Source organism: Rhipicephalus microplus, chromosome 2 (genome assembly GCF_043290135.1).
Source record: "Rhipicephalus microplus isolate Deutch F79 chromosome 2, USDA_Rmic, whole genome shotgun sequence".
NCBI classification, from domain to species: domain Eukaryota; kingdom Metazoa; phylum Arthropoda; class Arachnida; order Ixodida; family Ixodidae; genus Rhipicephalus; species Rhipicephalus microplus.
Genome location: NC_134701.1, coordinates 112,655,807 through 112,944,164, shown reverse-complemented (window position 1 = coordinate 112,944,164; position 288,358 = coordinate 112,655,807). Strand labels below are relative to the sequence as shown.

Sequence of the window (288,358 nt, the reverse complement as noted above, 5' to 3'; positions counted from 1 at the left end):
TGTTTCCTGTCCATTGTATACTATATCGAAGTACACCCAAAAAATGCAACATCCGTCATACCCTACAATCAATTACGCGTACAGTTCTGTCCTGTCTGAAAACATTCTTCCTTTCGACAGCAATAATACTTTGTGTTAGGGACCTAGCCTAAAAAACGGTTGTGCCACTTGTGCATGATTTGATGGCTCCTGCAGGATAGTCACCACCATGGCCGTGGAGATCAAATGCAGTGTGTCTTTCCTTAAGATTACCAAGCACGTGCTCATAGCACATATCCGCAGATACTTCAAAGAACTGCAATGAAATACACATATCCTAATATCATTAAAGAAGCCTCAAAGTCTAACCCATCTTTGTCTTATTTCACTGTCGACCTATTCGTACCGGATGCTGGCGCTCTTTACGAACATCTTCACAGCATAATGTTACGCTATACTCGTGGCAGTAAGCACATTAAACAATGAAAACTAGAAAAGGTAGTAATTTGTTCAAATTTCCTAACTAGGGCAAAGCTCTGTAGACTCCTGAAAAGACACATTTTCACCACAATGGCGAAGCAGTGAATTCCGCACGAACAACTTTGAATAGAACGGCAGGCAGATCAAGACATGCAGCACGCTGCTCACGCAGAAAAACGCATTAAGTCATCACACACAGGGCGAGAGCTAGCTAATAACATTTACAGCTCAACACTCACCGTGCTATTTAAACAAAAAAATATCAACTGTTAAGAGGATAAGTAAAATACAGAACCAATCTGGAAGGCCAATAGGCGATAAATGTTCCTATCTATATGCATATACCGTCATAGGAAGCCATAAAATGGCCTTAAAGAGAGCGCTAGTGTCATTATCTGGGTACTCTAAGCGAGAACTCCCAAGAACACCGGGTGTTCAAATGAGAACAAGTGGGCATACAGAAGAGTGTCTTCACGCATTGTCTACAAGACATCCGAGCAAACCCAAAACTTAAAAAAAATGGCAGCATATCCACGGCGTGAATGATGGAGAGTGGGGTGAAGCAATCGTCCGTCCATGCGTCCGTCTGTGTGACCGTCCATGCGTCTGTTCGTGCGCCCGTCCCTGCGTTCGTTCATGCATCCGTCCAGGCGTCCGTTCATGCGTCCATCTTATGCATCTGTCTGTGTGTCCGCTCGTTCATCTATTCAACACTCCAAGTCCCACCATCTCACATTTTTTTATCATGTATTCCCCATATAGAAGCACCGCCATTCAGTGGACATTTCAAGGACTAAACGAGAGGTGGCACACGCACACTTTCTTACGGCTTGCGCTTCGGGTCTACTTCCCACCTTCAACCACCTTGAGTTCATGGTATATACTAGTTCACTGTATTCATGGCACTGCGCCCCAATGCTCGCTAAATCTTTCTAAATCCAAGGAGGTTACGCCCAGTGAGTAAAACGTAGCAACCTTTTTCTGTCAGATAGTGCTTAATGTAAATGCCAGTGGCTGCTAATGTGAAATGAGACCCAGGAGGATTCAGCTTTTAATTTCTTACGGCTTGCGCTTCGTATCTGCTTCTCCCTTTTAACCACCTCGAATTCATTCATGATATATACTAGTTCACTGTATTCATGGCCCTGCGGCTCAATGCTCGCTAAACCTTTCAAAAACTAAGGAGGTTACACCCAGCGAGTATAATGTAGCAACCCTTTTTTGTCCGTCCGATAGTGCTCATTGTACATGCCAATGGCTGCTAATGGGGATCGCAGCGTGCGCGTTGACTAAAAGCCGAATGCTCCTGTCTCTCATTCCCTATTAGCAGTCATTGGCATGTACATTCAGCACCATTTTTTATTGCTAAACAACGCACAGAAGAAATCTCTCACCGGCACCACCTTGGAGGTCAAATGTTATACCTATTTCCGGTGTGTGCCACTGGTGGTTATGTACTACGAGGGATGCACAAGCCACGCCATAAGGAGCTTCGCCCATAAAAAAAACGATACGCGAATCACGAATAATAATCACAGATACAGATATGAGTGCGAACTATCAAGTGTCTCAGTTGCTACTTCATTGTATTTGAAAAGCGCGCAATTGTTTTTCGCAAACGGGGCCTGTCGAGCCACCGAAGTCACCTTTGTGCGCCCAGCAACTAAATGTAATCGCTCCAGTGAAAGCCAAAGGTATGCGATTCTCGCCCATCACAGGATAAGTGCGCGGATAAGGCGCCTTATCCTGTGCATCGTGACGAGCTGGGCGCCGAGTATTATGCCAAGAGCGTTCACCCTGCTATCTCGCTGGTGTTGCTGAAATCACGCTATTTTCTCCGAGATAGGTGCCACAAGTGCTAAATAGTAAATATATATAGCCTGTCGTTTCAGCAATGAAGAAAGTGTTCCTTCGTGGCTCAGTGGTTAACGCCACACACTCACAAACGAAATGTCGGACGTTTGATTCCATTACTCTTGCAATTTCCTATATATAGATACGTATACATATGCGGTGATTAACGGTGATGTCGACGCCGACGCTAGTGGCGAATTCCAGACGAGATTGTTCATATAACTGCTATCTCAACAAAACATAAAACGCCGTCCTGGTTTCTCTGTACTCACTATTATGCATAGTCTACACACTCAAACAACATGCCGTAGTGTTTTTGGTGCCAGGGCACTTCGAGATCCAAGGTAACGTGATGGCGGACCAGCTACCTGCGTCCGTCTACGCAAGCTAATTATTATTTCTGTGCTTGACCTGAAACCCTCGCTCAAATGAATACTCAGAGCTTAGTGACCGAGCACACGGGATATAAGGCACATAACAAACCACATGTCATCAAGCCACACTTCGGTAACTAGCAGCCAGTAGCAAAGCCAAGTCACACAGAAATAACGCCTACAAGACAAAGAACAAGGCATCCACGCACAGTACATATTCATACAATATGTCTGTTGGCGATGCACCATTGTGTGAGAGATGTGGCGAAATACTAACAAAGCTTAGTACTTTATTCTAATGCCGAAAATTTGGACACACAAAGAAGACACCACTTTTCACTGCCTTACCAACAACAAAAGGCAACCCTGCAATCTTCGTCTGCAAGCAACTGCTTTTCACACATGATGCATTGTTGGCTTCTTTAAGAGGCGTTTGTACTTTTCATGTCTGAAAACCGGTATTCCGTATCACGACGTCTCAAGAGAGGTAGCTGCTGCGGTAGCTACAGTCGACAAAGCACCAGCCTCGCCGCCTTTAGACACAAGGGCGCTGACGAGGCAGTTGGGCTCACGTCAAATACTTCACCATGCTTTCTTTATTACGGCATTTTGCCACTCAATGTTACATCATGATTTCTTGTCAATGTCATAGTTTATTGCTTTTGTGTTTTTGTTCTTCTTAGTACGACGAATCTTAAGGTCCTTGCGCGAGTCTGACACAAGCGCAGAGACGCCAAGAGCTTGTCTCGCGCACTTATTGAGTCTGCACCTGTGGAGAACGCAGAAGACTATTCTTTTTTTGGAGGCGTCTCCATATCAGAAATATCTTAGCAGTAGCAGTGTGACGCTGGGTTGCCTTTTCTTGACAGCTATATGCAAGAACACTCTGTAAGCGTTTGTCGTGTATTTACACGGAGATTGTCGCCGCATGTCCCCGGAAATAGTACACTCTACGAGAGGAATTGCGAATGCCTCACCGAGAAATGCCTACTCCTGATCCCTTAGACCTTGCTATTCAAATTCTGGAAAGCCTACCACGAGGACCCCTCATCAGGACACGTGATGGTGAGTCGAACCTTTACTCCAAATCGAGCGCAGCACTACAGACGAACGTTATTGAATACGGTACAGCATTAGGTGAGAACTTGTATAAATTACCAGGGACTCAATATAGCTTCATAAAAAAACGGCAGGCCTCAATTATTATATAAAACGCCGAAAAGCTGCCTTCGGAAAAATAGGAATGCATCTGCTTGGTTTGTTTCCGACATCATATTTAGAGAAAAGATGGACTGTAGGAGCGACAAATTATTTGACCCGAGGTGCTGAGGCAACTCCTTTGAGAAGGGAGACAGCCTTCGAAGTAGCAGATTTCTTCGGCTCCTCGATAGTAATACGACATCGTTCTCCAACAGTAGGTATACCATATCAGTAGGAACCACATGTAAGCCGAATTGATGCAGTCTATAATTAAAGCTTACCCACACCTGCGACAAAAAACTGCCTTGAATGGGCAAGAAAATAAAGTGACCGATTGTTTTATTAGAACACTGATCGATGTCTTTCAATTTACGTCGGTTTGTAACACCGTGCACGAGACATAATACTACCATACACCATTTTCCCTGACAATGCCGGATTGCAAAAGACTACACAGTTGACATCCTTGCAGCTTGTTTAGGGCCGCAAAGCCACAATATCTTTGGATGAAATGCTGTATGTAAGTGACAATTTCACCACCAACTAACTTAAGATCAGTGATTTCACCCAGAGGGCTGTAGAACAATGCCAGATGACACGATACCGCATTGAACAACCGCAGCGCAGGAATTGGGTTGATACAACCTGTGGTAAACAGAAGTCGAGGATGTACCAGGTGACAAAATATAGATATAAACCCCTGTATGAAACATGGACTCTCCGACGAGGTTCTTAATCATCACTTTGGTGTTACCGAGTAATCAGCTGAATTAGCCCCTCAAGCCAGAACAACAAGCGAGTTCATCCGAGTGCCCACATCCAACCGTAACCGTTTCCGGAGTTAAATGAGGTCATGTTACCGCCGGAAGTCAACTGCACACATTCTAGGAGCCATCATACGGCGCATATTGTCAAGATACCTTATTAAATGACTATTCCGCTATAGGAAACATATAAGAACAAGTTCTTCTATGCGCGAAGATATCACCACATGATCAATTGAAAGCTTTGTATCCCTACTATTTCTGTCTTAATTTTTCTGACGACCCGTTCTTGAGAGAACAAAGATGCGTCTTTTTGGTTATTCAGTAGCTTCCCTGTGCTTCCACTTTAAACGTCTTGGCAACAGTACTGACAACAACGCACAAGAGAACGCAGTCATAATTTCAACATCTGAACCAGATAACAAATTTTATCTTGAACAATATTTTCAGCTGTAGTGCTCTCGCAACCATGGCAGGTTATGTTCGGGTATTGTTACAGTGGCTGCCGTGTTTTTTTTCTTCTTTTAATTATGATTGCTCTAAATTTCGTGTTCCACAGTAACAAGTCACACAATTTAGACATCTTAATGTATATGATAGCAGGACGTTGAGTTGTCTCGAAAGTCGCTCGCAATGTATTAAATTCACTTCCAGACGCAGTGATTTTGCATAAACGTTTCATCGAAACGCATTGAAGGAAGGGTTAAGTAAAATACCACGAAAATTTTAAAATAGCGAGAAGTTATTTTCATTTCACTTTTTACAAATGAAATAATGAAAAAACTTTGTTTTGGGTACAAGTCAAGTGCTACATATATAATGTCAAGCTGCCACCGTTCAAAACCTTGTTTTAAAGAATAAAGAGATAAATAATGCTCGAGACGTGTTATCTTGCCCTAACCTGCAGGGGAAAACGAGACGCTGCGTGGGGCAAAAAGTGACAGTGTGAAAATTTTATTCATTTCGTTTTTTGCAGTACAAAGATTTGAAATTCACTCTTGGGCTCTCACGCATTCTTAAGAAGACACAGTAAGCAAAAGTGTTGAAAAAACAGTTTTTTCTGTTGATTGAATTTTATAGCCTTATCTGAAGCAGAATCAGTCGTTTATTTGTCTTAGTACAGTTCTTTTGCTCCAAATATGACATAATTTGAAACTTGTGTGGCTTTTTTCCAAGCCCGCATACTTGCGTAGCAAAGAAATTTTTGAAGTTCAAGCATCAGTCAATAGAAGAAGATATAATTTGCCCTCTCGACTGCATTTTTCACATTCAAAAAAGAATGGACCCAGAACTGTAAGAATGAAGGAAAGCAGAGCAATCAAATTTTTTCTTGGGAAATCTATATCTGATTGGTGACGTCTTAGTGGTGTCTTAAATAGCCAGGTACCTAAATGAATACCGTTGGACCGTTAAGAAAGTAGAGCTATTTTTGTGTAAATTTGACATAGCGCAGTTGCAGGGTGAGTCATTTGTGCATTAAGAACACCTTCCAACATCTGTTATTGAGGCAGTTAAGCCAAATCAACTGGAACTAACTCATCCACAAAACTTGCAAAATGGCTCCTTGAAAAAGTGAAATTATTAACGAGTTTTTCGATTTTCGTGTTTGAATTCGTTCAAAAAATGTTTTATTTTCAAGCTCCAAACACTGTAAATATGCACTCGTGATACCGTGTTTACTTTTTTAGAGAGTAATATACCACGTGTGAATGCGCCGAATTATTTTAAACTTTTACCAGGGCACTGTACATTGCAGGGCCTACGGGCTCTCTATCTGCGTGGACATTGCTGTGCGGACACGGCTGCATAGCAACCGATAAATGAGGCCCGCCAGTCAAGACATTTTAACATGAAAGAAAAAAAATTTTGGTGATAAGTATCGGGCTGGGGCATTTGAACAAAACCACCGATTTGCTGTTACATCTTTGTATTTTTTTAAATAATGCAGATTTGAACTTTAATTGTGATGATCTCAACACATTCTTCTTTAGTACTTAGGTTCCTTTTTCTCGGCAACCACAGAATTTAGAATCACTGTTTTCGGCCATTATATATGTTACCTAATAGAAATAAACTGAAAAATAAACATTGAGTGAAGAAATGCAATTTTTACACACATTTAATAAATGTTATCAAGTTATAATTAGGTACCTGAAGTAATAGGTTTACGAAAAATTAGCATTATGACTTTTATTGCTACATCTGCTCAGTAAAAAGAAGAACAACTCATAATTACAAATGTAGTAAAGTAATTACTCTATAGTTTTTGTTTATGTCGGAAAAGGTACAAAAACGTCGCCTAAATTAAAAAGAGGGTATAAAGCTTAGCCTGTTCCGTTATTCAGCTCCAGTACTCTAACTCCTTGCATTGAATATGGGCAGAACACGCTGTTGAGTTCCTTCAAATCTCCTTGCAGACCAACCGCGGGTAGTCTTTCTTTCTGCTATTGTTGTATTTCGTTGAACCCTTGCACCTCATTAGCTTATTCAACAATTGGCGGTTAGGTATAAAGGGGCATATATTCTCCTCTTGTGCCATTTTGATGCAGGGCTCTAAGGCGTTTTGTGTTGATTAACTTTGTCCACCGGGTGGTGTTATGCGATAAATTTAGATTGATTCAAGAATCAGATTTTCTAGCGCTTGTTTTTCTGTTCAATTTCAATATTGGAGAAAAGTCGGTAATGCTCAATCCAAATACGTGCTCTGGAACGACTGACTTGCCAATTTTGCGATTTTTATGCATCTTTTTAAAGCACCAATGCAAACATGGAAAAATCTTCATGCAGCACGAATGAAATTAGACATGTCCTTAAAGACAATAACTGCTTTTTATGGCGTTTTTCTTCCAGGAAATGTGATAGCATATTGACGCGTGTGTGTGCTGTCGTTCTTTATGAAAGGGAACACGTGAACGCGTGGCCTGCGCCCTGCAGCGGCTGACTACAGTACCATCAACCGACAGCAAAAGAAAACACGTTCACTTTCAGCGCCATCTGTAGCAAAAAAAAATAAATCACAAGTTACGGCTGATAGACAAGCACTGCTAGATTGCACTCCATCTCTGCTCACGCCTGCACTGCGTAGTCCACTGCCAACATATCAAACGCTGTGCGCGACCACAACTCAAGCTGAAGTAATCGCCCGATATTGCTCACCGCCAAAACATAATCTAGTAGCGCTTGTCCACCGGTCATGAATTGTTATCTTGCTTGGCCATTGATGACGCCGAAAGCGAACGTGGTTTCTTCACTTGTCGGTTGATGGTGCTGTAGGCAGCCGCCGCAGGGCGCAGGCCGCGTGTTTGCGTGTTTCCTTTCAAAAGAACGACAATGCACATGTGAACAAAACGACAATAAGGTGATTTCGCAGACACCATGCATGTAGTGGGCCACTTGCTGTTCGAGCCCGAAGAAGGCTATCTTGCTGTTCGGCTGCTGAGCGGATCAATTCTACCCCACTGTCCATCATCCGCTTATGTGACTGCTGCTCGATTCCGCTGACGTACACCTATAGAAGTCCTTATAGGTACAGCATTAACAAACTCCCCCAAATATTGCCATATATTATAACCCTGGCGAAGAGGCTTTTGCCGAACACGTAAATAAGAAGTAGTTACAACAAGGCTGCGTTGCCGGGAACTAAATCTAAATTTGTACGAACAAAGGTCTCCTCAGGAACCTTCGCGACTGTGCGCGTCCTGTGTAGAACTTGAAACATTAGATAGTTTTTTGAACCTGCAGGTGGTGCAACACAATACGAAAAACCTTTTTATAAATACATTTACGTGGTATTGGTATGCATTTATCTGTGCCTGTCATTTTGTCTATTGCAGCTTCCATTTCGGGTTTTTTCAATGCGACAATACGCACGGCTGCCCTAGACAATAAAAATGAAGCTAATAGGTCGACTAATTATTCAGTATTTAGTGTCTAACGTGTCTACAAGACCATATACGCATAAAAATAAAATTACTGCTCTATCTTAAGAATAAACTTGTTCATTTAAATAACTATATGCATCAGTTAAAGCAACACAATTTTCTAGGTTATCGGTAATCTTTCTATTATATCTACATTATTCCTAATCTGCACAATGTCTTTTAAAACCAATCAATTTTGGCAAAATCACGGCAGTGCGTGTGGACCATGGACAATCGGTGAACAAGAACGAAATTTTCTTTCTAAGTTGTTGGCTCAGTATTTTTATATTTTTTATTCAAATTCGCAATTGCCACATCCAATAATTAATATATCAGCAGAGTATTTAGGAACGAAGCAACGCAGAAATTATCGGGCGAATTCACGTGATAATCGGCAAATCCCTTCCTTTCGGTACGAGCTATGTCCAGAGGAAAACAACAACAACAACAACAAATAAGTAACTGTTATCACTGTGTCAACGTCTCTCTGTCTTTTGTGCGCGGTGCACTATGAAATTTGTGGAGGTGCGGAACCGCAACCCTGTCTTATGCTTCACACTTCCGCTATGAGCCTTTCTTCTAGCCTGGACGCATCGCCACCTATTGCGATTCTCTTACCATCAGTACAGTCAATGGCTGCCAGGCCTCGCGCCAGAGTTCACTCCTGCTCCGGAACCTTCTTCAAGGCGCAGCTCACTTCACCAAATGGCCCACGCCAGTCTGCAAGAGGCGCTCCAAGACACCCCTTTGAGACACCCCTCTCAGGTAACCATCTTTCAACTGCTAGTTCCCGATCGCTTTAGTGGTAGCACCCGTGAGACGTTCACGACTGGCTCGACCACTATGAGCGTGTTGCCAAGATGAATCGTGGTCTGATCTGGAAAACCTCTCATGTGCTTATTTCTTTCTTGATGACAATGCTCGTACTTGGTATGAGTACAGAGAAGGCAGTTGGTCTACTTGCGGCGACATCCAAGAAAAGTTCGTCGATACGATTACCAGTGTCGATCTACGGGACCGTGCGCAGCAGCTCTTGGAGCTACGGGTTCAATACCTAATGAAACCGTTGCGGTGTTCACTGAGGTTATGACTCGTATTTTTCGTCGAGCTGACCTGAGCATGACTGAAGATAGGAAGGTGAGCTACCTGATACGTGCCATTAAAGAGCCACTTTTCGCTGGGCTACTGCGCCACCCTCCAAGTACCATAGTTGACTTTATCAAGAAAGCTACAGCTATGAAGCAGCCCCTTCGTGAACGCTTCATCCAGTATGATCGATTTTCCAGCATTCCTCAAACGAATGGTGCTGCCATGACTGAGAATCAGAGCACCTTGCGAGACCTGATTAGGTAGATAGTTCGTGAAGAAAAATAGAAGTTCCGGACTCCGGTTGCCGAAAAAACAATTGCGTCTGTCACTGAGCTTGTATGCGCCGAAATCCTCCAAGCATTTTCTACCACTGGTCCTGATAACGAGCACCAATCCATGAGCTACCCTGACGCTCTCCGACGTTCAATATTTGCTATACCGCCGCTATACCAGCCATCGCCAATGTACTCTTGCTCACGGCCGCAAGATCTGACACTGAGCAGACCACCAAGCCTACCGTCGTACCACCAGCTCTCCGCAGCAGTGCTATAGACAACGTCGCAAGAAAGAATGCTCAGACGTCCTCTGCTCCGAAGAACTGACGCGTGGCGCACACTCGATCGGCGTCGACTATGCTTTAACTCCGGAGGTACAGGCCATATTGTTAGTCATTGCTGGCACCGCAGTGAGTCGTCCCACCATCTTGGGCCAAGGTCTGAGAGTCGACGTGCCAACTACGAATCTATACCATCTCCAGACGGTGCCTCGTTCTAAGGAGTCCGTTCTCACTTTTATGACTGCCGTACTTCTGACGAGGAGGTAGTACCCACTCCCCAGCCGGGGTTCGCGAAGTTCGGGACACCAATCCCGCTCTTTTTTTTTCACGTGCACACACACACACACACACACACACACACACACACACACACACACACACACACACACACACACACACACACACATATATATATATATATATATATATATATATATATATATATATATATATTGCGTGTACGTGTATCTAAGAGAAATGTAGCTTGATAGACGCGCAGGTGGTGAGCAATCTTGACGCGACATGTATTTGTGTCACCAAATGTAACCTCCAGGTTGCTATAGCGTATGTCTCTAAATCTAACCAAATATTTATTAACCAGTAGGCAGGCATTGTAGAAAAATTGTTGTCAATGCAAGCTTTCGTGCCTTCAATGAGAGCTTACTGTAAAAAACGCTCAAAAGTAGTCCGCAATAAGTGAAAGACATCTTCTAAAACCTAAAGTGTCTTCGGCGAAAGTATGCCACCATTTCATTGACTAAACCATTTGGTTTCTGCCGGTATTTTTTTCGTGTTTGGTTTTGTTTTGTTTTTTCTGCTTTTTTTTCTTTTTACAGCGAAAGCCGTTATGCGATCACAACTCGGGTACGCGCAGTTGTCCTGCGTCACCGCCACCACCACCATTGTACGTAACCAGATCACGCAAAAATTATATAAAAAAAACTGAGCACCAATGCCACAGTGGGGCTCGAACCCGGATCGTTGGAGTCATGCCCACTATTCTACCACTGAGCTACGCCAGTACTTGTGACTTGTTGGCAAACTCGCATTGGGCAGGCTGGATGTCGAGAAAGATAACACGTTAATACGACTTATATAAAGCGTTTTAAAGCAGCGGAAGAACAACTAGTCATCGCACAATGAGAATAGCATAACGACTAGGCCTTCCAATGCTCCAAACCCAGTACAAAAGCTTGTAAATGTTCTCCTAATAACGTTGGCGCTAGGGTGGCTAGAATGGGGAGGTGTGATGACTGCGGCGGCGGCCTCTTGCCTAGCGAGGCCCCTCTGCGCGTTCTCGCCGCTGGGGGGAAATTTGGCGCGTCAGTCTGGGGCGCTGTTGGCATGTGCCGACTGTGAGCATGTGTTGCTCGTGTCTCGTTGGTGACGGAGCAGCGCAAGTAAGCTGTCGCTGTTCGCGAAGTACGGCCTGCTTTTTCTATCGCTTCCCGATTTTTTGAAGGAGATGATGTCAGCGGTTGTCGTCGATTTTTGAACCGCTCTGAAGAATGCCGTCGACGGGAAAAGAAACGCAGAGGTGGTGCTTTGTGCCAGGTTGCGACGCCGGCTACAAGTCCTGCGGTGAAAGACTGTCTCTCCTTCGTGCACCTGCCCGTGAGGATGAATTTGAAAAGTAGGCACGTGCCATACCAAGGGCCGACAAGCCACTGCAAGAGAATTCTGCAGTTTGCGAAAGGCATTTTGACCCAAGGTGCGTATGGAATTCATACATGTTTAAGCATATAGAAAAGTTGAGGTTTCTACAAGTTAACACACTGACCCGGTGTGACACACGGGTCATGAGCAGCAGAAGTGCAGTGGAAAGAGCCAGACTAATTCAGATGATCGGTTGTTTTTGTACTTACATTGGCATGTTGCTCCACGTGGGCGCGTTTTGCGTTCTGCCTCCATCGACCCACGGCTGGATGTGTGTCACCTAACGCTGCCGCACATGCATTAATTGTTGTTTCGTTGCTTGGAAATCCGAAGTGTCTTCATTACAGAGGCTACGCTCACTTTTTATTATGTTTTCAGGTTTATCATGAGACACTACGTGCACATTGTGAATAGAAAGGAGGTCCATATACCACGCAATGTGCCTGCCCTTAAGGAGAGTGCTATTCCAACAATTTTCCCGAACCTTCCAAAGTATATGACGAAAACTCTGCCAAAAGAGAGGAAGAGGAGAATGGGACAGGGCTCTTCCGTGCCTGCAAAGAAGAGCCGCGAGGACATTGACGATTCAGAACGCGAATCGGTTCAGCTCATTCCTCATGACGAACTGGACATAGTCAACGATGAAGTACCTCGGAAACACTTCATTTTTGGTCTTCGACTACCATCGGAGTATTGGTCACGTCAGACATTCCAAAGCAAAAACATAGCGAGTTACCAAACAGCTGAACATCATAAAAACAAAGTACCTCCTGTTGCCTTCAACAAGATAGCTGTGTTCGAAATTGGAGAGCGAAATTCACCCTCCTGCACCATTTTCCTGGCTGGCCACCTTCACTGTCAGCGCACCGTTGAGTCTGAGGAAGAGGCCCAAGAGCTTCTGGTGTATGCAGAAAAACTCTCTGTGTGTTGTGAAGTTGGAAATACCAGCGAGTTTAGCGATTAGATGTGTCTGACTGCACAACATTGTCAGCAAATGGCCTGTTCTCCGCTGTGTGTGGTGGATCTGTGTCACAAGGTATGTTGTGTTTTGGTACATACGTCTTGGGCATATCACAACTGTGAAAAATTATTTCATATACTTCACATGTCGCCCATTTTGTTGTTTCTTCCAGGTATGCCGGCCCATATGCCTCAGCGGTGTCTGAAGTGCAGAAAAGTGAGGCGAATCCTCATGGCTCGTTTGCTGCGCTTAAAAAATAAGGTGCGACGCCCATTGGTAAAGACAGCGGGAAGGAGATTGAAATGTGCCGTTCGCACTTTGAGGCGGCGGAGTAAGAAAGTGCACACCCTTCATGAGGTCGTACGAACGTTACGACAAAAAAATTCCTCTATCGAGGAAAACAGCTTTGAGGCAAATGTAAGGTGCTGTATTTTTACATATTTAGCGTAATAAATAAAGCTTCCTGTTTCGTGCATTTGTTTCAGATCAAGCAGCTTCCGAAAAAGCAGCAGTATGCAGACCGAGCATGTTTTGAGGCATCGAAGCGCAAATCCATGCGAGGATATCGATATGACAAAGCGTGGCTCTTAGAGTGCATTCTTTTAAGGATCAAGAGCCCGAGCTTATACGAGCATCTCAGGGCCCATAAGATCCTTATACTTCCAAGCCGTTTCTGCCTCCAAAAGTACATCAAGGTATACGATTACAATTTTTTTCTTATTCAGCATAATTTAATCATCCTCATCTTGCATTCGCAGGCCTTCAAGGCATCTTATGGCTTTAGTCGCAAGCTTCTTGAGTGCGTGAAGGAGAAGGCTAGTGAAATGAATGAAATGAACAGACATGGCGGCCTCGTTATAGACGAGATGAAACTTTCTACACACCTGGACCTCAAGTCATCCATGGATATTGAAGGCTTCGTAAACCTTGGACAATTTACTGGAGCTCAGGACAAGCACACAAAGGCTGATCATGGCTTAGTCGTCATGTTTCAGCCTTTTGTGGGCAAATGGACGCCGATAATTGGTAAATAGCATTTATCAAAGTACTGTTATTTTCTGTAATTGCACTCATACCTGCAATATTTTTTTTCTACAGGGGTCTTTGCTTCGAATGGAAATGTGAAGGCGCCAACGCTGACAAAGATAATTTTAGAAGCAGTTCTTCTGTGCGAGAAAGCTAATCTTTATGTGGACTACATCTGCACGGACGGCGCGTCATGGAACCGTGCCATGTGGCACAACATGGGTGTTCATGGAAATGCTAAACATGTACGATGTAAGGTTACACATCCATGCGACGACAAGCGCTTCCTCCATTTTATTTCGGACTTCCCTCATCTTGTGAAATGTGTGCGAAACATCATGATCAAGCATGGCTTCAACACACACAAGGGCCGAGTAAGCGTGTTATTTTATTCTCATAATATTTTGAAATGTTGGGTACTGGTAAAGCTGGTTTACTAACCATTACGAACTCTTGCAGGTTCTTTGGGAACATGTGGCAATGACTTGGAAGGTTGACAGCAGTCCCTTCACAATGAAAGTTGCACCCAAGTTAACACGTTCTCACATATATCTTAGTGGGTTCGAAAAGATGAGGGTCAATCTGGCTTTTTATATTTTCAGTAGCGCAGTTGAGCACGCGATGGATTTTCACAAAGAAAAAATTGAGCAACAGTACACAAATCTGGAGCCAACAAAAGTATTTATCAACATGATGGCTCAAACAATTGACGCCATGACGTCGCGGTTTCCAGCAGAAGCTCTGAGGTATGTACACCAACTGGGCTCATTTTCATGTGAAGACGTAAATACTTTTCATGTTTCAGATGTGGCAGCACTAAAGAAACTGCACTTGACAACATGCTGGAATTTCTCGACCAGTGGGAGGCCTATGCAGGAGGGCTCGGTTTCTTAAGCAAGAGCACGGCAGAAGGTCTACGTGTGACGATCCACTCTGCGAAGGACCTACTGAAGTACCTCACTGAAATGGTTGTGTTTAGGTTTTTGATGACCTCCCGTCTCAGTCAAGACTGTTTGGAGCGTTCCTTTGGTATCGTCAGACAGGCCAGTGGAGCTAACGATCACCCAACTCCTGCGCAGTTCATTATCATAATCAAGTATGCTCGTGCATTTTCAGTCCTGTACATTGAAATACAAAGCATATAATCCAAAGTATCAATTTTTATAATTTACATGTATATATGCAGGTGCATAAGCTTTTATAGCTTGGCGAAAAGCCCCAAGGGAGCAAACGTATCTCCTGGACTTTTGGAGGCCCTGCTGTCCGAGGACCATCAGCTGTCTGAAAATGAAGCACCAGCTTGTGACGACGTTACACTACCTGTCGAAGCAGTAGAGGTTGCGATTGACCACGCTGACTACGTTGAAGAACGCAGTGATGACCGCCTCACCTATTATATTGCAGGATATGTAGCCAGGAAGCGGATCTTCTCAACCCAATGCGAAGCTTGCAAGGATGCCTGCCTCGTCACACGTGATAGTGTGACGGATCAATTGCCAGCAGAAGCGTGTAAAAAGTGGGACATGGGGGGCCTTCTTTACCCCTCTGTCCGTCTATATAGTCTAATCAAAACCCTTGAGGATAGACTAACTCGTGCATTTAGCACCACGCACTTGCACACCAAAGTAGTGAAGGATTTTTTGCGCCTAGCAGCCAATGTGCCACAAATTGGCTGCAGTGAGCATTCAGCTTCTTTAACAACATCGGTTGTCAGGTTCTACAGCATTACGCGTGTCCATTTTCTGCTGAAATGGCTAAACCAGCATGCTGTGCAGAATAAAGCCAAGAAGGTGAAGCCCTGTGTTATGTAATGTTTTAATGTACTGTTTCCAATAAACTTGTATCAAGCCACCAGTCTTGTAGTCTTGTACTTTATTGCATTCTTCTGCCGCACTGCATAAAAACTGCATTGACTTCCACTCTTTAAAGTACTATTGCAATCGAAAATGTATCACAAATATGCGAGCGACACACGCAGGGTTGTTGCCACCTGCTGGTCTGCGGGAGAGATTCCTCTAAACTATTTTTCGCGGGACAAGCGCGCCCACCTCGCAAGAAGTGGCCGCGAAACCCACGCTTGTATCGGCTGAGTGGTTTGCGCTTGTAGATTACACGTGCAAGTTTCTCGACGTCAACAACATAATTGAAAAGACTACAGCGGTAAAACTGAGCGCGGTCGAATCATTTACCCGCCCAGAGGCAAGTAGACGACGCGAGAAAAGCACAGCGCTTCCACCGGCAGCGCCACCGCGCGGCAGGAACGCGCTTTTGGGCCAGCCTCCGCAGGCCGGTCATCACACCTCCCCATTCTAGCCAGCCTAGTTGGCGCATACAGACTTCAGCCATCCTTCCTCATCGTCGTTACCCACTACATGACCAATCGACCCAAAATTCCTCGCAAGCGCTTAGCGGATATCATCTTCTCAGAAGAATGACAAAAATAGAAATAGCGAAAGCCGGCCTCCTTTTATTTTATTATTAATGCCCTAGTGGGGATCAAGCAAGTGTGCTTGCAGTAGTTACCCAATCAGTATTTTGAAAAGGCTCTGAAAGGCCGCTCTTATATCTTTTGTTGTGACTGTGCTTCGGCTTTCGTGCAGGTCGGGCGTTTTTTTTTGCATTGTTAAGCGATAACGTCATTGATGAGAAAGAGTAAAAAAAAAAGAGGATGCACTTTTGGCACCGACGATTTTTCTATGTGCCACTGAGCCATCACGTGATTTCTGAGGGAGTGCGATGGAAAGTGGCCTCAGCTGGCACCAATCCAGGACACGAACGTGAGTTTGAGACATATATGACTCGCCCTAGTAAAAAACAAAATAGATTATCAGGGTAATGCTGCGCAAATAGCAGCACAGGCAAACGAAATTCAGGTAAAGGAATGCATTGGTTACTATTGGAGACAAAAAACGACCGAACATGGCAGCATGGAAAGTGAAGTGAATCTTGAATGTTTATAAGAGTGAAGTGGAAAAAGCTGACACATATATAAGTCAGATTTTGTTGGGCTGGCATTTACCACACAGAGTAAAAATAGTATCACATACAAATCGTTGCAGTGCGACTTGGTATATCGTCCTAATAACGCAAAGCGAAATTCATCAGTACAGAAAAAAAAACACGGAAAGGTGGAACGACCCCTTAATGTTTCTCTTGTGCTCTTTTGAGTCACTTTTTAACGCGAAAGTGTTTAATACAGAGGTTAACCAAGACTAAGTGATGCCTTTTTGTCACAAAATTGACATCAAAATAACGTTTTACCCGAAAAAATACTAATTCAATCTGGTAAAGAAGTATGCTAGTGTGTCAGTTCAGTAAGGCATCAATAACTACACTCTGGAAATTGCACTTTCTTACACACGAGTCAGAGAAGTACTAGGTACTGCAGCCGGCAGCTTTCGGTGACAGCCTGCGTTGCTGAAAGCACGACACATCAATCGTCATCGCTCTTTGTGCGATCACCACACACGAGAAAAAATGGTTAATTTACGTTGAGAGATGTCTGAGCTATATTTCACAGTCGTTCAGAATTCGAAACATCTCTTCGCGTCACTTAAACTGTACCTAAAGTAAGTAGAAAGACAAGCTTTGTTGGCGATGCATTTACGCTGTGGTTAAGTGTATTGACATCTGTTTTTCTGGCCTCCACCATGAAAGCTTTTGAAGTGGTTGAGAGAACTACGTCTCGTCAACCTTGCGGCGATGTATGGATTTGCTGTCTCTGTTTAGAGCGACGCCTCGAGGCTTATGTAAAAGGCGAAATGGTATCATTACAACAATACAACACTGATGCGAAATCGGTATACGCGGGACATGCAAGAATGCGTCTTTATTCCTGCGACGCACTAGGCACCACAAGAGTTAGCTCTGGTGTTGACAATATGGGAACAATAAAAAAGTGACCTAGATAGCGAAACATTCAGCGTTCGTTGCTTCGTGTTGCTAACACTTTTTTTTCTTCATTTGAAAGAGAGAGAGAGAGAAAAAATTTATTGAAAAAAGAATAATAGTGAAGGTGGGAGGGTCCCTTATCCAGGAACCCTCTGGCATGGATAGCCCGCCGAGCTCGAGCGACGAGTTGACGCTGCTCGACCAGGTCCGGCTGGGAGATCGCAGCCTCCCACGCTTCACTGAGGAGGCCTTGGTCCGCAACTGGTGCTGCTGCTCATAGTCTTGGGACGCTTACTTTTCACTGCAGTAGGATGTGCGCTAGAGTGTCTGCCACATTGCAGTGAGGGCAGATGTAGCTGTGCAACGTTGGCCTCATATGGTGCAATAGTATGCCGTGGGTGAACGTGTTGCTTTGAAGACGCCTATAGTCAGTCTCTTCGTCTGTTGTGAGTTTTGGATGGGGCGGAGAGTATAACATGCGTTCGAGCCGATAATGTTGCAGTAATGCATGGTACGTTAGTGGTATGACTTCTCTTGCCTCTGATTCTGTTGTTGAGTGGAAGTTGCCTCGAATCTCGTATGGGAATGCCCGGTTGACGCATTCGCGGGCTGCGGTGTGTGCCGCTTCATTTCTATCGAGACCTTCAAGACCCGGAATCCACACGATGCATGTGTAGGGAGGAGGTTTGTCCATGCGCTTTAGTAGCCTAATCGCCACCGTGGAGACCCTGCGTTTCAGGTAGTTCCGTGCCGCTGTTTGAGAGTCGGTAAAGACCACGATGGGATCCTCACTTGTCTGTGTGGTGAGTGCTGAAGCAGCCTCTTCAGCTGTTTGCGCACGTTTGGCGAGGATAGCCGCCGATGCATGTACCACGCCCTTCTAATTTGCGACGGTAATCGCGAAGGCATTACGTTCTGGATATTTGGATGCGTCCACGTATCGCGCCTGCGGGTCATTGCCATGCTTTTCCGGATCATGTTAACCCTGGCAAGCCGCCTTTCTCGGTGATGTTGAGAATGCATGTTTCGAGGGATCTGCTGAATTTCAAGGCTTTCTCGCAGCTGTGACGGTATTTAGCCTTTGCGTTCTTCGTTGGGTTCTAGGGTGGTCTCGTATCCTGTGCATCGAATGACGGCTTGCCCTGTGAGTGACAGCTTGAATCTTACGACCTGGTTGATGAGGTGTGCTTCGGTGAGTTCTTCCCACGTATTATGGACTCCCACGCGAAGCAGTTGGTCAGTGGAGGTGGCTTGCGGCCGTCCTAGGGCAAGCTTTGTAGCCTTTCGTATCAGCAGATTAAGTTTTTGTTTCTCTGCTGTCTTCAGGTTGAGATAGGGAGTTCGGTACGTTATGCGGCTGTAAAAGAGCGCTTGTATCTTTTTTAGGGTGTCGTGCTCTTTGAAGCCACTGTGGCGGTTAGCCACCCTTTGGATTAGGTGGGTGAGCTGTGTCACAGTGTTCTGCAGCCGGGGTAGGGCAGCGGAGCCAGACCCATCTTTATGTATATGTAGTCCAAGGACTCCAAGGACTGTATATGTAGTCCAACTTTGGACTCCCTGTAGGAGGACTTGTGGGTCAGGAGTGTCGTAGCTTGGTGGTCTACCCCGGGTGCGTGCCGCAATTACTAGCAGTTCCAACTTTTACGGAGCACATTGGAGGCCGCAGGTCCTGAGATATCCTTCAGCGATGTTAACCGCTTCTTGAAGTCGGTCCTCTTGTTCACCCGTGCTTGAACGTCTTGTCCACATAGTGATATCATCGGCGTATAACGCGTGATGTATCCCAGGGACATCGTCCAATAGACGTGGGAGCTTAAGGAGGGCCAAGTTGAAAAGCACTGGTGATACCACGGAGCCCTGTGGCGTGCCTTTGTTAGGGAGTTGAAAAAGCTCGCTCCTGATATTGCCAATCCCTACAGTGGCAGTGCAGTTGGTGAGGAAAGCCAGCATATAGGCGTATGTGTTGGCATCACAGCCGACATCTTCCAGGCTACGCAGAATGGCTTCGTGCCTCACATTGTCAAATGCGCCCTTTACGTCCAAAGCTAGAACAGATGGCGTACTGTGCTTGCTTAAGCGGAGAAGAATATTTTCCTTTATCTGTGAGAGGACTTCTTGTGTGCTGAGCATTTGGCGGAAGCCGAACATGGTGTTCGGGTAGTGACCATTGTCTTCGAGATGTGTGGCGAGCGGCTCGTTTACCATGTGCTCAAAGAGTTTCCCAGTGCAAGATGTAAGGGAAATGGGACGAAGATTCATCGAGATTCGCTTATTTCGCTTGGGTACCATGGTCAGCTCTGACTGCTTCCAGGCTTGTGGTAGCTTGCCCTTCCTCCAGCAGTCGTTATAGTGCCGAAGGAGCACCGTCAATGCCCGGGGCGGCAGCTGTCGTAGGTGCTTATTGGTTACTCCTCCTTTTGCTGGGCTCGTATTGCGCGTAGGCTTAGCGAGGGCCGCTTGTAGTTCTGCCAGCGTGAAAGGCTGGTCTAGTGCTTCGTTCGGCGCTCCTCGGTACTCCCTGGGTGTCGAATTGTTGATGGAGGTAGCTTGCTGGTAAACCAAGCCACGCAGTTTTGCTTGAAGTTCTTGGAGTAACTTGTGCTCTGTGCCCTCATAGTTGTGCATGAGCCAATGAATTGTATTTCTTTGATTAGTTTTGGTGTGGGTGTCGTCGATCAGGGCTCGAAGAATGCTCCAAGTCTTCTTTGTGCTCAATGTCCTTTGAGGTTTGTCGCAGAAGGACCACCAGTTCTGGCTCGCAAGGTTTTTGTCGTACTCCTGTGCCTGTCTAGTGAGTACGGCGATGCGGCGCTTCAGCTTCCGGTTGAGCTTTTGCCGTTGCCATCGTTTAATAAGCGATCTTCAACCTTCCCATAGGTGAACAGATGATTATCGACGGCCGGCTTGTCCTCGTTCAAGTGTATCGTTTTGGTATGTCCGTCAGCAGCACTTAGAATACTGTTTAACAAGGCTTCAATGTCTTCGATAGTCGAATCTTCATCAAGGTCATTCCTGTAGGCGGTCCAGTTCGTGAGCCGAGCTTTTCCTGTCTTGAGCGAGTGGGGAGCCTGTTCGACCTCTATTTGAATTATGTGATGCTCACTCCCTAGAGTGTCTGGTAGCCTTGTCCACGTTGCATTGTGCACGTCTCTAGTGAACGAGAGATCAGGATTAGTATCCCTCGACACGCTGTTGCCCACTCGGGTTAGATAGAGCAAGTCCTTTCACAGCGTCAGACCGTGTTGCTGTGCAACGTCGTGAACACGCGCCCCCTTCTTGGTGGTGCTGTGATAGCCCCAGGCCGCTTGTGGAGCATTGAAGTCCCCAACTATTACGAGTCAGTTGTCGTTAACCATTTGACGAAGCTCGTGGGTGAGTGGTCGTAGTGGTGTAACTGCTCCCGCGGAGAGCTGTAAAGGTTGGCCAGTTATAGACTTTGTTGAGTCTTCCGAGTGGGCATTATCTCCACGATGATGTGTTCGATGCCAATGTCATCAATTTCATGAGCCTGTGCGGTTAGAGTCTTCTTGACTAAAATTGCGGTGCGGGGTGAGCATGTGAGAATGATGAAGCCAGGGAGCTTGATTTTTTCTGTGGGTTTCCTGCAACGCGATCATATCTGGATTATTTGTTTTAACATATTTTTGCAAGATTGCAGAACGAGGTCTGTAGGATATGCAATTCAAGTGCCAAATTCGAAGAGTGGGGAGTGGCTCTGACTGGCTATGTGTGGGAGCTGCCATTCCGGCAGTTGATTCCCGCCTAGTGGCGGTCGTTGGGTGCTGTCGATCGAATTTTCGCGGCAGTTTCATCCCCTAAAGTCTTTCGCTCTTTCGAAAGGAAAAGATTAAACATAACAGTGATTTCACATATCACACATGATGAATGTCTGCGCTTATTTTCTTTTTTCAATAGACAAATCGTGAGGTATGTTTGCGACCTATTATAGTAGCATCAAACCGTACCATTGAATCAAGCGCTTCACAATAAATGATTCAAAACATACCATTTCACAAGCTACATAACCGTGTGCGCCGCACTGACAGAAACACTGCATGCTCTAGCATAGGGAACCAAAGCTCAATGTGGCAAGCTCCGGAAAACTCTAGGAAGGCGAGGGCACAGACAATTCAGTGTGTTTCCCCGAAGCGAAAGCGCGGGCTACACGCGCAGAACGCGTTCTGCAGTCGGCGTGGGAAACTTCGGCGCCGTGCCGCCAGCTTAGCACGCTAAAGCGATACGCTTGCTTGCGAAGTTGCCTTTCCGCGATGGAACAAGCGACTCACAGAAACGTGAGTGAGATCCGAAATATTGCGTCATAAGCTGCCACAACAATGCAGACAAAACTAAGGTACGCCATTCATGTGTAAAGCTGTACTGGTTCCCCTGCAGGTCATGCGGGGGAACCGAATATCGAGTCACGTTCGCAAAAAGTGGAGCAAGCACGACACGAGAGCAGGATTAAAAACGAGGCCAGCACTTCAACTTAACTAGCAGTGGTTAAAGCTCAGCTAGCCGGCACGCGGGAAAGTCAGCGGGTCATGCTACCACGGCACGGAGGACATGGCATGTTGATGCCTTGATAATTTAACTTTAGTTTGTATTTATTTAAAGCACACCGCAAACGTTTGAACGGCTTCTTCTGCTAGATAACACGTCAAAACATTAATTGTATGAATTTATAAACGCCAACAGAGCACATCGATAGAAAACGCGGCTTCATGTCGACAGAATGAGACTTAGCTCGATGCATACGTCGTACAAGGTATTTTCACGTATCTGAGCATTGCACTTTACAATGAGTCGGCCATCTGCTCGTCTTCTATAGCCTGCTCCAGATCATAAACGCTATTGACCAGCTTTACACCTTTTATTAGATTCGACTTTCGAAAGTGCTAGTTTAGCTCGGATATATTTTTGAAGCTGCACTGCAAGCGGTACATTGTGAGGTGGGCGAAACGCACCGCGCGGGCTCTGCATGAGCACGTAAGCGAGCGGGAGCACGTTGGCGCGAAGGGAGACCGCGTAATATACTGCATTCCCAATTTCAACTTTCCTACCGCAGATGGCGCAGCCTTTCCACAGTGGTAGCGCCATCATGCGATGCTTAGGCTTCCTAGGCACCGGCACATTAGCACGAAACTTCCAGCGTTTCCAGCGCTCCTCAGTGTGCGCCAGCGTCACAGCAGTTAAGCCAGTGGCCTATACCTGCGTGACGCAGCTATTTCCCAATGCGCCCATCGAAGTGCAAGTGAATACCAGCCTTTACCAGTGTTTCCAGCATGTGCCACTGCCCGAAAACGTACTTGTGTCACGCTGGGGACGCTGGTTTTTGCAATAGCGAACTCTGATGGAAACACAATAGGCACCCGGCAATGCAGTTTACGAGATCTGATGGTAGCGCCAGAACATACAGCCAGCCTAGCGAGTAAGCGCAATAATACCGAGTCTTTCATTGTGTAGCCTAGCGGGCAAACGCAGCAAAAGCGGGCTTGCAAGTGCATATAATTTTCTTTTTTAGTTGTGAGTGGGGGGGTCACGGCTGACTATGTAGGCGCCCAGGAAGCGTTCTTTGAAAACGCACCAAAGAGGGCTTTGACACTTCAGCGTCTCAATGTGCTCAGTGAGAGATTCATTTTCTTGGTATCATTGGCGGTTGGTGCCAACAATACTGAGGCGGCCAAAAAAGCTTCGTCGTGCCCTCTGGTTCACTGTAGGGTGCCTATGGATAATCAAAAATCGACTTCCATACTTTTACGAAATAGATGATTTTGACCGAGCAGTTGCCGGAATGTTTGCCTTTACTACTGAAAGGTAGCAATAGAACGGTGTGTCTTTATGGGAACGCTGTGTACCGTCTGAAACGCGAGAAAGTGCTTGGCATCACTAAGGTTACGTGAAATAGGAGGAGCAGAAGAGAAGACAGAACATTGCCAAGCTTTTGGCGCTGTTCTTTTTCTCTTTTGCTCCTTATGTTTAACGAAATATTTTTTTTGCGCCTCAGTAATCTGAACTAACCATAGACCAACTTTCCCAAAAAGAAGTTTTTTCCGGTTACTGAGACCATTCGGGTAAGGTGGACTAAAAGGAGACATGGGAAGAAACGCCACATTTTGCTTTTGTCGGTATCTGCCGCTAATACAAAAACTGCTTCACTTTGTTTCATTTTCCAGCGGCAAGTGCTGGCCTTTTCTACATTCCCATGTGTAAACGTTGATGATTGCTACACAATTTTGGCCTTCATCAAAAAAAAATGGCAGCATATCCACGGAGTGAATGATGGGGAATGGGGCGAAGCATTCGTCCGTCCATTTGTTCTTGCTTCCGTTCTTTCCTGCGTACGTCTGTGTAACCGTCCATGCGTCCACCCACCCGTCCATGCGTGCGTCTGTTCGTGCGTCCGTCCCTGCGTTCGTCCATGCATCCGTGCCTGCGTTCGTTCATGCATCCATCCATGCATCTGTCTGTGTGTCCGTTCGTCCATCTATTCAGCACTAAAATGTACCACCATCTCGCATCTTTTCATCATATATTCTTCATATAGAAGCACCGCCATCCAGCGGACATTTCAAGGAATAAACCGGAGGTGGCACATGCACACTTTCTTACGGCTTGCGCTTCGGGTTTACTTCCCACCTTTAACCACCTCGAGTTCATGGTATATACTAGTTCACTGTAATCATGACTATGCGGCCCAACGCTCGCTAAACCTTTCTAAAACCAAGGAGGTTACACCCAGCGAGTATAACGTAGCAACCCTTTCTTGTCAGATCGTGCTCAATGTACATGCCAATAGCTGCTAATGGGGATCGCAGCGTGCGCGTTACCTAAAGGCCGAATGCTCCTGTCTCTCATTCCCCCTTAGCAGCCATTAACATATGCATTGAGCACTATCTTTTATTGTTCAACAACGCGCAGAAGAAATCTCTCACCGGAACCACCCTGGAGGTCAATATCGTAAGGACCGCTATTTCGCGTACGTGTCACGTACTACGAAGGACGCACACGTACTACGATGGACGCACGAGCCACGTCATAAGGAACTTCGCCCCTAAAAGGCAGCCGCCGCAGCCACGGTTCAATTGCGCAACCTACGGGTCAGCAGACGAGTACCTTAGGCATGTGAGAGGTGCGAAACGCAACTAAAAGATACAATTGCCTTAGAAAGTGTCTCAATACTGAATCCTTAACTTGAACTCATTATACAATATTCTCTTTGTTTTTAGAGATTGGTCATACAAGAGAATATAGCCGTGGTGGAACGCGAACTAAAAACAGAGAGACATTGACACAGCGATAACAGGGGGTCCCCAACGGAAAAACAGGCAGATTGCGTTCTTCGTGCTCGAACAGCGAAAGGCCCACTATATGGAGTCCGCGAGATCAACTTATCGTCGTTTTTGTCCACATGTAGACACGCGTTATTTTCCTTTCTCCTAAAGACCATCACCCCTATGCTGGATCAAGAGTGCAGATTTTTTTAGGGGCGAAGCTCTTTAAAGCGGGACCCGTTGGTCCCTTATCATAGTGGGTAACATGTCTTACGCTTTGAACTGCAAGGCGGTGCCGGTAAGGGATTTTTCCTGTGTTGAACAATAAAAAATTCGCAGTGTGCACGTTCAATAAAAGCCGAATTCTCTTGTCTCTCATTCCCCATTAGCAGCCATTGGCATGCGCATTGAGCACTATCTGACAAAAAAGGGTTGCTACGTTATGCTCGCTGGGCCTAACCTCTTTGGTGTTAGAAAGGTTTAGCGAGCGGTAGGCCACAGTGCCACGAATACAGTGAACTAGTATATACCTCACCTCGAGGTGGTTAAAGGTGGGAAGTAGACACGAAGCGCAAGTCATAAGAAAGTGTGCGTGTGCCACCTCTTGTTTATTCATTAGAATGTCCGCTGGTTGGCGGTGCTTCTATATGTAGAGTATATGATGAAAAGTTGCGAGATGGTGGTACTTGGAGTGTTGACTAGATGGATGAACGGATACACAGACAGACGCATGGACGGATGCACGGATGACTGTACAGACGGATGGACGCATGAATGGACGCAGGGGCAGATACATAAACGAACGCAGGGACAGACACATGAATGGACGTGCCTTCGCACGTCCATTCATGTGTCTATCTATCTATCTATCTATCTATCTATCTATCTATCTATCTATCTATCTATCTATCTATCTATCTATCTATCTATCTATCTAGCTGCCTACGTGCTTTTAGCTCTCCTTGCCGTTCCGATAATGGTATCGATACTAAACATGGTATGACATAACATGACTCCAGCACGAGCATAAGGGACTAGTCATAACATGAAAATCATAAGCATGTCATAAATATCATTATTTAGATTTCGTTATCTTGCTGCTCTAGTGGTGGTTTTGTTCACATGACATGTTGAAAATCTCGCATAGTATGATATCACTTCACGGAGAACACAGGTAACAGACTCTAACATGAAAATCATGACATGCGTGTCATGTAACAACATTATAACATGCCACACTCATCATGTGCTTGTGGCCGTTTTGTTAGCTTCGCATATAGCAAATTTCGTATTACGGGGCGTGAATGGGTGACAAATGTATGTGACTGGTGCAAACGTGATAATCATGATATGCGTCTCATGTCACCACATGACTACATGCCATGCTCATGAGGCGTTCGCGACTGTTTCGCTAGCTCCACTTATACCAAATTCTGTATTACGGGGTGTGAATAGATGAAGAAGGTATGTGACTGGTGCAAACATGATAATCATGAGTAGTGTGTCAAGTAACATCACTACGTGCCACACTCATGACGCGCTCTCGTCCGTTTCGCTAGCTTCGCATATGCCAATTATGGTATTACGTCATGTAAATGGATGACGAAGGTATGTGGCTGGTGCGAACTTGATAATCATGAGATGTGTGTCATGTAAGAACATGACTACATGCCACCCTCAAGGCGCCAATACACTTATACGTGACATAGCGCGTGTGCGCGCCGGCGTTCGTTACGTCGCGCTGAGTTGCTCTGACGCATGCGCGTTTCAGCGCGCTCGGCATCCCTCCGTCACGAGAGAGCCAGACGCAGTGCTGTCTGGGTAACGTCATCGGCGCGAAATGCAGTATGTCAGCATGTCGCATTTCGCGCCGGTTGTCGCCGGGCCGTGACGACGGACGCTGGACGTGCCAGTCGCGCCAGGCGTTATACTATGCAGTGTTCGCGTTCTTCTAGCGTAGCGTTCGTGCACCAAGCGTGCACGGACGTCCACGTTATGTCCGAGTACAATAACTTCTTCATAATACGCTCACCACCGTTTCGCTAGCTCCACATATACCTAATTTGGTGTTACGTGACATCCACGGATGAAGAATGTATATGACGTATGCAAGAATGATAATCACTACACGCGTGTCATGTACAAACCACGCTTATGATGCGCTCACGACCGTCTTGCTAGCTCTACATATAAAAGATTTCGTATCACGTGACGTGAATAGACGACGAAGGCAAACGACACGTGCATACATGATAATCATGAAATGCGTGTCATGTAAAAGATGACCACTATAGCAATGCTCATTGCGTGCTCGCGGCCGTTTCGCTAGCTCCACATTCACCAAATTTGGTATGAGATGACTTGAATAGATGATGACAATAAATGACACGTCCAAACATAGTCATGACATGAAAGTATTGTACGGTGTAATTAATCTCCGTCTCGTAACCTTGTGTTAATTTTAAAGTGACGTATCAACCTTCCTCATTCGTGCTTCGCATATCATCGATTCCCTCTGTACGTGGGCTCTGCCAATTTTATTTTGTATAGTACTCTGCTCCGTAAAGAAAATGATGACAGCGAAAACACTTGGTGCCTTCTGAGGTCTGCCGTTCAAGTAAATATTTAGGCCAAGCAACTCAGATCACCACGTTGTTGCTGCGTAATGGCGGTGTCGAGAAAGCCGAAAAAGCTGTTTCCTCCTCATCGGGTAGAGATTCCGAGACAGTGTGTGAGCGGGATAGACAATTGGCGTCCATATTACGGTTCCATGTTTACAGCCCGAGACTCCAACGTGCTGATTGCCTGGTGAGATCTTTAAAATTCATGAACCAAGAAAGTGAATAGTGGTTGCTGATGACTTTGAAAGGGCGGCCGTACAAGTACGGGTGCAATTTCGTAACCGCTCATGCCACAGTAAAGCATTCCTTCTCAGTCGTGGAATAATGAATCTCAGCGCGTGTTAATGTTCAGCTTGCATAGGCTATTGCTCTTTCTGTGCCCTCTTGCATTTGCGCAAGCACAGCTTACAGACCTACATTTCTGGCATGCGGAACCAAGGGGGACGTCCGAAGATATCCGTTGTTATCCTCGGAGTTATTTGCGGTGTTATCCTTGGTTGAGAGTGCTTGGACAGTGCCCGTGAGTGACCGAGGTACCGATGAAGTGCTGAGTGCCACGTTATTGCTGCGGGAAGCGTGAAAAGCATTCCCGGTGAAAGGTAAGCCATGTACTGTCTTGGTGGCAACGGGGCAAGCCTGACCTTGTCACAGCTGTGAGTCCACACCGAACGTGAATGCCTCTGCAAAAGGCAATCTGTGTCAAGGCCAGCAATTGAGCCTGCCTGACGGGATCAACTCAACGACGTCATCAAGCGGCGGTGCCGGATGGCCATGCAACGCACAGCGAGCTACATCAGCCCACGAGCCTGTTGAAGCAATCGGCGCCTTCCAGTGTCACGGGTCTTACGGAATGCATGGGAACATCACCCGTCCTTAGCTGCAATCAGGCTCAGCAATCGGCGCCTTCCAGGCAGGCGAATGTTACGCAATGTGTGGCAACATCCCTCGTCCTTGGTGCAACCACGCTCAGCAGCGGGCCCCCTTGGAGGATTCCAACATCACGGCTAGCGGCACTTCTGGTTTTACATTTGGTTACTGAAAGGATCCACCCGGTGCTGATCTACTGCTGGTGCTGCGGCGCGTCTCCAGCAGTAGATCTATGTGTCAGAGAAGCCTCTCGTTGCTTCGAGCCCCTTCGCGGTCGGCGCAGCTGGAGTCCTTGGCAGCCGCGAGTTTCGTGGCGCCTTTCCCTACCTCATCGGCGGTGCGCTTCGTAACAGAGAGAGAAGCCGGCGGATGCGTGCGAGAGAAGACATCCCGGCTCTTCGTGTCCCCAAGCTGTCAGCCCCAATGCCGATTATGTAACGCCTCTATTTCTATGCTGTACATAAACCTTGCCTTAACTCACTGTCGTCTCGTCCGCTCGTCTATCAGCTCTGCGCAGAAGCAGTCAGGAGCTGAGTAGCAGACGCTACCAAATGCCTGGTGACAGTGTCGGCGGAGTTCGGAGCAGTGGTGCCTTCGGGACCGCGTTGGCGTCTCGGCTTCGCAACAGTGGTTGGCAGCTGCAGGGTCGACCGGCGTCAGCGGCATCAATGCGGTGAGTGCCTGATGTTTTCTCCTCAGTTCACCAGTTTTCTCTTGCGCAGGTTATAGTAGTTTAAAGAAGGGCTGTGTGGAGCATTAGAGTGAGCTTTGATCTTTTCAAGCCAAGTCGAAGCGCTTTGAAACCAAAGTTATTTCGGAGGGTGTAAACACGGCAGTGTTAAAAATTGCTTGCGCGTCTTGCTGGTAGACTTATAGTGGGTACGGCAAGTAGATTCTTAACAGCGGCAAAGAGCAAGAGGCTAGTGTGAACTATGAAGAACCTTAAAGTGAAGGAACTCATCAAAATTTGTCAGGAATTTCGCTTTATTTCGGACCGTGCGAAACGAAAGCAAACAATACTTGAAATCATGAGGGACGCAGAAATGTCGGCTAAGGAAGTCGGTGACGTCTGGTCAGATATCAAAGCACGTCATGAGGAGGCTGAGAGGCGAGAAGTAGAAGTTCGCGAACGCGAAGAAGCTGAAGGGCGAGTTCACGAACGGGAAGAAGCTGAAAGGAGAGAACGCCGTGAGGAGGCCGAGAGACAGGAGCGCTTTGAGTTGAAACGAATAGAATTGGCAATCCTACAGTGTTCGCAGGCGCCTAGCATAGATTCTGCGACAATTCAGGTCAGCGGTCAGAGTATTCGCGACCAACTGCCACCATGCGTAGTAGGCGAGGACATGGCGAAGTATCTCGTCAAGTTTGAACACGTCTGTGAGCGAAATGCTGTGGAGTGGTCTCTTTGGGCGCAGAACCTGTTAGCTCTTCTTCCCAGCGATGTGTCAAACGCGATAACATGCTTGTAGAGGGAAGGGTTTGAGAGCAATGTTGAGGTTAGAGAAGTGCTTTTGAGACGTTATAATTTGTCACCCGAAGCTTTCAGGCAAAGGTTCCGGTATGCTAAAAAGAGGAATGAGTCACACAGTGACTTCGCGTTTCATCTTAAGGCCGATTTAATTTAATGGCTCAAGGGCGAAGGTGTTTATTACGATCGCGATAAAGTGGTAGAATGCAATGCATTGGAGCAATTCTACCGCTGCATCGAGGAGGATGTCAAGCTTTGGCTGCTGGACAAGCTTGGCGAAGTACAGCTAAATCTATCTATCTATCTATCTATCTATCTATCTATCTATCTATCTATCTATCTATCTATCTATCTATCTATCTATCTATCTATCTATCTGTCTGTCTGTCTGTCTGTCTGTCTGTCTGTTTGTCTGTGTGTCTGTAGCTGACAAATGATAGGATTCTCTCACAATGACCACGTTAAGCCTGCGGTTGTCTATTAAAAGACGTGCAGTGCCATTTTTCTTTACAGCAGCACTACTGGGAAGGCCTATGGGCTTTCGGTTGGGGTGTCGATCATGTCGTCAAGCGTTTCATACAGAATAGCTCTGTTGTATTAGCTTGCAGTCTAGGGTTGTTAAGCCAAGGCTGGGCGTCACCAGTATTGATGCGGTCAACATTTTGTAGCACTTAAAAGGCTACAGTGGTGCAGGTGTCATGGAAGTAAACTGGGACAGGCTCCTCGAAACTGTAAAACGGCGGCGAGTAGGATTCACGGTTTACCAATGTACCCCCGGAGCTTCTTCCATTCATCAGCATGAACTCTGTGAGTATGCTGTGATTTTTTTCAGTAGTTCTGAGAATACCTATAGCAAGTGAATGCCCTCCAGGAGCTCCCAAATGGCTCACCCAAAAAAGCTGATTGCGAACAGTTACAAAAAAGTCACAGTTTCACCAAAGGGGAAAGCAATAAATTCGACAGGAACATATTGGTATGTTTTACGAAGCAATCTCATGGAACTCTGGAACTCATGCGAAGCGATTTCATGGAACTCTACAAAACGATGGTGTGAAGGCGCGTTTACACTAGAGTGACACGAGAGGGACACGAGAATGACACGACTCTGACGAAAACACGAGGCAAACGCAGACCAATGGCCGACAAGTCACCCTCTGACAAAGCCGCCATGCCCCATGATCACACTAGACCTTCGATATTGACGACGCCTCAAAAGACAGCATGTAGTCGTAGTGTAACATAATAACTGACGAAAAACACCAGAAAAACGCATTGGCAGAGTAGTCATCGCGTGTAGTTGCGAGATCTGCAGCTTAGTGAAAATTTGCTGATGTCATTGCTTCGAACGACCACGAAGGGTAAACTCTTGGGGAAAGTAACAACGCCCCCTTACTGGCTTCGACTGCGTTTCAATGGAGAACTTGCGCATCCCACGGAAGTTGTTTCTTCGCCTGCCTTTTGTGTGTTCCCACCCCAGCCACTTGCTGCTGTGTATTGTGGTGGGGGCGGGTGACATAGCAGGAGAGGGACAATGGCAGAGCAAGGGGTATGGCTAAAATGAGGTGCAGGTGGGCAAGTTTAGTCAGTGACGCTTCATGTTGCTCCAGTGTGAATAAAAAATTGGCCAAAATGAACGGCTGTCACATGGCAAGACACAGACGGAGTCTTGCAGAGACCATCGGTGGACTGTTTTTGTCATCGCAGTGCGTATACGACGATGACACTTCAAAAGATACTCCTAAAGACAGTCCGCAGACCAAACACAGTTTCGTGTCTGTCTAGTGTAAACGCGCCCTAAGAGAACACGGCCGCTTCAGGTGCACTTTCTGTACCGTTTTTTCGTGTAGAGGGCGCAGTTGATTGATGCTCCTGCCATCTGCGGGCGCACAAGGCGCGCACTGATCGTTGCTGCGACAGTATGGCAATCATAGGCGCCCGTCACCCTTGTTCACTCAGGACATAAGCGCACAAGCAGACGACCCGGCCCGAACGGCAATGCTCACTGCGAAGAAGCAGGAGGCTAGTGCATCCTTCCCCCGTATATATATGCATACGTATACATATACGTGAATGATGGTGGGGCAGCACTGACAGCAAAAATCAGCCGAGATTGCCGATATAAGTTACTATCACAGTAAAATACGGTCTCTTCACCTATACTGACGTGTGTACGTTAAGCATAGAAGCTGTTTAAGACTACAGCTTTTTGGAGCAAAGCTCCTGAAGACGTGGGCTGAGCGTACCGTCCTAATCGTAGTGAGCCACCTCTCCTTAGTTCTTAAACCGGCCTCAACGGGTGGTACTTGCGCATATAACGAAGTGCACATACTCTGAGAAATGCAAATAGTACGATACTAGAGAATGTTAATTGCGGTATCATAAATAATAAAAATCACAGCACATCCATGGTGTAAATAATGATGAAAGGCGCGAATCGTACGTCACTCCGTCCATGCTTCCGGCCGTTCTTTCGTTCTCGCTTCCGTTCATCCGTGCGTCCGTCCGTCCGTTCGTGCGTCCGCTCAATTGAGCGTCCATTCAAGCGTCCGTACGTCTATGCGTCCGTCTGTCGATCCGTTCGCCCATGCATCCGTGCGTCTGTCCCTGCGTTCGTCCATACGTCCTTCTATTCGTGGGTCAAACAGAGAGACAAGGGATGGATGTGGCGGGTGGATGAGTCATTGTTTGCCGATAAAAAGTGTGATGCGCGCAAGGCGGGGGCGGCTCCCGCTTGAAGATAACACCTCGATGTCCGAGCGCACCAGAAAATAGGAATCACGTAACACGAATACGTTGCAATCACGTGTTCATCAGCTGCGCCGTGTGCTAAGCGGCGTGGTGTCGTGAAACAAAAGCCGTTCTAGCGCGCACGGGTGTTCAGAAGAAAGGCGGATCCATAAAGTTTCCTAAAATAAGCTAGAGGGGAATGTCACTGCGATTGTTCAGCGACCTTAGGAATGATGGGTAGAACACACATCTGTCTAGTTTTCCTACTTGCTGGTGGCGAATCGTACTTGCGCCTTCGTTTATTGCTGCGTTTCTTTTTTGTTTCGAAAGAAACATTCAACCCTTCTGAATTTCGTTACACGACTTTGAAAGATACGTCTAAAAGAATAAAGCCGTAAAGAGCAACCGCTCAACATTTGCCGATTTTCGTTTCATGAAAAAGCAGCTCCAACTCACACGAATACACACTGAGCCAAAAACAGGCCAGAAGTGCAACAATGTGTGTACTACCTATAATTCCTATGCTTGCTAAAGCACCATGCGCTGAGCTCCCATAGACACTAGCACCGAAGTTCTCTTTAGTGTATACTAAAAAACTCTATGGGTGGTTGGACAAGGCTGCAGAGCAGTTTGCGCGCAAGCCGGCGGCAGTTCATGCTCGACGACGCAAACCCGATATGTGAGCACGCGAGGCAGAAGCGTGCCGTAAAGCTGCGTGGTGGCACCGACAAGATGCAGGTGTACGAGAACAGGAGGCCGAAGCGGCGCGGTAGCAGTGTGTGGACCCAGCGTCACTCCACTCTCCATCATGCAAACCGTGGATATGCGGCCGGTTTTTGATGGGCGTATCAACGAAATCCAATCCACAATCACACGAACTGTGAGAAAGCATGCGTACTTTTGTGTAATAATGAGTGCCGAAAGGCACGTAAAAAAGCAAAGAAAGCATTGATGTGGCTCTGAGAATGACCGACAGGCAAAAGTTTTGCATATTTGGAGAACGTCAAGTCTCAGTGCAGGGGGACGTGACGGTAGGCGAGAAGGAAAAGTTGGCAAACATTTTTATTAGGCATTACTTCATATTTATATCAGCATAAGGTCTAGAACTGGGTGAAAATTGAAGAAGGAAAAGAAGCATATTCACTTCTTCTAGTAGACACTCAAGACCACAGCTTAGAAGGCCATGCAAACCACCTAGGTGCACACTTCGAGAAGGTTTCCAGTTCATCACACTACTCTCAAGAGTGACAACTGTACAAGACAAGAGTAGAGATACAGAATCTAGATAGCAAATGTAAGAAGTATGAGGCATACAACGAACCTTTCTCCTTAGCAGAGCTACAGGCATCTCTACACTGCTGCAGATATTCTGCCTAGAGATGGACTATGTGGTTTATGAACTCTGAAATATCTACCCAGGAAGCGCAGCAAAAACTTACTTTCACTGTACAATGCCATGTGGCTCTCTGGCAACATCCCTTCCACTCGGTAAGAGGGCATTGTAGTTCCTATTTTGCAACAAAACGAAGATGCTTCCTTTGTTGCAAGTTGCAAGCCTACCGCACTAACAAGCTCTCTTGTAAACTTTCAGAAAGAGAAAAACCCGTACAAGCGTGGTTTTTGAGAAAGTAGATATCCACCACTCACCGTCTTGTACAATTAAAAGGACAAATCAGGGACGCTTTGTCCACTAACAGTTCTTCCTTTCTGTATTCTTGGATATATAAATGGATTATGACACCACATGGCGTTTTGGCATAGTTGGAGAACTCTCACACTTTGGCATCTGACGTAACATGCCGAACACAATCTAAAGTCATTTGTTCATTCACACTTCCGGAGTGTGGAATGTTCTGTCTCGACCATTTGTCCAAGAAATAGAGTGCTTCTAGGTGATGTGAAGAGTTTACACTTTTAACATAGAAATAAATACCTAAAACTCCGCATTGCACGCAGTATAAGTTATTGCACATAAGCCGATGACGTGCACATAGGTTTCGAATCGTGCAACCTCGCAGTGTACGAGCAGCAGGTTTAACTTTGTTTGGATAAGGTAACCAAGTGAACACACGAGAATAGGTTCACCCGTAATCCAAACTTAAGCACATCATTGTTATGTAAATGAAAGAAAAGTCTTTACTCTGATCTGGACATTGATCTGCATGGTCAGCGGCTACCAGTCAAATCAGAAGAACAGTTATATGCGAAGCATTTCTCAGCAAACTTCGGCGAGTTTGACCGTATGGATCTATCTAACTATATAACCATTTATCTATCTATCTATCTATCTATCTATCTATCTATCTATCTATCTATCTATCTATCTATTTATGTATCTATCAATCTATATATCAAGCTACCTACGACTTTTAGCTCTCCTGGCCGGTTGAATGATGCGATCTGTGGCGAAATTGGCATGGCATAACATGACTGTATGAGGAGTACAACTGACTAGCCATAACATCAAACTAAAGACACGTGTGTTATGAATACCAAGATTTTCATGTCATGGCCTTGCTGCTCCTGTGGTGGTTTTGCTTCCGTGACATACCGCAAAATTGGTATGGTATGACATGACTGCATGGCGAACATACGTGACAGGCATTCACGTGGGAATTATGAATTTTTTGTTATGAAAGAACATGACTACATGCCACGCTCATGATGTGCTCACTGTCGTTGTGCTAGCTTCACATACACGAAATTTGATATTACGTGACAGGAATTGTTGACGAAGGTATATGAGTAGTGCCAAGATGATAACAAGAGCATGCGTGCATTGTAAGAACATGACTACATGCCACGCTCATGATGAGCTCGTGGTAGTTTCGCTGGCTTCACATACAACAATTTTGGTATAACGTAACGTGAACGGATGACGAGAGTAAAGGACTGGTGTAAACATGATAATCATGGCATGCTTGCCATGTAAGAACATGACTGGGAGCCACGCTCGTTACGTGCTCGTGGTCCGTTCGCTGACTTAATATATACAAATTTTGCTATTACGTTGCGTGATGGACGGCAAAAGTCAATAACACGTGCAAACATCGTATTCATGATACGGCTGGCATGTAAAACACGACCACATGCTACACTCATAGCGCCCTCCAAATCGTTTGACTAGCATCTTTGATACCTAATTTTGTAGCACGTGACGTGAATGAACGAAGAACAAAACTGCCAGGCGCAAAATTATATTATTCACATGGAAGTCATGTACGGCATAATTTACTTCTGCCTCGTGACGTTGTGCTGATTTTAAAGTGCTATCAACCTTTCTCATTCGTGCTTAGCATGTCATCAATTCCTAATGTACGTGGATTCTGCCAATTTTAGGCAAAATCTTTGATAAGAAATTAGCATTAGTACATCCCAATAAAGATTGCAAAAAGGAGGGCCTCAAAGCCATGATTCTACGAAACGTTTTCTCGTGGAAATCTTGGCTAATCGATGTGAAATGCCTCATGAATATTTATAAAAGTTTTATACACGTGCGTCTTGATTAGGTGGTAATAATAAATTACTCTGCTGCACCAAGCGCCTTGGCAATATTTGCTTGACCCAGTGCACTATTTTGACATTCATATCTTTGCGGTTGCTTTCTGAACAAGCCAGATTGAAAGCCTGTACGTACAATCAAACAAGTTCTCCCTTTATCTGCATTGATGTTACCTGTGCTTTGTTTACTACCTCGAAGTACACGCAGAAATGGAACACCCGTCATACCCTACAATCAATAATGCGTACAGTTCTGTCCTGTTTGAAAACATCCTTCCTTTCGACAGCATTATTACTTTGTGTTAGGGACCTAGCCTAAGAAACGGTTGTGGCACTTTAATATTGTTTGATCGCTCCTGCAGGATAGGCCCTACCGTGGCAGTGGCAGATCAAATGCGGTGTGTCTTTCCTCAAGGTTGCGAAGCACGCGCTCATAGTACATATCCGCAGATACTTCAAAGAACTGCAATAAAATACACATATCCTAATCTCTTTAAAGAAGCCTCAAAGTCTAACACATCTTTGTCTTATTCCGCCGTCGACCTATTCCTGTCGGATGCTGGTGCTCTGTGTCCCAGTACGAACATCTTCACAGCAGATTTTTACGCGGTACTCGTGGCCGTAAGCACATAAAACAATGAAAACTAGAAAAGGTTCAAATTTCTTAACTGGGTCAAAGCTCTGTAAACTATTGAAAAGTCACAGTTTCACCGCTATGGCGCAGCAACGAGTGCAATCCGAACAACTTTGAATGGAACGCTGAGAACGGCAAGCAGATCAAAACATGCAGCACGCTGCTCACGAGCAAAGAACGCATGAAGTCATCACAACCAGGGTGAGAGCTAGCTAATAACGTTTACAGCTCAACACTCAATACGCTGTTTAAACAACAAAAAAAAACGACACACGAATAATAATCACAGATACAGATATGAGTGCGAACAATCAAGTTTCTCAGTCGTTACTTTGTTGCGTTTGAAAAGCGCGCAATCGTTTTTCACGAACGCGGCCTGTGCAGCCACCGAAGTGACCCCTGTGCGCCCAGCAACTAAATGTAATTGTTCCAGTGAAAGCCAAAGGTATGCGATTGTCACCCATAACAGGATAAGTGCGCGGATAAGGCTCCCTATCCTGTGCATCGCGACGAACTGGGCGCCGAGATTCACGCCAAGTGCGTTCACCCTGCTATCTCGCTGGTATTGCTGAAATCACGCTATTTTCTTCGAGATAGGTGCCACCAGCGCTAAATAGTAAATATAAATAGCCTGTCATTTCAGCAATGAAGAAAATGTTCCTTCGTGACTCAGTTGATAACGCGACACACTCACAAACGAAAAGTCGGACGTTTGATTCCACCCTCCGGAGTCTTTTCCTGAAACGTTTTTACTCTTGCGTTTTCATATACATAGATATGTATACATATGCGGTGATTAACGGTGATTTCGATGCCGACGGTGGTGGCAAAATTTAGACGAGATTGTTCATATAACTGTTATCTCAACAAAACCTAAAACGCCGTCCTTGTTTCACTGTACTCACTATTATGCATGGTCTACACACTCAAACAACATGCCGTAGTGTTTTTGGTGCCAGGGCACTTCGAGATCCAAGGTAACGTAATGGCGGATCAGCTACCTGCGTCTGTATACTCAAGTTAAATAATTTTTCTGCGCTTGACCCCGAAAACCTCTCTCAAATGAATACTGAGAGCTTAGTTGCCGAGCACACGGGATATAAGACACATAACAAACCACATGTCATGAAGCCACACTTCGGTAACTGGCCGCCAGTAGCGAAATCGAGTCACACAGAAGTAACTATTACAAGACAAATAACAAGGTATCCACCCATAGTACATATTCATACAATATGTCCGGTGGCGATGCAGCATTGCGTTACATATGTGGCGAAATACTAACAGAGCTTCACACATAATTGTAATGCGAAAAATTTAGACACACAAAGAAGACAACACTTTCCACTGCCTTACCAACAACAAAAGGCGACCAACAAGCCCGCCGTGCAACCTTCGTGAACAAAAGGCAACTCTGCAATCTTCGTCTGCAAGCAACTGCTTTTCGCACATGATGCATTGTTGACTTTTTTAAGACACCTTCGTACTTTTCATGTCAGATTTCATGTCAGACGACATTGTTCTCCAACAGTAGGTATAACATATCAGTGGGAACAACATTTAGGCCGATTTGATGCAGTTTATTATTAAAGCTTACTGACACCTGCGACAAAAAACTGCCTTGAATGGGCAAGAAATATAAGTGGCCGATCGTTTTATTAGAACACTGACCGACGTCTTTCAATTTACGTTGATTTGCAACACCGTGCACGGCACGCAATAACGATACACCACTTTCTCTTACAATTCCGGATTGCAGAAGACTACACAAGTGACATCCTTGCAGCTTGTTAAAGGCCGAAAAGCCACCATATCTTTAGATGAAATGCTGCCTGTAAGTGACAATTTGACTGCCAACTAACGCAAGATCAGTTATTTCACCCAGAAGGCCGTATAACCATGCCAGATGACACGATACCGCATTGAACAACCGCAGCGCAGGAATTGGGTTGATACAACCTGTGGTAAACAGAAGTCGAGGATGTACCAGGTGACAGAATATAGATATAGACCCCTGTATGAAACATGGACTCTCCGATGAGGTTCTTAATTATCACTTTGGTGTTACCGAGTACTCAGCTGAATTAGCCCCTCAAACTACGAATTTACGCCAGAACAACAAGCGAGTTCATCCGAGTGCCCACGTCTAACCGTAACCGTTTCCGGGGTTAAATGAGGTCATGTTACCGCCGGAAGTCAACTGCACACATTCTAGGAGCCATCATACGGCGTATATTGTCAAGATACCTTATTAAATGACTATTCCGCTATAGGAAGCATATAAGAACAAGTTCTTCTATGCGCCAAGATATCACCACATGATCAATTCAAAGCGTTGTATCCCTACTATTTTTGTTTTAGTTTTTCTGACGACCCGTTCTTGAAGAAAAAAGATGCGTCGTTTTGGTAATTCCATAGATTCTCTGTGTTTCCACGTTAAACGCTTTGGCAGCAGTCCTGACAACAACGCACAAGGGAACGCAGTCATCATTTCAACGTCTGAACTAAAACAACAAACTTTATCTTGAAACAATATTGTCAGCTGTAGTGCTCTCGCACCATGACAGGTTCTCTTCAGGTACGGTTACAGTGGTTGCGGTGTTTTTTCTCTTCTTTTATTATTGATTGCTCAAAATTTTGTGTTTCACAGTAACGAGTCACATATTTTGGACTGCTTGTTGTCAATGATAGAATGACGTTGAGTTGTCTTGATAGTCGTTCACAATGTAACATATTCACCTCCACCCGCAGTGATTTTGCATAGATGTTTCATTAAAACGCATTGAAGGAAGGGTTAAATAAAATCGGACAAAAGTGTTAAAATAGCGAGTAGTTATGTTCAATACACTTTTTACAATTGAAATAATTGAAGAAAATTTCTTTTGGGTACACGGTATGTGCTAAATATATAATGCCATGCTACCACAGTTCAAAACATTGTTTTAAAAAATGAATAAATAATGCTCCAGACGTCTTATCTTGCCCCAGCCTGCAGGGGAAAACGAGACGCTGCGTGGGGCGAAAAAGTGACAATGTGAAAATTTTATGCCAACACTGCAAGAAGGCGCGGGGCACCCAGAGACACTTCCTTTGGGACTGTTCACCACCGGCGGGCAAACAAGAAGTAATGCCAACTGCCATAAGCAGCAAAATCATCAGCCGAGAGCCAGGCGACCAAAGAGACGTTGTCCAGCACGTGCTTAGCATCCTGGAACGCCAGCGGCCGAAAGCGGCGCCCCCACGGGTTTGACGCGAGTAGGTTGCTGCTCTGGGACGTCCGAGCACGCTAGTGTCTCGCTTTAATCCCCGTACCCCTTCCCCCTTTATGCCGGATCGTCAATAAAGTTGTCTCACTCACACTCACTCACTCGTTTCGTTTTTTGCTGTACAAAGACTTGAAGTTCACTTATGGGTCTTTACGCAGCCTTAAGAAGACACAGTAAGCAAAAGTGTTGGAAAAACTGTTGGTCAAGCGCGTGTTGTAAAAACAGTTTTTTTTCGTTAATTGAAGCCTATGGCCTTTTCTGAACTAGAATCAGTCGTTTATTTGTCTTAGTACAGTTTTTTGCTCAAAAAATGACATATTGTAAAACTTGTGTGGCTTTTTGCCAAGCCCGCATACTTGCGTAGCAAATATTTCGTGATGTTCAAGCATCATTCATTAGAAGAATATATAATTTGCAAGCTAGACTGCAATTGGCACATTCAGAAAAAATAATGGGCCAAGAACTGTGAGAACGAAAGAAAGCAGAGCAATCAAGTTTTCTCTTGGGAAATCTTAATCTGATTAGTGACGTCTTAGTGGTGTCACAATTAGTCAGGTACCTAAATAGATACCTTAGGACCTTTAAAAAAGTAGAGCCAGTTTTGTGTAAGTTTTACATAGTCCAGTGGAAGGGTGAGTGATTCGTGCATAAAGAACACCTTCCAACCTCTGTTATTGAGGCAGTTAAGCCAAATTACCTGGAACTAGCTCATCCAGAATTACTTGCAAAATGCCTCCGTGAAAAACTGAAATTGCTAACGAGTGTTTTGATTGTCCTGTTTGAGTACGTTCACAAATTGTTTCTTTCAAGCTCCCAACACTGTAAATATGCACTCGTGATGCCGTGTTCACTTTTAGTGAGAGTAATACAGCCTAAGTGAATGCGCTGAATTATTTCAAAATTTTACCAGGGCACTACACCGTGCAGAGCCTACGGGATTTTGAACTACGTGGACAGTGCTGTGCGGACACGGCAGCAAAGCAACTCATTAATGAGGCCCGCGAGAAAAGATAATTTAACAAGAAAAGAAAAAAAAAGAGATTGGTGATAAGTATCCGGCTGGGGAATTTGAACAAACTGCCGATTTGCTGTTACATCGTGGTATTTTATAAGTAATCCAGATTTGAACTTTAAATGTGATGATCTCAACACATGCTCCTTTTGTACTTAGCTTCCTTTTTCTCATTGTTTTCGTTCATTGTTTTCAGCCAGTATCATTGTTTTCGGCCAGTATATATGTAACCTAATGGGAAATAAACTGAAAAAGAAATATTGAGTGAGGAAATGCAATTTTGCAACACATCTAATAAATGTTATGGAGTTATAATTAGGTACCTGAAGTAATAGGTTTACGAAAATTTAGCATTATGACTATTATTGCTACATCTGCGCAGTAAAAAGATGAACAACTCATGATTACAAATGTAGTAAAGGAATTACTCTATAGTTTATGTTTACGTAGAAAAAAGTACAAAAACGTCGCCTAAATTACCAAGAGGGTATAAAGCTTAGCCTGTTCCGTTATTCAGCCGCAGTACTTGAACTTCATGGATTGAATATGGGCAGAACACGCTGTTGAGTTCCTTCAAATCTCCTTGCAGACCAACCGCGGATAGTCTTTCTTTCTGCTACTATTGTATTTCGTTGAACCCTTGCACCTCATAAGCTTATTCAACAACTGGCGGTTAGGTATAAAGGGGCGTAAATATAGGTTCACCCGTAATCCAAAATTAAGCACATCATCGTTATGTAAATGAAATAGAAGTCTTTACTCTGATCTGGACATTGATCTGCATGGTCAGCGGCTACCAGTCAAATCAGAACAGTTAAATGCAAATCATTTCTCAGCGAACTTCGGCGAGTTTGACCGTATGGATCTATCTAACTATATAACCATTTATCTATCTATCTATCTATCTATCTATCTATCGATCTATCTATCTATCTATCTATCTATCTATCTATCTATCTATCTATCTATCTATCTATCTATCTATCTATCTATCTATCTATCTATCTATTTATCTATCTATCTATCTATCTATGTATCTATCTATTTATCTATCAAGCTACCTACGACTTTTAGCTCTACTGGCCGGTTGAATGATGCGATCTGTGCCAAAATTGGCATGGCATAACATGACTGTATGAGGAGTACAACTGACTAGCCATAACATCTAAATGAAGACACGTGTGTTATGAATACCAAAATTTTCATGTCATGGCCTTGCTGCTCCTGCGGTGGTTTTGCTTCCGGGACATACCGCAAAATCGGTATGGTAAGACATGACTGCATGACGAACATACGTGACAGGCATTCACGTGGGAATTATGAAATTTTTGTTATGAAAGAACATGACTACATGCCACGCTCATGATGTGCTCGTTTTGCTAGCTTCACATACACGAAATTTGATATTACGTGACAGGAATTGTTGACGAAGGTATATGAGTGGTGCCAAGATGATAACAAGAGCATGCGTGCATTGTAAGAACATGACTACATGCCACGCTCATGATGAGCTCGTGGTAGTTTCGCTGGCTTCACATACAACAATTTTGGTATAACGTAACGTGAACGGATGACGAGAATAAAGAACTGGTGTAAACATGATAATCATGGCATGCTTGTCATGCAAGAACATGACTGGGAGCCACGCTCATTACGTGCTCGTGGTCCGTTCGCTGACTTAATATATACAAATTTTGCTATTACGTTGCGTGATGGACGGCAAAAGTCAATAACACGTGCAAACATCGTATTCATGATACGGCTGGCATGTAAAACACGACTACATGCTACACTCATAGCGCCCTCAAAATCGTTTGACTAGCATCTTTGATACCTAATTTTGTAGCACGTGACGTGAATGGACGAAGAACAAAACTGCCAGGCGCAAAAATATATTATTCACATGGAAGTCATGTACGGCATAATTTACTTCTGCCTCTTGACGTTGTGCTGATTTTATAGTGCTATCAACCTTTCTCATTCGTGCTTAGCATGTCATCAATTCCCACTGTACGTGGATTCTGCCAAATTTTAGGCAAAATCTTTGATAAGAAATTAGCATAGCAGTTTGGTATAAAGGGGCGTATATTCTCCTCTTGTGTCATTTTGATGCAGGGCTCTAAGGCGTTTTGTGGGGATTAACTTTGTCCACCGGGTGTTGTTAGGCAATAAATTTAGATTGATTCTAGAATCAGATTTTCTAGCGCTTGTTTTTCTGTTCAATTTCAATATTGGAGAAAAGTCGGTAAAGCTCAATCCAAATACGTGCTGTGGAACGACTGACTTACCAATTTTGCGATTTTTATGCATCTTTTGAAAGCACCAATGCAAACATGGAAAAATCTTTATGCAGCACGAATGAAATTAGACATGTCTTAAAGAAAATAGCTGCTTTTTATGGCGTTTTTCTTCCAGGAATAGTGATATCATATTGACGCGTGTGTGTGCTGTCGTTCTTTATGAAAGATACACGTGAACGCGTGGCCTGCGCCCTGCAGCGGCTGACTGCAGTACCATCAACCGACAGCAAAAGAAAACACGTTCACTTTCAGGGCCATTTTTAGCAAAAAAAATAAATCACAAGTTACGGCCAATAGACAAGCACTGCTAGATTGCACTCCATCTCTGCTCACGCCTGCACTGCGTAGTCCACTGCCGGCATATCAAACCCTGTGCACGACCACAACTCAAGCTGAAGTAATCGCCCGATATTGCTCACCGCCGAAACATAATCTAGTAGCGCTTGTCTACCGGTCATGAATTGTTATCTTGCTTGGCCATTGATGACGCCGAAAGCGAACGTGGTTTCTTCACTTGTCGGTTGATGGTGCTGTAGGCAGCCGCCGCAGGGCGCAGGCCACGCGTTTGTGTGTTTCCTTTCAAAATAACAACAGTGTACATGTGAACGAAAACGAGAATAAGGTGATTTCGCAGACACCGTGTAGTGGACCTCTGCCTGTTTGAGCCCGAAGGAGGCGATCTTTCTGTTCAGCTGCTGAGCGGAATAAATCTACCACACTGTCCATCATACACTTATGTGACTGCTGCTCGATTCCGCAGACGTACGCCTCTAGAAGTCTTTATAGGTACAACACTAACAAACTCCCCCGAACATCGCCATTTATTATAACCCTGGCGAAGAGACTTTTGCCGAAAACGTAAGTAAGAAGTAGATACGACAAGGCTGCGTTGCTGGGTACCAAATCTAACTCTGTACAAACATAGGTCTGCTCAGAAACCTTCGCCACTGTGCGGGTTTTGTGATGAACTTGAAACATTAGATAATTTTTTGAACCTGCAAGTGGTGCAACACAATACAAAAAACCCTTTTAGAAATACATTTACGTGGTATTGGTATGCATTTATCTGTGCCTGTCATTTTGTCTATTGCGGCTTTCATTTCGGGTTTTTTCAATGCGACAATACGCACGGCTGCCCGAGACAATAAAAATGAAGCTAATAGGCCGACTAATTATTCAGTATTTAGTGTCTAACGTGTCTGCAAGACCATATACGCATAAAAATAAAATTACTGCCCTATCCTAAGAATAAACTTGTTTATTTAAATAACTATATGCATTAGTTAAAGCACCACAATTTCCTAGGTTATCGGTAATCTTTCTATTATATCTACATTATTCTTAATCTGCACAATGCCTTTTAAAACCAATCAATTTTGGCCAAATCCCGGCAGCGCGTGTGGGCCATGGACAATCGGTGAACAAGAACGAAATTTTCTTTCTAAGTTGTTGGCTCAGTATTTTTATATTTTTTATTCAAATTCGCAATTGCCACATCCAATAATTAATAAATCAGCAGAGTATTTAGGAACGAAGTAATGCAGAAATGATCGGGCGAATTCACGTTATAATCGGCAAATCCTTTCCTTTGGGTACGAGCTACGTGCAGAGGAAAACAAAAACAACAACAACAACAAGAACAACAAAACAAGAAGTAACTGTTACCACTGTGTCAACGTCTCTCTGTTTTTGTGCGTTTTGCACCACAAAATTCATGGAGGTTCGGGACCACAACCCTGCCTAATGCTTGACACTTCCGCTAATAGGGACAACGAAGTGATTGCTTAGGAGATCGCTGTTTGAGTAGGTTCTCTCTTTTTTCACAAAATATAAGTGACTTACTTCGCGATTATCACATCCGTGTCCGCCAGTGATGGACGTGTACCTCCACGGACGTCCGCCAGATATGGCGGCGTCCGCGGTGGCCGCATCCAGGAAGTGTGCGGGACTCTACAGTGACTACGACAGCGAGGGCACTCTTGTTTACTCAATGAGCAGCGAAGAGCCTTATTCGCTGCCCGTCGCTGGTCACGACGATTTTAAGCTGGTGCTGAGCCATAAAGCGAAGAGGCGGAAAGTCAGAACATGTTCGTCATTGAGTACGTTGAACGACAGAGTACCAAAGACACCCGTAACAAACACTATTTTTTTTGTTCCTGAGGTACCGGACGGTAACATGATGTGCCTCAACAGGCAATCTGTTTTGGTGATGCTGGAAGGACTCATGCCAAACGAGATTACAGATATCAGAGTGAACACGCGTAAGAACGTATTGGCCATCGACGTTTTACATGCTGCGGCACTTAATATACTGCGCAACATACAAGCTGGGGGCAATGAAACTTCACTCCCACATTTCTGTGAGCTCTAACGTCGTCACTGGAGTCATCTACGTTGTGGATACTGCCATTCCCAGCTCCGACTTCGATGTTCTGGTCAAACCAGCAATTGAAGCCAGCGTCATCGCAAATGTTGTCCGTTTGGAAAACTCACGCTGCTTGAAGATCATGTTCAAGGGCGACTCTCTTGCTTCCCACGTAAAGGTGGGCCATTTTCGGCATTCTGTGCGACCTTTCGTACCGAAGTCCTTACAGTGTTATAAGTGCATGAAGATTGGCCACGTGAGAAGCGTATGCAAAATTAGGACGGTGTGTCCTCGTTGCGCGCAAGCCCATTCTGCGGATGACTGCGAAGCAACTACCCTCAAATGCTCGATTTATCATGGGCCACATGCAGCTTCGTGAAAAGAATGCCCCAAAATCCAAAGAGAAATAGCGGTACTGAAACAAATGGTCAGAGACAATTCGTCGCATCGAGAGGCTGCCAGGACCGTCCGAAAGAGGCGTGATCGTCGCCGCAGTTCCTCAAAGAATGCCGCAGACGCTGCATCGAAAGCGCCACTCCACCACCCTTCTCTTCTACCGCCCTTGCCTCCAAGACAGAAGGCGGCCAGCGTGCTCGACAAACCAACGAGCAGCTCTGTTGCAGATGAATCAGTTTGGTCTTCATAGCCGAAATCACAGTAACTTGCAAATTCCAAGCGCATATCGACAATCACATCACTCCAGCCAGCCGCTGACAAGCTGCCTGAGGAGGACACAGAAGTCATCAGAATGTTCCGAACACTGCTGGATGCCATGCGAAAGCTGTGCAGCAGCCTGAAGTCTCCACTCACTCAGAGTACACTACAAGTACTGGATGCCCTAAGTTCAGTATTTGCAAGTCTCCAGTAGCAACCATGGCTCGACAAATTTTCTCCTTCCGCAACGAGGTTCGACAAGCATCGATAATTCAGTGGAGCACGAAAGGATTGAGATCCCGCATCTCTTCATTCCGTCAGTATATATTCATGAATCGTATTCCTATAAAAGTTATATGTAAACCAAACGTGCAGCAACCTCCTAAACTATCAGGGTGTGAATCTTTCGTTTCTTTACGTGCGAGGAACGCAGCTAGCTGGTTATTTACATTCGCACAGATTTCACATATGTGAGTCACGTAGTTCAACCGCATGATGACAATCAATGTGTCTGCTTACGTGTTAAAAAGAAAAAAAGTGTCATTCAGACTCATTGGTGTCTACATATCTCCATCCGGATGATTTGAACAAGACCGACTACGATACATACTGACAACAACTACGGGCCCATGGGTTATAACTTGAGACTTCGACGCACATCACTTATTCTGGGGTAGTTCGACGATCATCGCTAAAGGAAGAAACCTCGTGTCATTCGCCTACAAACATGACCTATCTTTTTTAAATGATGGCAGTTCTACATACCTGCGGGGCCTTACGTACAGCAGTTGCCTCGATTTGACTCTGGTATCCAGAAACTTCCCGTCGCAAGTGCACTGGTTTTAGACATCGAAACGCATGAGAGTGACCACATTCCAACTTATATGCGCATAAGTGGTCTTACTACCTCCTCTCCTAAGACCACAACACAAAGATTTGATTGGTCCAAATTTCAGCGAGTCATGTAAAATACATGCCATGAAGACCCTGACCAGAACTTGGAGGATGTCATCAAAGAGGCGATTAGGGAAGCTTCCTGTCTCCTCCCGTTCACCGGCAAGATTTCAGATTTCGACGTTCAACTGGAAAAACTGTGCATGCTTCGCCCAAGGGCAGAAAGGAGATACAGGCGGACGAAAGCAATATGCGACTTGAGGCTGGCACGACGCATACAGAAAAAAAGTCCAACGACGTTTAGACAAACTTGAACAGGAACGCTGGAAATCATTCTGCGAATCATTGGATCCCCGAAAGCCGTTGTCACACATCTGGAGCACTATTAATGACCTGTTCTCGACTCCCCAACAAAGACATCTTTTCATGGCTTTAGCCCTACATTTAGGCCACACCCAACTTGAAGTGGCAAATGTGTTTTGTACGCGAATCGCTGGTGTGTCCGCCTTGTCCGCTGGCACCATTAGGAGTGTCATTTCTGAACCCCGCATCTCCGAAATAGACAATCTTTTCACTATAGAAGAACTTGACGCATCTTTGGCGGCTTCCTGACGATCATCTTCACCAGGACCCAATGGCATCACCTACGCCGCTCTAGCCAACCTTCAACAGGAAGCAAGGAGACAGTTGTTATGCTATTACAACCACTCATGGCAGGCGGGCATTGTTCCCCAGGATTGGAAGATAAGTAGACTTGTGCCACTACTCAAAGCAGGAAAGTCACAATTTGATTTGACATCATTTGACATCATCAAGTTGCATAGGAAAAGTCATGAAAAGGATGATACTTACACGCCTAGAATGGTACCTCGAGTGCTACAACGTATACCCAAACTGCATGACCGGTTTTCGGTGAGATAGGTCATCTCTTGACAACGTGATTGATCTCACAACATTTATCCAGCAACAGAAGAGAATCAAGTGCATACCACCGGCACTCTTCGTCGAAGTCAAAGGGGCTTAAATAACGTAACACATAAAGCCATCTTAGACTCGTTGGTAGCTGTCGGAATCCGTGGTCTGATGTTCCAATGAATCCAGGATTATTTGACGAGAAGGTTCTTTTTTGTACAAACCTCAGATGGACCTACCACCAATTACTATACTTCTCTTAGCGTCCCTCAGAGCGCCGTATTAAGTCCCACTTTATTTGAACTCATGATGGTAGGACTTCGCAAAATTTTGCCAAGTACTATCCTCATATTTATATATGCTGATGATATTTGTCTATGAACTTCGGCTGTAACTCGTCTACAAGTACGTGCAAGAGTCCAGCAGGCTGCCACCCTGACATGCGCATATCTCCACAAGCAAGCTCTTACCGTCTCAACGGAGAAATGTGCATTGGTTACGTTTACTCGCAGAGCCATGACACAATACCCCGTTACCATCAATGGACAAAATATTCCATACCAAAAAAACCATCGCTTCCTGGGTGTGATTATTGACAGGGACCTTTCGTGGAGTGCCCACTGCAATTACCTGAAGAGAAGGCTAACTTCCATCGTCCATATAATGCAGTTCATCTACGGAAAATCTTGGGGCACATCGATAAGGTCAATGATGCAGCTATACAGGGCACTGTTTCTGGGATTTTTGCGCTACAGCTTGCCATTACTGGCAAGTACGTGCAAGACGAACATCCGCACCCTCGAAAGTCTGCGAGGAAAAGCACTACGCGTGTGCTTAGGATTGCCGCGATGCACCTCAACCTACGGGCCAATTATGATTGCAAGAGAGCATCCAATTCAAACATACATCACCACTGACAATTTGAGAGCCCACACAAAACACCTCTGCCGAGATCCTGGTCACGATGTTGCAGTGTTGCCACTTCAAAGACTACAAGCAAGGTTTTCAAAGATTATTTCTGCCCATAGAGAATGCCTTCCTTTTGGCTTCACTCCAGCAACAAAACCAGCGTCACCTCCATGGTGCCTACAAAAACCACAGGTGTGCTTCACTATTTCGGGAATAGCGAACAATCGCCGTCATTCAACAGTGGTCCTACGACAGGTGACATTGTCGCTACTCAATGAAAAATACGGCCAGAGGACTCTCTTTACACCGATGGATCGGTCTCGGCTGACAGCTCTACAGGTGCTGTTCTCATCCCGACGTACCAGGTCACTATAAAGTTCAAACTGTCGCATAGGACAACATCCACAGCAGCGGAGCTTGCCGCCTTACGTGCTGCTATAAATTATATTGCGGAAGCCCGACTTCAAAAATGGGCTTTGTTCTGCGACCCTAAGGCATTCCTTCAGAGCTTGCAATACGCTTTACGACAAAGAGAGCATCAACAACGGGGGAATGAATTAAGAGAAGGGATTCACGAAGTTTTATCGAAAGGACATGACGTGATATTCCAGTGGTTCCCAGGACATTGTGGTATTGTCGGTAACGACCTTGCTGATAATGCTGCCCGATCCGCCCACGCGGACGCCCAGACAATCCCAATTCCATTGTCGAGAACCGACGCTGCAACATCTACATTGTCGAGAACCAACATCTACACACACGTTGCCCTTCACTTCTCTCTCTCTTCTCCTTTAATCCCCTCACCCCTTCACCCAGTGCAGGGTAGCAAACCGGACGTGCGCCTGGTTGACCTCCCTACCTTTTATTTCTTTTCTTTCTCCTCCTCCTCATTCTCCTGCTCCTTCCGCTATGAGCCGTTCATCTAGCCTGGACCCATTGCCATCTATATCGATTCTCGTGCATCAGTACAGTCAATGGCTGCCAGGCCTCGCGCCAGAGTTCACTCCCGCTCCGGAACCTTTTTCCAGGCGCCGCTCACCTCACCAAATGGCCCACGCAAGTCTGCAAGAGGCGCCCCAAGACACCCCTCTGAGACATTCCTCTCAGGTAACCATCTTTCAACCGCTGGTTCCCGATTGCTTTAGCGGTAGCGCCCACGAGACGTTCACGACTGGCTCGACCACTATGAGCGTGTTGCCAAGATCAATCGCGGTCTGATTTGTATAAACTCTCATGTGCTTATTTCTTCCTTGATGACAGTGCTCGTACTTGGTATGAGAACAGAGAAGGCATTTGGTCTATTTGGGGCGACATTCGAGAAAAGTTCGTCGATACGATTACCAGTGTCGATCGACGGGACCGTGCGCAGCAGCCATGTAGCTATGTGTTCGATACCTAATGAAACCGTTGCAGTGTTCACTGAGGTTATGACTCGTCTTTTTCGTCGTGCTGACCTGACCATGACTGAAAATAAGAAGGTGAGCTACCTCATGCGTGGCATTAAAGAGCCACTTTTCGCTGGGCTACTGCGCCAGCCTCCAAGTACCGTAGTTGACTTTATCAAGAAAGCTACAGCTATGGAGCAGCCCCTTCATGAACGTTGCATCCAGTATGATCGATTTTCCAGCAGTGCCCAAACCAATGGTGCTGCCATGACTGAGAATCAGAGCTCCTTGCGAGACCTGATTAGGGAGATAGTTCATGAAGAACCATAGAAGTTCCAGACTCCGGTTGTCGAAAAAACAATTGCGTCTGTCACTGAACTTGTACGTGCCGAAATTCGCCAAGCAATTTCTACCGCTGGTCCCGATGACGAGCACCGTTCCATAAGCTACCCTGGCGCTCTCCGACGTTCAGTATCTGCTATACCGCCGCCATACCAGCCATCGCCAATGTACCCATTTCACCGCCGCAGGATCACACACTGAGCCGACCGCCAAGCCTACCGTCGTACCACAAGCTCTCCGCTGCAGCGCTATAGACATCGCCGCAAGAAGGAATGCTCAGACGTCCTCTGCTCCGAAGAACTGACGCGTAGCACACACTCGATCGGCGTCGACTATGCTGTAACTGCGGAGGCACAGGCCATATTGTTAGTCATTGCTGGCACCGCAGTGAGTCGTCCCGCCATCTTGGGCCAAGGTGTGAGAGTCGACGTGCCAACCACGAATCTATACCACCTCCAGACGGTGCCTCGTTCTAAGGAGTCCGTTCTCACTTTTATGACTGCCGCACTTCTCACGAGGAGACAGTAGCTACTCGCCAGCCGGGGTTCGGGACACCGATCCCGCTCTTTTTCTTTTTTTTTCACGTGCACATATACATATATATATATATATATATATATATATATATATATATATATATATATATATATATATATATATATATATATATATATATATATATATATATATATAAATATATATATAGCGTGTAACTCTCAGGAGAAATGAAGCTTGATAGACGCGTAGGCGGTGGCGTCCAAATACCTTGACGCGACATATACTTTGTGTCGCCAAATATATCCTTCAAGTTGCTATAGCGTATGTCTCTAAAGCTAACCAAATATTTATTACCCAGTAGCCAGGCATTGTAAAAAACTGTTGTCTATGCAAGTTTTCGTGCCTTCAATGAGTGCTTACTGTATGAAACGCTTAAAAGTAGTCCGCAATAACTGAACGACACCTTCTAAATTCTAAAGTGTCTTCGGCGAAAGCACGCGGCTATTTAACTGACTAAACCATATGGTTTCTTCCGGTATTTTCTTCGTGTTTGGGTTTGTTTTGTTTTCTGCTTTTTTTTCTTTTTACAGTGAAAGCCGTAATGAGATCACAACTCGGGTACACGCAGTTCTGTTGCGTCACCGCCACACCCACTGTTGTACGTAACCAGATCATGCGAAATTATAAAAAAACTTAACACCAATACCACAGTAAGGCTCGATCCCGGATTCGTTGCCTTCAAACCCACTATTCTACCCCTGAGCTACGCAGGTGCTCGTGACTTGTTAGCAAAGTTGCAATGGGCAGGCTGGATGTCCGGAAAGATATCACGTTATTACGACCTATATGAAGCGTTTTAAAGCAGCGAAAGAACAACCAGTCATCGCACAATGAGAATAGCATAACGACTGGGCCTTCCATTGCTCTAAATCCATTACAAAAGGTTGTTAATGTTCTCCTAATAACTGTGGCGCGTACATACTTCAGCCATAGTTCCTCATCTTCGTCACCCACTGCATGACCAATTGGCCCAAAATTTCTTGCAAGCGCTTAGTGGATGCTATCTTCTTAGAAGAATGACAAAAATAGAAATAGCGAAAGCGGGCCTACTGTTCAAAGAATTTATTATTAATGCCTTAGTGGGTATCAAGCAAGTGTGCTTACAGTAGTTACCCAATCTGTGTTTTGAAAAGGCTCTGAAAGGTCGCTCTTCTATCTTTTGTTGTGACTGTGCTGCGGCTCTCGTGCAGGTCGTGGGTTCTTTTTTTGCATTGTTAAGCGATAACGTGATTGATGCGAAAGGGTAAAAAGAAGAGGACGCACATCTGGCAGCGACGTTTTTTCTATGTGCCACTGAGCCATCACGTGATTTCTGAGGGAGTGCGATGGAAAGTGGCCTCAGCTGGCACCAATCCAGGGCACGAACACGATTTTGAGACATATATGACTCGCCCTAGTAAAAAGGAAAATAGATTATCAATGTAAGGCGGCGCAAATGGCAGCACAGGCAAACGAAATTCAGGTAAAGGAGTGCATTGGTTACTATTGGAGACAAAATACCACCGAACATGGCAGCTAGAAAAGCGAAGTGAATTTGGAATGTTTAAAAGAGTAAAGTGGAATCTGCTGGTACATATGTGGATGATTGATATGTGGGCTTTAACGTCCCAAAACAACCATATGATTATGAGACACGCCGTAGTGGAGGGCTCCGGAAATTTCGACCACGTGGCGTTTTTAACGTGCACCCAAAGCTGGCACATATGATAGGTCAGATATCGTTGGGCTGGCATTTACCACACAGAGTAGAAATTGTATCTCATACAGTTCGTTGCAGTGCGACTTGGTAAATTATCTTAAAAACGCAGTGCGAAATTCACCATTACAAAAAAAAACTCGGAACGGTGGAACGACCCCTTGTTGTTTCTCTTGTTCTCTCTTGTTTCGCTTTTTAACGCGAAAGTATTTATTGCAGAGATTAACCAAGACTTCAGTGATAAATTTTCGTCACGGAATTGACATCAATATAACGCACACAAGCAGATCACCAAGCGCAAAATTTTCCGCTACTGGGAGTCACACCCATGATTTTTCGGTTCATAACAGCACCAGCCAGGCACGCTATCTACAACGATATAGTCACATACTTAGGAGGCCGTACTGACGTGCCTTCAAAACCTCATATTTTTTTTCTCGCAATACTCTTAGTCCACTGTGAAGTAATAATTACAACCGTCGCCTTAGCGAACGACGTCTGCAAAAAGTCATTAGTACGGGTCCATTTAATTGGGCAAATTTCCGAAAAGAAAATACAGTTTTGTCAAGGCTTTAATACATAGCGAAGTGACTGCCTCTGGCCAAACGTATGTATCGCTCACAGCAACCTTTCATATGAAAAGCACCACTAGCGTCCAGTGTTACCATGACAGATTATGGACCCAGTATCGCGCCAGATACTGCTTCGCTGGAGCGGCATGCTACTTGATGGCACTGGGTACACAGCGCAGAAAAGCTTAAACAACGTCAGGATAGGAGTGCCTATTCACCATAACTAACTATATTAGTAAAATAGGGGATGTTGTGCGCGTTTCAGCATGAAAGACAAAAAAGCGTATAAAGAAAAAGAACGTCCATCTAGAAGATTAGAACTAACGACCTTCAGAATCCCAACCAAGCACCTTACCCACTACACCACGCCAGAGTATTTTTTAAACATGGTATTACAGAATGTGTGTTAATATAGTACGGAATATCACGAAGTTCACACCTTTGTGGTTTTATAGCTAAAATAATCGCCCAAGCACTGCTTAGACAAAGATTCAAAGGCTAAAGTCCTATAATCTAGAAAAGGTTCATATTATGCGCTGCACAAGAAAAGTGGGGAGACCAAGCCCATCACCAGGATAAGGTGCCGGTCCGGTCGACAGTCAAGTTTATTATAAAGATCTATTAACTGAAGTACTTCTTGAATCAAGCACGTGCTTGGAAAGATGATTGACCCTGCCTTGCATACGCGTATTCCACAGACTGTGTACACCGAAAAACAAAAACATCTTTTGATGAAATGCCTTACTACACCACGCCAGAACATATTCAGGTTCTTTCACATGACTATTTATCACCGACTATGTCCCCCGGCTTCATGATTACAAGTAGTAGTCAAGATAGACGCAATATTTCTTTCCGAATAAGAACTGCGTCTTTATTAAACACTAACGAATGGATGCCGAGTATCGAATCACATGTGGATATTGGAAGAGCACAAAATTTTAGGAGGAATTCACATATCATATCCGAAAAATATGAAATAGACTCTACCAAATAGTGACCGATTACGAGTTGTTAATGGCGACTATTTTGCCTTGTTAGCCGTTCCTCGCTCCTGCTACTGGTGAGCATGTACAAAAGCTTTATGATGACTCTTTCGGGAATATATTCGCGTACACAATAGAATATTGAGTATTGTTATTGCGCCAGTCAGAATATGACAGCATACAGGGGGCGTCTTCGAGTAGCGATTTGCAGTTTAATGGATGAGAAAAATGAGTTAAATCCGAGAAAATATTCATTCAATCTGGTAAAGAAGTATTCTAGTGTGTCAGTTCAGTAAGGCATCAATAACTACACACTGGAAATTGCACTTTTTTACACACGAGTCAGAGAAGTACTGGCTACGCAGCCAGCAGCTTTCGGTGACAGCCCACGTTGCTTAAAGCACGACACATCGATCGTCGTCGCTCCTTGTACGGGCAACCCACACAAAGAAAAATGGTCAATTTACGTTGACAGATGCCTGAGCTATATATAACAGTCGTTCTAACACTCCAGAATTTGAATTATTTCTACTCGTTGCTTAAAGTGTACCTAAAGTAAGTAGAAAGACAAGCATTGTCGGCCATGCATTTACGCTGTGGCTAAGTCTAATGGCAGCTGTTTTTCTGGCCTCCGCCATGAAAGCTTGTGAAGTGATTGAGAGAACTCATTTATGTCTCGTCATCTTTGCGGCGAAATACGAATTTGCTGTTTCTGTTTAGTGCGGCGCCTCATGGCTTATATAAAATACGAAATGGTATCATTACAACAATACAACACTGATGCGAAATCGGTATACGTGGGGACATGCGAAAATGCGTCTTTATTCCTGTGCAACGCACATGGCACCACATTAATTAGCTCTGGTATTGACAACTTGTGAAGAATAAAAAGTGTGCTAGAAAGCAAAACATTCAGCGTTCGTTGCTTCGTGATACTAACACATTTTTCTCCTCATTCGAAAGGAAAAGTTTACAAATGACAGTGATCTCACATATCACACATGATGAATGTCTTGCGCTCTTTTTCTTTAATAGACAAATCGTGAAGTATTCTCAGGACCTAATAGGGTAGCATCGAACCGTACCATTGAATCAAGCGTTTCACAATAAAGAATTCAAAACATACCATTTCACAAGCTACATAACCGTGTGCGCCGCACTGACAGAAACACTGCATGCTCTAGCATAGGGAACCAAAGCTCAATGTGGCAAGCTCCAGAAAACTCTAGGATAGGCGAGGGCACATGCGATTCAGTGTGTTTCGCCGAATTGAAAGCGCATGCTACACGCGCAGAACGCGTTCTGCAGTCGGTGCGGGAAACTTCGGCGCCGTGCCGCCAGCTTGGCACACTAAAGCGATACGCTTGCTGTGCGAAGTTGACTTTCCGCGATGAAACAAGGGACTCACGGAAACGTGAGCGAGATCCGAAATATTGCGTCATAGGGTGCCACAACAACGCAGACAACACTAAAAGACGCTATTCATGTGTAAAGCTGCACTGGTTCTCCTGCAAGTCATGCGGGGGAACCGAATACCGAGTCGCGTTCACAAAAAGCGCAGCAAGCACGACACGAGAGTCGGAATAAAAACATTGCCCGCAGCTTCCCTCGGGGGAACACTAAGGAGGATGCGGACCATATAATTGGTTAACGGGGTGTTAAAGTGCGACTTACTTGGGTCGATGGCTAAATTGGTTAACGCGGTTGTGAAATGGGGTGTTAAATTGCGACTTACTTGGGTCGATGGCTAAATTGGTTAACGTGGTTGTAGGAGGGGGTGTTAAATGAGTGAACACGTACACACGTATGCGAAAGGGCGGCGCTGGTCGAAGGGACGTCGATCATTGTGTTTGTGGATTCGTTGGAATTCATTTCACCGCGACCTTGGACGTCGACGCGCCGTACAAACCAACCGACGAGCGGCAACTGAGCGAGCGAGCGCCGACCTTGAGTATATATACAGCACGACGGCGCATGCACTGTCAGCTGTTGAATGTTCTCGAAGCGCGACGCCACGTGCGCGTTCACTGGAGAATCAGGAGAATTGTAGATGTCGAACGCGGTGTGTAGAGGAGGAAGGGTGCACAGATGGTGGAGGAGTGAAGCGCGCGCGGTGTGTAGAGGAGGAAGGGATGCACAGATGGTGGAAGAGTGGGCGACGGCGCGACGGCGCATGCGCGCGCGTCAGCTGTCGAATGTTCGAGAAGCGGTGCGGACGGCGCGGACGGCGCGGACGGCGCACTACAAGGCGCGAGTATAAGATGCTCCGCATCTAAAACGAGGTGAGCAGTTTAACTTGACTAGCAGTGGATAAAGCTCAGCTTGCTGGCTCGCGGGAAAGTCAGCGGGTCATGCTGTCACGGCACGCAGGACACGGCATTTTGATGCCATCGCCGTTTAACTTTAGTTTGTATTTATTTACAGCACACCGCAAACGTTTGTACAGATAGTACATGGCTTCTACTGCTAGAAAACACGTCAAAACATTAATTGTATGACTTTAAAAATTCCAACAGAGCACATAAGTAGAGAACGCGGCTTCATGTCTACAGAATAAGAGTTAGCTCGAGGCATACGTCGTACGCGGTATTTTCACATATCTGAGCATTGCATTTCACAATGAGTCAGCCATCTGCTCGTCTTCTAAAGCCCGCTCCAGATCATAAATGCTACTGACGAGCTTTACACCTTTTATGAGATTCTACTTTCAGAAGTGCTAGTTTAGCTCAGATAAATATTTGAAGCTGCACTGCAAGCAGTACATTGTGAGGTGGGTGAAACGCACCGCGCGGGTTCTGCATGAGCACGTAAGCGAGCGGGAGCGCGTTGGCGGGAAGGGAGACCGCGTAATATACTGCATTCCCAATTTCAACTTTCCTACCGTAGATGGCGCAGCCTATACGCAGTGGTAGCACCATCATGCGTTGCTTTGGTTTCCAAGGCACCGGCACATTAGCGCGACACTTCCTGCGTTTCCAGCACTATCGCAGTGTGCGCCAGCGTTACAGCAGTTAAGCCAGTGGCCTATACCAGCGCGACCCAGCTATTTCCCAGTGCGCCCACCGAAGTGCCAGTGAATACCAGCCTAGCGTTTCCACCATGTGCCACTGCCCAAACATACTTGTGTCACGCTGGAGATGCTGGTTTATGCAATATCGAACCCTGATGGAAACACAATAGGCACGCGCCAATGCAGTTTACGAGATCTGGTGGTACATACGGCCTAGTGAGTACGCGCGGCAAAACCAAATCTTTCAATGCGTAGCCTAGTCAGCAGACGCAGCAAAAGCGCACTTGCATGTGCATATTATTTTCTTTTTAGGGGCGAAGCTCCTTAAAACAACACCCGTTCATCCCTCGTAACTGTTGTAGTATGTAACAAGTATAAAATTTCGACTTCCAAGGTGGTGCCGGCGAGAGATTTCTTCTGTGCGTTGTTGAACAATGAAAAATAGTGCTCAATGTACATGCCGACGGCTGCTAATGGGGAATGAAAGACATGGGCATTCGGCTTTTAGTTAACGCGCACAGTGCGATCTCTATTAGCAGCCATTCACATGTACATTGAGCACTATCTGACAAGAAAGGGTTGCTACGTTATACTCGCTGGGTGTAACCTCCTAAGTTTTTGAAAGGTTTAGCGAGCGTTGAGCCGCAGTGAAATGAATACAATGAAGTAGTATGAACCATGAATGAACACGAGGTGGTTAAAGGTGGGAAGTAGTTACGAAGCGCAAGCCGTAAGAAAGTAAAAGCCACATTCCCCTGTCTCTCATTTTCCATTAGCAGCCATTGGCATGTACAATGAGCACTGTCTGATCGGAAAAGGTTGTTAGGTTATACACGCTGAGCGTAACCTCCTTGGTTTTAGAAAGGTTTAGCGAGCATTGGGCCGCAGTGTCATGAATACAGTGAACTAGTATACACTATGAACTCGAGGTGGTTAAAGGTGGGAAGTAGACCCGAAGCGCAAGCCGTAAGAAAGTGTGGGTGTGCCCCCTTTCGTTTAATCCTTGGAATGTCCGTTGGATGGCGGTTCTTCTATATGGGGAAGAGGGAGTCTTAATGTGCGCGCGTCTCCGTGTTTTAGGGTGGTGACAACTCCAATCATGGTTGCTTACAACTGGTTAAAACGACCCCCATCCTTCACGGGCCGTCATGTTGGTTCTGAGTGGTCGCTCATTTACATTGACGGCAGCGTGGGTTTCAACGAGAAGAGAGTATTTTTTATATAGCAAGTGCTGAAGGCTGAAGGGTTGTTTTCTGAAGTTAGCCGCGGTTTGGTAGAACTGGAAAGACGTGTTCGTGGCTCGAGTATGTATAAAATACTGTTAAAACAGTTCGTTTCTCCCACTTGGTAGACCCACCGCATTGGCGGAGTGAGGTTATTTAGGGAGTCTATATTTGCGAGGGGGAAAACCTCGACGTCACTATGAATGGACTTCAATGTCTGCGCGCCATTCAGGAAGCACATTCACCTTAGCACTGCAAATACCTCAAAGGCTTCTTAGTGCAAGGCTCGAATCCGTGCTGTTTATACACTGGAACTCGTAACGACAGGGAAGGCAGAACAAACTACCGGGTAGCTTGCGATGTTCTCTGTAATTCAAATAGCTCAGCGAGCCTGTTTTTCATACCCCAAACATTGCGTTGCTCCATAATATAATTTCCTACAGCAAGTTTAGTTCCTGCGAAGGAATCTGTAATGACCGCTTAAATCCTTACAAGCTGTAAGCATTGCCCGAAAAAGTAGGGCATTCAATCACATTACACCACCCTCCCCCTTTGCCCACAAGCCTGTATGTTAGGCTAGATAAAAGCAAAGGGGAACAACGAGATACAAATCAAGTTTTTCCAGGTCAGATTTTATTGCAAACAGCATCCAAACGGCATCTGGCCTTGTGTCTTCAAACCATCCTGCCTCCTTTGCCGGAAGCTTGTGTCCTCGCAGTGGGCCTAGAGTAAAGCAATAAGACAAAAAATCATACACGGCTCTGACCACACATACGGAGTTCATACTTATTTCTCTACAAGAACTAAATAAAAGCGGAGTTTACGATATCAAATCATCTGTGTGTCTGGTTATGAAACAAAAGGATGGCACAAATAACGATGCACCACATAGGGCTGAAAACCGACTTGCTTAGTGCATATATACTGCTCCTTTCAGGACGGACAATTAGACAGAAGGATGGACGGACAAGAACAGTAAATCTGTCGCATTCTATGTTATTAAAGAGAAGTCCTGTTTGCAATTCTTGAGGCAGTTTTGGTGTGGTTGCGCGTGTTATTGAAGCGAAGAACGAATACCCCATGGCAAGCCGCACAAAAAGTTAGTTGCGTTGCAACTGTGTAAGACAAGCACCTACGGTGAACGCGTTCATCGGCTCGTCCATCTGTCTACCTCTCCAAATGACCTGCCTCAGCGACCGAGGTAAAATTGCAGGAATGCGAACATCTGCCAGCAAAGGAAGACGCGAGTGGGAGCGTCTGTAGGTGGTTTATGGGCCTGGCGTTTTCCGCGACGAATGCAGCGATGGCTTCGGAAACCGACATAGTGCAGATAGTGAATGCATGCAGGACCACACATTAAACTAGTCATATCATTCGATTGAGGAACTGCGCTTCGACTACAAGGATAAACAAGCATACTCAGCCATCTTCCGCTCGCACAACGTAGCCGAATGAAGCCTAATTCATTGTTATACTGTGCACGTTGTCGGGCTTACTTTGCTCAAACTGCTTTCCGTTATATGGCTAAGTCAGCCATTTCACGAAATGTGCGGTGATATACTCAACCCACTCGCAATACAACGGGTACTCACCTTACAAACACGGCGAGAAGTAGTCACCTCCAAGCAGTCTCACTTCACTTGTGTGCCTCAGCATTTCCGTTGGCAAGAGCAAGTCGGGAAGCGGGTAGATCTCCAGATGGTTGTGCATTGTGGCACGCAGCACTTTGGCATATAGACTTCAAAGTTCTTTTATGTGTGGTTAGCACGAGGATGGTGTCGTAGCGGAAGCTACGTCTATGGTGTAATCAAACGCAGGTCATACAGCAGCTTGCACACCCGCGCCAACATGCAGCTGGTGCAGTGCGACGGAGCAGGAACGCCTGGCCGCAAGAACTAACATGACACACATTGCCAGGGAAACCGGGACTGGCAACATTGTGTTTTAGCTGGTGGGTCAAAGGCTGACATCACCCTAAAACACGGAGACGCGCGCACATGAAGGCTCCCTAATGGGGAATATATGATGAAAAAATGCGAGATGGTGGTAATTGGAGTGTTGACTAGATGGACTAACGGACACGCAGACAGATGCATGGATGGACGCATGAACGGACGCAGGGGTGGATGCATGGACGAATGCAGGAATGGACGCACGAACAGACGCACGCACGGAAGGGTGGATGGACGCATGGACGGTCACACATACGGGCGCATGGACAGACGGAAGCAACAACGAATGAACGGACGAATGCTTCGCCCCACTCTTCATCATTCACTCCGTGAATATGGTGGCAATTTTTTTTGTTTAGCAACAGTCTTCCCACCTGCTATCACAGATTGCTATTACGAGGAGCGTCCTACAAATTCTCGGCTCATGGACGTGTCGTGGTCTTGGCGCATGGATCTACGGCTTTAATTTTCGGTTTGCATATTCGTAAATATAAAATGAAAGTCGTTATCACAAAAATATGTTGATTGGTAGAACTGGGGTGATACCACAAATATTCATAATCGCACGAGAATATATTTATATAGCTACTCAAGGGAATCGTGTTTGTACGTGTTCCTGTCACTGTCCCTTATGCTCGGAGCAGCGTAGTCTTGTCGCCCATCCATGTATCTGTTGTTGCACAATCATGCTCACTAAAAGCGATCAATACACGCGATTGCGAAGCTAGCATGCAATGCTGAAAATTGGGTTGAAGGGAACGAACAAAGTCCTAAATAATGTAACTAACAAAAATGGCCAAGAAGCAATCACAATAAATATGTAAAAATCTAAGAATCTCTTGGAAAGCTGTGGCTCACTCAGGGGCCTTGCAAGAGAGGGCGCAACTGACTCGTCAATGAGCGAATGGCCTTCCCTTTTAGTTTCATCGGTGCTGCGCCACGACATCCGATGAGAGAAACAGGCTGACAGAACTGGCAGCACGCGACACGTATGTGAACTGGTGTGACAAGCAGGAAGACAATAAAGCGCAGCAAAAATAGCGAACGTGTCGCATACCAAGTGCTATAGTTTCTTGATCACATTCTACAAGTTAATGGGGAAACCCTCTACGCTTACGTCAACCGTTGGCATCATAAGAATTGAGTAAACGGAGATGTGGGAACTCTACAGACGGGAAACGCTGAATATTCGTTTTACGCGCGGACACTCTGGATTTACAGGAGTAGAGCTTCGACGCGTCTTGCCTTACGTCTTTAGTGGCGAAGCTTCTTTATGTCGACGCCTGTCTTTTGGTGCTGTGCGCCGTAGCCACCGCTGACGATTAAGATGGAGACGACAATTATGCTGACGATGATGAACAAGCGTGTTCCAGACGACACATTCTTTCTCAGCCATCACGGCATTGCGCATGCGAGGTACCCACTACACATAATGACAATCACGCTAATGATGATAAAGAATGTGACAATGATGATCATGGCCAACTACTGGCTCGGGCAGTATATGTAGTCTCGAGATTTTCTACAACGCATTTTGTATAACTAGAAAGAGCCAACAGCCACGAGTGACACGTGCACACATGTCATCTGTGCCAACTTGAGGCTAGATCCAATACCAGAAGCAGTAAAAATGAATGCCAAACAAAATTCACAAATCAACACAACATATCAGCTATTACCGATAATTAGTGTATATAACTCTACAAAGCTTGGCACTCATTTACGTACATAAGTGCGTCAAGATCACGGGTTATTTATGGTAACACCGATCAATCCTCCTGCTTAGCTCACATATTATCGTTCACTTAGTAGATATGCCGTGATGTTCAAGCGCGAAGCTTCTCTCAGTCTAACCTTGTCATACGCCACGCGTAACTTAAAAAATAAGAAATGAGAAAGAAAAAAAGGCAGCATCTCTCGAACAGTATAACAGACGGCGCTCACTCATAGAAGTACATACAAACTGCAGTTGAGTGAGTATATTCTAGATGACCTGTACTACTACTCTCTGATTGGCTGCTGCGCGTTTTGAGCCTAGGTGCACGGAGAACACATGCCTCTCTCAGTCTCTTGAATAGTTGCCTACGTGGCGGCTCATTGGTGGGACATGGTCGAAGCAGAGCCACGGAAGCGTTAACGGCGCTTGCACTTGCCTTCCTTGGTTTGCGTCTCGTTGGTGATACTCGTGCGTCGCCTGCATTGTCGAACGCGATCGGATGCATAGATGCATTTAAGGGCGACGCTCCTTAAAGCGGCACGCTCTCGTCCCTCATCGTTGTGCGTCACATGTCTTACGCTTTAAACTGCAAGGTGGTGCCGGTGGGGCATTTTTCCTGTGCGTCATTGAACAATAAAAAACTCGCAGCGTGCGCGTTCAATAAAACCCGAATTCTTCTGTCTCTCATTCCCCATCAGCAGCCATTGGCATGTACAATGAGCACTATCTGACAAGAAAGGGTTGCTACGCTATGATCGCCGGGCGTAACCTCTTTGGTTTTATAAAGGTTTAGTTAGCGGTAGGCCACAGTGCCATGAATACAGTGAACTTGTATATACCATCAACTCGAGGTGGTTAAATGTGGTAAGTAGACACGAAGCGCAAGTCGTAAGAAAGTGTGCGTGTGCCACCTCTCGTTTAGTCCTTGGAGTGTCCGCTAGTTCGCGATGCTTCTATGTGCGGAATATATTATAAAAAGATGCGAGATGGTGGTACTTGGAGTGTTGACTAGATGGACGAACGGACACAAAGACAGATGCATAGACGGACGCACGGATGGCTGCAATGACGAATGGACGCATGGACGGACGCAGGGGCAGATGCATGGACGAACGCAGGGACAGACGCACGGATGGACTTGCGAACACACGTACAGACACACACACGGACGGGCGGATGGATGCATGGTCGGTCACACAGATGGACGCATGGATGGATGGAAGCAAGAACGAATGAACGGACGGATGCTTCGCCCCTCTCCACCATTCACCCCGAGGATATGCTGCCATTCTTTAAAAGAAAAGTCTTGCGCAATTACTCCCGGACAAGGCTTTATGTGCATTAGGTTAACGAGTTCAGTACGGTGCTGACGACGCCTTGTACTATACGAATTGTCAGTAACGACTTCGTAAGCAACATCACTCAACGTCGGAGTAATATGTATGACCCAAAGGATCTCCTTACCAGCTTTAGGGAGAGTCCTCGTTTCTGTGTGGGAATCCAAAGCCATACTGTGCCGACGGTCTGGTAAACGTCTGTTCTGCGGTGAGCAATGTAGCGACCTGCGTCGTACTCTTCCTGCTGCTGGATTCGCAAGCGATCTATTTGCTTTGCTTCTTCGGCGCGTTCTGTAAACATCTCGGTGTCCGGGTCAATGTTGTCACAGTCGTGCTATAGCATTGCATGTAACAAAGTTCATACGTCCTGTTCGTTAATGAGGCTGAACGGAGAAATGCTGGTTGTTTTTCATTTGGCAATGTTGTATGCACAAGTGATAAATGGCAAGATTTCGTCCGAATTTTCGTGTTCGACGTGTACGTACTTCAAAAGCTTGTCTTTAGCTAATTTGTTTAGATTCTCTGTAAGCCGAACGTTTGCGGGTAGTAAGCGATAGTCTTACGATTGGTTCTTCCACTCAGCTTCAGGGCGTCACCCAACAGAGCTGCTCTAATGCGTTTCCTCTGCCTGTGAACACGGCGGTTGGTGCGCCATGCCTCAGTACAACATCCTATATAAAAACCTTGGCCCCCTCTACTGCTTTACCTCCCCTAATAGCTCTTGTTTCCGCGTAAAGGATGAGGTATTGAGTCACGACAATAACCCAGTGGTTCCCAGGAATAGAAGCGGGCCCAAAGTATCCATGCCAGTCTAGTCAAATCGTGTTCCTGGGACTTGCACAGGCTGCACGAGGCCAGCTGGTTAAGTCGGCGGTGACTTGCGTCGCTGGCACTTAATGAAAGTTCGAACGGGGCGCTCTACGGCTATGGTTGGTCTTGGCTAGTAATATCCTTGAAGAACTCTGCCCGACATTCCCGTGTAACCTAAGTGGCCTGAAGTCACCTCGTCGCGTGCTCCGAGTACTTCGTAGCGATGGGCTGCTGGGATGACGAGCGAATAAGCACATCCTGTCAAAGAGGTTTTGAATACGAAGCATTTCTTAGCGAACTGCAGCGACCTTGAGCGTATCTATCTATCTATCTATCTATCTATCTATCTATCTATCTATCTATCTATCTATCTATCTATCTATCTATCTATCTATCTATCTATCTATCTATCTAGCTGCCTACGACTTTTAGCTCTGCTTGCCGCCCTGATAATGGTATCGATACCAAACTTGGTATGACATAATATGACTGTATCACGAGCATAAGAGACTAGTCATAACATGAAAATCATATGCATGTCATGAAGATCATAATTTACATTTCGTTATCTTGTTGCTCTTGCGGTGGTTTTGTTCACATGACATGCTGAAAATCTCGTATAGTATGATATCACTTGAAGGAGAACACAAGTGACAGACCCTAACATGAAAATCATGACATGTGTGTCATGTAACAACATGATTAGTTTCCACACCCACCATGTGCTTGCGGTCGTTTCGTTAGCTTCGCATATAGCGAATTTCGTATTACTGGGCATGAATCACAAACATGATGATCATGATATCCCTCTCATGTCACCACATGACTAAATGCCACGCTCATGATGCGCTCATGACTGTTTCGCTAGCTTCACTTATACCCAATTCGGTATTTCGGGACGTGAGTGGATGAAGAAGGTATGTGACTGGCGCAAACATAATAATCATGAGTAGTGTGTCATGTACCATGACTACGTGCCACACTCTTGATGCGCTCGCGGCCGAATCGCTATCTTCACATATATCAAATGTGGTATTATGTCACGCGAATTGATGGCGAAAGTATGTGACTGGTGGAAACTTGATATCCATGAGATGTGTGTCAAGTAAGAACATGACTGCATGCCACCTTCAAGGCGCGAATACACTTATACGTGACCCAGCGCGTGTGCGCGCCGGCATTCGTTACGTCACGCTGAGTTGCTTTGACGCATGCGCATTTCAGTGTGCTCGGCATCCCTCCCTCACGAGAGAGCCAGATGCTGTGCTGTCTGGGTAACGTCATCAGCGCGAAATGCAGTATGTCAGCGTGTCGCATTTTGCACCAGTTGTCACCGGGCCTTGATGACAGACGCTAGACGCGCTGGTCGCGCCTGTCGTTATACTATGCAGTGCCTGCGTTCTGCTAGCGTAGCATTGCTGCGCCAAGTGTACACGGACGTCCACGCTACGCCGAGTATAATAACTCCTTCATACTACGCTCACCACTGTTTCGCTAGCTCCACATATACCTAATTTGGTGTTACGTGACGTCCACGAATGAAGAGGGTATATGACTGATGCAAATATGATAATCACTACACGCCTGTCATGTAAGAACATGACAACCTACCACGCTAATGATTTGCTCGTGATCGTTTTTCTAGCTCTACATATACGAAATTTGGTATCACGTGACGTGATTAGACGATGAAGGTAAATGACACCTGCATACATGATAATCATGAAATGCGTGTCATGTAAAGTATGACTACTATAGCGATGCTCATTGCATGCTCGCGGCCGTTTCACTTGTTTCACATATACTAACTTCGGCGTTACGTGACGTTAACGATTGATGAAGGTGTATAAATGGTGCAAACACAGTAATCACGATCCGCATGCCAGGTAAGAACATCACAGCATACCACGCTCATGACGCGCTCGTGGCTGTTTCGCTAGCTCTACATATATCAAATTTGGTATCACGTTACGTGAATAGACGACGAAGGTAAATGACACGTACAAACACGATAATCATGGCATGCGTGTCTGTAAAAGTACATCCTATGCTCAGAGCACACTCGCGTCGGTTTCGCTAGCTCCACATACACCAAATTTGGTTTTAGATGACTTGGATAGACGAAAAAAGTAAATGACACGTCCGAACAAAATCATGACCTGAAAGTAATGTACGATATAATTAACCTCCCTCTCATAACCTTGTGTTGATTTTAGAGTGACGTGTCAACCTTCCTCATTCGTGCTTCGCATATCATCGATTCCGTCTGTACGTAGAATCTGCTAATCTTCTTTTTTGTATAGTACTCTGCACTGTAAAGAAACTGATGACAGCCATCTTGCGAAAACACTTGGTGCCTTCTGAGGTCTGCCGTTCAAGTAAATATTTAGGCCAAGTAACTCAGACCGCCACGTTGTTGCTGCGTAATGGCGGTGTTTCCTTCTTATCGGGTAGAGTTCCCGAGGCAGTGTGTTAGAGGCATAGACAAACACCGTCCATAAGTCGGTTCTATGTTTACAGCCCGAGACTCCAACGCACTAATTGCCCGGTCGGATCTTTAAAATTTGTCAACCAAGAAAGTGAATAGTGGTCGGTGGTGACATTGAAAGGGCGGCCGTACGAATACGGGTAAAATTTCGTAACTGCCAATGCCACAGCGAGGCATTCCTTCTCAGTCACGAAGTAATTAACCTCAGCGTGTGTGAATGTTCGGCTTGAATAGGCCTCTTTCTGTGCCCTCTTGCATCCGCGCAACCACAGCTAACAGACCTACATTTCTGGCATGCGGAGCCAAGGCTGACGTCCGAAGATATGCGTTGTTATCCTTGGTGTTATCTGCGGTGCTATCTTTGGTCGAAAGTGCTTGGATACTGCCCATGAGTGACTGAGGTACCGATGAAGTGCTGAGTGCCACGTTATCACTGCGGGAAGCGTGAACGGCATTCCCTGTGAACAGTAAGCCATGTACTGTCTTGTTGGCAACATGGCAAGCCTGACCTTGTTACGCCTGTGAGTCCACACCGAACGTCAATGCCTCTGCAAAAGGCGATCTGTGTCAAGGCCAGCAATCGAGCCCGCCTGACGCGGTCAACTCAACGACCTCATCAAGCGGCGGCGCCAGTCTGTCACGCAATGCACCGCGAGCTCCATGAGCCCGTGAGTCCGTTTAAGCAATCGGCGCCGTCCAGTCTGCCGAGTCTTACGCAATGCGTGGGAACGTCACTCGTCCTTGGCTGCATCCACGCGCAGCAATCGGCGCCTTCCAGCCTGGCGAGTGTTACGCAATAAGTGGCAACATTTCTCGTTTTTGGTGCAACCACGTGCAGAGGCGGGCCCCATTGGAGGATTCCGACATCACGGCCAGCGGAGCTTCTGGTTGTACATTTGGTTACTCAAAGGAACCATCCGGTTCCTACAAAAAAAAACCGTGTGGCACGTCGCCAGCAGTATACCTATGGGTCAGAAAAGCATCACGTTGCTTCGAGCCCATTCGCGGTCGGCACGGCTGGTGTCATTGGCAGCAGTGAGTTTCGTGGCGCCCTTCATAACCTCGTCGGCGGTGCGCTTTGTAACAGAGAGAGAAGCCAACGGATGCGTGCGAGAGAAGACATCTCGGCTCTTCGAGTCCCTAAGCTGTCGGCCCTAGTGCCGATTATGTAACGCCTCTATTTCTATGCTGTACATAAACCTTGCCTTAACTCACAGTCGTCTCGTCGGCTCGTCTATCAGCTCTGCGCAGAAGCAGTCTCGAGCTGAGTAACACATGCTACCAAACTGCTGGTGACCGTGTCGGTGGAGTTCGAAGCAGTGGCACCTTCGGGACCGTGTGAGCGTCTCGCCTTCCTAACAACCTTGAGCCATCGAGAAGACCTGGATGCCATCCTCGAATAGTAGCATAGGTGCTCTCGGCTGCAGGAGAGTCGTCGGCTCCATGATCGCGGTACCGTGAGCGGCTATCGCGAGACGGAAATAGCGCAGTAGCGATGACACACGGAGAGGCGCTACAGTTCGTACGTCGTAGGCCACTGTAATGAAGAGAGCCAGAGACAATGCCTTTATTCCAGGTTGGCTGTTATTATGCCTTTCGTCATTCTTCACTTCATTAGACTAGTTCATCGAGCCCTTGCGTTGCTCCATGCCGCTACATCATGGTATATATATATATATATATATATATATATATATATATATATATAATGAGGCGTTTTATAATGGCACTCTTTTATAAAACAGGAGAGCGGTCACGACACGTCAAGCGGTAATGGCGGAACTAGCCTGAGTACCCAGCCAACCAAACGTCGTCTTCTTCACTGACTGAGTCATACCCCCTGCCTTTCTGAGTAGCACTCATCTTCTTCACTACTTTTTCTTCCGCTCCGGAAAAGAGCCATCCTGGTGACTCATGGGCAGGAGACAATAGAGGGATCGTAATACGGTTTTAGGCGGTCTATGTGGACGGTCTCATGTCCACGGCGTCATTGATCATGGGGCTGCTCAAGCGGCTCCACGAATTGAACGGTGACGTTTGTTTAACCACATGGTAAGGTCCGTCATACTTGTACATCAGTTTCGTTGAGAAACCAGGGCTGGTGGAAGAGATGCGAAGCCAGACAAGGTCATCTGATGCGTAAGAAGCCGGAGGCGTCGGGCTATCGTGGTGGTGTTTCTGGCGTTGCTGTTCACCACTTGTGAAGGAACGGGCAAGTTGACGACACTCTTCCGCGTATTTAGCAGCGTGTGACATCGTCGTCGACTCAGCAACATCCGGGTGGTAAGGAAGGATGGTGTCTAGCGTGCAAGAGGGCTCGCGATCATAAAAGAGGAAATATGGAGAGAAACCAGTGGTTGTCTGGATAGCAGTGTTATGCGCGTAGGTTACAAAAGAGAGAACACTGTCCCAATTGGTGTGATAGGTTGCGACGTACAGTGACAGCGTATCTCCTAATGTATGGTTGAATCGTTCTGTAATGCCATTAGTTTGAGGATGATACGCGGTGGTGGTGCGATGAATGAGTTGGCATTCCTTGAGAAGCGATTCGACAGCGTGCGACAAAAACACACGCCCTCGGTCACTCAGGAGTTCACGTGGTGCACCGTGACGTAAAGTGATCTGATGCAGTATGAAACGACCGACGTCACTGGCTGACGCAAAAAAGAGTGTTGGAGTTTCTGCGTAGCGCGTAAAGTGATCGATAGCGACGATTACCCAGCGATTTCCAGCCGGTGTTATCGGAAGAGGTCCATACAGATCAATACCAACATGGTCAAACGGTCGGGCAGGACAAGGTAAGGGTTGTAGTGGAGCTGGAGAACTTGGAGTGGGATTTTTCCGGCGTTGACAAGCGAGACAGGAACGTAGGTAGCGACGAACGAAGCGATACATTTCACGCCAGTAGTAGCGGTGGGACAGGCGGGTGTAGGTTTTTAAGACTCCGGCATGGGCGCATTGTGGGTCGGCATGAAAGGAGGCGCAAATGTCTGAACGGAGACGTCTGGGAATGACGAGGAGCCATTGGCGTCCTTCGGAGAGATAGTTCCGTCTGTATAGCAAACCATCTCTGATAACGAAGTGCTGTATTTGACGGCGCATACCTCTAGGGATATTTCGCGAGGGAGTTCGACTCAACAAGTTGATAAGTGGAGCGATCCAAGGATCTTTTTGTTGCTCCTGTAGCATGTCGCTGACACTAAGTGCAGATACGTCGGGGGCGGGTGAAGACGGCGACTTGTCACTACATCGTAGAGTTGATAGGGACAAAGCGTCTGCGTCAGAATGTTTTCGGCCAGATCGGTGAACGACGTGGATGTCGTATTGTTGTAGCTGAAGCGCCACATGGGCGAGCCGGCTGGTGGGATCTTTTAATGAGGAGAGCCAACATAATGCGTGAAGATCTGTAACCACACTGAATGGGCGCCCGTAAAGATAGGGTCGAAACTTGCCTATGGTCCATATGATGACTAGACACGCTTTTTCGGTGACTGAATAGTTGGCTTCTGCTTTTAGGGGCGAAGCTCCTTATGGCGTGGCTTGTGCGTCCCTCGTATGTAATCACCAGTGGCACATACCCGAAATAGCGGTACTTACGATTTCGAACTCCAAGGTGGTTCCGGTGAGAGATTTCTTCTGTGCGTTGTTGAAAAATTAAAGATAGTGCTCAATGCACATGCTAATGGCTGCTAAGGGGGAATGAGAGACAGGAGCATTCGGCTTTTAGTCAACGCGCACGCTGCGATCCCCATTAGCAGCCTGTGGCATGTACATTGAGCACTATCTGACAGGAAAAGGTTGCTAGGTTATACTCGCTGGGCGTAACCTCCTTGGTTTTAGAAAGGTTTAGCGAGCATTGGGCCGCAGTGCCATGAATACAGTGAACTAGTATATACCATGAACTCAAGGTGGTTGAAGGTGGAAAGTAGACCCGAAGTGCAAGCCGTAAGTATGTGTGCGTGTGCCACCTCTCGTTTAGTCCTTGGAATGTCCACTGAATGGCGTGCTTCTATATGGGGAATATATGATAAAAAGATGCGAGATGGTGAGACTTGGAGTGTTGAATAGATGGACGAATGGACACACAGACAGATGCATGGATGGACGCATGAAAGGACGCAGGGGCAGATGCATGAACGAACGCAGGGACGGGCGCACGAACAGACGCATGGACGGTCTCACACAGACGGACGAATGCTTCGCCCCACTCTCCATCATTCATTCCGTGGATATGCTGCCATTTTTTGTGAGTGCACGGCTGGCGTAAGAGACGACGTACTCATCAAATCCAGGTTTACGCTGGGCGAGCACAGCACCGAGGCCAACTCCGCTTGCATCCATGTGTATTTCCGTCGGGGCAAGAGGCTCAAAATGTCGCAGTATAGGAGGTGACGTAAGAAGGTGGCGGAGTGTGGTAAATGCATTATCACAAGCTGACGACCAACTAGAAAGGTCGTTGTTGCCGGCAAGAATGTCAGTCAAGGGCGATATGAAGGAGGCGAAGTTGCGAATAAAACGACGAAAATATGAACATAAACCGAGGAAGCTGCGAAGTTCTTTTAAGGTCTCCGGCTTAGGAAGTTCGGCAACGGCACGGAGTTTCGTCGTATGCGGAAGAATGCCATCTCTAGATACACCATGGCCCAAAATTAGGACTTTTCGAGCACCGAAGCAGCACTTCTTCAAGTTGAGCTGTAGACCGGCGGCGGCGAGGCAAGTAAGCACTGTCTCGAGCCGCTGAAGAAGCGTTGAAAAGTCGCCTGAAAATATCATGACATAGTCTAAATAACACAGACATGTCTGCCATTTCAGGTCACGGAGGATGTTGTCGTTCATGCGCTCGAAAGTGGCAGGCGCATTGCAGATCCCGAATGGCATGACGTTAAATTCGTATAAGTTATCAGGTGTAACAAAAGCCGTCTTGGGGCGATCAGCGTCAGCCATGGGAACCTGCCAATAACCTGAACGCAGATCTAGTTACGAGAAGAACTCCGCGCCTTGTAAGCAGTCTAGGGCATCGTCTATGCGGGGTAGCGGGTAAACATCTTTGCGTGTGATCTTATTCAACCGGCGGTAGTCGACACAGAATCTTATTGGGCCATCCTTTTTCTTGACTAGAACAACTGGGGATGCCCACGGGCTGTTAGAGGGCTCACTAACACCTCGCTTCAACATGTCATCAACTTGTTCCGCGATTATACGACGCTCAGATGCAGATACCCGATACGGACGCTGACGTAAAGGAGTGTGAAGGCCAGTGTCGATTTCGTGAGATACTGGGGAAGCACGGCCCAAAGTCGGTTGCTGGTGGTCGAAGCTGGCGCGGAAGCGCTCGAGGACGGCGATAATGTCAATGCGCTGCTGGGCCGTAAGGTTGGTGTCGATGCAGCGCGAAATTGCGTCGGTGAATAAAGGGGAAGGGGATGACGCGCAACAATCAACAGCGTCAATGGGTAGCGTAGTCGAGTGGTCAGGAACTACACGTGCACTCGAGGGATCAATATCATCGGCAAAGCCCAGGCACTCTCCGCACAGGAACTTGGAAGGCGAGGGAAACGGATTTGAAACATAAATTGCACTTGATCCATCGTGAACATTCAGAACGGCGAAATGAATCAGGAAGCACTTGCGGTGAACAGCGGTTTCAGATGGCGTAAAAGGAACAGTCCAGCTACTAGAGACGTCAAAGGAGAGCCGAACTAGGGCGGACAAGAAGGGGGCTATCGAAGTTGTGGCGGCAACGAAAACTTTTGCAGGTGAAAGGGACGAGTCGAGTGAAGCAGCGTCGCATAACGGCGCGAACTCCACTTCGGCGCGAGCACAGTCGATGACGGCATGATGAGTGCAGAGAAAGTCCCAGCCCAATATAATGTCATGGGAACACTGCGGGAGCACTACAAACTCGACGACATAAATATTGTCAGCAATAACGACACGTGCTGTGCATGCAGCAAAAAGGCGAAGTCGTTTCTCACTCGCAATGCTCAAAACAATGTCGTGAATAGGCATTGTGACTTTTTTTAGTCTACGGCAAAGTTTTTCAGTCATTACAGACGCTGCGGCGCCAGTATCGACCAATGCAAAAACAGGTATACCTTCAACGGAGACAGCAACGACGTTGTACGGCGAAAAACAAGGTCTTGTGGAGTTTGAAAGATCCGCAGTTCTTGCCCCCGGAACTGTGGCTCCTAGTTTTCCTCAGGGACAGGGCGAGGTCGACGTAGCATTGGGGGAAGGGAACGGTGTCGGGGTGAAGGCGACCGGTGTCTATTGAAGTTCCGGCGAGGTGAAAATGTGTCCATGGTGGCAGTGTCGCCATATACAACAGGCTCCGATCGTGGTGGGAAATTATAATTGTTGGGCCTGACGTCGTCACGCAGAAAAAACTCGTGCCGTCGACAAAATCGTGTCACGTGACCCGCAATTCCCCAGGCGAAGCATAAGGGGTGGTTGTCTTGAGTGCGCCAAGGGTTCTGAAAGCGTGGAGGTGGTGGTCGGGAGAAAGGGCGGGCAGCCTGGTACATAGGCTCCGTCGGTACGACAAGGGGCGCGCGGACGTACGCGTTCGTGACAAAGAAACGTGGCCCTTCGTGACAGGCGGACGTCGGGTTCCGTTCAGTGCTTCGGCATAGGTTAATGGAGCAGCCACAGGTGGTGCGTGAGCTGTTGGTAGCGCCTCGGACACTTGCTCCTCGACTACTCGCTGTATTGATGGCGCTAAAGTAGATGGGGCACCTTCGGAGGTATAGGGCATGAAAGACAACTGGCGTGCGACCTCCTCTCCTACAAATTGCTTGATCTCGAGAAGCAAAGTGGTGTGGTCTATAGCAGTGCCAGCCGACGTTAAAGCGAAGATTGTTGCACATGGCACGCTGGCACGACGAGTGGTGTCACGCTGTTTCCAGAGCTTATCATAGCTCTGACAAAGTTGGATCACTTCCGCTACCGTTTGCGGGCTTTTGGCGACAAGCATCTGAAATGCGTCGTCAGTCACGCCTTTCAAGATGTGTTTGATCTTCTCGGCTTCTGTCATGGCCGAGTTGACACGCTGGCAAAGGTCGACCACATCTTCGATATAACTGGTGTAGTTTTCACCATTCTGGTGAGCCCTAGTACGCAAGCTCTGTTCAGCCCGTAGTTTGCGAATCACTGGATGGCCAAACAAGTCCGCAAACGCCGTTTGCAAGGCCGAACAGGTGGGGAGCTCTCTCTCGTGATTACGGTACCACAAACTGGCGACGTTGGTCAAATAAAATTGGACGACAGTAAGCTTGTGCGCATCGTCCCACTTGTTGTGTTTGCTCACCCAGTCGTATTCGTCGAGCCAGTCTTCCACGTCTTTGTCATCGGTTTCACTGAAGGTAGGCGGATCGCGTTGCCGAAAGGAGCCGAGAACGACAGGAGCTGCAGTAGTTGGAGCTGAGGCGGCCGCCTGCTGATCGTCGTTCGTGGACATAGTAGCAACTGGAGGCAACGTACGGTTTCGCAATTCCAGGATTAGGCGTTACCCAGAACTCTCCACCAATTATAATGAGGCGTTTTAGAATGGTACTTTTTTATAAAACAGGAGAGTGGTCGCGACACGTCAAGCGGTAATGGCGGAACTAGCCTGAGTACCCAGCCAACCAAACGTCGCTTCTTCACCCACTGAGTCATACCCCCTGCCTTTCCGAGTAGCACTCATCTTCTTCACTACAATATATATATACATATATATATATATATATATATATATATATATATACATATAAGGGAAAGAAGTTTATACTTCTATACTTTTTTGGCACTATTGTCTGCTAATATTTTTTAATATAGTGCCAAAATATGAAAAAAAACAAGCCCTTAAGCATAAACTTCTTTTCCCTATATATATATATATATATATATATATATATATATATATATATATATATATATATATATATATATTCATATATATATATGTATATATATATAAGGAAAAGAAGTTTATACATAAGGGCTTGTTTTTTTCATGTTTTGGCACTATATTATTAAATATTAGCAGACAATAGTGCCAAAAAAGTATAGGGGAGGTTATTAGACCGAATTGTAAGGTAAATGTGAAGAAAGAAAAGAGAGTGAAAAGATAACTTGCTGTGGGCAGCAACCGAACCTGTGACCTTCGAATAACGCGTTCGATGCTCTACGACAAAGCTACTCCCATGGCTATCCTCCCAGCCACTTTATTGGGTTTATATGAGAATTTAAACGTGGGAGTGTGAGTAAGCGCCACCTGTAGCCATGGCGGCGAGTGTGGCACACTCTTCCTGAGCCTGTGTGGCGTCACGTAGCGTGTAAACTTACTACGAGCTGGCAGCTGACCACTGACCAATAGTCTCTCGTATACTACCTAAGGCACTTAGTCTGCCTGTAAAAGGCCATCGTTAATAAATAGGGTAAATAGGTGTATACTAAGGGCTCGTTTTCTCGTGTTTTGACACAATATTTATGAAATGTGCCAGACAATAATGCGAAAAAAAAAGGAATAGGGGAGGTTATTAACCCGCATTGTAAGGTAAATGTGAAGAAAGAAAAGTGGGTGAAAAGATAACTTGCCGTGTGCAGGAACCATACCGGTGACCTTCGACTAATGCCCTTCGAATATATATATATATATATATATATATATATATATATATATATATATATATATATATATATATAAAATTCTACGAACGCCTCCCAGGGGACCCGACAGAGAAATACACGCGTATTGTAGCAACAGAACTGAAGAAGCTGTTGGACGAGGGAAGAATAACACGCAGTGAGCACAAATTAATGCGGCCAGTACACCCTCGTCCAGGGCGCTTCTACATACTCCCAAAAATTCATAAACCCGGTAATCCAGGCCGACCAATCATTTCAGGTATAGGCACAGTAACCGAGCCCATATCAGGGTACGTAGACAAATTAATAGGCCACATTCCGTGCACTCTCGGGTCGTACGTAAAAGACACCTCACATTTTCTTCGAGATATTGCAGACCTGCGCATTCCGAAACACTCATACTTAGTTACCCTTGATGTGTCTTCACTTTATACAAATATTCCCCACGATGATGGCATAGCGGCATTAAAAAACACATACACAAACCATAGACAACCTGACACCCCAGATTTCTCTGCCATCGCAAGCCTCACAAGACTTGTATTAGAACTGAACTCATTCGAGTTCAACCAAGAGTACTTTCGACAAATCAGCGGCACCGCCATGGGTACCAAACTCGCACCAAACTATGCTAACATTTTTATGGGAGAACTAGAAACCGAATTTTTGTCCCAAACTCCCTTGAAACCACTCCTATACAGGCGGTACATTGACGATATTTTTCTTATTTGGACTCACAGCGAGGATGAACTGCTAAACTTTATCGATACTTACAATACTGTGCATCCAAACATACACTTCACACACACCTACTCACAAGTAACCGTAAATTTCCTTGACGTTACCATAATAATAGAAGATGATAAACTTTCCACAACCCTCTACCGCAAACCAACAGATCGACAACAGTACCTCCATTACCAAAGTGATCATCCACGCCATTGTAAAAACAGCATTCCATACGGCCAGGCCCACCGTTTTAAGCGAATTTGCTCAAAAGACACTGACTTCCACGCGAGCTCACAAAAGCTTAAACTCGTGCTCGAAAAACAGAAATATCCTCCACATGTAATTGATGACGCTATTCAAAAAGCTAGAAAACTTCAGCGTGATGACCTTCTGATGAAGCGGCCACCACAACACAACCTGCAACAGACACACCTATGTTTAACATACAGCACGAATTTCCCCAACGTTAACAAAATCCTTAAACGACATTACAACATACTGGAACAAAGTGAACGTCTAAAACGTGCATTCCCATCGGCTCCTGGCGTCGTTTACCGACGAACACGCAACCTCAAAGACACACTTGTAAACTCCCAAATCAATACTTCAACTTCCGACAGTTCATGCCGACCTTGTCTGAAGCCTCGATGTTTTGTATGCAAAGCGATGCGAGATACAAGCAAGGCAAGCAGCACACAATCCAACTTTTCAATTAACATACGAGGAAATCTAACATGCGATTCCCCTAATGTGGTATATCTACTTGAATGCAACGTGTGCGGCATGCAATACATCGGACAAACGGAAACACCCTTTAGGATTCGTTTCAATAATCACAGAGCCCACGCGAAATCAGCGCCGAATCTACCTCTATCAAAACACCTTAACCTTCCCGGCCACTCCTTCGACAAATTGTCAGTCACACTTTTAGAAACAGGATTTAAATCAAACCGGGAACGTGAACAACGTGAATCATACCTCATACACCGATTTAACACCCTCGAAAAAGGCATAAATGAAAGTCCGGGTACACTTGCAGCAATCAAAGCACTATAATATATACATATACATTTATATGTGTATATGTACTTATGCATATGCGCATATGTATGGGGGTGTATGTGTGTATATGTAAGTTTATAATTGTAATCATAACAGTTCAAGATTTCGCGGCACTGTGGCGGCGACGAGGACTGGACAACTACAAATATCTTTGCGTGTTTCAGTGAACCACTGTCGTCTATTTCTATTTCTCTGAATAACCGAACAATAGTTGTAAGCCCGACTTGTCGAAGGGTCACCGCATGCACAACTAAAAGCCCCGAACGTGGATTCCCAGAACAAAATGCAATCACTTCAAACGCCCCTTCTCGCCTTTTGGCAACCCTTCCCCGATTTTGGCAACAAAGCCCGACATCCACATACACAACTAAACGCCCCGAACGCGGTTTCCCAGTACAAAATAGCAATCACTTCAAACGTCCTTTCTCGCAGTTTGGAAACCCTTCCCGCATTTCGACAACAAAGCCCGACATATAGAAGGGCCACCCCATACACAATTAAAACCCCCAAACGCGGATTCGCAGAGCAAAATAGCATTCAAAACGACAGACAGCGCCTTAAGAAACATTTTCTCCCGCGCCGACTTCCTGGAGCCTCGGAACGCTGTCCCCGACGCCGAATTAGTGACGGTCTTTAAAAAATAAAAAATAAAAAATAATAATAAAAAAAGCATTTTTCGCGACACGCAAGCCCTTACCTTAGCCAGGCCCCGTCTACAATAAAGGGACCGCCACCAAACTGCACTGAACGCAATACTAAGAAAATACACACTGACGACGCCACTCGCGAAGCACAGTGGAACCTGGAACTTTCTGGATATCCTTTCCTCTCTCGTTTTTCAAACTCTTTCTTTCTTTCTGTTTTTTTTTTTTTTTTTTTTTTTTTTTTTTCGTTCCTTCCCTCTCATTTTTTACCCAAAATACTATAAATGTGAGCGCAAACAGAATGTACCATGACTCCTGATGAAGGCCAGACTCTGGCCGAAACTGTCGAATTAAACACTTCCGTTGTTACCGTTCTCTTGGAGGATCTACTTGACTTATTGCAACGCTACGGCCATTTTCGCCACCATGCCTATATATATATATATATGTGTGTGTGTGTGTGTGTGTGTGTGTGTGTGTGTGTGTGTGTGTGTGTGTGTGTGTGTGTGTGCTTGTGTTAGCTCGTGTCAAACACGAGCTCACAGAGGCTAAAACTTATGCTCGAGAAACAAAAATACCCCCCACATGTATTTAATGACACTGTTCAAAAAGCAAGAAAACTAAAGCGTGAAGACCCACTTTTGAAGCGACCACCGCAATAAGACCCACGACAAACAAACCCCTGCTTGACCTACAGCACAAACTTCGACAATGTAAAAAAAATCTTTAAACGACATTACAACATTCTGGAACAAAGTAAACGTCTGAAACACGCATTCCCATCTGCTCTAGGCGTCGTTTACCGACGACCACGCAACCTCAAAGACACACTTGTCCACTCTCAAATTAACACATCACCCCCCCATTAATTCCTGCCGACCTTGTTTAAAGCCACGATGTCTTGTATGTAAGGCCATGCGAGAAACACACAAAGCAACCAGCATACAATCAAAGTTTTCGATTAACATACGAGGTAACCTAACATGCGATTCCTCTGATGTGGTATACCTACTAGAATGCAACGTGTGTGGTATGCAGTACATCGGACAAACAGAAACACCATTTAGGATTTGCTTCAATAATCACAGAGCACATGCGAAATCAGCCCCAAGTCTACCTCTATCAAAACATCTTAATCATATCTCAAACATGCATTCGACAAACTATCAGTAACGCTTTTAAAGACGGTATTTAAACCAAATCGAGAACGTGAACAACGAGAGTCACACCTTAGCCACCGATTTAACACCCTCGATACAGGAATAAATGAGAATCCGGGTATACTTGCAGCAATTAACGCATTATAAAACAATAACGGCAATAATGAAAATAGTAACTGAGTTCACGGCACTGCAGCTGCGAAAGGCACTGGACAACTCAAAACAATTCCAAGTGTAACTACTCTTCCTAAGTACAGCTGTCGTCAGTTTTCTGTTTTATTTTACTACCCAATCAATTGTGCCATGCATGACATGCCCAACAGCAACCCTGTGCACAGCTGAGAGGCCGCCACTACACGCGTAATCCAGAAGCGACAAGGAATCCGCACTGCGCCCGCTTACCAGCATCTGCCGGAATACGCGACACCCCTCTTTCTATGACGAAATGTTGACGGGGCTCCGAGTAGTTAAAGGCCCAAAACTTCCAAAAATGCCCGCTTACCAGCCTCTGCCGCAATACGGGGCACCCCTTTTTCTACGACGAAATGCTGACGAGGCTCTGAGTACTTAAAGGCTTACAACTTCCTTAAAAAGCCCCTTTTTACCCCACACCGAACCGCCAGTGCCAGGAGGCGCCGTCTGGTCGGGAAGAATGCGTTAGTGAAAGGAAGCATACACAGACCGCTGACATCAGAAAGGTGAAGGGGAGAAAGGGGAGAAAGATGAAGGGTGAAGTGGAAGGAAGAGTGTAAGGAGGGCGCCCGAGGGGAGTCCACCTTATGTTCTTTTTCTCTTTTTCTTTTTTTTTCCTTTTTTCTCTTCTTTCCCTTTTATTCTTGTTTTTCATTTTTTCTGTCTTTTTCCTCTTTCCTTTTCCTCTGAGATGAGAATGTATAAAACTGAGCACCAACAAACTGTACCTTTAATCCTGATGAAGGCCAGACTCTAGGCCGAAACGTTGAAATAAACCACGTTGTGACCGCTCACGGAGGATCTACAGGACTATATGCATATGCAACGCTACGGCCACTCAGCCACCATGCCTGCCTATATATATATATATATATATATATATATATATATATATATATATATATATATATATATATATATCTGTGTGTGTGGTGTGCGTGTGTTTATGTGTTGCTTTATTTTCATTGGCGTTTCCAAGCTAGAATGTTTTATTCGCATCATTACACAGTATGCCAAGTTGCTAAACTTACTGGGCTTATAGGATTGTAAAAGCGTCATGTGGATCCTAATGTCAAAGTTTTCAATGTGGCTGCCCGAAAGATAATATCAAACTGTATTATTATGTCGTATAGGTAATTATTCGGCAATTATTATTAAAAGTGCGCGTTCATTCTATGAGACAACTAGTTCTAGAAGGAATGAACGAAACAGTTCTTTTTGAATCTAAACTAAAGTTTATTTAAGAATAAAAATGCCACATGTGGTTGCAGAATGTCGGTGAAAAGTGACTTTCACTCTTCAAAATATTCTGGTGTTATGATTCCTTAACAGTTGCCCTTAAAGAAAGTTTGATTGAAACATTTACTGTTTTGTTGCAAAAATATTGTTACGGTGAAGACAGACGGGTTCGTAGCAATATTATGAAAGGAAGTTTTGTAAATGATTTCTCCACCTGTATACATTATTCCGCTTTGTCTATTTCAGGCTTGGAAGTACAATTGCCGAGTACACAAATCTGCAAGTGAATATAAATATGGTAATCATTAAAAATTATGAGTACAAATTCTATCAAAACTAATATAACAAAAATGCTCTGTACAAAATACTATTAACAGCACCTAGTTGTTCGCAGTTTCTTACTGAAATAATTTTCCGAAGAATTTTTAGAGGATTGCTTGTAAATTCTACGTGAAAAAGCCAATAAAACAAGGCAACAACTAAAAACTGACCTCTCATTGGTCTCAGCCTATAATAGTCTTGAAGGGTACAACTTATTGAAGTGTGAACTATGCAGTTGGCATAGTTCGTCTTGAAATGTTCCAGAAAGGGCAACAAGCCTCCTAATTCTGTTTTTTATTATAGTGTCCACTAACTTTTTTTTTTGGAAAGCGCGTCATTTCTGAGTTGATAACAGGACAGTTTGCGTGTGCTTGTGCACCCACACGTTTTCAGAATCTATAAGATAGTGAACAAAAAAAAGTGGTGTTCGCTAATACGAGCGAGCCAAACTGGCTCACAGCTGGTGTAAATATGAGAGCAAACATCTTTTGAGCACAGTGTTGACGGTAAGAATTCGATGGTTCGAACCCTGAGAACTGTCTTTCCCGCATTCATTTTCTTAAAAAGCATTGAGGGAACTGCTACGAACCGTAATTTGTGCTTCACTATGGTGACATTGTTACACAGCCTGGTCCTATAGAAAGTTTACAAAATTTTCGAGCATATATTCTACTCTGTGAAAGTGCACGTCCAGCTGAACAGAAACTGAAGAAACACCAAGCGAACTTATAGAATGGTACACCGTATTGCCAATACCAAGCAACATGGATCCTACTCTGCATGCTGGAAGAAGAAAGGCAAAGGCTGACTACATAGACAAAAAGACAAGATTTTGGAACACGGCCAGATTTACTGACACCGCGCCTTATCAGACCATTGCAAAGAGATACGTGTGTGTAGTCACCGACCATAGAGAGAAAATTACAGCCTGCGCTTCAATAGATCAGGCGTCGACAACACAAGCAGAAGAGGTTGCCATAGCACTCGCCATAAAAGAGGGATGGACGCGAAACGCTCCATTAACAATCATTACAGATTCGCAAAAAGCTTGCAGAAACTATCTAAAGCGCGAAATTGGAGAACAGGCGCTCCGTATATTGGTTGGTACAGGATGGGACCCCACAGTGAAATATGTACAGGCTGTGAATTGGGCACCGGGGCACGAGGGCGTGACAGGGAACCTGCGCGCGGACGAGGCGGCTCGAGGCTTCACAAATCACCAAGCCAATAAAGCCAATGCAAGTGATGACCCTACACCCCTGGACCCTTGTTTCGGAACGATAATAAACTACTACAGAAAAAATAGGCAGATGTATCCACGTCCTCATAGCAAGCTCAGCGCTACGGAGGCAACAGCGCTAAGAAAAATGCAGACTAACAATTACATAAACCTTCACACTCTTCCCCTGATCTACCTCACGGCGTACAGAGATATATGGCCCTGGTGTGGAGCCACCCCAACACTCTTTCACATCACGTGGGAGTGTGCAGAGCACGACGAAGAACACGACACCACTGGCCCGTGGGAGGAATGGGAGGTGCTGCTGTCTAGCCCAGCTCTGTGGATCAGCTGCGACTGATCCACAGAGCTGAACGAATGGCTCACGCCAGGGGGGCCCTGGAATAGGGGCACCCCTTATATTCCTCGGGGCACTGGATTTCAAGCCTGTCTGGATTATGTATATAATAAAGTTTTGTAATACTACTACTACTACTACTTGTTCGTTCACAAAACACAGGTGTTGTCAAATTCCTATCTGTAACCGATCACACTCCTTGCACTTAAATCGAAAAATTTTATCCCGATTATCACTTTTAAGTGAACCATTTACCCATTTACTCTCAGATTTCAGCATAATACCTCTTTTAGCCACAACATACGCCATGGTGTTTCCTGTGCGGCACGCAAGTTGGTATTTGACACTGCTGGGTTTCATTTTCCGTCTTCTGTGGGCCAGAGGTGAGAACGTGACTTTGCACTAATTTTTGCACCAATACTTGTGCTCACGAACAAACAAAACGTTCTCCCTATATGCAGTTCTGCTTGGAAATATATAATATAATACTGCTATAAATGAAATTAAAATTATATACCACTGAACATCTTAAGCAACCATTCTGCTTACAAAAGTTTGTACGCATACAACAAAACTAACTGGTAGAATTACGTGCAATCTAGCAATGCATAGAAACTGTTTCTATGAAAGAAATGAAGGCTGTCGTCTTTTAAGAAAGGAAACGCGGGCGCTTGGCCTGCGCTCTGCGGCGGCTGCCTACCGCACCATCAACCAAGAGCCAGTGAAAAAACGCGGGCTTTTGCCGCCACCTGTCGGCAAACGAAATCACAAGTAGTAACCGTTGGCCAAGCGCAGCTTAAGAACACTCCCGCCGTGGTCTTATAACGGGTGGTGCCATCAAAAGCCGAAGCGTTTTGTTAAGCCGTAGGTTGATGGTCCTGAAGGCAGCCGCTAGAAAACACAGGCCGAGCGCTCGCATGTTTCCTTTCATAAACGACTAAAACGTACTATAGGTGCATGTAGTTTCGACAGCAATACTTTTCTTATTTATTTGAAAGATGGCATTCATTGAATGCCCCGATTGGAAACGACGCCTCATGCTTCGTGCTGAATGAGTACTAACACTTACACCTATTTACACGTGTAACCCGTTGCTTGTGTTTGGTTATAATCCAGTCCCCTGAGCAACAGCAATATAAGCGATTATTGTAAGTTAGTTTATATCTTACCCAGTGTTTTTATTGAGACTGGTTCAAACAGGGACTCGCCAATGAACAAACCAATCAACGGTTTCTTGTTTCTTTTTTTGAGACATGGACAGGAGCAGTCAAAATAAAAGGAACGCCGAAAAAAAGCTTTTTTGATTATTTCGTTCTTAAACATGAAAATGTATTTACATTCACTTTGATTCCCATCGTCGAAATGTGCAAGACACGTTTTCCGCTTCGGAAAAAATGTACGAGAAAGGGGGTAGATATGGATAGGCAGGCATTGTAATAGTTTGATTTTGCCAATGTATCGGTTTATAATGTGTGCACTCACAGTTTGTGCAGTAAACACTAGTACATGTAGGCAGTATTTAAACAATTATTACCACAGTGCGTTTTCAATGGGAAATTTGTCAAATGGTCACGTTCTGTGGGAGACTGCTTTTTTGAGGCAGAAGTGTTGGCCGATATACTAAAGCAGTGTAATAACACCCGAGCGCAAAACGTATAATAACGACGTGGCTCACCTTTTTCTTGTCGCAACGAACGCCATCCACAGCCCCGATGAGCATGTTCCCTCCATTTTTGTTAATGAAACATCTTACTATGCATTTCCTCATGTCGTATTTCTGAAAGAAGGAAGAACACAGTCGAATATTTGAAATTATCACAGCCTTTAAAAATTAACTATGTTTCGAAATCGCAGAACTCTAGCTTATCTGGAGATTGGTTATTTGTGTTTAGATAAAGAACATTACAGTAGAAAAAAAAGATAGTTTGAAAAGCCACACTCCATATGTCACAGGTCCCTTTAATTAGGGAGGCAATCGCCGGGCTAATTCCAAGGGCCGAAGTATCGGCCACCCGAACCGCACCACGAAAGCGTGGACAATTTAGAAGTGGTCCTATTTGGCGCGCCAGAGGACGCCGGCTGTGGACCAAAGAACAAGTCAGAGCCGAGAGTTGATAAACAAAACAAAATTATATTCTCAATTATGGCAGATCAAAACGGTACACAAGTATGCACACTCGTCAATAGTTGAATACAATATGTCACCAATCATACAATGTACTACACAGTACTATCAGCCACACTCGAAACAACGGACACAAACAACAATACGCACTACAATGCAGTCGCATGCATCGAACAACCAAGACACTTAAAAACTAAAGAGTTCAAAAACTTATTCAGTCCAAAGTCCTTGGAACAAAAGACTGAATAATACTCTTCCGAGAAACACTCACTGAAAGTCCAGCGTTGTTGTCGTTCCACTGCCCCCGAAGTTTCTCTTCCAGGAAACCTCGCGTCTTCAATTGGCCACTCTCCAGGCTACAAACTTCTTCGCCGGAAACACGTCGGCTTCACACACGCAGCTGTTGCCACGCGTCTTCACTCGATAGCGGTAGACACACACTCTTGCCTGTAGTTCGAGCCTTCACCCCTCAGGTGGAAATCCTCTTCTTCTCCCCCTTTGTCACGGAAGACAAAAGGCTTCGCCCACAAGGCGGAACACCCTACGCACTCTGGCGCATACTTTCTTCTTCTCCTGCTTTGTCACACAAGACAAAACTTTCACCGACTGACGCGGCGGGATACCCAACGCACTCCGGCGCTAACTTCCTTCTTCTCCTGATCTCTCATCTCGGCTTCTCGGTTAAATACCTTCCGCGCGAGATTCCAGAAATTTCTCATCATTTCGTCGGCGCGATACGCAGCGAAAGCTGGGGGAAAGGGAGAGACGATACGGGGTCGTCCGCGATGGATGACGCAACCCGGCATCACCATGCCCCTTCACTTCGAGAAATTTGCAGGGCTTGCTCGGCCGCCGACGCGAGCAGGTTCGTTGGCGAACCTACGCTCTCGAGGGGAGAGGGTTGCGTGCCCGGGGAGTCTTTGGATGCCTGTTTTCTTTTTTTATCCTTGACCTCTCGGCACTTCGTCGCGAGAATTTCGCGGCGCACCCTTTTTTGAGCGCTCGTTTTATGACACCATAGGCTGATGAAGTAGTCTCGGGCAGGTACGATATCCGATAATACAAATTTTCAGCGCAGATGTTTAAATATATTATTATTGAGATAGGTTGATACGTGACTACTTCGCTGAATGAACGACCGCGAACAGGCATATATTCTATCGGTGGACGCCCCCGCCACATATCTTAGGGGGGAAGTTATTGTGAATGACACGGCGGCGCAAAGTGTGGTGGCACCGTGGGTGATAGCCGCGGAACTTTACGCCTCACTACTGTCGTTTCTGTACATCGCGCTGTCCCCACTATCACCTTTTTTATCAGCTGTGCTGATCTATCTATCTATCTATCTATCTATCTATCTATCTATCTATCTATCTATCTATCTATCTATCTATCTATCTATCTATCTATCTATCTATCTATCTATCTATCTATCTATCTATCTATCTATTTATCTATCTATCTATCTATCTATCTATCTATCTATTCATCTATCTATCAATTTATCTATCTATCTATCTATCTATCTATCTATCTATCTATCTGCGTGTCTAGTGCCCAAATCTTAGTCGCCTAGTGATTGTTTCACTAACTTCGCATATGTGACAGCATGTGCAATATAACAAACCAATATGAGAGATATGTATATTCTATAAAATGAATATGATTACATGTGAAGCACTATGAATTGTTTAAAAAAAATCGCACACACGTTGGGAAGCAATCAGGGTAATTTTATTGGCAGTGACTATGGTGACGATGCCCGTCAACGCAGTGCTATCGGTAGAGTGATGGGAGCTGTTAGCAAAATGCAATCGTGACCACAGTGACGGGGCCTGTCAGCGCCGTACAATCTTCAAAGCGAGGGGGCCTGTCACCGTAGTGAAATTGTAACAGTGATGGTGCCCGTCATAATAGCGATGCAGCAATAGCGACGTATCCCGTCACCGTAAAACAATAACTACTGTGAGGGGGGGGGGTGTTGTTAATTTCTTATTCTTCATTTAGTACATATTGGCAATCGCATTAAGGATCATTGCAGGACGGACACAACTTATATGTATAATAAGGTTTAAAAATATATCCAAGCAGAATTCATGCAAAATAACAAAAGAGTTTTTTTTGCTACTGGCGATGTAAAAATCTGCGTGAAATATTAAATATTCAAAAGGTCTATACCTAACCGTGATGCCGACCTTTAAATTGCTGACACATCATAACACATTAGTATAGTTACGATCAAGCTATACAGTAGGTTTCACATGTACAAGCTTAACAAAAAAGTACAGAAAAGGCATACTTTGCAATGGTAGGTAGTTGCATGCGGGCAAAAGGTAGTTAGTTGCGTGTGGGTACTAAGGGTAAAATCAATCGTTAAAGAATGTTGCAAAATGTTTGTAGTTTTATGTGTGTGTGTCATGTAAGTATTTTTCAAGTAGTGATTTAAAAGTGCCTACTGAGTAGGTATTGGTAATAGTAGAGGTTAAGTTGTTACACTGCCTTATGGCTAGCCGGAAAAAGAAGTAATAAAGTAAACAGTATATAATCGGTGTTCATTTAGGGTGTATGAATGCTTTATTCTAGTTATTATTGGGTCTGCATTGAAGATGCATTCGGATTTGTAATATTTAGCTTTTTATGAGTTATTTGATGAATTATGCTTGTAATAAAATACTTGATGAAGCAATTTCAATCGTGCCAGCATAGCGTGGTTTTCATTTATAAGCGAACCGGCCGATTCCATTAAAGCACTGGGAGAGTCTGTGAGCTAGTATTTTTGGAAAATGAATTTATTTGATTTCCTTTGTACTCCCTTCATAATAGATACTATTTTCTGGTTAATGAGAACCACGTTGTGGTAGCATATTCTAACACTGATCTAATGAGTGAAATACAAGCTAGTAATTTAGTCTAACGGGGTGCTTGATGAAGGTTTCGTTCAAGAAAGAAGAGCCGCTTAAGTGCCGTTGAGTAATATTGTTGGCCTGGCAATCCCATATAATGTCAGAGGTTATTGTGAGTCTAAAGTATTTGTGATGTTAAACCACTTTTTATTGGGTGAACATTTATGGTGTTAGGAAACTCATCTGCGTGGTAATTTCTTGTTATTCGCAAAAGAACCTTTTATCACCATAATAAGGCTCGATTGCCAGTTGACACTTTATGCGGAAACTGTTGTTAAAGCAATATTTAAAGTAATATGGTAAACTGAAGAAGGTACTTCTTTGTAGAGTATAATGTCGTGAGCAAAAGGCTTTGTGTTTACAGAGATGACAGTCGGTAAATCATTGATAAAGACAAGAAAGAGCGCAGGAGCCAAAACGCTACCCTTGGGAACTCTAGATGTGACATGAGTGAGCTAAAATCAGATGCGGTTAATTTCTACAAATTGCGTTCAGTTTGAGAGAGAGACAAAACTACATTAAAAGTCAGTCAATTGTTCAGGAATGGCCCGTCGCCCTTAGCTGTCGGCCGGAATCACGTGCGACGCGGCAGCAGCAAGGCCTTGACCGATGATGTCGCGCTGAACGTTAAGGTCGGGGCTGCGGAGCAGGGCCTTCCAGGATTCTACAGTGTGAGAACCATCGTTTTGACTTCGACATGTTCACACCATGTGGACCAAAGTCGCTACCTCATCACAAATTTTACACTGGGACTGGAAAACTGCGGGGTCCTACTTGCTAAGAAGTGTGGGGTTTGAAAAAACCCCGGTCTGTACCTTTCGCCACAAAACCTCGTTTTTCTTAGTGAGTTGTCCGCTCTCGGGTATACTTGCCGTTCAGCCTGTAGTGTACGACAATTTCATGGTATGTGCGCATATCCTCACTTCTTTGTTTGGTAAGTTGGGATGTTCCAGGGGTCTACAGGTAGGTGAGACCTCAGGTGACCAAATGAGCCTCCTAGTTCTCTCTAAGTCCCTGGTGAGCTGGAGCCCAGATAAGCAGAACTGGCTCTTTGGGTACTCCTACCATGTTTATTATACGGACGGCAGTCTCCATCACCCTTCCCGATTCATAATTTCTCACGGCACTTTTGGAGTCGCTGATGACCACCCTGACCCCCTTTTGGCTGATGGCCAAAGCTATGACCACTTCCTCAGCCTCTACAGTCTAGACACCAATGAATGTGCAGCACGCAATCAGGCCACCATCTTCCCTGACCGCCACTGCCGGGTGCACCGCTTTGCTTTCATATTCCGCAGCGTCTGTATGCGCGACGTCCTGTCGGCTGGTGTACCTGGATTGTAATGCCTCCGCCCTGGCTTTACGCCTGCCTTCGTGAAAGGTAGGGTTCATATATCTGGGTAGCGGAAATATTTTTATCTTGTCTCTGATCTGTATCGGTATGTCTTTTGAACGCGCTTGCTCACGCGTGGGCTAATAGCCCAATTTCTTTATATTGCTCTCCCCATTTTAGATCCGAGTAGTCTTTGATGTTGTGCAGTCACAGTAGCTTCAATCAGCTCATCGAATGTGTTAGACACCCCTAACTTAATACGTCTGTCATTGGGCGTGTTTGGGGAAGCCGGGGAGCGATTTTCACACTTTTCCTGATAATAGTGTCGAGTTAACCCCGCTCCGCTTGGTTTAATTTTAGATAAGGTGCCACGTACACTATCCTACCTATTATGAAGGTGTGCACTAATCTAAGAAGGTTCGCCTCCTTCATCCCATCATGCCTGTTTGCTATTCATCTGATGAGACGACATGTCTGATTATAACTGGCTTCTAACCTAGCAAGAATTTCAGAATTCTTACGGTTCGCATGAATCCTCAGCTCAAGGACGCGAATACTGTCGACCGCGTGGAACATACAAGTGGATGTTCACTTCAGACTTGTTGTGGAGCCGCCGTTTTCCGGTGGGCATGAGGAAGAGTGCTTCCGACTTTTCAGCCGAGCATGTGTGTCCTTTGGGTTCAAGGTAAACCAAGATTTTATCAATGGCTATTTGCAGAGAGCCTTCAATTGGGCCGTCACTGCCCTTGTTCATGCATAATGTTAAGTCATCCGCGTAAGTGGTGTGATTTAAATTCTCAATATCTTTTAACTGTTCAGGCAGTTTCAATATCACAATGTTGAAAAGGGTGGGTGAGAACACCGAGCCCTGAGGGGTCCCCCTGTTTCCCAATTTAATGTCCTCGATAGATTCTTCCCAATTTTAAAAGAGGCTGTCCTGTTCGAAAGGAAGACCTTGACGTAGTCATAAACTCGCTTTCCGGCGTTCAGCGAGCTCAGACTCTGCAAGATTGATACATGCCTCACGTTGTCAAATGCTTTTGCTACATCTATTCCCACGATAACGTTTGCGTCTAGCGTTGCCTTGTCTATAATTTGGTCCTCGAGCTGTAGCATCAAATCGCACACCAATAGTCGGGGTCGAAAACCGATTACGGTGTCCGGATACATACCATTGTCTTCCATTTACCTATTAGGCCGCGTCTGAACGGCATGCTCCATGAGCTTACCTACGCGAGACGTTAACGATATCGGCCTATGGTTCTCGATACCGAGTTTTTACCCGGTTTAGGAATGAAAATTGCATTTGCGAGTTTCCACTCTTGCGGTTGCGAGGTTAGCGATGGACCTATCGTCTAAATTATGGAGCATCTTGTTGGTCACTCTGCCCGGCCCTGCCACTGATCTACTCCTTACCCGATTAATCTCCGCTCGCACCTCAGCCAGGGAGATAGGGGCGTCTAAAGCGGCGTTTCCCCGTCCTCCATAATCTGGGAGAGATTCGGATCCTGCGGGATTGTGTATCTGCTCCGAACTTCTAAGAGTTTCTACCTAGTGCCTTCAAATTGGTGTGCCATCCGTTTCGATTGCTGTTTAGACGCTGTCTTTGTGCTCTCCGGATCTAAAAGGTGACGAAGAAGTCGCCACATCCCAGCCGCACTTATATTCTTATCCATCTTCTGACAGACGTTCCCCCAACTTTGCTTCGTCAGCGTAATGGCGTGCTCTTCAATTTGCCTGTTTAAAGCCTCTATTTGTTTTCTGATACTCCGATACCATCTCCTTTGTTGGAGTCAATTTTTCAAAGCCTTCTCTTTCTTCCAAAGATTTACTAATCTCCTGTCTACCACTTTGTTGACCTCCTCAGTTTCGACCACTTCAGTGGCTTCCTTAACAGTACGTAATACCCCATCCCACCACTCGACAAAGTCAGAAATGGGAGTGGGATCGCCCCTGAGGTCCCTGAAAGAGTGCCCAATTTGCGGCCTCTACCCTTCGTTTCCGAAGTGTTGGCGGGCCTCCCTCTACCACTACTTCTATGATCATGTGACCACTGCCAAGTTCTCGTTTGTGTTGCACCACGTGGCACTAGTGCCACTCCCCGTAAGAGTAAGGCCGGGTGTGGTGTCAACCGCGACACTATTTCCCTTCCTCGTTGGCTGCAACTGGTCGGTAATTAGATCCAGATTATGAGTTTGCATGTCAACCGAAAATTTTCTGCCCTTAATTGAAGCCTGCTTATGTCCCCATGCCGTGTGGTGAGCGTTAAAGTCACCGACGATCAGCAATGGGTGGATCCTACTCTTACGTCGCATAGAAGCGCAGAAATCCCCGAAGTTGCATCGCCCTTGTCTGGGAGAGCTATATATATTGAATACGAACAAGCTAGCGCTTTTCTTTTTTTAGGTGGTATTAGTTCTATGAGAACATGGTCGATGTGTGCATTACCAACGTCATGCTGCACCGCCGTAACGTTTCACCTGACCAGGGTGGCCACCTGCGTACTCGTGCCTTTGCTTACATGGGGTTTATAACCTGGTAACGTCAACTTTCTCCCACATTCCTGTGAAGCTATAACATCCATTCGATCCCCTTTCCTCAGGAATTCCTGCAGAACCGCACACTTGAGCGTAAAGCCGCTGCAGTCCTATTGCCAAACGGTGTTTTTACTGGATCTGTGAGCCATGATTGCCACTAAGGTTATTCATCGGCCTGCCTAATACTTCTTGGGCGAGCTGTTCACACGCCCGATCCCTCTTCACGAATTCTGTTTTAAGTTCCTCGGTAAGTTTATTATCCCGCTGATGAAACTGCTGTGTGAGATTTTGAAACATCTCGAACATTCGTTTCTCGAAGGCCTTATGCCATTCATTGTTCTGGGTAGATTTGGCTTTAATGTTTGTCTTCAGTGGCGCTATTTTCATGTATATCACTGTCTCCACGTTCTCATCTATTACGGGCTTTTCCGCTTCTTTTGCTTCCTTTTTAGCTGGAGGCGGAGTAGTGCTCTGTTCCTCCGGCCCTTCTATATTTGGATTATGTGGCATTCGTGGTAGGAAAACCAGTGTTGTGTTAGATGACCTAATAGCTATTTGAAACTCATCTATTTGCCGGCTCATTATTGTTAGCTGCTCTTTCAGCATGCGATTCTCTTCCTTAATAATTAACATTCCTTCATCACGTTTGTCCTGGGAGACCCTCTCTCCCCAACCCACCTTGCGGTTCGGCGACGTGGGTCTCCCACTGTTGGGGACAGCACTGCCGGAAATCCCCTCATTTACTGGACCAGTCATTGGTGGCAGCTCTCCTTCTTGTCTTTTCGGTAGTCTTGGGAAGGAACCTGCTCTTCCTCTTGACCCACTCCGATGCTCCGACCGGCTCCTGGACTGTTCTTTGATCTCTTCCATTCTGCACGTTTGTGTGTTGGCATCTTTCGCCTTTCGCTCTTCTCCTTCCATGCACCGCCAGGCCTCCCACTGCCTCTTCTTTATTGTATAAAGTGTCCTGAAAGCTTCCATGCATTTCCGATTTGCTGTCAGATGACCTTTGCCACACAGCTTACACTTGCTCCAAGTGCACCTATAGCTATACTCTCATTCTTTAGCAAAGTTGTTGAAAACTAATAGTAACACGCTTGTATTCCTATTTTTCAAAATTTCATGTCTTATCAACAAATCAATTTGGATTTAGGGAGGGATACTCAACTGATTTAGCATTAATTTACTTGACAGATAAAATCCGGCAGGCAATTGATGCAGGTAATTTGACTGGGGCGCTCTTTATTGATTTATCTAAAGCATTCGATTCACTTGTTCACAATATACTATTTGCTAAATTAGAGTCTATTGGAATAGCAGGCCCGCCACTGAAATTACTACGTAACTACTTAAAAGATAGAGAATATATTGTGTCTATATCTAACACTTACTCACACCCTAAAACAAGTAACATTGGGGTACCGCAGGGATCAATATTAGGACCTCTCTTATTTTTAATATACATCAATGATCTTTCACAATGCCTAAAATCATCTGACTGTATTCTTTACGCTGACGACACTACTATTTTCTGCTCAGATAACCACCTTGATTCATTAATCTACAAGCTTAACCACGACGCGGACAGCATAGTTACCAGGTGCCGGCAAAATAAACTACAGATAAATGCTACAAAATCTCAGTTCGTCATCTTTTCTTCTAAGCATAGGATTTATTCAGGTTCACCATCTTTAACTTTCGCTTCAAACACACTTTATCCTACTGACAGTGTCATGTTTCTCGGAGTCACATTAGATAAGCACCTAAAATTTGATGAGCATGTTTCATCGTTAACAAAGAAGACAGCTTATGGCATTAGGATATTAATTAAAGTTCGCAATTTTTTCCATATGAACACACTAATATCCCTTTATTACGCTTTCATTCATACGTATATTAATTATTGCATATCATCATGGGGAAACACGTATCCAGTCCATTTATCTCCATTGCAACACACTCAAAATCAGGCTATTCGCATCATGACACATAGCACCTACACATCAGAAGCATTGCCTTTGCTCACCTCTAACGGTATTCTGTCGGTGGGAAAACTACATAAATATTCCCTCGAAATACTAATCCACAAATCCATCAGCGGAAAGCTCCCGTTCCCTATAATCATCAAAAGCCAGTATCCTTACTCTTTGTCAACACGTTTCGCATCCAGCAATAGCTTCTTATTACCGAAACCCAGAACTAATTATGGTAAGTTCACTACTAACTTTTCAGCCACACAACTATGGAACTCATTACCATGCCATGTTAAAAATATCTCCAATTTCCACGCATTCAAAATCAACCTTCGGAATTATCTGCATTCAGCATAGTCATTTCATCATTTCATCATCTCTGCTTTCTTTTGTAATTTTTAAATAATCCAACGATGTTTCAGTGTTAATTGCTTCTTTTTGAGTGTTTACTTTGTGTACACATCTTTGTTGCGTTAAAGTACTTTTGTTTACTCAGCTCTTATGGGAGGTCCCTTGTACAGTCTCTTGACTTTGGGACCTCCCTCTGTATCAGTAGTAAACCCCATTGTAACCACCATTTGTAACCAATCAATTTCAATAAACTTTCAACTTTCAACTTGGGCTCACATGCATGGTTTTCGGGTGGAGCTGGTGTTACGCATCACCGGCAGCAAACATGGTCGCTGATACATACGTCCGATCTGTGTCCTAGGTCGCCACATCGGTAGCACGCCTCGTATCGTTTCTTATAAAGCACGCAATTCCGCGGTACGCCATAACAGTGCATCCACCTGAGCACTGTCTCAGTTTTAAAGATGATGAGCACTGAACCCGAGTTCCCTAGCTTCCTAACGCCAAGTATAGGTGGGTTCCTTGAGTTGCCTAAAGCCTCTGCCAGTTCCTCTACAGACAATCTCGGGTCGGTGCCGCGCACCACACCCCGCCCGCTATCCTCGTGCGGCGCGAGGTACGCCGTGACGTCGTAGTTCTTGCCTTCAATCTTGATAGACGGAATCCTGCTCACCTTCCAGACAGTGTCTATGTCTGTAGTGCTGAAAGTCAGGGCGGCTTGCTTGTCAATAACAATGAGGACTTGCTTTTCTTGTCCCTTAATCCACGGAATTCGCGCTGCCATGTGCACCACCTCACTGAGCCTGGTGTTCTGAACTTTTGTGAGCACCAGCCCGCACTTCAGACGGAGGATTATTTTGTAGTCGTTTGCCGGCGACCGTGGCAGGTACGACGCAATCGAGCGCTCCGCGATCTTGTGCCCCAGCTTTCTGTATGCTGCGTTCGCAGCCGCTGTCTTCCTCCTGTCTTCGCCGGCCGTGGCTCCACTTTCTGCGCGGGCGTTGCCATCTTGGCGTCCCTGTCTGTAACCTCTAGCGGAGTCCCGCAGCTCTTTGACATGTTTTCAAACTTTCGTCATCCAGTCCGCGGTTCTAAATTCTTTAGGGGTAATTTCAGTACCCTTCACGGTCACCTCCATTGCCATCGCGTCTCCACAACGGTGCTCTGAAGCGAACGCCGGGGGCGTGGACCACCACCAAGCCGCTGCGTTTCTTCACCGCTAGCGTTAGGCTTTGCTAGGCGGAGACGCAGTCGACACCAATATAGCCATAAAATGTCCCATAACGTACTCACGATCTTGAAATCGTGGTCTAGATGATCCATAGAACATCAGGCAGGCGATTATAGGAGTTGTTTGCTCCAAGTGCACAATTTCCACCAGACAAAACAGCTTTCTGCGGAGCTGATGCGAGGCATATCCGAACTCCCTGGCCCCCTGGTGGCCTCCCCTTCAGTTCAAGAGGTAGTCTTTATCCATGCACTTACGGGTCCTTCACCTAATGTATGTTCAAATTTTAGCAATATTTTTTTGTGAAATGCGACCAAAGGCTTTTGAAAAAATTAGAAAAACAAGCTCTTTCTTGTTTTGGGGATCAGTACTCCTCGAGGTGTCGCTTATAAGTTCAACAAGCTGAGTGATTGTGGATGGTCCTGTCAGAACCCAAGTGGCACTGGTGATAAAATGCCGATTTCCTTGAGGTAGGTGTTTACACATTCAAGCTGTTTGCACGAAGTGCTGGTAAGGGGGATAGGCTGAAAGAACGTGGGAACAACGCGCACTTGCTATCAGGAGTTAGCACCACGTATTGCGCAGTAGCAATGCACGCGCCCCACTTGCGCTCTTCAAAAGGGCAAGACTGTGCGCTGCCTTGACTGGCCATTCGACAGAGTCCTCCCAGATTTAGGCCTTTTTTTTACAGGCGCACATTGCAAACCCTTAAGCATCTCGCGTGGGAGTCTTACGATGTGCAAGACACCCTGTTACCTAAGGGCACTTATTTGCCACCGCCATCGCCTTTATCTGCTCTTGAGCCATCACTAGCTTTTCGTGCCCCCGTTGCCAGTCCCTCGTGCGACCTGACGAGCCCAGGTGCAGTGATGGCTGTCTCCTCCCGCGCCTTGGACGCTTTCGCGTATGATCAGGTCGGTGAGGGGCCCCATTCAATTCCGCAATTGGGGTCAGCTGTTCCTGGGAACATCTGGTCACGGAGCAGCGTTAAAGTGGAGAGCGCTTGCTCCTTAACCGAACTAAAGAGCTTAACCAGCCGTACCCCCATTGCCGGCATGCCGGGTTCAAATGTACTGCGCGAGCCGTCTGCGACAGGTGCTCCTGTAATGGTACTCTGGTGGCCACTCAGCCGAAAGGCGTGATTTCAAAGATAGGCTAATTGGCCAACGCAGACATGTGAAAGTCGTATGCCACCAGTGCGGTCAAACTGGTCACGTGAGATAGCACTGCTTCGCGCGCCGTAATGCGAATACAGGTCATTCGGGACACTGCTACGGCCAGCCCACGGTCATCAATCCCGTAAGCGTGGAACGCTGCCCTGTATTGCGCACGAGAAACAACAAGTTAGTGAGCCAGACATCGTTTCCACTGTTTCCTGCACAACACAATTGCCATCGCAAGAGCCCAGAATGAACGTTAAAGCACCGGGAATTATCATAACAGCCATTCTTGATATTGAATCGGGAATCTCTTTAATCATAGCCGCGTTGTTGCAACAGTGTAAAGCTAAAAAGCTTGAGCTGCGTAACGTAAACGTTTATTTGAGAATGGCACCAATAGACGTAATAAAAGCTAAAGCTTCTGTTGGCTCGCGGTAAGTGTTAACGAGAAAATGAAGCGGCAGCGATTTGTTTGTTTGCTGGGTCTATCAGTGCCAATGCTTCTCGGCGAAGATTTTCTTGTGGACGAGGATCTCACGCTCGACTTTTAAGCAAGAGGTTACCATCTTTAGGGACAGTCCGGACGACGTTCTTCGCGGAGGAGAACCCCGATGTTACTACCGAGAAACGCAGAAGACGTGGCAGCCACGCAAACCACCCTACCGTCAGTCGTCGTGCAGTCCCTTAGGAACTTAACGGGGAGAGAACACCAGTGGAGGCAGTTGGAGGCCGTGCTGGCACCGTTCTCAGGAATATTCACAGAACATCCTGAAAAAATTGACATCCTAGTGCAAAGTATCAACACTTGTGACGCCTAGCTTTGGCGTTGTAACCTGAGACCGATGAGGCTGCACAAGCAAGCATTTCTCAATGAAGCGCAGGTCGGGATGCTCGACACCGGAGCCGTGCGAACTTCGGTAAGTCCATCGGCCTTCCCAGAGGTGCTGGCACCAAAGAAATATGGTATGGCACGCCTTTGTGTGGATAACCACAAGCTCAACGCGGTCATGGTGAGAAATGTTTACCCTGTGCCGGCAATATTGGGCATAACATATGCGCTTAGAAACCCGGAGTTCTTTACCACTATAGATTGCTCTCGTGGGTACCTGCAATTCGCAGTTCACCCTTACGATAACCCGAAAATGGCATTCGCACACCACTGAGGCATGTTTCAGTTTGTGCGTATGCCTTTTGGTCTTTCCAACAGTCTGAGTTTCTATCAGCGCATGATGAATATGGCTTTGGGCGATGCAAAGTACAATTATGCATCCTAATATCTTGATGACGTGATGGTGTTTTTGCGCATATTTGAAGGGCATTTTGAACACTTTCATACGGTTTTACAGCACATGTCAGCAGCCGGTCTTACAGTCTATCGCAGAAAATTGCAGCTCGCTGCTAACGAGATCAACCTGCTTGGGTTTGTTGTTGACAATGGTGTACTACAGCCATACCCAGATAAGCTCTATGAAATTGCAGATTTCCCGTCACCACTAAACACTAAGAGTTTGCAAAGGTTTCTGGAAAGAATTGCTCTTTATCGTGATTACATTCCACAGTGCGCAGACATTGCTCGAACGTTAACAGAGCTGCTGATGAAAAGCGCTAAATGACTCTGAAGCAAGGAGCAACAAGCAGCGTTCGACACTCTCTTAAGCGCGCTTACCACCAATGCGTCCCTTCAGCTGCAGATCCAAACTAAGATTTCTTAGTGCAGACCAATGCAAGTGATTATGGCCTTGGCGCAGTACTTTTACAGGAGTGCGCCGGCGCACTGAGGCCTATTGCTTTCGCAAGCCACTCCTAAATTATTGCGTTACGCAACTACTCGGCTGCGGAGAATCTCTGGCTATCATTTTTGCATTAAGGAAGTTTGACAAGATTTAGGATGGGACTCGGTTTGTTATTCAGGCTGATCATCAAGCACTCTCTTGGCTGAAACGGCTACCTAACCCCTCCGGACGATTGGCCCAATGGGTGCTTACGTTTCAGTGCTACGATTATATCATTGAGTACAACGAGGGTAGCACTAACACAGTTCCTGACGCAATTTCACGTGCGTCGTTGTATAAGGACTCCCAGGTAGAGCCAGAAAAAGTGAGTAGTCACGGCACCACCTGAAACTATTCATTTCCGTTGGGCTACTTTCGTCACTGAACAGGAGCTTCTAGCAGCTCAGCAGAGTGACGGTTTCTGTCGTAAAGTGCCAGAAAATCTTGCGATCCGTGATCCAGCTGACACAGGAAGCGACGAGGAGGCTGACTGCTACCTGCTTGGAGAAGGAGGCCTCTTGTTCGGGTATTTTCCCCGGGTTGAAGATAGTAATGCTGAATTGCCATTTCGTTTCGCTATTTTTGCAAACTTCGCTAGTCCTTTAGAGTGAAATACCACGACTGCGCTTTAGCTGGCCACTCTTCAGGGCATAGATTGTAAGAAGAGCTGTGTCGTATAGTAATTTGGCCAGGCATGCAAAAGGATGTCTTCCTCCACGCATGCTCTTCTTCCAATTCGTTATAGGGTAAAATTACGAGGTCGTTTACCGCTAGGACCAATGTAACCAGTTGAAAGTACGTCGCGTTGGCAAATAGTAGCATGTAACGTAATGTGTCCGTTTTTCATGAGTCCGTGGTGTAACCAGTATCTGCTTGTTTTTATTGATTATTTTACAAAATTTGACGAATTTTTCTTGCCCAAGCTGACTTAGCAGAAAGTATGGGACTGCCTTCTCAAAACCTTCACCTGGTTCGGAATTTCCGCCCATATGGTCACGAACAACACAACGTACTTCATCTTCACCAGCAAAGTGTATACGAATTCTTTTGACGCCCTGGGAAGTCAACACAAGTGCACGTCTGTAAAGCACCCGCAAGGTAACATCACCGAAAGGGCAAACCGAAATCTTAAATTTACGCTTGTAACGCATATTGAACGTTACAAGAACTGAAATTTTAAACTGGCAGAGATAGACTTGAATGACAGTGAATCGGTCAACACGTTTCACTCCTGTGCAACCTAACCTGGGCAAAGAATGAAGTACTCCGCAGGACAGTGCTCTAACATGTGCAGCCAATACTAACAGAACTTATGCAAAGTTTGTAGATGATCTGGAGCACCGGCTGACTGATGCGGTACACCAAGACAGACAGCACTTTGATGTATCTCGCAAGGATCAGGCCGGACGGTATGATAAGCGTCAGAAGAAGAATAATTTCGTGCGTGGTAAATTGGTGTCAAAAGGCACCCCCCCCCCCCCCAGTAACGCTTGGAAAGGTTTTCCAGCCTCACTATCAACCAAGTGGGACGGGTCTTATAGAATAACCCAGGAATACCAGCTTTCGTAAATGTTAACAGATGCCATGGCTTATCAAGTGTATGGCCCTATCCACGTCTCTGATCTCAAACCGTTTTCTGCACGACAAGAATCGGGTGCTGGGGATTCAGTCATGCCTTATCGGAGCTTAGCCACCCAGTCACCAACACTGCCGAGTAAGTGGTACAGTGGTGAGCACTGTTATGTCGAACTCGCAAGCACATGGCCGACGGCACTAACAGCGCCACGTAACAGCCATCTTGGAAACATTGGACATGCGCAGCATGTGCTTTGCGAAACACTCTTTCCACCACGCGCATCACGTCATCGATACGCTTGTTCATCGTCTGCTAGCCGCATTTTTTGTGTGCTGAGCTGATACCTTCTGCATTTCAAGGTCCATCTGAATTGAAGATTGGCGCGTGAAAAAAAAATAGTGAGTTTAAGAGGAATAATTATTAAACATTTATTCAAGAAATTTGCACTTTTGCAATTCAAGTTAAACGAGACAATGAGAACAAATATAAACACATGAGCGAATCTAATAGCGAGTCATGTGACCACTTACAGCAACGACTACAGCTATTCTGGAGGGTAACAAGTCGTACAATGATCGAACATATTCCCGATCGGCTTTCAGCCTTTCCCACTCGTTGCTGACTTGCGCCCCCAACTGGTCCGAAGTCGTGGAATAACGGGGATTCCTTGTCAAAGAAGCTTTCAGAGGGCCCCACACGTTTTCTATCACATTCAGATCTGCTCCTTTCGGAGGCCATTGCAGTAGCTGCATGTGCTGCTCCGCCTGGAACTCATTGACAGCCCGCGCCGTGTGTATTGGTGACCGGTCTTGTTGGAACAGGTAACCACCGTCTGGGAATAGACGGCTCGCATATATGGCAACAGCACAATGTTCAAAATGTTGCAGTATTGTTCCGGCGAAAAGTGTCCACGTGTACGTTGAAGGGGCCCTAAACCATATCTTGAAACAACGCCCCACACGCTCACACTCGATCTCCCACTGGCAGAAACACCTTGCACGTTGTCTGGGTTCGTTCCTGCGTGGCATTTTGACCTTAACTGAAACAATTGCTTTTTAAAGCAGAAAGTTTGCCTCACCGTGTGCCTGGTAGTCTTCAAACACGCAATCTTTGGTCTTTTCGCGTCGAAAACGTCGACTCGTCCTGAAAGATGACGTGATCCCACTCTTCTGATGTCCATGCTACGTGCAACTCAGTGAACTGCCGTCGGGCGCCCTTGTGTACCGCCGTTAGTACTGTTTTCTGCGATGCGACGCGGCTGTGAAGGCCCGCAGTACGCAGGAGACGTCGAACAGTGGTGTGCGAAACGTCCAAATCCAAGTCCTCGCGTATTGCTGGGGCTGGCAAGAAAGGGTTGCGAACAGCAGCTGCAACTATGAGGGCGTCTTATTTGTCTGTGGTAGCTTTAGGGCGGGGCTCGTGGGGTGCATCCCGAATGCGACCTTCATACTTGTAGGCTTGAATTATCCTGTTCACAGTCTTCAGGGGCCTATTAACTAAAGCGCCAATATACCACTGGAAATAACCTTTCAGGGAAAGATGGACAATTGAGCGCCGTTCATCATCAGGAACCCTAGCCATAATACGATCTGGCGACAGGATGAATGGCTGCAAAAGATGTTTGGTTGTTTTATAGACGGCGTTGCATGCACAACAACTTTGAAGGGAACGAGTAGACACGCCCCCATAGATATACAAGTTTTTTTGCCTTGTTCTGTTCAAGCACAGATGTTTCGAAAAATCTTAAAATGCAGAATGCATGGGCTTAGAAAACAAAAATGCGGCTAGCAGACGACGAACAAGTGCATTCATGACGCATGCACGCGGTGGAACAGTTGCTTCGCTGAAGGCGTAATGCGCATGCGCAATGTTTGACGTGATGCGCATGCGCAAAGAGGGGTTTGAAAAGATGGCGCATTTCCTTCCTGGATGCTTGTTCTTTCTTCTTCACCTTTGGCTGTAATATACGCCTCGCAGTTTGGCGCAAGACGCAGATGCTCTCGTTGTTGACGAGAAATAAATTTTTACGGGTTTCTTGTTATTTCTCACCACAGGCTCCCTGTAGATCGCCAGTGCCCAACCCGCTTTTTAGAGGGGGTGGGGAGGGATGTATGGGAACTACGCACACCAGCTATCAAGACATAGCGCCACGTGTTGCGCAGTAGCGTTGTGCATGGCCTACTTGCACCCTTCAAAAGGGCCAGCCTGCGTGCTGCCCGGCCAGCCTGCATGCTGCCTTAGCTGCCACGAAGGATGGAGACTGGTACTCGCGCTGGCCGATTGCTGCTGCCCGGAAGGACGGTCACTGCATCGCTGTCTTGTTCTTGGGCCGAGCCTAAAGAATACGGTGTCTAATGAAATATTTGTCGTTCATTTTTACATGAAACATTCACAGTGCTTGCTTTACCTACGAACGGGGTGCCACAAGCCCGATACACACAAGGTAAACGTTTGGGTTTATTTTCTGATTTGTGGGCTGGGATAACTTTTGCGATCTTCCAACTATTTGGTAGTGCATGAGTCGTTAAAAATTTTGGATATATTATTGTTAAACAATAGGATTTTCGCTCGGCATACTTTTTTAAATGACGTTGGTTATTTTATCGGCTACAGGTCTTTTTTGCCGGCTATTCTCAACAGTAGGCTAAACACACATCTTCTGGTAATCTTCAGAGGTGATAGAGCTATGTTGAAAGAAGTTTTAAGGTGTGGTGGGTGACCATCACCCGCTTTAAAAACAGAATGAAACTACTCATTCAGTACGTTTGCTCTGTTTTAATCTTTCCGTGCCGACTAAGCACTGGGGTTGGTATTACGAAAATCTAATTGCAGAATTTCTGCGGAAAGGAAAGTTACTGATAGTGTTACGGAATTAATTTTCTTTAGCTGTTTTTATCTGTGCTTTCATGGTTTTTATGACTAGTTTGAGCCTCTTTTCGCAATGCAGCTGGGAATTTGTTTTGAAATGTTTTCTTAGTCGTTTAACCTTCACTTTTTTATAGATTATGGACGCGTAACCCAAAGGTTACGTCGGTTGTTTTTCTTTGTGCGAACAGGAACATATGTATCAATGCAGTGGAATACGATTGTTTAGAATTTTCGCCAGATACTGTGTTATTGTCGGGAGCGTCCGTGAGCTGTTCGAAGGAACTCAATTCGTAAAGAAGACGGTCGAATATGTTGTTATCATTTGCCTTGCTGTTATCAGAGTAAGTGGTTATTTGTTTTTGTGGTAAACTGGCATCGTATACAGGGAGGGAGCCTAAGCTGAGTTCATGGCCCGACATGAAGGTGCCTTCAAATAGTCGAAGCCTCTTTGAAAGTGCTTACTCAAAAATACCAAATTAAGAATGCTGGAACTTGTTGCCTACGTGTGTACAGGTTTCTTACAATCTGACAAAGATTAAATGCGAGCATCATGCCTAAGAACATACCAGAGCATGCGCTTCTGCTTTCTATGGTGTGACAGTTTATATCTAGCAAATTAAAATCCCTCATTACGATTACCCTACATTATAACAGGTGTTTCTGCCTTTACGCATACAATAAACGCATCACCTCGATATTGACAGAAGGACTTCGATATACACAACCGACAACAATTGGGCAAGGACTGAAAAATCGTGTTCAGAAAACCGCTTCTACACCTTCTGCGACCGGTAGAACAGTGAAAAGAATTTTCTTCTCTATGAAAATGACTACATTCCTGACCCGAGTTAATTTGTTTGTCGTTACGTACTACCGCATATTTTAGTGGTGCTATTTCAAATTCTTGAACATCTGTTGTCAGCCACGTATCTGTGACCAATACTAAATCAAGCCTAATGCTGATTGAAAAGGTTTCAAGCGATGTTAGTTTTGGAAGTATTCTGTGAGCATTCAGGTTGAGAAACGTTATTTTTGGGTTGAATTTGGGCGTTGCAACAGCAACGTGCCTCACTCTGGTTCCTCGTTTTTTTTTAGACCAAGAAATGTAAGACATATTTTCGACGAGGGTTATGTAATTACTCTGAGCGTCCCATCGGTAAGTGGAACCATTGATACGAAGCCTATCGAATGCAAGAGAGACTTTAGATTGACATTGTTTCCTTGTTTTTGCGTAGTCTCACAGCTTTTTTTCGAATGTCCCGCACACGAGCTGAAAAATTCTTCCCTATAAAAAGCCTTGAACCTTTGAGCTTGTTACAGTTTCGTACTTTTGTTTTGTGACGGAAGTATCTTCATAATGATTGGCCTTGTTTTCCCAGGTGCATGTTTCTCTGGACGGTGTTCATTCTATCGAAGCTGTTTGGAGTTTTAGTGTGCCTTGATGCACTTATTCATTAAACATTTCTTCAAGAATGTAGTCATTTTCACCCTTTTCTTCTGGTACGCCGTAAATAATTACGTCAGAGCGCATCAATATATTTTCTAGGTCGCCTTTTTAAGTTCTAGTGAACATACTACTTTTTGCAAGTGTGCGACCACGTCAGGACATTGCACTGTTTAGGGATGTCAATTTTTTCAGCTTTTCATCAATGCTGTTTAGCCGATTTCCTTAATGATCTTTAAAGTCATCAGCATTTTGCTGAATCGGTTTTGCCACCTGGAACATATCAAGACCCGGATTAGTCTCAACAGCTCCCGACAAAAGCAATACTTTCTTATATATGGCACGGTGACGTCTGCTTAGAAGTCACTTTAGACTCCGCGCATAGCTGTTCTGGTGGCGCAGTGGATTTACGCGCAGTAGGGGAGGCGGTCGTGTTGAAGATCGTAAGTCCGACTCTCGTTTTCCTACACCTCACATCTTCATTTTTTAGAAACGCGTGAATATTGATCTTTTCGAGGAGTCGTAATTTCGCTTTAAAAAAAACAAGTTCCTGTTTGTTCCACCTGTCAGCCTTATCGCGTTTATTTTTGGAGGCCCAGTGGGTACGTTATATTGTTGGTGCGCAACATGATGCGTTGTTGGTGTAAGTGACTTCCATTTGAGTCTCGCTGACCAACTGAACTTTTTTTGGCTCTCAATATTGTTTCGAGTAATGTTGCCTATTTTAAAGCCAACATTCTATAGTAGAGCGACGGGAGGAGCCGCTGGCCAGCGAGAACCTGGCGATCAGCTTAGTCGAGGTTCTCGCTGACGGACCCGGCTCGCTGAGCGGCAGCTGCCGCAGGGCCCTGGTCTGAGCTGCCCCCACGGCGAAAACCGCCGTAGTACTGCAATTGACACCATTGAAAATACAACACCATTGAAAGTGTGTGCATATACACTACCGCGTCGAGGCAATAATATAGTGGGCCGTAATGATGTATAGCTATGAGGTGAATCGTTTTGACAATGTTGCCTCAAGTGAGTGTCCTTAGCATAGTGCTGCTGTTTGTGCTCTTAATATAGTTAGCGGAGAAATTTGCATTTTTTTTTTACTCCTGCACGAGGTTACTGCGCTCCAGCTTCCTGCGGCTACCTTCCCTCATCATAGGACATATCGCCCCGCCGCGGTGGTCTAGTGGCTAAGGTACTCGGCTGCTGACCCGCAGGTCGCGGGTTCAAATCCCGGCTGCGGCGGCTGCATTTCCGATGGAGGCGGAAATGTCGAGGCCCGTGTGCTCAGATTTGGGTGCACGTTAAAGAACCCCAGGTGGTCAAAATTTCCGGAGCCCTCCACTACGGCGTCTCTCATAATCATATGGTGGTTTTGGGACGTTAAACCCCACAAATCAATCAATCAATAGGACATATCGACGATGCTATATGCACGTTCCTTCCCGCGTATTTGTCTTATTGGTCACGCCTTGTGGTTTACCTGAACCAGCCGTCGCACCAGGCAGCACTTGTAAATTAAAGCGTCCAGACGACTGGTCGAGCCCACGACTTCGGCGTGCTCAAATTTCAATCACCGAGAACAATACTGAGCAAGTCTTGCTCCCACAGGACAAGCGTCGTCTCAGGATGAGAAGACAGCTACAGGGAGCACAACACCATGCGAGTAATTACTGCACCGGAGAAAGCTTGAATCTCTATCTACGTTAGCATATATCACACTACACAATATTAGGACGAAAGCGAAGTGCATATCCCCTTGTTTCAAGGAGCCGGTTCGATCCCTTGAATAAACCTGTGTGAGCGATTTACAAAAAAAAAAGGCACGAGCTTGGAGCTAGATGCATTGTAGTCATATATTTTGTGGTTTTTGGGACTTACTGAAACATATTGTCCAACTACACAGCCCTCAGGTTTGGAACACATTCCATGCTGACCTTCATAACGTTTGGCATCAGCCCAATACGTCAGCTTTATACAGCGACACCAAAAATACAAGAAATAGATTGATTGGGAAACATGATAATATGTATGACAAAATATTAGTTGAAGCTACGGAATCAATGCAAAAGGACGCAAACCCCGCCGACGGTGGTTGTTCATTGCGACAATAAAGTCATTTGCACGCATGCAATGGAACCTGCTAGCCCAGCCCAGTCTCAGTCAGAAATCTTCGGGAAAGGTCTTCATTTCACGTTGGTCATAAAAGAAAGTCAATATTTTATATTGCCGATGAATGAACACAAATATAATTTAAAACAGCCATATTTGAAACAACACTGAGGGAACAATACGAAAAAGAGCGCGATTTGAACCGAAGTTGAAAACCAATGACACTGCCCCACGAAATCTACGTGGTAGGGCTGTCTAACAACCGCTGCAGACAGCGACACGGTTTTCTTGCAGCATGACCTTGAAACAAAGAAAAAGTTTAAAAAATTCGAAAACGGGAATATGAACTGACGACCTGCGTCACGACTGCTTCCCGAACGGCGTGTCGAGTTTTTACGCCAGCAAAACAGCTAGACAGTGGCGTCTAAAATAACTAAAAATAACGGTAACGGGCCCTCTCACATAAGTCATTGCTGTCCGATGAAGGGGTCGTCACTAAAGCTGCATCACCATTATGACGGGCTCCGTCATGGTCACTTCACTACAATGACGGGCACGCTCACTTTAACGATAGTATTGCGCTGACAGGCCCCGTCACTGTAGTCAAGATTGCAATACGCTGACAGTACACTGATTGTACTGAATTGTCGGGCCCCGTCACATTAGTCACTGCCCATTTTATTAGCATAAGTTTACCAGTTTTATTGGCTATGTTAGCTTTTTTGTGCTATTATTTGGCTATATTGACCAAGTGTTTGTGGCTCTATGCTAGAGTGTGTCACTTCCAGTTAGTTGGGGCTGCAGGCTATCGTTGGGTAATATGAAGTCATGGTGGCTGGCTAATATAGGTTTATGCTTGCAAATACTAGTATATGCTGGTGAAATGTGTTTCGCCCTATGTTGGCTGTAACCAGGCAGGTTTAACTGTAACGTTTAGAATAGCACGAATGTGCCATTTATATGCTACCAATGCTCCGCCACACAAAAACGCATAAATGAACGTTTCTTATTAGCATATCAGTTGGGTCCCTTTTAAGGAAGGTAAAAAGGTGTACTACAAACAGCGACATAAAAAGTGCACACAAACACGCAATCATATATTGCGTGTGTACTTTCCCTGTTTCACTATTTCTAGTACGTCTCTTCCCTGTTTATAATAGTAGCCTGCCAACATGTCCTAATTGTTTATTTGGGGATGTGTTAGCCGTACCTATTTTTTCTATTGTGCGAATAAATTGTGAGCTCACAGAGAGCAGTGGTTCGCCATGTAATGTGGGAGTACATGTGCCGGCAACAACAGCCCTGTAACCAGCAGCATTCGCGATACGCTTTTAACAGGGAACGAGAAAAACTCTCAGGAATCATAGAACTCATTTCAGGTATCGTTTCGGATGCGAGGTTCATGGAAGCCACGAGAGGCATCCACCGGCACCGCCTACGCTGGCAGGAGGTCTTGAAAGGCTCAAAGCTGCACGTCCAGCACTAGGTCGCCCAATGTCTACTCGCATATAAGTAATGTCAATATGCGGATTCTTAGGCCATCCTTTAGGCGCCAGGCTGTAGAACACGTGTGTGATTGGCCCTTGCCATGATAACAACTGCTCCGTTTCTACGACTGCGTCGATATGCCACTTAATGTTTGTCTAAATGCACAACATTGTGGCAGAGCCAATCCACTTTGTATACATTTGGTACTATAAATTTCTGTGGTGTCTACCCAATTTATTACGTTGTATGTCGTGAAAAGTGGTCTGCGAAGATATAAATAATTCTAATATTACGAGCTTTTTCATTGGTATCAGTGCATAAAATTCAATCAATACAGCGGTCTTCACAAACTTCTAGCTGACTGCTCCTTTTGTCGTTGGCGGCAACTATTAATTTGGAACGTCGATACGAATAAGTGAATTTGCGCCCGTCTTTACTGACGGAGCTTTCGTTGTCCATGTCGAAATTTTATTGCGACAGCAATTACATGGACACTCTAGACTGCGTTTTGCACCGCCGTCCTTGGCATCAATGTTCATGACCACCGTCACTCGTCGTATATCTATACGTCCCTATATATAAGAAAAGGCAAGAAACAAACTTTATCCACAAAAAGACTTCGCCTCGTGGAATGCTTATTTGTGAGTGCGTGGCTTTGACCACTGAGCCACGACGAAGCAGCATCTTTCACGACGAAATGGCAAGCTATTCATATCCACCACTTAGCACTGCTGATATCAATCTAGGGCGAACTATTGTTTTTAAACATTCATTACCAGGGAGATGGCAAAATGAACGCGCGTCGCCAGATCGTCACGACGCGCTGACGCACGCTGATGTGTCCATCTCGCTCGCGTACTTGGCCCCGCGGAAGGGGGTGGGCTAGACGCTCACGCGTGGGCGTGCTTATTTCATAGTGGGGAGAATTGTACGCCTCTGGCTTTTACAGATTCCGTTGCTGCTATCAGGCACACAAAGGTCACTTCACTCGCTCTACAGTCTCCATTTGCGAGAAGAGCACGCTTTTGAGAATCAGTGAAAAAACAACTGAGAGACTCATTCGCATTCATCTGTACCTGTGGGTACGTTTCGTGCGTGATTTGTGCGTGAGCAGCGCAGCACACATTTTGATCTGCTTGACATTTTTTGCGTGACAATTTGTTGCTATCACATTCATTGCTTCGCCTTTGTGACAAAGCTATGACGTTTTTATTTTCCTGCACCTTGAGAAATTCGGGTCATTGTTATTGCAAAAAACTAGTCTGCTGATTAGTTCACGTACAATCACGTGCATCCGATACTTTCTAAGGCGGGAGCTGAAATCTCTCCAGAAAAAAACACAAGTGAGTAATGAACAATATAGAGGCGTCTAAACATTCAAAATGGAATTACGAACTGACCTACGTCCTTTATAAAACTGTGATCGTGTAAATAGCAGAAATTTGAAATACCGAATATTTTTGTCAAGTTTCTATGACACCGAAATGCTCGCTTTACTCGTACATCGTTAACGGGGTCTCCATATGCGTCATTGCGATGTTTATCCAAACTACTGAAGACGTAGCGAGGTGCTCTAAACTCAGATGAGCATTCACATTTCCTCCGAATCATGATAATTGAAAACTTATGTACGCCAACGCGCCTCTGCACGCATACACGGCAGTCAGACAATACAAACATCTCTGTTTGTTTCATAGGCAGTGTGCAGATTCATCAAGTACTTATCGCCTTCTTTGAAATGTGTTGTAGGAACTAGTTCAGAACGTTGTATAAGACTGATTTGTTGCGCACTGCTTCGGGCAGATCGTCATAAGCATTGAAATAACGCAGTATATGAATATTTGTGTTTTTCTTGTTTCATTGGAAAGCTTTATTCTTCGTGAAAATGAAATTTATAATTCAAATATTAAAGGTGAGAACACTTTAGGAGAAACTGAGAATTTACTACTGACAAAATGGCTGGGCATCCTCCATAGAGTTTTACCAGCGTGCTTATGTCACCTAAATACATCACATATTCATTGGAGTTCGGTTTACATAGCCTACTGTCATCGTTGTTCAACGGTGAAATGTGTTTTTCGCTTTTATAGATTACATCACATGTTGGCTTAAAAGTCTTTCCAAAGAAAGTGTCACTCATACCAAGTAAACAATATAGCAAGTTTGTCGACAGAAATCATAACTTCATTGTGCTTCAGTCGGGTCTATCTTTCTTTGGAGGGCTGTAGATGTGATGAGTAGGCTTAAAAAACGAGTTGTCTTTCCGAGCAAAGTGCGTAATATTCAGAACTGTGCGCTTCGTTTTTTTCGCATCTGTTTACGGCTTCCAATATCACTTCAGCTCTTATTTTACAACCAAAGCTGCGTATCGTTTGGCGAAAAAAAAACGTTGGTCACAAATTTATACAACCAACTAGAAAGGCTGCGCCGTCAGTTAACTAGTTTTCTGCATCGCACGTAAGTGCGCGCGTCGATGGCAGAGCCGTTAGTGGAGCCATTTTTTGTGTCTTACCCAAGAACACGTGCCATTTAGAAGTACTTGTTGCTGGGATATTTGGTTCGTCTTATTGAAGGAAACACATGTAATCAGTTACTCCGTCAGTGAGGTCGTCCATCCCTTCGCAGACGTGCTGCTAATGTTGAAATTTGTAATACGATGCCAGTCACCCACCTTATCAGCAGTCACATAAGTGTAACGGCTGTAAACTTGCTGACAGTATGTTGTCCGGCTTGAGACCTCTCCAGGAAACTTGCTGGAGTGTATGCTCGTTGTTACAGAATTCTTCACGATAAGGCATTGATATCTAGGGCGACTGAAAAAAATTGTTTTGTATATCAGTGTGCGAAAATTTTGCATTCAAGAAGCTTACTTGTAGACATTGAGGACCTCTCGTTGACAACATGGAGAAAACTTGTACATGTTCGGCGCTCTGAACTCATAAGTCATCATATAGCTGTCTTTAGATGGGCAATCAGCTGAGCCTATATGTCCTTCAGGCCATGAATCAGCACCCTCTCCATCGTGTACACACCCAAGGCTGCAAATAGAAAAGCGACGAGTTAGACACTTCTGTTAGGATGAGTATGCGCGACAAGAAAAATTAAATATTTATTGTTTCTAAGCGTTTTGCAAAATCTAATTTAACTATTCAATAGAAAACTTTTTGCACGTTTTTATGTATCTGTCCTTTCGAACTATTTTTGGCCTATGTCATTCATACCTAAATCAGAACACTGCGCGTTTTTTTCCTCTGATGTGCTGTCAGATTCTACCGGCTAACTGTCATTTTAGTTCTTATGCTAAAATACTTGCCGGTACTTGAGTTATCCACCTTGGGAAAGAAGAACGTTCTTAAAAGCTGAGGATACTTCAGTGCATACTAATGCTCAATATACCTGTCCCTTCCAAGTCAAGGCTGGATAGTAAACAAGTGAAAAACAAACAGGCTTAAGCAGTGGCTTTATGTATATTTAAAATCAGTCGTATTAAAATATTCTACAGGTCACTGAAGATTCGCTTACAAAGGTAAAAACAAATAGCGAAATAGGGCTCATGGCGTATCGAGGGTACTGCAAGAATCAAGGACTTTCACGCATAACACTGGCCTTTCAATCCATGTTAAACTAGCAAAGTACACTTGGCAAGTTCCCACTACGATGTGATTCGTGTCTTTTCGCACTGGCCAGTTTTTCACTCCCCGTTCATAAGAAGGTAGGAACACTTGTGCATCTGCCCAATTTGAAATGATGCAGCTTCGAACCAACCACTCGTTGCGCCATTCGCAAGTTTTAATGACCCAGCGATTCTGATTCGGCGACAGAATTTCGCACGCTTCAAGAATTCCTTTCCTTCATCCTTACATTGTAAGAGATCATCCTTACATTGTAAGAGCAATTTATACCAAGCGCACTTAAGTGCATGGCCACGGCTCCATTTTCAAACTGCTTACCACGCAGGCCTGTACGATTCATGCTCACCAGGCTCGAATATTTCTACAATTGATTTATTTATAGGTATCGCAAATTTTCTCTCACTGATAACATTGCAATTTTATTCACGAACGATGGCGTTGCCGCCCATGCCAGAACAATTTGTATCAATGAATGATACAAAAAAAAAACAAACTCGAGACTTGCTCGTAACGCATAGCACAGGCACAGCGAAAGCTACAAGAGCAGGCTCTCAGGGCCTTTTCTAAACACACATTGGATAACTGCTACATGCACATGGCTGGATACCAACTAATTATTAAATAGTCGTAATGGTTGTGTAGTATAGGCCAGCATTCACTATGCTATCATTATTCATTCTTCGAAGAAACGTGATATCTGCTACACACTTGCTAAGAATATTTTGTGTAAATTTTTATCTAGTGGCTGACAATAATGAAGAATTGTGCCAGACGTGGGTAGCCGCCTCTGTTAATAGGTGATTAAGAACAAGTATTCTAATGACTTGGACCTTTGGCGTACACACTTTTTTACGTTATTCGCATTGTGTGATGCGTGGTCATCCTTTTTATGTTTTAAAACGCTTAATTATATAGCAAATATATCGACAGTCTGGGCTGCCATAATTAATACACGTATATATATATATATATATATATATATATATATATATATATATATATATTTGTATAGGAAAGAATACGCATGTACGAAGTGATTTTATTGACGTTTCGGCCGTGGGTCCGGCCTTCATCAGAATACAGTTTATGGCACGAGTGCTGTTTATATACTTGTGCATATCAATAAGATACAAATATGAAGACCGGCATGAAAGATATATATATATATATATGCAAGTAACACAAAATGAAGGGCACCTAATCTACGAGTAAAAAGATATTGCTTCCATGTGCGAGCACGTGGCGAGCACGTTGTTTACAAATAAAAAATAAAACGCATAAACACATAACATGAAGAGTAGTCCGACCGGTGAAAGCAAGGGAAAAAAACTATAAAATACTAATAAAAATGACAAAGACGTTACAAAGCTGCTACGTAATCAACGGATACAGACAATGTAGTGCGACTTGCTCAGCAAGGTTGAAAAAAGATGGACAGGGTGGTGCAGGTTACGCAAATAGGCAACTAAGTTTTCCTACGTTTTCATTCAGACCAGATGCGACGGCGTTGAACTTAAAGATGAGGAATGATTCACGGGCTTTTCTATCATAGTTTGTGCGGAAACCAGATTCTAATAATGTGACCTGTAGATTTTCAAAAGAGTGGCCAGGGAGGTGCACGTGTCTTGAATTGGGCAAATGGGGCAAGGTGTTAGCTTGAGATTTATGGTTGTTAAAACGCAGTCTAAAAGGCCCTTCTGTTTGAACAATGTACTGTATTTCACATAGCTCACATTCTATCATGTATATCACGTTCTTAGAATCGCAGTCAAGATTGCCTTTGAGTTTTAAGGAAAAGTTGTGACAATTATTAATGACGAAGGTAAATGACACGTGCAAACATGATAATCATTGCTTGCGTGCCATGTAACACATGACTACATGCTAGGCTCATAGCGCGTACGCGGCCGTTTTGCTAGCTCCATATGTACCAAATTTATTATGACGTGACGTAAACAGACGGTGAAGATAAATGACATGCCCAAACATGGTAATCATCATATGCATGTCATGTACAACCCCACTACATGCTACGCCCGAAGCGTTCTCGTGGTCGTTTCGCTAGCTAAACATATATCAAATTTGATATTACGTAACGTGAATGGGCTATGATGATATATGACACGTGCAAACATGATAATCACTGTATGCGTGTTATGTAAAACATGACTACATGCCATTCTCATAGCGCACTTTCGGCTATTTTGCTAGCTCCACATATACCAAAATTACCATCACGTGTCGTCAACAGATGACGAAGGTCAAAGATATGTTCAAACACCATAATCATGATATGCGTGCCATTTACAACTTGACAACATGCTGCGCTTATAGAGAGCTCGTGGCAGGTTTGCTAGCTTTACATATACCTACTTTGGTATTACGTGACCTGAAATAACGACAAAGCTAAGTGACACGTTCAAACAAGTTAATCATTATATGCGTGTCATGTCAAGCATGACTACATGGTACGCGTATAGCGCGCTCGCAGCCATTTTGCTTGTTTCAAATACACTAAATTTTGTATCAGATTACATGAATAGACGGCGAAGGTAAATGACACGTCCAAACATGTTATTCATGACAAGCACGTCTTGTACGGCCCATTTTGCATCCGCTAGTAACATTGTGTTGATCTTAAAGTGACATATCAACCTTACTCATTCATGCTTCTCATATCATCGATTCTCACTGTGCGTGAAATTTGCCAGATTTCTCGTTACATTCGTCGGGTGAACGTAGTCGATATCAGCTTTTGGGGCGAAGCTTCTAAAGCCGAGGGTACTGTTCGTACATGACCGCCTAGATCATTACTCAATTAGCAGGTGCGGAATGACGAACGGACGGATGAACATACCGTCACATATGAACTGATGGACAGACGGACAGAGAGACAGGTGGATGGATGGCTGGATGGATTATTCACGGTTTGCCGATCATAGCCTCCGAAGCTTCACCCCGCCCATCAACAGTCACTCCGCGAATATGTTGTATTTTTTTTCTTCACGCTCAGGCGTTGAGATACCCAGATGTGTCCACAGTGTTCCTGGCTAGCTATGAAGTGTCAGTCACCTGTGCCACATACCTTCATCACCCACGGGTATGTGCCTATGTCGGGGGGGGAAGTTTTTGACGACGTGCGCAATGCCTGTGTGACATTGATAATATAACCAGTGATTTGTCAAACCATCTCGAATTCCTATACCAATTTTCGATTACTTCGTCTTCAGGGAGCAATCAGATGTAGGCGGCTAGGTGATAGACAGATAAATGCGTAGGAAGACGTCAAAAGTGCTTGCAATACGCAAATGAATGCTGTGCAGTAATGCATAAATCTTTATTTTGGTGAACGTTTGAACAAAAGAAAGGCAAAAGTACAAAAAATTCAAGCTTACACTGACAGTTGGCCATCGATCATCTGAATATCGAAGGAACGTGTCATTTTTATAAAGCAGTTGTCAAATGCTCTAACATTATGACTTTAATGCTCCCGTCACATTTCAAACGAACCTGACTGCCTACTTATGGCGTGAAATCTTCGAAGAATTATCTCACACAATTTCGAAGCGGCCCCAAACAAAGCGACGCAATCTGCATTGAGCGTTCATACAAGTTTCGAGTTTGAACCACGATTACATCATAATAAGGCAATGAGAATGCGTCAGAACGGCCTTCCCTAAAAATCATGGGCGCAGTCCCTAAAACAAAACACGGGAAAAATTGTGAATATTTCAAGAAATAACTTTACTAAAAAGAGCAAGCAGTAACTGGTGTCCGAACGTTTGTTAACGCAAATAGAACGTTTTAAGGTTCACCACACCCATGACTTCGAGCATTGCCCCATGCCGCAGAGAGTCGGTCATTCGTTGGGGATAAACTTGTATTCACGAGTGTGGAAGATCGAGTGCCTTATAAGATGAGATGTAGTCTCTAAGAAGCCTTTCGCGTCAGAGTATGGTCATCCGAGCCAAGGCACGTTAACCGGGTTTATATTTCAAGGGCCTGGCACAGGATTGTAATGGCGCTGGTCGTACTCTTGCCGGTAACTTATGGAGGTTTCGAGCATTTTTCCGACCAATGCAAGTTGGCTGCGACATCAAAATTTCAGGAGTTAAGCACCTTAGTGTCACACGGCTTTTCAGTTTTTCGTTGTCCGCCACAATACACGCAAGGTACCCATTACACGACCACGGTAACTCTCATGAAGTAAGGAAGCACTGACTATGCCATTGGTCACTCTGTTTAAAACTGAGGTACCCCATACACCCTTGTAAAACGTTATTTGCACTTTGTTGTGTGTCTGGTGGCAAAAAAACTGGGTTCGACAGTTCCGGAAACTTTGCCTCTACGGTACAGCCGACAAGCAGCTGCTCTGGAAGCAAGAGCACGGCATGCAGTAGCTCAACATCTACGCAGACTGGCAAGCTACCCCTGAGGCGAGCTCTCGAGAAGCATGAATTACTCGTCCTGTGACTCCCGGTTCTGAACATAAGGTGTTCACTCTAGAAGAGAGAGCTAAAGAAGCAGGAATTATTCGCTATGTGTCTCCCGCTCAAAAAAACCAGGCGTTTAACGGTGATGTTCATGAGCGCATGCCATGAGCGCATGCTATGAGCGCATGGCAACAGGCAACACGAAAGGAGAGGCCAAGTAGCGTGTTGAACGTCCTGATAGATGTTCAGAAAACGGTTGAATGCCTTCCTAGGAACATGCAAACAAAATTTTGCGTGCCTAACTTCAGAAAAGTTTTTGAGGAACATTTCAAAGTAATGAAGAGTTGATTCCTCACCTGTGTGCAAGCTCGTGTGCAAATACGAATACACCATAGTAGCTGCCAACTCTTTCTTCAGTCATCCCTACTCTCCACTTTGTACAGGCTCCAGCAAGATATGCAAAACCTACGCAAGAATATCGAGGTTTGCCGTCTTTAACAAATACCTAATAGCAACGTTGAGATTTTATGACAAAAAAATCATTCACGCACCACTAACTGTGTACCTGAAGCAACATGCCAAATGATTGCTGTAAAGTAATACACAGAACAAAAAATAGTGCTCATGAACAGACGAAAACCAAAATTACCATACATTGTTTCAAATCTAGACAAAACTACGCTCGATGGTCTGCATTTAAGATGTCATAAGAACGTGTGAAGTCTACAATTTATATGTACAAGACAATTTAATTGCAAGTAGACTTCATGTCAGTTGTATACAGTATCAAGTTAAAAGCATCTAGACCTCTGTCTCTGTCCCACAATCTTTATCTTTACACTTCTATTGGCATTTTGCTATTTTTTATCGTTGGTAATAATTTTATTTCTTGAGGTATTCATTATTCTAATAAGTAACGCCAACATTTCTGCGAACTCGTAAGCAGGAAGAGGCTACAGACACATGCAACACATGTTCTTTATTGCAAGAAAACATGGCGCGTTACGATTGAGGGTGTTTGTCATTACCATGGAGGAAGACACAAACAACACGGAAAGCCCACTTTGTCGGCCCATTACGCCACCGAAACTCTCAGCGCGCCGTATGTTTTCGCGTTATATTGGTTTATTCTTTGTACCACTTCCGTGAGTCGGCCGAACGGCGCCGAATGCACGTGCTTTGTTTGTAAATTTCCGGACCCTCTACACCTTAGCCTCCTCAAACCTGCTTCATTGCGGCATCTCACAATCAAAGGTCACTTGGTGGGACGAATCTGCTGGCTTCAAAACAGATTGGCTCTCCAAGGTCGTCTGTTCGACCTATTATTCAGTCTTTTCGTCTTTCCTTCCACGATTTTTTGTGTGATCTCCACCTTACACTATCACATAGACATGTGCTGTCATCTGAAGTCGGAAAGCGAGAAACATGAAAAAACAATTCATCACGTGAATATCTGCAGCGTGGTAGAATGCATCAAATCAGTGTGCAAGCAACAATGTCTTGTTGGCGGTGCCATAAACTCACCTCACCCTCAGAGAAAAAACACAACTTGCAGATACTTTCGTAGTACTGGGAAACACGCAAGAAGAACACGTTAGCTTGTATTGTGAAAGCATTTAGTCAGTATCAACTAGCTCAGCTAATGGCATTAGTATCGCACGGACATCTGACGCCACTATAAGAAATCGGGAAATTCTTGCAGTCTAGCGTGTCAAGAAAAGTTTTGAAGTGAAGCGCGAGCTTCTCTTTCTTTAATATCCCTCAACTCGCACGTAGATGCCTATGTTTACTCGCTGCGGACCTGCAGGGCGTGCTCTTGAGCGTCAATCAAGACATACCATTTTATTGACAAGTTGCAAGCGTTTGACTCATTTAAGCTTGTTTGAAACTTTCAAATAATATTCATTACGCAAATTCCTCATTTAACATGCTCATGACCAGGACCATGAAGCCTCTTCACGACTTACCACCCCGTGTAAATTGACATGAATGGGCTAGTGTACAGGGCAATGCAATATCTTGTGAAGTGAAACACAAGATACCTGTTTTAAACTTATATCATATGGACACCCAAAATAGCCCAATGAATTTAAAAATACGCAAAGCCGCCACTACAGTAAGTGGGGGGGGGGGGGGAGTTGTGACATTACGTGAATCGGACAACACTGTCGCTCAATTTCAACTCGGTGGATACCCTAAAGATGAACGTAAAATTATAGATATGCCCATATATAGACACGTTTAAAAGTACAACAAGTGACACACAGCGAAGATAAACCTATAAAACAATGCAGCAACTTTAATTTCAATAATGACAGAACCGTTCAATGGGACCGTAAAAAAGCAAAAAAAGCGCAAGGTATTACTTGTGTAAGACAAAAAGGCGTCTTTAGCAATAGTTTTATATTGTTTGTTTATGCGGATGAAATGGCAGGGAAGGCGCAGCATCTTCTTGCCATATTTAATGCGAGCGTGTAGAAGAAATCACGTGTGAACACGACGAGCGTTATAAAAAGGGACCGGTGGTTCAATTGAGCAAGTTTCTCTAAAGCTTATCACTTTTTAGTTCTGTGTAATAACGTGTAATAAGAGTTGTATGGTTGTGATCTGGTAGGGTTAATAACTTCATTCTCACAAAAAGCGGGTAAAAGAGACCTCTAAGCGGAACATCTTCAATGGTGCGCACTGCCTTTCTCTGTATTACATGTAATCTGTGATTGTTCGTTAGAGTTGTTGTACCCCAAAGCAGGTGACAATTGTTTATGGGAGATAAGAACAACCATTTGTAGAAAATAGGTTAACTTTTTTGGAAGCAGAAAACGCATCCTAGACAGAAATCCGGCTATCCTAGATACACTCAAAGACAGCTTTTGAATGTAGGTGTTGCATGAGACATTTTCGCCAAAAATTACACTTACACATTTACGACTTGGTTCTATCTGAAGGTTCTGGGAACCCAGTATCAACGGTTCATGCAGATAGCGAGGCTTATTGCTAGGCCTGAAGGTAACAGCTGTTGTTCTCAAAGTGTCTTATGAAAATTGTATGTCCAGGAAGTTACCTTCAATATTATTTGGTTTGCACAATTATTAAGTGTTTATACCATTCGGCAGTGAGAAGTGAGGTTCTGCCATCTGCTTTTCAAACACGCTTCACCGATGCGTTATTGCTCAATATATCACTAATATATACGCAGAAAAAAAGGAAGCAAGGATGCTGCACTGGGACACACCAGCGAATTTTCTCGTAAATTGGAGGTGTGATCATTGCTCACCAACGTCTGCTGACGATGCTTGAAGGAAGATTCAATTGATTTCAGAAAGACACCTCGGAATCTCTGGTCTCTGCATTTATGTAAAAGTGTGACGTGATTTATAGTATCGAAAGCCTTTGAGTACTTTATAATGATTTGTAGTCTGTGTCGTTGATTTTCGAAAGCATCTAATACAAACTCCTTCTGTGCCAAGAGAGCACGCTCAGTTGTGCGGCCTTTTATGAAACCCAATTGTGATAAAGTAATGGTACGGTACTTATGTAAAAAGGAAATTATAAGTTTACGAATCAGTTTTTCGAAACGTTTTGATATTACTGGCAACATAGATTAAGCGTTGTGGTTGTGGCATGCCGCCTTATGTTGGCGCCGTGCTCTAAAGGCTGCTTAGTATACGCTGCAGCTAGGCTAACGCACATGGGAATCACAGTATAAGGACAGACCAACTGCATTTCATCACGCCTAATGAAGGTTGTTTCAGGCTGTTACCGAATTTCTTCCCACCGTGTCTTCTCTCATGTGTAACTTTCAGCGCACTCATCGGCACGAGAACGCTAAAAGACCGAAGCCCTTAAAGCTCCATAGAGCTTTATCTTACTCTATCCGTTGTTCATGAATTCAGTTAAGGTTAGTAGTGAACCATTAAATGGGGCAGTAGACTCCGATAGTGCGGTTATCCTATGGTTTTTTTAGAAATTAGGTAAAGACCACTCCTACCACTATGATACTTTCACTCTACTCGTCCAGGTACTAGCCAAAAAAAAAAACAGCTGGTTTCACAAATCGGACACCAGCTGAGCCACTACCATCCCAGTTCCTTTGTGGAACGTCATGTCTTACAAAATCACTCATAATTTGCCCGCAAGATTCAAGAAAACTCTCGCCGATGACTTCGCTTGAAAGCTTCTCTAGCTCATGAGCATATTAATCTCCCACCTATGCGGCAGGCATTTCCTGGTCGTGAGCAATCACGATACAATATGTAGAATATAGCTGACTTCAAGGACACTTTCAGGTGCGTTGTAATATAAGGTGCGGTCTACAAGACAACGCCGTAGTTTACAAGATCGGACGAACTCACTGTAATGCCGAGTGCTTACAAAGTGCACTATTTGAAGTGCCACTGCATAGCAATATTGACATAGGCAGCTTTTTGGAGATCATAAGGGCTGACGACTGCGGCAAACAACAGCAAAAGGACGTGAGATTAAGAAGGCTGGCCTAGTATATGGAAGGCTGTGACACCCAAAAAACTAAAGCGAGGACTTGCCTCTTCCTTTATTGCAAAACGGTGTCTTCTTAAAGAAGAAAGTTCTATCCTGAACCAGCTACCTTTTCGTTCTTTCGCCATTCTGACCAGAAAACCTGCCGGCTCTGTACTGATGACGAGTGTTTTTCAATGGCGCAATGGCCAATTTATGGCCAAAGAGCGCCATTTCAAAAGCCTAGATATAGAACAATGATGTGATGCGTGGCTGTAAAAGGGCCTTAAAATTCCTCGCGCTAACGCGGGCAAAAACCTAGAAGCAATAAAGCCATGACATTGACGTGAAGTATGTGCAATAATACTAAATGATCGTGATAGTGGGACAGTGATGGAGTTGCAGCCACCGCGGCAGTGACCTCTCTTCAGAGATCATGCTACGAAGCGCCTGAATATATGGCATTAAAAGTATGTACATCTGTTAAAAACGCCAGCAATGATTTATGAGGAAAAAGGGGTTCTCTACCGATGAACATTGATGGGTGCAAGGGTATCTGTTGTCGAAAGGAATATAAAAAGTGCTTTTCTCTGAGAGAATCTAAATCACTGCACCGGAGAAGGATGTGGAGAACAGTGAGCGGTTTTCCACATCTCTCGAATAATGGTACATCGCCACCAGACAAAAGGTATGAATGTGTCGAGTCTGTGTGTCCTATCTGTAGTCTTGTAAGTGTGACTTGTGTGTAATGTGATCTGTATACTGTTGGCCAATTTCCAAGTCTCGGTTCGAGAACATGCAGTTTGTTTTCTGCCTGCCAATCCCATAGGCGCTGCCAGCACGCCCTGAGCTCCCGTCTTAGAAATGGCTTGAGATCAAGAGCAAGGAGAGCTACAGATGTATTGGCTCAGCTGTGAAGATGCTTGTTTCGGAGTGCAGAGAACCGGAGTTGTAGAAAGATGAGCCAACTGCTGCATAGGACACATCAGTGTGAGACTTCGAAGCATCTGAGAAAAATTCTGGGCAGGTGTACTTGCGTTGAAGTTCGAGGAAGTGCATGCGGATATGTACAGTAGGTGCGTGTTTAGTGACTTCTATGAAAGATAGATTGCAGTCTATGACTCGCCACTTCTATGGTGGCAGGTATACTGCTGGAGCCATCAAACCTTGTTCACACAGCTTTTTCCTCAGCGAGCCTTCTGACACGAAGTGCGTATGGCTGTCTTAGCGAAGGACGGATATCGAACAAGGTACAGTTAGACAGATCATTAATTGTGGAATGAGCGGGATGTTCCTCATCAGCGTTAACCTTGAAATAGTATGTAAAATACAGGTAACATGTCAGCAGTTGGAGCGACCATTCATTTGATTTTACGTACAGACTCTCTGCCAGGCTAGTTTGAAAAGCACTCGTAGAGAAACATGTGCCTAGATGGTGGACAGGGTCGAGCATCTTTAAGGCTAATGGTGTTGCAGACTGATAGAATATAGCACAGTAATCTAGGCGCATGCGTACGCGGCTATTATATAAATTAATCAGGCATTTCCTGTCACTACCCCACGTATTTTGTGATAAAACTTTCAAAATATTCATGGTTTTTAAACACCTGTCTTTTAAATACCTGATGTATGGGATGAAGGTTACTTTTGTGTCTAAAATATGGCCCAGAAATTTATGCTCTGTCTTAACAAAAAGACGTTGACCATGCAAGTCAGTCTCGGGATCGGGATGAACACCCCCCTTTCAGCAGAACAAGATGCAGATACTCTTTTGCGCGTTCAGTTTAAGACCATTTTCATCTGTCCATTGAGAGACCTTGTTCAAACCTAGTTGAACCTGAAGTTCACACACTGAGAGGTTACAGGACCTAAAGCCGACCTGCACGTCGTCAACTTATGTACAGTAAAACGTATTTCGTGGGATAACGAGGCGCAAAGAGTTCATTTTCATTAAAAAAAGTGTACAACTCGGTACCCCTCTTTGTGGCACTCCTGTTTCTTGAACAAATGTACGGGACAACACAGTGCCCACTCGAACACGGAATGTCCGATTAGACAGGTAGCTTTTGATTATTCTCAACATTCTGCCCCGCACACCTAGGTGAGACAGGTCTCGGAGTATGCCAAAGCGCCACGTAGTGTCATAGGCCTTCTCCATATCGAGGAACACTGACAAAAAGAATTGTCTATGAATGAAAGTATCAAGAATTTGGGCCTCAATACATACAAGGTGGTCAGTAGTGGACTTAGCCTCTGGGAACCCGAACTGGTATGCGTCAAACGGGCTGTTTGTTTCAAGGAAATGCATCAATCGTCTGTTCAGCAATCTTTTCAAGAACCTTGCATAGCCAACTTGTCAGTGCTGTAGACCTGTAGCTAGATTCTAAAGATGGGTTCTTACCCTGCTTAAGAGTCGTAATAATGGTTGCTGATTTCCAGGTGGAAGAGATCTTACCGGAATACCCAACGGCATTATACAAAGAAAGTAGAGCTTTTCGGGTTTCAGGAGGCAGACGTTTAAGCATTTTGTATAATATACGGACAGAGCCTGGGGCAGTTTTGTTACAGCAGTTTAATGATGCTTATAACTCAGCTATGACGAAAGGTTCATTGTATGCCTCATTGCTTGTAGATTTGCGTTCGATTTTCTGTTTTTCTGTTCTTGCTTTGTATCATTGCAACGCTGGACTGTAATGGGACTGGCTGGAGACCTGTTCAAAGCGTGCATCAAGGGAGTTCGCTTGGTCTTCCAAACCATTGCCTTTTGTGTTTACAAGAGGAAGATGATGTGATTACGTCCTACTACCCTACTGACCATTTTCCAGACCATTGCTTCATCTGTATACGTGTTGATACCTGATAAAAACCTCTACCAGCTCTCCCTCCTGGCCTGTCGACGCGTTCTCCTGGCTTAGGACTTGATGTTTTTAAAACTGACAAAATTTTTAGTGGTCGGTGAGTCTCGAAGCAGTCTCCATGCTTTGTTTTGTTGTTTGCGAGCATTTCAGCACTCGCTGTTCCACCAGAAGACTCGTCGTTTTCTGCCCAGTCCACATGTTTGCGGAATGCACTTAGCTGCAGCTTCAATAACAAAAGCAGTAAAGTATTGTACAGCTACATCTAAGCTAGAACCGCCTATGTCAGTCCAACGTAAGCTAGAAGCCTTGTAAAACTGGTTCCAATCGGCTTTTTCTATCAGCCATTTGAGAACCTGTGGAAGACTTTCATTTGGTACTGCTGAGCTCAGAACTACAGGATAGTGGTCACTTCTAAAAGGATTAATAATGAATTTCCAGTGAAGTAGTGGAAGGAGCGATGGAGATACAATGCTTAGGTCGATTGACGAGTAGATATGATTAGCGAGGCTATAATATTTTTTCTACATTTCACCTACATCGCCGTGAGCCATTACGTAGGGGAGGTACACATAATAACTTGACTACCTAGTTTTCAATCGAAACAATAATAAGTTGCCTCTTTCCTGTTCAGGATTCACGCGTCAGATGAGAAAAGAAACTGTTCAATCAGGCGACCTCGTACATTGCAGCGCGAGTCACCCAGCAAACTGCTATGTGCGTTAAAATCTCCAAGGAGAAGGTATGGTTCTGGAAGTTCATCAATGAATGCCTGGAATTCTTGTTTACTAAGTTGGTGCTGAGGAGGTATAAAAATAGAGCAAATTGTGACCAGTTTATTCAAGATAACGGCTTGGACGGCTACTGCCTCAACAGACGTCTGAAGTGGTAAATGTGTACAAGCAGTTCCTGGATCCACAACAATGGCAACACCACCAGATGACGCGACTGCATCCTTCCGATCCTTTCGAAACATAGCGTAATGACGCAGAAAGTTTATTTGTTTCGGTTTCAAGTCTGTCTCTTGTACACACAGCACTGTCGGGGTATATTTGTGTAAAGTTCTTGAATATCGTCGAGGTTTTTGAGCAGTCCTTTGACGTTCCACTGTAATATTTGTGTCATTTTAATCTGTGTGGTGCTGTGTGTACAAAGGCGTTGCCTTACTTTACAGTGTCCTTAGGAGGCCCTGTAATTCCTAGTCTTTCTCTTTTTTGTGCGCTCCAAAAAGCTGCACCTCTCCTTCGGCGTCTCGGGAACCGGAGGAGTCGTACTTGTATCCATCGCCTCTTGTGAGGTTGTGGATGGTGCCTGCTCAGCAGGCGCATTCACAGAAATTTTGGAACTAACTGCGCTTGCAGTGGTCAGAGTTCCGGTAGACTGGGGAGTCAGCTGGCCCGCTTTGTTAGGCGGCGGAGCAGTACTGGCTGCTCCAGCTGGGGGCGCTTGTGGCGCGCCCGCAGTCTCACTCTGTGTGACTTTTGCGGGCACGGAAAGGTAAGGCGCGGCGCCCCGGCACGTCACATCGGCGAAGGAGGGACTGGACTGATGGATGGAGAACCGTTTACGGGCTTCTTGAAAGGACAGATTGAACTTGACTTTAATCTCAAGGATTTGTTTTTCTTCCAGATAGAGCACGATCCCCAGTATGCAGCGTGGTTTCCTTCACAGTTCACACAGCATGATGTGTTTGAAGTACACGTATCTGATGCGTGCTCGTTAGATGCACACTTTGTGCAAGTAATGCGCCCTCTGCAACTTTGTGACCAATGTCCAAAGCGCTGGCACTTGATACATCTGTGAGGGTTTGGCACATAGGGCCTGACACGGAGCTTGTAGAAGCCAATTTCAACTAAATCAGGTAAGTCACTGGTACCAAAGGTGATGATTATGTTTGTCGTGGGTGTTTCCTTTTTGTCTCTTCGTATAATTATTCATTTGACATTGACTACATTCTGGTTTTGCCAGCCTTATAATAATTCACTTTCGGACAGTCCAAGCAGGTCGCCATCAGAGACCACGCCACGCACTGTATTCATTGACCTGTGTGGCCCCAAGACTGGGACATTCCCAAACGCTGCCAGTTTTGGTAAGTTATATTGGAGCTTGTCGCGAACCTCCAAAAGGAGGTCGCCGCTTCCCAACTTCGTTAAGCGATATCCAGGGCTGATTGATTCAGTGAGTGTTTTGGAAACAAGAAAAGGTGAGATCGCTCAGACTGTTTTTGTTCGCTTTTTGGCTATGCACGACATGAAACATGAAGAAGGACTGCTTTGGTTTAGAGAAAAGAAACGGTTCTTCGGTGCGCCACCTTTTCGGTTGGCGATCAGGGAGAAGGGGGAAGAGGTCGGCCATACAGATTGTGTACAGTTCGGCGGCGATGGTGGTCACCCACCACCGAGCCCAACAAGGGGACGCTACAAGGTTGAATAGTGAACACTTGGAGACGCCAGCCATGCCTCGCCGCAAATAACCGATTATAACTACCCAAGGTTCGGTGACTACACAGGGTTAACCCTGACTGCCATAAAATTTGGAAGTAAACGGAAAAGAGAAGATGACAGGACAGATAAAAAGTGAGAGATAAAGACAAAGATGTAGAGAGAGAAAAATAGAAAAAGGCGACTGCCGATTTCCCCTGGGTGTGTCAGCCCAGGGTTACCGTCGACATGAAGCCGGGGAAAAAGGGGTGGTTGCCTCTGCCGAGGGGCCTAAAGGTCCAAGAACCCAGCGTCAGCTCAACCCCGAGGATCCCCTTTTCCCCGAACACGGCGAAGCCACGCACGGCTAGGCGTGGGAGAGAGTCGAAACCCCCCCCCCCTAGCTCGGGTCCGTGGTGTCGCTACACACCGAACGCCTGCTTTCACAGGCGCCTCTACGGGGCGGGCTCTCTATTACAGCACGATGCTTGGCCTCTTGAGTAATTCACACTTTCTCCTGAGGATACACTAACTTCATTAATGACCACGTCTTATCATTAGCGGCGCCAATACACGAGGTTAGGCTGGGACTCTCAGACATCTGCGATTAACTTGGTCATCGTGGCTACCAAGAGCTTTTTCCGCTACGCTGAAACTGGAGCCCTGTCTCTAAGTAGTGTCACTGATGCAGTTAAATTTGTCATTCAGAGCCTTTTACTGCATTTAAGCTATAAAAGTATGACTTTTACGGCTCACCTAGTGCAAGCGGTATGGAAATACATCTACGAATCTCCATGAAGGACATTGTGCAAGAGAGGGGCTTCTCCCAGATTCTCAATAAAACCTTCGCTTACATGCAGGCAATGTACGTCGATGTTAAACACAACACTTGGAATATCATCCTTTTGTATGTCACCTTGACTTAACACACGGACGCGCAAAAAACAACCTATCGTACGCCGTTCACGCTGGTTTCACGGAGGCGCTCCGAAACGACGCTTCGCGCCATGACTTGTAAGGTCACTAATGAAAAAAAAAAAAACTCGATGTTGTTGCTAAATTGAAACGCGTTGAAGACGCTCGGGAAGTTTCACATCTTCATGTTGGGAAGCATCAAAGGTTCAGTTGCCATAAATACAAAATTCCCCACCACCACCTCAAACACGAAACAATAGCCAAAATATGTCCGTCACTCATGCGCCGATACAGCGCCGCTGACTCAACGGGATCCTTCTTCGATGATAGTTCGCCTCCCTTTCTCATATACTCTGGATCTGCAGTGAGCATTTACCCTCGCCTGATCTCTTGACCAATCCCTCGTCCTAAGCACGGGAAGCGTACTCCGCGATACGGGCTAAGACGTGCAGCTTCGTGCTATACTGGGAGCTGAAGAGGTGGCGGCCAGGCACGGCTTCCCCCGATTATTCTGTGAACTTTCGCTCTTCAATGAAGTTGTTTCTCCCTCTCTGCAGACCGAACGGCGTACCTCGACATCACTACGTACTAGACAACAAGGCTGTCCCTGACGGTTCAGTATAGTTGAGCCACGCCGGGCACACACCGACTTCGTGCACGTTGTGTGCCTTGAGCGGTTTTATGCGTGCCAGTGAACAATTCGTACTCCGTTATTCACTTGTTACTAATTTTCCCTTTAAATGTTCCACAATTCTTTTGAATGCGGAATGTTTTTGAACGAACTAAATGCACCTCGAACGTTATCTATCTATGTATCTATCTATCTATCTATCTATCTATCTATCTATCTATCTATCTATCTATCTATCTATCTATCTATCTATCTATCTATCTCGTGTAAGCTCGTTTGCGTGCGTGGGTAGGTAAGTGAAATTACTGCTATGTCTTTCTTTGTCAGCTAAAGAACAACGCGGTATGATACATTTGCGGCTGTAGAAGCACTCGCAATGTGTAAAACAAGTGCTCTCCCCGTAAAACCACCACTGCTCCACCACTGCTTCAGCCGCGCTGGACCATTTATGACAGCTGAGCAGACAGTTTCAGTACCTTCCCTGTTTCAGTGATTTTAGGCATGTGACGTTCAGCTGGTTCAAAACTGGCGTATTTGAGCAAACGTGAAATTTTTCATTCTCGTAGAATGTTTGGGGCGAAGCTCCTCAAGGCGTGGGTCAGTACACCCTCTAAGGTATGTAGTTGCAGTAGTAGTAGCAGGGAGCCACCCACCTACCAGTGGCACACACCCGCCCTGGGGCACATATCCGCATGTCCACATGTTAGGAATAACTTAGCACGGCGTCATATTACATCGGTGTTATCGGTGTTAACAAAAATTGGCTGATCCCACGTGCAGTGGTAATCGATGATATGCGAAGCACGAATGAGAAAAGGTGATATGTCACTTTAAAAATCAGCGCTACGTTACGAGACGCAGGTAAATTATGACGTACATGACTTCCAAGTCATGATTATCATGTTGGGATGTGTCGTTTACCTTCATCGTCTATTCACGTCACGTGATAACAAAATTAGTATATGTGGAGCTAGCGAAACGACCACGAGCACGTTATGAGCGTGGTATGTTGTCAAGTTCCTAAATGACACGCGTGTCAGGATTATCATGTTTGCACCAGTCTTATCTTTCGTCGTTCATTGACCTCACGTAACACGAAATTCGGTATATGTGGAGCTAAAGAAACGGCCACGAACGCATCACGCAAGGCCCAATATACTCCAACGTAGCGTTGACGCACGCGCACGCTAGGCACAGTGACACTATGTTCACAAAACGTGAGCCCTCTATTGTCTGCATGAAGGGCCTAATATACTCCAACATAGCGCTGACGCACGCGCACGCTGGGCACAGTGACGCTATGTTCGCAAAACGCGAGCCCTCTATAGTCTGACGCCAGGCACGGCCGGCGCGACCAGCGTCCGATGGTGCGGCCCGATCGCAACCGGTGCAAAATGTGACTTGCTGCATTTCACGCTGATGCATACCCAGACTGCACTGCGTCTGCCTCTTTTCGTGACGGAGGGAAGCCGGAAGCGCTTAAACGTGCATGCGTCAAAGCAACACAGCGTGGCACGCGCTGGAAAGTTTATGGCGAGGCCGGCGCCTAGCGTGGCAACGCCGGCATTGCGCGAGAAAAGGAAAGCCCGCGCGCACGCGCAACGGGTCACGTCGAAATGTGTTGGCGCCTTGACTGTGGCGTGTAGTCGTGTTCTCACTTGACAGCCATCTCATGATTATCATGTTTCCACCAGTCACATATATACCTTCATCATTCATTGACCTCACGTAATACCGAATCTGGCATAAATGAAGCTAGTGAAACGGCCACGAGTGCATCATGAGCGCAGCATGTAGTCATGTTGTTACATGACACGAATCTCATGTTTATCATCTTTTGACCAGTATCATACGTTCGTCATCCATTCACGTCACGCAATACCCAATTTTGTGTAAGTGAAGCTGGCGAAACAGCTACCAGCCGATCATGAGCGTGGCAAATAGTCATGTTGTTACAAGACACGCATCTAATGATTATCATACTTGCACCATTCCCATACATTCGTCATCTATTCACGTACTGTAATATCAAATGTCGTATATGCGACGCTAACGAAATGGCCGCGAGTGCATCATAATCGTGGCATGTAGCCATGTTGTTACATGACATGCATGTCATGATCTTTATGTTAGGGCCTGTAGCTTGTGTTCGCCATGCAAACATGTCATATCATACCAGTTTTGCAACATGTCATGTGAACGAAACCACCGTAAAGACATCTAGATTATGAAATGCAAATCATGACGTTCATAACATACATGTCATGATTTTTATGTCATGACTTGTCAAATATGCTCGTGATACAGTCATGTTAGCGATATCAAGTTTCGTAATGATACCATTATTGAAACAGCCAGGACAGCTAAAAGTCGTTACGTCTAGATAGATAGATAGATAGATAGATAGATAGATAGATAGATAGATAGATAGATAGATAGATAGATAGATAGATAGATAGATAGATAGATAGATAGATAGATACGCCCAAAGTCGCCGAAGTTCGCTAAGAAATGCTTAGCGGTAAAAGCATTGACAACAGAAACGTGGTACATACTCTCGTTTAGTACTAGGATTGTCCGCTAAATGTTGGTACTTGTATATGATGAACTTATGATGAAAATAAACTAGATGTAGCCCGGACAGACAAACAGACAGACAGACAAGCAGACGGACAGACAGAGAAACACACTGACGGACGGACGAACGGACGCACGTACGGATGGACTGACGCACGGATGGGTAGACGCACGAACGGGTGCACGTATGGATAGACGAACGCACGGACGGAAGCACGGACGGTTCGATGGACGCTTCGCCACACTCATTATTATTCATTCCGTGTATATGCGTGATTTTTTTCTGTGCCTTAATTTTACCTATTACATGTGACGCACTGTTCCAATGAAGCTGTAGCTATTTTCAATGTTCATTCGAAAAGTACGCTTCGTAGTTTTCTTTTGTGCTAAGGAACAAAATCAATAGCTTTAAATAAATGGACCTGTAAGTTTTCTCCTGGGATTGAGGAGGGTATATAGAGCTAGGAACGGTGGGAACGGTTTTCAGGAAATTGAAAGCCAGAGCTTATAGGAACTCGTGTTGTAGAGAACCCAGCGTCAACATCGGCTGCATTGTCGGTGCTGCACTTCTTCTATTTTTCAATGCCAGCTAGGTGCGCCTGATCCAGCTGTTCACCACCCTCTACTCCAGCCCTTTCCTGCTTTCGCCCGTCACCTAGCTTTCCTGAGTGCTTTGCGTTGATCGAAGAAAGAGCCCATCAAGTAGTGCCTCACGACGGAAACTATATGAAGTAATTTTTTTGTTCAATGGCATTCTGTTCCGTGGGGCGGTGTCTTGCATACCTCGTATTCCTTATGTTGGCAGTCACCCTGACTTTGCAAAGGATGCCGCGTTTTGTGATAGCGTGTCACGATTCGTGGCACTATGCGGGCAACGAATCAAGAAGCGTTACTGCAACGCAACTGCATGCGACGACTTGTGCTATGTTCACACTACGGTCGTAACGTGCGTAACAGCTCGTTCGGCGTATCGAACGCAACGGCTATAAAAAGCATTACCGCAGTTATGCCGATACCTTTGTTCACATTTACAGCTACGTACATTACGATTTTTACGATAGGCCAATCATATTTGTCGCTGTAGAATCGACGTCACTAGCAAGCGAATCCATTGCGCACACTTTTTCACTTCCCAGAAATGTCCAACGACTAAACCACACCAAATGAAGACAGTACGGCAGGCTGCGAGGAACAACTCTTTACGCACGTTGCGAGCAAACAAAGCCAACCCAATCGTCACCGCGGAATGGCGAAGTAGCACTTCCCGCGCCGGCAGCTACCGCCATCGCCTCCGCGATGCTGCTGCAGCCGGGAGGACGGAAGCCCCGTCAGGTCTCGTGACCGGTTGTTGAAAACCGAAAGCTGATCGGTCATTGGCTGTGTCGTAACGGTCGTAGTATCGCAGTCGTAAAAGTTGCCTAGCCTTTAACACTCTCACCCACGATTTATGCATTTGTTGCGAACGTTGGTACCTTTACGTTCACAGTCTGAACTAGACGCATACGCTTGTTGTGCTTCCGCTTACGCGTGTTATGAAAAATCGACGCCTTACGACCGTAGTGTGAACATAGCTTTGGAGAGCACTGCGATGCAGCGACGGCGTTGCTTCGAGCCACAAAAAAAAAGCCCAAAGTAGCAAATCTGACAGACGTTTGATATCAGAGTGGGAAACCTGTCTGTCACATATCTGGGGCAAAGTATCGTAAGCACGTCAGACAGGAACTGCGCTACTTATCATATAGCGCTGCATTGTGACCACTTTACGAATTAAGGTAGACCGGCGGCTCCCGTTGAGAAGCGCGCGTTTGCACTGACATTGAAATAAAGGAAGCGCTTGTCTGTGAGTAAAAAAGTAGGACGATTGCACATTTACAATTCACGCTTCGAGTATGAACGGAAATCTGTTATTGCGTGTGGCAGTCAGCTATTTCGCCAAAGAGACCTGAAAGATTCAAATACTGCCTCTGAAAGCCGCTAAGCAAGCAGATTGTCCTGGAAAAGGAGTGAACAATATTATAGGGGAACAGGTGCGACCAGTATACAGGCATGTTGTCCACTTCTATCACTTGCCAAAATATATTCGAGCCTTCTTCGAAGCTAAGCCAGGCTTGCGTAAATCTTCAATGACAAGACAATTCTACTCAAAGCCCAATGGAATCTCACTTTGACCTCGGAGTGCGAGCAACATCTGGCGACGTCATCTTCGTGCCTTCTTTATCTGGACTGGAAGACATAATCACGTGTATTCTCTTCTAGCCTCCAAATGCTTTGGCAAGTGGCTGCACAACCGGCTCGGATAAAAGCTGGGATGGTGGATGACGGCGGCAGTTAATCATAAACTGATGGCACCACGCAATTCAATAGGTCGCCTTGCGCAGAACGAAATACAATGCGCTCTTCAATAAAATCAAATGAGTGCTTAATATCAAGATAAGCTGCTGGAGACTTAGGCTTGCGCAAGTGTAGGGTTGCCATCACACAGTCATCTTATGTTATCAAGTCGACCTCCTGGCTAACATCAGTGTCTGTACCTCTCACTCGTTCCCCTAATCCAAAATCCGCGATTGTTTGGTATTTTTACAATATCCCAAATCATTTTTGCCACTGTCTTGAAATATATATATATATATATATATATATATATATATATATATATATATATATATATATATATATATATATATATATATATATATAAACAACATATGGTAACAATGAGTATATTATTTAAGAGATGATAAAAATAACTGTTTTTTTGCAAGAGTCCTTGATCACGGCTGAGTAGGCATGCGGCAAAAAAGGCGTGATGATTGTAAAATATCATAGGGTACTTGAGGTAATGCTTTGAATTGTGCTACGCGCGGGAATCGCTGGTGTTATTCAGCCATTCAATAGAACTGTTCACGTCATTTGCCAGAAAACTGTGCCACAACGTGTTAGTAAATGTATTGACTGGTAATATGAACGTTACTGAGTCACACATACATTGCCAAATATTTTTTGCTAAAATCGATGCCTACTTGGAACAATAGTATTGTTTGTAATAATTACTTTAGTATTACTGTTAGAGATATAGGAACACATTACCTCCACAATTTCCAATGAGTTTGTCGTTATTCCATCGAGACATATTTCTCCTGAAACGAAAACAGGTTGAATCATTGGATCATGCGTTGGTGTTACAGAAGGAAAAAATGTTCTTACGGGTCGACATGCGCAGCAGAAAGAAAAAGCTTGATGTTATATATATATATATATATATATATATATATATATATATATTGTATAAGAAAAGAGACACAGCGACTGCCCTTATACTACTGTACGTAGGCGGCTGTTCAACTACACCACCTTCGTCATGTAAAATACTTTGTCCTAACGGATCCAGCGCGCATGGTCTTCCATATCTGGTTTCTACAAGAATATATATATATATATATATATATATATATATATATATATATATATATATATATATATATATATATATATATATATATACATTCAATTTTTGCAATCCTGTTTTCTTTCATGTTTATCAATTAGTGACAAATTGCATTCCTCCACTCAAGGCAGCCGGTGTACGTTTTTACCAGCGTGCTCACATTCAAATTAGCCTGCAAGAACACTGCTGCAATATCTCACTTTGTCAGCCCATAATAAAAACCTTTAAGACTAATGCTTACGCCTCCTCTCTGAACTTCACCGACCCTGAGTTTCTTGTGTATCTTTATTTTGGTAGGGATAGAATTATTGTATGAAATTCCAGGAAATGAATTGTTGCAGTGCTTGAAATAAACGACTTTGTTCTTTTGTGCCTTACATCTGTTTCCTAAATTACTAGCACAAAATATTTTACAAGCACTGTGAAATAGACGGCGAGTTCTGAAGACACCGAGGACGTTTTCAATCTCCCGAAATAAATTTTGCAGCTGCCGTTATATGCCTCAGTGGTATATTGCACTCTGAATCTATTCATTATTTAACCGCTTCTGGCATTACACCACCCTTTTTCTAAATTTTGCTGACCTCATGTAGAAAAGCGAGTACAGGCCAGCCTCCTTAACGCACGAGGATTCAATAATGTTACACTAGTTCATTATTTGGTCCTACTTCAGTTATCTTTTAAAACAGCTGAGCGATAATTTCTTGTCATAGTAATTGCCTTTTTATTAAACAGAAGGAATCCTCCTATAGATCTAGAAAGTGTTTTGAAAGAGCTAAAATCACTTTAGTAATAGCTAGAAAAAATAGCCCTCAGATCCTCGACAGCAGAATTTATTATAATGCGTGGCATGTTTTCTTGGCAGTGCATGCCCTGGTAAGGTAGACATTTTGCGCTACGCCAGTGTCCATTGAGAACTGGTTAAAGAGGTTATTGCGATATACTGCTTCCGGGCATTACAGAAAAGCTTACAGCACTTCATACTGAACAGCGTTCATCATATTTCGATCAGAAGTGTCACTTTACGCAGCACATTTTCCTACATTACAGCTAGTGTCCCGCTGTCCCGTAATCTTTATTGAGCGACAGTTTTTTGTTCTGTTTTCAATCGAAATCAGGCTCCCGGGCATGGTCAGCTCGAACAGTCCCCCCCCCCCTCTGCGTTGCTATGCTGCAAATGCCTATGATTTGCTTTCATTACACTTATTTATATTTTAAAAAACTGTTTCTTCCTATTCATGCTATTCTAGTGTTTTATTTTTGTGATCTTTCTTCTTTTGACCATTCACTAGCCCATAACAGTGCGTTCGTAAGGTTCCAGCAGATGTTTTTTCAGGAATCACTCCTCGATGGCCTTGTTGTTCCGACGATCACCCTTGAAACGTGGCTACCTACAGCCTTCTATCAACTGCTCGAAGTTTTATTCCTTAGTTATTTTTATTTTTGTATTCTTACTCTAAACTTTCCATTTCTTCTCGTCCACCTTTATTTCCTTCTTTTCACTTCGCCGAGCAGAAATCTCACCCAACGTTCACCTCCTCTTCCTTCTCTCAGCACTCATCTTGCCCTCAGTTTTCCTTTACTCTTCTTCACTTCGCTCGAATCAAATATCATTGTTTCGCCTCGGATGTGCTGGGCTGGGCAGCTGGGCTTGCCCATTGTGTGGTACATACACGCCCGAGTTTCCACGAACTTCACGCGGGCATTTTGAAGCATCCAACAGTTCGGCTGTTATAAGCGGTATTTTGTCTCCAGCTATATGCTAAGTCATAACGAAGTGCGCAGCTAGGCAGTATTAATTCTCTATTTTTAGTTTTCAGTTTCTGTCCACCTCTCTTGATTTCTTATTCGCTATTTCAATTTTTCACATTTTGTTTCTCTCTATTACTACTTAGTTACGTTTTTATTCTTAGTGTTTCGCTTTATTCCTCATTTTATGTCTTGTTTGATTCATCCTCAAATTTTTATACGTGGTTTATTTCATGTTTGTATGACCATAGTAATACCATCTTGACTTCATGTAGTCATCAATATGCTCGAAGAGCAAGAGAAAGAAGGCTTTTCATCGGCGCGAGCGGCCGTTCAATATGCGGCATTTCGCTATGCAATATTGAGCTTGCGTACGTTATATCAGCAAAGCGCTCGATGAACAACATATAGAAGACTAGCATTACGATCATTCTCAAGGCTGGCGAAGAACACGAGGCAGAATACTTTTTGGCACGAGTGGATGCTCCATTTGTTACAGCTGGATTTGCTTTATGTAGCTTAGCTTGCGTTACTGCAAGCGACGACGGCAGCATACGGGAGCTATGTCCTCTAAAGGGCTCTTCACTAAGAAAAAGTAGAGTTTTGAATTTATAAGAGGATTAGCGAAAACTTCACATCATGTGCGCACAGACACTTCTTATTTCTTCTGAGTAAGCATTATGTTGAAATTCAGCGCTGATGCCATTTGGATGTATATATATATATACTTGTCTATCCGTACAGCAGAATTTTTTTGGCTGAGCACGTCTGTACCTCAAAATATACAAAAACGTTGAAAGCATATGCAATCAAGTACAAAGAAATGTTCGTTACTTACCCAGTAAGCAGCATGATAATATCAGACGTGGAGAAATAAGCTTGCTGGGCAACAAAATTCATAAAGTTTCGTACTGTTTCTCCATAAAGCACATTTTTCGTTGCTTCATAGCCAGATACTTCCACCATGTAGGTTTCATCAGAGCGCTGAAAAAAAAAAAACTTATGCCACTATACGTTCAGCTTTGCGTGGTAAAAAAGATAGACAGTTCATACAGCTAATTTGATATTCACCAGCTAGATGTCTATTAGTAGATTTCAATGGCAGTAGACTTGTGATTCATAATAGTTTTACTGTTATTGCATTCTTTTCTCTAGACATTACATCTTAGGGTAATTTTGACAGCCTACTAAAACAAAAATCTAGTGTTCTGATTTTTTTCTCACTCTAAAGAAAATATAATAAATGTCCTTGCTGAATGATTGGAATATGACTGACACGAAACCATCTCGTTGAAGTGCATCAGAATTGGGTAAAATGAAAATAGCTTCGCTCAGATCAGTTCATTCTTCATATGGCCACGAATTACTAAATAGTAGTGTGCATAACTTTTCGAAAGTCATCGTACGAGTAGGAAAGGCATACTGTCGATTGACTTGAAACGCAAAAACAGATGCAGTGTCATGCCGTCCGGTAATAAAGCAAAAATTTTAGGAGCGAAGCTTTTTAAAGCAGCACCTTTTCGTCCCTCATAGTCGTAATGCGTAACAAGTGTTACGTTTTGACCTGCAAGGTGGTGCCGGTGAAAGATTTCTCCTGTGCATTGTTGAACAATGAAAAGTTCGTAGCTTGCGCGTCAACTAAAATCCGAATGCTCCTGTCTCTCATTCCCCATTATCAGCCATTGGCATGTTCCAGTAGGAAACGTTAGTTGAAGTAGAAATGTTTGAAGCCGACTTCTGCTGTCTCTCATTCCCAGTAGCAGCCATTGTTTACTTCCAAGGTAGTGCCTGGTGAGATTTCTCCTGTGCGTGATTCAACAATAAGAAATTTTGTTCAAAACGCCGTTGATTGATGAAATAAACCAACAAAAGGCGTCGGATGTTTTTTAAAAGCAAAACAAAAAGGCGCCAGATGTTTCTAAAGCGAAACGAAAAGAAGACGCCAGCTGCTAAACGAATGACACCATGTGTTTTCTAAAGCAATGGGTTTAAATTCGAAACCATATCAATACAGGTTTATAGTTGCCGATGCTCGTTGGCGCCGGTGTTTGCTCGTAGGATACATAAAGCCCTATCTGACAGGAAAAGGTTGCTACGTTATACTCGCTGGGCGTAACCTCTTTGGTTTTAGAAATGTTTAGCGAGCGTTGGTCCACAGTGCCATGAATACAGTGAACTAGTATATACCATTAACTCGAGGTGATTAAAGGTGAGAAGTAGGCCCAAAGCGCAAGCCGTAAAAAAATGTGCGTGTGCCACCTCTCGTTTAGTCCTTGGAATGTCCGCTGGCTGTCCATGCTTCTATATGGGGAATATATGATCAAAAGATGCGAGATGACGGTACTTGGAGTGTTTATTAGATGAAACAATGGACACACAGACAGATGCATTGATGGACGCATGAACGGACGCAGGGGCGGATGCATGGACGAACGCAGGGACAGACGCACGAACACACGCACGCACGGACGGGCGGATGGACGCATGAACAGTCACACAGACGGACGCATGGACGGACGGAAGCAAGAACGATTGAACGAACGAATGCTTCGCCCCACTCTCCGTCATTCACTCCGTGGATATGCTGCCATTTTTTCTCTTGAGTATTGTATTATGTTTCGAATTACACAGGAGAAGCTTTTAAAAATCTCGCATGCAAGTCATAAATGAATGTACTCTTCTCATTACAGTACCTTATTGGTTCATATATATAATGAGTTGGAGCGCAAAGCAATTCTGCGTGTGCTACGCCTGTAATCTCGACTGTGCCCCTTGCGAATGAATGGCTCAATAATACCATCCTAGAATCAATACCCCGATATGTATGAACGAAATCTTGTGCTCTACATGCACACACAGGTATGAATATGTAACAGGGCTTAAAAATTGCGTCAAGGATACTGAACGTAGGTGGATGTGAATGGTTAGTTCGTCTCTAGAAGGCGTACTACCCCAGAAAAAGGCCTCTAAATTGGTACTCCGGGTTACTGTAGGAGTATTTGTCGCGTTGAAGCATTCATATCGTCAGAGTGATTATACGTAGGTGAGTACATGTGTAGGGGTCGTTCATGCTTCTTACTATATACACAGATATTCGAGGATGTCATTATAGTGGGCACCTGCTAGTGTTACCAAATGAGGAGACCATACCATATGAATTAACCTCTGCAGACAAAACTGAATGAATGAAGGATGGCTTCATCTATCTATCTATCTATCTATCTATCTATCTATCTATCTATCTATCTATCTATCTATCTATCTATCTATCTATCTATCTATCTATGTATCTATCTATCTATCTATCTATTTATCTGTCTATCTATCTATCTATCTATCTATCTATGTATCTATCAACGTCTACGCATGCATGATCTTGTGCCCACCTCAATATCTTACTTATACAATTATTCGCATATTATGACATGACTATCACAAACATGACTGACAGAAGACGAAGTGAAAACATGACAAGCTTGTCATGAACGTTTGTTAAACCTGTTACCTGGAATGCCAATATCAAACTTTGCTATTGCCTTCGTCATGAAGTAAGTTCGCCGAGTCACATGCAGCTAGTTTATTCAAACCTACCATAGATACTGGTATGTGGCTACGCCTCAAATGTGAATCCAAGTCATTGTCGACATCAATATACATTGAAAAAATTAGCCATATAAGACCTCTTTTCTTTACTATATATTATAACAACACAGATTTTCTTTAGTTGGTAATTCTAACGTAGATCTGAAGGTAGATGTTCTGCAACGCGAGTGGCGATATGCTACTCGCATCGTCCCTGCTATGAATTCTGAATGATTGTAATATAGGAACGGCTAACTGACACCTATTGTTATAGAGTAGCTTGTCTAACGTTTGTGCTAGCCCCAGTTCTGTCTTTTCACTTCATAAAAGTTAGCTTTAGAATTATAAGCTTTTATTCAAAAGTTCTATTCTCACATTTCTTATCACAAGAGCGAAGGCTGCTTACACAACTTCGTGCACCCTTTGTTTCGTGGAAGACGATTTCTGTGCTGTAACGCGAGTGCCAATGTTTCATGGTAGAATTAGTGCACTTCAAACGCCGATGTTGTATGAAAATCACGGCATTTACATGGAGTGAATGATGATGTGGGGCATCCATTAGTACGTCCATACATCCATTCGTGTGTCCATTTGCGCGGCCGCCAGCCAGTCCGTCCATCCATTTATTGGTCGGTACGCGCATCCATTCAACCGTCCGCACGTGCGTCCATTCATGCGAACGTGCGTCCGTCCGTCTGTGCGTCCACCGTCCATGCGTATGTCTGCCTGTCTTGCTGTTCATCCGCCCCTCCGTGCGTCTGTCTGTTTGTCTGTCTGTCGGTCTGTCTGTCTGTCCGGCAGTCCGTTCATACATGCGTGTATTCGTACGTCCATCCGTCTGTCCATTCATGCGTCCGTCTACTGTCTGTATGTCCGACCGTGAGTCTGTCCGCCCACCTGACCGTGAGTCTCTCCACTCTTCCTTCCGTTCATCCGTCTGTGCGTCAGTCAGTCAGTCAGTTAGACAGCCAGCCAGCAAGTCAGCCAGCCAGTCAGCCAGTCGGTGGGTGGGTCGGTCGTTCGGTCGGTCAGACTGTCGGTCAGTCGGTCGGTCGGTCGGTCAGTTGGTCGGTCGGTCGGTCGGTCGGTCGGTTGGTCGGTCGGTCAGTCCTTTCGTTCGTCCCCTTATGCTTTCGTCCAAGCGTGCATTTATTCATTCATCCATCCGTCTGTCCCTCTCTCTGTCTCTCTGTCTAATTGTTTGTCCATCCATCCTTCCATCATCTGTCTGTTTCTCCGTCAATTCTTATGCCTGTCTCTCTGTCTCTCTGTCTAATTGTTTGTCCACCCATCCTTCTATCATCTGTCTGTTTGTCTGTCGATAAGTAGGTCAGTCTGTCTGTCTCTCCGCGCATGTGTCTGTATGTCCATCCGTCCGACCGTTTACCCGTCCATCTAGTGAATACTTCAAGTACGGCGATCTTGCATCTCTTCATCATATATTCATCATATAAAATTACCGCCACCCAGCAGAAATTCTGAAAACTAAACGAAAGGTGGCTACCTACTACTACTACAACTACTACTACTACTACTACTACTACTACTTTTACTACTAATACTACTACAACTGCCACTACTACTGCTACAACTACTACTTCTACTACTACTAATACTACTACTACTACTACTACTACACACAACGCGGACGCACGACCCACGGCGTAAGGAGCTTCGCCCCTGAAATATCTAGTAACTTACTGATATCTTTACCTTCACCACGTTGTAAACGGGTGACAAACCTCATGGGACACAGCTTAAAGGACAACAGTAAAACTTACTAATTGAGAAGTTACTACTTACAGTTTTTACATAGCGAAGTGGCTATTTATGGGTACACAGCGTTGTGTCTATCTACACCGGCATGCCGTGCTTTTCCTACCTTGACGTGAAACTCCTGGAAGTAGGTTGAACTATCTCAACCGACTGTCTTCTCGTATGCTCACTGGAATTAGCGCTGTTCGTCAAAACAGCGCATTTCAAAGAATCTTTCGACGCCAATGAGTGACGTGGGTTACTGTATACTCTAAATGCTGAATGACCTAATTCATCAGTAAAAACGTTATTGAAAGAAAACATAAATTAGGGTTGTGACATAGTTTTGTCTGTTAGATGTGCAGATACACTAATAAGGCCATGAATTTTGGTGAAAGGTAAGGCTCTTTCTAGTTACGACCGAATGCGTTGTCTGTATTGTTTTTCGAAATTATAATATGATAAAATGTGACAAAGTCAGGTGGTGTCGAAGTTTTTGGTGGCAATATGCAAGGTCTCCAAGATTGCAGCGATGTAGCTTTTTCCCCGTGGGAAAACGACAATTGCTTGCACTATTCCGCAATGTATTTGATGTTGGCTTTGGAGTACCAAAGGCGTTGTTCAAGAAGACTAGAAATGTGCCGATGCCCCTACCAAGCCTCTAAAAGTTCAGCAGTGATCTAGGACATTCTCAATAATAAAGGTGTCTAAAGACTGCAGTAACACAAAAGCTTCAATGGTAAAAGCAGAGACACACTAGGTGTGATGCCGTTAACAGCACATTGTTTGAGGTACAGTAAAGCATATAATGCTGTGGCATTAAGAGCACCATAAAATTTTAGAACAATACCTTTTCCGTCACGCTGATTCCAACAATGGTCAACTGTACTTTTGGCTGGACCATGCTTCGGTACCGCAGATTGGCCTTTCGAAAGAGAAAATAATGAAGTAATCGGTATTTACAGATGAAAAGCAAGCTACACATGGTAAACATGCTCGACGAAAAATATGTAGCTAAATTTGGCCATGTGCTTTGTCAGTTTTTCGCCATGTAGCTAATAGGTGTAATAAAGTTTAATTCAAACGCTACCAAGCAGTGCATCTTTAAAAGAAGTCTTTTTTTGTCCCAAGAAAGCGGCATCTGAATTGCTAATGGGTCTGTCTTCACGTTTCGTACATAGACATTCTTGCACGACACTCTCTGATGTGTTGGTTCACCAGACGCCGTAATGTACTCGTAATTTTATCATGATGTTTCATAACTTGTTTGAACAAGCACCCGCTGAAATTTAAACTCCATTCATCAGACACTACGAAAAAAGTAACAGCTTAGCCGCAAAAGTGAAGAAATGAGCTCGATAGCAACAAATGAGAAGGTCACGTGCAAAAGGACAAGCAGATTGAAACATACCCGCCGTTTTTCACGCAGAAACAAAGCACGAAACAGTGCTCAGAAGTACTGATGAACGTGAATAAACCTTTCAGTTGTTACTTCGTTGTGTATGAAAATGAGGCTCTTTTCGCAAACGGAGATTGTGTAACGACTAGAGAGTCCTTTTTACGCACGGTAACTAGAAAAGAATTGTTCCAGACACTTACGACTCAGAGGTTCCACGTTCGCTTTTCATATATATGCATACGTTTATATATACAGTGGGTGACGGCGACGCGCAAGTCGACACACCGACTGTGAAATTCATCCGGGAGTGTTCACATAATTGCTATCGCATTGAAGAAATACTGTATGAACTAAAACGACAATATGTTGAAGCTTCCACTAAGCAGCGAAGCGCTTCAAACAACCGAACTGGCAATTCTGCTTATTAATCTTGTCGCTTTTAGCTTGCTTGTATGTCACTGAAAGCTGATCCAGGTTGCTTCTAGGCGCTTTCTTGGTCTTTACTAAGCTTCAGCTAGGAGATCGTAGACTGTTTCATGTTGATTCTCTGAACAGACAGGTTCGAGAGGGGTTTGACAATCTCAGACGCAGCACTGATGTATAAACTTCTGATACAGAAACACTTGCCCATAATGTTGGCCTGATAACGTAGCCATATCATGCACGAAATGCACATTCACACTACGGAAAAGTGGCATAAGCACGTCCTCGAAGCTATAGACATTCCAAGCTAACGAGTCTTCTTGAAGCCGCCGTTGCCTTACCAGATCTATAGTACTTTCTCGTTGTATATGATGGGAGACTTCAGCTTGCCGCCATTGCTTTGCATAAATTCCTTGCACTACTTCTTTTTTAAACTTCAGAGGGCTAGTAGTGAGCAGTGAAGTTCACACCACTTCTTTGCCAGATACCTTTATGATGGTCTTAGTTTCCGAGACGGGCTAACGAGAAATGACTTTCTGAACATTCTCATTGTTAAAACCTCACAGGGTATATTATAGATGTGCTTGAGACGACTCCTAGGTAACAGAAATGTTCCTTTATTTCTATGGACGTTATATGCACACAAGGGGCCGCTCTTCAGATTCTTGAATAAAAGCCTGCCCCCTACTCCATCTGGGCACGCACTGGTCAAGTCAGCATGACATTTGTGATATTGAAAATCAACATCACATACAAGCAGCTTTTTATCAAGTTTAGAGGCAAGTTATGGCATTGAAGGGCATCCAAAGGATTGAGGGACAATAGTTTGATCCTAAAAAGGCGGTGTGACGAAAGTTGCGTTTGGACGTGCGTGGGCACGCTTAATTCGGCGCACAACAATCAGCCTCAGTCGAAAATGACATATCTTTAGAAAACTTGCAAAAAGAAAATGTTTGATTTTCAGCTTGTTTATTTAGGAGCAACTATTATACACAGTGCCAACGGGAACAAGCACACCTGATCCTAATACAGCCTTTCATGTATGTTGGTTATTCGCCAATAAGCATGCCACGCCTCTTTGAACGTCAGGTAACAAAAATGTTATATTAGATGACAGGCACACATCCACTGATGAGATTGAAAACAGACCTTTGGATGAAAAAAGTGGAACCTGAGACCTGCGCTTGTAACCTCGACGCCACACACATGATTGCATAATTTGGCTGAGAATTTCGTGGTCCTGTGCGCTTTTCACTGAATGCGGTTTTTTCAACAAAGTCGAGGAGTGCTTAATGACCACTTTCAATAAAGAGGCACTGGCATAGTTGGAGCAGTGCGTTCTTGAAACGCGTAAAAGCAACAACTGTGCCAATTGATATTTCAAATTTGTGCTGTCTATACCACTGCGGTCTTTCATACTATATCTCTGACTAGCCTCGCAAAATGTCTTTGTAATTGTTAGAGATGTTGTCACTTATACATCACTGCAGAAACAAAACAACAATAATGAAATAGTTCCACTTATGCTAACTGAAATAAAACGTGCAGACACGTTAGCACAAACAAAAAATTATGTTTAACGTATTCTGAGAGGTAAACTATGTTCTTTTGGTCATATTTATGGAATGCGAAACAACGAGCACAGCTGATGTATGCTGCAAAATACTCGGCAAAATGGCATGTGGGACAAACATTGACGGTGCATTAAACTTTTGCCAGGAATTTTTCTCCTCCATGAAAAACGCGTGCTCACACCGCAGCCCACCATCATTCATGGTGGACGAGACCAAAGAGGAGCTACAAGCGTCGCTGGTGACCTTAGCGTCTGAGTTTAAAATTTTATGCCTTCCCAACTAAACCAAATCATGGGCCACTTCGACTTTAGTGTACAAGGACCCTTTCGTTAAAGTTTGAAAACTGACAGGTGCAGTAAAGTGAACTAATTGAAGGCCATTAGTAAGACAGGGCATCCGGTGTGATAGGGGTTGTCTTCTCGTGTTAGTATTCATTATCCCAAACTACCTGGAGCCGGTAGCAGGTGGATTGCCAGGTAATATGAAATTATTCGAAGACGTCGACGAGGCGGATAAGAGGGTATACACTGGGCTTGGTAATGATAATTGAGTGGTGATAGTCTAAGCGAAAACGCTGTAGTTGTGTTATTCGTTTTTGGGGGAGGGGGATGACAGGGGACTACCGGAATGAGCGAAATATGGTGACATGCTTTATTTTTCCCTTTGTTTGCAATTTTCAATATTCAAAAGTAGAAACACGACCAGGCTTGTGTCAAAGCGGTGCTGAGCGTCAGTGTCGATGTGACGTAGGAGGACAGTACATGGCACATTTTCTCAGTAACAGCGCAAAACACAAACGGAACGCCTCAGAAAGCACGAATATTGGTCTTGAGTGGTGACGTAATTTAATTCTAAATAAAGCTTACTACAGAACACGGAGTCATAATCACTCTGCCGAACAATACAGCCTTGAAATGTTGTAAGAACAAAGCAAAGTTAATGACTCAACGGGACACCAGCCAAATTCGAAGCAAGCTGCCTGGTACGTTGAACACCAGTACAGTGAATGTCGAAAACTAAAAGCCCAGTAAGGTGTGTGTTTTCAATTATATCAGGCACGTATCAAGTACGCTGGGTTCTGTACCTAAGCATATTTCACACCTGCTGCTTTTTTTTTCGTTCTTCGAGTTTTCTACGATTCACGCCATGCTTACTGTGCTGTGGACTTTCAATTCATCATCATCATCATCAGCCTGACTACGTCCACTGCAGGACAAAGGGCTCTCCCATGTTCCGCCAGTTAACCCGGTCCTGTGCTTGCTGCTGCCAATTTATAACCGCAAACTTCTTAATCTCATCTGCCCACCTCACCTTCTGTCTCCCCCTAACCCGCTTCACTTCTCTGGGAATCCAGTTAGTTACCCTTAATGACCAGCGGTTATCCTGTCTACGCACTACATGCCCGGCCCATGTCCATTTCCTCTTCTTTATTTCAACTATGATATCCTTAACCGCGTTTGTCCTCTAATCCACTCTGCTCTCTTCTTGTCTCCTAAGGTTACACCTACCGTTTTTCTTTCCATTGCTCGCTGCGTCGTCCTCAATTTAAGCTGAACCCTCTTTGTAAGTCTCCAGGTTTCTGTTCCGTAGCTAAGTACCGGCAAGATACAGCTGTTATATACCTTCCTCTTGAGGGATAGTGGTAATCTACCTGTCATAATTTGAGAGTGCTTGCCGAATGTGCTCCACCCCATTTCTATTCTTCTAGTTATTTCAATCTCGTGGTTAGGCTCAACGGTTATTACCTGCCCTAAGCAGACATAGTCTTTTACAACTTCAAGTTCACTATTACCTATCTCGAAGCGCTGCTCCTTTCCGAGGTTGTTGTACATTACTTTCGTTTTCTGCAGATTAATTTTAAGACCCACCTTTCTGCTCTCCTTGTCTAACTCCGTAATTCTCAGTTGCAATTCGTCCCCTGTGTTACTCAGCAATGCAATGTCATCGGCGAAGCGCAGGTTACTAAGGTATTCTCCATTAACTCTTATGCCTAACTGTTCCCATTCTAGGCTTCTGAAAACCTCCTGTAAGCACGCGGTAAATAGCAATGGGAAGGTTGTGTCCCCCTGCCTTACACCATTCTTGATTGGTATTCTGTTGCTTTCTTTATGAAGCACTATGGTAGCAGTTGATCCCCTGTGAATTTCTTCCAGAATGTTTATATATACTTCATCTACGCCCTGATTTTGCAGTGTCTGCATGACAGCTGATATTTCTACTGAATCAAACGCCTTCTCGTAATCTATGAAGGCTATGTATAGTGGTTGGTTATACTCTGAGCATTTCTCTATTACCTGATTGATAGTATGAATGTGGTCAATTGTTGAGTAGCCTGTTCAAAATCGTGCTTGTTCCTTTGGTTGATTGAATTCTAATGTTTTCTTGACTCTGTTAGCAATAACCTTTGTAAATAGCTTGTATACTACAGAGAGCAAGCTGATCGGCCTGTAATTCTTCAAGTCCTTGGCATCTCCTTTCTTATATATTAAGATGACGTTAGCGTTCTTCCAAGACTCTGGTACCCTTCCCGTCAGGAGACACCTCGTGAAAAGGGTGCCTAGTTTTTCTAACACAATCTGTCCTACATCTTTCAGCAGATCTGATGTTACCTGATCCTCACCAGCTGCTTTGCCTCTTTGCATGCTCTCCAAAGCTTTTCTGACTTCTTCTATTATTACTGGTGGGGTGTCATCCAGGTTACAGCTAGTTCTTAGAGTATTAAGGTCGTGACTGTCTCGGCTACTGTACAGATCTCTGTAAAACTCCTCCGCAGTTTTAACTATCCTATCCACATTGGAAGTTATTTTGCCTTCTTTGTCCCTTAGTGCATACATCCGACTTTAGCCTATCCCAAGTTTTCTCTTCACTGCTTTGACGCTTCCTCCGTTTTTTAATTCCTACTAGGCTTCAAAATGCCAACAATATTACGGGGTTTCCCGTCCGAAACCACACGGAATATTGATTAAAGACGCGGTACTGGTGGGGCATCAAAACTTCTGACCACATCTGGTGCCGGATTCACAAAACTCACTTACGAAAACATTTTTGCGCAAGAGAAATTTTGTTGCGTAAGTCGATTCACAAAACAAAAAAACGTCGTAAGCGGCCATCGTTGTCGCATCGGCCGCTGCAAATAAAGCGCGCTGTGACTGCCCGGGAACATGTCAGCGATGGTGATGCAGTTGCTATATTTGCTTACGTCACCAAAAAGTGCGCGTAAGTGGATTCACGAAGCGAAATTGTGCGTAAAAACAGCATGGCTGAGAGAAAATCCTAAGAGTGGTCCAGACCACTCTTAGGAACAATGTCGCTACTTAGAACTTGCTGCTGCAGCGGTATACGTTGGTGCCCTGGCTGGTTTTGAGTTAATTCACGCCCATTAAGGGCTGCCTGATGACTGCTGGTGCGTTTTTATTTCTTTCGGCGCTTTGAGCTTCGCGTGTTGTTTCCCTTGTACGCAGTGGATGGTGTTGACAACCACCATCGTCCAATAAGTTCGAAGTCGCAATTGTTGAAGAATTCTATTGGGCGTCAATGGCATAAAACTACGGATGTAAAGATTCCTGGTTGGGTGAAAACCAATGTGATACGTGAATGGTCGGTGCATTTGAACGCGGCATGGCATAGGATCAACCTTATTTGTTATGTTGTTGTGTTGCGCCCCATCTCATCCAATCAAAAGTGTGACTCGAGATCCTTGCCTCATTGGTGGAAATTACCACCAAAGAGGTTAATGGGAGCACATTCTTTGCACGCTAATGGAAATAAAAATGAGAGGAAGTTTTTAGTGAGTGGTTCATAAAGCTTGTGCTTTAGTGTACTTTCATTGGCTATAACTGTCCAATGGTTGCGATCACTGAAGTACAGCTGTCGATACACTTTGGGACGATCTGGAACAAAGCGTACTTTGTAAACCAAAGCGTATTAGAGGTGCGCGTGATCACGCATGGAACTACAGACAAATCATCCATCTTCACCTTCACTGTTGAGACACTGATATGGACCGTGATAATATGGCAGGCAATCGGAATGAAATGACCCTAGTAACTTTGTATGACGCCGAAAATATGCAAACCCTCACGATTCTGGAGCAAACCTTGGCTGAATTCATCCCTGCGTCAATTACCAGCCATTTAACTTGGCGCACGAACATCATTCAAAGGTAGAGTGAGCCACTGACATGTATTTTGTTCGACGCAGCGACCACTTGACCTGAGAATAATAACGTTGCGAAGGCGAATACCCTGTCGCATGCTTTGATCGAAGCAGACGACAAACGCGAGCAGACGACGGCTTGGCCGACAGGCACAGCTTGTGATTAGTTGTGAAGCAATACCCTCTACATCAGCTCACTCCGTAGCGTTGCCAAAACACTTCGTTCATCTGGCACGCCTGTCTTGTTCGTCATATCACCCCTCTCGCACATAAGAGCAAATTTTTTCACGCTGTGAAAATAGTTCAAGTACTTTCTAAGAGCTCTCTTATGTGCTGCGCAGTTGTCGAAAACAACATGGCGTCGTAAACAGTATATCGGTCGGTGCGACTTTCAGCAAACGCTTCTCGCACGAGTTACTTCAGCGTTTGACCGGATGTGTTGTGATTACAACAGCTCTTTCGGTGCGTGTAAGCAGTAAGGAAAGCTGTGGCAGTGCAATGGTGTACGGTGAAGCGCAGCGAAGCCTGTGCGTCGGTGTGGTTATCAAGCGGGGATCGGCATCGATGTATCGACGGCAACTAGCACTCGAGAAGCCTGCAATGTGTGTTTGTGAGCCGGTAACAGTTCGTTCGCTTGACTTTCCAGTCTCTCAGTTTGGTGCTGTGCGACATTTCGGATTGACAGCGTTTTGACACGTTATTTGAGTGACCCCAAGTACGTACGGAAACGTATGAACTATGCGCTCGGTTCTTGCTTCGCCACTAGTTAGCCCGTACGCTTCTATTTACTTGAGAGCAATGTACTGTTCGGGAGTGAAACGATGTTCGTTGTGAACAGTGGTGCTGTGTTGACGTTCCAAGACTTGTGAACAAGCTGTGCTCGTGTGACCGAAAATTGAAAGACAGCGTTGATAACTGTTTTGCCCTGCGAAGTTGTGGTGGGCAGCTTGGCGCTTTTGTTTGTTAAGTCGTCACTTCTCCTTTTTGTGATAACCATAGTCCTAGTGCTGTGATGTGATCAACCAAAACTGCGAGATGCTACATTCTGTTGTGTATCGTGTTACTTTGGAAGCGCGCCTACACTGTTCTTCGGTAACAAATTGAGAGTTCTATGTGGCAGCGAGAGCCCGTGAACGTCAAGCTTCCCCCCAGCCCCCCCCCCCCCCAAAAAAGCAAAGATTTCACCGGTGCCTTGCTTTGGATGAAGTTGTAGGCCAATATCGCCTAACTACAGGTTTCCGAGTTCGTCTGGCCATCGTTTTGCACGGCACTAGAGCCTTGACAACAGCCGGTCATGGCCAGTTCTTACACTTTATCAATGGATGTGCACGCCTGGCCAGCCCTTCATTGCTGTCATTGGCAGCTTCCAGTCTGCAGATGCCCTTTGCCTGTTGGCCGTACTTGGTTCCTTATGACACCGATGGCTACTAAATGCTGCCACCGGTGAGTTCCACTTGCAGAACTAAATTTCACCGGTACTATAATTCACGCAGTTCTATAACGTGTGCAAGTTTTTAAGCCCATCAGATGTAATGTTTCTCCATGGTAAGTTGAAGCATGAAAAATTTACTACTACTGTTATATACATACATATATTATGAAGCAAATACAGAAAAAGTTTTTTTGTGATTTGATACAAGTGAGCTCCTGTTTGATTATGAGGTTGGGTCTGTCGATTGGCCACGTTTGATAGTTGGAAAGTTAATGTGAATTTATTTTTCAGGAGCCAGGTTGCACTTAAAAAATTTTTGTTATTTTGGAAAATTAGTTCTATAGACGATTACCACTGTGGTAGTATATACTTCAGTAGGACATATATATTGCGGTACGTAAATTTTACATGAGGCTTCAGTTTATTTCAAAGTGAATATAGCAGATTTTGGTCACTTTAACGAAGTGATAGCTTCCTCAATTAAGTATTAGAAGTGAGTGCTTTTAGTGATTGTTTTTAAATATCTCGTTTTTGGCTCTTCACAGATCGCAGAGATTGGTTTGTTAAGGTCCTGTGATGCATCGGTTGCACATTCTGGCACATCAATCCTCATCATTTTAGAGCACCTGTACAAAAATAGGAAGGACACGTTCTCCCTAACTGTGCAAGCCTATGTCACTGCTGGGACTGTTATCATTCAGCGGATGTGGCGTGGAAGCATGCATGGCAGCCTCGTCTGGAAGGACTACGATCTGCTTGGGAGCTTCGAGGGCACAAAACTGCCTAACAGCTGGCAGCAAGGTTAGTTTTTCTTTAATACATACGATTACGTGAACATCACTTACTGTGCACAAATTGAAAACCCAAGCACCCTATCGGAAAAAAACGAATGGTGGGCATGGTGTAAACCGCCACCCACCATTATAGTGGATTAATGTAGTGGGTGAATGGTGGGAAACGCCCACCATGGCGCATGGTGGGTATGGTGGGTGCTGCAGTGCCGGCAACACTTGAGCGCGAAATGACGTCAGAATCACCGTGACGAGCTGCCACAAAAAAAATAAAAAAGAATTTTATAAAAACGGTATAAAAAACACCCGTCCTGTAAAAAAATAGAAGGCGCCACAGAGGATCGAACGTGCAACCTGCGGATACCCATTCGAAGACGCTAACCACTGCGCCACACCAACATGACGTTGATTGTGTGTTAAATACTTAGTCGGCATACAAACTTACGGTTCAACTTAAGTTATGTTTGTCGTGTACACAACATAGACAAGATCTACACCTGCTACTAAAAATTTCACACTTACAAAACACAAGCAACTGCGGCCTGTAACGATTGCCACTATGTTAATGGCACTAGTGCTATTTTTTTTTTACAATTCACAACTTCAAGAAAAAAAATACCAATTGGACTAGGGAGCAGCAACCGTTTACCGGCGGGGTCTGCCAAGTTTAATATCCGTTTCGCGCTCGTTTGAAAGGGCGACATCTGCTCACGCTTTATGACGCTTCTAGGCTCATTCCATAGATACGCCCGCCTAATTTATTTGATTGAGTATTGGGATGCTCTACGCGCAATGTAGAGGGTGGTCGCGCCAGCGCAATGCTGTAGCTCTTTCGCTAAAGCGACAACTACATAACGGCTTGGCCAAAACAAATGCAGTGTGCCGAAAACATCATATTGGTTCATATCATATTGGTTCACCAAGCATACGAATTGCCACGTTTGAGTTCTCGTACAAAAACTAGAGAAGTGCCGGCTAGTGCGACCGGCGGCTGTCGGTGAGAAGACACCTAATTACATTCTATGGGAGTGCTTTATTAGCGTCGCATCGATGTTTGTTGCTTCTTGAGCGGACACCATACACAATGAAAAATGCTTCATTTAGGATAATCGATGCCATGGCTGCGCTGTATTGTCATACTTAATCGTCGAAATCATGTATTCTGAAACCCAGAGGCACGGATAACACAATTGTACGGGCTCGGTCAGTAGGCCTAACCTTCGGTGGAAATCATGGTGGTAGAACATGTAGTGTACAGATCCCAGCTTGGTACACTATACAAAATGCCCGCCATTATAAGCCCACCCATCATCTGCTTACTGCTTCCCAGCATTATCGCGATGGTGGGCAGAGCTTCTCAGCTTGGTACACCATGTGGCCCACCATATCAAGCAGCACCCATCATCTGCTTAGTGCTACCAGCATTATCGCAATGGTGGGAAGAGTTTCTCAGCTTGGTACACCATGTAGCCCACCATAATAAGCACCACCCACCATATGCTTAGGGCTTCCCAGCATTATCGCAATGGTGGGCAGAGTGTCCCAATATTGCCCACTATCTAGCCTCTGCTTTCCACCATCATTTCCACTTTACCCATCATCTGTACACCATACCACCCAGTATGTCCCGACATAACCACCATATTTTCCACTACGTCCCACCATAGCCATCATAATTTCCACCATGCCCACTATTATTTCCACTACGCCCACCATGTTTTCCAGTATCCACCATGGCAATTTTTCCGATAGGGCATGGTTGCTTTCAGTGGATACCTGTAATATTCTTACACATAATTCTTACTCAACATTTATAGAACTAAATTGCAAGATAATTGAGAATGTTGAAAGCTGAAAGCCTGCAGCTTACGAATGAAACTCCAATAATCTGAGACTCAAAAGCTTGTGCTTTCAAACGAGCACAAATATTTTGATTCCTTATTGACCTCTCGAGCTTGTGACTCCCCCTGGGGATCAAGTGCTCTAGAAGGAAATAGCAAGTGGGTGAAAATTGCCAGGCGTTCACAACTTGCAAGGAGAAAGACCTATTGAAGAAGCCTCAGATGACATAGGGCCAGTAACTGCATCTTTTACCTAATTTAGCTTTTTCTCTCTCACTGCTGTTGCTTGTGTTTCAGCCGAACATGTTCACCACGATTGCATAGGGATATATATTTTTCTACAAATTGTACCTGACCTAAGTATGCATTGTTGATCTCTAAAGGTGACGTTCAGCGTGTTTCAAAGCCATGGCTTCTCATTTCTCTATCTTTGGCTAGCCTATTTCAGCAGCAGAGCGAAGCAGCTAGCACACATGCAATTCAAGACATGGAGCGCTCATTTGGTGTTCTGTGCAGGACGCAGCATATCCATCCGGCAAGACACTGGTATCAACCATAATGGTGAGTGTTAGTGGCACCTGTAGGAGCCCGTTGTGTTTGTTGCGTATGATTATTTCCCCTGATGAAGTGCATTTTTGAAAGGTTTTCTTCATTTAGAATAATAGATGTCAGCAACAAGCACACTCATAATCCACAAGTTCTTTGTGTCTTCTAGACTGCCCATTTGCTTCTATATGCGGTATGGTGAGCTGGCTCTGTTAGACAGCCTTAAAGTTATGAACATTGGCTGTTGTGTTATAATGCAGTCTAACTTGTGTTTCTTAGTGAACTTATTTGTGGTCTACTTCTCGCACCTAGTCTAAAGTCGAAATAGAGGAAACTCTATTGGCTTTTTATGCCTGTCAGAAGTTTCATGAATTCATCTATAACATTGTAGTTTTGCTCTCGTATAATAATAAATATATTTTCAGTCTTCACTGTTTGTGTGTGTGTGTGTGTGTGTTGAGGCTTGTCATTGGCTTCTGAAAATACAATATCTGTAAATATGAGCACATAATTGACAACTGTACACTCTTGCTTAGCATGGTTGTAACAATGATCTGTATTTTTCTAAGTTCCAGCAGTAACAAGGGGTGTGGTGCTCCATGGTCATGTACAGTGTATCAAGAACAGAGCACAGAAGACCAACAAGTGTGAAGGGACTGCCAGTGACTGTTCTCGACTGCCAGGGACTGTTCTCCTGCTCAAAGTTTACAACAGCAGAAAGAGCACATTGTGATGTCAGGAGCAGCTGCTGCTTAACTTCGTAGCAGTGCATTATTCAGCAGTTCATTTACTTGCATTCGAAATTATTTTAATTTTGCGTAAGATACGAAACTATGACACTAATTTAAAGGCTGCTGTAGTGTTACTGGGCAAATATTTTTGAGCTGAAGTTTTTAACATGTGTGTTAAGTGCCTGCGTGCCTCTACATTTACATTCCAGAAATCACAGCATCCATGGTCGCCAATGGTAGCTGTGTTTGCATTCTTTGTAGTACAAGAAGTAAAGCCATGGATGCAGTAATCATGTACTTAGTCGATGTAATCCTTCAGTGTACACTCATTTGTATAGTACCAATGATGCCATGATTGTATAAGCTCTGGGAAGTGAATCTATGTGGATTATTTTATTTGGAAAGAAGAGGATCATCACTACGCCTAGTATATCTTAACAGTAGATTTCAGTGCTTGGGTATTATCCCACTGCCTGTCCGTCCTTCAACAGCCTATTATCTACTGTGTAAGTGTAACTTTTTAAATGTATACTTTGCTCGGATAGGTTTGTTCATAACGTAATGCAAGTGACTTATCATCTATGCAGCTCTACTCAGACTAGAAATAAAAGTATTTATTTTTATATGTAGCTATAGCATGCATTCACTTGTGTTTTTCTGGGTGCCTGTACAATTGTTTAGCAATACAAAAGTGCTGGTATATTTCAATATTGAATCTGGCATCCTAAAATAGTTTGTTAGTGGAAGTAAGAAGGTGTTTACAACCAATATTACTTTCCTCAGATGAACTGTGAAAACTCTGTGGAATTTTATTTACATTTTTTGAACTTTGTGAAGGCAAATGTTGTTATCTTCTTTTATTGTGGTCCCTGTTTCATGCAAATGACACATAATAACTTTGCGGTGGCATAGTATTAGTTTGTTATTTTACACATATGTGCTGAGCAACATTGCAGTTGAGGCCAGCAGCAAGACATACATGCAGTGCACTGAAGCACCACCTCACATACTGTACAGTCTTTGCCCACCAGTAAACTCAACTTTTTTCATGCAGACTAATAGACAGCTGTATGGGAACTGTGTTGATGTGCAATCTTGGAAGTCTTCTTGAGGAGTGTTTTTTATCATTTTTGTCCAAGTGAAGTAGCTACCCAAGGCCACAACTGGTGGGAATGTGGTGGTTTCCTCTCTCCAAAAGCACTCTTACCAGCTGCCTCAATGTTATTATGGGGTGAATTCACGAACTGGAAAAATAATTGGTCGTTGTTTTCTTGGCCGAAAGAGTCACTTCCACCGTTGAGCCACCACGATGCGCCAGAATAGAAACTTTTAGCTAAATAAAGTTTATTGTACTTTTGAGAAGTGTTTTGGGGAAACGAAATTGCACCGATAGCTGTCAATATAAACACTGTTTGCACCAAGGAGCTTAGTAGCTTATATTTGTATTATTCATGTATTGTCTACAATGTACTCGCGCTGTGCCAACTTTCAGCCCAAGTGTCCTAACATGCTTTGTTAGGGGGTTGTGAAAAATCTAAGCTATGTAAATAAACAGAGTGACATTGCAGACATGTACAAAATATTGATGCACAGCCCTTTTTTTAGCATGACATTGTCAAGAGCTTTATTCTTGTGTTTTTTTTATAAAAACTGCTTGTCACTGGGCAGCAGCGGAAAAGTATGCATCAAGCTTTTGTCAGATGGTTCGAGAAACACTGTGTTCAGACATAACAGTGCGGTGGATTTCTCTCGTAAGTTATTTTCTGTAGTATATTCAAAATGAGTGTATTAGAATTGTTGTTTTATAGCCATTCATTTTAATATTTACACCTGAGTGTAAGTTTGTATGTATGTATGCATGGGTGTACATATGTATATGTGTGTGTGCATATATGTATGTATATATGTATGTATCTTTCAAATGAGAATCCGTTTATCATTTGTGAGTAAGTTTGGTAATGATTTGGCTGAATTTGTTTCTAGTTATTTCTCTTTTGAGCCATTATACATTTCAATTTGTTTTGTACTGCATAAAAATAAATGTAACCTTACACAGAATATGTGTGTTCGAAGAAGTTGTTTGATTTACCAACCTACAGTCATGGGCAAGAAAATGGGTAAAATGGAACGAACCTGCGAAGATTAGCTTAGAGCATAGCTACTCTACATGGCATATCTCGTACACATTGCGTTGGTTGAATATGTCAATTTCAACCTTTCAAATTTAATCAGAATAACCAAGCTATCACCCGTGGTTGTATATGTGTGTGATATTTATGCATACTGTGATACCGGTTCGCAATTACAATTAAGGTCACAAACATAGTCAAGCTAAATACACGAATTTTGTCCATGCACATTTCATCTGCACTGAAACTGTTGTTAATAAAAAATAAACTTCTGTTTAAAAATTTAGTCTAGTAACCAAAAGCAGGGTATCTCTTTATCACACATATCAAATTGCCATTGTTCTGTTCCATTCTGGACAATAGGAGACCCTCTCAGCAGAACTCGATTAACTGCTATAGTTCATTTTAACCATTGACAGCGACATTAAACTGAAGAGCGCACCTAGACAAATAGCGGGAGAGAATACACAAAATAATCACTCTGTTTGCGTCAGCTCTAACTGTCCGTGCTCTTTGGTCTTGCTGCATGTGATGATGCCCACCAAATTAGCACGAAAGCGTGTCCCTACAAAGGCAGTCAACTTAGCTGCAAGCAGTTAGCTCACTGCATGTGTAGATTTTCTTCAAAACACCGTGAAGACTGATTGCTGGTCGAATATCCAAACACGTGAAAAGTAATATACCAGGTATGATATTGGTATTTCAGCACAGGACACTTTTGCGATAAGAGAGGATGGAGGAGAAAATTATGAACTCTGAATTTTTTAATTTTCGAAGGAGCACAGTACAGCGCTTTTGGGTGAAAAGGTGAGTGAAAGAAGCAAGTGCGAAAGCCTACTTCTAAAAAAATTAGTACCCGCCACCACGCACAATGTCAGGCCGGGCAACCTCTTGAAAAAAAAAAGTGCTCAGTGATTCTGCGAATCAAACCAAGTACCTTCTAGATTGTAGTTGAGCGCTGTAACCACTCGTCCTTTGCAGCAGTGCTTGCATTCGCCCTATTGCTGATATATCGTCATTCCTTCGAATGAAGCCAAATGCAAAAACGTCCGGTGAAACTTTGTCAAAAATAGAAAAATAGTTAGAATGCGTTTGCCCAAGGTTACTAGAAGATAGAAACCGCCACGTGTGACTGTATAAACGTGCGCTATTTATTCTTGTACATTACTGTCATGACGTTGGGATAGCCGGCTCTATCGTAGGCAACCTTCTCATAGTTTGCCAAATATAAATAAGAAAATAAAAATATATATCGGCCTTTGACAACGCTAATCAACTATTATGAGTTCACTGTCACTAGTGTCACTTTTACTAGATGAACGCTCAGTTTGCTTCCATTATCGTTATTTAGGAAAGTTTTGGCTCATTAACTCAACTCTCCTAATTAGCATTGATTCTCAGATCTAAGGACAGTCACACTACATCTCGCTTTCTCCGTGGCTGTCACTCCCATATAACGCGTACTCCACTTTTGTATGCTCTCCGTGCATCTGACGCTGCTTTGCGGAGACTTTCCCTGACGTCTGCTGGGCCAGAAAATTGTCTTTATTATCTATCAATTTCAAGCTTTCGCGAAGCCGAAACGAGAGTCACTCTCTCTCTCTCTTTTCATCCTTTTCGCACGTGTGATAACGTTTCTCGACCTCAAGACTCGTATACACGTCCCTTGCTTTGTTTGCGCACTCAAACAATTCTGGACGAAATATTTGCACCGTGTTTTGTGAAAAGCATTAGCACTGAGACACCTCCCGACGAGTCTCCCTCATTTTACGTAGACATATACCTAAGCGTTTGCCCAAGGTTACTAGAAGATAGAAACCGCCACGTGTGACTGTATAACCGTGCGCTATTTATTCTTGTACATTACTGTCATGATGTTGGGATAGCCGGTTCTTACGTAGGCAAGCTTCTCATAGTTTGCCAAATTAAATTAAGAAAATAAAAATATATATCGGCCTTTGACAACGCTAATCAACTATTATGAGTTCACTGTCACTAGTGTCACTTTTACTAGATGAATGCTCAGTTTGCTTCCATTATCGTTATTTAGGAAAGTTTTGGCTCATTAACTCAACTCTCCTAATTAGCATTGATTATCACATCTAAGGACAGTCACACTTCATCTCGCTTTCTCAGTGGCTGTCACTCCCATATAACGCATACTCCACTTTTGTATGCTGTCCGAGCATCTGACGCTGCTTTGCGGAGACTTTCCCTGTCGTCTGCTGGGCCAGAAAATTGTCTTTATTATCTATCAATTTCAAGCTTTCGCGAAGCCGAAACGAGAGTCTCTCTCTCTCTCTCTCTTTTCATCCTTTTCGCACGTGTGATAACGTTTCTCGACCTCAAGACTCGTATACACGTCCCTTGCTTTGTGTGCGCACTCAAACAACTCTGGACGAAATATTTGCGCCGTGTTTTGTGAAAAGCATTAGCACTGAGACACCTCCCGACGAGTCTCCCTCATTTTACGTAGACATATACCTAAGCGCAAGCGTATGCACGTTCTCGCATTCCAGCTTTATAAAAATGCTGCGGTGCATGGAATCAGCAAAATTGCGCTCACAATTTCATTTCATTACTGCTGTTATCTATTTCCGCACAATTCGTCTGCTGGCACCAAAGTCGCTCATGTGTCTTCTAATAAGAATACTGTAACAAAGGCTGCCTTTGACTATAGGTACAAAACACCCTTACGTTCACCACTATACCATGATAGATTGCACCGAATTAGTTAAGTAGCGGCGCAGCTTCAATGAAATGTAAGGTAACTGGTCGCGTTAAAAAGGGGAAGACATTCGAGGCACATTTTCAAACATTGCATGCATCGAATTATGTGAGTTTTCATTTATGTGGTACACCTGGAGCGTTGTTTACTTGTACTTGGCGAGATAGTTCATGGATTGCTCGATGACTTAAGGCCATCGAGCAATTTCGTTTTTAGCTACAGTCGTTGATGAAAGGTGAGTGCTTGGCTTTGCACAGCTCGTCAAAACGCCTATTACAACTTACGCGGCATATCGTAAGCACTGTAGCAGGCGCTCGCGGAACTGAAACTTAGATGCAGCAAATCATTGGCTATCATCGTATACTCTCGATGCTAGACGCTTTGCGTGCTACCTTGATATTATCGGCACACACTTCTTTCTTTTCTTGTCGTTTCATCGGCTATCGTGTGTCCTCCTTGCCCTCTTAAGTGCCGAAAAAGTAAATTCATACCCGCGCTATAGTAATCCCTCCAGATAAGAGAATTTTTGGCTAAGAAAATGCGCAGCCAAAGAAAAAGCTTTGTGAATTCGGCCCCTGCTTCTTAGAGGTGCACCTACACGTAAATACTTAGGTCTGTATCATTTCTCCTGTACCGAAATGCGACCGCCATCTCCAGAATAGAACTGCCGACCATGGGATCAGCCGCGAAGCACTATCTACTGCTCGACCAAGGCAGACATGCTTTCTTGTACTGTCAGAAAAATGTCCTACTCATCGAGAGACATCGACTGGCACGTGGTGAACCATCATACATAGTAAATCGCACAGTGGGGAACTACAAAATTTGTTAGGCTTACTGTGATTGAGTCAGTAATGTTTACCATGTATTTCATCCTCGCCTGCCTTGTCACTGTACATTTCACGCGAATTCTTACAAGTGATTTTTTGTTGTACAAAAATATTCATAGTGCGTGCATACGCTTTGAGAGTTCCTTTTGGTAAAGACAATTTTCTTTGTTCCACAAGATATTACGAGCCTGCAAACACAGTACACTTATGTTAACTTGAACTATCGCCTTAAACGTAGTGTGAAAGTATACGCCGTATATTTTTACTAATGACAATGTTCTAGTTAGCTATCCGGAGGAAGCACTTGGTTCAGAACGTGGAGTAAAGTCTGAGCTGTGCTATGTATGTGTGGTATATCTCGTGTGCCATTCTCGTTGTATACACACTAACATAGCGTTGCAATAATGACATGTACGTACAGAGTTTCCTAGGATAGCGATGTAGCGTGAAATCTTGTGCTTGTTGAACTTCATTGCTGAGCAAATTTCGAAGTCGACTACGACGAAAACCTCCGGACGTATGAACACAGGTATGCGAAGGCCTGAAAGCGAACCACTGCGTTATTCTGGAAATATCTTGTAGTAACGAGTTGCACTAAAGGATAATCACGCCCGAATAATTATCTTAAATGAAATTGACTTACACCAACAGTAGAATGTAAGAGTGCCAAAAGAAAAAAAACGTAGAGGTTCGTTTTTTTGCAGATGTTGCTCTTTTCTTTTTCCTAACTTTATGTCAACTACCAGAGAATAAAAAAGAATGAAAGAAATCTAGCAGGGAGGTCAACCTAGGCTGATCCCAGTAGGCTACCCTGCACAGGGCAGGAAAGAGAAAGAAGGACAGAAGAAGAACAGTCTTGAAGCCAACAGAAGTCGAGGAGATTACATGCAGTAATTATGATCTAAACGTCACGATATGAAGCGGAATAAAAGAAAATGTATTGCCGACAGGTAGTGTACCTGCCATCTTGAAATGAGGTGTCCGATGCTTTATTACTTGAGCTACAAAGATGGTCAATTTAATGGCTTTGTATGTGCAAATAAATGGACAATAATTGGGAAAATGTTGTCTTCACGCACATAAGAAGTTAAAAACTCATGGTTCTGAAAGGTAAGTTTGCTACGACATACTTATTGGTAATGGTGAAAAAGGCACAAAACGAAACTGTTGCTGGTGACGTCACCATAAATTTCCAGCACAAACTACCTTGACCTAATGGATTTTGACGGTGTGTAGGTGAAACAAAGTCGCTTAATTATTGGTATAAACGACGTTCAGACACCAATTTATAAAATTCAGCGCGCGAGCGCTGACTGCCAGTCGAGATAAGTGGCGTTCAACGAAGGACACGGCAAAATATACGAGCACACACACATGCTTGCGATAAACAGTCCTGTGCAGTGGTGTTCTGCTTGGCAGCTTGAGGAATAAGAAATCAGGGGCCTGGATCAGGCGCCTAAAAATTCGGTGGTTGATACTTGCGCGTTCATGTTAGAAAATGGGTGGCTGTACATCAAACAACGAGGGGGCCATAACGTACCAAATGTTTGTAAGCTTCACTGAAACAATGTCGCCATAATACGAAAAACACAGTTTAAAATTCGTGCCATCACATTCCTATATTTTGACGCAGATTTTGAAATTTTGGTCATGTCGTTGATATTCTCCTGTAATATAGTACATGTGACATTGAAACAAAGAGAATAGGAATGGTAGTGTTTCTATATTCACTACAAACGCAGTATACCTGCAAAATTATCTGCGGTAATGCGTGCTCTACTGCAATTATCGAAAGACGATAGTCACCTGTCAGCCTTCTTTTCCGCATAGCGACATATTTCCCGCACAGCCTAAATACACTTTGTTCTTTATAATGACATATCTGTATTTTCAGTGAAGGAACACACCACCTAATACTTACATACATATGTTGGGTCTCAGATATGTGTAATACGTGCTTCTTAATCGACAACGTTTGCAAGTATGAACGCAGCCACCAATTCAACGTGCCTGGGCTTTTACCATTTGGGTAAATTTGGGTCAGGTGGCTCTTTGTGCGACGTAACGACAGAAAGGAAAATAGACTAATAGGCAGAGTGACCAAAGTTTCTGAGTTTTGAAGAAAGACTATCGTCTTTAAAAGATGACCTGGACTTGCCAGCTGCGCAAGTTTGTGTGCTGTGATTGCGGACCTCCCTAAGTTTCGCCTGCAAATTATTGGACCTTTTGGTCGGGAGTGCTGCCGCTTTTAAATGCGAAGAATTTTCTTGGGTACTGCAGGAACTTTGAGCATCCATACATCCGTCCGTTCATACGCCCATCCATTCATCCATCCATCCAGCATTCGATCAATCAATCAACCAATTAATCAATCGATCAGTCTGTCCCTCCTTCTATCGGTCTATTTTTTCGCCTACGTTTGGATGCTTTCGTGATTACCCTTTTAACTGCAGGTAAACCAAAACTAGTATGATAAGGTAAAATGGTTTGTCGAATAAGGTCTCGCAGGTCGTGGTGTTAATGTCAGAATCCTGTCGCGTATGTCATTAAACCATTTCCTCCAGACATCTGCAACATGTACGAATGTATGCGCCGAAAAGATTGAAAGTTTGAATCTAGCCAGAAACGGCTAAAATAGACATGGGTAAGTTTAACACGTGGGCGGTATCAAAAAACAGACATCGCCAGTGCTGACTTGATGAATGCAAGGAATAAATGTCTGGGTCTTAGTGGAAATCAAACCGTAGCCTTCTGCCTCTAGTCAATTATTCTCCCATAGAACCACACCTGGCTTAGAAGTACTGCTCAAACAGGCTGTATTGTTTGTAAAACGTCAACTCTAGGTGCGCTGTCGGCTATCCAAATCTAAAAACGATACTGCCATGACGTCTAGTTATAATCAGTTGCAGTTATGCGCCATTTGCTGGAGCTGGTTTCTGTAGCTGTGTCATGAGCTGTCATCCTCGCGACACCAATGCAAGGTCTTTTTAAATAGTCGCGAAGGCTTGGGCGAAAAGCGGTTCAGAATCTATTGTCAGTGACATCAGCGTGGAGAGTTACGGGAGCTGTGATTGAAGCACGCCTATGCGTGGAGGGAACAAACACTTATAGTGAAAAAGCAAATTTCATTCAAAGTCGAAGCAATCAATGAGTGTTACAAAAGAGATTTCTTTTCCCCGACAATAATATGTAGGTGTAATAAACAAAGAATTTATGATGGTTTCAGTATTACAAAAGATCTTTTTTCTAGCTCCCCCTGTCTATGCTCTAATTACTCAGAGCAGCCCTTGGACTACATGGGTACACATGGCAAAGCCCGCTCGTATGATTCTTCTGCGAAGACACACCCCTTTACGTGCTTTAGTGATCTGCGCCTACTTGCGTACTCTGCTGTGCGCTAAATTGTTGGGTGCGTTTTATACTTGGTGAACGTCTTCATTACAGTGTCCAATGGGCAGCGAAACGATGCGAATTACATTTAACGCCGAGAGCTGCCAAAATTATCTGCTGTGCAAGGACGCAGTAGCAACAAATGTATGCCTAGTGATTCTTTTCTTCCAGATAAGAATCAATGACAATGGTTCGGAATGCACTGCTCACTGGACTTTCATTTATCAATAATCCTGCAGCGTGGTCGGTTGCCAGCTTGAGCATGCAGTGCCATCTTGAGCATGAGTTCCGTCAACAAAGTGCTCCTCACGAATATTGCGTGAGGAGCACTTTTGTCGGTGCAATCTTCTGTCGGCGCTAACGGTGACCTAAGCCCTACGACAGCGTCTTCATTCGCGTGTCTACGGGGGAGATGTCTTCACGACTACACTCGGGGACAACTTTCTGTGGCAATGAAGGAAAAGCTAAGTGGGCGGAGCTACAGCTCCTGTAGTCCACCGCAAAGTAGTCCGGTTTGGCTCGCAATCCGAAAGATGGGCCATGTTAAAGTAATTTCACTGCTCACAATTTGATACGTCTGCTTAGACAGCTCTTTGTGATTTAAATTCGACACAAGCTCCATGGGCGAGCCGTCTGAACAGCTGGAGGGCAACAAGCGCTCACCTAATGACGAAGACGCCATTTTGACTGTGAAGTGCACGTAAAATGTGCGACTTTTTCAGAAGCACAGAAACGTGAAATGATCCTGAGAAAGGAACAAACGTATGAATATCTTTTCGGTGCGCACAGCCTGTCTTTATAAACAGCAACCACTAGAAAATAATGTTGCTCTTTTCAATTATTTTCACGTGGAAAGCATGAATGCATTGATGGCACTATATTCCTCAGTAATGGCACACTACCACTTTGGCTTCCTAGCCTTCCCTTCATCGGGGCAGAAAGTTGTGCCCAAGTATGCTATGACAGTGGATTCTCCACCATTTTTTGGTACGCCAGATGATCGCCCGTCCCGTTCCCTGGCTCGCGCATCGTCGCACAGGCGTTCGGCAAGCGTCACGTGCACACGCGTGCACCCGCGTGCTTCACGACCCGGCACGGTTGCGGCACGGTTGCATCGTGGATGGTCTTAAGCGAGAAACCTACAACCTTTTGTCAACCGCTTCCTGCTGCCGACACCAAGGCAATTGCAAGAGGCCTGACGTTCTCGGGGGCTTCCTGCAACTGTATTAGCACCAAAGCCTCTTCGTTTAAAGTGGCGGCGCTTTTATCCAAACCTGGGTTCCCGGCACAGTTGATAGACTCCGACTTCTTCCTTGCTCGTCGCAGATGGTGTCCAATGTTGCACTGTGACGAACTTACCCTGAACACACGTCACCAACCAGCAGGGCATACTGCTGTCATTAGAAGCGGAGCCTAAACTTGCGGACATATACGCTATGTCTACCCGAAAACGCTTACATACTAGCGAGTCGGGCGTAAAGATGCGGAAAATAAAATGTGTAGCGATTGAACGTCTCACGAATACGTCGCTTACCACACCGTCGTATGACGTGGTTGCGGAGGAGCACTCTACCACTCACGACCCGAATGGTACTATCGAGTACGATTTTCAGACCATCCTCTGCATGCCGCAGAAGCACCGTCAGCGAGCCTTGACGTATCCTGGACCTGATGCGCCCACTGGTATTCATTTTGCCACTGCGACACGCTATGCCTGCCCACGTTAAACCCAGGCCTGCAAATGCACCCACTGTGACTCAGGGCGATTTCGCAGTGGTACTTGCCGCTATACATACTATGCTGCTGTCTTAGTTGTTGCTAGATTCGGGCACTGTTTTTTTATAACCGGCAAACGCTGGCGCTTACTTTCACCTCACTTCACACTTTGCCATTGCGCAAGCTATCTCTGCACTGCCGGAAGTCAAGGAGGTGAGACTAAATGCAAAAAAAATATCGTGGCAGCAGACGCCGCTCCAGCCGAATGGGTGGATCGCATCTTAGCCTCAACCTAGCTCACAGAAATACCTTTGACACGCGTCCTTCTGGAGACCGTTCACAAATCAGTTGTGTGGTGACAGGCGTCAGGGGCGACAACACTGACGAGGCCTTACTGGCAGCCATGACGTCCGAGGTGCCGGTGATTGCAGCTATATGACAAGGAACCTCACTAGTTTAGAGGTTTGCTTGTCCTGTCCTTTTTGCTCGGGTCTGCCTTTATCGCATGGTGTTATAAATAAGACCATATCCCGACCTCACCGGTTTCGGGTGAGGTCGGGATGGGTCATACCGGTGCCTACAGTGTAGTGGCTGCCATGCAGAAGACGCTAACGGTACCGGCCAATATCCCTGCACTGCGGCAATCTAAAATGAGCTGACTCCACAGACTGCTATCTGTGGCAAAGAGAGTGGCGCCTGGCCATCATTAGGGCATCCGCTTTCACCTATCTGCCTCACCGTGAGGCATAAGCAGCCTTGCTGGCATGCCCAAGAGGGATGGGTGGCTCTCAGCTAACATAGACCACAGGCAAGAGCTACACTGCCGCGGTCGAAGCTCTAATATACGTAGCAGTCAGCTCGACCCACCCACGCGAGTCAGGCACACAACAATGGTGACCTCCTGCAGGTCCCAAGCAACTGAATTCTACTAAGGCTCGCTCAACCACGAAGGCACTTTGCCATCTGCTCTTACACCATGCAAACTTGAGGCTCCTGTTAAGAGCAGTTGCAGACCCGCTGTCTACTGAAAATCGGCTGTGCTCCGACTGCCTACAGGCAGACGGCGTGCACCCTAATTGCAGCCATCATGGCTGACACTCATCTGCATGCAGCAGGAAACCGCTGCCACCGCTGCGCAAGTGTGGTTCAGTTGAATGCTTGCTGGTTATGGGGGTGGCATGCTGACATTTTGTTACGTGTCCTGCAGAACTAGTATTGTTACCAACATATAGAACGCCTGTTGGTAAATTATATTTATTCTGTGCGAACTTGTGACCGAGAACTTAAGAAGGCAACCTTAAAAACAAAACGTTTCTTGCTAGTCACACGAACCTCTTTCACCTCTTCTTCCCACACGCAGCCATGATCTGACTACACCACGAGCTGTTATTCTTCCTCTTTAAGTATGATGAAGAACGTGTGGCAGTATTACGTGGTTTCTTTGCAGGAAGGGTAAATATCAGTGGCTGACTTGCTACTTCCCGTATGCATCGGCTACCACAACGTCACGCCGTGTATTCTAGACTCATGGCAAGACGGGCCATGCATGGCGAGTGCACATACCCAGCGTTTACCACGTTGTGCAGTGTACGTGCGACGTGAACTACCGCATGTGCACATTAAGATGGCTGATGTAACTGGAGATGCTCTCGAGTGACAGAGCGAACAGTGGTTGGATGCCACCATGCTTCTACAGCTCACGGCTACATTCGGAAGTGGCTTTCTCTTATTTGGAGACATGAACGCTCATCACACTATGTAGGGGAGCCGCATGTGATCCTCTTGAGGAAGGAGTTTCTACCAGAATAGTAGACGGTTTTTCGAAGCTACACCTGCACAGTAGAATCAATCGTACCAACCCTATAGAAGGCCAGGGGCAACAGCAAAGTGGCCCTTCTCGTCCTGATGGATGTCCAGAGCGCTTTTCACAGCCTGCCCTATATAGCCATAGAAAGGGATTTGGACACAGTGGGCTGCCTTCGTACCTACATCAGTGCCTTTCTGGCTGGACGGAGCTTCCAGGTTCGAGTTCGACGCACGCTCAGTGATCCACGGCACGTGACAGCTGACATTCCACAACGTTCTGTCGTGAGCCCCTTTCTGTTCAATCTGGTTTTAGTGGGGCCGCCGGAAAAATACCCGTTGGCAAGCGCTATCCGACGTAGTGTTACTTGTATTCAGACTTTGTGGCACTGTCGGTTAAAGGGCCTAGGTGGAACCTCACAGCAATCAGGCGCTCCCTTCAAGGCTCTCTAGATGCTGTGATTTTTTTTCTTGAAGGCAATCGAACTGACCATGTCACTCATGAAGGCGGAGGCGCTGCTAGGTCACCACAGGCTCTCAGCGCCGAGGGTCATGCGCAGAGGGCCATGACCCAGGTACGTCACTGCCTCACTTGGATGCTAGCGATCACACTCGCTTCCTTAAAGGTTACCAGAGTAGACACTGCCGTGAGAAAGCTGTCCGCAGGGCTTACAGATTCACCTCCGAACTAGCCATTAGGCTCTACGAGGGGGCTGCAATGGCGACAAAATTTTACGCACTGCCCCTGGTGCAGTTGGTGTCGCACCGCAAAAAGCAGCTAGAGCGGCAACACCGCATGGTGATTTCGCGCTTCATAGGACTTTCGTGCTAGTCTCCCATGGCTGCAACACTAGCGCATACTCAGGCCTGGACTCTGTCAATTTTCAATCTCCCAGAAGCACTGAAACAAGTGGACCATCTTCATAAGGCCTCTGGGAGTGCTGCTTTTCTTTGGAGATGGCTAAACCAATCATTGTCATGAATAGAACATATCTGCGCTCTCTATAAAGAGCTGCTTCTTGAGGCGCTCTGTCCTATACAGCCCCAGTTTAAAATGGCATATGGTTCACTGGCAAGAACTGAGACCTAAACATTACGAACGACATTTATTTTAAGCTGCTTTGGCCTATTCCTGGCTGTAAGTGCCCGTTAGCATGGATTAGCTTGTAGAAGGAGGTGCTTCTTCTCCCTCGGTGTGACGTGGCGCTGCACTTGATTAAACATACTCCCGGTCACCAAGGCACTAGTTCAGCTCGAGCGAATAAAGTTTTTGTATTGGCCTTGTGGTAACAACCCCTCACTGTTGGTGGATCTTCCAGAAACGGATATGGTCATCAGCTCCTCTGTAGACTTTCAGAACCCTTGCAAGTTTTCACGTTTGTCAGGGTTTTTTCTTCATTGACTATGACGATGTCTCCTGCTTTAACTTCTTTGGTGGCTCTTGAACGCCAAAAGAGCGCTGATCGAAGTTGAAGCGGATATTCTTTTGTCCACCTGTTACAAAAGTTTTCACTTAGCCATTTTCTGTATGCATGCCGTCGTAAAGCTCCCGTGTGCGCTAAGTTCATTGGCGTGTCATAGCCAATGAGCTTAACGTGGTAGCACAGTAAGTTTGTTTCCAATAATGAGGTCTGCAGGGGTTAACGCACGAAGTTCCCCGTTGTCAGACTCTATGTAGATGAGAAGTCTCGAGTTCACAACCGCCTCCACTTCCGATAGCACAGCAGTCAGCTCCTCAAAGATAAGTCGAGCTTTGCAGAGAATCTTTCTCAGTGGAAGCTTGAGAGTACGGACCAGACGCCCCAACCATCCGCCCAACCATGGAGCGCTATGAAGAAGAAACTTCCAGGTGATCCTCTTGTGACCCAAGTATGCTGATACGTCCTCTTGGGAAACCATCTGACAGAGCTTCTCCAAGTCTCTCGACGTTTTCTTGAACATTCTTGCATTCTGTGAATAAATAACGTGAGGGACACCCCTTCGTGCTACAAAGTGTCGTGAACAGATTAGGTAGGCCTCCAAAGTCAGGCTCGAAACCAGTTTCAGGTGGACTGCTCTGGATGGAGCACATAGAAAAATTACTATGTAGCACTTGCGTCCTGTGGCGCTGGCTGTAGTCACAACAAAGAACGGCCCTGCAAAGTCCACTCGAGTGACTTCGAATGGGTTCGTCGTTGTCAAACAATAGCGTGCTATAAGAGCTGTCGGAGCATCACCTGGGCTTATACTAAAGCGTCTGCACGTATAGCATCCGTGTATCACTTTCTTCAACAGCGTTCGTGCCGGCAGATCCAATATTGCTCTCTTAACTGTGACAAAGTATCTCTCACGCCTCCATGTAAAAATTGCAGTGTGCTCGTACTGTCAATAATGTGCAAAAGCGATGATTGTGCGGAAGTATGACTGAGTGTTTTACCTCTTCAGACGCTTCAAGGTGTAACAAGCGCCCACCGACCCGAAGGATACTGTTGTCATCCAAGAACGGGTTGATGTCTTTGATTATAGAGTCTTCCTTTGCACTTGTGACTTTCCGAATTAAGCTTATTTCTTTATGAAGGTTTGTTGCTGCACATGCCTGATCCAATACTTTTCACCTTCCGCAATCTCTTCAGGTACTAGAATTCCAGTGTGCGCGGTGATTTTCATTCGGCAGCGCTCAATGAATTTGAATACCCAGGCCGTGACTCTGAGTAGCCTTTCAATTTTGCTGAAAGTATTTATGTCCCAGACTGGTACTGACGTTGTCTCACTGGATGTCGCAATGTACACGGCAATCATTTCAGAAGAAATCCTGTCGTCGGTGCTGATAGCTTCTGACGGTGGTTGAGGCCATCGGTCTTCTGATTCGCATAGCCAGTCTTCTCCGTGTCGCCACATGTTACTAGATAATGATTTCTCCATAGAAACCCCACGTGTGAGCAGGTCGGCTGAATTCACATGACCAGAGCAATACATGCAATTAGAAGGGTCTGTTTTTCCCTGATCTCTTTCACTCTGTTCGACACAAACTGCTTACATTTCGTCATGTCGCCTTTTATCCACGAAAGTGTGATTGTGGAATGCGACCACAACTTATACTGGATCTCGAAGCCCGTGAGTGTATTTGACACATAGCAAGGTAGCCTTGCTCCAATCAAGGCTTCTAGAAGCTCTAGCCGTGGTAGTGTCATTGCCTTGGTATGTACTACACGGTCTTTTGCGATCAGCAATTAGGGCTTCGCTGAACAGTTCGGTACAACGTAAAGCGCTGCAGCATATGCCGAAGGGCTTGCGTCGCGCCTGTAGCTCTTAGGGTGAAGTGGGCGATTTGGCCCCGCTGCCAAGATAACGCGGCATGAAAACAATCTGCAAAAGCGCTAGTTGATGCACCCGTTCAAACCACTAATCCTGAAGATCCGGAGGTAGCTGCTCAACCCATGCTTTTTCAAGTGTTCATAACTCCTGGAAGAAGATCCTTATAGCAATGGTGAATGGCGTGAAAAATCTCTTCAGGTCAATTATTCTGAAAGCCGCTTGAATAACGAACTGCTTGGCATCGCGTGTTCCTTTCCTAATCTTGAGAAGGCCCTCAAATAAAACGGAAATTATCCGTTTGTGGATTCCATGTGATTCCAAGTACTTTCACACTTGTCTCATGAAGGATAGCCAATTCCTTGTCTGCGGTCTGTTCCTCGTGCTCTATTGCGATAATCAATCCATCCGAGTTAGTCGTTCATTTTCTCAGTGTCATTCCTGCTTGCAGCATAATCTCATTGGGTTCTCTGCAGATTTGAAATTCTTCTTCATCTGACTCTGCTCCAGCTACTAGATCGTCCACCTAGAATGATTCACTGAGAAGTTTTGCTGTTCTGGTTTTGCTTGAATGCGCGCTCTTCAGATGGTGGTCTGTAGTTGCCGTCAGTAGGTAGAGACTGCACGTTACCCTGAATGGCACTCTCGTCATTCTTCACTCTTAAATACCCTCCTCTGAGAAATTCACTACTTCCTTCTCTCGAAACCAGAGGAACCTAAAGGCGTCTCAGTCTTTCTCAGCGATTGAAATTTGAAAGATTGTCTTTATATTGTCGGCAAGAAGAGCTATATGGTGCCTTCTCAAACGTAATAATACTTTCAAGAGATTCTGATACAGATTTTCACCCTTTTCCAGGAATTCATTCAACAAAAAGCACTATTTTTTGTGAGAAAAAGCGTCAAAGACGATCCGAACCTTTGTGCTGAGTGCGTGCTATCGGATTACTTCTCTGTGCGGCATAAAATAAACTTTTGACGGATCCAGGGGTGGCCCGTCGACAACTTCTGCATGTCGCGCTCGTCGGTACTTCCGTATGATTGTGTCATACATCTCCAAGAATTTTTGCTTATTCGACAGTCGGGAGAGAAGTTTCCAAAGTCTTGTCATAGCCACTTGATTGTTGTCCTAGAGTTCTACGTCTTCCTTCCAGGGCAGCGTCACCTGTGTCTTCCGTTCCTAAGGTGGACGGTCTCTTCAAATTGCTGGAGTGCTGAAGTGAGCTTGCTCTCACTGTTGACGGCATCTTTTATTCCTAAGTTCTCGAGTTCCCAAAATGAACGAAGGAATTCGTCGCTCTCTTGTACACTGGTTTTCCATGCACTGGCCATATTTCGTGAGTGTGTAACGTGTGATGCCATGCTGGTGTTTCCTTGAAACATCCACCCCAGCTTCGAGTTCATAACAACAGGCGCACCGAGTGAGCCTGCGCACCGAGTGAACTCTCCTGTCATCACCGTATGCAATTCGTCGGAGCCGATAAGAACACTGATGACTTTTTCCCCAGCAACGGATCCGTATAGTAGTTGATCAGCGATGTCTTTTCCTGCTCTGTGTATTTCCGCGACGAATGGTGAATTTGTTGTACTTACTTCGATATCTTGGCATAAGTTCGGAAGTTCTATTGCTTTCAAGGTAACTTCAGTGTGTGAAAACTCACTTTTCAACCGAAGCTGCACAACACGTCACCTCTGCGCTGCTCGACTTGACTTGCTTGCGAAAGTGTTGACCGCAAATATGATGCATCCCACACATGGCAACGTCAGCTGCTTTGATAGCCTCTCTGTAACGAATGTGTGCTGACTTCCTTCGTCTATGACACCTCTGACATTCCGACATGTAACATCTGTTACGGCCGAAGCCCGTAACGTCTGAAGAAGTACACTGGTCTACAAACTATCGAGGCTATGCTGATTCTTTCCTAAAGATGCACATACAGTCGTGTTGGTGCTTGGCTTACTTGCCAGTATTCTAGTATTTGTCCTGCCGGTTTCTCGTGCTTTCTGGCTTATATTTCTGCGGATCACACACGCTTGGGGCATGAAGCCCTTGATAGGTAGAGCACGTAATATTGCGCCTACACTCACACGCCATGTTACCTTCCGTCGTGCATCGAAAACACCTATCTCTTAATAGAATGTGCTTCTTTCCTGGTAGCGGCAGATCCAACGGGCACCCTTCCGTGGAATGTTGGCTCGATTTGCGAAAGACACAGTTCTCAGGTAACTTCTTTGTGTATTTATGAAGAACTGAAGACGTGGGTTTTGAGCTACGAGACTGCCGTGATTTGTTCTGTGCATTCTCATTACGACTGTCTTTTCCACGATGGTTAGCGAACTCACTCTTCTCTAAGCTTTCCACTTCAATAGACAACAAACTTAATAGGCGTTCCAGCTCTGTTAGAGGCTTCATTACTGCTGTAGCTTGCCGCCTGATTGGCACATGAGCGATGATACTGTACAACGAGATCGTGTGGTAAAGCCCGCAGCAATATGTCACACAGCATTGCCGAAGAGAACGTCTAGACCCCAAGGGTCTCCAATCCTCTGATGTTGATGATGACCTGGTCGTACAGCTTGCGAAGTGCCATCGGCTCACTTGATTGGACTGAAGGCAACGTACGAAGCCTGGAGAAGTACTCCTGCTCGAGCCTTATTCTGTCACCGAAGCGTTTCCTTAGTATGTCGATAGCGTCCTTGTAGCAAGCTTCTGTGGTTGGCAGGCCAACAATAGCTGAAGCTGCGTCACCCCTTAGGAATAACCTTAGGTAGTTGAACTTGTCCATTGCCGTGAGATTTCTGTTCCGGTGAATCATTTGGTAAAATGGCTCCCAAAAGTCGTTCGCCCCGCCACGGTGGTATAGTGGCTAAGGTACTCGGCTGCTGACCCGCAAGTCGCGGGATCAAATCCCGACTGTGGTGGCTGCATTTCCGATGGAGGCGGAAATGTTGTAGGCCTGTGTACTCAGATTTGGGTGCACGTTAAAGAACCCCAGGTGGTCAAATTTCCGGACTCCTCCACTACAGCGTCTCTCATAATCAAATGGTGGTTTTGGGACGTTAAACCCCACAAATCAATCAATCAAACCCAAAAGTCGTTCCACTGGCTCAGGTCACCAGAAAATGGGGCGACAGTAAGCTTAGGGAACTCCGCACAAGAAACTCCAGTGGTACTCGCTACGGACGAAGTCTGAAGCTCTGGTGCTGATGACGTGACTGCAAGAATACAGTCGCGCTTGCTAAGACGCTCACTCATGACGCTGCTAGCATTTCCTTTGTATTCAAGGATAGGGTCGTACTCTTCCTCAAACTCTTCATCTGGTATGTGGCTCTCTAACTCCCTGTTGGTTTGGTTCAGCTCATCGTTCTACGCCTTCAAACGTCTGTACATGGCGTTAAGCTGATCGATGGTGGCTGTCGCATCGCCTAAAAAAACTCTTGCGTTGTTGATACTACTGGTGTTGAGGGATCGTCTCCATGTCCACTTTGGTTTCAGCCTCTTCATAGCGTTCAGTTCGCTCGCAGCCTTTCGTAGTAGTCCGCGGTCCCTCGTAGCAGTTTCAGGATCTTTGGCACTACGACTGTTTAAAATGGCATATGGTTCACTGGCAAGAAGTGAGGCCTAAACATTACGAACGACATTTATTTTCAGCTGTTTAGGCCGATTCCTGGCTGCAAGTACCCGTGAGCACGGACTTCCTCGTGGAAGCAGGCGCTTCTACTTCCGCGGTTTGACCTGGCTCTGGGCTTGAATAAACAGCTCGCTTCACCACACGTTCATCTTCTGGACGTACGATTCGGGCTAGAAAACTTCAGGAAAAGGCGGACACCGACGGGCGAACTCTATCAGGCAGCCATGGCAAAACTTCATGGCAGGCTGCGGTGCACCTCTTGACGTTGACGGATGGGATCATTCGGGACACGCCACGCCTCCCTCTGCCGCGGCTGCCTGGATTGTACCTTCAACTAGAATAAACATCCAGTGCCATCTTTCGTACCACGTGAACTCCACTGTAACTAAATTGACCGCTCTTCACCTGGCAGCCAACTACCTCGCCGCCGCGTCACCCCAGCTGCCCATGGCAATTCTGCGTGACTCCTGACCAGCTCTACAAGCACTGATTGAGTTATACCAAAGAAGAATCCCTGTGGCGTTGCTGCACGCCAACGTGACCACCGTTGAAGGTAGCAGCGTGCGTCTGTCTTTCCACGGGTTTCCCTCACACGTTGGGATAGCTTGCAGCGAGGAAGATGACGCCAATGCAAAGGCGGCACACCTCTTCGATACTCCAGTCACCAAGGCAGTAGCCTAGTCAGATTACTCCTGGCAATGATTACGGCTGCTGCTAACCAATGGCGCACTCTAACGCGTGGTGGAAAGCCGCAATCCTTTGCCATCCGTTCCAGTGACTAGCCTGTACAGATGCTAGCAGCGTTTGTTGGTTCACCTGCTCCCGTAGCACCTGTTCGCATATATTCCTTCAGTCGCTATTCATTGCCAGTTTACCGAAAGTGCGGCGACAACGAAATGCTGCACCATACCTCTTGTTTGCTCTGGCCCTGCCCTGGACACAAAGATATGCGTGATGGTGAGGTGTTATCGCCTGCTATGTCTGCCTCTGCGACTACCATGTTAGACATCCTTTTTTCTGTGCGTTCGAAGACGCAAGCCCTCCGAGCCTTTCTAGAGTTCTGTGTGTCTGCGGACCATGCTGCCTCATAGACGAAAGCTTACGCCTCATAGACGAAAGCTTACTGACTGCACGGACAAGATATTCTTTTTCTTTATCTCCTGTCTTCTTCTCATCATCTATACTTTCCGCTACCCGCTATATAAAGGCACTGAGCCACGCCACCTTGAGAGGAGGCTGCAAATAGCGTTATTTTTATCTTTCCCCTTTCAAGGACCCCTCTCTTTCATTCTCACCTGCTTTAGGTTAACTGCCCACAAAAGCGTCATTGTTAGTAATGACACTCCGCCATGACTGTAAGCCCGCGCAGCTGCTAACTAAGCCTTCGGTGTGTGGCACTGACAGCATCAAAGAGGCTGGTCCCTGTTACGTTGCGAGAGAGGCTTGAAAATGCGCGGCGTCAGGGTTTTCTGTAAGGTGGACTTAGCTTTGTCGCTGTGCACGGTCTTTTCAGTAGTGCAACTTCTTGCCAACGTTGTCCCTGGCAGGCGCTCGTGACGGCTTCCAGATAGCCTCAGGTGTTATTGACATTTATTTGGCTGCAGCTCTACTCACATGTCAAGACACTGTGCATTTGCAATTGATCAATATCAATCAATAAATCAATAAGTTTATTTTGGCATTAGTGACAGCAAAATAACGAACACGTGGACAAGAACAAAACCTGCTATGAAGCAGCCTGACAAAGGATGTTGCCCCTATTCTGGACAACCAAAGAAATCAATGTACCATGCATACACACATCTCCTGTTCTACATTTCTATCGAGCTTTTTGAAACCCATATAAAGATGAGCAGATGAAAAAAGTAAAGATATACATCTAAAGAAATAAATCTAAATTATGATGCACACTGATTGGTTACACAAAACAGAAAACGTAAAATAGTGCATCACGGAAGCACACTTAATGTATAGTAATGACTGTGCACAGATTATTTCACACCATTGAGACAAATATGCCTCGAAATAATAACGGCCCTCACTTCCACCTGCATTTTTGATAGCTGTTCGCAATAGAGCGATTGTTTTTGAGTGTCTTGGGAAGTGCTGTCTTCACTGACTACAACAATCTCTCCCATATTCCTCCTAGCATGGCACAATGGAAACAATGAACTTCCATTCGATGCAGCGGGAAGCAAGGAAAGTTATAAAGGGTGACTCATTCCCCACGCTACACAAGTCTTTCAAGTCTCTCGATGCCCCGTAAATTCCAGCACATTGTCAGAGTAAATAGTAATATCAACTCTTTTTGTGATGATATACTTCGCAACGCGAGAAAAATTGCTGATAACATCCACTTCTCAGTCAAATATGTACCGCTATGGTTATCGAACAAGCGAAAAGCAATACGACAGACTTCCGTTGCGTGACATAAAGTGGGCCTACAATGTCTACGACAAGCACTTCAAACGTTCGAATGGTTGTCATTCTGTCTATGGGTGTAGACGCATACTTGACAGCACCAGATTTCACCCTCCATATTTTGCACAAAAAACAAGACTTCATTAACTTTGGGCCCGTTGTTTTCCTTCAATCACCCGGAATCGTTGTCGCAGTCGCGTCATTGTGCTGACACATTACCAAGTAAACACGGCAGTGTGCGTCTCTCACAATGAATTCTGTTAACTCAAGTTTACATGGCAACACAGGTAGCTTCTCTTAGTCAGTAGCGTCCAACTCTTAAAATCTTTCGCCTATGCGAAGTTCTCTTTCGGGACTAATAAGTGGATATAAAAGTCTCAACACAGAATCCTTGTTAGTCGCTTTTCTGCGTGACATTTGACTAATAATTCTTTTCTTTTCCACACCTCTTTCTGCATCGGAGGGATCTATACTTTTTCAGCGTTCCTCATTCCTGTGGCTGCGATTCTGAATTGAGCGGTTTTTTCTCATGTGGGAACCTTTTAGGAAAGCGTAAAATCATTTTCATGACCCTCAGTAACCTTCTTAAGTCATTTAATGTCGTTAGATTGAAGAAAGTGTTAGCTTGCCTTTGGTCTGAATGAGAACAATAAACATTCAAGACTGGGTTTCAATGTCAACACTTTCATTTTCCCCTCAGACGTTGAGGAGTTTTGTAGGCCCTTAGGAACTCTCTCGTGTGAGTCATTCCGGATCCCTCCATCGCACGCATTATTCCAAAAGAGCTTTTGCAGACATGCCACACGTAATAAGATCTGTGGGGTTTTCTTCTCCAGGACAGTAACGTCATTCTTCTGGAACTGTTATACTTCAAATTTCCTTGAGTCTATTTTTGGTAAATTTATTCAGCTTATTCCCGCTTCCTTGGATTCAGTTGAGTACAATCGTAGAGTCCGTCCACATAGTACAAAAAAACTGTCAAAAATCCGACGCAGATCAGTGTGCTTCAAAAGCCTTGCTCCGATACCTACAACCACTTTGGCCATGTGAAGGATTTGGTCGGTGCATTCTACATTTCGCCGTTGTGAGTGTAGATATAGGCACTCCTCGCAGGTTGATTGCCTTCAGATAAGCACACGCCGCAAATGATTTTGTCTAGCATCCACAAAAAGTAAAGTTCCACCGTATCTGTGATTCCTTGTAAAACACTTGTTTCTCAGCGCAGAATTCTAAGAAATATAAGAAGCAGGACGTCCGTGAACCGCGTTGTAAAAAGTGTCACATTTTTTTTCGTGTAACTCTTCGTCCCACCCAACGTTCCGGACCAACAATTGTTGAAATAGAAGCTGGGCTGTTACTGTGAAAGGCGAGGGTACTTCAAGAGGGTTATAGACTCTGAATGCCATCTTCAGTAGATGCCAATCTGTGTTTGTCTTTGTGGACTGTAACTTTTCACTACTTACTCAAAAGTTAACAAAAATAGTCGCAATTGGTTTTCTCTTGCATGCCCAAAACAGCCCTATTGTTGGAAATGCCTCTGTCTACCGGCTTTTTTTCTTCATAAAAACTTCTTGGATTTTTGTTTTCATTTGTTCTTAAATTCTGAAGATTCATACCAACGTCTTTCATGATTATTTTTGTTTTTCCATAAACTTCCAAGGCTTCTTTGAACATATTTGATGCAACAAGCAAATCGTCAACATGGCGTTGGCAGTCTCACCGCCAGCTTCTCAGCTTTGTGATTGATGTTGGCTAGGTGGATATGGATGGTAGCTATCAGCACAAATAAATTTGACGTTGACCCAAAACGCATGCGCGTCATCCGCCACTCGACAACAATAGCCTACTTTTGTGCGTCATGTCAAACCGAGGCATTTCTATCTGGTTCTTGTATCTAACACATGCAGGTGCCATTGAATTAAGTTAGCTCCCTTTTCCAGGCAGTCGTTGAGTGAAAGTAGACCTGGTGCATAAAAAGATTCGTCGAACACAGCTCTGAGTTTGGTGGCCAGGGACTCTTCCTTAATGACTTCCTGTTGTGGCATGTGATAAACCGGATGGGGATCAATAACGTCCTTGAGTACAACTTCTGCATGAGCGTGCAATATATAATGTCATGCGACTGTACTGTAGTGGTCAAGCAAACCTTCTTTTTGAGATAGTGTGCTCACTGGCTTCTGCAGGTGGTTGACAGGAATGTCGTGATTGTCCCCTTTGAGGTGCTTGCATTCCTATTTTGTGTCAAAGTAGCAGGGAATTCTTCGTTTGACGTTTGGCTGTCCTTCCAGATGTTATCATGAGAATTGTGTTGTAAACAACTCATAAACTTCCTCAATGCCCATTTCTTTCAGTTCAAGAAAAATTGTAAAGCTCGCGAAGTACTTTGATCTTCATCTTCGCTGAAGCCGACTCGCGTTACTTGAACCTGTCAGATAGCGATGCGGTCGAGAAAGCTTCTCTCTCAAATCCGTGCTGTGAGCGTCTATCCGAAGCAAATGTTGACGGCTATAAAGCCTTGAATTTTCAGGCTGCCAATTACTTCTCCAGCTAGATAAGATGAGTACAGTAAGCGCTGGCTCATCAATTAGCACGAGCATATGGTCGTCAGCCAGAAACCTGCCTTCCAAACGGAACTATTCCACACAATGGCTGTCAGCTGAAGGCGCAGCTATGTTGTGCCACATCACTGGAACCACAATAGCTTGTATAACGTACAGTTGGGTACCTTGTTGACTGCGAAAAGGTACTTCAACTATTTTACGACAATCAGTTAGAGACGAAGACGTGCTACTGAACGCGTCTCTTTCTCGATACTTATCTCTCCGAAGACCTTGAGATTCATAGTTATGGCTACTTTTTTGATGAAGCACCTCGTACTTTCACCATTAAAAATGTCTCTGACACAGCGGTGCTTATTACGGATGATCAGAACATAAAAGGTCTGCAAAGACCTTTCGTTACTCTTATTTTCTACACTTTGCCCATTGCACGATAGCTCGGCGAAATTCGTCATTTATATTTTTGGGGTAAAACATCAGTGACTCTTTGATGCCGTGCAACTCTCTGATGTCTCTACACTGACACTTGGCTTACAGTACGATTGGTGACAGATACTCGTTATTTGCTCTCCACAGCTATATGAGCATGTTAGCTGACCTTGACAAGCTCGTGCCTTGTGACACCTGCACGCGGATCGAAAGCATCTGTTGTCCTAGGAGAGCTTCTGTTTCTTCAAAACAAAGAACAGGCCGGTGTCACAAGCACGTTTGTGTTCTTCTTTGAGTGGCAGAAGAAGCAGTTCACTTTCTTCACAAATATTTTGTGCAAAACAAAAACTGTTGAGCCTGTTACTGTCATTTTAGGTCAGTCACCACGTTTCTCGCTTGGCATCATGCATTGTTCACGACTTTGCAACCTCGACGCGAATGAAGGCTAGTAGTTGTTTAAACTTGGCATCAACGGAAGCCGCGGCTGATGCTGACTCAGATAAAGCCTTGAGTGCCGTCTGAGGCGTCACTCATAGGTGTTTTAGCATTTTTCTGTCGCGTAAACTTAACTACAGTGTCATATGATAGAGAATTTCGCAGTATGCCTATAAGCTCGTAGAGAGGATTAGTGTAGGCAGGTTCATTGTGATTGATAAAGTGATATCACCATCTTGGTGCCTGTCACCCATTCGAGGCTTTTCCACAGTGGTTGATTCTGCTTGTGTTGACCTCGTAGTGGGGCCTCTACGCAAGAACTGTTTGATGAAAAATATGCTTGTGCCCTGTTTTGTTGTGTGCATGACAGAAGGTGTAGCAACATTGTGGGCACTGAGCTGTTCTGCCGTGCCGGTAGTGCGTTTTCGGGGGATGAAATGAACTCGCCAGAACAAGCTGGAACGCAGTTTTGGCGTGATCTTTGGCTGATACCGCATATGACCATTTCATAGAAATTTTTATTCGGTATATAAAAAACACTTTCCGTACAAAGAAATAACTAAGCCAAACCGCGCACGTAAGCCTTGGGTAACGTTAAGTATATTGAAAATGATACGTACGAAAAACAGACTGTACCAGGTGTTCTTGAAAAATCGCGATTTGAATGCACTGAAAGCGTTTAGGGCCTACAGAAACAGTCTTTCAAAAACTTTAAGGCAAGCCAAACGCGACTATTACCATACTATTTTTAACGGTATCGTAGATGTCAAGCAAATGTGGAAAAAACTAAACACAATTATATCTTCAAGTAATAAGACGCCCGGTGTCGACGAAATTACAATTGATAATCATATAGTTAAAGGAACAGCATTAGCCAATAAATTCAATGGGTACTTTACTTCTTTGTCAGAAAGTACTTACGACGGAAATGCATTAAGTTACATGCCAAAACCTATAGCCGCCTCAATATTTATTGACCCTACGGAGCAAACTGAGGTAAACAACGTTTTCATGAAACTTAAAAAAAGCAAAAGTGAGGACGTTGACGGCATAAAAATGGAACCGGTTATCTTTGTTATTGATTTATTATCACCCTGCCTGACACATATTTATAATATTGTTTTAAGCACAGGTATGTTCCCTAAGCGGATACAAAATGCCAAAGTGGCAGTGCTTTATAAAGGTGGTGACAAAAATGAATCGAGTAATTACCGACCAATATGGGTATTACTTATATTTTCAAAGGCTCTAGAAAAAATCATTTTTACTAGATTGTATAAATTTTTGGACTCGCATTCTGTGATTACAACAGCACAATATGGGTTCAGGTCTGGCGTATCGACGGAGACAGCGCTGTTGCATCAAAAAGAGTTGATACTGGGCAACATTGAAGCAAGAAAGCTAACATTAGGCGTATTCATAGACTTTACGAAGGCGTTCGACAGAATTGATCACCAAACCTTGTTAGAAAAATTGTTTTATTACGAGATTAGAGGCATCGCGCTCGATTTAATAGAAAGCTACCTCAGTGATCGGTACCAGTGTGTGTCTATAAATAGACAAACATCTATGCCCCAAAAAATCAAACGCGGTGTACCACAGGGAAGCATATTAGGACCTCTTCTATTTAACCTTTATATCAATGATATTGTAAATGTGGATCACTCAATAACGTACATGATTTATGCAGATGATACAAGTTTATTCTTTACGGGAACAAATATAGACGATTTGATAAAAGCAGCTAATAAAACGTTAGTCAATTTTTCGAAATGGTAGTGCCAAAATTTGTTACAGATCAACAGCTCTAAAACCAAGGCCATTCTTTTCCGTGCGAAAGGAATAACATGTAGGTACACACAAAAACTGATGCTAAATAATTTCAATATCGAACTTTCAGAGACTGTCAAAACTTTGGGCGTCATCTTTCATCAACATATGTTCTGGAATTTTAACACTGAACAATTATGCATTAAGCTAAGAAAAGCCCTTGGCGTGCTGAGAAGGTGTCAGTCGTTTCTACCGCTCCCCCAGAAACTTCTTATCTTTAATACGCTTTTTTGTTCTCATCTACACTATTGTCAGTTGGTATGGGCTTCTGGAACTGAAACATCAAAACAAAAGTTGTATACACATCAAAAAAGCGCTTTGCGGGCTGTTGCAAATACAGGTTACAGAGAACACACACCCCATTAATTTGTCAAGTTTAAAGTTTTAAAATTTTGTGTTGCATATGAACATAACTTGTTGTTGTCTTTGACGTCTGAAATTCGAAAGAATTGCGCTAACCTGAGAGGCTTAGCACATTTACAGCCGAAAATTTTGTTGCGTCCGATGCGGAGTTCTGAACTCTGGCACATCCCCCGACCGCGAACAAATTACGGACTTCAAATGCTAAAGCACACTGTTCCCCATATATTAAATAAGTTCAAGCTCACAGAACAGCAATTGCGTCTCCTTTCAAGTAGTGATATATTAAACCTGTTTGTATAGGGACCTATAAACCCAGAAAAATTACACCAGTACTTGTAAATGCATGAAATTTTAAGTGTACCCCTTTCTGTTATAGCGTCTTATTTTGGTTGCCTTTTTTCCCAATAATTGTTTCTTTGTAAACACCCAAAAGTGCATCTATTCTGTACTTCATAAACAACCACTAGAATGTTATTTTCTTTTCTTTTTTCTTTCAATCATACGTGAGCACTGTATGGAGTTTGGTGTGCCATTGTTTCTGTTGCCTTGTACAAATGGGAGGTGGGGCTAGTCAAGCTGCTATAGCGCAGCTTTTTTCCTACTTTCCATGCCACAATTGTTTCTTGTTTGAGTAAATCACGGTGTATCGTTGTGGTGAAATAAATTTCAACTTTCAATTTTCAGCTTTCAAGATAGCTCTCTTTTGTAAAGCTTCATGCAGCTCGATAGCAGCACTAGTTACGGACCTAACTTCGTCTTCCTCTCCTTGCAATAGTCACCATAGTTAAGCTGTATTGCTCGGTATGATCAGCAAGGCTCTTCGTAGACCAGAAAGGCGTGTGCTGGTACAGGTCCTTTCCTGGCATGTTGCTGCTTTCGACTTCAGACATAAAACTTCACCCCTTCAGTTACCCTCGTCATGTGCTCATCGCAGAATAGACCCCGGCTTTGCACAACCCATCCGCCAAAAGCCCTATAGAGTGTCATCTATTACGCGCAAACTTATCGGCAAACAAATAAAGGACATGCTGAACAAAGATACCATGCAAGAGTCGTCCAGCCGACAGGAAGTCCCAGTAATTCTTGTCAGGAAAAAGGATGGTTCCTGGATATTCTGTGTAGATTACAGACGTCAAAACACTATGACAAAGAAAGATGTTTATCCCTTAGCACGGATGGATGACATCATAGATTGTTTGCATGCCGCCTGCTATTTTGTGCTGCGTTGTGATGCTCCTGCCACCTTTGAAAGATTAATAGACAGATTAACACATGGTCTAAAGTGGGAGATATGCATGTGGTTTCTTGATGAAGTTGTAATCTTTGGCTGCAAGTTTGTAGAACATAACATCCATCTCAGTCTTTTTTCCACCTGTATCAAAAAAGCCAGGCTGGTTCTTACTTCCAAACAATGTTGCTTTGGCGAACGGCAAACTCCGGTGCTGGGACACTTAGTCGACTGGTATGACGTCAGACCCGATTCTAGCAAAACTGAAGCAGTGAGCTCTTTCAAACCACTGCAGTCCGCACGAGAACTTCGCTCATTTGTCGGCCTAAGCAGATGTTTCCGTTGTTTTTTCTATGATTTACGGAGATCTTGTACCTGCTCACAAGCATCTTGCGACGGGATGCGACAATACACTGGAAACCAGAGTGTGCTGCCACATTCTACCCACTTAAGTTTGTATTACCGTCAGCATCACTGTTGTTTCACTTCGATCTGTCTTGCCTGACTGAAGTCCACACTGACGCTATTGATATCGGCGTCGGAGCGATCCTTGTACAACGTCACAGTGGTGCAGAGCATGTTGTGGCTTATGCCAGCCGTTGCCTAAGCAAATCCGAACGCAATTAAAGAGTTACGGAACATGAGTGTGTGGCAGTTGTTCTCACCTTACAGAAGTTCCATTGTTATCTTAACGGGATGCCTTTAAGATAATTTCCGATCATCATTCGTTGTGCTAGCTGGTCGGTATGCGTGATCCCTCTAGCCGCATCGCACGTAGGGTGCTACGACTTCAGGAATACGACTTCACGGTGTCGTACAACACTGGCCATCGTCACGCTGACGCAGACTGCCTCTCTCAGATTTCTTTTGCGACTACAGACTCCAATGCTGAGAATTTTGACGACTGCCTTGCTGATGTTACAAGCACGTTCTCCGGTGCGGCTAACTTCCAGAGGAAGCAACACAACAATCTCAACCTGAATCCTCTTTTTCGCGCCACCCGTGCCTCCCAACACAGTTGGGAGCATTACGGCTTGAGAAATGTTGTTCTATAATACTAAATACTCCAGACCGGCAGCACGTTTCCTGTTAGTTGTCGCAGGGAGGCTTTGTTACGATGTTCTACGTGCTATGCATGGTGATGCGACACCAGGTCACTTCGATTTAATACGAACACTGCACCGCACGCAGGAACGCTTTTACTGGCCCAAGGTGTACGAGACAACAAAGCGTTACGTCGCTAGCTGCGAGACATCATTGATTTGATTCATTTGTGGGCTTTAACGTCCCAAAAACACCATACAAATATGAAGGACGCCGTAGTGGAGGGCTCCGGAAATGTCAACCACCTGGGGTTCATTAACGTGCACCCAAATCTGAGCACACGGGCCTACAACATTTCCGCCTCTATCGGAAATGCAGCAGCCGTGGCCCGGATTGGATCCGCGACCTGCGGGTCAGCAGCCAAGTACTTTAGCCACTAGACCACCACGGCGGGAGGCTGCGAGACATGCCAACGTTACAAGCGCCTGGCCACCATGTCCCCTTTAGTCAGTAATACCACGCCGCAAGCCTTTTGAACAATTGGGAATTGGCGTTATGGGTCAATTTTTGTTATCTAACATTAATAACCATTGGATAATTCTCTGCGAGGATCATCTTACGTGGTATGCCGAAACCGCAGTAGTTCCCTCTTCTAACACTTCTTCCGTGGCAGACTTCTTGCACCACACCGTGGTCCTTCCCCAAGGCCTACCACGTGTTATTATCTGCGACTGTGGCCACCAGTTCACTACTGATGTCGTTGAAGAATTACTTTGCTTGTGCACAACACAGTTCTGTCATCCCATACCGTATCATTCGCAGACAAATGTCCTCGTCGAACCGACAAACAAAACGCTGACCAACATGCTTGCCATGTACGTTTCCTCCAATCATAAAACTGAGATGACGTGTTGCCTTTCATCACGTACGTGTACAACACGGCGAAACATGAAACAACAAACTTTAGCCCATTTTATTTGTTGTATGCCATGTTGCCACTTAGCCCTCTGGACACTTTCTTACCCTTCCTTCTACACAATGAGGATTCTGTAGTGAACACCTCATGCTTCGCGAAAGAAGCCCGTCGAATCATTCGTCTTCGGACTCTGGCCTCTCAACGTTGTTCGAAGGAATGATCCAACAACCATCCCAAAACAGTATCATTCAAAAAGGGTAACTTGGTATTGCTTTGAACACCTCAATGCAGGCGATGATTGTGTGAAAAGCTTCAGTCACGATATTCAGGCCCATTTGTAGTTTTGGAGCGTCTCCGCCAGCTCACCTACGTATAGCTCGTCTTTTCTCCAACGGTCGACGATTGAGCAGAACGCAGCTCGCTCACATTGCTCGCCTAAAATATTTCTATCCTTCTTGTGCATCATAACTCGCCTTACGGGCTTTGTCTGCTTGCGAGGAAATGTAACGGACATGTTAGAGACAAAGAAGAGAAAGAGAGAAAGAAGAATAGACTTGGCAAGAGCAAATTGCGTGATCGCGAACGACCATCGCTCCCCTCTTTTAAACAAAAACATTTCATCACAACTTGCTGTAACAGTATATAATCTATTTCGCTATATTACTACCATATCTTCCACTCTAACATCTTGTGTCCTCATACAAAGTTTACCGTTGCAAAGAAGATATGAAGGCAACCAATATATATTGTATTTTTCTTAATTTTGAGAATATTCGCGCACGTTTCATGCAAGAGTCACCAAGTTTACCAGCATTGCAAACAAATGAAATTGAACAAAATTTGCCAAACATTCCAAAAAGAATCCGGCTAATTTGGAACAGGCACAAGTATACTATCCATCCTGATTAGGTATTGTTCTTAAAGGCTTAAAAATAGCCTTGTTTTTGTTACACAGATCAAGAGTTTCAGCAGAATAAGTATGTCCTTAGAAGATAATAAATCATCTCTTTCTTGAATTTAAACAGGTACGTTTTGTTGAAAAAAAAAGTCAAGCATGTGGAACATTGCTCACCCTTGGCAAACAGCAGTCTTGATTCAGGCATAACGTTCGTTTCATTTGGCACACCTATATTTCAGAAAAAAAGGCTTTTAATTAAATATGCTGTTAACTTCAAGGCTATCCACACATTGTGCTTTATAAGCTTGAGAGTGTGCATGAGAACAAGCGAAGAAAAATCTCCTGCTGCACCAGCTACCTGCTCGGAGTATTGTGGTGGTGGTTGAGCAGTATGTCTAACTGTATCCATTTAGCATTATTTTGCAGTTCTGCATCATATTAGGTACATTTTTCCAGGCTCTAGTTGTTAGTAAAGAAATCTTGTGATAAAAATGTTTTTTTCTTTATTGTGTGAAGTCACCTTTTATTATATTTAACGCACAATGCTCGCAGAAGAACGTGCTTTGTAAACGTGCAAACAAAAATTTTTTTGAAGATGTCTCCTTGTGGTTACCGCACAAACGCACTGCAAATTAGAGGACAGACTTCATATCAAAATGACTGTTCCTGCATATATCCGAGTGAAGTCTTGTTTCCTAGTCTAAGGCCAGCAGTTGACTCCCCAGCGACAGCTCGTAAAACCGTGCCTCCAAGACCACGTTGTGAGTCTCTGTCTTTAACGCAACAACAGAAAAATTACGTGGGCTGGTCATTTTTTACATTGGTAGAACGTATGTATGTGTGACTACTTGGTGTCTACACCAGGTGCATATTCCTTTCTGTATACCTGTGGGAAAATTGCGTTTAATGAGAAGATTTGTGAGTATACATTCGTTGAAGCAGTGCCATTCTTTGGCTTCCTGGCTGCCTGAGTTAGCAGGTCGAGTATTTTGGTCTTGTAAGACGTTGGGTTTCCAATATCTAACTGCTTCTTATGTTTTGAGTTGTGCGGAGGCTTTTGAGGAGCCGAGATAGAGCTCACTATGACATCGACAATTACAGCGGCATCTCTTAGGGGCTACATATTCATTGATCAATATAAATGACGCCCATCGTCCTCTGACGAAAATAAAGCTCACTTGACAAAACATTTGTTTTAATAATTTGACGTCAAGGAGACATCCGCACGCAAAGTTTTTGGTGTGAAATTTAAAAATGAAAGGTGTGATAGCTTTATTTGCAATTTCAAAATACAATTTAAAAGTACCCAACAACCGCGTTGGCTTATTTTTCTGAGATTCAGCACTTTTCTAGAATTTTAGGAGCTCGATTTTCTTACAAAGACATGCGTTTGTGTCGCTAGTGCTCGTTCAAAAACTTGAATATTTCGGCAAAGTTCAGAAGACTCCGACATCATTTGTCTGCGCAGCGTGCAATGTTCGGCACTGAACACAAAATAATTGTTTAAAGCGGGAGACGAAATACGGAAACATAAAGATATAGTTGGACTGGACAGACCACTCTGTCTTGTTCATCTATGCGTTCCAGCTTCCGTATTTCGTTTCGCGCTACAAAAACGTATTTCAAAGGCGTTACCAACAAGCCCGCATTGCTATTCTCGTTGACTGATGGCAAACTTTTAGTGATCAAGATGTCATTCATAGTCGCGTGTAAGTGGCCGCCATGTCTTCAGCCACATGTAAAACTATTCGTTGCTTCTACGCGCGCTTGCAGCCATGCACGAAGATGACGGCCAATAGACTATAGTGACTCATTTTAATAACTGTTTACTGCCCATTTTTATGACGTCGGATTAGGCCGTGTTTTGATTCATTTTTGTTTTCTTGGAATGCTTTGAAAAACTGGTTTCCTTTCAGTATCGGCCACTGGCAGATGTAAGAAGCGCTCTGGTGAATCCGTAGCGCCATAATGTACGGGAGAATCGAAGAGAACAATCGCATCGCTCGAAATCCCATGAGGCACGTAAAGTGCCGTGGCATCTCGAACTACAAGGTATTTAGACTCTTTGGAACTTCGGCTATATATAGCTGGGTGCCACAGACAACGCTCTAACAGGTTCTTTTTTTATTCCGCAGAAGAAGATAAACTGTCAGTTAGAGCATTGTGCATACTATAGTCTACTCTTTAGTGAAGCTAAGAGTTTTCACATTCATCGCATGACACAGAAATGGTAAACACGGGAAGCTGACGACAACTTGACCATTTTGGAGATCAGCCTGGCGTAAACATCACGATTAACAGAGATCGAATGAGCACCACAGAGTTTGGCGCTAGACTCTCCCTACAGCTGCAATTTTAACAGTGTCAAAGCTAGCCTAATGTTCCAACTCCGTCATTAACGCTTCAAATTTCGTGGTTTCACTCTTAGAACTCCTTTACGCAACCACTGTGCAAGTTTTTCTCACGCTGGAAAGCTTCCATAACAAATTTTGTCAAGTAATTCGCAAAATGTGATACGAGATCACCGTACTATCAATGCGATTCAAATGCAGAACAACATTCGCGCGATCCCCTTGCGACAGTGCCAAGCAGCAGCCAAACTTCGCTCCATTGCACGGACGCGTCAGGACGCCTGCAACCGCATGTCAGCGACAAAATTTCATAGTTGCTTGAACAAAAATTATCGCGTACATTTCCCATAAATATTGTATAGGTGTTTGAAAGTAGGTCAAAGACAACATTCTAACTTTATTACTGTCTTCTGTGGAATAGGGAAACCACAAAAGCATTTCGCGACCTTCTTCTTTCGCAATATTTGGCTTAACCGTGGCAGGCTGTGCAAAAGCGCACACTGTCACGGCTACGACGCACTTGCCATGACGATTCGCATTGCAGCGAGTGGCCATATTATCACAAGCTACAATTAAGATATGTAAACAAACCTTCGAGAATGAGATTTATGAGAAAATACGGCCGCTCTTTCACTCTCCGCGTGAGATGTGAATGTAAAAAAAGGTAGTCGATAACTTTCATTCCTTCAAGTACGCTCAGATGACAAGCATCACGAACAAATTGTAACCGAAAGGAGGACCAGGGGCACAGCCATGTTGCAGGAAATCGCTCCACTAGCTTCCTGGAGACAAGCGATCATTTTAGTTTTCCGGATACGGGCGACGTGACCTGCTGCAGTGACAGATGGGCCACCATGACAGCAAATCTTGTCGCTCGTCGCTGTCGTGTGTCGCTGTCGACAGGAAATCTCGTGCATGCGGGTTAGTGCTTAACTTTGTTCAGCACGTTGCCGTTCAATTTATCCTTTTCACTTGCTCACCCATAAAGCATAGTGAAGCCACTGTGCGCAGTCTTAACATCGCTGATGCACTATGAAATTGAACGGCACCTTGCACATTTCTCTGATACAGCACGCCCTATTATCTATCAACCATCAACCCGCCCACCGAGAGGCGTCGATGTCCACATTACATCACGTGGGCCCACCATCTGTGCGGTTTCACACACACCGACGCCCCGCACAGCTGCGGCACTGCAGACTCTACGCTCACTATACTATGTCGCATGCCATATCTGACCTATCTAGGGCAACGTGTCGCTTGCTACTCGACCACTGATTTTGGAGACATCTTCACCCACACTACGGGCTGCACTCCTAACGTAAATGGCTTACCAGCTACCCTCAAGCCCCGACTACAATCGCCCTGGAAGTGGCACGTCAGCGTCTCCTGGCCAATTAGATTAAGGCACTAAGTTCAGTGGCTTGGTGCCCTTCACACCGCACGACGTTTCTGCTGCCGACTTGCTGGCGGTCCCTTGAGAGCATATTCATCAATCGTTCGGCACCGGTGGTGGACGCCCTTCACTCTATGCAGACGCCGGGACTGGATTCCTTCAAACGTGCCGTAAAGCTGGTCGCAACTTTCGCCATTATTAAATCTCTACCAGTTAGCTTTTTTTACAACCCGATCCGCACACTTGCGTTCGATTACGACAGCTGCAGCATGCAATGGTACCGGCTTCTTGCCAGAGCTTTCGTACAAGAACACCGCTATTGTTACCGTCTTCAGCGACCATTACCGAAACTTTTCGTCGACGGGCAGCGGGCTAGAGCCGGCGTGAGCCACCCTGAGGCACCCTGACAGAGTTTAGCAACGTTGAGTACATGGACCCAATTAGCTTCAGACGATACTCTGTGCAATAGAAGGCATTGCCCACCTCCAGTGCGGCCCCGAAGAAGTACCATTCCAGTTTTGTACTGAAAGCGCACACCTCTGGTAAGGGGTTTTTGCACTGTAGACACGTGCCACTTTCGACTTCTGGAGCATGCTCACTGTTCTCCTAGGCACTCGTCCACAACGATAATCTGAGTCTTAACTCCAGAGCTAGCAACAGAAAATATCCTAACCACCACGCATGCATACAAAATATGTCATCCTCATTCTGTTTCGTATATGATGTATTTTTAATCGCGCAACCCACTGGAAGAATCGAAATAGAAAATAGCCGCGTGGCTCGCGATCCTATACAAAATTTATGGCTAATTATGCTTACATTCTGTCACGCGATATGTTTAGTCACGCGTACGTCCACTCATATGCACTGGAAAACGCCTCAGTTTATCGAAATCAAAAGAGACTTCATTATTTATGGCCTTCCTGAGGATCATATACCAATTTTCAATTAAAAGTCCTTATGCCATTGCTCTCCCCTGCTTTCTTTTTCCTACTCGTTGGCTACACAAGTGTTCACTTTGGTAGACGACCGCAAAGTTCTACCTGCCAACAACCTAACCCTACTGAAAATTTTTACATCCAAAAGGGTGTAAAAGGGTGCTTTTACGAGAAAGCCTCCTTTGCAACACCCTTTAACACCCATAAATGGTCGATTGAAAAAAAAAGCACCCATTTGTTTGAGTGCTTGCCTCGATAGCACCCTAAAATAGGCTCTAAGGATGCTTTTGTGCCTGAGAAGGGTGTACGTGACGATTCATCAGATGAAATATGCAGCATAAGAAGAACACATAATTATAATATTTGGGATTTTACGTCTCAAAAACCTCGATATGATTATGAGGGTCGTCGTAGTGGAAAGCTCTTGAGATTTTGACCATTTGGTGTTCTTTAATGAGCGCTCATATCGCACAGTGCACAGGCTTCTACCTTTTCGCCTTCATTTGAATTCGACTGCCACGGCCGGCATCGAACCCATGACCTTCGGATTGGCGGCGGAGCAGCGTAGCTACTGCACAAATATGTGGACCAACGTTAAATGACGGCCTAGACTTAGAATGTGTGAAGGTGCTCTCCGAATACAGCAGAATGCCAGCAGAAGCAAATCGCGTTTCATCTATAATGGCAAATAATTGCAATCCACGTTGCGAAAGCTATCGTTAGCGTTGGTTATAAGCTACATGTTTGCTGTGGATTATATACAGGAACATAATGTTCGCCCGAGTATGGGTGTGTGTGCGTGAGCCTGCGCGTGTAAGCGCGATTGAGTGTACACCCGTGCATGTGCGCGTGCGCGTGTATGTGCGAGTCCGTGCTTGTGTTAAGCATGCCTGTGCACACGTATACGCCCATGCATGCGTGCGTTTACGGTCACGTGTGTGTGTTGTCGTATGTGTGTATACGTGTATGTGTGTGCGCCTGTGAATAAGTATGCGTGTGTATCAGCCAGTGCGCCCTCAAATTTCGTGTGTGTGCGGGAGGGGGGGGGGGCACTGCTTCTTAGTGTTTAAGGTCCCACACCTGTTCAGACTGGGAGTATATATGGGAGGTAGCTTAAGAAATGGCAGTGGTCAACGCACTGTACACGGACTATTCAGTACATTGAAAACAGCTGCACATTTTCCTACCTCATCATTGCTTACGAACTTGCTGTGGTAGCTGATTAGGTCCGTTGAGGCGCTTCTACGCTCGAAAACATGGGTTGTGACCAATTCACACGGAAAGTTGTCACTGCACTTATGCACAACCATCGTTTATATTAACAACGTTTAACAAGAACGTGCCCTGCCTTTGCTACAGGTGCTTAGCTAGCTCATTGGGCAACCATATGGAATTATGTGCTGATCATGTGGTCAGCAAAAAGTTTGTTATAACAACCTCGGCACGTTTCGTGGTGCGTGACAAGCCTTCTAAACATCCGCGACTGTGGATTAACTTGTTCCAGCTTCAACTACGCATACAGTGTTTGCGGCACCATACGCGCAATTGCCAGACACACACAATGTGAAAAGAAATTTCTCTGGAAAATGGTGTAGCGATGCTATCCCGCTAATGCCACCGAGGACGAAATAATTATTGTTTCTGGCCATTCCATGGTGCACTTTGTTTTCCGCAAGTTTGCTTCTCTATTTTTCGCCCACTACAATCGCATTCCGTCAAAATACTTAAAGAACCCGAGGCTGGTAAATAACCTGCGTCGCTGTGCGACTGGCTGGAAGGAGAGTTGCCGTTTACAAGGAGTCATTCCGTGTCGAACGGCCACCCGCCGTATGCGCCATAGCGTTTGCCTTTCGGCGCCGTCTTAGCGAGTTTCCCGCTCCTCCCCCCCCCCTCCGCTCACTCCGGCCAGCGTTGCTCCAACAACGGCGGCGTAGGTAAGCGAATAGTTGCGTCACCGAACACCTGCTCGTCGACAGCTGCGGCGCCGCCGCCAGTACCTCCTCCTTCTCTCTCTTAACGTTGCTCTCTCTTGTCTCATCGTCTTTCAAATGCGTTGCGTTGGTCTGGGGTGTTGGTCGCTGTGTGTGTTCTAGCGAACAGGCGCATATTCAGTGGTGGTCACGCATGACACCGTGTTCGAAGTGATGCTCGGATTAAGGAATATTCATGGAGTGGCGGACACGGACAACGTGGGCCTGTTAACGGTGAGTGTACTGTTTTCGTAGGTAGTAATCATACAGCGCTAACTGGGCGTCTGCAGCAGCTCTGCCGAAGTAGGCTGCCAGCCATTTACAACAGCATGCGTTCGCGGGCCTGTTGCAGATGCCCGATTAAACGTGTGACTTAACGAGTTCACACTGCTATGCGCGATGTTGTGTAAGTGCCTGCATCACTCATACAGTGAGTGATGTGATCACTTAACAAGGGCGGGATTAGTTGCTAATCGCACATTGTCTCTACACTGCACAAAGTGATTGATATTGTTTTAATATGTGCTTTGGGCTACATCGTAATAACATTTCTATTAATACTCAAATGTTCAACGTGCTTCTGTAGGTGTAAGCGTAAAGAAAGAAAGAAAAAGAAAAAATTATGTACAGAGGCGCACTGTACGAATCAGCTTTTTTTTTGCTTAGAGACGGTATAGTTGAAAGTGCTGATATGCCGCGATGCTCCCAGCACGTGCGCCTCGGTCTTTTAAGCTATTTAGGACAAGTGTCACCAGCGACAGGGAAAGATCTAGCAGACTTCCAAAGGCGCGTTGTTGTGGCCATCGCCGTGCGTTGTTTTCCCTTGTTTCTGTTTGCTGTTTTCGTGCTTTGCCTTCATCTACGATAACGTTCGGCGTTATGACAGAATCGAGAGAGTATACGTGACTGTGGGAGCTATGTGCGGTAGCTGTGGCATAAGCCATGGCTGCTGCAACGTAGTCGGCGTCCGCGCGCGTTGGTGTCGTTCGAGCGCTCCTACTTGCTTGACTGTGTTTAACTGAGTATTTAGGCTCGGGTTACGTTTGTAAATCCCGTGGTAAATATTCGCTAATAGCGTGTCCCTAATTGCCATCAGAGGATGGGCTTGGTTGTTGAAATATGCCAGACGCTCTTTCTGAAAGCAAGCGTTGAAAAATTTTTTTTAAAGAAATACTTTCATACGTGCTTGGCAGGGCCTATTGCAGGCCCGCAACTCTTTAAAAACTGGACGAGCTATCACATCTTTCATCAAATTACAATAAATTAAGATGATTGAATTATAGATGACGAATTTCTGTGCTAGGTGAGGTGCACAAAACACATGTTCGCCGCGCTACGTCTAGAAAGCAGGCAAATAGGAAGCACAGCGGCAAATTTGGATTAGATTCCATTGACGGAGCGTCTTGTGAGTGTGGAAAGAACAAGAAAATTGTTCATTTTTTGATGCCCTTATAGAGGCAGTCAGAATTACACTGATTGGTGACTTGTAACAATTCCTCAGATTGTTAGAGGCGTGATTAAAGTCAGTAAATGTTTTACTTTTTTTTGCAGACCTCTTCGCTAGTGCCACGCCCAAGATCATTTGTTCTCATGTAAAAGAGAAATCAGAGATGTCTTCACTGTTTGTACATGAAGAGGTAAGTTTCTGGTGCGTTTTTATTAATGTTACACATTCTGAACGTTGTACTTTAAGAATTGTTTTTCACACTGGCTCACTACCCTAGAAGGAATTTGATTCTTAGGTGAGTTCAGGCTTTCGTAAGTGCCATTTTTGAGCTGTAGTCTTACACTTCACCTCATTTCGGGAATTTGCTGTATGCTGGAAAACTTTTATCTTTATCACACGAAATTATTGGAATGTATGGGTTGTATGCTTCGAGTTCAGTGTAATGTCAATTACACGCCATTTAGAAGCGTACACACTACACATTCTTTATATATGGTGCTGCCCGAACAGCACGAACATCCTTTTATGAGAAGTCATAGTTGCTTTTATTACAGGATGAGAGGGTGCCACTGACGTCCTCCGTAGTCTACCCCGGACCCAGTCTAGAGCAAGCCTACTTCCTGAACCTCCACATGGATAACCGAAAAATCTTCCGTGTCAGTAATGACGAAGAAGGAGTGACAGCACTGATGAGTTGATTTTTTTTATTTTCAACATAGTCTACGGCCGCAAGGCCTGTAACAAACACCGTGATTGAGCGGCTTTTTCTCGGCGTGAGTTTGCAGTTTATCAAAGAAGTTGTTCAGGCAGTACGACGCTGAAAATTTTAGTGTCACAATGCCTGAACAACTTTTTCTAGTGTGGTCATGGTAGATGAACAAATATTGTTATTTGTGTAAGTTATTTTGCCTAAATATAGCTGGACCATTCCATGCCAAACGTCCCAGCCACTTTTGTGACCATCTGAATTGTATTTGAAAAAAAAAATGTGCTGACTTACTGCATTGAAAACAGTGAACTGCTAGAATATTTCTGCGAAAAAAAAAGTTTTGTTCTTGTGGCTGGCTTATAACTTCCTGGCATAATGCCGTTTGTGTGCTGTTTGTGGAAAATTTCGTTTTAAAACTACCGTTTATTTTTTCCAAAGCAAATTCGGTCTACCTGTTAAGTAAATGTGCTTCTGTAAGGTGTTTGAAGCTCAATAATAATAGTGCAATTTTCGCCACATTCGCTTTTAAGAATAAAGCCAAAATGTGTTATGTTTGTATTTTTTTGCAATATTGCACTTTGTATGAATAGCTGAGCAGTGGATACTTACTCCACAGAAGGTATATTTTGAGGAAAAAATATCTTTATACCTCTCAAGCTGCTGAAGTATACGGAAAAATATCACGAATTTCACAAAATTGTGATTTTTGTCCGTATTGAGATGCAATTTTTTCCATGTTGTGATACAATGAAAACTCATCATTATACCTAAACTGTAAGAAAATGAAATTCTTTCTGTAATAAAAATCTTATCACAAAAAGTACAGGAAAGAGCGCTGTCAACTGAATTTTATTGAAGGTGCTACGAGCGTTTTTATACTGAGCACAAGTCCAGGGCTCATCTGCAACAACACATGTGTGACCATGACAAAATAATTTTAACCGAGAAAAGAATACTCTTTTTCGGAAAAGATAAGTGAAGGTGTACTGATGCATTGATCCTTGGCCTTCCTGATAAAGAGTTCTAAAATCTCTCATTTTTCTGCTTGCTTTTTTTTCAAAAACCGTGTTTTATGAAACCTAGGACTACACTTACATTCTTTACGGTGTCCGGCCATGAGACTACTATAGCCCTTCTTAACATTTAAAGCATGCTGTCTTGCTTGATCATTGAAGCATTGCCCAGTTTGTCCTATGTTTACTTTTCCACGTGTTAGTGGTATCTCATACACATTAGATTGGCATTCAGTAAACCTATTCTAGAGACGAATGGTGCAAGATTGACTATTCCTGTTGCTCTAAGTACATGCACTTTTTAAAGCTTGCAAGAAATTGAAAACAACTATATCATATCTGCTGGCTCTTTTCCTAAAATTGTGAGACACCTTATGTACGTAGTACCGTGTGACATGCAAAGGTGATTGGTCATTCTCTTTTTCTTTTCTTCCTGTTTCCTTTAACTTTACTTTCTGCAGGAGGGTTTCGCAAACAAGTGTGATGATGCTGTTGGGGTATTGGCTAGTGCTATCAGCCCAGGAGTGCTAAGAATATTCTGCCTTTTGATAGTGGGCATTCAAAATTAGTAGAAAGAGGAATTGATACAACATGTATTCAGGCCACCCTTCAGAAGTCATGTTAGCACAAGGGTGAGGTCAGGCTTAAAAACCAGATTAAAATACTAAAAGATGCTGGGTATCCCAACAGAATCATCACACCCATTTGCAAAACCCTCCTGCAGAAAGTAAAGTTAAAGAAGACAGGACAACAAAAAACAATGACCGAAACCTTTGCATGTTATACCACATCACGTGTCTCACATATAAAAAAATAGCCAGCAGATATGATATTAGCGTGTTGTTTTCCACCCCTTGCAAGCTTTCAAAAGTGTGTGTACTAAACAGCAACAGGAATAGTCAATTTTGCCCTATTCATCACGATAATAGGTTTACTTAATGCCAATTTAACGTTTGTAGAAGTATTTTTTATCAGGTAAACCAATGATCAGTGCATCACTACACGTTCACTTGTCCTTTCCGAGAGGGAGTATTCTTTTCACAGTTAAGATTATTTTGTAGTGCTCACACGTGTCATCGCGCATGAGCACGGTTCTTGTACTCCGTATAAAAGCGCTCGTAGCACATTCATTAAATTGAGTTGACAGTCGGTGCTCTTTCCTGTCCTTTCTGTCTCTTCCTAAAGTTGTCGCGCTGTGACTAGCACACAACCACGATGAACCAACTCTGCCAAATTAAGCTCTTGTTACGTAACACGTAGACCGAGTTTCGTATGAAAAGAAGGAGCGATGCTTTTAAAATAAAATTTTCCACATACAACACCTAGACGGCATTCCAGGAAGTTCAAAAGGCAGCCACGTGACCAAATATTTTTCCTCTCCTAAATATTCCAGAAGTTCACTATTTTCAATGCAGCACGAGTTTTTTGAATACATTTGAGATGGTTGCCAAAATGGCTGGGACATTTGGCATAAAGTACCCAGCTGTGTCATTAGCCATAATTATGCAACCTCTTTTGTTTTTTGTGTGTCCTGACTCAGTCTTCTGTTCGTTTTAGCTTATTGTGTTTCTGATTATTGTATTGGTTTCTTAAGTATTCACTAAAGTTAAATGTGCGAAAACCCATATATGTTTGCATGCACATCATTTCTCATAACCAATTGTTATACATCCAGGAATACAAAGCTTAAACCACTGTGATTGTATGCATTTGAAAACACTATTCATGTATATTTTTGTGTGCATCACTTCTTGGGAACGATTGTGTACATGAAGGCGTATAAAGTGAAATCATGGTGATGGTGTATATTTGAAAGAATCATAAGTATATATTTGCCTGTATTTCATTCCTATTAGCCGATTGTGTACACGAAGAAGTATTAAACTGGAAACCACTGGGATTGTAGATGCTTGAAAGAATTATGGGGATATATTAGCGTGTATTTCATTTGTAGTCTCTATGTACTTGAAGCAGTATACTAAACTGAAACCAGTGTGATTGTATGTTGCAAAGAATTGTCAATAAAGTGAAACTGAAAAAATATAATAAACATTTGAGGTGTTGCATGTGTAGTGTACGTATACGTGAACGTATCTCTGGTGAAAAAGTTGTGTGGCAGAAGAAAAGTTTGTTTTATTTGCCTATTAAATAAACACAATATGCAAGGGCAGCAAGGCTTCATTTTCTGTAACGCGCATTATGCATATACTGTGAAGTATATATAGATCCAGCCCAAGTTCATACACGGTTGTACGCGTAAATATTTTTGCCCACACGCAATGAATGGAGCTCGACAGGTGGCGCACCATCGATAATCAGGACCACTTTCTTCAAGTAGTGTGTAATCAGTGCATGCTGATCTTTATTAGTGCAGTCTAAAAGAATACTGCCACCCCTGCCATGGGCACTCAACACCCTTGTGCACCCTTCTCGCACCCTCCTCAGAGGGTGCTAAAAAAGTGATGGACATCGAAGGCACCCTTCCTTAAGGGTGTTTTTGTAACACCCTACAGTTTTTTACATGTACACCCTAAATTAAGGGTGCATGGTAAAGCACCCTTTTTGGAAGGTGCTCAATTAACACCCTTATGGTGTCGTCCAGGGGACAAGCTCATATACACACTTCTGGGTGTAAAAAGTTTTACTGTGTATTCCAACTGCGTGCGCATAATGTATGACATATTGCTGCTTGCTCTGAAAATGTAGTCATTTGCGTCCTTTCGTTCCGACTAATCTGTCCTGGATTGCGGTTTTGCGCTCTTACACACGATGACATGTACTCTACAGAGTATATGCTAATCAGTGCTTATCCTATAAACAAAAAATGGCGTAAAATATCCCTTTCGAGATGTGGTCTTCACTCAATAGTTTGGAATGCACGAGTTCTTAAGCGAGATATGCATTTTGTCTTTTACGTGTAAGTTACTTTATTCCCTGAGCGAAGAGCGTACGAGAGTTCAACTGAAAGTTCAGCACTCTGCAGGATCAACACTACTTTTTTGTGTTATGAGGGCCCACAAGCATGAGTGACGTGTGCTGGGAATTATTGCGGTGAAGATTTCAGTTTGGATTGTAACGCCGATTGGCGTAATGCCTACGCTTTTGACGCCAGCATTTCAACGTGTAACCATTCAAGACGATAATTTCAAGTGCTTTAGGTGCCATCGTCATGAAACGTTCCTGCGCTGGTCAGCACAGTGGCATTTCAGGTTGTGCAAGAAGCAATACATTGCACACAATTTCATGGCAAATATCTAAAAGCTTCCAGGGGGCACTGATCAAGAAACTTGTCTCCTGTCTATGCGTCTACATGACGTATTTACATTTACCTTGTGGGAAAGCCCGCGCTTTCAATCACCGTTTCCATTTTACGGCAGCGCAACAGCCTAGTTGGGAGGACATGACTGTCCCTTCGAGACATGAGTCAATAAAGCCTTTTGCGAAGGGATCGAACACCCCCTCGGCTGGCGCTCGCGATTCTCTTTTCCAGTACACGGAACGGGTTTTTCTTCCCTAATCGAGGGAACGTATTCTTGTCAGAAAAGGAAAAAAATGGCAGAATATCCACGGAGTGAATGATGAAGAGTGGGGTGAAGCATTTGTCCGTCCATGCGTCCGTCTGTGTGACCGTCCATGCGTCTGTTTGTGCGCCCGTCCCTGCGTTCTTTCATGCATCCGCCCCTGCGTCCGTTCATGCGTCCATCCATGCATCTGTTTGTCTGTCCGTTCGTTCATCTATTCAACACTCCAAGTCCCACCATCTCGCATCTTTTTATCATATATTCCCCATATAGAAGCACCGACATCCAGCGGACATTCCAAGGACTAAACGAGAGGTGGTACATGCACACTTTCTTACGGCCTGCGCTTTGGGTCCACTTCCCACCTTTAACCACCTCGAGTTGATGGTATATTCTAGTTCACTGTATTCATGGCACTGCGACCAAACGCTCGCTAAACCTTTCGAAAACCAAGGAGGTTATTCCCAGCGAGTATAACGTAGCAACCTTTCCCTGTCAGATAGTGCTCAATGTACATGCCAGTGGCTGCTAATGTGAAATGAGAGATAGGAGGATTGAGCTTTTAATTTCTTACGGCTTGCGCTTCGTATCTGCTTCCCCCATTTAACCACCTTGAGTTCATTCTTGGTATATACAAGATCATTGTATTCATGGCACTGCGGCTCAACGCTCGCTAAACCTTTCTAAAGCTGAGGAGGTTACACCCAGCGAGTATAATGTAGCATCCCTTTCTTGTCCGATAGTGCTCAATGTACATGCCAATGGCTGCTAATGGGGATCGCAGCGTGCGCGTTTGCTAAAAGCCGAATGCTCATGTCTCTCATTCCCCATTAGCAGCCTTTGGCATGTACATTGAGCACTATTTTTTATTGGTAAACAACGCACAGAAGAAATCTCTCACTGGCACCACCTTGGAGGTCAAGTGTTATACCTATTTCAGGTATGTGCCACTGGTGGTTACATACGAGGGACGCCCAAGCCACGCCATAAGGAGCTTCGCCCCTAAAAATCGGGACGGTGAAGAAAACTAGCCTGATGGCGGCTGGACGCTGTCTCTGACACCAACCACCGAAGTGGAAGAACGAACCCGCAACTCCGTGGGAGCCAAGCATGACAACGGACGAGGTGTAAGCGTCTACCCTTTGCTATCTGAAGTCCCTCTGCACCACATTTACGCGTTATTTCTGCAGTAGCAATAAAGTGCCGTTTTGTTGACCCAGCCTGTTGCCTTATTCGCCCGAACCCGTGTAGCTGCGATGACTTAAGCTACGAAAGGGGACTTTATTAGTGAATGATACGGCTTTGCAAGCGGCAAAGAGCTCGACGGAGACGCGCTAAGCTTTTTATTTGCTTTTATTTATTTGCAGAGAGAGGCACGAGTACGCGAGGAGGAAAGCACCCAGAGAAAGCGAGTTACCACCCCACCGGTACATTATGCTGCGCTACAGGGAAGGTCGATGCGCCCGCTTTTGGTAGGGGCACGGAGCCTGCCTCGGCAACAGCTTAGGCACACAGCAGTCGTCGCTGTTGTACGAGTACGATACGAAGTTCGCTGACCACACCTGCCGCACTACGCTGGGCGAGCACAAAATTGACGCGGGTGATGCACGACCCTGAAAATGCAATCTCCCACCGATCAGCTTGGCTAAGCGGAAAGCCCTCGACCTCACCTTGGTGAACTCATCAACACAGACGTAGTTGAGAGGTCAAACAGCCCTTGTGGTTTCCTGGTAAGTCTAGTTCCATAGAAAGATTATACATATCGCCTTTCAGTAGACGACTGCAGGCTGAATGAGGTTACGAAGAAGGACGCGTACCGTGTTCCCTTCATTTCATAATTTGTATGCAACCTAGGCGGAGCAAAGTACTTCACTACGCTAGATGCTAGCCGTGGATATTTTCAGGTTGAGATGAACCAGCGGTATAAAGGAAAGTCAGCTTTCACGGGCCACGGAGGATTTTTGCAATTCAGGGGAATGTCTTTTGGCTTGGTGGCTGCTCCCGCTACGTATCAAAGGCTAATGATTGGTGTTACTGAAAATTCAAAGTGGTAGCATGCACTTGCTTATCTAAACCACATGGTGGTTTACTCGAAAGCGTTCGAGGAGCACTTGCGCCACTTGAGAGACGTTTTAGAAAGACGGAGGTGTCGGAGCATCACTCTGAATCGAAACGAAACTTAAGAGAGCGGTGACCCGAATACCATTATTGGGGTTCAAACTTGACGAGGGGTGCATTTTGCCGGATAAGGGTAAGCTGGAAGTGATAGTTAGCTGTCCGTTGCCGAACAATATCGGTGAGATGAGGCGCTTTCTGGGGATGGTGAACTTTTATAGCCTGTTCATTCTTCAGTGCGCGGCAGTGCAGGCGTCTTTCACGAAGCTTTTAAAGAATGGCGAGCGTTGGGCTTGGAGCCAGGAGCAGGATGCCACACTGTGTCGCCTCAAATTTTTGCTGGCCAACATGGCCGAGCTGCACCTACCCGATTCGAACAGCGAGTTTGCAATTCACACTGACGCAAGCGACCTGGGGTTTAGGAGCGATTTGCTTCAGAAGCATAAACCTTCCCTCGACCGATTGCGTTCGCGAGCCGTTCATTGACGCCGGCAGAGAGGAGGGGCTCGGTAACCGAAAAAATGCGTCTTGCGAAACGTTTTGCTCTCCGCAAGTTTGACTTTACATCGACGCAGTTGCGTTTGTCATTAAGACTGAGCCCATAGCTCTCACGTAATTGAGGTGCTTGAACGAATCACGTGGCCGCCTTTCTCGTTGGGCTTTGCTGCTGCAGCGTTAAGACTTCACCATTCGCTACCTCAAGGGTAAGCCCCGCCGCGGTGGTCTAGTGGCTAAGGTACTCGGCTGCTGCCCCGCAGGGCGCGGGTTCGAATCCTGGCTGCGGCGGCTGCATTTCCGATGGAGGCGGAAATGTTGTAGGCCCGTGTGCTCAGATTTGGGTGCACGTTAAAGAACCCCAGGTGGTCTAAATTTCCGGAGCCCTCCACTACGGCGTCTCTCATAATCATATAGTGGTTTTGGGACGTTAAACCCCACATAACAACAACAATACCTCAAGGGTAAGAACATTGCCACGGCCGACGCACTATCGCGTGCTCCAGTCCGACTCGAGGCAAGTCAGGCGCCAAACCCGCAACGAACTGAGAGTGAGATACTCGCGGTAACGAAAACAGCGGAGCAAACGTTAGTTTAAGGCGAAATCGGGAACCACGTAAAGGCTGTTGTTAGTGCAGGGAGTGTTTTTAACGGAAGAGAATGGTTAGAAGCTCAGCAGAAAGATGCATTTTGTCGAAAGGTGTTTGACGGGCTTCGGGAGCCGGGTGGCAGTGAGGCCACCACGACATTGGGCAGCTGGTATTGCTGTCGGTGCGGAGCGCTTGGCAACAGGTGGTAGTGCAGTGAGTGCGCTGTATTTATATCTGCTCGATTCTGACGGCTTCCTGTTGAGGTACATTCCATTCGATGATGCCACTAGTAAGTCATTCGAAGTCGTTATATCGCGCACTTTGAGAGGAGCACTTCTTCGCTACCTTCATGATTCGTGCATTTCTGGGCACGCGAGTGGCTCTAAAGGCTGGTGCACACAGGGGACTAGCAGTGGTCGCGCGACCATTTGCGACTGGTGACCAAAAAGCGACTGATATTCACACTGGCAGCGGCTGCATGCGAGCGACCAAAAGTCGCCAAAGCGGAGAGGCACGTCCGGGTAGAATTATCAGCAAGAGCTCTAGAGACCAGTGCCGATCAGCTGTGCCCCACCAGCTGAGTGATCGGAGCAAACAGCTCCGCTTACTCAGTTCGATTCAAGCGAAGAACAGGACATTGTCGTGATGCTGATGCGCTGTGCCATGGTGTCAGCGTTGGCACCACAGATGCCTCCCAAGAAAAAAAAAGCCGGCAGTGGTTGTGACCGTCCTTTCGATCGCGGGAGTTGGCCGGCCATACAAGCTGCCTGCCTCCCGAGCTGCGCTGAGACAATGAAGAGTATTTCCGAGAGTCATAGGTATTCAGAAACGGTCTTTGAATTTAAATTGACTTGCCACAGCCTACAATACAACACAAACGGCTCTCGAATTTGGTGTCTTAAGTCGTTGCGAAGGCATGAAGCACGAACGCGTTCCAAATGTGCTGCATTGAAGGCGGTGACAAATCAAGTTCAAGACAATAAAACTGTTCTGAATACGGGGAAAAGATAGTGAACAATTTTTTTCTTCTTACTTTGACGATGTTTACCTTCTAGCGAATACCGTCACAAAAACTTGACACTACTAAGGTGGCCAACCGCCAGCGCAGCCGGGAGAGCGAGCTGCCTCGGAGCCGCTGTCAGCGACGAGCCTACGTAACCGACCCATGACTGTTCGGGCACCATTAGGGCTTCTGCTACTTCGAGGCCATAGCACCACACGCCAAAAATGATACTCCCGAGCCTGCCAGGCCGGGAAGCCGTGACCCGATGAGGCAGCCCAGACCATCCTAAAGAGAGCGGCCTGGGCCAGTGCTGAACAAAACCCGTCACGAAACTGGCTACTCTCACTCGCCACTGGCGACCTGAGTAGTGGGGGTCAACGGGGCGCGGTCCGGACCAGATTGCTACCAGCGCCGGACCCACAATGGTAGTAACAGCGGCAAGGCCGACAGCAGTTGCAGTAACGGCGGCGGAAGTGACAGTTGTGGCGGTGACTGGCCATGATGCAAGTGGGCATGGCAGCGGTGGTGGCTACTTTAGATGCAGCGACGACGAGTGGGGGCACCAGCGGCACCTACGACAGAAATTAACCACCTGGGAACACAAAGTGGGACCCATCATCCTAGCATTCCTCGATGTATATTACCAAGATATTTTCATATATCAGCCTCTGTCGTTCGGGAGCCTCCTTTTTTGGGGAGGAGGAGGTGAGGGGGAGCACGTGCGCCCAATCACCCTTTCTTCTTTTGCGGCAGCGTGACAGCCTAGATGCGAAGAGATGACTGCCCTTCTAGACACGAGCCAATAAAACCTCTTGCAAAGGAATGGAAGACCCCCACGGCCGGCGCTCGCGATTACCCTTTCCCGGTGCACTGAATGGCACCCTTCCCTCAGCGAAAGAAAGTATTCTCGTCAGGAAAATGAAAACCGAGATGGCCAAGAAAACTAGCGTGCCGACGGCCAGATGCTCTCTGTGACACTGGCCACCAAAGAGGAAGGACGAACCCGGAACCCCATGCGTGCCAAGGACGACAACGACTGAGTTGTAAGCGTCTATCCTTTGCTATCTGAAGTCCCTCTACGCGACATTTTCGCGTTATTGCTACCGTAGCAATAAAGTGTCGTTTTGTTCACCCAGCATGTTGCCTTATTCGCCCGAACCCGTGTAGCTAAGATGACTCAAGCTACGGAGAGGGGACGTTAATTGTGCACGGTCGACTGAGTGCGGCTGGAACATTAGCTAGGCTTTTGCGTCAGCCGTACATAGGACGACACCCCTACAACTTTAGGCACCCACAGGGCGTGATAATCTTCAGAGTTTCAAGATGAAATCGGTGAGAGGCGTCGGCACTGATGTCTGCGTGGGGGCGAAACGCGCGGAGCGTCGACGTTGCGCGTTTCTTTCTGTTTTTGTGTGCTTGCGTATTGAAATAAGGTGAGTGTGGTGTATCACAAGAATCCACAGGTGCGAAAAAGTTTTGAGAAGTGGGGTTGGACTTTGAAGACCATGACCTGTGTTGAATGAATTCATTGTTGATCTCACCCACAATACGGCCTCTTTTTAAGGTTCGGAGTCACTCTCTAAACTGCTTAGGAACTTTCTTTTGTAATGAAGCAAATAAGTGATCCCGCCTTGGGTGCTTCGAAAGCGAGTATGCCGCTTGAATTTCAGCAGCAGAACGTGCCAGCTGCGTCAAACCTCAGCATACTACACTGTACGACCACAAAAGGTCTAGAATAAATAGGCGTGCTCTCAACGTCACCAGGACACGAGAGCACGTAATGTTGTGGGGGCTGATGTTGCTGTGCCGCTAGTTTTTTGTCCTACTCACGGAAGTTGAGAGGCATCTTGGAATAATCAAGTTTAGTCATGATAAAGTAGGCTACCACTTTTACACGACACGCAAAGGTTATCACTGAACTTGGGGATTACCAGGAAGAAAGCCACTAATAAATCGTAATAGTCAAAATATTAACTGATCAGTAATTTGTCAACATGTGAACGGGCGCAGTGACATAGCGGTTCTATCAGTGGTGCTCAGCTGCTCACCCGAAAGCTAGGAATACAATACCGGACGCTGTAGTTACGTTTTAATTACAGCGAAGTAGTATAAAACAATGTACCTAACGCTGTCAGTCACTATAAATACCTCAGGTGGCCAAGACTATACGAAGGTTTTCGCTATGGTATACATTGCCTGTGCCACTTTCGTCTGGCAAAGCGTACAAAGCAGCCCAACCTTGTTTTTATGTTCTGAATGTAGGACGGTAAGACATATGCCTGCGGTCTACAACCTTAGTGAAACCCCGTTTTCAAATGAGCGCATGAAAAAGCATGCACGTGTCATTCTCGTAAACAGCACAATAAAGATATTTGGCTAAAAAGTGGTATCACGACTATATTGTACCATGGTAATAATTCACAAAACTAACGGATCCTCAGGCAAAATATCAGACTGTGGTAAAACAATTCTTCAATTATATATTTTCGTTATTATTTGCATTTATATATCAAGTAAAAACACATGTGCCACTATTTATACTTTTGTGCAACAAGTTATCCGACATCCGACATCTACCTTGAAGCAAACACTTTGGAACTGTCTGTTTAAAATAGGATCACTACTAATAGGCATGTGTGTATTAAAAGCTCGAATATGGCCTCCAGCGAAAGTTGTGATAACCACATAGAGCATTTTCTGGTCTTTCACTCGGTGTTCCAGCAACGCATCTGTTAATAATAAGTATATCACCACTTATCGAGTTAATATTATCCGCATTGTTATGACACCAAAGTGGTAATGCTTCAGCTCACAAAGACTTCAGTGACCGGAAAAACAGCAATAAAATACTTATGACAAAGTAACCGCGAAGAAAAATTTACGCATCTCCACAAAGTGAATGATGACAAGTGGGCGAAGCTATGTTGCAAGGTCGATAATGAGTACGTTGTTGTCACCGGCTAGTGTGTAAAGAGCACTAAAGTCAAACAAAAGTTTACGTCAGAGTGAAAGCTCAATCTATGACGATATCTAAAACGGCGATTTTATGCAGTGCCTTACGGAGAATTTGAGAAAAATGGACAAGAACACACGTGCCAAAGTAGGACATTCTCAAAATGATCTCGATGACATCAGACTAACTGCCTACCTACAAATCATTAGAAGTAATCAATCTACCTGCACGAAATAAAGAGCCTGCCGTGCATCAAGACACGCAATAAAATGCCACTTTTTGTTTCTGTTTCATTCAAAGAAAAAAAGAACTGCCGGACGTTACCATGGAGAAAGGCACGAGTGGTTCGAAAATTCCATCTCTGCGTCGTTACAATAGACAAGTGGTGCTATTTAGCGGGGCGAAGTTGACTCAAAATATATCTTCAATCTTGGAGCAAATGGCGAGAAACTGATGAATAGCCTTTGTTGCCTGCCGTGGCTCCCGCTGCTTTTGGTCTTCTGCTACAAGCTCATTAAAGCCGGGTGACGTGGTGCACTTCAAGAGTGACGTGATTCGGTCCGGTTGGTTCACTTCTTGAGGCGGGTATTTAAAGTGCGTTAACCCAATATGGACCACCAAAGCATGATTTCATATCACAATAGGTCCTTCCTTAGCATAAAAGTAACCCTACGAGGTGTCTGAACCAATATTTCAACAATCAACGTCGACCTAATAGTTGACTTTAGGGTATTTTTAAGGACGGACACATCGACAGACGGACCGAAGCATAGACGGATGAACTGGCAGGTATATGGACCCAGGAATGCATGGATGAACAGATGCACTGATGAAAGGATGATCAGTGCAGGTGAATATATTTTGTGCTTTAAGGTACATCGCAGATTACACATAAAGTCGGTTTTCACACGAATATGTTTGTTTTTTGTTGTGCAGGTGTTCGGTGTGGGTTTAAATTTGGCCGAGCGTGACGGACGCCAACAGTTCTCGTTTCTAAGACGCTTTTCTCATAAATGTTGTCCTGGTTTCGATCGCATAGTCAGGCTGATGATGATGATGATGATGATGAAGATGACTTCGCGACTCCTCCATCTGCGAGGATAGAAGGCTGTCCTCGAAACCACTGCGCTCAATGGTTATTTGAAATTGCACCCTTTTTCTCTTACAATTACCCCAATCAAAGATGCCTTGGTTTCGGGGAGGGGGGCAGGAAAGCTGTCGTGTAGGATCAATTAAATGAGAGAGTTAACTTCTTATTCGCTAAAATGTTTTTGAGCAAGTGGTTGGGGTCCTCCATCCAGGTTTCCTTTGGCCCATTCAACTCGCTGGGCTTGGTCGAGCAAAACCAGCTGGTTTTCTTATCCTTGCCAGCAAGCCAGGTCTCCCACAACCTCAAGTGAAATGAAGCTGCATTATGAAACTACCGAATGCTCCACAGCCAGCGCTTTGGCGGTTTTAGGCTTAGGTGCATAGCGGGGGACGCCAGCAAGCGTACGCCTACCCTCGTTCATGGGTCAAGCTACAAACGGTCCTTGTCACGTACTTGAGCGCTGTTTTGTTAAGCATGATCATAGGCCGGGATGTGGCACAGGCATACGTTCTGGTGTTTCTGCAAGCGCACAACACGAAAATCCTCTCGCGAAAGACGAAGTTTTGAATAAGTGTATTTGGTGTAACCTACCATTGTTATAGGTACCTGCAATATTATGATCATGTGCTTCTTCATGATATCATGGCGTGGGCTCAAGCGTAGGCTGTGCCGATGTGTGTGTTAACTACTTGAGCATCCACACGATCGTTTGCGTTAGCTGTGGTGACGTGAATGTGCAGGGTAGGCGTAAGAGCGGTTTCGTTCACGTCAGGCGGCGGGAAAAACTGAAATACTTTGTGCAAGCTCTCGTAAATAAACCTACAATCAACGATGTGCTGGTGAAAACATTGTTCGCTTTTGTATTATGAAGATTCATAATATCGAAAGATGAAGCATGTTTTTTTTTCATGCCAACAAAGATACGTGAATATAGTTACCATAATCATTAGGGTTGAGGCCTTCACCATCCGCGTACTCGACATCGAACAGAGTGTGAGGAACCTGGCCATCCGCAGATCGCTCCCTTCCTTCCTCCGGCTTTATCCGCAATGTATCTCCAAGAACACCCTCCTAAATGAAATAAAAAAAAGTTCCCGTCAGAAAAAGAAGAAACAAGAGGAGGAGGTAGGTTCATTACAGGTAAAAGACGAAAATGGATTGGTTCAAAGACAAGGGCCCTAATGGTAATGACAGCTCACTGAATGTGCTACAAAAATACCAGCTGCACCTCTGAGTGTCAATTTAAAACATGAAATATTTGCGGATAATTTGCATACTTACAATGTTGTTTCCTTTTTGATATAAGATTTGTACTTCGCACGCCTCTACTGTTCGAACTCTTACCTGGACCTGCAGTGTGTCTCAAATAAACGGGTAGAAGAAATTACATAGCAATGTGAAATTGTAATTTCCGTTAATATTAACATTCCCGTCGATGGCTGTAAGGACAGACCGCTGGACCAGCACATCCTTCTTCATGGCGTTTGTATGATCGGGCTGGACATGTCCAGGGCAGGGTTCTGAATGAACGCGAAAAGAGGATACGAGAACAATCATTGCTGTCCTACCAGGGATCGTCGCATCTTCAGACGATGGAAGCGCATCAATGGGGAGTCCAAAAATTGTCAACTATGGCAGCAGACAACGTACTTTCTAGAAGAATTTCTGCAGCTTCACAGTCAAGCGTAGCGCCGCATTCATCAAGGAGGCTTTACCTAAAATTGCGTCATGAGTTGCGCGAGCCAGTACAGTGAATTCAACTCGAAAATATTGTCCACCAATCGTGGATACAACTGAACAAATACCAAGAGGGCATAACGCTTCATTTCATTTCATTTCATTTATTTACTCTCAAGGCCGAAGCATTACAGAGAGGAGCGGGTATACATCGTACAGAAAATCAGGAGATACAGCAAATCAAAATTATATGCGCACAATGGCGATCTGAAAACCATAAAAGAAAAGAAAGACTGCGTGATGTGAAGAAGAGGCAGGGTGGTTGTAACAACAATGTTCAACATGGTTGCGTCTTTAAATGACACGCGCACACAAAAAACTAACAAGAGAAAACACAGCGTGACTTAGGTGGCGAATTTACGCGAAATGGTTAGAGAGGGCGTTTTTAAACTAAGTGAGGTCAGTGATAGCAGCGATAGGGGCGGGAAGACGCTTCGTCTCCAACTCTACGAAAAGTATCTTTACGATCCCATGCAAACATTACTTCGTGACCGAAGAAACGATGCTTGAAACGAAGACTCATAACTAAAATAGCTGCACCTGTGTCTACAAGAGCAAGGGTATCTACACCGTCTATACAAACACACACTTTGTTCATCAATATCAAAGCAGGAAGAGGAATTGGCGGAACTGACCGTCCCGCGACCGCACCTCCATCGGCCGCATCAGCTAGTTTCCCAGCTGATGCGAGGCAGGTGACCGACGACGCACAGACGGCGACGGGCGGGAACGTGTCGCGGACGGCGTCAGGCTTTGCACGGAGGCGGGGGACTCGCTGCAAAATTTGTTATGTCATTGCTGTCGGGGACGGTGGTCGGACGGGTGAGCGGTCGAGGTTTCGTGCATATGAGGCGGGTACGTCGAAAAACGTGGCGGCGCAGGTGGCTGACTGCAACAGAAGCGTGAAATATGCCGTGGGAGACAGCATGTGTAGCAGGGGACTGTCGGCTCACATTAGCAGGAGCACAGGTGGCAGATGTACGCGGAGACAGGTCGTGCATGCTCTGTAGGAACATTTCGTGATGACGCATATCAGTCTTGTTGTAGAGGCCTGGTTGATGATGTTTGGAGGTCTGCAGCGGCACGTCGAGATGATGACATCCGGTGGTGACCATAACCGTTGGGGAAAATGGAAGCCGCGGGGTGAAATCTTCAGTTTCTGTGCGCGGTCAGTTTTCGACGTGGCGCTTTCGCATCCAGTAGGGAAGTTGTTCGGGGCACGCGGCGAACGAGCATTGGTGGTGAGCGTCACCTGCTTGACGCAGTACGAGCTCTTCTCGAACTACCCGACGTACAAGGAAGGGAATGTCTTCGCAGGTGGTGACATCTATACTTCGAACAGTGGGAACAATGTCCAAGCGCCAGAACTTGGGTACATTTTCTGGGTCTTCAACGCCTCGAATGCGCGACACTGCTGCCTGGAAATAGGAGTGTCCGAGTTTTCTTTCGTTACGATAAAATTGTACACATCCTCGGATATTCCTTTTAACAAATGAGCGACTTTGTCTTCGTCAGACACACTTGCGTTGACAATCCCGCAAAGCTACAATACCTCTTCAATGTAGGTTGTGCACGTTTCACCATGCAACCGAGCCCTACATGACAGCGTTTGCTCAGCTCTCTTTTTCACAGAACTCGTGTATCCAAAGCCGGACTTCAGTTCCTCAACAAATATATCCTAAGCAGTGATATATCCTGATGGTTCCCAAACAAAAGCAAAGCGGTCCCGGCAAGGAAGATTACTACGTTCACGAGCTTCGCCGGCGCGCTCCATTCGCAGTAATGGCCTAATCTGTCGTAGTGTTTTAGCCAATAATTCACGTCTTCCTCAGTTTTACCTGAGATTATCCGTGATTAGGCACCCAACAGTCTCGTTGTCGAGGCCGATGGCCACCTTGTGCCATGTCGATGGCACTGGTGGATGCAGCAGCGTAGTACGTCAACGGGATTGCTGTGTCATCGTTCATGCTGGTGTTGCCCAGGGGTAGGCCAGCTAAGCGTCTGCTTATTTGAAGAACTTCCGCTACGGGATCCGGCACGGCGAATTACCCAGCACCGCTCCACCAAAACTGTCACGGATGTGGTTGATTTATTTACACTGAAAATGCAAGCGCTCAACCGTCACTGCTGAATCACCATCGCTCGAGAGCGTCCACCTCCTCTTCTTTCTCGCTCTTTCAGTCCGCGTTACAATATAATTGCTCCGCAGCGCACATAGGCACAGCAGCAAATTAGAGCACCAGCCGAGTGAGTCGGACGTTAGCGATGCTATTGGATGGAGGCAAGTCTTCTTCATAATCGCTTCTGGTGAAAAAGTAGCCATCCCGGTGACCTTGCGAGTTTTAGGCAGAGGTACATGGTACGGCTGGGTGTGAGAAACAGACGTCAGGTACACGCCGGCGCAGGTCATTCAATAGATAAACTGGCTCGATAAGAAAATTAATCAAAGATGTTTTCTCCGAAACCGCCTAAGGTCCCTCGTACCAGGGAAAAGCTTCAAGGAGAGTACCGTACCTTGGTGTGGGACAGATAGCCACACAAGAAATCCGACTGCGTGGGTAATGCATATCCCACCATAAATGGTGATTGCGAAGCTATGACACGCTCACAACTGTAAAGGAAGTATGACGGGGTGACTTAACCTATCCGCTGATTTCATGGTATTCTGGTTACATATTAGTATACACAACGATCGGAAAGATTAGCACAACACGGGAAATTATAATTTATGGTTCATGACCACCCACTGACTACGTCGGTGGCTTTCCGAGAGTGAGGTTTTATTCCAATGCAGGTTAGGTATCACGAATTATGTAGTGTTATTCTGTATGGACACGCAAAGCCACTTACATTAGTGAGTTGAAAAATAAAACAGCAGAATAATTAGCCTAGTCTTGAGAGCATCAAAACATACTCAGTGTTTGTACGTTTACGGCAATATAATGCGAAATGTTTCTGCTAAATTCCCAAGAAAATTAGAAGCCTCCTACCATAGTGCGTCATTTTTTTCTCTTTTGATTCGGCTGCATTTAAATAAAAGCAGGAAACAAAAACAAATGAGTTCTCCAAGTACAACCTACATCAGTAGGTTGTACTTGGAGAACCAAATCCACCAACTTGTAACGCTTGCTTAAGAGCACTCGTAGCACTTGTATTTTGGGAACTTGTAGTTTATTGAGTCGGGTGTGGCGGGTCAAATTGGGCGCAGGAGGCACCACACTAAGTTATTCAGAGGTATATAATTTTTGAATGACTGGGCCCTAGATTAGCTGTAATCGGCGTTTCACTCACCTGAAGTTCCTTCATTGTGCAAGGTTACAGTTATCATGCATGAGCTGCAGCTGAACCGCAAACTGTGTGGGAGAAGTGACACCTGAGCAGCACTGCATGGCGCCTAAAAATTGCTGTGTCACCGTATGATTTGGAAGTAGCACGCATGGAAAAATCAATGTTGGCCGCTCACTATCCCACCTTTGTTGAATCTAGAGGAACTCTTACCACACTGAGTGCTTGTGTATGTCAACATCTGTGAAGTTTGTGTTAGCTCGATTTCAGTTGCGCTAAGACAGAACATAGCTTTACTCATAGGCACCCCCCTTATCTAGAGCAGAGCTTCGAACAAGTCTTGTAGATGTAATCGATGCTGCTGGCTGAAAAGCCGTAAATGACAACTTGGGCATGCCGTAATCTCCGACTTGTCGCTATATTAGCTGCGAAGCAACATAGAAATAAGTACAATTCAAAAGTCCCAAGATTGCGTGTGAGTATGCTGCTGATCTGAAGTTAAAGACTCTCCTGTTATACTGATGGCATGAGCTTTGAGTACCCATGAATAATGTGATGGAGGAAACATTTCTATGAAAAAGCAGTGAAGTATGTTTGACAACTTCTGAAGTGTAATATATAACGATAATATAGCTACATGTCTTGCAAAATAAAGCGTGTCCGCATTTGTGTTTACGTTTTGTTTTCACAAAAAATAAATACAATAATTAGGCAGCGCCTTGTACAGCAGCATTTCGTTATTCAGAACCACAACTTTTTACGGGCATGACGTTAACTTAGGAATTATTTGTCTAATTAATGAAACAAAGAAATTCTCAGCGCAGTTTGGCGTTCTCAATATTAGAAAAAGCTGCAGTGCACTGAAGATCATTGGTGAACTTTGCAGAAGTTGAACATCGGTAGTAATATTGTGAAATAACACGTGCAGTATTACTGGCACTGCACGTAGTGAATAAGGAAAGGTTTATTATTTCGTTTTACAATACAAACAGATGTGATATACGTACAATGGTTAAGCCATCCTCTTCAGACAAATGCACAGATGCCATCTGTTCTTCATCATGATACAAGTTTTTCTCCAGTTCAGAACCCCTCATCTGCAAAAAAATATGTTTAATAAAAAGATTTTACGGCAAAACATACAACAACTTGGTGGTCACAACAACGTTGGAGGAGCCTACAAACTAATAAATTTTTAAGAGGCTCTGGTAGAATCTTTTTAAGCGATACTACCGATAAAATAATTATGTCAGTGGCCATGCGCACGCACCTCGTTTATAAAAAACAACCGCCAATTATAGCTTACCACGTATGCAAAATGAGGCGGAAATGTTGTAGGCCCGTGTACTCAGATTTGCGCGCACGTTAAAGAACCCCAGGTGGTCAAACTTTCTGGAGCACTCCACTACGGCGTCTCGCATAATCAAATGGTGGTTTTGGGACGTTAAACCCCACAAATAAATCAACGTATGCAAAATGAATTGTAAAGTACTTGTAATTTAACTATGCAATAAACACAGCTCGTTCCTTACAGGGACATCAACACGGCTTTAACGTAAACAATTGACAACCACATACGTGACGGCTTTGTGTTGGCTACTGCGTTTGATGCGAGTGCCTTTTGAAGCAGTTTTGGACGAGGCGCTCAGTAAATGCGTTGACGTAGCTGGCGCCCGCCACAAGTGCATAATTACTTTATCAACACACATGACAAGATGAGCCCCCAAAAGACCACTGTGTTATACCAAGTCTCTTGGGCGCTACATTGCACAAAACCGTAACAGGATACTGAAAAATGAATGAATTAGAAGTCATGAGCATTTCCGGAAACATCACGACGAGTCCGACAAAACTAGAACATTGTTTCAACCCTATGATATAGAAAGAAGGTCTAGCGTTCAGTGTATAAGTGTAAACGAACCATACGGCATGAGAAGGTGGCCTCTCCCTGCTGATCAAGAATCAATTTTTCTTGTCCTCTTTTTCCGCACAATACCAAAGCCAAAGCTATCTTTTTTGTGAAGTGACGTGTGACTCAGAGACTGAATTCATTGCGTGTTTTTATCAGAACATGTCATCTAGTTATGAAAGCACATTCATGATTCAACGATTGACGCAACACAACATGCTAAGCTCGAGAAGATTGCTGATGAATAATTTTAGTTTGGCTGACGTAGACTGGAAGGCTATGGATGAGTCGTCCTCAACTTTGAATGCTTGCTTAGCATTTTTTTTTGCCTCTCTTTTGACATTACTCAGCAAGTCTTCAACGAGGCTACACGCACGCGAGACGCCGCAAAAAAGGCTCTGAATCTTATTCTCCTTCGCCAATGCTTTGGATAAGTGCTAATAAATCAGTTGTAAATATAACCATTACGTAAAACTAAGAACTGCAATAAGGTTCATGATTTACCAACGCACTAATAAATCGTATTGAAATATCAGTGAACAAACACTTTCAAATAGGGAATGACAGCAGTATACTAACCCGCTGACACAATGAAATAATTATCTATTTAGACCTCAGCCATGACGCATTACGCGACATAAAGAGTTTCCGGATTACCTTAAATTAGATTGCACTTTTAAATGCGAAGAATTTCTTAGTGAACTTGGGTGACTTGGAGCTTATCTATCTATCTATCTATCTATCTATCTATCTATCTATCGATTTGATTTGTGAGGTTTAACGTCCCAAAACAACCACATGATTATGAGAAACGCCATAGTGAAGGGCTCCGGAAATTTGGACCACCTGGGGTTCTTTAACGTGCACCCAAATCTAAGTACACGGTATCTATCTATCTATCTATCTATCTATCTATCTATCTATCTATCTATCTATCTATCTATCTATCTATCTATCTATCTATCTATCTATCTATCTACCTATCTATCTATCTATGTATCTATCTATCTATATATCTATCTATCTATCTATCTATCCATCTATCTATCTATTTATCTATCTATCTATCTATCTATCTATCTATCTATCTATCTATCTATCTATCTATCTATCTATCTATCTATCTATCTAGCGGCCTACGACTTTTAGCTTCCTGGTCGTTTCAATAATGCTATCGATACCAAAGTTGATATGGCACAACATGACTCTATGAAGAACATATTTGAGTAGTCATTACAGTAAAATCATGACATCTATGTCATAAATGTCCTGATTCACATTTCAAGGTCCTGCAGCTCTTTCGGTGGTTTTGTTCACATGGCATGCTGCAAAACTGGTATGGTATGACATGATTGCATGGTGAACACAAGCGGCACACCCTACCATCGAAATCATGAGTAGCGTGTCATGTAGGAACATGACTACTTGCCACGCTCATGATGCGTTGGCGGCCGTTTCGCTAGCTTCATTTATAACAAACTTGGCAATGCGGGTTGCGAATGAATCACACAGGTATGATACTGGTGCAAACATGATAATCATGAGATGCGTGTCATGTAACTGTTTCCTTTGGACACGACACCGCATCGAGAATGGGTCGCTTACCACTACTGTATTTTCAGGTTAGTTACCTTGAGTGCGCTGTTTGTGTGAAGAGCGACAATCGTTTTCTGATTGCGGTGTCGTGCCCAGCGGCATTGTTCGATTCTGTGAGGCGAGCATGCTGTCTTCCGACACGCCTGTGCCATGCTCTGATTGAACTGTTGCTCATCGTTTGTGGCGATGTCGAGATGAACCCTGGGCCTACCTTGGAAAACAAGGTCGCCACAGTTTTGGAGGTTGTCGGCAGGCTTGAGGCTGGGCAGGCCAGAATACTCAGTGAATTGAAAAGTGTTCGGGAAAGGCAAGATGTGGCTGACCAGCAGATTAAGCAATTGGCGGAAAGAGTTACTGCCTTGGAAACCGCAAAGAATGCAGTTGATTCCACTGTACTCGATTCTGTGCCTAATGAGTCTTTGCGCAATATTACTGATAGGCTACAGTCGATAACGATGAGATGTGATGACGCGGAAAACAGGCAACGGCGGGACAATCTGTTCTTTTTTGGTATAGATGACGAAGACAAAGAAAATTGGGCAACATCCGAGGAAAAAATAATAATAACTTTCATAACTTTCTGTTCTCAAAAACTTGGCATCCCACTAACAAACGACCACTTTGAACGGGTACATAGACTAGGAAAGTACAAGACTTATAAGCAGCGGCCAATCATAGCTAAAATGAGTTCCTTTAAAAACAAACAAAAAGTTCTTTCTGCCGCGCATAAACTAAAGGGTACGGACTTTTCGATTGGTGAGGACTTCTCGCCATCTACACGTTATTGTAGGAAAAAGTTAATTGAATTCACCAAACGCTTAAAGAAGCCAATAAAGTTGTCAGTGGACAAACTGCGCATTGATGACGAGACCTACATGAATGATCACGCAACGGATTCCGTTGTACTTCACAAAACATAGCAAAGAAAGCATGCACACGCAACGGAACCTAAGTGTTCAGATTACTATAACAAGTCACCATTCATGCAGTTATGTTTTACTAACATACGCAGCCTTATACCCAAACGCGATCAGCTTTGCTCGTTCTTAGAAGATAGTAACCCTGACATTTTAGCAATAACAGAGACTTGGCTTCATTCTGATATACCCGACCACGAGCTTCTCCCCGATAACAGCGCCTACAACATATTTAGGCATGACCGCGATAAAAAAAGAGGCGGTGGCGTTCTACTAGCTATTGAAAAAACACTTTCATCCTTTTGCGTCAATATAGACTCCACTATTGAAATTGTATGGGCTGCATGCATCACATCAGCAACAAAAATATTGATAGGTGTCTGCTATCGCCCTCCCGACTCGGATAACTCGTTTGTAGAGGAGCTGCGCAAAAGCGTTGATTCCGTAATTCGGCAATGCTCTCCTGATAATATATACTTACTCGGCGACTTTAATTTTCCCCAGATTGATTGGTCTCTCCTAACTTCTACCTGCCACGAAGAATTGGAATTTGTATGCCTAACCCTAGATTATAACCTCTTTCAAGTAGTCAAGGAACCGACTCGTGGTAAAAACATTTTAGACTTAATTTTAACTAGCGCTCATGAGACTGTTAGTTCTATTCTGCACGTAGATGGTTTCAGTGACCATAAGCTACTTTAAATAACACTTAGCCTCCCAACCCACGTATTACATAGCACTGTTAAAAAAATTCGGGACTATAACAGAGGTAATTACGAAGGTATAAATGATGAACCGGATGCTTTTTACGATCAGGTTTTTCTTCCATCTTTCCCATACCGATCAGTCAACAAAAACTGGATTCTCTTCAAAAACAAAATCATTAGTTTGGTTCATAAATATATTCCCCTAATTTCTATCTCTAACGACCATAAAAATCCCTGGTTTAACAAAACGCTTAAGTCTCATAGATCAAGGAAGAAGCGGCTCTACAAAATTGCAAAACGCACTTCGAGCCCTTCAGATTGGGAAAAGTACAAGGGTTCTTTGAAAGAGTACTGCTTGCTTGTAAGCAAAGCGAAATCTAAATATTTTACACACGATTTGCCTTCTATGTTAAATACTAATTCGAAAAAATTCTGGCAAGTAATTTCCCCTCACAATGCTACCACATCTGTCAGTATACAAGATGCTAACCATATGCTTCTATCAGATGTAGATAGCGCTTCAGTGTTGAACTCATTTTTTTCATCTGTGTTCACGTGTGAGGATCATTCCAGAGTGCCAGAAGTTCCCGAGTTTGATTTTACTATAATGGAACCTATTGCCGTCAGCACTGAAGGAATTGCGAATCTTATTGGAAAACTTAAATTATCAACTTCTTCAGGCATTGACAACATTATTTCCAAGGTGCTCAAAAACACGTCATTATGCTCAAGTAAAATCCTGTACCACATCTTCACGCAATCTTTATCAACAGGACACTTGCCGGCTGATTGGAAAATAGGTAAAGTAGTTCCCTCATTTAAAAGTGGCAATAGATACTCACCAGAAAATTATCGCCCCATATTACTAACATGCATTTGCTGCAAGATGCTTCAGCATATCATTTCTTCGCACGTTTATTGTCATTTAGAAACCAATAAATTCTTTTTTGAGAATCAGCATGGATTTAGGCGAGGTTTTTCTTGCGACACCCAATTACTGGAATTTACCACTGATCTTCACTTCAATATGGATAATAATTTACAAACTGACTGCATTTTCCTAGATTTTTCTAAAGCATTCGACCGCGTACCTCATTCCCGTCTGATTTCAAAGTTAACAGAACTTCGTTTAGATTCGCTAACCTTATCATGGATCCGTAACTTTTTGTCTTTTCGAAAGCAGTTCACTCTGGTTAATACCTCTTCCTCTCCAATTTCCGATGTCACCTCCGGAGTGCCTCAGGGTAGCGTCTTGGGGCCACTACTTTTTCTAATCTACATTATTGATCTTCCAAATAATATTTCTTCGTCAATACGGCTTTTTGCTGACGATTGCATTCGATACCGTTCTTTAACTAGTACCGATGACCACCTTGCTCTCCAAAAAGACCTTAATCTCATTACCAACTGGTGTGGTGCATGGCAAATGACTTTAAATTTATCAAAATGTAATGTAATATCCTTTAGTCGAAAAAAATTAACTGTTGAATTTGATTGCTCCATAAATAATTCCAACGTGTCACGGTCGTCTTCGTATAAGTACCTCGGCGTTCATTTCACTTCTAATCTTACTTGGGGGGCACATGTAACCTACATATCTGCAAACGCATCAAGAACACTGGGATACTTACGTCGAAACCTACGAAACGCGCCAAATAATGTCCGCAAACAAGCTTACTTAACCTTTGTTCGCCCACAGCTGGAATTTGCATCACCCATATGGTCCCCCTTCCAAGCCTATCTCATTAACCAGCTAGAAGCTGTGCAAAACAGGGCGGCACGGTTCATTTCACGTATTTACAGTCGCCCCTCGAGCGTCACACAAATAAAACGTGACCTTTCATAACAGCATCTAGACATACGGTGCACAGTTGCCGTCCTGTCTTTGCTTCATAAATATATTCACGCGTCCAGGCCACCACCCTTCCCACTAACGGCACCATTGCGCATGTCTAAACGACTTCACCGTCAGCGAAGCATCACACGCATCTTTGGAAAAACAAAATCATTCAATTCATCAGCTTTGCCTCACGCCGTAGCACTCTGGAATGAACTACCCGACGTCATTGTCAATTTAACTAATCTTGAAAATTTTCGCGAGCAATTAATGATACATCTATCTCAATAGCATTGTATAACCTCTTTGAATTCTGTTTTTGTTCTTTGTTCATTTTTGCGGCTGGGAAATTCTTGTTGTTGCTTAAAGCCCCTCTTTGTCATTTGTGCAACCACTGTTATTAGTTCCAATGGTATTACTTGCTTTGTATATTTATCAGTTATTAGTTATTAGTTGCTCTGTAGTTGCTTTCCTTTGTAGTTGCTTTGTATTGTGACAGTATTATCACCCACTATAGAATTCTTTCCTATGTACCCCCCTTACTCTATGCTCCGTAATAGAGCCTGTAAGGTATTTTTAAATAAATAAATAAATAAACATGACTACATGCTACGCTTCTAAAGCGCTCGTGCCCGTTCCGCTGGGTTCACATGTACAAACTCGGTAAAACGTGACGCGAATGAATGTCATAGGTAATGACAAATCCGAACATGATAATGACGACATGCGTGTCGTGTAACAACATGACTACATGCTACACTATTGATGCGCTCGCGGCCGTTTCGCTAGATACACATATGCCCGATTTGGTATTAGGTGACGTCAATGGATGACAAAGGTGTGTGACTGGTGCAAACATGAAATTCATGAGATGCGTGTCATGTGATAAGAAGACTACATGCCGCAGTCAAGGTGACACTACATTTCGAAGTGACGCGATGCGCGTGCTCGCCGGCGTTCATTTCGTCGCGTCATGCCAGCGTCGCGACGCCAGGCATGACGTTTTAGGGGCGAAGCTCCTGTTTAGAAAAAGTTTATTCTTTCATGGGACGCAACAAACCTAAGAGACAAGCGTCTGTATAACAGGCACAATAACAAACAAAAGACAAAGCACAACATACACTACACATTTAAACTAAAGTGTCCAAGTCCGTACGATGTCCATAGTCCGTTGTACTAATAACTGAACATATACTACGTAAATGCACTAATCACAATATGGACAATGCACATGATGATATATGTACAGAATTTACAAGACTTGGTGAAGATGTTAGAAAATATGTACAACAGGTATCAATATTCATAAAGGTTACATAACTTACAGCGTTAGAATGAAGTGCATATATAGGAGAGCTCACACCCATATTGAACACACACAAACACATAAAAATAGTGAGCACATAGTGATTACATGCACCATTCAGACATTGACAGGTGACCTGGCTATAGGAACCAGGCCAGGTGGAAAACTAATTGAACGCGTCTGTCAACTACGGACAGAAAGCGGCACGACCATTGTCGTAGAAATTCTTCCTCCCCAAAGAAGAACAATTCCTCCGACAGAAACGATATGAGTTCAGAGTAGAGGCGTTCCAGTATTGAAAAAAGAGCACGACGACGATGATCTGCCGCAACAGCTTCGCACCTATTACGCCATAAACAAAAAGCTCCCGCAGCTATTAGAAGGCGTGCAAAGCGACTACGCGGGCAGCGACCAGATGTTACAAAGCGATTAACACCTAGGCCGTGAAAACTAGTGTTAACTGACTTCCAAAACACCTTTGCAATGACACATTGCTGCAGCATATGCTGGTTAGACTCCTGTAACGGGCAGTTTGGACAAGTGGAAGATGGGACCATGCCCCACCTCTCCAGTCTGTCCCGTGTTGGGAGTACTCTCCATCCAAGACGCCACATAAAGTCACGGAGGTGACCAGGCAAAAACAATGCCGTTATCGCGCTCCAGGAGACATGTCTCGATCGTGCTAGACGGGCTGGAGGAACCAGAGGAAGCAGAAGAGCCGCCGTTGTATCTACAAGCGAAGCTCCTGTTTAGAAAAAGTTTATTCTTTCATAGGACGAAACAAACCTAAGAGACAAGCGTCTGTATAACAGGTACAATAACAAACAAAAGACAAAGCACAACATACACTACACATTTAAACTAAAGTGTCCAAGTCCGTAGCATGTCCATAGTCCGTTGTACTAATAACTGTACATATACTACGTAAATGCACTAATCACAATATGGACAATGTACATGATGATATATGTACAGAATTTACAAGACTTAGTGAAGATGTTAGAAAATATGTACAACAGGTATTAATATTCATAAGGGTTACATAACTTACAGCGTTCGAATGAAATGCATATATAGGAGAGCTAACACCCATATTGAACACACACAAACACATAAAAATAGTAAGCACATAGTGATTACATGCACCAATCAGATATTGACTTATGGCGTGGCTTGTGCGTCTCTCATAGTACGTAACCAGCAGTGGCACATACCCGAATTAGGTATAACATTTGACCTCCAAGATGATGCCGGTGAGAGATTTCATTTGTGCGTTGTTTAACAATAAAAAATAGTGCTCATTGTACATGCCCGTGGCTGCTGATGGGGAATGAGAGACAGGAGCATTAGGCTTTTAGTCAACGCGCACGCTGCGATCCCCATTAGCAGCCATTGGCATGTACATTGAGCACTATCGGACAAGAAAGGGTTGCTACATTATACTCACTGGGTGTAACCTCCATAGTTTTAGACAGGTTTACCGAGCGTTGAGCCGCAGGCCCATAAATACAATGAACTAGTATATACCGTGAATGAATTCGAGGTGGTTAAATGGGGGAAGCAGATACGAAGCGCAAGCCGTAAGAAATTAAAAGCTCAATCCTCTTGTCTCTCATTTCACATTAGCAGCCACTGGCATGCACATTGAGCACTATCTGACAGGGAAAGGTTGCTACGTTATACTCGCTGGGCGTAACCTCCTTGGTTTTAGAAAGGTTTAGCGAGCATTGGGCCGCAGTGCCATGAGTACAGTGAACTAGTATATACCATGAACTCAAGGTGGTTGAAGGTGGGAAGTAGACCCGAAGCGCAAGCCGTAAGAAAGTGTGCGTGTGCCACCTCTGGTTTAGTCCTTGGAATGTCCACTGAATGGCGGTGTTTCTATAAGGGATAAAAAGATGCGAAATGGTGGGACTTGGAGTGTTGAATAGGTGGACGAACGGACACACAGACAGATCCATGGATGGACGCATGAACGGACGCAGGGGCGGATGCATGAACGAACGCAGGGACGGGCGCGCGAACAGATGCATGGACGGTCACACAGACGGACGCATGGATGGACGAATGCTTCGCCCCACTCTCCATCATTCACTCAGTGGATATGCTGCCATTTTTTTTTTCATATACTCCCAGCCGTGCGCCGCGCTGCGTTGCATTGAAGCATTCCCGTTTCAGCGTGTCCGGCGTCCCTCTGTCTCGAAAAGAGAGAAACCCGTTGTTGTCTGGGTAACGCATTAGCGGGAATTTTGGGCCGGGTGCCATCGGGCTGCGCCGACGGTCGCTGGTCGCGCTTGGCGTGAGACTATAGAGCGCTTGCGCCCCGCCGTGGTGGTCTAAGGGCTAAGGTTCTCGGCTGCTGACCCGCAGGTCGCGGGATCGAATCCCGGCTAGGCGGCTGCACTTCCGATGGAGGCGGAAGTTTTGTAGGCCCGTGCGCTTAGATTTGGGTGCACGTTAAAGAACCCGAGGTGGTCGAAATTTCTGTTGCCCTCCACTACGGCGTCTCTCGTAATCATATGGCGGTTTTGCGGCGTTAAACCCCACATATCAATATACAGTGCTCGCGTTTTGCTAACGTAACGTCGCTGTGCCCAGCGTGCGCGCGCGTCAACGCTACATTGTAGTATATAGAGCCCTTCATGATGCGCTCGCGGCCGTTTTCCTAGCTTGACATATACTAAATTTGGTGTTACGTGACGTCAATGGGTGACGAAATATATGACTGGCGCAAACATGATAATGTTGATACACGTGTCAAAGAAAAACATGACACAATACCACGCTCATAGCATGTTCCCGACCGTTTCGCTAGCTCTGCATATACTAAATTTGGTATCACATAAAGTGAATAGATGACGGAGGTAAACAATACATCTAAACCTAATAATCATGACACGGAAATCGTGTACGGCATCATTCACCTCAACCTCGTAACGTTTTGCTAATTTCAAAGTGACATATTAATGCCCCGCCGCGGTGGTCTAGTGGCTAAGGTACTCGGCTGCTGACCCGCAGGTCACGGGTTCGATTCCCGGCTGCGGCGGCTGCATTTCCGATGGAGGCGGAAATGTTGTAGGCCCGTGTACTCAGATTTGGGTGCACGTTAAAGAACCCCAGGTGGTCAAAATTCCCGGAGCCCTCCACTACGGCGTCTCTCATAATCAAATGGTGGTTTTGGGACGTTAAACCCCACAAATCAATCAAAGTGACATATCAACTTTTCCTACTAGTGCTTCTCATATCAACAATTCCCACTTTTCGTGAGATCTGGCAATTTTTTCGTATTGATAAATATGCCCTCCTGCCCGCCAAAAACTAAAAGGCGAAAGGTCAAACCCATGGGTCACGCACAAGCCGAGATCTCGCATGAATTGGCCTTATGTAACAGTGATAACTGGCCAAGGGTGTCCATGAACTTGAAACTGCAGTACGTTAAAGCTGATTTTTTAGATAAAGCCATGGCAGCAAACGTCCAAAATATGAACCTACATCTATCAAATTTTCTTGAAAATAGCCACTTCACGTAATGAAAATGCTTCAGGGTAAAGATGTTAGCAGAGCAACTACCTGTAGAAGAAAATTATTCGGAAGCTGATTGCACTAATGAACTTTTTCAGTCAGTATTCACAACCTAAACAGAAATACACTCAGTCAGATCGCGCATTATCACGAGCATGAACCTTCTGTAATAAAATTATTCCGAAAAATATAGTGGTACCATCAACATTACGAATGCATTGCTTCGAGGTAAGCAGATTGGAATAGCACACATATCGGGCTAACTTTAGACGCGTAGCAATTGCTTGCGTACTGCTGGACTTTGGGCGTATCTATCTATCTATCTATCTATCTATCTATCTATCTATCTATCTATCTATCTATCTATCTATCTATCTATCTATCTATCTATCTATCTATCTATCTGTCTATCTATCTACACATCTATATATCTATACATCAATTCATCTGCATCTATCAACTATCTATCTATCTATCTATCTATCTATCTATCTATTTATTGATTGATTGATCTATTTATCTATCTGTTCTTCTCTATGTCGGTCTATCTGTCATTCGATCTATCTATCTATTCAGCTATCTGTCTATCTGTCTATTTGTTTATCTATCTGTCGGTCTCTCTATTGATCTATATATCTATCTGTTCGTCTTCTTGTCTGTCTGTCTATCTATCTAGCTATCTATCTATCTAACTGTTAGTCTCCCTGTCTGTTTGTCTGTTTATCGATTTATCTATCTATCCATCTGTCTGTCTGTCTGTCTGTCTGTCTGTCTGTCTGTCTGTCTGTCTGTCTGTCTGTCTGTCTGTCTAGTCACTTGCCCTGCTGCCGTGGTCTAGTGGCTTAGGTGCTCGGCTGCTGTCCCGCAGGTCGCGGGTTGAAGTCCCGGCTCTGGCGGCTGCATTTTCAAACAAAGCGAAAATGCTGTAGGCATGTATGCTCAGATTTAGTTGCACGTTGAAGAACCTCAGAAGATCGATATTTCTGGAGCTTCTCCACTACAGCATCTCTCATAGTCATACAGTGTTTTAGGACATTAAACCCCATATCTCAATCAATTATACAGACACCTACGTATGAGTGCCCTCTTGATAACTTCCCCACCTTCGAGTCCGCCAAAAGTTTTATAAAAAGGTGAGAGGGTACGGCGTTTGAGACAGTTTGGTCGTCACATAAAGAATTGAAAATTTCTTACCGTGCAATGTCATATTCTTTCTTCTAAACGCGTAAGCCACATACCAGTATACCACGGGCCACAGCATGTGTGTAGGCGCCGCAGGTCACCAAACGTAGTTTATATCTCTTATAAGTACCTGGTGCTAACTACTAAAACATATAATATGAAACACACCATAGTTTCGCTCAAATCACTACGCGTTTTCTCCCAAGCCAGCACGACTTTTGGGTTGGTATAGCAACCATAACACAAATGACCAAATTTGTGCATGAAGTTGCACATGTGCTCTTTATCCATAATAAAACAGATATGATTCTAATGAATTTCGTAAAAGCATTTGGCACTGTTTCCAATAAAAAATAACCGCAAACTGCAAGTCATGCTCAAAATCAGTTCACTTACATGTAGAAAATAACTCTTAGAGCTTAATCGATAACAGCTATATTTTCGGAGACACGACATCTAAAGCTGTTTCTATGTGATCGGGGATACCACAAAGACAAGTACTTCCACCACTGTTATTCACACAATAAATATAAACGATATTTATTTCAATTGAATTCGATTTTTGATTTTCTAGTTTATACATGCTGGCTAGGTTAATACATGCTAACTGGGTTAAAAGCTACATAAGTAGCTTGACGAGACCCAACGACCAGACTATACAAGGCAGTAACGACAAACAGATCCGTGCATTGGCGAGCAAACCAGATAGTAAAACAATTTAAATGGGATATCATAATTACACATAAATAGGGTTATATAATTTCAGCATGACAACTGCACAAGAAATAAAGTGAAGTAAAATAAATACACGCGCATAAAAAGGTGAAACATTTTACGTACATTAAAGTATCATAAAGAAAAAAGCAATAAACAGAAATATTAAAATACAAAAACGTACACCATTTTATTATCAGAAAAAAATTCATACCGCCACAAAAAATTCATGTAGTCATAATACCTACGCTAATAAGAGGTATCATTGACGCACTTTTCAACAGCGCAGAATGTCACAGTAAATGACATAATATGTGAACAAAATATACACACAATTTTTTTAATTAGGCACGCGAATTTTTCATATTTATTTTAAGTAGATCGCGGAATATACACCAACGACTGGTGTTTATAATTCGTCCTGAAATATGAAACCAACCATGTTTCAGGGTTCCTAGTGTTCATAATACTTGCACGACGTTCTAAACAGGCCAACTGTTTCATGTAGTTCTTGAGAGATTCGGAGGCATATCGCGCAGTATGTAACAAACGAAAAGTATAAAGGTTGTCAATTCTAATACCATTGTATTCAGAAAACCCTTCTCTAGTGCTGGAATAATAGTCTGTGTAGCCCGTATAACAAATTCTCTTCCTCTGTAGCATCGAAACTCTACGTATGATAGCTGTAGTAGTTGTGCTCCGTACTAAAGTGCAATAACCCAATTAGGCATGAACTAAAGCATTGGAGGCGTGCAATTTGTTTTTTCTAGGCAGCAAGCTATGGTATCGTGATAGGACACCTGTCACAAAAGAGAGATTTCACTCAGGTAATCTACATGCCTGTCCCAAGTGAGCTGGTAAGAAAAGTGCACGCGAAGAATTTTGTGGCTGTCAAGAATTTCAGTTTTTAACCTTCAAAAGAAATCGTACTATTTAACTGAACACATTTATTTTTGGAGCAAAAAATAATCACTTTAGTTTTCTTCGCGTTGATCTTGAGTTGGTTTAGCTGAGACTAGATAGACTACTTTCTTAGCAATTCATTACAATCAGTTGTCACGTTACGCAAGTCGTTCGCACAACGAACATCTACTCTATCCTTAGCCTTTTTGTTGTAGTCTGTTACAGACCTCGAAATCAATAGCCATATAGACTACTTCGCTCGGAGTGCTTACCTAACCACAATATCAGTTTCGTGTTAAACACGGCAGGTATCAACAAACCTAGTGAAAGTTCTACCGTGACAAAGAGAATCGAAAGACGCCTCACACTTCACCTAGGCTGTCGACGACGCCGTGTTACCCGATGTAATCGAACATAAACATTGAAGTGTGATGCTTACTTCACACCTTAAATGCAGCCAGCACTTTGACAACGTTACCACAACTTATTTTCGGGGCGAAGCTGCCTAAGCTGTAGGTCATGCGTCCGCAATGTATGTAATAGTATTAGCAGTAGTAGTAGTAGTAGTAGTAGTAGTAGTAGTAGTAGTATTAGTAGTAGTAGCAATAGTAGTAGTAGTAGTTCTTCCCAATGGCAGAAAGAGTGTGTGGTCTGCAACGTGGTTTTCCTTCGTCGTCATGAGGGTGATCGTCATTGTCGTGGACGATTACGGCACGACAGAGGACAGGCCTCGTTCGTAAAACTGCTTTCCATCCAATATTTTTCTAATCCCGTACCGCTATGCATACTTCCATCCTCAAACTTGTCGATTGACTCATCTTGGTACAGAGAGAACACACAGGGCTTGATTTGAACATCTTCCAATGCTGTTTTATATGCTGTTTAATGGCAGTTTTATTGTATCAACGCTGTTCTACCTCTCTCCTTTTTGCTTTAGTGTTGTCAGAAATGTATTCAATTTCAATGCACGCATTTGTTTGACCACAATTTATTTATATATATTGTAACATCTTCTCCCCAGCGCTGTTGCGTATTTATTGTTCTCAACACATTCCCTATATTTTACCTATTGCCTCTCCCTATTTCCATGCTCTCATATGAGAACAGCAGTATTTGAAATAAGTAAGTAATGAATAGGAAGATGAACACAACTTCAATTGTTGAAATAAGAAAGACCAAAAGGCTGAAGAACCAAATATTACATCTACATAGTGCCTTAACAGGTTCATATGAACAACTGTCCAACACATTCCTTCAATATGTTGTAAAGCAAATGGTGGCCCATTATATGAACCAAACTACTGAAATTATTTTGAAATTATGAACAGAAACAGAAAGTGTAAAGAAGTGCTCAAAGCGTATAAATTTACCTTATGAATTTTTCGGTGATAACGTCTGGCATTCCCTATAGCTGCAGAAAGTGTTCAAGACTGCTGCTTTTATGTAAAGGAGAGAAACGTACTCTTGCGACGACTAAGCCAAAAGAAAACAATGTAAAATAGGACTTACGTGGTAAGCAATCGGTACCCCATCCCGAGTGCTATGAATGAAGAACTCTTCTGAAAAAATAGAACTTTTCCGCAGAGTCAGTGTTATGTCATCTGATATTTTCACAATCTTTGAGCCATCTTCAGCCCTGCTTTCTAGCATTCTCGGATAGACAGTTTGAGCGGCTGAAAAAAAAAGAACTTCATTATTATCCACCTGCCGAACTTTTTCCATTTTCGTTAAGGAGAAATCCTGATCCGAGCGAACACGCTGAAATTTCTACTCAACAATGGGTAATTGCCCACATAACAAAACTGCGCCTTTGCTCTATGAGCACAATACGTATATATATATATATATATATATATATATATATATATATATATATACATGCAGCGTTTTTGGCTCCCGTGTACCCTTCAGAGGCACAGCAGAGGAGGGGGCCCGATTTTTCATAGAGAACATTGTGCTGAGAGACCGTGCACCGTTCATCGTTATAACAGATCGCGGAACCAGATTCACGCCACGCTTTTAGATCATGTGTTGGTGCTCAGTGGTAGTATTCATCGTAAGTCGACAGCCTACCATCGACAAACCAACGAGTTGACCGAGTGGCTCAACAAAGCTCTGGAAGACATGCTTTCAATGTATGTGGGCATCGAGCACAAAATTGGGACAATGTTTTCCCTTACATAACATTTCCATACAGTACTAATAAACAAAAAACCACACGGATGACCCCATCCAACCTTGTTCACGGACGAGAAGTAAGAAAGATGTTGGACATGATGCTGTCATACGAATGCGATGACAACAAAACGAGTGCCGACACGTTCACTCAACGCGCAGAGGAAGCCAAGCAGCTTGCACGTCTGCGAATATACCAACAGTAAGAGTAGGACGCAGGTCGCTATAACCTACGTCATACACCTGTAACGTACAAAATCAGGAACAGGTTACGGGTGTCGACACCTCTACGAATATGGGGGCTATCCGAAAAGTTGCTCAGAAGATACTTCGGACCTTACTGAGTGCTGCGATGAATAAGTGACGCTAGCTACGAGGTCATCCCGGATTGCCCAAGCAGTAAAAGGTGTCACCAGCACCGACCTAAACTTGTGCACGTAGTGCTCATTAAAATATACGTCAGCTAGTGACTCTGCGAAGCACCATCGCTTGTCCAAAGTGACTTTATGCGCGATTGACTAGCTGAGCTAAAACATCCGGGCGATGCCACGCTCCAAATAGACAGAGAACGAAAACGATGTGCACGCCAATAGTCTAGTAAAAAGGGACACTGATCAAAAACGACGTGATTTTGTGTATATCTTTGCTCTTGGCTGCTGCATAAAAACTGTGCGTCAGTTCTCGGATTCAACGTCTCGGTGGTCTGCTCACGTTGAATTGCGACAACATGTTTTCTGAAAAGCGACAGATAGTTGGGGAAACACCTTGTGTAGTAAATTAGCCACAGTGTGCTCACACAAAGACATGGTTAGGTTGTGCAGCACATATTCAGAAAATGCGTTGCATTCAATGAGTGCAGGATAAAAAAATTGTTTGGTGAAGTTGGTTTGGCAAGAATATTCGATTGGCTTAAACTATTTAAATGAATCTGTAGGGCACCGGTAATGTGGCTTATTATACGAATCCCTGTCTACATTACCACCTCATAATTATTTAGGTAAAGTGTTTTAGGCCTCTCTCGATAGCTTTGTATTTCAATTCTTTAGAGGTTCGTGTCCTGTAATATAGCACTATTGGAACTGTGATGACGGTCCTAATTATTTCTTATGTATGTTTTCAGTTTCTCAAATGTTTGATTAGGTGTAAGGACCCCAGAAAAGAGACTAACAATAGTCTTATGAATGTGTTGTACGCCAAAAATTTTATAATAATCGTAGATTCAGCCACAGTTCTCCTCAGGTAGCCGAGTTTCTTCATGGTCTTTGTTTAGTGCGAGTTACCTGCTCATTTTCCTTAGGGACGACGCTGAAACTAAACCAATAAATTTATACTCATTTTCAGCGATACTTTATGAGTAATAATTATATAGTATTATTAGCATAAAGGTCTTGCGGGCCTAACCAGCATATAAATATGAGGCACATCGTAGGGAATATTCCGGTGTTATTCACAACATTCGGTGGTCATTAGTGAGTGATTGCAATTGTTTCAAACAGGTGTACCGTCGTATCGTCTACCCCAGTTCCTTAATGACGACCACCATGGCCCAGTATAGAGCCATCTACCTCTACTTTACAGCCAAATGTCTCAGCAACTTAAGTTTAATTGGTCATCATAGCAAATGAGAATGCTAACAGAGTTTGCGAATAGTTGAACTTTATTTGTACCAGGTCGTTTAAAATGTTATGCGCTTACTAGAAATTCATACAACTCATTTATTCACTTTGAATTAAACTCATATGCAAAAATATAAGTGTGACATATTCTTGTTAACCAGTGTGCTATCTGGGTGACCAACGAGTTAACATTTATGAAGTAATCATGCTATACCAATATGCTATAGGAAGACGGGAACAGCATTCTCACGCCAGCTATGGGATTAAGGCCAGTACCTATGGTTTTGTGGCTTTGTCACCGCAAATGCCCAATGTCTTTTTTTTGTGCTCCTGAACAGGACACATAAATGAATTTTCAAATTTTGCTCATATCTCCTGCAGTAACGTTGTGTACTACACAAAATCAGCCAAGGCACGTGATGTTCCCCCTTGTGCATGATAATAACTTGACAAACAGCACTCATTTTACTTCACTTATCAGCTTATTGCTGCCATAAATAATTTGCTAAAGACGCTACCAAGTACAATGCGTCAATCGACAAGCCCTTTTCTGAGAGCAACGTCAAAATTATCATTTTTATCTGCTCAGATTATGAATTTATTTTGGAGAAAATTCTAAGCAATTTAAGATATACATTGATATCCAAGATCAATGAAACATGCATAAATTCTGAATTGACCCATATTAAAGACAATACCTGCTGAAAGAGAATAAAGCCACCGTATTATTGCTTGCTTCATTGCAATTGAATGTTAACTGCTTTAGCATAAACACTGAAGTGTTTGCATGAGGCCTTAATTTCTGTAACGGGTGCATGCTTTGCACCACGAGCAAATATGCGTGTGAAATATTTTTGAACTTGTTATGTGCGCAATTCCTAGTCTCAAGCTTGGGAAAACGCGCAGTACCAAGTGTGCCTTACGTGATGGGTGGCCAGCTGTAAACGACGAAGTTGTTATGAAAATGGCACGTTCAATCGCTTATACAACACGGTATTAGTAGTGTGTGCTACGACTGTTGTGTGGCGTGAACGCATCTCGCCGCCTGATTCTTTGCACATCGACCGTAGTGGTGGTGCTGCAGTCATTAGGTACACAAATTGCGGCGCGCAAGAAGTGGCATGCGCGGAAGATCCTCCAGCGTACTTTTAGATGCGAAGCGTTTCTTAGCAAACTTCAGCGTCATTGACCATATCTATCTATCTATCTATCTATCTATCTATCTATCTATCTATCTATCTATCTATCTATCTATCTATCTATCTATCTATCTATCTATCTATCTATCTATCTATCTATCTATCTATCTATCTTTCTATCTATCAATCTATCTATCTATCTATCTATCTATCTTTCTATCTATCTATCTATCTATCTATCTATCTATCTATCTATCTATCTATCTATCTATCTATCTATCTATCTATCTAGCTGCCTAAAGCTTTTAGCTCTCCTGGCCGTTTGGGTAGTATCAATATGAAAATTGGTATGGCACAACATGGCTGTATGGCGAGCATGATTGACTAGTCGTATCATGAAAACCATGAAATGCATCTCATGATCGTCATGATTCAGGTTTCATGATCTTGCTGCTCTTGCACTGGTTTGTTTACATAACATGTTGCAAAACTATGGTATGACATGACTGGATGGTGAACACAAGTGACAAAACTTAACATGAAAATCATGACACGCATGTCACGTAACAACATGACTAAATGTCACGCTGATGATGCACTCAAGGCCATTTTGCTAACTTCCCATATAACAAATTTGTTACTACGTGACGCGAACAGACCGCGAAGGTAAATGACACGTCCAAACATGATAATCCGGAGAGGCATGCAATGTAACCACATGAATACATGAAGCAATCATGATGCGCTTGTGGGCGTTTCGGTTGCTTCACGTACACAAAATTTGGTATTACAGGGCGTGAATGAATGCCGAAGCTATATGACTAGTGCAAACAAGACAATTATGAAATGCATGTTTTTTACCAACATGACTACATGCCACGCTCACGACACCCTCAAGACCATTTCGCTAAGTCAACATATACTAAACTTAGTATCACGTGAGAGAGTAAGTGAGTGAAAGAGAACAACTTTCTTATGGCCCAGTGCAGACGCTGGAGTTGCTACACGTCACGCGGCTACTCCCACGTGGGGACCAACAGGTCTAGCCTGACGGCCCGGTCGCGGGCACACTGGATGGCCAGGATTTAGTCCTGAAGTTCTGGGCTGTGCAGAAACGCATCCCATTCAGGCCTGCTATAAGTCGGCCCAAGCGACCCGCACTCCCAGAGTATGTGTGCTAATGTAGCGGTCTGCCCGCAAGCGGCGCAGGTGACATCTGGGAAGTGGAAGGATGAATTGCAATTAGGTAGGCTAACGACGGGTACGAACGGGTTTGAAGTAAGTGCAACGAGACGGCCTGTGCTCTATTGAGTTTGGAATGTAGCATTGGGAATGCCCGCCTCGCTATGTAATCTCGTAATCTCGTTGTGTGTTGATGTAACTTCGTAATTTCATTGTGTGTGGATGCGCAAGCCACACACAACGGAGAAGCAGCCATACTACTTTCACGTACCGATGCTGCTAGTAATCTTCGACGACTTGTGCGTGAAATCACTTTTTCACTATGGTGCCCACCAAGCAACGAGATGAATAGTCAACACCACCTGTCCTATTTGATGGCTCTGCGCATGCCTACTGAGCTCGACCGAAGAGAAGACACCCTTCTTCATCGCTTATGGCTAGGGGTGTCATTTGCAAAATCTTATTGATTTGTCATCGGAATGGCCGACAACCCTCTCTGCGATGCCTGTCATTGCGAAGAGACGCTACACCACATCCTTTGAGACTGTCCATTGTAAGACATCCGGAGACAGTCACGGGCATCCGTTCTTGCGCGCATTGACAACAGCTTTCAAGTGCCCGAGAGAAGACATTGCAACAGAAGGCGACAAAATTAATGTTGGAATTCCTACTTGACACGTATTTGAACAAGCGGCCGTAACAACAATGTCACAAAACACGAAAGACAAGTCCGGACTATGACTGAGTGTGCGCGTGTGTGCTGCCTAATGTGCTGTGTTTATCTCTCTTCCCTCTCTCATTTCTATCTTTCATCTCGCCATCTCCTCCCCATGTGCAGGGTAGCAAACCAGCTGCCCATAGGCTGGTTAACCTCTCTGCTGTTCTTTTCCTGCTATTTTTCTTCCTTCGTTGTGTGTAGTAGGTGCGTCTTTATGTCCCGCGTCGTCAGCACTGGAGTCGTCACACCGGTCGAGAGCAGAGCGGTCTGTGAGCGCGTGCGCTGCTGTGTGGGCCGAGTTGTTCGGGTTCAGTGCAACGCCATTTACGGAGCTGACATGTGAAGGGAACCAATATAAGGTGTGAGGGACAATCGTATCGCTGGTGGAGCTGTTCAAAATCCTGGCGGCCTGTGTTGATATGCGGCCCTTTCAAAAAGGCTCTGACTGTGGATTTGTAGTCGCAGTACACCTCTTCGCACCGATCATTTAGCAGAACGAGTGCGATTGCCATTTGTTAGGCTACCTGTGGGTTCGCTGTGCGTACCATGGCGCAGTTCGTAGTCGAGCCCGTCTCGTCCTCAACCACCACTGCGAACTCTTTGCCGTCTCGATATGCTGCAGCATCAACGAAACTTGCAATTACGCCTCCTTTGACCAGTTACTTCAATAGAGCTGTCGCCCTTGGCCAACGACGTCCCTCATTGTGCACAGGGTGAGTATTGCGGGGTATTAGAGTAACAACGACGTTTTCCTGTATATGTGTTGACATACGTAAGTTATTTGTTTCCGGCTCCATAGGGCTAAAACCTAGCTCACCAATTATGCGCAACCAGCCATCGTAGTGGACAACTGAGCCAGCTTCAAGCGTGTCTGCACTTCCACGATCTCGGCAGCAGAGTTCAGCACACCAAGCGCGAGCAAGTTCTAGGTGTGTGTGCGTAGGGGAAGCGCCAGTGCTTTCTTGGCGATCTTTCTGATAATCACGTCGAGCTTGTCCCACTCTGGCCCAAGCCAGTTGTGCATGGCAATGGAGTAGGTAAAGTGGCAGAGCATAAACGCATTGATTAGCCTTGACAAATTCTCTTTATTAAGGCCCCTATATCTCCTGGAGATTCTTTTGACGAATCGAAAAGCGTTGTCAGTCTTGAAGACGATCTTTCGTAGAGCGGTGCCGTTGCCACCCTTCGCTTCAATTAACATGCCGAGGATCCGAATGGTGTCTACCCTCGGGATTTACTCCCGTCACTTGTGTATATGTGTAAATTGATTTTTACGATGGGTTTTCATCCCTTAGGTCGGCCACCTCGTTCTCTTCTATAGAGGAGGAGCTCCGACTTGACTGGTGAGCATCTGAGTCCCGTTTGGTGCAGGTAAAATTCGACCTCGGCGCTTGATGTGGTTGATGTTGTCAAAGGCCTTCTCTAGGCCTAGGCCAAGAAGAGCATTTGTATCTTTAGAGTATTCCTCAAGAACGTGGTGCTTAATAAGCAGCATTGCAACCTGCGTTGAAAGGCCGGTAGGAAACCCTGTATTCTTGTGCGTATAAGTCTCATTTCTTTCCAGGTAGTCGTTAAGTCTGTTGAGAATTGCGTGCTCTGCTACAATAACCGCGCACGACGTGAGGGAGATGAGGCGAAGATTCTCAACGCTAGGAGACTTTCCGTACTTGGGAGTCAGTACAGTGTCAGCTAGCTTCCATTCCTCAGGAACACTGCCCGTTTTCTATGGTTCATTGATGGAACCAGTTACATGTTCTTTGGATGCGTTGTCGAGGTTTCTGAGGGCTCTGTTCATGATCCCGTCTGGCCCTGGTGCCGAATCTCGATTGAGTATTTTTATTACTCTTCTGATTTTAGCCTCTCAAAACTCTTAATCTACTTCAGGAAGAGGGGGGGCATCATACTCTGGGAAAACACCGTATTTGCGCTCTCATTCGACAGTCAGGTACTTGGAAAAAAATTGGGTAACGAGTTCGTCAATGCGCTGTTCTTTAGTGGCTTTGTGGTGGGCACGGGCTAAAGTGTGTCTCTGAATGACCCTAGTGCTATGCTCGTCCAAAAGGTGCTTCATGGATGCCAAGGTCATCTCGCAAGTCAATTGTAAGTCCATGGTGCCAGGACTTGCCATTTCTGACTTGACCGTCGATGGACTCAGAGCTCATCTCACTGCAGCCTGCACTGTGTGTCGCAATGTTGTTCTCTTTGTTCAAATTTGATACTCTTTGCCGCAGCCTACGGTTGTGCCTCTGCTCCATCCATCAAAAAATTAAAGCTGCCTTGGCTTCTAGCAGGTGGGCAAGCTCACTGTCTATCTCCACATTTAAATCAGTCTTTATCTTTTTGGTGGCAGCAGTCGTATCTCTGTGGATGCCTTCGCATCATTCCTCGGAATTGTCAGGAGCTCTCGCCCTTGTACCACGAATACTGCGAAAACGTTCCCAGACAACCACCGTGAACTCTAGTATTCTGCTATGGTCCACTATATTAGAAATTTGCAGAACGTAGTGGTCGCTGTCAAAATCCGTGACGGTGTTGGCCCGTGTAGTCTTTGGAACATCCTTGATGAAAGTGGGGTCTGGCAACGTGTTTCTGGTCGCAGAGTTGCCTATCCTCGTAGGAAAAGCCTTATAAGTGATTAGGGTAAGGTCTAGTTCGATGGCGCCCTGCCAGAGGTCTCGACCTTTTCGCGTCTCATACACGTATCCCCATAAGCCATGTGGGGCATTGAAGTCAACGAGTATGATAAGGGGCTGAGGACCAGCTAATTCAACTGCCCTCTCGAGTAACGTCTTGAACTGCTAGTGCCTTGGCCTAGAGTTACTGTAGACACAAGGGCAAAAAACCCTGTTTTTCCGCTGATAGAGCTGTGGTGTGTCAAGCAGGATCTCTCCCGTTACATATTCCATTTGCATCTGGCCAGGAAGTCGTGGGCGACGTGTGTCAGCTTTTAACTTATTAGTGTGCAGACACCTCGTCCTCCTGACTGGCCAGGGACTGCCAGGTAACCAGAAAGGGACGCTGCAGAGACTAAAGTCTCTCGAAGAGCTATAACTTGAGGTTTCTCTGCTATTGTTCTAAAGTACTGCTTCAGGAGTGCTCTTTTACCAGCGTACCCTCCGCAGTTCTACTTGCAATTACATACAGTACGTTTATAGTCATTCATTATGGATTCAGCTTTCATCACTGCCCTGGGGGTCAGCGTGGCTCAAACAATTGGACCATCTACGTAATGAACTCCTGGGCTTTCGATATTTAAGGGAATGGCCCTTTCTACGTTGCCAGGTGGCGGACCCTGTGGCGCAGATTTAGGCAGTGTGGCGTGATTTTTTAGCGTAATGATGTGTTCCTTCATTGCCCTTAGCCCCTCAACTGGGTCACTGAGTGCAGCCTGCATCTGCCTAGCGCTATCTGTGACGCTAGCTTCACTCCCTGCCACCATCCTAATGTTTTCTGTACTTGTAAACTAGCGTTTTCGTAATCTCCTCGTCTTGGAAATCCGTGCTCTTGAGCTTGCTCACTACCACCCTGCGTTTGGCTGCCATGGACCAACCTCCTCTAAAGGCCGGCACTGGCGTGTCGGTAGTTTTGCCTTCAGTATTGCTGTGCATCGTGCTCAGCATTCTTTTAAACTCCGTCATTTCATTTGAAGTCCTATTAAGCGTATCCATAAGCTCGGCATTTTCCTTTTTCAATCGTAATATCTCCGCATCTCTAGCATGCTCTGGAAGCGGATCGCGTCGCACGGGTTGCTCGCCGTCATTACTATGGACCCTGTCGACCCAGGTTAGGTTTGATTTTCCCCTGCTCTGGTCATCAGTGGCATGGACTGCCCCGGACATCTGGAGTCCCCGTGCATGCCCGCAGTCTGGCCTGTGTGAGGGGTCTAGTCTGGTGCTGGGTGCATCAGTCTTTCCCTGGCCAGGTGCGAGACTGGATCCGAAACGAGTACAGGAGCTGGGACGTGGTGTGGTGCTGCCCCTGGATTGAGACCGTGTCTTGGACATAGAGCGGGCCCCGGATCTCGAGCGCGACCTGAGGCGCACCCTGGACGTAGAACGACTCCTGCAGCTGCCTCTAGTTCTTGATCTCCCTCGTTATTTGAATCGGCCTCCAGGAGACGATGGTCTGGGCAGGCCCTGCTGATGACAGCCATTCAGCTCGAGGAAGCCATTGACATTGATGGATGGATACCTTTTCTGAGGGGTGTGGGCTCTCAGGCTTCGTCTGCACCTGACGACATAGGGTATCTGATATCAGTGCTGGCATTTCTTTATGCGGTGAGGTGTTTACCGTTACACAAACTACATATTGGTTCACAAACACGACCCTTTTCGTGCTGGATAGCTTGTATGCAAGCCTTGCCACATGAAGCGTTGGGCACCAGGGAGACGTCAGAGCAGTGTCCTTTTCGGCCGCCGGCATAGAAAACATCGACTTGCTTCCTGTATAATATGCACTTGATGGGGGTGCCGCCATAAGAAACATAATTGGTAACCTTGTACCCGTCGAACAGCACTATGATGACGCCAGTATTATGGATTTTTAGGGGCGAAGCTCCTTATAGCGGCACCAGTTCATTTCTCGTAGCCGTTGTAGTAGTGCGTAACAAGTGTAACATTTTGACCTCCAACGTGGTGCCGGTGAGATTTCTTCTGTGCGTTGTTGAACAATAAATGCTAGTGCTCAATGTAATGCCAATGGCTGCTAAGAGGGAACGAGAGACAGAATTCGGCTTTTAGTTAACGCGCACGCTTCGAATTTTTTATTGCTCAACAACGCACAGAAGACAAGAAAGGGTTGCTACGTTATACTCACTGGGTGTAACCTCCTAGGTTTTTAGAAAGGTTTACAGAGCGTTGGACCGGAGTGCCATGAATACAGTGAACTAGTATATGCCATGAACTCGAGGTGGTTAAAGGTGGGAAGTAGACACGAAGCGGAAGCCGTAAGAAAGTGTGCGTGTGCCTCCTCTCGTTCAGTCCTTGGAATGTCCGCTGGATGGCGGTGCTTCTATATCAGGAATACATAATGAAAAGAGGCGAGATGGTGGTACTTGGTGTGTTGAATAGGTGGACGAGCGGACACACAGACAGATGCATGGACGGACGCACAGATGGCTGCACGGACGGGTGGACGTATGGACGGACGCAGGAGCGCATGCATGGAATAAAGCAGGAACGGACGCACAGATGAACGTCTGGACGCACGAACAGACGCACGCATGAACGGGCGGATGGATGCACGGGTGGCCACACAGACGCACGCATGGATGGACGGATGCTTCGCCCCACTATCCATCATTCACTCCGTGGATATGCTGCCATTTTTTTGCTCCGAAGGCCAGGGCATTTCTTGCGTTGACAATGTATCGGTCGATGGCTCCTGGACCATCACTAAGAGATATCCCATGAATGACTCCCTTGTAGGTGGCATGCGGAGCAGCCACGTATGCACTGACTTCATAGCGGTGCGCAGGCACCGTAATAGCTTCAACGTTAACGTAGCGCTTACCATTCTCTTGGCTCGAAGCACTGACGACCATAATATCTTGCAGGTGATTAGGGTACATTGTGTCCGGGTTTTTCTCCTCCGGACCGAGCTCGCCACAACCCATATGGCTTCTGCCACGACAGACGTGCGATGCTTCCTAATACACGGACCGCCTATCGGCCTCACGACGACCTTAGTTTCTTCACATTGCAGCAGTGGCATCTCGCTTCCATTAAAAGGTTTTTCTTGAAATCTCTGAAGCGGCAACGGCCGGACGTAGGCTCTTGAGCGTTTGTCTTAGACGCCAGCGTTCTGGTGCCAGCAGCTCGAGTGGCTTTCCTCACGCCCGATCGTCTTCTAGTTACCGTAATTCATCCAGAATCTTTTATTCTTCTCAGTGTCCCCCAGAGTCTTGGATGACTCACCTTCCGTCTCTTGATGTGGCGAGAACAAGTCCTTTTCTGCTTGAGACGCGGCGCCTGTGCACCACGCAGACAGCGATGCGTCCGCGCCGCTGTCTGCGTGGACAATCGGCGTCGTCGTCATGAAAGTCACTTATGAATGTACAAATCGTCCATCCATCGGTGCGTTTCCTGTGTTCACAGCGTCGCGATGATATTGTTACGGGGAATAAAGTATACACTGATGAACAAATGTGTACTGGCGAATATACTGGCGAGCTAATGCGTACGACGCTGCTGCAGTCCGAGCACGTTCCCGTTCAGCACTTCGTCGTCGTCATCCTCAGGCATCTACTTAGCCCGTGACATTACCCGCCGGCGGCAGAAGCACCGTCCCGGTGCGATCAATTCTCGGGGCGTGAGAAGTATGGCTTAAGCCGTGAGACGTGCACTATATCGGTCGGGACTGAAGCTGGTACTGACGTAGTATGGAGTGGAGCTATCTCATAGGTCACGCTGGTGACCTTGCGTATGACGCGGTAGGGGCCAACGTAACGGGACATCAGTTTTTCGCTGAGACCAACACGACGTGATGGTAACCACAGCAAGACGAGTGACCCCAGAGAGTACTGTACGTCGCGGTGCCGGCGATCGTAAGCACTCTTTTGGTTAAGCTGCGAGGCACATAAACGATCCCGGGTGACTTGGCGGGCGATGTCATCTCGGGCCAGGGCATCACGAGCATAAGCAGTCGATGAGGCGGCGTCAGATTGGAGCATGGTGTCCATGGGCAAAGGCGGGTCATAACCGAACAGTAGGTAAAAAGGGGAAAATCCAGCTGTATCATGACGTGAACTGTTGTATGCGAAGGTAACGAAAGGTAAGTGGATGTCCCAATCTTTGTGATCCTTGGAAACGTACATCGCTAACATATTTGTCAAGGTACGGTTGAGGCGTTCCGTGAGGCCGTTGGTTTGCGGATGGTACGCTGTAGTGAACTTGTGGTGGGTAGAGCAGGATCGCAGGAGCTCGTCGACTACTTTAGATAGAAAACAGCTGCCGCGGTCGGTGATCAACTGACGAGGAGCACCATGACGCAGAATGATGTCATGAAGAAGGAAATCGGCTACATCAGTAGCGCAGCTGGTGGGGAGGGCGCGTGTAACGGCATACCGCGTTGCGTAGTCGGTAGCAATAGCAATCCACTTATTACCGGTGGCCTACACGGGAAAGGGTCCTAGAAGATCGAGGCCGACTCGGAAAAATGGCTCATCTGGTACTTCAATGGGCTGGAGGGTACCAGCAGGTCTCAGAGCAGGTGTCTTGCGGCGCTGGCAGAGGTCGCATGCCGCAACGTACTGTCGCACAGAACGGTGGGGAGAGTGCAGACCATTGATAATAGCACGCAAAGAGGGGTCGCGGCGTTGTTCAGCAGCTATGTCGGTGAAGTCGGTAATTGAAAGAACGAGGGCCTCTTGCTCATCTTCCCTCGTGTCAGGGGGATCGACTGGGTAACGGGACAAGCAGTCGGCATCCTTGTGAAGTTGTCCGGATTTATAGGATACGGAAAAAGTGTACTCTTGTAAGCGCAGCGCCCAGCGACCAAGGCGTCCCGTAGGGTCCTTGAGTGAGGAGAGCCAGCAAAGCGCATGGTGGTCCGTAATAACTGAGAATGGTCGGCCATACAGGTACGGTCGGAATTTCGCAATGGCCCAGACGAGAGCTAAGCACTCGCGTTCTGTGATAGAATAATTTTGTTCCGAGCGCGACAACAGACGGCTTGCATACGCGACGACGCGGTGCATTCCTTGTTGCCGCTGCGCGAGCACTGCGCCTATGCCGTGGCCACTGGCGTCAGTACGAAGCTCCGTAGCAGCAGATGGGTCGAAGTGTGCTAGGACTGGTGAATTGGTGAGAATGTCGACGAGCGACGAGAAGGCGTTTGCTTGCTGTTGGCCCCAGGTGAATGCGACATCCGTTTTGAGGAGGCAGGTTAGAGGACGGGCTACTTCAGCGAACTTCTCGACAAAACGACGGAAATAGGAGCACAGTCCCAGAAAACTTCGGACGTCCTTGACTGAGCGGGGTGTGGGGAAGTCGCGAACTGCTCGGACTTTCGCAGGATCTGGTTGAACGCCCGCAGCGTTAACAAGATGGCCGAGTACGCAAATTTGGCATTGCCCAAAGCGGCATTTGGACGAGTTAAGTTGCAAGTTGGCACGTCGAAAAACATCAAGCACTGCGGACAGGCGGGTAAGATGGTCGTCGAAAGTAGTCGAAACAACAATAACGTCGTCAAGATAGCAGAGGCAGATGGTCCACTTCATGCCTCGAAGGAGAGAGTCCATCATGCGCTCAAATGTCGCGGGGGCATTGCATAATCCAAAAGGCATCATCTTGAACTGATAAAGACCATCAGGAGTCACGAAGGCCGTCTTCTCTCTGTCTTTGTCGTCCACAGCGATCTGCCAGTAGCCTGTGCGAAGGTCTATTGAAGAGAAATATTTGGCACCGTGCAAGCAATCGAGTGCATCATCTATGCGCGGTAGAGGATAGACATCTTTCTTGGTAATATGGTTGAGATGGCGGTAATCAACACAGAATCTCCAGCTATTGTCCTTCTTTTTAACAAGTACAATGGGTGAGGACCAGGGACTAGATGAGGGTTCGATTATGCCCTTATCAAGCATTTTATCGACTTCTCGCTGTATAATAGCACGCTCCGGGGCTGACACACGGTAGGGTCGTCGGCGAATGGGTCGAGCGTCACTGGTGTCGATGCGATGGGTTACTACAGATGTCTGGCCCAAATTACGGTCGCCGAAGTCAAAGATGTCCTGATAAGAAGCAAGCACACGGCAGAAAGCAGAGACTTGTTCAGAGGTGAGCTTGTCAGATAGCATTGGCTTGAAAAGGTCGGAACAGGAACGTGACGAGAACGACGTTGATGAAAAATCGGGTGGCGAATTGGTGGTTAGAGCGGAAACTGTGTGGTCGACCAGTGGTGTAAGATGCGCAAGTGACATGCCGCGAGGAATAACTTGCGCTGAGAGGCCGAAATTGAGGACGGGAAACGAAGTTCGGTTGTCCTTAACGGTAACCACCGTGTTGGGGAGTGCAACATTGCGTGTCATGGCGACGTGGTAGTTCGAGCTGAAGAAGACCTTTAGAACAGTCAATGAGCGCAGCGTGTGAAGTCAGAAAGTCGAGTCCAAGGATTAGGTCATGAGGGCAATTTTCCAGTACAGCGAACAGAACTGAAGTTTGATGCTTAGAAATTGTTAATCGCGCAGTGCACATTCCAAGCACAGCAGGAGTACTCCCATCCGCGGTACGAACGGTAGGTGCAATCGCAGGCGTCAGAACTTTTTTTGAGGCGGCGGCGGAGGTCTGAGCTCATCACAGATATTTGTGCACCGGTATCAATAAGAGCCGTTATAGGTAAATCATCAACGAGAATTGTTAGGAGGTTGCACCGCTGGTCGGGAGTAATCAGAGGATTTGCAGTCCAAGTCGTGTATGCAGCGTCACCTCCGGGGGCTGCACCGGCCAGTTTTCCGAGCGACGGTCGTAAGGAGACCGAGAACGGCGGGGTTGGGGCGAGCGGGACTGACGACGCACGGGCGATGGCGAGCGGCTGGTCCGACGTTCTGGATTATACTCTGCACCTGTCTTAGCACGGTAGGACGGGGCATAAGGTGCACGTTCAGAGCGAGGCCGCCAATCATAGAAGCTCGGTCGAGGTGATGAGGTCCACCGGCTGCGGCAATGGCGAGCGATGTGTCCTATCCGATGGCACGTAAAACATATGGGCCGATCATCATGAGTGCGCCATTCAGCTGGGTTTCGTCGTGGCGTGAACGTGCGGTTCGGAGTGGCAGCCGCAACGACTGGAGCCGAGCTGGAAGTAGCAGAGGCATTTTGATGAGGTGGCGAAATGCCCATATTCGCGATCTCTTGGCGAACCACGGCCTGTATCATTGAAACAGCACCGAGGTTGTGTCCTGGCGCGCTGACGCTAGACATAGCGGGAGCCATGGCCTCGAGTTCCCAACGGACTATTCTGGTGACGTTTTCTGGCGCTGGTGGTTGGTGTAGTGTGGGCAAATCTTCGCAAGAGGACGTAGCCGCCGTGTTGGGAAGGCGGTCAAATCGGTGAACTATGCGCCTACTTTTTGCCTGTTCGAAGCGACGACATGCTTCGATGACTGACTCCACCGTCGAGCAGTCCTTGCACAGGAGAAAATTGAAGGCGTCATCCGCAATTCCTTTCAGGATGTGTCCGACTTTGTCCTCGTCGAGCATGTCCTTGTCGACCTTGCGGCACAAAGCCAACACGTCCTGGATGTACGCGATGTACGGCTCCGTGGATGTCTGGGCACGAGTCGCAAGCTCTTTCTTTGCGGCCACTTGACGTCCGATGGGTTTCCCAAATAGATAGCGCAATTTCTGCTTACAGACGTCCCAGCTAGTCAACTCTTCTTGATGTGTCTCGTACCAGAGTTTTGCCGTGCCATGCAAGTAGAAGATGATGTTCGCCAGCATAAGCGTTGGACCCCAATGGTTGCTGCTGCTGACGCGCTCATATTGAACAAGCCAGTCATCGACGTCTATGCCACTTGTGCCGTTGAATGGACCTGGGTCACGAGGTTGCACCACAACGATCGGCTGCGGGGCTGACGGATCTTGTTGACATTGAATAGCCTGGTCAGTCATCGTGGTAGCTGCAATGCGCCGTCCGCTGCGAAGATCCAGCTCGTTGGGCTGTATAGCGAGTGGTACCCAGCACCTCCACCAATGATGTTACGGGGAATAAAGTATACACTGATGAACAAATGTGTACTGGCGAATATACTGGCGAGCTAATGCGTACGACGCTGCTGCAGTCCGAGCACGTTCCCGTTCAGCACTTCGTCGTCGTCATCCTCAGGCATCTACTTAGCCCGTGACAATATTAGAAGTCTGCTGCGACCCGATTTCGCGTGAACGCGGCCTCGAATATACCACCAAGAAGCGAAGAAATCACCGCAGCCGATCGCAACGCGTCCGACCTTCACAGCGACATTCTAGTCAACCCTCTTATCACGTGACATCAATAGACGGCAAAGGTAAATGATCAATCTAAACATGATAATCATGGCATTCATGTATTGTAAAACATCACTACATGCTACTTTCATAGCACGCTCGTGGCGCTTTCGCTAGCTCCACATATACCAAAATTGTTATCACGTGGCGTGAATGGACGAAGGAGGTAAATGACACGTCCAGACAATATAAGCATGTTATGCGTGTTGTGTAAAACATGACTTCATGATGCTCTCATAGCGCGCTCACGGCTGTTTCTCTAGCTCGAATTATACCAAATCTTGTATCGCTGAACGTGAATAGACGACAGTGGTAAATGGCAAGTGATATTCAAGACATGAAAGTAATTTACGACATAATTACCACCTACCCTATAACGTTTTGCTTATATTGAAGTCACATATCAACTTTCATGAGTTATGGGAAAAAGTTGAAGTACAAAAGAAAGACACCTGCACACAGCGCACATATACAATTTCCTCATTCGTGTTTTGCATATCATCAATTTTAACTGCAGTGAGATGTGTCAATTTCAATAGACGCAGTTTTCTTTGTGCATGCCCATGAATCACGTCTACCACATGATGTCAAAACTATTTAAGAATTACACGCCCAAGTAATGAGTGTTGGCTCCATAAAAGCCGTTGTCAATTAAAAACTTTAAGAATTTTGTATAAAATCTATGAGAAAAAATGTCTGATCCACGCAGTGAAGCTTTAGAGAATCGACATTATTACACAGGTTACCTGAAGGTAGAACTTTTCCAAACTACTTTTGTTCTCTGAACATGGGCAGAAGTGCGTGGTGTAAAACAGGTGGTAATGCGCTTTTAAAGCGCACTTCGCTTCGAAGACTTAAAATTTGCAAATATTGGCAGTTTAGTTCTCCTAAGTTCCACTGCGCCAATATAAAAAATGGTCCTACTCATACGTAAATGTTTTTTGTAGATCCTTGCTTGACAAATACTTTTGAGAGATGCTGCAAATTAGTTCATTTAGCCAAAACTGCTGCTAGAAGGTTTACTATATGTGACGAACTGAAACAGCCTGATTGCCACAGTGAAGATCCCCACTTTTGGTGTAATGGAGCCAAACACGGTGGTGGTTAAGGTTTTACGTTACTTTGAAATAATAAATGCCGACCTACTGCCGGAAAAAAAGAAGACACAAAAAAGCAGAAGGGTGTGCCTCATTCTGATATTTTTGTCTAAATTTTTGTTCATGCGTTGGTATAGCATTCAGTTCATTTAGAGTGGCTTAGCCCACCGATTTAGTAACTTTGTTTGTGGAGTAAGCAGCGTTTGCTCAGAAAAACCTGTTCAAAAGCGTGGCGAACCTGGAGGATGTAATTAAAATGGGGGGGGGGGAGTAAATCTGAAGCTCCTCCACACTAAAAATATTTAATGTATAAACGTTTCAGGGGTTCTTAAATACTTAAACGCATTGAGAGCGACCAGCAATTCCAGAAGTTTATCGTTCTGCACCACCCTCCTCAGAAGAAAATCCTGTTGGTGAAGATGAGAATAGAGCATTTCATCACAAACGCACAAAGTCTTGCTTTTTCGGCAGTATGAGGTCTCTAATAATATTTGAAGTCATGCGTAGTGGGACGAGAGATGCACCGCACACAAAAACAGACAGTTCTAGGGGGCAAAGCAGGGTGTTGTTTATGAGACGGGTTCATGTGAGTTAACTGAACTTAGCGGTTGTCTTAGCTTCACTGGCAACGGTTGCGACCTGTAGACTTTTGTGAAACAAAGTGCCACCATCCTGTCTACCCTTTCGACATTTACTAAACGACCAGTTTCCGGTTTGCAATGGCATTATGCCAAAAGAAGATGAGGAAAGCGGCACAATATTGGCTGTCGATATAAAATGAGAACTGGCTATATCGCCAGGCGCTTTTCTTATATACACCTATGTTTCTCTCGGTTTTTGACCAAAAGGCCTGTCTGGAATGCCCAGTGCAAATTGTGCCTCATTTTTCTAAAAGGTTCACGATTATTGTTGATGGTTGTGTTACGATCGCCCACAAGACGCAAACAGTCAAAATTATTCTAGGGGTGGCGCAAAGACCAGTGCTAAGGCTGGCATATTGGAGGGCACCTGTATAATTACCGACATGCTCCGCCGCTTGTCAGTTGGTAAACGGCCGACTCTCTGTTCGTCGCTACCAGTGCTATTGCCTTGCTGTGATCTGACATTTGTTTTACGTGGCTACAAGTTGGGCCCAATAAATAGTTCCACCCGAACACCCCGTCTGTTTCTTTCAGCCACGTCAAGACCCCGCAACAACATGTAGCTTAGACAGAATAATAGACTGGCTATATAAACAGCCACGCATTATAATATGCTTAAGATAACTACGTAAGCGTAGAGTTCACGACTTGCAGGTAAGCGCATTCCTTCATCTCAGCTCCCTGGCTCGGCCTCAGGGTAATACAAGCACGTGGAACTTGTTTAAGTGATGTACAGTAAGTGCGAAAGCATGCGAGTAAAACAAGATGAGCCTTTTAGAAAGCATTCTGATCCTCCGCAATACTGGCACGATAAAGCTGAGTTCTCACTCTTATAAATGTGGTGATAAAGTTACTTATACTTGGGTTTCTCTTGAAACCATCGAGCACATTCGGCCTTATATTGATCATTGGAACGAATATCGTAGACTGTCAACAGAACAAGTGAATGCTTTTATCGCGGTTTTTTGTGTACTTATATGTATTTATTTCACAATGTCAACCCGTGGTTGGCGTCATTATGGGGAGGGTGTCACACAGTACGTAGTACTCACACAACAAAGCAGTATTTGAAATCACACAGGAAGACCAGATGAATAATCATCGTTAGGAAAAGAAAAAACAAACAGCAGTGACTACGCCAATTAAAAACCGAGAAACAAATGGTGGCAACAGAAGTTAGCAATTATCGCGGCAGATAAAGCACTCTAACGCGTCTTCAAAGATGACTGACGTCGTTTTTTGCACTGTCCAATCAGGTATTCCATGTTTCTACGGAGTCTGAAACAAAGGAGTGGCGGAAAGCATTCGTGGATGTGAAATAGTGTTGAATAGCTCTGCTATTATAATGACGACGAAATTGCCTTTCATGTGGCTGAAGATATAAAACAGTGTTTATTTTTCCCGCTTATAATCCTAAAAAGAAATAGGAGACGTTGTTTGCGTTTAGGATATTCTAAAGTATAAAGCTCGCAGGACTCTAACAAGGCCGTGACGGAGTGTGTGCGTCAGTGTTTACCACACATGAAACCGACTGCTAATTTTTGTATTTTCTGAATTTTAGTCGTCATAACCATCTGATGAGGTGACCAGGCAATACTGGCCTACTCCAAGACTGGTCTTATGAATGTTTTGCAAGCAGTTAGTTTCACGGCCGCTGTGGCATGGTCCAGCTTTTTCTTGAGGAGACAAAGTTTTTTATTCGCCTTAGAACAGATATTATCTATATGTGAGTGCGACTGTAATGTATGCATGTTACTAAACGCTAGGTACTTGAGTCCAGGGGCGAAATGTAAAGGTTGATTTCGATGTGGTACATGAAAAACAGTTCCCGCCCAGCTGAGTGAATATGCATGAATGTTGTCTAGCCGCAATTATTTTCCTTGTCCCACTATTTGCACCACTCATCTAATGCTTGCAAGTGCCTGTTCAGATTATTGTGCTCACTTTAACAAGTCACTGGGGAATAAATCAAGCAGTCATCTACAAACAGTTTCATTTTGAAAATATTTATCGAACATATATCATTAAAAACGTCAGAAAAAGAATTGGTCCTAAAACAGACCCTTGGGGTACGCCTGAGCACACGCGTAGTGCTTTTGAAGTATATTTTTTTATTTAATACTGCCTGTTGACACATTGATAAATAGGCACCTATTCAATATAACACTTCTTCACTTATTCCTAATATTTCAAGCTTAAAATCAACTTACGGTGGGAAATAATATGAAAAGCTTTCCTGAAATCCACACAAACTACATCATTCTGCATGTGGGCATCGACGTTTTCATAGAAATCGTTGAGTGTTTCTGATAATTGTGTGACCTTTGAAAGACCATAACGGAATCCATGTTGGTCAGAAAAAACTGGTTAGACTCGAGCAAATTAAGAGTGTGTTTTGCAATTTTTTGTTCTTCAACTTTATAGCAAACCAACGTCAAGAAAACGGGTCGGTAATTGTTGGCTAACGCATGGTTACCAGTTTTCAAAATTGGTATTACAATTCCATTGCGCCAGTCGTGTTGCAGTAATCGCGTCTTAATCAATTCACAAATAATATTTCTGAATAAACTGAAGCCTATTCGGCATATCCCTTCAGAAACTCTGTTGGTAGACTATCCAGACCACTTCTTCTCTTCGCGTTTATTTCGAGCAGTAACTAAAAATCACCTTCACGAATAATAATAAAGGGCTCCCTTGCGGTATTTTCGTCGGTGCTGACGGATGCTTCAATCTTATCTCGCTGGTATATTCTGAAAACCGACTGAAAAAGAAGTCTCGGCTAAGTTTTCAACTTTTGTCATAAAACGCTCCTCATGATCAATCAGCTCGAATCTTTCCCTTCTTTCACTGAAATAATGCCAGAATTTGCATGGCAAACTTTGAAGACGTTAACAAGCGTTTCACTAAAAAACTTCTTTTTTGAATTCCCCAGGGCTTCTTTCCACTCGATGTTTATAGCTGCCACTTCAGCCGCTCCATCTTTGTTTTTTCTAAGTCATTTAATTTGCCGCTTCTTATGAATAATGTTGCGTTTGTAATCCAAGGATTTTGTTTAAGCGTTTCCTTAATGGGAATAGGAACATAGCGGTCAACGCAAGTCACGACATTGCTTGTAAATATCTGCCACAATTGCTCTACACATTCAAAGCCAGATGCTCACTCCAAGTCATTAAGCTGCTGCTCTGAAAAAATATAAGATGGAAGTGTCATCAGCCTTTTCGAAGTCTCCTACTTTTCCCGGAAGAAATGGTCTTTTTAAACAGCATGCACTAGTCTTTATGACCAATGACCACAGTTTGTGGTCGGATATATCATATAAAGTGTCTAAAGCGCAGTTTGTTATATTTTGCGAAAAGAAAACGAGGTCTATTAATGACTTCCACGAACCTGTAACCTTAGTTGGCTTACGCACAATATTTTCCCGGCAATGGCAGAAATAAATTTTCAACACTTTTTTTGAACTAGTTGTTTTAATCTCACCGGGCATAATATTTTGGCAGCCAATGTGGGGCAAGTTGAAATCTCCGGTCATTATCATGCCTCGTGTTCCCGTGAACATGGTCACTCAAAAAATCAATTAGCGAATCTAGAAACCGAGGCGTAGAGGAAGGTGGTCAATATACTGAGCCAATAGTGTACACTATACCGTTGAAAGTAATCTTACACCACACAGTTTCACAAACACGGCATTCAATCCTTGCAGTTGGTATGCAACTTTTAACATTAATAGCAGCACCACCGCGTCGCGTATCTCTGTACCATCTGAAAAGCTTATACCCTAGAGAAACAATGCAATCACTGCGTATTTCATCACGCAACCACGTTTCTAAATAGCGCAGCCCAAAGCACTGCTTTCAGACCGCACAAAATTCAATCAGCAGGTAGGTGGATCCGTTCAGGTTCTGGTTGTACGTCGTTTTTTGTAGGTCGGCAGAGTCTTGAAGCAAGAAATGCCTCGGCGAAGTTTTATCACACCTGCACAATCATTCATGCTCCATGGCGCATAACAGGTGTAGATACACTGACAAAGGCTCAGCAATACAACCCTTTGCATGCTACCATGCAAGGGCTCCAAATGCAGGTGCTCATGACATTTTCAGTACAAACTGAACATCACCCGCGGAGAATCAGCCGAGATGTGGCGCGGCCACCTTGCTCATTTTGATGTTTGATTGATATGTGGGGCTTAACGTCTCAAAACTACTATATGATGATGAGAGACACTGTAGTAGAGGTCTCCGGAAATCCGACCACCTAGAGTTCTTTACCCTGCACCCGAATCTGAGCACACGGGCTTACAGCATTTTTGCCTCCATCGAAAATACAGCCGCCACAGCCTTCATTCGATCCCGTGACCTCCGAAACCACCGCAGCGTGTTTCCACTGCCTCCTTTTGGTACCCTGTCCTATTAGGTACAGCAGTACTACGTTTTTTACCTAATAATGTTAAGCCTGCCGTGTATATATCTGACTTGTGTGGCTGTAAAGCATGGAAGGTATTTTCACTGCATTTCTACGCAGAAAGAGTGTGTATTGTAATAACTATGTTTTTTTTAGTTTGTTTTTTGCCCTCACCCTTCTTGAACCTATATAAGGTATGCAGTATTTAATAAATAAATAAATAAATAAGGTTATATTCCTTTCACTTTAAAGCAGGTGCATATCTGTAGCTGTGTGGTGAAACACCTGCTTGTCAGGCAAGCGGACGATCCCCACTCGCACCCGTAAATTTTTAATATTTACATATTTGCCATTTTATCATTGTATTGTTCACGAACATGATAATTTCTCGCTCACTAACCTCGATGACAAATCAGATAAAGACGAAGAAACCAACGTCGATGTCAGATTTCCTGCAAAAGGAACTCTTCAACGGTATCGCGTTAAAAATTCCACAATAAAACCAGGGTCGAAAAAGCGGAGTTCCTTAGTGGTGGCCCACTATTCTAGCGCATAGCCATGCTCCTGCTTAAAAAAACTCTCTAAAACACGCCATTTTGGCTTCATGTCAGCAAGGAAGCACGTTAGCTTGAGCATATAGGTTTGCAGAAGAGTAAAAATACAAGCAGTAGTCACACAATACTGATTTCTTAACAAGGAGCTGTGAGATCATGTGAATTGATGAATTTTTGCAACCCATTAAAACTGGTTATTTGATGTGATTGATTGTTATGTGGAGTTATGATTATGAGCAACGTCGTAGTGGAGGGCTTCGGAAATTTGCACCACCTGGAGTTCTTTAACGTCCACCCAAATCTAAGCACACTGGCCTACAGCATTTTCGCCTCCATCGAAACTGCAACCGCTCCAGCCGGGACATGATCCCGTGACTTGCTGGTCAGCAGCTGAGTACGCGCAGATGAGTACGTTAACCCTGGACCAGCGCAGCGGGGCAACTCATTAGAAAGGGTTTAATCATAATCGTTCACAGTCATCAGCAATCACATCAACATAGTGCATATAAGGACTTGCAGATGTGTAGCGGGTACTTCTCTTCTTTACAGATTGACAAATATATATGTGTAGCAGGTGATTTCCAACTTGATAGAAATAATGATTCATGGAGTTATGGATACTTCGCAAGTGTGATTGTAATGGTAGCCGCAAGAGATTTTACACCAGGCTCTAGAGATGTCGCTCTTCCATCTTGCAGGTGTGGTTTTTGAAATGGTCACTGAAAATGTTCTTGCACACTTGTCATGTCGAGACAACGTCAATTCTGGTTGTGTTGTTGCTATCCGTAAATATGCTAAAACATCTAATTAGGAAGTCTCATCAATTATCTATAGTGAGCTATTGCTCCGCGTGAGGAAATACGGCAACAACGTTTTATGATATTGCCACGCGCTAGGGGCAGTCGAGGCTCAGAAGGAAGAAGTTGGTAGCTGCTGTAACGCGGCTGCACGCAGCAGACAGAAGAAGGCCTTCCTATGCGGTCAATGCTGAGGGCGTGCTTGCTTTAAGGTTTCGGACAAAGAACGTGTAGTTGCGGAGGTTTCGGTGTCCTTTTTGGTGTTCCCTCAGTGTTCTTAATCTTTAGTAAGCACAGTTAGCGCTAGAAAGAGCACACAGATGCTGTTTTTTGCACCGGGACCAGGGGCTTCCCTCGGGTCTTCTTCTCTTCTGCTGCCGGAGATACCAGTCGATCAGTTTATGCGCAACGGCATCCCCGCAGTTCATGAGGCCCTTGTCTCAAGAAATTATGGCTTCATTCGAACGACGAATTCTAAAGTAGTCTTGGCAGAGCATAGGGTTGCTACGTCTCACTGCCACAGCATCACACTGGTACGCCAGTTCAGCTGATGTGGTATTCTGTGCTTTTAGTCTGATCAATTCTGGGTCCAAGACCTAAAGTGCTAGATGGTCGCAACCAGTCAGTTTAGCACCATTATTCCCTTGCATCTCGAATGTGGAAAAGGTATTGCTCGTGGCGCTGATGTTAGCATGACCCCATCAGAAATCTCAATGATATTTGCTGAGGCTGGTGCGATTTCTGTTTATAGATGTGCACGTATCGTATAAAAGAAGAAGATCCCGACTGCGTCTGTAATTCTAACCTTTGCTAAAGCGAGTCTTCCGAGCGAAAACAAGGCGTGGCCATTAGTATACAGAGTGGAGCCGCTATCACCACGACCAGTCCAGTGTGCGAAGCGCTGGTGATATGATCACACTGTTTAAGAATGCAGGTAAGCACTCAGATGCGGGTGTGTGGTGACCAAAACAACTCGAGTGAGTGCCAAGGTAAAGAACAGAAATACTATTTCCAACAAACCACACTGTGCAGATGGTCCTAACTTCTTCGCTAAGGCTTGAGAAATAGAAATCCTCGCAGTTATAGGGCGTAGGCGCTGTTCCATACGAGAAGTTATAGAAAAAAATACAGGCCATAACTCAGGAGTACGCTAGCCTTGCAGCTTGTCAGAACTCTGTAAAGGATAATTAGATTTGCCTCAATATTTCGGAGGTCGAAGAAAATTTAGGCTAACCACAAATTATGGCCAACCAGATGACTCGCATATTTGGTACACCGAAAGATTCAGGCCTGGTTTCCCACCATGTTGAAATTTTACGATCAGTATATGACGGTGAATCCGGAACCGCGCCATTGCATTCTGCGTCCGCTGGACCCTCTGCAGTTAGTATCCAGAGCCAAAGTGAGAATAAAAATGCAGACACACGAAATTCAGATTATATGAATTTAAAGCCTAGATCACTCAAGCGATGTAGATTCCCCCCCCCCCCCCTGTCAAAGAAAAGTATCTCACCAAAACAGTCAGAGAACAAAATGTATCTGACGAAAAAGAAGGGCTTTTCACGGAGATTTTTTTGAAGAAAGCGCTCTAGAAAAGGCAGTAGCGGAAGCAGCTCTTTCGAAAACATAGTGTCGCTTAGGATAATCTATTGCATTTATCCATCAATTTATTCTTTAATTGCAGATTTGGTATAATTTACTTCTAAATTCACTCCTGATAATATAGCATTACGAGAGACATGGCTATTTGTCACCGTTTGTTTTAGTTAAATGCCTTCCTGTTAGTTCTATTAGACTGTTCATCGAGAGGTTGGGGTTTAGCTTTTTTTATATTATTAGAATCAGTATGAAAGTCTAATGTTCGTACAAATTTATGCCAGAATGCAAAACCTTGGCAGTAGACATTGCAATACAAAACTGCATTACATTCATTTAGTTATTATATAATTTCCGGGCGGAGTTCAAGACACACAAATTGCGCATAAAGCTACAAGGCCATCTTGCAAGACAAAGTTTTAGTTGGAGGCATTAACTCTCATTTCACGAGTTGGGGTTTCTGAACAGATATGTGTGGAAAGCGGTTATGGGAGTGGACAATAGGTAATGGCATGATGTGCCTCAACGTCAGAACTTCTACATTTATTCGTAATCGCTCCAGGTCTTTCTTAGACTTCAGTTCCATCAGTTCGGCTATTACTGCTTCTTGTAAAGTGCTGGACTTTGGCATCAACAGTCACCGCTTCACAATAAGTTTTGTTATTTCTTTTTCGAATATTTCATCTTGTTCTAATGTACGAGTATTTGTAAACTACAATAAATTTTTGAATGATCTAAAGTCAGCGTCAGCTGCTCACTCGGAAGAGTGCGATGGTACAAAAGCAATGAGCGAAGCAAAAGAGCCTTCAAAACAACGGAATTCACTATTGAATCTACAAAGCGGGCATATAGCCGTTGGTGGAAGCATGCATGTACAAGAGAGCACTGAAGAAGTTAGTCCGCTTGAAAGCCTCTTCAACATAATCAGTCCCCCGAAAATCAGGCACATTTTAAACTCACTGCAGCGGAATTCAGTTGAACGTTAGCCCAAGCTAAACAAGAATATGACAGAAGGCATTAGGAATACCTTTCGACGCCTAAACATGTAATAGCACAGTTATGATATATGAGACCTCGGAAAGTCTTGCCATCACCAGTAAAAGCAGCCTATGAAAATCTGTCGGCACAAGAAATGACGCCATTCTAAGTGTAAACCGGTAAAGGTCTGGAAAGCAGATTTATTTGTTCCAAACAACTGCCAGAAGTCGATGACACTGACTGACTTAGAGGAGAGCACACACGCTAAAGTATCCAACGTGATTACATATTTACACTCTGCGGCTCCTGCCCCAAATGGAAACACAGTTCCTATGATTGAAATCTATTCAATATATTGTTCAATTTATCACCGAGTGACGTAATCGATATTATAAACTACAACTTAAAAACTCATGTGTACCGCATAAAGGTGAAGGTCACTTCTACACTAAAAAGCGACACTTAGGATTCACAGTCTTTATTATCAAGCCCATTTCAACAATTAACAGCTCAAACTAATAACAACGGTCATACATTGCAGGGTAAGTATATGCATGGCAGACAACTCAGTATTAAAACCGAACCAAATTGAATTCTGTAGTGATTACTCCATTTGGGGGGCCCGTGTGGATTCATAAAGTTCAGTTCAGCTTGCTCGAAACAGGAAACAATACGCTGTGTTAGTAACGCTTCACATAGCCAAAGCTTTTGACAGTGTGGAGCACTTCATTTTTTTGAATACGCTAAATGATTTGAATTTTCCGCATAACTTTATTCAGTGGGTAGAATGTTGTGGTGGTGGTGGTAGTGTTGCAGCAGGCGGGGTTAGCCTGGCCTGCATGGCGGGCAATTGTTCCGCCTGAGCTTATCCTGAATTCGGAAGTTGTCACCACGTGTCAGACAGCCCAGTGTCTCGCAGTAAGACCAACAAAATTCGTTGCACGTTCCTACTAGTTTCCGCGGGTCCTTCAGGAAAAACGACGTCATCAGCTGTCCGGTGCCTATGACAGCCTTTTTGCAAGGTGCGGATCATCACTGCTCTTTGCACATCAAACTGTGGGCAAAGCCAAATGAATTGTTCAATATCCTTGATGTCACCGCAGAACGCACAGAACGGGGAAGCGTATCTCCCAGTCTTGAATGACCAGGCAAGGATGTATGCGGAACCGGTACTTAAGCGGTACAACAGCGTCGCTTGTTCGCGAGAAAGTCCATGAATTACTCATGCTTGGTGTGAAAATTTGTAGATCGCCTTGAAATGATTGCGTATCACATCTTTGTTGTTCTGGTAAGTCTTGGGAGTTCTTACTTTTGAAACACAAGTCCGTGCTTCGCATGCAGGGGCATCAGCCTTTTTATTGCCTTCAAAGCCAACGTGGGATGGGATCCACTGAAACTTTATATTAACACTCTTGCCAATTAAGTGTTTAATTAGTGGCAGAGATTGCCGCCAGGTGAACTTTTCTTGAGGTAGGCCACGATGCAGTCTTTGTAGCACCGATTTGGAGTCCGTCAGCATTACAACAACTCATGCAGAAAAGGATCGCAATTTTCGCAAAGCCGCCGTGATTGCAGCGATTTCTATCGTTGTGGACGAAACCACGCGATCCAGGTGGCCCGACCATGACACGCCAAGGCAGGGTATGCAGAAAGCCGCTGCGCAGCTATCCGTTTGTATGCACCCTGATCCGTCGGTGTACACTTGCAGATGGCCGCGGTACATGGTGCTCAATTGGTCCAGCACAAGAAAGTTTGCTTCCGCGGCTGACATGGTGCACTTCGCTGGTAGCTTGGATTCGCTGAAGTTGCAACATTCACAAAAGACCTTGGCGGGTCCATAGGGTGCCATTTAGGCAGTGTGAAGCCTAAATATGGAATTGTGTTCAGTTCCACGTGTAAATGTGAGTCAGTTCTTGCTCTTAGCCGCCTGAGAAGCACCGTTCCTGCAAAGGACTCGCCCAGTCTTGACAGCTGCGTCAATAAGGCCTGGGACGCCAGAAGGCGCCGAGGAATAGACTCGGCTTTATTGTTAGCTTCGTGTTTGAAGCTGCCTGAGGAACTCCCATCGCCAAGCGAAGACTCTTTCTGTGCACTGCCTCTAGGCGTTCGAACTGGCTCGGTGATGTTGATATCAGGGGCAGCTCAGAAAAAACGCGGCTTGTTATAGGCGCAGCATTCAATTTAATTATGGACATAGGATTGTTGCCCCAACGTACCCCTGCCATGTGACGAAGAGCGTTCATCCTTGGCACTGATGCATCACTGTACCATCAACCTCACGTCGTCGTAATAGCTTGTTGTCGATGGTAATGCCCAGGAAACGGACACTTGTTGCTCAACAAATTGAGTGGCCTCAAATATTCAGCGACAGGCGTGTTGACTTCCGTCTTGCTCCCGGGAAGAGCATGAAGATCAATTTTTCGGCTGATGTAGATAGGCCAATTGTCAACAAGTGACGCTCACTGATTGAAATAGCCCTCTGTGCTACCTGGGCCAAACGTTAGTGGGGTACCCTGAGATCCAAATGCAGATATCATCGGCGTAGATGGATATTTTAACTGCTTTCAGAGCTAAGTGCACAGTGTCAGGAAGGCTGCCCATGGCAGCGGTAAAAAGCAAGGGAGACAGAACACTTCCTTGTGGGACGCCGAGGGAAACGCGTCTCTCTTTGCTCGTTACATTTCCAAGCTTAACCCGGACACAGTGGTCTCTGAAAAATTAATGAACGAACCGAAGAGCATTTCCCGACACAACCATGGCTTGGAGCCCGTTCACGATGCCTACCTGAAGCACACAATCATATGCCTTGGCAACGTCCATGAAGACGGTGAGTGTCGAGAGTCCGCTGCCGTGGTGGCGCTGGATGTGGCCTAATAGGTCCAAAACACTGTCCTGGGCACTCATTCATGGGCGAAATCCCGTCATACACGATGACATCGTCTTCCTTGTTCAAGGTACCAATAAATCTAGTACATATTAATCTTTCCATCAACTTAGATACGCATGATGTAACAGATACCAGTCGATATGATGCGAGGCTCGCAGGATCTTTTCCGGACTTTAGGACTGGCACAACCCATGCGGTCTTTCGAACAACTGGGATCTCTGCCGGGCTCCAGACATGATAAAATATGTCCAAAAGGGCCCTATTTCGCTCATATGGCAGATTTGTCAGCATTTGATTGCTGATCAAGTCGGGACCCATGGCATAGCGTCTTCTTAAATTGCTAAGTGCCATATCCAATTCATGGAAGGTGAATGGCGTATACATCGTGTGAAAAAACTGGGGCGACAGAGGAACCGCCGCTCCTGCTAATCTACCAGATGTGTACACGTCTGCGAAATCCTCTGCAAGGGTTTCAAATCTTTCCCTTGTTTCGAAGCGAGTGCTACGAATGGCTTGTGCGAGCGGTTCTTCCCAGAAAGACTATTTTTACTGCCCATATCCTTGTCAAGGGCATGAACGTTGATAAACTCTCACAGAAAGCGGCCCATTGAATTCGGCTTAGTTTTTTGCATGGCGACGGATCACAGCGTTTATCCTGTTATATTCGGTTTTCGCAGACGGATTTCCTTCTGTTCTCATTAGTTTCCGCTCCGCTCTTCTACGTGCTGCGCAGAGGTTCTTCAATTTCAGGTCAGGAGCAGGAAAATGGTCGGGCAGTTTCAGCAGCGAAGTTGCGGCTCGCTTACTTTGCAACATATCTGCAAACAGCTCACCAGTGGATTTGTCCAACGCTTCTCTGTAGGTGTCCCAGCGTGTTTTATTGCAGAATTGTCGACCAGCAGTTCAAAATCCCAGGATATTGGTAAAGGTAGGGAAATGGTCGTTGCCCATCCTGTCTGGAGCCGTGGTCGATGATACCAGAAGGTCCGTGGAGTGAAGTACAAGGTCTATTGCACTCCATGAATCTCGTGGCAAGACAAATGTATGTTTGCCGTCGTTCGTCACACATAAGTCGGCAGCATTCGCCGCTGCTAGCAGTTCCTTGCCTCGAAAATCTACTCTCTTATCTCCCCAGAGTGGATGGTGCGCGTTAAAATCACCACAGATTATTCGAGAAGCGGGACATAAAGTGCAAAGGTCCTTTAGGAAAGCCTCCATAGAGAGCTTCTTCGTGGGCTTATGTACACCGATACTGCACTCAGTTTTCGGTTTCCCAGGCACACTTGCACAGCAGCGACTTCCAGTGAGTTGGAACAGAGCTCTTGCATTGGTAAGGCGACATGAGGTATTTGCCGCCTTATGTATATCGTTGCGCTTCCATTTGAAAATATCGTTATGCTCGGGTTGCCATGTCGGGTGTACCCTGGGAGCATCCTTGCATTCGGGAGACCGGCTTCTGAGAGTACTAGAGCTGGTATTGGAATGTCGCGCAGGAAAAGGTTGAGTTCGCACAGGCACTTTAGAAGACGGGCGCAGTTCCATTGCATTATTAAGGGCACTTTTAAAGGATGGAATAGACCAGGTGGGCGAGACATTGCCATTATTCTACTGTGTGAATGTGGAAGCAGAGCAAAGTAACACTGACTCTAGAACCGGTACTGCTTCCAACATGTCCTTTGTTGAACTCGCAGGCATCTTAGCATGTGTGCTTCCAGGTGGTGCTTGAGATGGGCTTAGTGCATCAGCATAGGTGAGCTTGGCGGACTCTTTCGCGATACATTTCTCACCAGCGTTGAGCACTTGCGTTGACTCGGTACCAGCTTTTGTCGGATTTAGGCGCGGAAAATTTCCTGCGTACTCATTGTCCAAACCACCATGTTGTGGTGCACCGGACGTCTTCTTTGTGAGCGATGGTTCGTTCAGTCTTCTGGCCGAGGACGAACATCTTATTTCTTCGCTGCGCAGGTGTTTGTGCTGGACATCGGCCGTAGCTAGCTAGTTGGTCACCGCCACAGTTTGCACACACAAGTTTTTCTTTAATTTTACACGTCTTAGAGTCCTGAGGCCCCCACAGCACTTACGCCTCGGTTCCCAATGTCAGTGCTTAGCAACATGTCCAAAACGCTGACATTTAAAACAGTGTGGTGGCGTCTCCACGTAGTCTACAAGCTAGTGTCTGGAGAAGCCAAGGTTGATTTTTTCTGGGCGTTCCAAATTGGGAGAGAATGTGAGAACCACAGAGTCAGTGCGCCTCGGTTCCCATTCGGAGGATGAGGTTTGGACCCGTCGTATAATTCTTCTTGCGTGGTGTACTCCCTGAGGTCTCAGGTAGGTTAACAGCTCTTCGTCCGGGTACCAACTTGGGACTCCTTCTATAATACATGTATTTTTCATGTAGCTGTGCGGTACAAGAGCTGATATGGCAAGGCCGCAGATAGTGTTGGTCTCTAGAAGCATATTAGCTTGGTGTTTCGTCTCTATATCCAAGAGCAGGGCTCCCTGTGCTGTGAAATGGCTCTAAACTGGGGCTACACCGAGAATCGTTTCAATTTCAAAGTATAGGACAATAGGGTTCATTTGCCTCAAGTTATCTCCTTCGGATGTTGGAGCAATTACCACAGGAATGCCCACCGTCCTGTCTTTGCGATGTCGCACAAGCCGGAAACCACCCTCGTCCATGTCGAGACCGTTGAGGTTCGCCACGTTGTGGTCCCCGATGACAGTTGATTCGTCCTCCAATTTAGCGCTGTGTTGTCGGATGCAGTCAGGTATGCTTGCGCAAACCAGCTGGTGCTTCTGACCTGGTGTCACACCTTGGAACGTCATTGCGGCGCTCTCACTAATGCTTGTTTCGGTTCTTCTAGCAACCTTCGACGCGGTGGGCTGCGCAGCATTCGTCGGTCGCCGATATGGCAGGTACCTTTTCGTGTCGTCCGACGTCTTGAGCAGTGCTTAGCCGTAATATAAACAAAAAAAACAATAAATACAGACAGAGCTACTCAGACAAGCAGCAACAGCTTCGTCGTCTTCTTCGTTCCCTCTTGAGTGGGGAGAACGAAGAAGAATTCCCTTGTTTCCAAAAAAATTGAGTGGGTAGAACAATTTTTGAAATCAAGGGAATTCTACTTCGTTGAGGCTTGATGTCCCTAACGTAAATTCAAAAAACGGGTGGAGTTCCCCAAGGAGCAGTCTTATCTTCAAATATTCAATGTTTTATTGAGCACAATTTTGAGAGAACAGATAGTTATTGCCTACATTTATACTTATGCCATTGTGTTCTTCGCTGCTCACTGTGGTATACACTCACTACAACTTAAATGAAAAAAATACATTATTATGTCAATAAATGTCAACGAAAGCGCGCTCTTGGTGTTTCAGCTTGCAAACTCAATTTTAACTCTAATACTATGTACCGAATTCCATTCAGCAAGTAGACTCTATAAAATATTTGGAAATCATTTCCAAAGAAATGCTTATCTGGAGCCCAAACATAGGGTGTGTAACTGCCGAGGCACAGCGGGCCTCAGGCTTATAGCACAAGCTGTGTAACCGTGAATAGAGGTACAGGCACACCTTCGTATTGTTCTGCAAGATGTGCATGCGCCCTATCCCGGGATTCAGATGCATATTATTTTCGGGTGGCCTTGCTTATAAATAAAAACCCCTGGCTGACTTGAAACGAAAAACACCGCGAATGTATCTGGGACTCCCCAGGTTTGTGACTATCAATGTACTGTATCGAAAGCGTGCCTGCGTGCACTACTTTGTTGATTTCGAATTTTGACAGTACAAACATAATAAATACTTTACATCTTACGGGCATGAAGATCGCAATATACTTTTATTTCAGGCCCAGGCGCCTTCTTTCTTGCTCATTGGCCATGGTTTTACACACCCCAGATGATGTTTGTGTAAAAAACTACAGAGTATAAATGTGAAAATTAGAAATGTAATTGCGACTAATGACCCGAATTGTATTCTTATAGACTAGTATGATAATATTTGCTCCAAAAAGTGAAGTTGCAGTCTCTCAAATCTTTAAATAACATATTCTTAGATTGCCTACTTAAATAAGAAACAAAGAATATAATAGGCATATATGCTTCAGTGAACAATCAAAAGTCAGGTGTAGGCATTGCCTCTGATTTACTTGACTAGTCCTTCTTAGTGCAACTACCTCATTTTACTTCGATTTTCGAAGCTGAGCTCAGGGTGCTTATTTTAGCACTTCGAAAACGTTCGTCAAATAAAAACAGCGCAGTCATGATGACAGATTTTCTTTCAGTTTGCGCAGCTCTGACAGCTTTTGAGAACTTTCGAATTCTGAGGACATTCTGAACATTCGTGCCACCGAAGTTGAGCCATCTGAGGTTACTGTTAGTTCCAGGACACTGCGGTATAATAATAAATGTACTGGCTGATTTCTTAGCACGAGCTGCTCTTGATGGCTCAAAATTATCCGTACTGCCATAAGTGTAATATATTGCCGCAATAAGATGTAGAAAATTATTCATCTGCACTGAAATGCTAGAAACGACATATACATGGACAGTATATACCAGCTCAAGTTTCTGTGGTGGCCCCAGTGAAGTCAGCACAGAAAGCTCGATGTTTTCATTACTAGATTTCGAAGCCGTGTCCCCCCTCTTAGCTTAATTTTACACAGAGCTGGTCAGGGGATGTCACCCTTCTGTGTACTCTGCGGAAAATTAGAAACAATATAACAATATGTTTTATCTTGACGCTGATACTCTATACTTGTAAGAAGACTTCTAGCTATTTTCTTTCTGACAATAGGCGTTAGACTGATGGCGGTAACCGTACTTAACTTTGGTGTCACAGTTATGAGACATTGCCACAGGGGTGATTTCAATGCCCTTTGTGATTTTCTTCGTGCACTCAAACGAATTCCATTCTAATCCACAGACAAATTTTTATTATTGTGTGTCATCAAGTGGTGTTTTAACATGGACTCTGAATGATTAGGTTAAGCAAACGCAACTGCGTGGTCATCTCCAAACTTCATATCTCAAAATCTCTGAAATTGACTTTTCTATTTTCCCCCTTTTCCTCTTCTTTCCTGTGGTTCCCCATACATTATTTATATTTTACTACAATTTCATTCTTACCCATAGTTGTTTTTCTCACAGAAAAAGTACTCTATGATTTCTCGGCCAATGCCCCTGAGTGGGTATAACTCATAATCTCAAGGAAATAAACAAACACGCAATTAGCTAATCGCCAATAGTGGGTACGATCCACTGGGTTTGTAGGAAAAACAAACAAATTCCTTCATACTGCACAAAAATAACGATGATTTATGGCGTAGTGGGTACTCTGCGAGTGCTTGAAGAGGTTACCGAAAAAGTGTTTAGAAGGGTTCTCAAAGGCTTTCTTGCACGTTTCGCTGTGTCTGTGCTGCGCATTCCACAAAGATGCTGGTTTTCTTTTGTTTATTCAGTACTTCTGCTCACGCGTAAACAGTTTACAGTGGTCTCTACTATCTTCCCTGGCACAGGTACATTTTCCCAAAATCTGTGAGAATCAATTTTTTAACAATATACGGGACTAATGAGTTGGATTAGAAATCGTGCTATTCTAAATGTTACCTGTGTAACTTGTCTGAAATATGGGCCTTCCTAAAGAGGGAGCACAGAAGAGTAAGGCATGGGTGGATTTGTGTTTACTTTTCCACCAAGACATCAAGAGAGAGTCATATTACGTATTCATCAAAGACAATATCCAACTAAAATGAATGGAGGTCTTCGAAAGGAGAGCCCTGAAGCAGACAAGTTCACTTATCAGACAATTCCAGTTATCGTAGCGCTTACGACGGTTATTTCGTAATCGGTGAGCATGTATATGGATCGACGCATGCGCCTTTCTGAAGAGTTCCATGTTTGCTGTACAACAACATCATATTGGACTGAAGTGTGGCATATAAGAATGTTAATAGTAGGTTTACCTTTGTTTTCGTGGACAACCGCGAGGACAAGGACACACCATTTCATCACGTTCAGTTGCATGGTGAGAATAAGCAGTGCCTGGTGATTCATACTAATACATGCATTTATAGTAGCCATCAAGTGTTCTTTCAGTATATATGCACTTCAATATTCAATAAGTAATCTGGTATTTTTATTCCACAGTGGGTATATGCAGAGACATAAATGACATGACAAAAAACGCCCATATATATATATATATATATATATATATATATATATATATATATATATATATATATATATATATATATATATATATATATATATATATATATATATATATATATACAAGAAGTTATCTATGCCAAGTTATGGCATATAAATTTCAAGAAAGAAAGCATCGGTCAGGACGGTCAGTGCAGCGAATGTCACCTAACAACTAAAAAAAATTCACCATCACTTTGTCAAGACTAAACGTGAACAACCTACTGAAAGCTATATTGAGTCGCAATTTTCGCACATAAAATAAAGTTCTGTGTCTAACTGCCCTAATATGTCGCCTACAAGGTCATCCCATGTTTGTTTTCGCGTCATAGCTTGGTGTATCACGTTTGCTTTAGAACATTTGTTTGAGAAAGCCTAACCCCCGATTTGCTTTAGGTCGAAGTGCTTTCTTCATAATTTGCAGCTGTCTTTTTTCTGAGAAGACTTGAATTTTTTATTATGCAATGCTGTAAAATCGTAATCAATAGAGTAGCGGCCATTGCTTTAAAACTTTTCGAGGAGTCATGAATGGAAGCAGGACAGTATGGAAGTTACGTCAGCTCACCTACAGTGTCTTGAGCAAATGAACGGAATCCTCAATTCAAATCATGGGTAAAGCAACCTGCAGCCATCTGCTTCTCATTCGTCTTTTTGTTAACAACGAATCCGACATCTAACGGTAATGATGACTCCCAAGTGCAATTTGTCGTTGAATACAGGCTTGAAGAGAAGGTATAATTTTTTCTAGGTCTTGACTCACCTAGTTCGTTGTTCATTATTTGGCAGAGGGACCACACAAAAGGAGGCAGCAAATCACTTATGGAATCCTGGCAATGCATGTAACTATACCAGGACTTCAAAATGGTGATTAAGCGGGCTTGTTGTACTCACGGACAACTTTTCTTGGCAATGAACGAAAAGGCATAAAGACGGAGCTTCTGCACATGCACCACTAAGTGATGTAGTTCGGTAAGACATGCGCTGCGTACCACTGTAAAAAATTGCAGTATATTCACTGAGTGAACGATGATGAGTTGGCGAGTCTTCGAAGGGTTGTATCGATAAACTGTGAATCATCCGTCTGTCCGTCCGTTCATTCTTCTGCCTGTGTGTATGTCCGTTTGTGTGTGCGTCTGTCAATCTGTCTATCTGCCCACACATCCATGCGCCGTCTGTCTGTCCATCCATTCATCTGTCTGTCTGTCTGTCTGTCTGTCTGTCTGTCTGTCTGTCTGTCTGTCCGCACATGCTCAGTGAGTCGAAGAAATAGGTGGTCACGTACTATGAGCTAGGAGGGACCGACCTACGGCTTTAGGAGCTTCACCCGTAAAAGTGATAGCTTGCGTGACCAGCGTTTTATATCGACGCAGACAAAACCTTGCTTTAGAGGTGCACTTTAAAGGGGCGACTTTTTCACGCGTTCAAAAACGCGAAGTGGCAAGGATTATATCAAAACACATACAAATATTTTACTGGTGTGAGCTCCGGCCTGTGTCAAATAGCTACCTAGAAAAATTGTAGCGAGTACTTTTCGTATCTCATGTTGAAAATAAAGCACAGCTGTACACTCTTAGTCTTGTTTTATATACATTCAGATAAAGCAGTCGGTAACTGGAACAGGCAGAGTTATATAAATCACAGCTATTTCACAAGTGTTGTCCTGAAGAGCAGCTGTTTATAGTCGGGCTCCAACCCAGGTCCACTGGTTGCCAGCCCAGTAATGTACCACTTAGCCATGCCAGTTCTTGGTACTTGTTGGGAAACTTGCCTTAGGCAGGCATGGTCTCGGGAAAGCAATCGCGTTATACAACTTATACATAGCTTGAAGACAGTGAAAGAACTTCCAGTTGTCGCACAATCTGAATAGCGTAACGGATGGGTCGTCTAATGCTCCAACACATTACAAAAGCTTCTTCTAGTTCACCCCTTATCTGTGGCGCATACCCACTTCAGACATTATTCTCCATCGTCGTCACCCACTGCACGAACAATTGACTCAGAATTATTTGCAAGTGTTTAGCGGATGCCATGCTTCTTAGAAGAATGACGAAAAATGTCATAGCAAATGCCGGCCTAGTATCCAAAAAATATTATTAATGTCGTAGTGGGTACCAAGCAAGTGTGCTTGCAGCAGTCACACAACAAGTGTTTAGATAAGGCTTTCAAAGGCTTCTCTTCTGGCTTTCGCTCTGACTGTGCTGCGCCTTCCGCGCAGGCCTAGCGTTTTATTTTAGCTTACCAACGTGAAATGTGACATATGTCATCGAGGCCTGCGATTTTTACGGTTAATAACTAGCGTTTTTTCATGATTGTTCTACTTACAATGCCAAAGGGACACCCAATACGCATCGCGCGTTTCTTTTAAAATAAAAATCCAGTTTATAAAGCTTACGCGCGTCGGGCAGGTCATCCCTATGAATCCCTACATTGATTTCGAAGCAACGGAAAAAAGCACTCCACACACGCGGCTCGTGTTCACGAAATAATGACTGCTGAGCCTCCAGTGACCTTGGCAGCGGATGTTCCTGCAAAAAAAAAAGAAAGCATTTCCGTGCACTCTCACCTACACTCTCTTCACTGACAGTGTGTTTGGTGGTTATGGAGGTGATGAGTGCTATAGGTCTACAGGCAACGTGTGCCATTTGTTTCGCTCGTGAATGTGCGTGGTTTTCCGAAGCTTCGTTCCTGTTCCTAACACGATTCTGGAGGCTCTAAAATTATCGTGAACAAGTTTGCCGGTGAGGCTTCAGACTACTGATTTTGCAATCGCTTCACAGAGGTGAGTGGCGGGCATTCATGTTGCTTATAAATAAGCCGCAACGTAGAGGCAGTCTTTGTCCCATTTTTTATTTATTTTACTGCCAACCGGTTAAGCAGCTCGCTTTTTAAGCAATATTGGTTTATTGGTAGTAGATAATTACCTTCAGAATATGCACACACAAAGCACACAACGCAACAGGAGCATTTTTATCAGTTTTATCTTCACACTTGATACTCAGGGTGGAATTTTTTTATGATGCAGAATAGTGTAGGTATTCACATAAACCAAAATATACGACCGACAGTAAAATTCCGTAGCTTTACTGCCATTTTTAATGATTTTGCAGCCTATGTATTCGTGCTAAATGGCGCTGTATCAGATCGCGGTTGTTTCCATAGTCACATAAATGCTTTCAATTAGAATATTCAAGCACAATGAGCGCATAAATGAGTCAATTTTATGGTTATCTCGAGGCGAACTTGTACGCCAAATATGGTTAACATAGCTGATATATCTGTCATAGCTTAAGCCGGCCTTGTCAAGATTATGTTTCTATATATATTACAGTATACCTGAACTTGTAACTCAGTTGTTATTACTCAGTATGCTATGACAAAAGCTTGATAGGCATATTTTTGTGGAGCACAAATACCGGCATGTTTCACAAAAGCGTACCTGCATACTAATGCAGTAAACCAACTCTTTTTAATGTATTTTATCGCCAAACGCATTTACTTTTTCCTTAGTTTCATGCACGTTTCGTGCACACAGCCTGTCTTATTGAACAATGATTGATTGATATGTGGGGTTTAGCGTCCCAAAACCACCATATGATTATGAGAGACGCCGTAGTGGAAGGCTCCGGAAAATTCGACCACCTGGGGTTCTTTAACGTGCACCCAAATCTGAGCACACGGGCCTACAACATTTCCGCCTCCATTGGAAATGCAGCCGCCGCAGCCGGGATTTGAACCCGTGACCTGCGGGTCAGCAGCCGAGTACCTTAGCCACAAGACCACCGCGGCGGGGCTATCGAACAATGAGGTGCAGTTTCCACTGAACAGTTAAGTTGTGTGATTATTGTGGCTCCATCTGTTAAAATTTCGTTGAAGACGTGAATGCTCGAGATTGTTCCAGAGCTTTTACGATGGCCAGTGATAAGGCTCTAATATTCGACGGTTCATGTATGAATGCAAACTCGCTTCGCCGCTCTTTACTTGATCGAAGGTGGACGCTCTATCGCCGCTACATGTACTAATGTGTATTATGGTAATCTGACTTTCTCTTTATTGACCGCAACTTCGGCTTATAGTTTTATTTTGAACAAGTTGTCTGAGCCTTCGTAGACGTCACGAGCCCGTGACAGTATTATACTGAGAAACGACAAACGAATGGTTGTCTTTTTTCCGTTTCTTAACCCTATCGCCACATTTTTTTTAACCCTATCGCTGCAGAGCTGACTTGCCATACTTGTGTCTGTGTCTTATAGTTTTCTAAATGTACACTAGAGAAAAGTATGGCGCTAGCGTCTATAGGAGCTGCAATGCACGGCATTTGAGCAAGCATGGGAATGTTGGGTATTACACAGATTTGTCTAATCTTCGTACTTTTGGCATCATGTGTGTTCGTGTGGCTTCGATTTATTCATTGATTTGTGGGGTTTAACGTCCCAAAACCACCGTTTGATTTAGAGAGACGCCATGGTGGAGGGCTCCAGAAATTTTGACCACCTGGGGTTCTTTAACGTGCTTCGTGTGGCTTGGAGCTACTTTGTCACGAAACAAAAATGAGTAAATGTTCAGTGGTTGCACTTCAGCATCTCCCTATTTTAGGCCTACCATTTCAAATCGCGTACCATAGTTCAAAATGGTTCGTTTGTTCCTGCGAAATGAAACCAAAACACAGCCATGAACGAAGCCACGAGTGCGATTCACCACCCTCAAGTACTAAAAATAGGCAAGTCCATGTACTACCCATCATGCCCATTGTCGCTGAACGATCTCAATGCCAGAATAACCTATAGTTAATATTGTCACGGGGTCGTGACGTGGCCGAAGACAGGAGACTTCGTGTTGGGATTTTAACTGTTTATTTGGGCGAACCTGTGCCCGGTAAACAGAAAGTCCAATTACAGCAGCAGTCTCGCACAGATAGCAGTCTCAGACTGATAGCGGTGAACGGAGCGTCGGCCTTCGATCAACTACTGACAAGCGGCGAAGCGCGTTGGCATTTATACTCCCGCCGTCGAATGTTCTAGCGCTACCGCTGGCGGCGGCGTACGTTCCAGAACAATCTGTACCATTCGCACAGTGGGCGTGATCTTATCGAAATGATCTACTAGAGTCCGGAACCCTCTCGAAAACTGCTGGCGCGGTTTGCGCTGAGAATCGTGTGGTGTTTTGGGACGATAACAGAAGCTTGGGAAATGGAACGTGGCATTGCCCCCCTCTGAAAAAGGCATCGTCTCGATGCTTTAACTAAAGATGAAGGTACAATAATAATGCAAGAAAGTACAATGAATAAATTACAATACAACAATAATACAAAAAAACACTGTTTCAGTTTGTTAACGCGCATGAAACGGCTTTAGGCGTGCGACATGGACGACTTCAGGTCGCGATCGGCGTCGTTGAGAGTTCGTGATGCCGTCGGGGACAACCTCGTAATCAAGTGGGCCGAGACGTCGAACCACCCTGTACGGTCCGAAGTACCGTCGCAGAAGCTTTTCACTTAGTCCACGTCGGCGTATCGGCGTCCACACCCAAACACGTTCACCGGGCTGGTATTCCACGAAGCGTCGTCGAAGGTTGTAACGGTGGCTGTCGGTCGTCTGTTGATTCTTGATATGGAGCCGCGCAAGTTGTCGGGCTTCTTCGGCGCGATGAAGGTACTCGCTCACATCGATGTTTTCTTCGTCGGTGACGTTGGGTAACATGGCATCGAGCGTCGTTGTCGGGCTCCTTCCGTAGACCAATTTGTATGGAGATATCTGCGTCGTCTCCTGCACTGCCGTGTTGTAGGCGAAGGTCACATACGGAAGAATGGCGTCCCACGTCTTGTGTTCGACATCGACGTACATTGACAGCATGTCGGCGATCGTCTTGTTAAGCCGCTCGGTGAGGCCGTTGGTCTGTGGGTGGTACGCTGTCGTCCGGCGGTGGTTTGTTTGGCTGTATGCCAAGATCGCTTGGGTTAAGTCGGCAGTGAATGCCGTTCCTCTGTCAGTGATAAGGACCTCCGGGGCGCCGTGACGTAGGACGATATTTTCGACGAAGAACTTAGCTACCTCGGATGCACTGCCGTTTGGCAGGGCTTTTGTCTCGGCGTAGCGGGTGAGGTAGTCGGTAGCTACCACGATCCACTTGTTTCCGAAAGCCGACGTCGGGAACGGCCCCAGTAGGTCCATACCAATCTGCTGGAAAGGTCGGCAAGGTGGATCTATTGGCTGCAGAAGTCCCGCTGGCCTTGTCGGCGGTGTCTTGCGTCGCTGACAGTCCCGGCATGTCCTCACATAACGAGTGACGTCGGTGGTAAGACGCGGCCAGTAGTACCTTTCTTGTATCCTCGCGAGCGTGCGAGAAATACCGAGGTGCCCTGCCGTCGGATCGTCGTGGAGGGCCTGCAGGAGTTCTGGTCGCAGAGCTGAAGGCACCACAAGGAGGTACTTAGCCCGAAGCGGTGAAAAGTTTTTCTTTTGTAGAAGACCGTTTTGTAGCAAAAACGACGCAAGTGCGCGCTTGAATACCTTCGGCACTTCGGCGGTCCTGCCTTCGAGGTATTCTATTAGGGCCTTAAATTCCGGGTCGGCCCGCTGTCGTTCAGCGAAGTCGTCGGTAGTGATCGTTCCTAAGAAGAAGTCGTCATCCGGGTCGTCGGGTAGCGGTTGGTCGACAGGCGCACGAGAGAGACAGTCGGCGTCGGAGTGTTTTTTTGCCGGACTTGTAAATGACAGTAATGTCATATTCTTGAAGTCTCAGGCTCCATCGTGCGAGGCGACCTGAAAGGTCCTTCAAAGTGGCTAGCCAACACAAGGCGTGGTGGTCGCTCACAACTTTGAAGGGCCTGCCGTAGAGGTATGGGCGAAATTTCGACGTAGCCCAGATGATGGCGAGGCACTCCTTTTCTGTTGTGGAATAATTTGCTTCTGCTTTGGATAGCGATCGGCTGGCGTAACTAATAACCCTTTCAAGTCCGTCAGCCCTCTGCACAAGAACGGCGCCAAGACCTACGCTGCTTGCGTCAGTATGTATTTCTGTCTCGGCAAATTCGTCGAAATGGGCAAGTAACGGAGGCGTCTGGAGGCGATGTTTGAGCTCCTGGAAAGCGTGTTCCTGTGGCGTTTCCCACTTGAACTCCACGTCGGCCTTGGTAAGGTTAGTGAGAGGATCGGCGATGCGGGCGAAGTTTTTCACGAACCGCCTATAATAGGCGCAGAGGCCCAGAAATCGGCGCACGGCTTTCTTGTCAGTGGGCGGCGGGAAGTCGGCGATGGCGGCTGTTTTCCATGGATCAGGACGAACTCCAGACTTGCTGATAACGTGCCCCAGAAACAAGAGCTCTTCATACGCAAATCTGCACTTTTCTGGCTTCAGTGTGAGTCCGGAAGTCTTGATGGCTTGAAGTACAGCTTCAAGGCGCCGAAGATGCTCGTCGAAACTCGAGGAAAACACGACGACGTCGTCCAAGTACACAAGGCAAGTCTGCCACTTCAATCCTGCCAGTACTGTGTCCATAACGCGTTGAAAAGTTGCAGGCGCTGAGCAAAGGCCGAAGGGCATCACCTTAAACTCGAAGAGGCCGTCCGGTGTTATAAACGCCGTCTTCTCTCGGTCTCTTTCGTCGACTTCGATTTGCCAATAGCCAGTCTTGAGGTCCATTGACGAAAAGTACTTGGCGTTATGGAGCCGATCAAGTGCGTCGTCTATTCGTGGGAGAGGATACACGTCCTTTCTTGTGATTTTGTTCAGGCGGCGATAATCGACGCAGAAACGTAGGGTCCCATCCTTTTTCTTCACTAACACCACGGGGGATGCCCATGGGCTCTTGGACGGCTGGATAATGTCATCCCGCAGCATTTCATCAACTTGTCTCTTCATGGCCTCACGTTCTCGCGTCGAAACCCTGTACGGACTCTGACGGAGTGGTCTGGCATTTTCTTCGGTTATGATGCGATGTTTCGTGATTGGGGTCTGCCGAATTTTTGATGACGACGAAAAGCAATCTTCGTATTGCAGGAGCAGGGCCTTGAGCTGTTCTTGCTTATCGTTCGGAAGTCTGGGATTGACGTCGAAAGCTATAGGAGGGGCTTGGTTCCTCTGAGCAGGTTCCGCAGAATCGGTGAGGGCGAAAGCACTGGTGGCTTCGACAATTTCTTCGATGTATGCGACCGTTGTTCCTTTGTTCACATGTTTGTACTCATTGCTGAAATTCGTTAGCATAATCGTTGCTTTGCCTCCCCGCAGCTCTGCAATTCCTCTTGAGACGCAAATATTTCGGGTGACCAACAGATGCTGACTGCCTTCAACGACGCCTTTGAAGTCAGGTGATTCAGGAGCGCCGACTGAAATAATGACGCTTGAGCGAGGCGGAATGGTGACTTGTTCTTCCAGCACATTCAAGGCATGGTGTCCAGACGGCGTGCGCGGCGGTAGTGCTTCTTCTGTGGATAACGTTATCGACTTTGTTTTTAGGTTGATGACAGCACCATGGAGGCATAAGAAGTCCATGCCAAGGATGACATCTCTCGAGCAACGCTGTAGGACTATGAAGTCTGTAGGATAAATACGGCCGTTAATCGTGACTCTTGCTGTGCAGATTCCTGCAGGCGTTACGAGATGACCTCCGGCTGTGCGGATTTCAGGGCCTTTCCAAGCTGTCCTAACTTTCTTTAACTTCGCGGCGAACGACCCACTGATGACAGAATAGTCGGCTCCAGTATCGACGAGAGCGGTCACACTGTGGCCGTCGATAAGAACGTCGAGGTCGCTAGTTCGCCGTCTCGCATTACAGTTAGGGCGTGGCGTCGGGTCACGGCTGCGTCGGCTTGTTCCGTTGCTTCCACGTTGCGTCGTCAGGCCACCTTCAGTAAGTTAGCTTTCGCCGTCAGGGCTTTGCCTGGTTGGCGTTGTGTTCAGAAAGCTCCGTCGCGGCGTCGTCGGAGGATCTTCGGTAGTTCGTCGCACAGCAACCGCACCTCCACCGGTTGCTGCCCTTAGTTTCCCGGATACGGGCTAGGAGACCGGCCCCGCGTTGGGCCAGAGTACTGTCGGTGGTGCGGTGACGTGCGGCGGCTGGGCGACGGCGAATGCGAAGGGCTTCGTGGTGTCCACCGAGTTCCTGTCAGGTAGTCGGCGATGTCACGTGGTCGTTCTCCTGGCTGCGGACGTGGTGCATCGACGGCGAAGCCACGCAGTCCCATCTGTCGGTACTGGCAACGGCGGTAAGTGTGCCCGGCCTCGCCGCAGTGGTAACACAGTGGGCGGTGGTCAGGGGTGCGCCAAACGTCGGTTTTCCTCGGCGCACTGCGCTGGCCCGCTGGTGAACGGTAGGTGAAAGGTGGGGGTGGTGGCGGCGGTGGTGTCTGGCGACGGAAGCGCGACGGGGCGGCGTTTTGGCGTGGACGGGGAGGAGCGTTGTGGCGCACTGCAGCGGCGTAGCTCATAGTTTCCGGCTCGGGCAGCGGTGTATGGGGAATTCGAAGTGATTGCCGAACTTCTTCTCGCACAATGTCGGCGATCGAATCCACTTGAGGTTGCGCCGAAGGCAACAGTTTGCGCAGCTCTTCCCGCACGATCGCTCGGATCGTTTCACGCAGGTTTTCGGAGTCACTGGTTTGAGCAGCAGCGCATTCTGGAGTCAGGCGACGATTATACTGTCTGGTGCGCATGTCAAGGGTTTTTTCGATGGTGGTCGCCTCGGATACAAATTCTTGGACGGTGTTCGGTGGATTCCTCATTAGTCCCGCGAAAAGCTCCTGTTTGACCCCTCGCATGAGGAAACGAACTTTCTTCTCCTCAGGCATGTCTGGGTCAGCGTGACGAAATAGGCGGGTCATCTCCTCTGTGAAAATTCCAACCTTCTCATTCGGTAGCTGAACCCGGGTCTCTAGTTGAGCAGCGGCCCTTTCTTTGCGAGCGACGCTCGCGAACGTTTGCAGAAAGGCGCCGCAGAAGACATCCCACGTTCGGAGCGTGGACTCATGATTCTCTAGCCAGGTCCTTGCGGTGTCTTCCAGGTAGAAGTACACACGCCGGAGCTTTTCTTCGTTGCCCCAGTGGTTGAGGGCGGCCACACGGTCGTATGTTTCTAACCAGGACTCCGGGTCTTCGAACGATGACCCATGAAAAATTGGTGGTTCCCTGGGTTGATGCATGACCATCGTGGGCAGGGATGCGGCGGTTGTCATTGTCGCTGCAGTCGCGGTCATGGCCTTGGTCTTCCGCGCCTTGTCTTCTAGAATCCCGTACTCCGGTGGTAGCCCTTGCTGTCGGCGGCTTGTTCGCTGCTCCTGCTTGGCGTCGGTGTCTTCTCCGCGACGTGGGCTGGGTTCACGGCTTGACGGGGGCGTGCGGTACATGAACGAAGCAGCACCTCCACCAGATGTCACGGGGTCGTGACGTGGCCGAAGACAGGAGACTTCGTGTTGGGATTTTAACTGTTTATTTGGGCGAACCTGTGCCCGGTAAACAGAAAGTCCAATTACAGCAGCAGTCTCGCACAGATAGCAGTCTCAGACTGATAGCGGCGAACGGAGCGTCGGCCTTCGATCAACTACTGACAAGCGGCGAAGCGCGTTGGCATTTATACTCCCGCCGTCGAATGTTCTAGCGCTACCGCTGGCGGCGGCGTACGTTCCAGAACAATCTGTACCATTCGCGCAGTGGGCGTGATCTTATCGAAATGATCTACTACAGTCCGGAACCCTCTCGAAAACTGCTGGCGCGGTTTGCGCTGAGAATCGTGTGGTGTTTTGGGACGATAACAGAAGCTTGTGAAATGGAACGTGGCAATATGAAGAAACTCTAAGGTCTATGTGGTTTGCGCTGTTGATGAAGTCGCATCGCGTTGTCAATTGCTGACTTCCTGGTTAGCTCAGTTGGTAGAGCCACCGCCCCATGAAGGCGTTGGTCCCGGGTACGAATACCAGACCAAGACAAATTTTTCTGCAACTAAGAGGCATTTATTTCTGAGAAGTCCATACGGATTTCCTTGTAGCTGCGTGCTAGAAACGAGTGGTTGTCTTTTTTTTCTTCTTCTGAACCCTTCTGCCACCATGCGCGTCTCCACATAACCCGTCTGTAGAACAGGGTAAATCCTCTTGTGGCTCTCCAGTGAATAGCCTGCATTCTCTCATCGTTTTATTATTACCACTCGGCTCCGCCAAAGTGGTTCAGTGGTGATGTGCCCGCTTATTACTCGAAAAGCTCGGGTTCGAATCGCAGTTGTAGATGTTCAGTGTTTCCTATTCAGTGTAACCCGCTATGCCAATTCTTCTGCTTCGTGACACTACGTTCTGTTGGTACGTAATCTAACACAAAGTGACTTGAAGGGTGAAGTTAAATGGATTAACTTTTCACGGAACGTAAATATATGCAGCTCAACCGCAAGACATTGAAAAAATAACGTAATGTGTGGCCTCTAAGATTTCACGTATTGGTGAAAATCTTGGAGCCGTGCTTTACGTTTTTTATATATGTCGTACAGTGGCACTGCCAATAATCACTTTCATGTCAAATTTCTTCAATTTCACATTTTAGGTTCATTTGGTTGCAATACCTAACATACGAAGCTATTTTTAGGGAAAAAAATCCCAGAAGTCTCACTAAAAAATAAAACTCAACATCCGTAGCTTTAATTCTAACTCCGCTCTTTTGAGAGGGAGGATAGCATTCTATCTCCGCACTTGGTGCGCATTTTATTCAATACCTGGTTCTGGTAACTAACATAAAGCACGGAAAGCGCCGACAGTAAGACCACCCAATATACACTGAACATGAGGGAACACTTTAGTCGACCAGCATGCTGCGAGTATCGTCAGGTTAAAATCAGGCAAGATCATAAGCCACTGTACCCTCAAGAGCAAGTCAGGTGGTTTTGGTGCAGCTTTCTGAATTCCCAGAAACCAAGTCACGCTTTCGTAAAAATATGCTCGCGCAGCCCACGCATCTTTCTCAAAATGCTAGCTTGCATACTGGATTTACCAGCAGCATAACGGTGTCGAAAGGTGTCCCGCCTTTATTATCAACACTTAGGAACCGAATTCCTTATGGGTCTATTGCTAATTCGTTTTTTATGGCTTGTAGCAGCACAAGCCGAAAGCAAATTGCTCCAAAAGATGCAAAAATTAATGACCGAGGGTTTCCGTCAAATAAACAATTCTTTCCTCATAACTAAAAGCCTGCTTGCCTTCCGAAAAAGTTCGAACATGGAATGTGTCCGAATGCAGTTTTGAAAAAAAGTTGTGTCGCAAGGCGGCAGACGCCTTTTATGGACTCTCCTCAAGGTATTTTAACTTGGGCCTCCACTGTTCAAGGACAGGTACAGCGGCACTGGGAAAATAATATCACTTGAAGCAACATAAAATATCTTCGTTTGACAATGAAACTATATTCTAGAGAAAACGCAAAAATAAAAATTGTATACTGGATTCTACTTCCTTGTCAAAATCCGCTATCACTTCCACACATTCTTCAGTCACCATAACAAATTTGGGGTCTCTTCATAGAACGCTTCTGCTTTCGGCTCCGAGCATTGTTATCAAGTTTTTTCGCTTTCTACGGGAGACGCTGCTCCCTGCCCCAAGGCGACGGACGCGGAGTCATCCACTGGTCCGCCCAGCCAGAGGTCTGCTATGGCGAGCTCCTCGGTAAATCAGCGCGCCTGGCCTAGAACCAGTGAGGCCAACGGTGATAGTCACTGCATCATGGCTGTGGACGTGGAGCCTTCTGCGGCTATGTCCGACCATAGACCACCTTTGGCAAGCTCGTCGCGGAAACGAAGCACCTGTTCGAGCACCAGCGAGGACACGGAACTGTACTCGGCCACTGGCGACGACTCGTCGGATGACGACTTCGAGACCGTGAGAAGCAGGAAGGCCAAAAGAAGAAGTATCAAGCCGTCTTCACCAGCAGGGACATTAACGTCTCAGTCAAAAGGAGAATGCTGGCCGCACACCATCCTCTTCATGCCCGAGGACTCCACCATCAGCCTTCGAGCAGTAAACAGGCAAGCTCTCTCTATGTACTTTGAGGGGGTAGCACCAAACGACATTAAGGATATCCGGGTGAACACGCGGAAGAATATTCTAGCTGTGGACACAATGACTGCCAGCGCCATAGACAAGCTTCGCAGAGTATCAGATTTGGGAGGCATCAAAGTACGACCGGTTATTCCAATGGACGGTGCCTGCACGGCGGGAGTAATCTACGACATTGATTTGGCCATAGCAAACTCGGACCTCCCAACTCTCATAAAACCAGCGAACGAAGGAGTTCTCATCGCGAATGTACTTCGCCTCGGAAACACCCGATGTGTAAAGATAATGTTCAAAGGAGATTCCATTCCGTCGCATGTCAAAGTGGGACACTTCCGACATCCTGTTCGACCATTTGTCCCTAAACCACTCCAGTGCCATAACTGCATGAAAATTGGTCACATCAAGAGTGTATGTACAAACACCACAGTATGCCCCCGATGCGCTGAGCCGCACACTGCAGACGCATGTCGGGCAACAAGTCTGAAGTGCAGAAACTGTGATGGTCCGCATGATGCTGCATCCAAGGAATGCCCTCGGATTAAGAAGGAAATAGCCATTATCAAACAAATGGTTAGGGACAATTCAACCCACAGAGAGGCTGCTGAAAGGGTACGGCGGCGACGTAGTCGCCGACGGAGGCGTGGAGGACAGAGTGTTGCGCATAACCCATTTCCTCCGAGCACGAGTGAAGTAGTAAGCACGAAGCGAAAAGAAGTGGAGAAGCTCACAGCTGCGGATGAGTGGCCTACGCTTCCGCGTACACAGCCTGCAAAGGAGCCTCCTGCGAGGCCTCGCCGCCCTACACCTTCCACCGAGTCTACTTCCGTTGAGGATGTGTCAAGGGTCGATCAACAGATCATCCCGATGTTACGATCCCTCGTCGCTGTCATGGCAGACATACTAAGAAGCCTGGGAACTCCAACCGCTCGAAGCGGGTTACAGGTGTTGGACGCGCTGAGCCCAGTCCTCGCCTCCCTCGCGTAGAGTCATGGCAGGAGATCAACAATCGTTCCGCAAAGACGTCAGAGAAGCATCAGTCATCCAATGGAACGCAAGAGGACTTAGATCACGGATTTCCGATTTTCGTCAGTACGTGTTTTCTAACCTCTTCCCAATCATCGTAATATGTGAACCAAAATTATCAAACCCGATCAGGCTATCTGGCTACGAATCAATCCCGTCCAAAACCCGAAACGAAAGCAGCAAGGTCATTGTGTATATTCGTCGGGAGCTTACCTACATCATTCAACCTGTGTCGCCTCATGATGAGAACCAATATGTTTGCCTGACTGTGAAGCAGAAAACCCTCACCTTCACATTAATAGGTGTCTACTTATCTCCCTCAGCCCGTTTTGATTGCCAAAGACTGGATGACATTCTTTCGAGCGTCCCGGATCCGTGGATAATTATAGGAGACTTCAACGCCCACCACCCAATCTGGGGAAGTTCAAAAGTCAATACCACGGGCCGGAGGCTGGCTTCATTTGTATCGACTCATGAACTGTCTCTACTTAATGATGGGAGCCCTACATTTCTGCGAGGATCAACGTACAGCAGCTGTTTGGACTTGACGTTCGTGTCACGTCGCTTCGCCACAAGCGTTAAGTGGTTTTTAGACATCGAGACACATGGTAGCGATCACATCCCCAGTTATCTCACCATCGAAGGCTTTGCTAGCGACCACCCGCCGAAAACCGTACGGAAGATCGATCTTTCAGCATTCAAAACCAACATTGAACACGCTTGTGAAAAAGGCTTAACCTCTGACATTGAGCAAGCGATCAAACAAGCAGCGCAGAGTGCGATGCGCACGCTGGCATATTCTTCAAAGCCCTCAGAAACGGACATGGAGTTAGAGCGACTCCGTGCGACTCGTCGGCGTGCGGAGCGTAGATATCGACGCACAAAATCCATTCAAGATCTACGGATGGCCAGGCGCATGCAAAAGAAGATCCAGCGTCGTATAGACAAACTGGAGTTTCAACGGTGGGCGAAATTTTGCGCGAGTCTAGACCCTCGCAAACCGCTTTCTCAAATATGGCGAACCGTGCGAGGCCTACGCACATTTCCCCAACAACGTTTTCCGTTTAAAGCCTTGGCCCTTTTCCAAAATAGAAGGGATATCGAGGTAGCGGAAGATTTTTGTAGGAAGATTGCGGGCCCACCAAATTGCACAGAAGCCCTTACTGCTCATTACACGCCACATTCACTTGACCCGCACCTGGACCTGCCTTTTTCAATGGAAGAACTGAATGTGGCTCTTGCTTCATGCAATCGATTGTCATCGCCTGGGCCGGATGGCATATCATACCGCCTATTATGCAATCTCGGTGATCGAGCACGAAGTGCTTTGCTGGAAGTATTCAATGAGTCTTGGAGAGATGGAACGGTCCCCAGAGAGTGGAAAACAAGCCGGTTGGTTGCACTTCTCAAACCTGGAAAATCGCCTCTAGAGCTGACATCATACCGCCCAATAGCGCTGGCTAGTTGCGTAGGGAAGCTGATGGAGCGAATGATCCTTGCCAGACTCGAGTGGTTCCTAGAACGCCATAGAATATATCCAGACGCCATGGCCGGTTTTCGTCGTCTTCGGAGCTCCATTGACAATGTCATTGACCTGGTGACCTACGTACAACACCAGAAAATGAGCAGACGGTTATCTGTCGCACTATTTTTAGATGTCAAAGGAGCATATGACAATGTTTCTCACGAAGCCATACTTGACGCCCTCGAGTCAGTTGGTTTGGGTGGGCGAGTGTACCGCTGGATCCAATGCTACCTACATATGAGATCATTGTTTATGCAAACTGATGATGGGCCGACTTCTGAACATTATACACACCGTGGTGTTCCTCAAGGTGGTGTATTGAGCCCCACACTGTTCAACCTGGTTCTGATCGGTCTCGTTGAACGCATACCAGATTCCGTGCAGATATCTCTCTATGCAGATGATATTTGTGCCTGGACATCAGGTGTAACACGTCCTCAGGTACGTGCGAGACTCCAGAAAGCAGCGAATTCAATATCGGCGTACCTTAGAGAACAAGGCCTCGAGATTTCTCCTGAGAAATCGGCGCTGGTCGCGTTCACGCGGAAGGCAATCACGTCATATCCCATCGCCATCAATGGACACAGTGTCTGCTACGCCAGGACCCACAGGTTTTTGGGGGTCACGATCGATCGAAATCTCTGCTGGAGTCCCCATGTGGCCACTCTAAAGAAGCGCCTAACGGCCATCGCACAACTTTTCAAGTTCCTCGGAGGCAAAACGTGGGGCACATCAGTGCACGCGATGTTGCATTTGTACAAAACGCTGTTTCTGGGGTACCTGCGGTATAGCTTGCCGGTTCTGACGAACGCTTGCAAAAGCAGTATACGCACAATAGAAAACGCCCAGGGCCAGGCACTCAGAGTTTGTCTTGGATTACCACGCTGTACATCAACAGCGGAAACCATCGCAATCGCCAAAGATCATCCGGCCACAGTGCACATTACTTTGGAGGTGCTTAGAGCTCATATTAGACACCTTGCTCGCGCCCCTGCCCACCACCTAGCTTCGCTTCCAGAGGATCGACCGAGTGCCTCCTTCTGTAAGAGAGTATTGACTTTCCGTGAGTGCCTTCCAACAGTCTACACACCTCCGGAACGGATACTAACACCTCCTTGGTGCTTGGACCGACCAAAACTGCGCTTGACAGTGCCGGGGATTCGCAAGAAGGCGGAGCTCTCGGCGCCAGCTTTAAAGCAGATGATTCTACTCATGCTACACGAAGAATACAAAGATCATGTCAAACTTTACACGGATGGCTCGACAACTGTTGGAGGATCTGCAGGAGCTGTGATCTTCCCAGCAAGAGCCGAAACCATCCAGTTCAGAACGTCACACAAGACGACATCGACAGCCGTGGAGCTCGCGGCACTCCGCAGCGCACTCCGCAGGATTGACCAAGAGACACCACAAAAATGGAGCATTTTTACTGATTCGAAACCAGCTCTCCAATGTCTACACAATACTCTACGTCGTGGACCTCAAGATCAATTGGCGCTCGAAATACGACAACTGTACCATCACCTAATAGACGAAGGACATGACATATCTTTTCAGTGGTTACCAGGCCATTGCGGCATCATCGGTAACGAGCATGCCGACAATGCAGCTAAGAATGCTCACGAAAATGGAGTGATGGAACCTATTCCACTATCAAGAAGCGACGCAGCAGCAAAGATTAATACGCTTGCGCAGGATGTCGCAAGGTCTATGCGAAATACGCCCGGTTTTCTCCACACCCGTCTTCACCGCCTGGACCCATGCCTACGACTTACTATTCCATCTGGCCTACCCCGATCCGAGACGACCCTTCTCTGCCGTATGTGGCTTGGGGTGTCTTTCACGAACGCTTTTGCCTGCCGCATCGGAATGAGAGACAGCGCTACATGCGACCATTGCGACAATGACGAAACAATTGAACATATTTTATGTCAGTGCCCCCAGTACAGCTCTCAGCGACAGTCCCTCTCAGCAGTGTTTGCTCGCCTCGACGACCAGCCATTTTCTGAGCAGTCAATCTTGGAATGTCGGAAAGATCGAGCTTCACGCCAGAAAGCAACGAAGGCGCTGATGAAGTTTCTGCGAGCGACCCGCCTCGTAGAACGATTGTGACACTACTGTGTGCGAGTGTGTGTATGTGTGTTTGTGCTTCTCTTCCTCCCTTTCCCCTTACCCTTTCCCCAGTGCAGGGTAGCAAACCGGATATGTTTTCTGGTTAACCTCCCTGCCTTTCCGCATTAAAATTTTCTCTCTCTATAACAAATTTGGGAAGCCGTCTCCCTTGTCGTAAGTACTATCGTGTGCGCAACAAAAACTGTATAACTAGCTGACGTTTAAAGACAGGCCAACGTCGAGTGCTCCGTTTTTTACCCGGCTGCACCGCTCCCTCTCACCTCAAGCCAACTGACTCAGTTTGGGTTGCGCTTTTCAAAGCTCGTTCTGTGCACTCCCCTGTTCTAGTACATCCTACGAATAGAGAGCAATTTATATACACCATATCTAGCAGGAGGTACACCAGTCTCGGGGAACATCACAGTGCTCTATGCATTAGCTGGGAGATTTTGTGCAAGGCATGCTTGGTGTACGTTGACTTGATGCACGCTCTTCCTCCTGCAAGGCAAGAACAACTGCCATGTCTTCTGTGTGTCAGCTGCCATGTTTGTGCCCACGGAATCTTACCGGTGTTTCACCTCTCAACTGTGGTTCCGCTGATAGACACTGGAAAGGAGCAAAAATGACGCCGCTCTGGCTTCGACCCATTTAAAAACTTGGTGCCGTATCTGCATGTTAATCTGCAAATGTCGTCAAAAGACGATAGTCTTGCGTGTGGAGAAAGTGAACAAAACATTTATTTGACGTTCTGCGCAAAAAAAAAAGTTGAATGGTATTCTGGAGGCGCTGCGTTAGAGTGCCTTGGGTGTGCATTCTAGGCGAACGAGAGGATCAAGTCACGTCATACGTGAGACATCAGCGCCATCTGGCAGTTTTTTTGAAAAAACAAAGCGCGTGGCTCTGAAACTTAGAGCCATGCGCTTGCCACCACCGTGTCGTTTTAACAAAGCATTGAAAACACTCGCTTTTTCGTGCAATCGTTGCATGGTCAGCGCAGCGTGATAAACGCTACGGTGCTTGTAATTACGTGTGCAAGTCTTTTCTAGTAAAAGACGCACATACAGAATATAAACGTGTTGTTATGGTGCCTCATATATGCGCAACATTTGCTTTTTAATTGACAATCACACAATTATGAACGCTGAATCTCGAGCAACATTTGTGAACGCTGCGGATGGGGTCGGTCGTTTGTGGTGTCGACTGGTGCCGCTTCGAGCACCCGGAACCATTAAGCGTAAACAAACAGACAAATGTACAGACAGACAGACAGACAGACCAAAATTTTTGGTCGAAGCTACGCAAGAAAGACTATCGTCTTTAAAAATGGCAACACGCTAAGGCGAGCGCACGCACCGAGGTAAACTAGCTCGGCTCATGCACGTACGCTTCTCTTCTGATGGGGGCATTTTGTACGTTGGGTGATTGCAATGCAAATATTGCGTTTCATTTACAGATTGAAAGAAGGCCACTTCCATGGATGTAGGGGTCCCGTTTGCGAAGAGTGCTCTGTTCAAATACAGTGAAGTAACTGTGACGCTTGAGATACGCTTGTCCTGTATACCTGCGAGTACAATTTATGGGCTTTTTGTGTTTGAGAAGGACGTTCAGTGTCGACCAGTGACCATGGTCATTCAGCGCTCGTCATGTGTGTGTTCTTTTTGTGCACCCTTTGTGCTTCAGCAATCGGCTTCATGTTTCGATATGCTTCCAGTTCTACATGCGATATTCTAGTTTGTTGCTATTGAATTTATTGGTACGCCTTTCCGACATAACTGTTACTTCTTTAATAACCCGAAAATTTATGTAAGGACGAAGGAAAAATGAAATGACAGCTATTCAGTATATTTTATGTAGTAAGGCTAGCAGTTCACCGTTAGAGCTTACAGCATGGCGTTAATCAGTGAAACGCTGGCGTAAAGGCTGAAGCGAGTGAAGTGGTCTTCTTGTTGACTCTTCTTTCATATCTTCGAAATGAACTATGTGTTGAAAGGCGAACGCACATAAAAAAGTAAATCCGCGTGCTTATGTCTGCAGAGGAATGTACGAGTCCACCCAAGTCCAGCTGAGTAAAATGCGTTGCTTTGCAGCCCCTTCTAGCTCCATGATTCAATCACGTCACAAGAGACGCCTAGCGTGCACCCTCATCGCTATGTAAGCGTTTGTACAATGAAGGTGTACAAATTCTCAGCTTGTTGTTCTCGTTTCATACCTAATAGGGCGTTGAAAGCGCTCAAGGCATCCTGTAGGTGTTGAAAGCCTATAAGAATACCGCACCCGCCCCCCGCCTTCAAGCAATATTTAACGCAACAGTAGGTATTTTTCAGCCAGCCCATCGTCTACAAGCCAAAAAATTTTATCGCTTGCACAAGTACCCTTCCCACTCCATTGTGAAGGGCAGAAGTACCGTACACTACGAAGAAACACTTCGTAAATGAGATAGTCAGTTTTTCTAGCACAGTTTCTCCGCCATCTGTCGGGAGGTTCTGTGTTACCTTTTCTTCACCAGCGACTTTGTCTTTTCGCATTCATTAAAGAGCCTTTCTTACTTCCCCTGTATTTACTGTTAGGATGTCGAATTCTTGTGGACTATATAGTATTGCTTCTCATTATATTAACCTAATTGTTTTAGATTCTGTACAGCTCTCTGAAAAGATCCTCTGCCACCTTGAGTATCCTGTCCATATTGGTATTTACACTGCCTTCCTTGTCCCTTAATGCACACATCCAATTGTCGCCGATGCACAAGTTTCCCTTCGAAGCTTTTAGGCTTGTGCCACTTTTTACAGCATGTTTAGTTCTCTCCATGTTATATCTTTTTTTGTCAGCTACCTTATCCCTAATGAGTAACCTAAAAAGCTCTATCATATCTTCTTTGTTAATTGCCTTTGAGGCTTTCATGGTTTTTCATCTCTTGATACGATTTTCGTCTCCTCAGATAGTTTGCCAGCATCCTGTCTAGTGACTGTACCTCCGACTTCCATTGCACACTCTCTGATGACAGTTATAAAATTATCGTTCATTGCGTCAACGTTAACGTCGGTTACCTCGTTTATTCCTTCGAATCTATTCTGAAACAGAAACTCTGAATTCCTGTACTTTCCCGCTCACCACTATTTTAATATTGGACTTTTAGGATATCAGCTTTTGTCTTCGCTTTTTAATTCTAGATAAATGCGAGCTCTTACCATTCTATGGTGACTGCTTTGGCTCTTACTAACTACTTTTACATCCTGTACAATGCCAGGATGTGAACAAAGAATAAAGTCTAGTTCATTTTTTTTCATCATTAGGACTTTGCCACGTCCACTTACGTTTAGCCCGCTTTCTGAAGAAGGTATTCAAGATACGTAAATTATTACGTTCTCCGAACTCTAATAATACTTCTCCTCTGGAATTTGCAGAGCCGATCTCATACTCCCCTTCTGTATGGTCTCCGACCTGTTTTTTACCTACTTTAACATTTAAGTTGCCAATCGGAATAGCATATTGTACTGCACTTTACTATTGGCTGACTGTATGTCTTCATAGAAGCGTTCCACCAAACGGTCATAATGGCTGCAAGTAGGCGCGAAGGTTTGTACTTTTTTATCTTGTGCATTTTGTTAAACTCATTTATGATACTTGCCACCCAATCACTGAAGGTATAGTACTTCTCTATCTTGTCAGCGATATTCTTCAGTATAAAAAAACCCACACTTTGTTCGTTTGTGTTCACTATTCTATGGTAGCATATTACGTGCCCGTTACTCAGCCCTAGTACATCTCATTCAGCACGCTCTAGTTTATAAAATAGGACAGTTAGACTAGTCTGACTAGATAGCGTTCTGGCTTTGAAGGTAGGCAAGTTGAAATTCTAAAGGTCGACTGCCCGGACCCACAGATTCCTAGCGCCCTCCACTGCTGCGCAGGTCTCACCACCACCTTGCACAGTAGCTTAGCAGCCACTGGAGTTCGAGGGCCACAGGTTAATTGCTGTATTTACGAGAGGTCGTGGCCAGATACTGTACCATGGTGGCTGATTCTGATCTAGCTAGAGAGTGTGGCCTCAATCCCAACATCTTTTTTTCTTTTTAATGAGTCCTACTTCATGCGTTTTAATTAAATATACAATTAGGAATGGTCTAGTTTCTGCAATCGAACCAAACTTTGTCATTCCATGCAAGGTTGCTGCGCTTACTCTAAGTAGGGGGTTCTGTAGTACTTTCTTTGCACTGTAGAATACCACCTGACCACGCATGAAATATTGACGTCACCTGCCTCGTAGCTCGCCTGAGCTTCTTTTCTTGAATGCTTAAAATTTTATTTATATAAAGACCCTGCACAGTTTTGAACCTTTGACTTTGCGAGCTTAGGCCGGCTTAGTGCCCTGATGACCCTCCTTCTTTTCCTAACTCCTTGATGTGTCGCAAAACATTGACATTGTTGGCTTCAAAGTGTCCGCAGTGGCGTAGTTTTGCCGATTTCGAGTGGTCGCACTCCTACTTTGACGTCTCCTGTCAACTGACGTGTTGCACGCACCAGTTTTGCGAACTAATCGGCTACTTTTATACGATTTTTACGTTGAGCGTGTACTTCATGGGTGGTTGAAGTGCATGAAAGTTAAACGCGAAAAGTGTAAAAGTACTGACACAATTTTGTGTCAGTAACATTTTTAGCACAATGTGACACAATTTTTTCTTTGCTCCTGGTCAAGGCTCTTCGGCTTGCCGCTGAATAGAGTGTGGTTGATGCGAACCACATTTTACCTGGAGACGTTTCAACGCACGCTACTGCCTAGGTACGAAGAGATGTTGTCCGGGCTATTGTAAAACACACACCAAACATATGCCAGCACAGGTACGCAAAACGGTCGGATTTGCAGTGTAAGATAGATACTTTTCTTACTATAGGAATAAACCTTCGGAGATGTAAATCTTTGAGGATTTGATATTCCTCCGTGTGCCTTCGCGTTTCGATTTCAGAGAGCATCGGGACATGTTTTTTTTCTAATGCGTTGAAGCGGAATGCTATCGCTTTCCAGTGTTAACAAGAGCATGCCTTGTGCATCAAACATTTTATGACAGGTGGTCGAGGACCGAGAGATGGCGAAGATGGTCTTGGCGAAGAAGTGAGGTCTCACAACGCCAACATGCGCGATTATTGAGGTTTAACAGGTGCGGCTTAAACTGCAAACATCCTCGAAAATGCTCCAACCCCTCTGCGACAACAAAACATAACTACTACAATGGTTCTCGAAATTCTGAGGCCTTTATCTAGCGTGTCAAAGTGCTTTGGTAACTTTCACCCCAGTACTATGATGTAAAGCGAAGAAAAATAGTACACTTTTGAAGGGCTACTGCTGTCGTGCATAAGAACGAGCCTGTTTTAGCAATAAAACATGCACGTAGAGGGCTTTTGTTAGATGCGAAGCAGGGGCCGAATTCACAAAGCTTTCTCCTGGCTACGCGTTTTCTTAGCCAAGAATTCTCTTATCTGGAGGGATTACTATAGCACGGGTACAAATTTAACTTATTCGGCACTTAAGAGGGTGAGGAGGACACACGATAGCTGATGAGACGACAAGGAAAGAAAGAAGTGTGTGCAAATAATATCAAAGTAGGACGCAAAGCGTCTAGCATCGAGTGTATACGATGATAGCCAATGATTTGCTGCATTTAGGTTTCAGTTCCGCGAGCGTCTGCTACAGCGCTTAAGGGATGCCACGTACGTTGCAATAGACGTTTTGGTGTGCTGTGCAAAGCAAAGCACTCGCCTTTCATCAACGACTGTAGCTAAAATAGAAATTGCTTGATGGTCTTAAGCCATCGAGTAATTCTTGCACTATCCCGCCAAGTATAAGTAAACAACAATCCAGGTGCACCACATCAAAGAATTCACGCAGATATCGATGCACGCAATATTTGAAATGGAGTCTCAAATCTTTTCCCCTGTTTGACGCGACCAGTCACCTTAAATTTTAATGAAGCTGCGCTGCTAATCAACTAATCCGGTGTAATCGAGAACGGTATAGGGGTGAACGTAACGGTGTTTTGTACCTAGACGTAAAGGTTGCTTTTCATTCAATATTCTTATTACATGAAACAGGAGCGACTTTTGTACCGGCGGACAAATTGTGCAGAAATAGAGAACACCAGTAATCAAATAAAAGTGTGAGCGGGATTTTTTTGGTCCTATTCACCGCAGCATTATTATAAAGCCGGAATGCGAGAACGTGCATACACTTACGCTTAGATATGTGTCTACGAAAAAAACCGAGAGAGACTACTCGGGAAGTGTTTCAGTGCTAATGCTTTTCAAAAAACACGGTGCACATAATTTGTCCAGCGTTGTTTGAGTGAGCAAATAAAGCAAGGAACGTGTTTACGAGTCTTCAAGTCGAGAGACGTTATCACACGTGCAAAAAAGACAAAAAAAAGAGAGAGAGACTCTCGTTTCGTCTACACAAAAGCTTGAAATTTATAGATAAATAAGCTAATTTTCTGGCCCAGCAAACGTCCGGGAAAGTTTCCGCAAAGCAGCGTTGGATGCTTGGAAAGTATAAAAAAGTGGAGTACGCATTTTATGGAAGCTACAGCCAATAAGAAAGTTAGATGAGAGGCGACAGTCTTTAGATGCGACAAAAGCAATGCTAATTAGAAGATTTGTGAGTCAATGAGCTAAATCTTCCTTAAATAAGGATAATGGAAAAAACTGAGTGTTCATGTAGTGAAAGTGACACTAGTGACAGTGACTTCATAATAGATGATTAGCGTTGTCGCCGGCCGATATATATTTTTATTTTTTTTATTTATATTTGGCGAATTATGAGAAGTTAGCGTACGTTAGAGCCGGCTTAGATTTGTGGAGTTTAACGTCCCAAAACCACCATACGATTATAAGAGACGCCGTAGTAGAGGGCTCCGGAAATTTTGACCACCTGGGGTTCTTTAACGTGCACTCAAATCTGAGTACACGGGCCTAGAACACTTCCGCTTCCATCGGAAATGCAGCCGCCGCCGCCGGGATTTGAACCCGTAACCTGCGGGTCAGCAGCCGAGTACCTTAGCCACTAGACCACTACGGCGGGGCCGTTAGAGCCGGCTATCCCAACATCATGACGGTAATGTATAAGATAAATAGTGCACGGTTATACAGCCACACGTGGAGGTTTCTATCTTCTAGTAACCTTGGGCAACCCCATATCTATTTTTTCTAGTTTTGACCAAGTTTCACCACACGTTTTTGCATTTGGCGTCATTCGAATCATTGAAGATATATCAGCAATAGAATGAATGCAAGCACTGCTGCATTCGCCAAGCGGTTGCAGCGCTCAGCTGCAATCTAGGAGGTACTTGGTTCGATACGCAGTGTCACCGAGCCCTCTTTTAAGAGGTTGCCCGGCCTGAGATTAGCGTGGCGGCGGGTACTAATTTTTTGAGAAAGTGGCTTTTGAGCTTTCTTCTTTCCCTATCCTTTTGACCCATAAACGCTGTGCCGTCCTCCTTCATAAATTACATAACTCAGGGTTCATAATTCTTCCCTCCAACCTCTCTTATCGCAAAAGTGCCCAGTGCTGAAATACCAATATCATACCTGGTATATTACTTTTCACGTGTTTGGACAGTCGACCAGCGATCAGTCGTCACGGTGTTTTGAAGAAAATCTACACATGCAGCTAGCTAGTTGCTTGCGGCCAAGTTGACTGCTTTTGTCTGGACACGTTTTCGTGCTAATTTGGCGGGCATCATTACATGGAGCAAGGCCAAAGGGCACGAAGAGTTAGAGAAGAAACAAGCAGAGTGATTAGTTCGTGTCTTCTCTCCTGCTATCTGTCATGCTGCGCGCTTCAGTGTAATGTCGCTATCAATGAGTGAAAATGAACTATAGC

General features: G+C 45.0%; 2 protein-coding genes across 2 annotated transcripts; one reads left to right on the top strand and one right to left on the bottom strand.

Moving 5' to 3' along the window:
* The first annotated feature begins 12,404 nt into the window (after window positions 1-12,404).
* LOC142790912 (uncharacterized) lies at window positions 12,405-13,867 on the top strand. Its single transcript, XM_075885393.1, has 3 exons — window positions 12,405-12,518; window positions 13,319-13,528; window positions 13,592-13,867. The coding sequence occupies exons 1-3, from the start codon at window positions 12,405-12,407 to the stop codon at window positions 13,865-13,867; spliced, it is 600 nt and encodes a 199-aa protein (XP_075741508.1).
* A 66,987-nt stretch (window positions 13,868-80,854) lies between these two features.
* Window positions 80,855-262,687, bottom strand: LOC119169776 (venom metalloproteinase BumaMPs1-like). The gene is made up of 14 exons (XM_075886704.1): window positions 262,569-262,687; window positions 227,353-227,516; window positions 212,258-212,347; window positions 207,167-207,299; window positions 184,812-184,865; window positions 159,106-159,227; window positions 140,958-141,032; window positions 135,609-135,754; window positions 132,664-132,713; window positions 116,062-116,170; window positions 110,511-110,678; window positions 110,312-110,453; window positions 84,455-84,556; window positions 80,855-81,158 (listed from the first exon to the last, which is right to left on the bottom strand). Exons 1-14 carry the CDS (start codon window positions 262,684-262,686, stop codon window positions 81,105-81,107), a joined length of 1,527 nt encoding a protein of 508 aa, XP_075742819.1. The 5' UTR covers window position 262,687; the 3' UTR covers window positions 80,855-81,104.
* Between the last annotated feature and the right edge of the window lie 25,671 nt (window positions 262,688-288,358).

Bases quoted from the DNA above. Each gene is read 5' to 3' on its own strand.
- LOC142790912 (XM_075885393.1), top strand. From the start codon at position 12,405: ATGGGACAGGGCTCTTCCGTGCCTGCAAAGAAGAGCCGCGAGGACATT. The intron at 12,519-13,318 runs GTACCTCGGAAA...CATTTGTTTCAG, and splicing joins TGGACATAGTCAACGATGAA to ATCAAGCAGCTTCCGAAAAA. The intron at 13,529-13,591 runs GTATACGATTAC...TTGCATTCGCAG, and splicing joins GCCTCCAAAAGTACATCAAG to GCCTTCAAGGCATCTTATGG.
- LOC119169776 (XM_075886704.1), bottom strand. From the start codon at position 262,686: ATGGCTACTATAAATGCATGTATTAGTATGAATCACCAGGCACTGCTT. The intron at 141,033-159,105 runs GTACGTACATGT...CTCTTTCGAAAG, and splicing joins TCGCTATCCTAGGAAACTCT to GCCAATCTGCGGTACCGAAG. The intron at 110,679-116,061 runs GTGAGGAATCAA...TTCTATTTGCAG, and splicing joins GCACACGAGCTTGCACACAG to CCTTGGGTGTGTACACGATG.